Genomic DNA, 288,358 nt, shown 5'->3' on the forward strand with positions numbered 1-288,358 from the left:
GAACCGCGCGTCCGCTACTGTCGCAGGTTCGAATCCTGCCTCGGGCATGGATGTGTGTGATGTCCTTAGGTTAGTTAGGTTTAAGTAGTTCTAAGTTCTAGGGGACTGATGACCTCAGCAGTTAAGTCCCATAGTGCTCAGAGCCATAATCCGGCCGCCAACTTCTGCGAATCGTGCACCGATTGCTTTCTCTTGATCCTCGAACTGCTTGCGAATCAATTGTTCTTGCTCATCCAAGTGTTTCTTAATTTCGGCCTGCACTGCATTAAACGCGGTACTTTGCTCATCAAAACGAGTATTAAACGCGGTATTTTGCTCACAAAACGTTTATTTTGCTCGTCAAAATGTTTATTAAGTTTATCAAGTTTATCATTCCCTTCAGTTAGTTTATTCGGAGCTGAACTATGCCAATCTGGAGTTTTACTGCTGAGATTCGCACCCTGTTCTGTGGTAGTGGACGCGCGGGATGCATTCGCGCAGCGGTCATTCACTTCCGCTTGTCTTTGTGCGGTTCCACAAGACGGAACGCCTGCCCCGGCTGTGGGGGCGCGTTCATTGAAACGGCGGTGTGGGCGCGCTACCTACCGCCGCTCCCTCGTCAACATGACCCTCAGAAGACGGTTCAAGGTCACGTACGCTTTCTGCCTGCCCAGACATTTCGCGTATTTCACCCGAATTCTCTTCCGCCAGCCGGCCGGTGTGGCCGTGCAGTTAAAGGCGCTTCAGTCTGGAACCGCGTGACCGCTACGGTCGCAGGTTCGAATCCTGCCTCGGGCATGGATGTGTATGATGTTCTTAGGTTAGTTAGGTTTAATTAGTTCTAAGTTCTAGGCGACTGATGACCTCTGAAGTTAAGTCGCATAGTGCTCAGAGCCATTTGAACCATTTTTGATCTCTTCCGCCATATTTGTACAGTTTTTTGCTCGCGACCTAGTTGTTATGCTCAATCCACTCAACGAACTTTAGACCCCTGTAAACTCACTCCGCAAAATACAGTGTACTCAACTATTGCTACCAAACTATTTCCCGCCAAAATTAATACCACGTTATTAACCCAATACAAAAAAATAAAAGGCTATCCCCCAAAAATTTCACAACACAACGCTGAACATGGATAGACAACAACAACGCCGAAGATCATGGACACAAATAAATCCCTGAAAAGAGCAAAACTTAGTAATGTTTCTGTCTGCTTCTCAAAAAGATGCCTAGCATTCGTTAAATAATCCTGGCACAGGGTTCACCAGATGAAAGGTTCCTTCAGCTTAGTTATGCGTCGTTACCTTTTTGTATCTCTCTTCCTCTGTTTCCTTCTATCTATGCTAGAGCGTGCCAGATGTGTGTGTGGCCAAGTCGCCTCATTGACACGTGCTTGCCCGCTTGATACATTGCTCGGAAGGATTGAATTTAAGGGGCCGGCCGGACGTTTAGTTAAATGGTCTGATGATTATTATGTTAATATTGCGCAACAGATAACGCGGGGGAAGGCTCAAACAACCAAGTGGGCAAGTCAGTAAAGGCCACGCTCTATCAAGACCTATAAGGACACCACTTTGTTGGTAACATTGCTCTCACACAGGGCCGCGCGGCATTAGCCGTGCGGTCTGCGGCGCTGCACTCATGGACTGTGCGGCTGGTCCCGGCGGAGGTTCGAGTCCTCCCTCGGGAATGGGTGTGTGTTTGTCCTTAGGATAATTTAGGTTAAGTAGTGTGTAAGCTTAGGGACTGATGACCTTAGCAGTTAAGTCCCAAAGATTTCACTCACATTTGAACATTTTCTCACGTAGGACTGGGGTTTGTAATGATCATTAAATTGATGACATTGCTCTCGACACAGGACTGGGGTTTGTAATGACCATTAAATCCATGACATCAAGTTTATAGGACATTTATTGTCTAGATTCCCAGAAACTTCACCAACTTAATATGACATTTATTAATTATATTCCCCAAAACTTAACAAATTTAATAATTGCAGCAAACAAAGTAAAGTCAAATAACTTCTAATTTTGTACCGCACTGAAGGTGCTTATACTAACAGGCATCTTGTTTCTACTTAGGCCCTGGGAAAGAGAATGGGACTACGTTGCTGCCCTTGTGGTCTGTCAGCTGGACAGTGATCGAAATTCGCACCCAAGATTACTACTAGGACCCAATAACAAAAATTCTCTTTGGCGGAAAAATGGGGGAACAAAGCAGACACAAACATCTCCCACATTCACAAAAGAAATCAAATTCTTAAAAAATAAATCCTGTGAAATATGGCACACGCAAATAATCAATTAACAGCACACATAAGCATCCTCACCTTAACTAATTTCCAAGAACGAACTGGGAGCTCGCTGGTAGTGCAATTGAGCACCACGTGGGTGATCGATACCAGCAGCTAATTTCTTTGTACTCACCCCTCCGTTCGTTCTTGCTTTCAATGCTATACAATCATTCACACGCTCAACCTATTCTTTATCAAAGTAGTTAGGACGTGCTGCTTGCAAATGGGAGTTAAAAAAGAACTGAACAAAATTTATGAGATGGCCTAGTAAAATTTTATGTCACATGCTTAGAACCTTAAGTATGTCACACACGCATCTCCTACCAGGTTTCACACGGAATCGTCATCCAAATTACTCACCAGCCGTTACGACCACTTGTTAACTAGGTGGGGTGAGGCACCAGGTTACTTTAACATGGAAAAAAAAACGCTGCTTCTAAAAGTGAAACTATACGATTTTTTAGAGCTATTGCTGCTCTCGTGTGCTGAATGCACCAAGTGATTGCAGTCAAAATTTCTTTACTCTGAATGCAGTCTGACTTCCCTTGCTGTGTATGGACTGGCGAATGTTCATCAGAGTACCACAAACTACCATCTAGCCTAAAAAATCCTAATGTGCACTCCACAAGTACTCTGCAACCCGAGTATCTGCTATCTTTGTGTAGTGCACACCTGACTGTCAAGAGGAGTCCTACAAATCCCCATCTGATAACACAGGTCTAGAAATGTGCAGCCAAGACCATCACAGTTTGACAAATTCTTTGGCTGAGAGCCTCCACTCAGCTCCAAACCAAAGGATCCAAACCAGGTCTCGGAACAATGCTGTAAATTGTAAGCTCTGCTTGCACTACATGTGTGAGGCCAGCAGCCTTCACCATTTCCTCTAGCTACCTGTATTAACTCAGGATGGCTTCATAAGCCAAGCGACATGTGTCGCAGGTGCCAATGTGAGCCGTAACTTGCATGTGTCTGCACACTCGGTAGCAGCAGGCAAGGCCACCTCCACATCTTGGATAAGGCTCCGTGATGGACATACTGAGTGCACAGGGACTTGAGTTCCAGCCCTGAACGCTATCAGCCTAAGGGACTCCATAATGCACCTAATTTTGGAGCTATTGTAAACCGGTAAACACCTCCTCCCCTGTGCCCGCTTATACCCTGCTGAAAGAGGTCCACTGTCCACTCACAGGGTGAATGGGCGATGCCAGATAACCAGTCTCCACATTAACCCTCCACCCTGAGTGACACGAGCGTGCTACCAACTACCACTTACTCTGCTGTGAGGATGGATCCACTATGTCAGGTACACTAGGAAGTGCCTTGGTAGCAGGGCCTGTGGGCTAAACAAGCAACACCTGAGGTGTCCCTAGATCCCTCGAACAGAAAACCAGGTCCAGTAGTTGGAGGAAAGCACAGTTCACACCCATTTATACAAAGGGTACTAGATATGGTCCACAAACTTATCGCCCAATATCCTTGACACCCATTTGTTGTAGAATCTTAGAACACAGTCTGAGTTCAAACATAATGAGGTATCTCGAATGGAATGACCTGTTCCACGCCACCAGCATGGTATCCGAAAACGTCGATCATGTGAAACCCAGCTGGCACTTTTCTCACATGACATACTGGAAGCTTTGGATCAAGGCAGTCAGGTACATGCAGTATTTCTTGATTTCCGAAAAGCATTTGACTCAGTACTCATCTAAGCTTACTCTCAAAAGTGTGATTATATGGAGTATCGAGCGAAATTTGTGACTGGATCAAGGATTTTTTGGTAGAGAGAATGAAGCATGCCATTTTAGATGGAGAGTCATTGTCAGATGTAGAAGTAACTATTGGTATGCTCAGGGGAAGAGTGTTTGAACCCTTGCTGTTCATGACCTTATGGGCAAGATTAATAGTAAACTCAAACTTTTTGCAGACGACACAGTTACCTGTAGTGAGCTACTGTCTGAAAGTAGCTGCATACATATTCAGTTAGATCTTGATAAGTTTTCATTGTAGTGTAAAGACTGTAAACTTTCTTTAAATGTTCAGAAATGTAAAATTGTGCACTTCACAAAACGAAAAATGTAGAATCCCAGGACTATAATATCAGTGAATGACGATGGAATTAGCCAACTCCTACAGATACATGGGTTAAACACTTTGTAGGGATATGAAATGGAATTATCACGTTCACTCTGTTGTGGGTATAGCAGGTCGTAGACATCAGTCCATTGGTAAAATACTGGGAAAAAAAGACCTAGATAGGTTTTCAGAATGTCAGTCTACAAAGAAAATTGCTTAGAAATTACTCATGTGATCCATTCTGGAATATTGCTCAAATGTGTGAAACCTGTACCAAATACGATTAACAGAGGATATTGAACTTATGCAGAGAAGAGCACCACGAGTGGTCACACGTTTGTTTGACCCATGGGATAGAGTCACAGAGATACCGAAGAAACTGAACCGGCTGACTCTGGATGATAGACGCACGTTATCCCAAGGAAGCCTATTTACAAAGGTTCAAGAACAGGATTTAAATGATGATTCTAGGAATACACTAGAACCACGTACTTATTGCTCACATAGGGATCGTGAGGACAAGATTAGACTAACTACAGCACACCAATCTTCCTGCACTCAAAATATGAATGGAACAGGAAGAGACCCTAGTACCTAACTGGTACAATGAGAGGTACTCTCTGCCATGCACTTCACTGTGGTTTCCAGAATGTAGATATAGATACACTACCCTCCCTGAAACTTTATTTGTAAAGTCACTTCTTTGAAAAACATTTCTGAACTATTTTCGACTAGCCACTTTCTGTGTACATACACTCCCTTTCTTTACACTTAGCTGTACATAAATGAGTTAATTTATGGTTCTCTAGATTGCAAATACCTATTTCATTCTCCCTGTAGCCTTGCTCCAGCATAATAAAAATACATGGTGTCTCAGAGGTCAATAAAATTTCTACCTCGTCTAATTTACTTGACATAAATTGAACGTTTTGGTACAAAAATTTTGTGGTGGAATAATCTGCAGCAAAATGTTTCTTTTCCCCACCTGTAAGTACAAAACTTACTGATTCCTGTTGTGTGTGGGCCATAGACTTCTTCCGCTTCTTCTCTGATGCTGCTGCTGAAGTTGCTGCTGCCAATGATGATGACGGCTCTGCTGTTGCTGACTGTCGTGGAGATAGTCAAGGCCCTGTTGCTGCAACGGCCGTTTGCAGTGTTGATTCATCTACTAGTGGTGACAACACTTTACTAACAATGGTGGAGCTCTGCTGCTGGCAGATGCATTGTTGCTGAAAGTTCTGCCTCTGTAGTAGATTCTCTTGCTTGTGAAGGTAAGTCCTCCGCTGCTTCAGATATATGCCGCGTTGCTATTACAGTTGATTCTTTTATTTCGCACCTCTGGCACTGTCCATACCACCAGTAATATATCTTTGTACAGCATGGACGTCTCTCTTATAATTTCTATGTGGTCGATGGTTTGTGAAATAAGTCCTCACAATAATTTGTTGCTTCAACAAACGTGGCATGCTGGTGTCTCCCGCAAATCTTCTTAGACGTTCTTTTTCTTGCTGCTATTTATTGATTCCGACAGATTCTGATCTGTTTCCCAACAGATAGCGTCTGTGAGAGATGCTAGCAATAGCACTTGCTTGCACTGCAACCACCAACGTACCGCGCTAGGGACCAAGAAGAAAAGATCAAACACTTTATAGTGCACACATAGGCATTTAAACTGTTATGGTTACCGTGCACCATATACAAATGGAACTGAAAGAAAACACATTATCGTAAAAAGACGTATCATCTGCCATGCACTCACAGTGGTTAGTTGATGTGTGGATATAGATGGAGACGTAATATAAAATCGCATAACAGAATATTTAAGGCTAAGTTTCGCCATTGTAATCGGGAAATGGAAGAACTAATATTCTGCAGAAACCGATGAAACTATTTCCTACAATAATAGGAGAAATTTAGTTCGCTCGGAGATATATATTTTTTATGTTGGCAATATAGTGTGCCTGAGCACTTGTGAAATGCGCATGGTATGTTCAATGTTGTGAGTGTGAGTCTATGAGAATTCGGTGTTTGTTCCTTGTATGTGAGAGTGGGGATGAGATGGTGTGTGTGTTTTGTTGTTATTGAAGATGTAAGTCGTACGGATAAACTACAGCGATGTGCGTAATCAAATATCACAGAAACGATGTATTTCATCGGTAAAGATTTTACTGCACTGAGAATATATAATATTGGTGTCGACAGACCGGGAACAAGTGTTGTAGTATTCCCAAGTGGGCTGCGGCACTTTTGAGAACGCTCAAATTGGTTGCGCCCTTTTCAAATGTGAGTAATAGCGTGAAGTTTCTCGTGACTTGGTCTCTGATATTTATAAAATATTGATTAAATAGGTGTGCATAACCTGACAGTTCTCATATTATTAATTAGATCTGTATTTTCTAACGGACTGGTTCCGTTTTTTGTTCGTTATGTAAAAATGAATACTTTCATATGTAGGAAGTTTTGTAGCCTACGGAGTTCAAAGATGTGTCAGTCGTTTAGTGTTTTGAAATGATTTCTGATATGAGTCTCACTCCAGCTCGTGTATGTTCACATGCAGATGCGCTCGCAAATTTCAGAAATAAATTTTACAGTCAAAAAAGACCTAGATAGGTTTTCAGAATGATGTCTCATTAGAATTTTGCTTTGCCTTTAAACTGCCATGACATACTATCACTTTACCGTTCAGTGCCATTTAGTTAAACATTTTATCCGCAATTTAAGAGTTGTCTGTCCAAATAAAGTAGGCTTTCATTCATAGAAAGTTGGTAGATTGTTACTATTGCCATGCCCTGCGAAATCTGCTTTGTTTTGAGTTGGAGAACGTGGTGATAACCATTTTAGAAATAAGGCATACGACTGTCTTGATATTCTCCACAGTCTACAGTGTTGTTAGTACTTCTGTTAGTAGCTATTCTTAAAATACATGCTATAGAGTAAGTATGAGGAGACAAAATGGTAATGTATTTAGATCACAATAAATGAGAAGCACCAGTTTGTTTTTGTTCTACAATATTACTCTTATTGTTAACCGGTTTTCGGCTTACATGACCATCTGCAGAGCTCGTGCTAATGCCACTCTTTAACTCTGACATGCGAGTGGGTTTGTATTGACAGATAAGGAAAAACAGAAAATAATATATTAATGTTCTGTTGTCCAGTTTAAACTACTTAACAATCATCTTGTTAAGCAATTAAAATTTGTCGTCAAAATTGAATCTTGCAGTCAAGTCAGATAAAACTGACATTAAATATTCAGACTGTTTACTTCATAAGTTAGTCCCTGTCAACCATTAGGAAACAAGTATGCAAAAGTACCTATTCTTCTCCCACCTCAGCACACTATTACAGTTGTAAGATACAACAGCATAATCCAAATATCCAGCAGTCTCATTGTAAGAAGCAAGTATGACATAAATATTTTGTATTTCCAGACAGATGAGACAGTTAGAAGTGTAATTTTTGACTCATGTTTCTCATCTTCCAGTGGAAGTGACTTATTGAAACATTTGCTTTTTCCACAAACCCCTTACTTTGACTCATTTCTTTGTGAATCAGTAAAATTCCATATTACCTCATTTTTGCTTCAACCCAAAGTTTCTTCAGAGTTTCCAAGATTTTTACAGTTTTCCCACCACTAAAATTCCTGTCTCCTCTGCTGCTGGTGCAATGGTGATTGTGCATATTATGGCCATAAGACTAATTGCAGTTGACATATTTTAGGTTGTATCTTCCTTACTGCCAGTGTATGCATAATTCCTGTCATCTCCAGGTATTTATAGTCTTGCACATGTGAAAGGATAGACTAGCTGATAGTCAGTAGTTCTCCTAATGATATTGGTATTGATAGCTGCCGAAATTAGAAACGGAACAGTCTAATTGATCCAATTTGAGAAATAAGATGATTTTCTCTACTCACAATTAGTTATCCACTGTTCATTTTGAACAAGGCTATGTCACAAGCTTGGTATATATTTTATTTGACTGGTAATATCCTGTTTTAATGTATTACTGCTCCATTTGTTAACATTGGGTACCACTGTTATTGGCTTCTTTGTAGTAGTACTCAGTAATCCCTGTTGCCTACTATAGCCATCCTATGTCAAGTATGCTGTCAGAGGGGCAAAGGGCGTGGTAGAAGGAAACCAAACAGCACTCTGACAGGCATTTTCTAAATACCAACATCTCATTGTCTTTTTTTGACCTACACAAGGGATACACTAACACTTGACACCATCACATTTTACTTACCTTCCTTAACTGGGGTTTTCAAGGCACTGTTCTAATTTTTATTCATTTTTTTTATCCCACTAATCAATTTGAGTTAGAATTGGCACATTGCTCAGTTCACCAGGAGTCCAATGGAACAGCATTTCTCAGGGCTCCATGCTGAGTGTTACAACCGTCCTTGTCACCATGAGTGGGATTCTGATCTCCATCAGAACACTGGTCGAGCCTGTGCTGTATGTCGACGACTTTTGCATTTGGTACAGCTCTCGGTATGTAGCCTTCACTTACCACCTCAAAGATGCCACCTGAAGAGCCTCTGTTTGGTTTTCTTCCCCATGACTTCCAGTTTTCTCACACGAAAATGTAAGTCATGCATTTCCGTCTATCACAGTTCAACCTAAATCAGAATATTACTTGGGTACTCATCATTTGGACAGAGTTATGCACTCTCGATTATTGGGACTCCTCTTTGATAAACCACTGACATTATCATATTTTTCTACTAAAGATTGGCCGAATGTGACAGCAGCTTTTTTTAAACATACTTTTAAAAAATGTCTGAGAAGCACCTTCACCTTTGAAACTGTTGGACTTAGTACATCATCATGGAGTAAGACTGGCCATTGCTATTTGCTAGATAGTCTGCATGCTGGAGCTGGGATCTTTTGGGTACACTTGGAGGTGCCTTGGTAGCAGAGCCTGTGGGCAAAACAAGCAATTCCTGAGGTATCCCTAGATCCTTCGAACAAAATACTGCTTACTGTAGCTGGAAAAAGAAAAAAGAAAAAAAACCAACATGGATCGTACCCCTTTACATGAAGGGTAGTAAAAGTGATCCACAAACTAATCATCCAATATCCTTGATGACAGTTTGTTGTAGAATCTTGGAATATATCCTGAGCTCAAACATAATGAGGTATTTCAAATGGAACAACCTCCTTCATGCCAACCAGAATGATTTCTGAAAACATCGATTATGTGAAACTCGCACTTTCCTCACATGACATACTGGAAGCTTCAGATCGAGGTAGTCAGGTAAATACAGTATATCTTAATTTCCCTCAGGTGTGATTATGCCTTGAGACCCTCTACTGGGACCTCCGCCTAACACACTTAGAATGTGCTACCCATGCGTTCGCATACACTCCTCCTTGGTTTGTATCTAGCCTGTGAATTAGAATTGATCTGTTTCAAGAACCTGAAGTTTGTTGCATCCATGATCTCTGGCCTCTGTTTATCAGGAGTGTCAGGATGCTACCTTCACTTACACTGATGGCTCTAAAATCACAGATAGACCTAATATAGGATATGCTTTAACATCTCCCACCAATCAGAGGCAACATTCATTGCTGGCAACATGTAGTCCTTTAACAGCAGAATTGATAGTCTTTAGCAGAGCCCAAAATTTTATTACGCAGACCTCTTTCAAAGACATTTTAGTTTGTAATGACACAATTAATAGTCTCCAGGCTGTTATTAATCAGTTTTTCTCGTAGTCAACCTGGAGTATCTGCTACTCATAATAATATTACCTGCTGACTGTTTAGCTACAGAACAGATTATTTACCTAATGTTCACATTGATGATTCCAGGTGCAGGTTTATGAGTACTCACTTGGAGATGGAACATCTGTTGGGCTTCAAGCCCCTATAATAAACTCTGCACTATCAATAAGACTACATTTGCATGGTACTCCTCCTGTTCCTTCTGGAAGGGATCCACCATCCTATATCACCTCTGCATCAGTCGTACCAGATTAACCCATAGTTTTATTAGTGATGGGAAAACTGTATGAAAATAATAACCTTAATTGGCTATATTCTTAGATATGGGGATTGTTATTCTTTCTTTCATCCATACATTCATTCATTTCTTTTGAGTGAAACCAGTTTGTGGGAGCAACCAAATGAAAACAATCAACACATCCTGTTGTAGTTTTACATATTGACTGAACTATTCATTCTTTCTGTTAAAGTTGAATCAGTCTGTAGATTTTTCAGTCAGCTTTACCATGTATTCGCTCTTTCAACTTCAATCACTCTTTAATGTGGTTGGATGGATAAAATATCTACTCACGATACATCGGCTACCTTGTGACCTAGTCCAAAATACCATATTTGTCCCTCCTGGAGGCCCACAGCTCTTGTATGGGTATGTGTGTGGCATGCATGGAGCTCTGAGCTATTTCCACCTGTATTCTGTTGAGGGCTGCAGTCCCTTCCCTGTATCTGCTCCTCCCTATCCTAGCCCCTGCCCTCCCCCCCCCCCCTTTTCTACCACGGTGTTTCCCTTGGCGACGGTCTGGCTGTTCCCTTGGTTCAGCTGTTCTCGTTCCCTCTTCTGTCTCATGTTTGCATTCTCCCTTTTTTCAGCATTTCTGATCCATCTGGTTTGACCTCCATTTCTAAATTGTTTCCAAAGTGTGAGCCATTTGGGGAAGAACTCCGTCCCTAGCATTTGGCAAAGAACTCCCTCACTAGCATCTCCAGCGTGGGTTCCCCCCCCCCCCCTCTTTCCCCACTGTAAGCCCCCCTGTCCCCCCCCCCCCCCCCCATCCCTCACAGTAGCCAATCAGTGTGGTGTGGCTGTTATCTACCCATCTGATTGAGCCCCTGACAACACAGGCATCACACTTCTGGCACCTGAGCTGTCGCCGCCTCATGTAAACCTGGGAGTGGAAGGGCCTCCTTCAATCTGATGAGGAGGTAAGGACTAATCTGGCATGGTGTGACATTTATTTCATCTGGTGAGTCCAGAGAAGTCCTAAGGACAATTGTGTTGATACCAGTGCTTTCATTCTGACTTTTGAGGGGGTGCTGTCCCAGAAAAAGTCAAGGTTATGGTTTACTGTAGCAGCATGAAGCCCTATATCCCACCTCCCCCGTGCTGTTTCTAGTGTCTCCATTTTGGTCACATCTCTTCACAATGTGATGCATATCTTACTTGCAGCGACTGTGGCCACCTTCTCCGTGGTGCAGTCCTTGCACCTTGCTGACCAATTGCATGAACTATTCCAGCTCTCTCTCCTCACTCACCAGATTTCCCCAGTCTGTAAAAAGGAAAGAAAGATTCAGGAATTCGAAAATCTTGACCCTCCATCCTACTTTGAGGCATGACAGAATTAGGCCATCTCCACCCAGTACTTCTATTGTCAACATTTGCTTATATTGCACCCTTTCCTCCTCCTCTTCCCCCTCCTACTCCTCTTTCTTACTCCTCCTTACCTACATCCAGTCCCCCTTTCCATCTCATGGGCAGTTCCCATTTCCTCCCTCATGGAACTGCTCCTTCTCCTTGACAAGAGAAGACACCCTCTTCTCTGGCACCCACTGAGGATGAGGCTCACCCAAGAAGCCTCTCTCCACAGTGTCTCCAGGACCTGTTATTTCGAGTTGGACATGGGACCTACACTCTGTGGGTCTCAAGGCTGCTTGTTCTTTCTTGGATCGGGATATTCCTGTGATGTACCCCCTTCCTGACCACACCTCCTCTCATCCACCGAAGGAGGCTTAAGTAACAGGACGAGGTTCCTCCCCCCCCCCCCCCCCCCCCCTCTTCCCAACATTCAGGGGGTAGTGCCCCCTCCCTCTCAGTCAGGGTCCGATCTTACATTCATGGCTGTCACTCTGTCCTCACTGGTGATGGACACTGACTTGGCACAATGATCGATTCTGGCTGATTTGACATCCATCCTGGCTCTTGTATTACCCTCCACCAATGAAACTGCAGTGGTTGCTATTGTCACCTTCTAGAATTGCAGTCTCTTCTTTCTCTCTACTCTGTAGCTTGTGTCATATTGCAGGACTCTCATTTCATGGATACTCATTCACCAACTCTTCTGCCGGAAACAGGTTGGCTCTTTGCAAGCCTCCTGTGGTGTCTGTATGCTAGTCCACACAGACATCACAATATGTGATATTTATTCCCCTCTCCCCCTCCCACTCCCCAGACTGGGCAGCCTCCTACACTTCCTGCTCTTCTTGCCCTGCTTCAACAACTCCCTCCATTCTTCCTTCTCCTTGGGCATTTTAATGCCCGCTGCCTCCTCAACATAGGAGCTCCCACACACTTTTATTGCAGCACACATCACTTCCTCAGCCATTGATCTCTCCATTTGTGGCCCTGGATTCCTCTCTTCTGTTCAGTGGGAAGTTCATAACAATTTGTGCGACAGCGATCAAATCAGAGTTTCTTAATTTTTATTCAGCATCACACATCTAGACACCTTTCCAGGTAGGTTTTTATGAAGGTGGATTTTCCTTGGCTGCCATCCTAAGCACTCCACCACACAATGGTACTGATGAGTCCGTACAGAGTTTGATAGATGCTGCCATCCATTTGGCAGCTGCTACAGTGATTCCCACTTCCAAGGGATCTCCCCCACGGAAGACTGTTTCTTGGAGGAACCCCGAAATTGCTGCAGCTGTCGTGTCCTCCAGCGCTTTAAGTGGCATTCATGTCTTGACCACCTCCTGGCCTTCAAAAGGCTTCATCCCTAGGCGTGTTATCTAATTAAATGCCAGAAACAGATTTCTTGGGAACCATATGTCACTGCCGTAGGACCGCATACTCCCTTCTCGAAGATGTGGGCAAAGATGGAGCACATTTTTGGCCACCGTACTCCTACAGGTGTCCCATTAATTTCTCTGAATGATGTCGTCCTTACCAGCCAGGACTTAAATGAGTGTTTTGCTCAGCATTTTGCCCGGGCATTGCAGTCTGTCCACTATCTACCCGTGTTCTGTCTTCTTAGAGATTCTGGAATGACCCTTTTATCTTTCCCTGCCGCCTGCAGTCTTATAACACCCCACTTAGCAAGTGGGAATTCACCAGTGCCCTTACCATTTGCCCTGATGTGGCTCCTGGGCCAGACTAGGTGCATATCAAAATGCTTTAATACTTTGCAATTTTGTCATATGATGACATGTTGGAGACCGTGGCTGTTTTTGAAGACAAATGTTGATTGTGTTAGGACAGCAACCAGCCACAAAGCTGGTTGCAGTCCTAACACGATCAACATTAGCTTTAATACTTATTGGTGTGGCTAACCAAAGACATAGACTTGTCCTTTCCAACTGTCTCTGCAGTGAAAGGGAATTACTTTCCCATTGGTGAGAAAGTGTTGTTCCAGTTTTAAAATTGGATGAACCACCTCTTCAGGTGGACAGTTATCACCTGATCTTTTTAGCCAATGCCCTCTGTAAGTTACTTGAACATATGGTGCATCGGAGGCTGTATTGGTCCCTTGAATCCTGGGACCTTTTGGCTTCAATGCAAGGTTCTTTTCAGTGAGGGCACTATACTGCAGATAATTTAGTTCACTGGAGTCTGCTACTAGAACGGCTTTTGCCCGTCGCTAACACCTTGTTGCAGTCTTCTTTGATTTGCATAAACCTTATGATTCTACGTGGTGCCACCACATCCTGCCACATCACATGAGTGGGGGCAGTTTGGCCCAGTCCTAATTTTTATCAAGAACTTTCTTTCATGTCACACTATCCAGGTATAGGTTGGTGCCTCCTGTGTAGCACCTCCCATATGTAGGAGGACGGAGTACTGCAGGGCTCTCTTTTGAATGTCCCTCTCTTGTTAGTGCCTATTAGTGGTCTGGTAGTGGCTGTGAGACCTACAGCGTACCCTTTTGTATGCTGATGAAGTCTGCATTTATTTCTGTTTATCTGCAATGGGCATTGCTGAATGCAGGCTGCAGGGAGCATTACAGAGTGCAGTCTGGGCTCTCACTCTTGGCTTCCAATTTTCAGATACCAAGACCTGCATTATGCATTTATGTTGTTGATGTACTGTATATCCCCATCTGAATCTGTACCTTGATGGCCAGCTCCTCAATGTGGTGGACTCTCATCAATTTTTGCAACTGGTCTTTGATGCTCAGCTGATGTGGCTCCCCCATCTTCATCAACTAAAGCAGGCATGTTGGTAGCATGTCAATGATCCCTGATACCTCAGCAGTACCAACTGGGTCACAGACCACTCCACTCTCCAATGGCTCTACAAAGCATTGGTCTAATCCAGTCTAAATTATGGGAGTCTCGCGTATGGCTCAGTGGCACCTTTGACATTACATATGCTGGACCCTATATACATCACTGTGGGGTATGGCTGGCAACAGGCGCATTTCGGACTAGCCCTGTAATCAGCTTCCCAGTGGAGGCAGGGGTCCAACCGTTGCACATTCTGTGCCAACAACACTTGATCGCTTATGCATTAATCATCTGCTGCTCCCAATGGCATCCAAAATACTGTCTCGTCTTTCCAGCTACAGAGATCCACCTCTCACAATGGTGACCCAGGTGTGGTGTTATGATCGCTATCTGCAACTGGTCCTTTTCTTCAGAACTTCAGCTTCCCTCTCTACCACCTCTTCTTTGGGCCTACTCACATACACCTCCATGGTGCATCCCTCGTCCACAGCACTGTCTAGAGTCTAGGCCAATATTCAAGAAAGGTTGTAGAAGTAATCCACTAATTTACAGGCCCAAATCGTTAATGTTGATATGCCTCGAAGAAAACGGTCTATTGACACACAGTCAACATGGGTTTAAAAAACATGGTTCCTGTGAAACACAACTACCTCTTTATTCACATGAAGTGTTGAGTGCTATTGACAAGGGATTTCAGATCAATTCCATATTTCTGGATTTCCAGAAGGCTTTTGACACTGTACCACAGAAGCAGCTCGTAGTGAAATTGCGTGATTATGGAATATTGTCTCAGTTATGTGACTGGATTTGTGATTTCCTGTCAGAGAGGGCACAATTCATAGTAATTGATGGAAAGACATAGAGTAAAACAGATGTGATTTATGGCATTCCCCAAGGTAGTGTTGTAGGCCCTTTGCTGTTCCTTGTCTATAGAAACAATCTGGGAGACAATCTGAGCAGCTGTCTTCAGTTGTTTGCAGATGATGCTGTCGTTTATCGACTAATAAAGTCATCAGAAGATCAAAACAAACTGCAAAACAATTTAGAAGAAATATCGGAATGGTGCGAAAAGTGGCAGTTGACCCTAAATAACAAAAAGTGTAAGGTCATCCACATGAGTGCTAAAAGGAACTCTTTAAACTTTGGTTACATGATAAATCAGTCTAATCTAAAAGCCGTAAATTCAACTAAACACCTAGGTATTACAATTACGAATAACTTAAATTGAGAGGAACACACAGAAAATGTTGTGGGGAAGGCTAGCTAAAGACTGCGTTTTATTGGCAGACACTTAGAAAATGTAACAGACCTACTAGGGAGACTGCCTACACTATACTTGTCTGTCCTCTTTTGGAATACTGCTGCATGGTGTGGGATCGTTACCAGATAGAGCTGACAGAGTACATCGTAAAAGTTCAAAGAAAGGCAGCATGTTTTGTATCACGAAATATAGGAGAGAGTGTTACAGAAGTGATACAGGATTTGGGCTGGAAATCATTAAAGGAAAGGCGTTTTTCGTTGCAACAGAATCTTGTCACGAAATTCCAATCACCAACTTTCTCCTCCGACTGCGAAAATATTTTGGTGACACCGACCTACATAGGGAGGAACGATCACCATGATAAAATAAGGGAAATCAGACCTCATACGGAAAGATACAGGTGTTCATTCTTTCCACGCGCTGTACGAGAGTGGAATAATGAGAATTATGAAAGTGGTTCGATGAATCCTCTGCCAGGCACTTGAATGTGATTTGCAGAGTATCCATGTAGATGTAGACCTATTACAAGATCCAAAAGACTTGGCTCTGCCTGTGGCCCTCCGCTGCCATTTCTCCATTCTTGGTGTGTTTCGGCATTGGGAAGTAGTCTGTAATGATGTGTTGATGATTGTCTGTCACATTGGCTTTGCTTGCATCCATGTTGGATGTAATGAATTCCATTTCATGCTGGATGGCTGCAGTGTTTTCACTGCTGACTTGATAGCTAGCTTTCATGCTCTTGAACATATCTGTACATACAGTGGTGAGTCCTTCCTTATCCGTAGCGCCTCCTTGAGCAGTTTACAAGCTCTTGACTAGTGTTACTTTTGCAGTCCCTTGGTCCTGACTGTCCAAGATTCCCATTTTGCTCTTGAACAGTTTAGATGCTCAGTGGTCTTTGCCTGGACCTCGGGTCACATTTAGATCCTGGGAAATGGATTCTCTGACAGATTGACCAAAATTACTACCAGTAATCCGCCTCTTGAGATAGATATTCTGGCACTAGACCTTCAATTGGTATTGTGTATCAGTTTCAAAGGATTTGTAATACAGAATGGCATAGTCTGACTTTGTCAAACAAACTAAGGATGATAAAGGAGATAAAAAGTTTGTGGAGGCCCACCATGCAGGCCTCTTGCAAGGACTCCATCATCCTTTACCAGCTCTGCATCAGCCTTACTTGGCTGACTCGTAATCATCTCCTACATCGTGACAATCCACCCCATTGTTATTGTGCACCCATTTGATGGTGGACTCTTAATCTCCCTGGCTTGCTACTGATGATGTTAGCATACGATGCCTCATAGGCTGTCCTGGTTTTAAGGTTTATTTGTAAAGGTGGTTTTTATCACTCTCTCCAAAGGAGGGCAACTTAGCCTTTTTGATCCATTTAGGGGTTGGTGGGACACCCTGTTGCTTCCTCTGCCGTGATTGGGCAGTGGCCAGCTGGGCTTGGAGATCTGCTCCAACCCTCATTGTACCCATTCTCTTGCTCTTCTTCACCCTTCTTGTCTGTTTGATCCTATTTGGTGTTCTACCTGTATTTTCTTGTGCTTCTCTTAACCTGCTCATGTTGCTAGTCATTTCTGTGTATTGTTGGGTGAGGAGCCTCTGATAAGTTGTTGGGGGCAGGAGGAGCATGTCCCTCATTGCAGTGTATGCCTTCAAGGACCTCCACTAGCTACTGCTCCTTGCATAGTGCACCCCATCTGCCTTTCTTCCTCGCCCCTCTTTTCTCCTTCCTTGTTCCTTTATCTAGGCATCACTGACCTTTGATAGACTTTGAGGTTTTCTTTCCTTGGGTTTCACACACTATTCTCTTCTTTGGTGCACATTTTTGTTGCCTTGCCTGTTACAGGTAGGAGGGATTGATGACCTCATAGTTTGGTCCGTTTGATACTTAAACCAATGAACCAACCATTATATTTGTTCTCCTGCCACCCCTTGGTGAGTAATGCTTTATCTATCCATTTTCCAGTTACATTATATTTTCAAAAATTGATCGTTTTCTTTGATATAAACAACTTTTTAGTGTTTTAGTTGGCTGAGCTATACATTCATTCTTCTGAGTGAAACCAGTCTGTAATATTTTGCTTAGTTGAACTGAGGCATTGGTATACAACTGGAGCACCCATATCTCCAGAGGGTTAATTTAATTATGTACTGAACCTAGACTAAATTTTCTTTTCATCATTTAAAACTTACTCATATATTGCTGTGGATTAAGATGTTTCAGATGCAATTAACATGTAACTAATTAAGCTGGTGTATTGTTGGGGATAGAAAGTTGAGCATAAAGGTGACGGAGAAAGGAACATTGCAAAATTTTAAGCACTGTTTGAATTCTGTTTTACTGAGAAGGTCTGATGTCCATCAATTAAAAATCATTTTAATCTAGCCCCTAAACACTAATTGAGACATTTATTTGTACAGAAAATAATTGAGGAGAAATTACGTTACTTGCTATTTACATAAACAATAAACATAATAAAGAGAGAAATCGTGTGCACACAAATCTGGTTACATTTTACAGCCTTTAAAAAGTAGCAGATATAAAATTGCATGGGCATGAAGAAATAGTATTCACATTCCTATATAGATACTTCAGTTTCACAGTTAAGCCTGTCTCTGGCCATCACTGTAAACTATCTGATACAATGGTTGCAGCCTTCAGGACTGATTGGCGCCACATGCCACATCACCTGTGCTGCCATCCAGGGCAGCAGGAGGAGCGGGTGCTTCCTACCTCTTGTGTTTGCTTGCTTCCTGGTTGACAAGAAGGCAGCAAAGCTGTCTCACAAAGTCAGTTGAAGCAAATCAGCAAATTTATTTGCTAATCAAAATTGTCGTGTTCTGCATTTATATCTGTCATTCAGTAGACAAGTTTTCCAGACAGCCGGAAATAGGGAAGTTAGCTATGGTATTGGCAAGCCAGGACCCCATTCATGTCGGATCAGCCCGCGTTTGCAGAGGCCAAAGCGCAGAACAGGGCAAAGAATAATCCGTGAGTAGAACCAAACGGACATAGCACTTTAGCTCATGCTAGTATGACAAAGAAAACAGACACACAAAAACCAAAATGCAAACACAAGTTAGTTGAAAATGAGACAACTAATGAAGCAACACCAACACAACAGCCAACTGGAAAGATACAGTTATAGATACTGACCAAAATGGAGATACACACCCATATGTTACAGACACCATTCAAGAGGACAATCAACACACATTTAACATAGTTATTCAAGGTAATGAAGAACAGGGCTACACTATCCAAATGAAACTGAAGGAAAAAAAGCCATTTAACAGACATAGAGTCTGACAATGAAGAGACAATTACAAAATATTATACTGATCGTGAGCATGTAGTTTGCGTTTCAAATCTAGCAAAAAGGCGAAACAACAAAGACATTGTACACTAAATTAAAACAAGTAAATCTGGCACAAGAAATGAAGGACATAAAATTCAGTCGAAATGGTAGCGTAATTCTCATCAGTAAAAACCCAAATACTGAGGAACTAATTGTCAAAAAACTAAAGGCAAATTGCTGACCAGAAATGAAAGTTGAAGCAATGAGACCTTATTACAATCCTAGACAACAGCAGCAAAGAAATTTCAGGAATTTTTCCAAAGTTTGAGTGTAGTCATAACAAAGGTTGATTTTGATGTTGCAATTAATGACGTTGAAGTAGTTCTCAAGAAACTAGACTTCAATTTTGTCAGGGTAGTTAGAATAAACTCCAAAGAAACAGGAAAGGAAATTCAAAAATGTGTGTGATTATGCGTGATCAACATACAGTAGATTATCTTCTAAAAAATCATTTGAAGATTTTTTGCAAGGCACATACACTAGAAACTTCAAAGCTTCCTCCTCCACAACCAGTACAATGTGTAAAATGTTATAGCTTCGAACATTCTATTAACAACTGCACAAAGCCACCAAAATGCGGTAAATGTGCAGGTCAACATTTTACAAGTAGCTGCACAGCTAAAAACATAAAACCAAAATGTCAGACATGTGGAGAAGACCACCTAGCAACCGATGTTAGATGTCCCAAGACACCAAAAGAGGCCGCATTGATTGACACAACTGTCAAAGTACACTGCATCAATACACCAGTTACAAAGGTAGCTGACATTGACGAAAAATATTTTCAAGTAGATGATTTGCTTAGAGCAGTTACTACAGCTGTGATCAGTATACTACCTGATAGGAAGAATAAAATAGAAACAGCCATTAGAGATGTAGCAAAGAAATTCTTCAGTAGGAAAATTGCTATCACAGAGAGCGTAAACTCCATGCATATCCAAATAAACAATCTTCAGGACCGTACAATACAAGAACCACTACAGTTGGCACCAAAGCAATGGCCACCATTGAAAAAGAATAGTCCACAGAGAAAAATACAAGTAGAAGAAACATCTTCTCCAAAAGTTGACAGTACTTAACAAATATCTTAAAGAATAGAAACCAACTCTAATTTTGCAGATAGCATATAAAAATGGATCCTCGAGAAAATAATGTAATTGCTAGAGAAACCAATATTGCCTTTGTCAATGAAAATGGTATACGATCGAAAATTAATTTAATAGAACATCTAATAGTCAGAAAACGTCAATGTGATTGGTATTGCAGAGACATAGGCATCTGAGTAGCCAATAAGATCAAGGATATTATATGCCATAGGTATGATACTAATACCAGTGGAAGGAATGTTAGTGGAGGCATAGCAGTATTACATAGCAAAAACTTTCCAGCAGTTAGGATTGATTTGCCAGAAAATTTGCAAAATGTACAAGCTGTGATATTAAAGACACAAACAAGAACTAAGAAATTTACCTATTTAACAACAATATATATCTCTCTCACCAAAGGACAGATTACCAATAGAATTTTTTGAATATATGACAAGTCTGGGCCCTTTCATTATTATGGGTGATCTAAACGCAAGATCTAATGCTTTTGGAGATTCCGGAATGAATACAAATAGCAGAATACTAGAGTCTATCCTTACAAAATTTAATATTCAACAAGTTGACAACGAAGAGCCTACTTTTATAAACCACATAGGTACATCAATACCTGATCATACTTTATACAGTAACAATATACATCGACATTTTACTGCTCACTGGATAGGCAAAAGTATTGCTAGTGATCATCTACCACTGTTAGTAAGAACTACAATGTACCATTCTATCAAAAGCCAACAAAGTACAAAAGTAATATATGATTTAAAAAAGATGGACCAAGAAAAATATCAAACATTGCTTGATGAAAATATACCAGAAGTGACTGATATAACAAGAATTGAAGAATTATACCAATATAACGATGACACAGTAGCAGCTTTAAAACAAGCGCAATATGAAAGTGCTCCAGTAAAAAGAATAAAAGAAAATCTAGAAAGGGTACCTGAAAATATTTTGGCAACTATAAAACAAAAACGTAAGATATATTGCCGGTAAAAGGATTTCAGTTTGAAGAATTGATAGTGGAATGGAACAGGTTGAATATGCTTGTTAAAAGACAATTAACAGATTTTCGCTCACAAAGATGGGCAAAAACGTGTGTGTTGTTAAATCACAAACAAACAAGTTCTGGAAGACTTTTAAACGTATTATAGGTGATAAAATACACATTGATCCTCCACTACAATATATTCAAGAAAAGGCACAAATTTTTAAAGAAGTTTTAATAGAAACTCATAAAATACCTAAGGATCCACTTTTTAATAAATCACACAAACAAAAAGTTGAAGAAGAAATATCAATGATTTTTACATCACCAGAGGTTTTAAATGAAGAACAATTAGCACTGATTCAAGAAATTACAGAAGAGGAAATAGATAAAGCAATAAATAATGGCTAAAACACTTCACCTGGAATGGATGGAATTAGCACACTACATCTTAGAGTAGCACCAGGGGAGAAAATAATTACCAAAACCTGGAAAACTATTAAATAATCCAACATCCTATCACCCTATAACACTATTATCAACTATTGGAAAATCTTGAGTCAATATTAAACAGACAATTACATAATTTGCAGAAGACCAATGGGACGTACCTGACATACAAGCAGGTTTTAGACAACAACATTGAACTATAGATCCTATTATTAGAATATGTACTAGTATTACCAAGGCCTTAAATATCAGTGTTTGTGCATCAGCCTTATATTTGGATATAGAAAAAGCTTTTGATAGGGTATGGCAACCAGGATTATATTACAAGCTTATAAACTTTGGTGTCCCAATTAAATTTATCTTACTCCTTAGTTCTATCATTGACAATAGACCTACATATGTATCAGTCAATAACAAACTCTCTAGTCCATTCATTCCAGAAGCCAGGGTGTCACAGGGTACTATTCTTTCACCTTTGCTATATAGCTTATATACAGCTGATATTCCACAGCCTGCCCATTAGAATGAAGGCTTAGCACTTTCCTCAGATGATACAGTTTATTGGTGTAATGAGAGAACATCTGAAGAATTGAATAATATAAACACACAAAATCTCACAAAATTAGAAAAATGGATTGGCACCTGGCATATTAAACCTAATGTGCAGAGGAGTCAATTGGTGATATTTAGACACAGAAATTTTACTACTAATAAATTACAAACACCAGATAAAGTAAAGTTAAAACTCTGGGGAGAAGAAATCCTACCAAAACCAAAAGCAAATTATTTAGGTCTTATAATGGACACAACACTCTCATGGAAGCCTCACCTAGATAATATCCTAGTAAAGGCAAGGAGAAGAATTTGTCTCCTAAAGTTAATTAGATTATATAAGATGAGCACCCAATAGTACATTAATTTATACTTGTAAAACGTTTATAAGACCAGTCCTGGAATATGGGGCACCATTATGGATTGCAAGTAAACAGCAAATAGAAAGAGTTTTAAGCACAAAAAGAACCACCCTACGAATTTCTGCTAGATCAGGTCTCTATATTACAAATCAAGACATATATAATTTAGTAAATAATTACCGCTACGGCGCAGACCTATTGAGCTTGATATAGGAATGAATAGACTTCACTCTGGTATGTTAACAACTAAAATGTTAAAAGAAGAATTTATGAATTTTAATTTTACACGCTAGCAGTATATATTTCCATCACACACTGTAGCCCAATGTATTAGGGAGACTAATGAAGAATTTGGTAGAACAATTCCACTTGGACCTTCTAATAATATTAGCCATTTTGTTAATGAAAGCTGAAGTGTAATGTCAGTTCTATAATAAAAATTAAATAAATTGAGATACTAGAGAATAAATACGATATAAAGTAAAACATTATGTAAGATACATTATCCCAGGTGGGGTTTTTGAGGAGTTTTCCCTACCCGTAAGGCGAATGCCGGGATATAACATCAAGTAGGAAAAAGGAAGAAAGTAATAATGAATAGGAATAGCAGACACATAATGAATTATTGAAGAATTATTGTTACTGAATTGGATAATAAATATTTCAAGTAAAACAGGAAATATCAATTTTTTTCCAAATAATATAAATAAATGGAGTCCCAACAGTATTAAAGCACCTATGGCTGAAAAGAGCTAAGCTCTAGATACAACCCAACCTCGTAAGAGGGGATGAAAGATGGGGGGGGGGATGTTTTATGCATCTCGTTCTGCATTGCAGGCACACAAATTTCCAGGGGAGGAGTGGGTGGAGAGGGGGTTAATGCAAATCATAACCTTCCATTCATATGAAGTGGCTGTCAGCATATCAGCTGGTAGTCACTGCTTGTATAGTATCCAGTAATGGTCTGCCGAGTCTCTTAATGTGAAACACACATAATTCTATTTCCCCAGCAAACTATCATTTTTAGAAATATAAATTTTATTCTCCTCTCATTGAAATAAGATATATTATTTGTTTCAAAAAGATGTTGGCAACACTAGTGATTTTTCATGTATAATTGAAAAGGCTGAAACAGTATGTAAATGAAATTACTCAAACCCAGAGAATGAGTGAAAACGTTTGTATTACAGATGTAACTGCCAGAGTTTGTCAGTTGTCACAAGTGAAAGCACTCAAACATGGAGAGTGAGTGAAAATGTTCACACATCTGATGTGGCCAAAGGAACTAATTTCATTTGACTGAAGAAAACCAACTGAACAAAAAGAATTTGACTGGCTGATTGATTGCTGAAACCAATTTAAGGCCCATCACTAAGTTTCATCTTATATAATGAACTCCCTCCTTTTTGGTTGTGGAGCCTTACAGACAGTTGCTAACATCCTAGTGGAATGCCTCTACCTTCTGGCTCACCATGCCAAGTGTGCTCTTCCAGATCCTTTGCCTCTTACATAGCAGACAATGTGTGGACTGTTAGACTGGTTCTTATTTCTTCCAAGGAAGTGGTTGAGAGGCTTCTATTCTCAGGCTTGACATTTCAGAAAGCTTTCGGGGTGGGGCTGGAGTTTTTAGCATTCGGGTGTCTCCTGTCACATGCTGGGCCTGTTCGTCCCATTTTACTCAAACGTAATTGCTTTTTAAATAAAATTTGTCCTTTTTCTTGCACACCCTGTTTACTTTTTGGGAGAAGCACTTCAGTAAAGGCAAAGACCTTAAGGGGATTCCTTGTCTTTGATTGTAGCTGCTGATCAAAGAACAGTAGAACAGTTTTCTATGCATCCTCCAAGAGAGTGGGTTCTGTTCCCATCTTTGACTCTGTGACTGTAATGGGGATTTGGGGGAGGAGGCGACCCTTGTGTGAGGGATGCCCCCCCATCACGAGCCAGACCCTGGGGGCATTTGACTGTGTCCACCCACCCAGTGCTGTGATTATTTCTCTCACTTTATTTTACTGCTGTTGGTCCAACTGATTTTCATAATGTTTTTAGCCTCTTCTGGTTAGAAGGCATTATTTATTCCACTACTGTATTAGCCGCACTCAGATGTGGGATGAGGTTCTTCTCACCTTAGTTGAACCCAACCCACTTACTTTTACCTCTCTTTAAGTTATTTTACATTTCTTGTATCAGTATTGCTTTCAATGCATCGACCTTACCACTACTACATACTATCGCAATTCAATCAAATTTCTGGTGGTCCCTAACTCAAGAGGATTATGTCTTAGATGAAGGATTGATGATCTCACTGTTTAGTCCCTTAACCCATACTCCCTTCCAATGACCAACCAACCAATAAATATTGAAGAGCTTTTTGTAGGTGATTGTCTGCAGCTGTTCAGTTATTTGGAAAAAGCTGGATCAACAATACATTTGTCACAAATGAGCCGTACAAATGTCGAACATATATAGCCTAACTGTCATAATAGTATGTCTTAACACACTCCATATAAACACACTGTGCCTTGGTACAATTACAGTAGTGCACATTTGACTATTTTGACAATTATATATATTTTACATTTGTATGGCACATGAGAGATGGAAATGTATGATTCATCCATTAATGTGCAAGGTTTTTGTCCTGGAAGGTTATTGTAACAATCGAAACCAGTAGAGAATAAATATAAAATTGCACAGCTGATGGCACAGATATGCTATTTTTCCAAAATATAGAAGACTATAAAAGTGTCAGTTAATGAGGATGTAGCTTATAATAGGTGCAAATTTGTGTATGTAGCTCATGCTGAGCACTGATTGCATACTTTTTACAAGAACATCTAAAACACTGAACAATCCTCCTTGTGTTTTTAACTTAATATGTTGTACTTTACTTTCAGGGCACTCAACTTTTAAGTAACTACTTTACCAACAACGCAAGGCTGTGTTGCTGATTTTGTAGTATGGAGCTGCAGAAACTGTGCATAATTGTGATGTAAGGCAAATTACTACTAATTGTGTCTTCAGTATGTTCTTTTTTAATTCTGACAGGTCTTATTGATTCAGAATTTGGCTGTATCCTTTCTATTTTAGAGCTATGAAAATAGTATGAGACATAATACCATCACGTCATGCACAGAGAATCCAGAGGAGCCCTCCATTCTCACAACAGTAAACATCAAGATGAAGAAATACTATCAGTTAGTTTTGGTGATTGTGTCTGTGGTAAGTTTTATAACACTTCTCTTCTACCGCCACGAGTACAACAGGCTGCGTTATGTTATGGAAGTGCTGAGCTTTTTTGGAAAACCAGGACAAGTGGCTGAGTGCCTTCCTCCAAACATCTCTCAAAATTTAAAGAAATCTGTCAGTTTCATTGATCCACTGCCATCTTGGCAACGACTGACTGACACACATTTTGTTTATTCAGCCTTCTGGGAAAAGAATGATATCCACAGTCATGTGAAAGTTTTCTCTGTTGAAGCAGGGAAAACTATTCCACAGTACAGCTGTGAAGTTTGGTTTGAAGACAATAATACCCCAGTAACTGGAAGATTCAGTTACACAATAATTCAGTCAAAAGAGAGTGCACTTACCCATGAACAAACTGTGATTGCAGATAATGTTATAGCTTATAACTTGTACTGCAAACCAAAGCAAATTCCTGGTATTCCATTTGGGGTTACATTTTTCAAGACTGATAGTTTGTTGCCGTCCCATGTTTTCATTCCTGTTGGTTATCCTGTTGACAGACCAATATTAGAAAACAGCACAGCAGTTTGCATTGTACCCGGATTTAAACCAGTACTGCAAAAATCTGCAATCATTGAATTTCTTAGCTACCATCATCTTATTGGAGTAAATGAATTTATAGTATATGACAAAGGCTTACCAAACCGAATTGCTCAAGTGCTGCTGGATCCAGCAATTAAAGAAAATTTTGGTATTGCATTGTCTTTGCTTCCCTGGAATTTCCCATTTCCACATTTGGAAGCAGAGCCAGTTATGAGACTTGTTGTCGAGAGGGACTGCATACAAAGAACTGCTGGAAAAGTTCGGAATGTGGCTGTTTTAGGTTGGGGTGAGTATGTAGTGCCTAGGTATCACCACACTCTTGCAGGTATGTTAGATGATTTTGACACAAAGAAAAAAACAACCACCAGTTTTGAAATACCAACAATAGTTTTTTGTACTGATCTCTTAGAACATGACACAGACGAATCTTTACCATTGGTTCTTCGAAAGACGAGGTATTATAAAGGAGACGACATGGATCCCCCTCTGCATCTGTATCGTCCTCAGACGGCAGTGTCCAGGTTTACTGTACCCAGTACACAACGTGTTTCACAAGGAATAGCTGCTGTACATCGCTACATAGAATGCATGCTTGGTACTGGTGAACAGCCAGTTGAAACTCTTCCGTATGAGAGAGCTATTCTTAGATTTGCAGGGGATTTGAAACGATCTAAATTGTTAAGAGCCTGGTCTTCAGGTAGACTGTTCTAATTTTTAATTTTATTTGTATGTGCTCATTCACATGACTGACAGGGATGGTGTTCACATTCCAGCTGGGCTTTAGAAGCATGCCTTCAGGTAATGTGCTTCCAATAAAGACTTATGATTTTATTAATTGGGAAAATAATGCACTTGATGTGGTAAGAGATATAAAACTATATCTTACACTATAACTTAGTCTGCTGTTGGAGTAATTTTAAACAGTAGCAGGCCCAGAGATAGAATTGCAGATAGCTGTGTTTTGTGACCCTTAATTTTGTGCAGTGATGCTTTTGTATTGTTTTATTGTAATAAAATTATGATTGTTAATTGGAAAGTGTGTTGTACATAGAACTTTGGAAATGTATATTTTGAATATGTGTAATAGAGGGCTATTTGACCAGCCCCTCAGCTAGCTTGAATCATGTAGTTTTCTAACTTCCCTTTATTGTAGACTTTTTTTATACCTTTTTATCTAGTCGAAGTAATTCTGAAATTTTTGATCTCTCTGAGCTTCTCTGATAAATCAGGTTGTGTAGTAGTACAGTATTGTAGCTGACAAATAAGATGTTACAGTTGTTCATATAAAATTTCCCATAAATTGTTAAAATACCAAGTATGACATACAGAGCCTGAGTTGCAGTATGGTGGCATAGTTTTATTTGTCAATGATCTGTTGTGGCATAATCACATTTAACAATATTAAAGCATATTGGTTTGTAATGTAAACATATTTGCACAATTGAGACTACTTGTAGCACACAGCTATGTAAGATTTATATGCTGTCACTGCAGCAGCTTAAACTGAGCATTCATTATGTATGTACATTTGTATAAAATACTGTACAATAAATATTTGTGAAGAGATGTTTGATTCTTATAATCTACAAGGCCTGGATAGCTGCCAAAAGAAGGAAAGAAGGTTCCTGTGGTTCCTGGCTTGTGCATTTTAAAAAGATGCATGTGAAGTAAAGAAAAGATGTATTTTTGTTTTCTTTTAGTTGCTGCAACACGGCTGAAGGTTACAGATTTCTAACTTTGTGCTTTACTGTGAGTAAATGGTGATACCTTCGCAGTGATTAGAACAGTGGGACAGTGATTGGGTCCAATTACTCAAGGATGAACTAAGTGATCATAGGGGCTTCCAGTTAGTTTTGTATTAGCAAATATTTTACTGATATATGTATATATAAAACTGCTGAGTTATTACAGGTTTGGTGGGCATTTTGTACACAGTAGTGACAAATAGTTTGATGAGCTTGTATGTGGAGAACACAGGCTTAGATTGTCATCTCTGCAAATGAAATGGTTGCAAATTTTATGTAAATAGTTAATAACAGTGCCATGAATTCTTTTTTTTGTGGTGTTAGGAATTTTCCTGGTTTCTGAGCTCTTAATTTTGAAGAGTATATGGAGTCATTAACATTTGTTAAACATTGTGGCCTCTGTATGTGAACCTCAGCAATTGTACTTGACAGACGATCTTCCTCTGTTATGCTGTCCTTCACTTTCTGTAGTATTATACCTCATTTTAAGACACATTCATAGTAATATCCCTCCCGTTTTAAGGTAACAACATCCAGATGATCCATTCACAGAATGACAAATTTCATTTTTCTTTCATTTCTTTTTCATCTTGTGTTTGATGGAGAAAATGTCAGTCCCCATGATTTTTTTCTACTCATTTCTCATACACAGCTAAAACGATTATATTCACAAGTTGCACTGCCTCCCGTTTTGCTATTGCCTTACTAACGCTGCCCATATGTTTCCACTCAGCCTGCAGTGCAGAACGAACCTGTCATATGTGCAAGCACTGTGCTTTACACAAAGGCACATTTTCACGTGGTTTGATATATGTGTTAGCCAGTTGTTCACAAATCAAAATGTGGACAGTGATATTTCATATAATTTCAAACAAAATTTCATTTAACGAGAACGCATTTCTCGTATTATGTGCTGTATTATTTCGACAAAGGCTGCAGTAGGTGTATTAAGAGACAAATTATTGCGTCCGTCTATCATTAGGAGGAATTTTTATGTTTTCTGTTGTTTCAACAGATAAGATTCTGCGAACTATTTGTTGACAAGCATAACATTTTCTGTTAATCGCCTAGCGTGCGCGTATACGGTCTGCCTGATACCTGCCTTGCTGACAGTAAATTCTTCCAACCAGCGTATCTTCTCATTTACATGTAACACTCGATGATACCTTTGTCTGTAATACCATAGAAAACGGTGAAGTTAAGATATTATTTCATTTTAATAGTTAATTGGACCTAATCAGGCATTTGCTGAAAATCCTTCCCAACATGTTCATCATCTGGATAGGTAATGTACAAGGAATACTTCTCCAAAATAAATGCTACGAATTATTTAAACCCTGGCATTCTAAGACAACTAATATTTAAAGAAGTTAATGTCCAAAATACGTGGTACTTGATCGTGTATATATTTCATCTAGTTCCATTAAATTTTAATCTGTTTTTGTGTTTTTAGTCAATACTCTTATTTTTAAGAGAAGCTTATAAGTTTATACTGTCACAACCTTGTGGTTGACACACAACTTTAGTTAGCCTCATATGAAAGATCTCCTTCGGGCCTCATAATTCTGGTGGGGAAAAAAATCACATGTAGAAAAAATCTTTATGTAAATCAGAAACCAGTAACTGCTACCACAAATAATATTCTCTGAGAAGATACCTTCATTCTATTTGGTTGCAGGCTCATTGACAGTCTTTCCTGGGCCAACTGGTCCTCCTGTCTCTGCTCAGCTACGTTCTAGATAAGAGATCCCATCTCTATGTTCCAAATCTTCTCCATGTTCAAATTTCTCACAAGTAAACCTCATTTTGATGGGTTAGAGATGCTGCCAATGAAACTTCATGCAGGGTTTGTTGCCACACACTCACACTACATCAAGACCTCATAGTTATCTCTATGGAGCTTTTGAAGTTTTAATCTGTTCAGTTTCTTGACTTCATGAGCATCAGAATCCATTAGGACACTCCTTGCCCTAAGTTGTCCCATATTCAGAGTATCTACCTGGCAGGATGCTCAGACAATGGGTTATTTGCCAAAAGCCAGTATTTAAGATGCTGACAAGCTATTTTAATAATGGAATTTTTATTTGTTGCAAGGTTTGAAAGTTCATTCATGTATATCATAGGTAAAAGGACAAAAACTTTCTTGATGTTCTGCAAAAATTATTTATTTAATTATGAACCACAGCATATTATAGAATGTTCATTCACTGTATCAAAAGGAAATTTCTCTTGAGAATAACCACAATCCTCCATTTTGTCTCTTGTTTTTACACTTTTCCCATTTTCACGTAATATAGTAGGTGCCCTATTCATAAGGGGCCCCAGGAAAAGTGTTATAAAATCTTAATAGAAAAAGGAAAAAAACCAAGAAATGAAGGTACATTACATTACATTACACACACACACACACACACACACACACTCTCTCTCTCTCTCTCTCTCTCTCTCTCTCTCTCTCTCTCTCTCTCTCTCTCTCTCCACAGATACTGCTGTGTCAACAAATTAGGTGCGAAAATCCTCTGTGAAATCCAACAATATTCTGGCAGCAACAGTCACAAACATTCAACTGGAAGTGTGTACACATGTGCATGTAGGTCACTTCCAGGACCTCTTGTAATGTACCTTCTCTTCTCATTCATAAAGATATGTTGAGTGCAAGTTTTGTTACATACACTCTTTTTATCAAGTTTTTTTTAACGCTTTCCCTATTGCCCCTTAAGAGCGGGACCCCTGTATATGCACAAATATTTTGTATTTTCAGAATGATCAATTCGTGTTCAAATTTTGTACACAGAAAAGCTACATGGCTACCCATTCTTAAAAGAGCAGAGAATGTGGGAAATATTGCAGAGCTAGGAAAAGCTGCCATTTTAAGGATGCCATTGTGGTGCCCACACTTCCTTTCTGTAACCATTATGATTAAAATGTAGAATTGTTCATAAATATGTACCTCTGATTCCGCCATATGTGGTTAGTGATGATTGTGTTTATCTCATTTTCATGGCTGTAACTGTTGCATTGTTTTCTCACTCTTGAAAGCAAAAATAGTTCAGAGTTTACCATATATACTCTTTACCTTACGGAACAGGTTGGCTCTTCGGAAAATCATGAAATACAGTAGTTGAGAGTTAATGGTCCATATTTTCTGCTGAGATGGGTGAGAGTGGCATCTGACAGTGTTAGGATCATGTACAAAAAAGGAATTGCACAATAAGTGTTGTTTTTCAGCAGCACTGTAAGACAAGTGAGGAACATGCACTGACAAATGCCAATTTTGGTGAATGGCTGAAACAATAAAAATATGCTTGGAAAGTAGTAAAGTTGTTGTTCATTAAAGTCTGAAATGTTCAGATAATTTGACACTGTGAAGGGCCAGTCTCTATGTATCTGTATTTTTCAGGTTTTCAGAGAATAAATATAGCTGCAGTTTATTTGTGCTACTATTCTGTACGATACGTGATCTTGAGGAGCAAAAGTGTACATTGAGTATTGGTGACAGTGAAGAAGTCATCTTTGAGGGGAAGAGGAAAGGGAGATGTGCAGAATTGAATGGAAGAACTGTAACTTATTAATTGTGAGTTTATTATGTATGGGGAGTAGAAAGGGTATGTAGAAGCAAGGCAAATAACACTGCTACATGTGTTGGGAAGAACTGCACCTTGCCAGCATAGCAGCTGTGTGGCCTTGTTATTGAAAGGAAAGAATACGATAATATTGAAATTGAGTCGATATCCCTTTATACTCAGAGTTGTCACTATCAGCCGTCTATGTTCACTGTAAATTTTGGATTTTTGGGTATTAAGTAAATAGAACTGCTCATAAGTGCCTACGTAGTTGCTGATGGAAGTCTTTTCATATTGATCTACAGTGGGACTATTGTTTTAGTTTGGTGAAGATTAAGTAACAAATTTAGTGTAACATAGTGTCAAATATTAACATTCTTTTGCTGTGGGATGGTACTAATGTTACAAATGTACTGAAGCTGTCATCGTAAATATCATTTTAATGAAGGAAAACTATAATTATAGCCAATAAGAAATGTACTAGCAGAAAACGGCTCCCGTCCCAGTTCAGAGACCTTCTAGATGTTGGGCAACCATAATCATATGAATGCCTTATTTTCTATAAATATAATATTACTGACAGAGAATTTTTGGACAATCAACATGTTTACTGTGTAGAATTTGGCTAACCAGGCCTTGGATCATGACTGCACGGCTCTATGCACATTTGTAGCTGAAGTGAGTAGTATAAAGTTGCAGTAGAACCTTTCTACAATTTTTGATACTGAAATGCTTTGTTAGTAATTGTCTTGTATATGCATAAAGACAGAAAAAACTCATTCTTGTCATATTTTTTGCATTTTATGTATTTTGTTGTTGTGTAATGTACAGTTTTGCTATTAAAGTTATTAAAAATACTTCACATATTCAAACTATTGTTGTATCCTATTTTTTATTATAGAGCAGTTATATCTTATGATTTTATAAAATGAACAGTATTATGAAAAGGGTAGACACTCACTATAAATATGACGCATTGAGTTGCAGACAGGCACAATGAAAAGACTGTAACGTACTGAGCTTTCAGCGAAAGCCTTCTTCAGGAAATAAAACATTCACACAGGCAAGCACATATCAAACATACATGGCCGATCTCTCCGGCTGCTGTGGCATGGAATAAGTGTGTGCGTTTTGAAAAATCAAGTAAAGGTTCATTACAACTGTAGTATAGAGCTGCTTGTCTTCCTGAGTAATAATTGTTATTCACTTTAATATATCTTCATAATGCTAAAAATATATTAAAGTGTATGGTAAAAATTGCCAATTGCAGATTACTTAATATTTCGACATGTATTTGAGTTAACCACGATGCAATTCTCAACTACTCTTCCATAAATATTTTCTATGAACGTTCGTTGTTCATCGTTTGCCTCAGCTTTGTTAAACAAAACAAGTCCAAATAAACTACACGTTTCCAATACAATAGAGACAGTGAAAACATAAAGGAGCTAGGAATGACTCTGAGACATTTCTAAGTGGAAGAAAATTAGGGAATTCATAATGGAAGGAAGCCAGAGCAACTTGCTTGCATAGCATAGGTAAGAAATAATTCTTCTGTGTTTTAATTTAAAAAATTATTCCAGGCAAGCACACATTTGACACTCAAGAATAAACAGAACAGATGAAAAGTCAGTGTCATGCAATTAGATGGAAACTTAGAAAATCATTATGCAAAGCTCCATCAATATTATGTAAATTAAGCTTTGCAAACTTATTTCTATCTCATGCTGATAACCTTTCACACTTAAGTAGAACACAATAACTGTTACATTTATTTTGTATGATTTTAAAACTGATATTTAGCCACCAGATAATATAGTGAAAAACTATATGCTGGTGTGACAATTGAGTGTCCCTTCAGTGAATGAATCAGTCAGAAAGAACTACATATTCTAGATGCCCCCAGCTCTTCACATACAAAACAAAGAAGTAATCTTACAATAATTATGATTTTTTTGCCTTCTCTCGTGCATTTGTTGACTGAACTGACCATGTATATTGCTGGTTCCGCATGTCCAATGGGCACAAAATTCCAGTGAGTAACCATGTCACCATCATCAACTGTGCAGGTGAACTGACCTTCTGGGAACATGCAGGTAATTTATTCCTTTCTCCTGTGATTCCGAAGCAGTGTTAGGTATGCTACCCATACCTGAGGGCAGTCACTAGCAGAAGTTCCATATGTCAGAGGCAGATTGAGCACCCCCCAGTAACTATGCCGCCTCTGGAGATTGCACCACAAATACCGCTGCTGACTCACAGACACACACAACTTTGGGTGCAGACTACATACAGAAAGGGGTTTCAAATCAACAGCACAAATGATGATGCTTGCCAAAATAATGTACCGTTTGGACACAAAAACAGGTAGTGCACTAGTGGACTGTTCTACCTTACAGGTATTATTCACTTTCACTATGGAAGTAATTTGCTATTTTGGAACTGTAAAATTCATCATTGATAAATTACAGCAAGCATGGCAGCTCAAGGTTTATTCAGAAATCAACTTTTTTCCACAACATGCGATACAAGAACTTACTAATTCCTCAGACTAGCACAGGATCATGGAAACTGTGTGTGTGTGTGTGTGTGTGTGGGGGGGGGGGGGGGGGGGGGGGTCGAAAAGTTAATTGATCAAAGTGCCAGAATCAATGTTTTCCAAAGAGTAAAAAGACTATGTAGCAGTATGAATTTGTTTAAATTCTGTATTTATCTTTTTTTTAACTGTTGACAATGATGGACATTTTCTTGGAAACAGATTACAGAACCAGTTGCAATTATCATGGTTTAAGGTATCTACACATGTATTAATTAATTGAAAACAAATTATAGCACCAGTTGCAACACACTGGACAAAAAGTTTTTGGATTAAGTAACAATTTTGGCATCTCCACATCAGTCTGATTTTTACAATTTGTTTAAGGTCAGGAAAGATCTATGTCCATGTTGAGTTGTCAAATGTAATTAAAGTCCAATACTTCAATAATTTATTAGGCACTTGGAATGCTGTTATAATTTTTCCCCCCTACTCAAATTCATGCCTTGCACGAGTGTCATTTTTTGTGTTGCACTCATGGAAGCTACAGAAGGAAAGCACAAAAATTCTGCTTATTTCTTTTGCAGATTAAATAGCTGTTCCACTGAATGAGATCACTGTAGTTTTCTTGTAATAAATGACTTCCAGATTTTATTGTGATCTATAGCCATGAAGCCTCAAGGTATTATTAAAATCAAAGAAACTGCTGCCCACGGGGCCCCCAAGCTATTGTAGCTCATTCTTCATTCCCTAGCTGCTTTTCCTTCTACCTGCCACCTCCCCCCTCCCTCCTTATCCCCAACCCTTCCCTGTTTCCTGTATTGGTTGCAATTTTGTTCCTTTTGCCGGTTCTTTCACCCTTTTGGTGTTTCGGTCCCCCCTTCCACGCTGCTAGATCACCAGCACGTGTAGCCAGTCCGTGTGGTGGGGCTGTTATGTACCCATATGGCTGAGCCCCCTGACAACACAGGGATCACACTACTGATACCTGAGCTGTTCCCTCCCCGTGTATGCCAAGGAGTGGTTGCTTGTCTTCTTGGAGCATTGGAATTCCCGGCAACGGCCACTGTGCCAGACGGCCCTTGCTGTGGCTGGGTGACACCCAGGGGGAGAGCCCCTGGTCAGAGCGGGTGATATCAGGGCGGATGCTTGACGCATATCAAGCTACAAAAATCTGGCCGTTCTCACAAGCCTGTCTCTTAGAATGGTGAAGGATCCATAAATGCTGTCTCGTATGACCCGGCAGCCTTCCCTTCCATGGCTACCCCATGGGAGGGGTGCCAGGTTTGCCATCTTGGTCTAAAACCTTTTCCGCATTACCTCGTCTGTACTAGGATGGATGGGGACACATTCACTGCCACAAAGCCATTATTTTTCGTGGAAACTATCGAGGACAATTTTGGTGAAGTGGAGCCTATTAGTAAGATGTGGTCAGGCTCCCTGTTGATCAAAGCTTCTTCTGCCACTCAATCCACAGCTCTTCGTGCCTGTGGTCGTCCAGGGAGTCATTTTTCATAGGGATCTCACCCTGCCAACTGATGAGGAACTCTGGGCTAATCTGGAGCAGTGTGGCATTATTTTGTTCAATGTGTGCAGAAGGTCTGCAAAGATAACCGCACCAATAGTGGCGCCTTCATCCTGGCTTTCAAGGGGGCTACCCTCCCAGAGAAGGTCAAGGTTATGTGCTACAGATGTGATGTGAAGCCGTACATCCCTCCACCTATGCAGTGCTTGCATTTTGGGCATATGTCTTCCTGCTGTATGGCGGACCCTTTGTGTGGCAACTGTGGCCACCCCATTCATCAGGGAACCCCTTGTGTTCCGCCGCCTGTGTGTGTGAATTGTGCTGACCACCACTCCCCCGCTGAATTGCCCAGCTTACAAGAGAGCAAAGAAGGTACAATAATATAAATCCCTGGCTCGCCTTCTTACACTGAGGCTCACCAAAAGTATGAGAGGCTCCATCCGGTGTCATTATCTTCAACTTTTACCTCTTACTTCCTTTCCTCCTCTCTCTCCCCTCCACCTCCCCTGCCATTCCCAAAACGTCCCGTCAGGGAGTCACCCCCCACCCCGGCCGAAGAAGTGCCCCCTTATTCGGCATCTGCCGGTGATCGGGCTCCCTCCTGGGAACCCTCTTCCCAGCGTCTCTCAGGCCAGAAGACTGTTACCACCAATGGGCCACGAGGTGCTCCATCTGTGGGCTCTCTTTCGGTTCCCGATCTTGCAGATGCCTGTAATCCCCCTGTGTCCTGCCCTCCTCCACCTAAGAAAGAGAAGAAGAAGAAACATAAATCCCAAGAGAAGGCGTCTCCGGAGCCCCTGCAGGTGCCAATTCCCCCCAGTAACCTGAGCCTGACATCTTATCTATGGATGTCGCTCCATCCTTGTTGGTAACAACTACTTTCCAAGTGACCTGACCTCCTCCTCGGCTCCTTCATGCCTACCTTGGACTCATGCCACACGATCGTCCAGTGGAACTGCAACGGCTACTATCATCACCTACCGGAAATTCAACGTCTTGTCTCCTCTTATTCTGCGTTGTCTTGTTCTCCAAGAAACGCATTTCCGTGATGACCACTCTCCAACTTTACGTGGTTATCGGGCGTTGTATCGGAACCGTGGTGGCCCTGGGATAGCATCTAGTGGGGCCTGCACTTTGGTTCGTTCCAATGTCCTTAGTGACTGGATCCTCCTATGTACCACCTCGGAAGTGATAGTGGTTACAGTGCAAATGACTCCGGCAATCACCATTTGCAATGTCTACCTCCCTCCAGGTTGGCCACTTGCTTTATGTTGCACTATCTACCTTACTTCAGCAACTCCTGTCCCCGTTTCTCCTCCTTGGGGACTTCAATGCCCATCATCCACTGTGGGGGAGTGTTAAATCAACAGCCCGGGGTATCCTAATCGACCAACTTATCACGGACTTCGATTTGTCTCCTCAATGATGGTTCCCCTATCCACGTCAATGCCGCTCATGGCACCTTCTCTGCTATCAATTTCGCGATCTCCTCCCCTGCCCTTGTGGCTTCCCTACATTGGTCATCCCATGATGACCCTTGTGACAGTGACCACTTCCCAGTGACATCATCATTCCCCTGCTGCTGCTAGGCAGACATACCCCCATGTTGGGCATTACACAGGGCCAATTGGCCTATTGGCCTTTACACATGTTTGCTGTCTGCTTTGACACCTCCCTCTCGAATTCCATTGATGTAGTCATGCAAGGCATATCTGCCACTCTTCTTCATGCTGCTGGCACTTCTGTCCTATCCACAGGTCCCCCTCATCATCGTCCGGTACCAGGTGGATCAAGGACGCTGCAGTCACTGTCCAGGACCACCGATGGGCGCTGCAGTGATTTAAGTGACACCCCTCCCAGACCAACCTCCTCACTTTTAAGCGTCTTCGTGCTATGGTTCGTTACATTATTAAGCGGAATAAAAAGGAATGCTGGGAGTGCTATGTTTCCTCCCTGGGGACATACGCTTATTTATCACAGGTTTGGTCGGAGGTCCATAGCGTTCTGGGCCGCCAGCAACAGTCAACTGTCCAGGAGCTCTGTGCACTGATCCATTGGTTCTCACAGAACACCTTGTAACACACTTTGTGATGGCATCGTTGTCCGCTTCCTATCCACCTGCCTTTCTTCAACAGATATGCAGAGTTGAACAGATGCCCCTCCATTTCATCCTGCACCACGTTGAGCCCTACAATGCTCCTTTCACTGAATGGGAATTGATGCAGGCTCTTAGCTCTTCATGAGACACAGCCACAGGGACAGACTCCATTCACTATCCGAAGATTCAACACTTGGACATTCCACAGAGACAACAGCTCTACAAGGTCTTCAATCACATCTGGCTCACGGGTGCTTTTCCGTCACAATGACGAAACAGTATAGTTATTCCCGTCCTTAAGCCCGAGAACATCCCAATGTCTCTCGACAGCTACTGTCCCATTAGCCTTACAAATGTGCTTTGTAAACTGCTTGAAAGGATGGTCAACTCCAGATTATGTTGAGTACTCGAATCTCGGGGACTTTTGTCACCATATCAGTGTGGCTTCTGGAGGGCGTCTCCAACTGACCATTTACTCCGATTGGAATCAGCCATCTGATAGGCTTTTACTCACCGCCGGCACCTTGTCGCAGTGTTCTTTGACCTACATAAGGCATATGACATGGCTTGGCACCATTACATTTTAGTTACCCTCCTTGACTGGGGCTTCCGTGGTCCCCTTCCGATTAATATCCACGAGTTTTTATCTTACCGACTCTTCCGGGTCCAATTGGCACTTCACTCAGCACCGTCAGATTCAGGAGAATGGTATCTCACAGGGTTCTGTACTAAGTGTCATGCTCTTCCTCATTGCCACAAATGGGCTTGTGACCTCTGTTAGGGCTCTGATTACCCCGGCGTTGTACGTTGACAGATTTTTGCACCTGGTGCAGCTCCCACTCGATGGCGTCTGCCGAGTGTCAGCTCCAAGGCACCATCCGACAGGCCTCTACATTGGCCACCGCCTGTGGCTTCCAGTTTTCCTCCTCCAAAACGCGGGTTATGCATTTTTGTCGTCGACCCACAGTACACCCTGATCCAGAACTTTATTTAGGCAACCATCTCCTTGATGTGTTAACACAGTCCCATTTCTTGGGCCTTATTTTTGATAGCAAGCTGCCCAACATTCGTCACCTAAAGACTACGTGCATGCGGAAGCTTAATAATGCTCTCTGCCTCCTGACCCACACATCTTGGGGTGCAGACTGTTCCACTCTTCTCCATCTTTTCCGTGCTCTGGTTTTGCCCAGACTCAATTATGGCTGTCAGGTTTATGGCTCAGCAGCTCCTTCCACTTTGAAACTCCTTGACCCTGTCCATCATTGTCGGGTGCATCTGGTTATTGATGCCTTTCGCACTAGTCCTGTTGATAATCTCCTCACAGAAGCAGAGATTTCCCACTCTACACATCCAATGGAGCCAACGCCTTGTTTCTTACACAGTCGCCATTCGTCAGTTCCCTAACCATCCTGTATACCTTGTGCTCTTCGTCAATGAGGTATGTCTCCCTCCTAACACCTGCCCACAGGTGGGATAGCCGGTTGGCATGCGTCTCACTACGACTGCACCCTGTGTCTTTCTTCCCATACCCACCCTTGGATGGTGCCTAGACCATGGATTAGGACCATTCTCTTCCAGGGTTCTAAGGTCTCTGTTGCTCCGATGGTTTACCAGCGTCTTGTATGTGCAATCCTTGCAGAGTTCCAGGGTGCCACCATCCTTTACACTGATGGTTTTAAGACTACTGATAAGGTGGGATACGCTTTCATATCTCCTACCAGCCTAGAGCACCATTTGTTGCCGGGATCAGAGCTTCTAGCAATTTACAGGGCCCTCCTTTTAGTTTCTCAGGCCTCTCTCTCTCCATAGTGTTTTAATTTGTTCAGACTCCATGAGCAGCCTACAGGCTATCGATTGATGCTACTCTTGTCACCCCTTGGTCTCTGCCATCCGTGACCTTCTCTCTGCCCTTGAGCGTGCTGCCTGTTCAGTCATCTTTCTCTGGGTCCCGAGTCATGTGGGAATCCCAGGGAATGAATTGGCTGACCGTTTGGCTAGAGAAGCGAATACGTACCCCCCTTTTCCTTTCACAATTCCAGCCTGGGATATGTGGATCTATGTCAAATCTCTCTTTGCCCAACAGTGGAATGCCATCTGGAGCATTACTGCCCATAGTATTAAACTCCACACAATCGAGGAGTCTACTGCAGTTTGGGGCATTTCTTTCCGCCCCTCTCAGGAGTCCACTGTTTTATGTTGTTTATGCATTGGCCATACCTGGCTCACCCATTGTTTCCTCCTATGTAATGACCCACCCACACATTGTAGTTATGGCACCAGACTGATGATATCTCACATATTTGTGGCCTGTCCCCTTCTTTTGACCCTTCGTGCTAAGTATAGTCTTCCTGCTTCCTTAAATTTAATATTAGCGGATGATCCATGGATGGTAGACCTGGACCTTGGTTTCCTCCATGAAAGTGGTTTTTATTTTCGGATATAAGGTTCTTCTTTCGTCTTGGAGCAGGGTCAGGTTGGTTGTGATTGGGACTCCTTTTGCAGTCTTCACAGTCTGTGACTCCATGACTGCCCCCCCCCCCCCCCCCCCCCATTTTTAGATTTGGTCTCACCTTTTATGCTTATACTGTGTATGTTTAATGTTCATTCTTTTATAATTTGACTCCTCTGACTGAATCCATTCACTTTTAGCAACTCACTGGAATCGCAGGACTGATGACCTTGGTCCCATATTATCTCAATTAACCAATCAATCAAACTGCTGCCAAATCTAAACCTTGTAGGGCTGACATGCCCTAACGGTAGCAATGACATTTTTGAAGTCTTCCACTGTTGAAAGTTTTGAATGTCATTATTGAGAATTCTCAGTGAGAGCAAAATCATGATCTGAAACTGAGAAATTGTGTGTTCATACATACGAAACTTCTATTCTGTGTTGTCAAAGGTAGGTAATACTAGTGACAAGACTAACATATAAAAATAAGACTGTCATGCCTTTCAGCTGACCTGCTTAGTTTTCCTCCATACACAGAAATTATGTTTGTAAGTGATAAGGAGGCAGGCACTCAGTACACCTCAAATGCAGGAAGACATGTAATTTTCCTGCTTTCTTATTGTGGGTTTTTGAGTACTACAGGACTTCCCCCACACTCATTAACTCTTGTCCCAGCTTATTTTTCAGTTTCTTCTTCCCATTTTCTGATAAACTGAAATACTGGACTCCTGTTTCACAAAACCCACAAATCTAAGTAGAATAATAATCTGAAAGGGAGAAAACTGCATTATTGACACACAGGTTTCAAATACAAGCTAGCAGAAATATTGCAGCACTTTGATCACATTGATGTGCTTTTACCTCTGGAGACTGTGATGCCACCATCTGTTGGCAACACAAAGAATTACAAGTATTGCCAATTTTAACTTGAATTGTATAGTTTCTACATTAGTGTCAACTCACAGATTACTAAGAAAGAAAAATTGCTAACTGACCAATTTTGATATGTACATCAATTAACTTTACTCCTATGGCAGGCGTAAAGGTAACATGTATTTGACACTTCGAGTGTTCAATAGGCACATAAACAAGACTGAAAGCATTGCCGAGTGTGTGGATATGTACAGAATGTGCATCCACCTGTACAGCGACATTGTACGGGCACTGCAGGTCAACAGAGGTAAGGATCTGTATTGGGTACTGTGGATCAGAGAGAAAGGAGAGGGGGTGGAAGGAAGGGTAATTGATTGCTGGTAGGGAGAGGTAGCAGGCACCTAGGATAGGAACATGGCACTAATAATGTGGCTCTGTCGCGTGTAGGGGGAGTTGCATGTGGCTTACAATGACTTGGAGGAGTGGACAGGGTGTGATTGTAGAACAAGTGAAGGGGAGGAGGAGGGGGGGGGGGGGCTTGAGGACAGTGTTGGAGATGGTCCATTGAAGTCAAGTATCTCGTGCACAGCATTATGTACTGTTGCTATTCTTGACCAATTTGGGGATGATCATTTGTGACATAAGTCAGAACAAAAGAGTAGCACTGTAGTTTGAAACTAAACATTTGCAAATTTGCTGGGTGAGCCAGTTCTCAGCCGTTACATAACAGGATACATTTGGATAAAACAAATGGAGTGTTGTGCCATTGGAGTGTGTTTGCCCGTTGCCTATTTACCGTGGTAAAGTTTAGTAATCATGACAGTATAGAATGGTGAAAAAACTGAATTCAGCCGATACTCTTGCCAGTAGTTGTACCTCATACTACAGGTAGTCTACCAGAAGTAAAAACAGATGATACTATGTAGTGCCCATAAATTTTACATATTCTTTGGTATTTTTGCTGCCTCCTTTTTTTTCTTTACAAACAAGGATTTCCCACAAAACTTTTAGGTGCTGAATTCTTTTTAAATTGCTAAGTGCATGAAATGTAAATAAACAATACGGATAGGGGCCTACATCCCCTACGTTATTTGAAACGTGATGGCTACTGATGCAAGTTTACAAACCTAACTGTGTGATTCATTGGACAGTATGCACGTTACCATCTACTATTTCCTCATATCTTGAAGTAGTTTGATGACTTTTGGGTTAGACCACACACATGCTGATCTCAAAAATGTATTGAACCATTTCCATTCATTTACAGCTGAAATTAAACATTTAAGCTGTATTTCAGTGATTATTTTGTCTCATTGTATCCAAAATTAGACAAAACTTCCAAAATTATATCCATGATGTTTATTGCGGTAAGTTATGGCACAAAACAAATTCACTTCACTTTTTTTCCAAAAAGTATTCTTTTCTAGCTGCCTGGAGCATGATTTCACACAACCTAATTGTCTGCTCTAAAGGCTTCTGTTGCTTAGTAACTGATACATTTACTCATCAGTGATCATATCGTGAAGATTTTTCACTGCATATCTGTGTTGGGTTATCTTTTACAACAAATACACATTATGCTTAGCACAAGTGTGACAGGGGAAGCACTAGCTGTTGTGTAGAGGCTGCATAAATATTTAAGAATATGAGTCAGCATTTGCTTGGAAAGCAGTGCTAAGTAGGAATGAGAATGCCTTGAGGCACAATGGGGACAATACATAGGGGGTTGTGGCACATTCTTATTTTAAAGTCGATTAAGTAGGCTTTTGCAGCACGGTCTGTTTATCTTCAAGCATCTGACCTGACAGTTGAGAGTCCTGCCCCCATCTCAAGCCCACTGTATTTATTCAATAACTCCTCTTCGTGCTATTTCGTATGGGTCCAACACACAAGAGGAATAATCTAGGATGGACTGCACAAGTGTTGTAAACAATTTCCTTTGGATATTGATCGCATATTAGTACCCTAACGATGGACCAAAGTCTGCCACGCGCTTTACCTGCAACTGAACCTGTATGGTCAGTCTATTTTATCCCTAGAAATTGTTACAGCCAGGTATTCATATGAGTTGACAGGTTATAATTGTGACGCATCGATGCAATAATCATATAGTACTATGCATTTTGGTATCGTAAAGTACTCAGTTTTATATCTCTGAACATTCAAGGGGACCTGGATGTGAAATGACTGAAATTTTCGAAAACATTTTTTGTCACCATCTGAAAGACAATTTATCCCGTTCCAAAAATGTATTATCTACTCTTCAGTTGTTGTTTTGGTCTTAAACGCTATTTGAACAAATGTCTGCAAACCAGCCACACTCATGCAACAGACAAGGAATAGCACCATTAACATTTCTTGCCTGCCACAGTCATGGAAACAATAACCAGGGACCTTGCAGATACAAAATTACTTAGCAAATGTCTGCAACATGGCCGTACACAAAACCCTAATGAGTTTCAACAGCTGCGTGTGGCAACGAGTACCAAAAACAGTGTTTGTTGGATGGACAGTACTCAAAATGGGTGTGATGGATGCTGTCATCTGTTTCAATAATGGTGTAATCAGCAGGACAAAAGTACTGCACAAATTAGGCATCCAGACAGGAAATGATATGATAGCTGCTCTGACTGCCATAGACGTTCAGCGACTAGTTGAAGCTGAAAGGGCTGTGGAAGCCACCACTAGAGTGTCCAGAGTAAGGAAAAGGCTCCTGAAGAAGTCTACAGAAGATAAAGAAGCAGCTGGCCAGCAAGAGTATGCTGCTGAAATGTTCTGAAAGAGGCATACGATGAGTAAAAAACACTGAATTTTCTTTTTTCATTTTCTCGAAACTACATTTTCAGATTGTTACGTACATATGACTTCACAATGGTTTTATCCATGTTCACTAAATTTCTCTCAAGTGAAGAATGGGATAGTATCTTTGTTTCTAGCTCATGATAGTTATGTAATGCCTCACATGAACATCACCACCTACTTTTATGCAACTGTTTTTGGGCTTGCAAGTCAAATTTCACGTCACTAGCTTCATTAGTTTTGCCTTTAGGATGGATTGTATACTGCAGGGTAAGCAAAATGGCGAATATCGAGAGAATCAAGAACCGTGCTGTGACTGAATATTTGAAGAGAACGATGCCCAAGGAAATTGCGAGGTCATGCAGAATACACTGAAGGACAGTGCTCCGTCTTGTGCAACATTGAAAAACTAGGTATCCAACTTCAAACATGGAAGATGCACCAAACAGCGGAAGGCCTGTCACCATTGCTACAGTGACTGCAGTTCACAATACGATTTTCCAGGATCGTTGAACAATGCTGCAGAACATTGAAACGACATTTGGAATCCAGAAAGTTTCATATCGGTGAGTCCCGAAAGAATTGAATGAAGATCAGAGCTGGCAGCAAGTGCAGTGTTGTGAAGAAATCATCCGCCCATTTGAAGCAGATGAAGGTGGCTTTCTTGCAAGATAGGTGGCAATGGACAAAACGTGGGTTCACCACTTTGATCCTGAAAAACAAGTCACAGCAATGGAAACATCCTTCATACCCTACCTCGAAAAAATTGTGTGTGGAAAAATCAGCCGATAAGATGATAGCATTAGTCTTCTGGGATGCAAAAGAAGTGGGGTAATTATGGTGGATTACTTGCAAATGGCATAACTGTCAATGCTTCATACTATTGCACTCTCCTGCATTGTTTGAGAGAAAGAGAAAAAGGCGCAGAAAATTGACACTCAGAGTTCTTTTGCATCAGGACAACACACCGGTACACAAAGCCTTCGCAGCACTGGAAACTCTGAGTGACTGCAGGTTTGAGTTGTTAGGTCATCCGCCATATTCTCCAGATTTGGCTCCATCAGACTTTCTTTTCCCAAATCTAAAAAAAGACCTCAAAGGACAACAATTTGACAGTGATGATGCAGTGATTGATGCTGTGAAAGCTTGGTTTGACTCAAAATCGAAGATATTTTATTTGAATGGTTTGCAGAAATTATCTGAGTGTGCCCGCAAGTATATTACTGCACAAGGAAATTATATTGAAAAATAAATTTGTATTATGAAATTTCTCATTCTTTATTTGTTAGGCTAGAAACTTATCGACCCCCCCCCCCCCCCTCGTAAAACTTGAATAGAAAGAGTCCCTACACATTTCCATGGGACACACCTGAAATTAATTACAGTATACATCCGAAGGTGACATGTCCACTTAAGGTAACATGATTTGTCATCTGAAGCAAGAAATCCTAAATCCAGCCACAAATTTCACTTGACACTCTATACAATAAGTTGATAATAAGTGTTGTGATGTGTTAAATGCTTTTTGAAAGTCAAGACATACTGCAACTTCCTGACTGCTTTGACCCACAGGTCTCAGGATGTTGTCAGAAGAGTGCACATTGGGTTTTGCATAACCATTGTTTTGGAATCCATCCTAATTGGCATGGAGGAGGGTATTATGGTAGGACTGAAACATCGCACACACAAGGAAAATTTCACTTGAGATATATCAATCATTTGGCTTCAGTAGGAAATTGCTGCAATAAACACAACACTTCAGTGAATACTGAGGGCAATGAAAAATAAAGCATGGGCCTGAGAATATTTTTCAGATGTCACAGAAAATACACTGTAATGCTGTATTTGTTCTCCATAGAAGAAGTAGCATGATTCACTACTTGAAGAATCATGAAGTATTTCAGTGCAGTCACACATCAGGCAGTAGCTCTTCTTTGTAGGTTATTAGTATTATGTGACTAATAACAGCAGCATATTACTCACATTCAAGAAGTAAGGGTTGTTTATTTTATATATAAAAAAAGTACAGTGCCTCTGATCTACAGTACAAGCTGTTGTTAAGAGGCTTCATCTCTCAAACAAGATCCAAAGTCAAAATATCGAGGTGTCCAAAAACATTTTACATTTGGTGTACGTGAGAATGAAGATGAGGTAATTTAACAAAGACAAAAATCATTCGGTAATTCAGTGGAAGAACTAATACAAATTTTACGCAGTGGGAAACAAGAACATGCACTTGTTTCTCAATGCTGTAAAAACTGGGTAAGATCTATGTTGTTCATTTTTGTAAATAAACTTTTTTTGTTTGATTAACCAGATGTTCTGGCAAATCAATATGCATAACTCCCTTGTTTGACTTTCTTGTGTATGTGTGAGAACTGCATTTGATACTTTGATAGTTGCAGTATTCTAGTCAATATAGGGCTCAACCCAATAGCTGCACTCCTTGGGAGTACTTATTACACTAACAGTATGCTGATTTGCATACCTAGTCAAGCATAAGAGGATAGAACAATTAACCCCTTCTCACAATGCTGTACAAGAGTCTAGAGTCCTTGGTTGTTTCTTTTGAGCGTGACAAATTCCCAACCCTGCTGCGAAGAGTGTGTTGAAGGAAAAATATGGTTGTTTTCATGTAGAATGTTGTACTACCATCTGCTTTGGAGATGCAATGGCAATTACTATCAGTTCATGATAATAGGAAAGAACAGTTAATCTTCAAACTTGTCACCAATTTGGCTGTTACACAGATGAGGTAAAATGAATCATGTAGCAGTAATGTTAGTACCAGAGTAGATGACTGGATTATTCAAATTTATAAATAATAAAAATATTCTGGATACATTACTGTTCTGATAAGTCTAGATGTCTTCACTAGCTTCATTGCTCTGTAGACTATGATCAAAACCACAGAGACAACTCAGTTAAGAAGTAGTCTTGTATCTGTACAGGACATAATGTGCAAGTTAAATGCACAGAGGGAAGTAGTCAGATGACTACTACAGAATTCTTTCAGTCGTGAATACAAGTTTCCTGAACACTGCATTTAGCTTCAAAATAAATAACTGGTAACGAAACCTCACGCATCACCTGCATGTCATGTGGAGTGGGGGATGAAATTGCACCACATTTTATCTTCCAATGCAAATGCTGGAAGCCAAAAGACAAAATATTTGGGTCATTAACTCTTGAAGAGTGTGTGTCTAAAAATGACCGAGTAAAGGGTCTTCTACAACTCTTCAAAGGTACTGACTGGCTTTACTAGAAGGACAGGGAGAGTAACTGCACAATAAACTCAGTTTTGGTATGCGCAACAGGGGGATAAGACCACTGTTTTGTTTTCATGGTTGAATTGAATCAAATGGCTGTTACGCACAGTATTGTTTGGTTGCTACAGTTGTAAGAGGTCAACACAACCCAAGAGACCCAAAGACTAGACAAAATGTAGTCTGTTCTGTTGACAATTCTTTAGTTCATTTGTCATGGAGGAAATAGTGATAGGCTCAGGAGGAGGTGCAGATCACTCCGTCCCCAGGCAGAGTGGGACCCGGCTTTTATTAGCACAATCTTCGGAAACAAATAACCTCCTTACTCTTTAATGGGCTTAATGCAGGCAACAGCTGTTAACAACTTGTTCTCCTTGATCACTGCTATCTTCAGTGGTTTCCTTCTAAAAGTGATAAGACATTATTTATTTTGTGGTGGTCAAATGATAACAAATATGTCACAACACACGGCTCAGAGTGCTTGATAAACTGAGCCAATGGAAAATTCTGAGGTTGCAACATTAAATTTAACCACAACCGCCTGGAAGTCCTGAATTAGTTACTGAGGTTGAATCTGCCCGATAGTGAGTATCAGTCAGTAATTTTGGGCAACACTGTAATTATTAAATTACATTTAGGGACAATATCTGAAAGGCTACAGTGGTAGACTTTGTGACATTTCTGTCAGAACCATTTCCCTGTCCAATAATTTTTATGAAAATCTTGTACGAAGTGTGTCCACAGCTTATACATTGATAAAAAACATAGTTTTGTACACCTTGAGCTGCACTACAAAAGTATTTACTTCCTGGGGCATCTCAGACAGGCTAGCTGTTCACTGGTTGGTCAACCTGCCTCAGTCCTGTGAGCAGTCTAGCCTGGCCAGCCTACAGGTCTCAACCCGCTACACCAGGCCACAATACGCTCTCTGTATTACATCTGTCTTTGCATTGCAGCACTCGCCTTGTGTACGTCTTTCAAAGGCATTAAATTTAATATAACTTATTCATGTGTGAAGTACAAACTAACACTCCACCATAGAAGAGACTGAATTAAAAATACACTTATTATAAACTGGGCTATTATAAGGTATCTCATTTATGGAAAATAATCAATTTTTGAAAATGTAATATAATTGTATAGATAAAAAATCTACTTACCAAGCAGCGGCAGGAGAACACACACAAAAAAGTTATTTGAATTTGCAAGCTTTTGGAGCCAATGGCTCCTCCTGGCAGAAGGGTGAAGGAAAAGGACTGGTGAGATTTGGAAAAGTCGCCCAGAACACCACATCAGGGGAAACTCACTGGATGGGATAAGAAGGAAGGACTGACTGTTGGGTACTGCAGATTTGACAATCTGAGAGCGTAAAAGTAGAAGGTGAGTATTACGCAAGATAGGGCTGGTGTTGGTGGTGGTAGAGGGTGTATAGGGCAAGTCTTGCAGCGAGATTGGCCAAAGGAGTGGGAACCATAGGATAGGAAGATAAGTGAGGAGGTTCTGACGACAATATTGCAGAGATTGGGAGGGTGACGAAAAGCAGTTCTAGGTGTGGTGGGCGAAATGTCAGACAAAATGGATCTCATTTCAGGGCATCATTTTAGAAGTCATAGCCTTATTGAAGTACCTGATTAAATCATTCATGACCAGCATAATACTGAGAGACAAGTAGTGGTGTTTTTTGAGGAATCAGTGGTGCCAGGACTGGATGTGATGGCCCAGGAAATCTGCTTTTTAACTAGGCTGGTGGGGTAATTACGTGCAGTGAAGGCTGAGGTGAGAATAATGGTGCAGTGTTGTAAAGAGTCTGTATCTGAACAAATAAGTTTGCCTCGAATGCCAAGGCTGTATAAGAGGAAACGTCTGACATGGAAAGGACGGCAACTCAAAATGTTAGTACTGTAATTTGTTAGTACGTTCAATGTGAACAGAAGTGGGTACCTGACCTTTAGTGAGGATGAGATCGACATCAAAGAAAGTGGCATGGGATTCAGAATAGGACTGTGTGAAATTTAATATGGAGAATTTATTTAGAGATCCAAGAATTTTAACAGGTCAGCTCCCCATGTGTCCATATGACTGTATCTAAATGGAACTAGAGGCTGAAGGTTGATGGATCCCAGGAAAGCCACATCCAAGCAACACATGAGGCTGGCATAGGAAAGAGCCACCCTGGTTCCAATGGCTCCGTCCCTGATCAGTTTGTATGTCTTCCCCTCAGAGGCAAAGGAGTAGTTTTGTAAGTGAAAGCTGATTAACGTGAGCACGGAGAATGTCATGGGTTTTGAATCAGATGGGCACTAAGGAAATGTTCAGCAGCAAACAAACCACGTACATAGGGGATGTTGCTATAGAGGGAGGTGGCATCAGTGGTGACAAGCAGGGTGTGTGGTGGAAGTGGGACAGGCACAGGTTTCAGACAATCTAGGAAATGATTGGTGTAAAATGATTGTATACAGTTCTTGTGGTTCTTGTAAGTGCTCTGCATCAGATCTGCTCTACAGTACAAAATCCATTATTTAGTCATCCTGTACTTTTCCAAGAGGAGAAATTGTCCAGTTTTTAGAAAATAATTGTTTATAGGCCAAATGGCGTTAATGTTCTGAGCACTTATTGTGTGCCTTCCTTCTGAAATAAGAAGCCTATGCAACTGGAATTGCCATTCTTGTTGTTTTAAATTTAATCACAATCTTCGAACTTTTTCATACCCTTTTAACAATTTTATTCTGCTAGCAAACAAAATCTATTTATATCCTACCAAGCACAGCCAGTTTTCTACACGATAGGCCTAGGTATGAATGTGGGCTTTCACTCCAATGTATTAAAAAGGTAGTAGCAGATTTTAATCAATTCTCTCTGTATTTCTAATCCCTCTAAACAACACACAAACACTGTAATTTCTGAAGGGAGTCAGCTTGATCCACCTATTCAAATATCCTACATTTCCTCTCTAAATGGAAGACAGAAGCACGTCTTAAACTTGAGGTTTAATCAGTAACAAACAGCATTTTGTGACCGATCAGCAGTAATATTGCACTGTTCCGTTTCTGCAAGCATTTCTCTTTTAACAGACTGTTCTGAGTTAACCTCCTCACAAGAAATTTCCAATGTATATACAACTTGTCTTTATTTCCCATGCCCTTGTCATGTACGGAGTGTTATCATCAAATAATGGCTTTTAGTGTTTATGACTGTAAACCTGCTGCAAAAGTACAGGCTCCCTTTCCAAAGATACTGCTCAAGTTTAAGTATAAATTCAGTCCTCAACTCCTCAGCAAATTCAGATATATTTATGGGCACAACTAATGAATGGAGAAAAAATGCCTACCCTCTAGTCCTGGGCACTGACATCAAGGAGCTGTTCAGCTATCCGACTGAACTCTGCTGAGAAAATTAAATAAGTGTGGAGCTGCAAATAAGCGTTTGCTATGACGGCATTTCTTTTCCTACTGAAGCTGTAACGTTCCTAAAACCCATTTTTTCCTACATTCCAGGCTCAAAAGCTTCCAGTTAAGAGTATGGCAGGTAATTGTTCATTGTAAAGAGGATTCTATTCTCGCATTTGTCCATATAGTCACAAGAATGTAAGCAGACAATAGTAGATACAAGGGAGTTGCTGAATATGACTAAGGAAGGAGCCAGCATTTTTCAAAATACCAGCTTTTCTCTTAATTTTATGTCCACTTACAGTATACATAATAAAAAATATTTGAAAAGGTTAACTATCATTAACTGTTCAAACAAGTTGCAAAATTGTTTCCAGGAATCTATCACTCTCTCAATACATATCTACATGAAAATGTCAGTTTACAGAGCTGGTAAAATGTAACTGGCCTGGGAAAAATTTTTGTAAGGCTAATGTGGATTTGACCCTTGTTACTGAACAAAGTAAATGCCCATCAGAGAAAGTGCTGGAAACCTTGATTCTGATACAGACTCTATGTCACAGCAAATTTGCATCAGCTGTTCAGGTAGGCAAGTTTATTTTTCGTAACAAATGGGTGGGCCATGTAGCCCATATGCCAGATGGAAGACAGGCGAAGATGGCACTTGCGGGGAAACCAAAAACCAAACGCCCCATTGGACAACCAAGGCAGTGCTAGATGGACGACCTGGCGTTGCACCTAGCAGCTCTGGGAATTGAAGACACCTGGTGGAACCGGGCACAAAACAGGAAGGAATGGAGGCAGTTTGTGGAAGCAGTGCGTGTTGCTGAATATCTATCTGTCTGTCCAGGTAGGCAGTTTGTTGTCTAACCTCAAGTACATACTGCTGTGTCTTTGCTGTGTTGATTAAATTTCAAGGACTGAAGTTCAAAAAAGAAGTATGCAGCCCCTCCTATCACATCAAACATTCAGTGATACCGACAGTTTTCCAGACTGCTATTACAAAACATGAATAATGGATTTAATATCATAGCTGCTGCTGCAAAAAGTTTAAAAATTTATATGACCCATGAAATTAAATTTTTTTGCCACGTCTTTGCAGGATCTTGACATTCTAGTCAATTGCACCTTCATCCTGTGCATTAGGTGCCATTGGCTAGCAATATTGACATAGCATATATACAGCACACTGATATCTAAATTGTCAGTATCATCATATAAAATAAGTAACCCAAATTCATATACAGGTGAACCAGGATTTCAGCCTTCTTGGTTGTTTGTACTGATTGAGCCATATGGTGCCAAGTCATCCTTTAAGATGGTCTGAATAAAAATAGTACTATTGTATTTGCTTTTTAATGGGCTATAATTTTTTCTGGGATTTAAAAAAAATTAACAAAAGAAAATACACAAAGTCGATCTTGATATTTATTTCCTACAATTATGCGGAACTCAAATGAATTCATTTTTGGAACACCTATGTGCACCGTGCTGCAGTTTCTTAAAAGTAAGTAGAAACCAGTGATAGGCTTATAGTGGTGGAGTGTGTGTAGTCACCAGCACTGTGCTCTCATCCTTACAGCCCACCTTAAATTTACATGCATCTTAATCTGCTATCAGTTAACACACTGGTAAGTTATTTATTCAACACAAGCAACTGTGTGTTCCTCAGTAGAGGAGCATTCTCAATAATTGTTTCATCAAACGTCACCATTCCATTTTGTGCTAGAGATTTTATCATGTTAAGAGGGCAAGAACCACACTTCAGCAGTGGTGTTGGCTCTTCCTTGCCATCTTTGTTCACCTGGAAACCACTGAACATGTTCAGACTTACATGCTTCCAGTTCCTGTGGTGAGATGGCAGTGTCCAAAAAGATGCAACCATACCACAATTCAACACACGCATGCAGTATCTATTCTTCAGTCCTAACGTAAATCCAGGGATAGTTGTTGTGGGAGAGAAAACAACAGTGAACTATTGCAGAAACTAAAATGAGATTCAGAATTTCTGTGGTAATTTCAATCTGCCAGTTCCACAAGAATCATTTAGGGAATAAAAGGGGCGAATACACTGCTAACCAGCACTGGCACCAGGGATGTGGGTGTTTTTCACTACTAAATTTTCAGGATGAGTATGTAGAACTTATACTGAATGTCACACTGTGCAATGCTTGATGTATGATACTGCACCATGTCATGACCAAATCTATTACTAAATGTTGTAACATTGCACAAACAGTACATGAGTGTTATTGCTGTCTTTAGTCCAAAGACTCATTTGACAGTTCCACAAGCTAGCCCATTCTGTGCAAGCCTCTTCATCTCTGCACAGCTACTGCAACCTACATCCTTACTGTAGTCAAGATCTCCCTCTGCAATCTCAACCCCTTCCCCCTTAGTCCATCCAGTTCTTTTCGTTACCAAACTGACATTGCCTCGCAGTGCATCCTATCGACAGTCCTCCTTTTAGTCAATTTGGCCAGAAATTTCTTTTTCCAATTGGATTTTCTACCATCTCATTAGCTATTCAATCTGCTCATTGACATTGATGTTTCACTTTCATATAAGGCTATACTCCAAATACCTTTCGAAGAGAGTTCCATTTGCATTCTGCTAACAATTTTCTCTCTTTCAGTAATTCTTTTCTTACTATTTATTCTCATTACTTCTGTCATTGTCAGTTATTTTGCTGTCCAAACAGAAAAACTCAGGTACCTTCAGTGTCTCACTCCATAGAGTAGTTCTCCCAACATCACCTTATTAATTTGAATACATTCCATTACCCTTGTTTTGCTTTTGTGGATTTTCATCTTGTACCCAGTGAAATTTTTGATACTTTCAGTTTACACAGAAAATAACAAAATGTGTAGAAGTAAGTTGTTAAAACCAGGGTATGAGCACTACAACAGTTATGAGTAAATGTAAGGATATTACTAATCTATGGGGCACAAAGAAACCAAACTACAAAACTTTACTCAAAAGTGATTTGATCCAAGTTGTCATGAATATTTGCACCTGTATAGAACAAATTACTGTGACATAAAAGCAGTTTATTTATAAGCAATAAGAAGACACATTACCTTCTCTCTTGCTTACAGCACAGATAAACGAAAAGGTCACAGAAGTTTATTAATAAACATACAAATATTTTTTGATGAGCTGACTGTAATTGTAATTCAGCATATTTGATATAACATTCTTTTACTATATCATACAGAAGCAGATAAATTGCCTTGAAGTTTTTTTTTTTTGGTATGATTGTCTTATAGACAGGTCTGAAGCAATGTAATAACCCAACTTACTTAACATAAGTTTGGTGTAAGTTTATCACTGCATTCCAGTTTCCAGCAGTCAACAGTTTAATGGGACGTGCTGCTTCACCAATGAAACTGAAGAGCATCATCCACCAAAATTACTTTTCACATCAGACAAATCACTCCAGTGAGTAATGTAAAAGAGCAAGAACAACAACTATGAACTATGTAGAATTACATATTCTAAGTAATGTGGTAAGACATTTTTCACACCAGTTAATTGTTCTGTAATCTGATTCAACTAGTTTTTTAAGAAATTTGTATTTATCTTTTTTCAACTGAGTTTTCAAATGTTGGGCTGAGGATTCTCCAGTTAATTTCCTTATTTTATGAGTATTGTCATAACATTTTATTGATTTTTATATACTTTTGTGACATAAAATGAATCACAGGCAGCTTCACACAAAATTATGTTACATCAGTTTTGTAACACAAAAATAGCAGAAACAGAACACACTGCAATCATACAAGAGTCACTTTTCTCTGCTATCACATTTGAAACAGTTGCTTTCTTGTCATCAGCTTATGTTAACCTTTGGAGTATGGCTGCATTCAGTATTCCTGCTTGCTTGAGTGTGACTGCATTGTCATCCAACTGCTTACTAGGAAACGTTGTCAGGAGAGAAAAAACTTGATGCTCATACTGAGGACGAGCTCTAGATACACAGGTTAAGGCAAACAATTATTAGCATACAAAGTAAAAACAGTCGACTTCCACTAACTGAAAGTTCAAGGGCTATCAGAAAAAGATCAATGATTTGAATGAAGTTTGGTCAAGGAGAAATGAGAAAAAGTATTTTTACCATTCATATTAACATTTGTTTTCATTTTGCAAATGGAAGGCAAATAAAATTTCCAAAAGTAAACAATTTATATAAGAGGGAAAGATGAAAGGATGTGGGTTTTAAGGGAGAGGGTAAGGAGTCATTCCAATCCCGGGAGCGGAAAGACTTACCTTAGGGGGAAAAAAGGACAGGTATACACTCGCACACACACACACACACACACACACACACACACACACATATCCATCCGCACATACACAGACACAAGCAGACATTTGGTGGGAAAAATATATCTAAAAACAAAGATGATGAGACTTACCAAACAAAAGCGCTGGCAGGTCGATAGACACACAAACAAACAAACACAAACATACACACAAAATTCAAGCTTTCACAACAAACGGTTGCTTCATCAGGAAAGAGGGAAGGAGAGGGAAAGATGAAAGGATGTGGGTTTTAAGGGTAACACCAACCTGTCAGAACTCCGGAGATGGGAACTTGCTCTTCAGTATATCCTCTCTTCTCGTTATCCACCAGGCCTCAACCTCCGCTAATTTCAAGTTGCCGCCGCTCATCCCTCACCTGTCTTTCAACATCATCTTTGCCTCTTTACTTCCGCCTCGACTGACATCTCTGCCCCAACTCTTTGCCTTTACAAATGTCTGCTTGTGTCTGTGTACGTGTGGGTGGATATGTGTGTGTGTGTGTGTGTGCGCGCGAGTGTATACCTGTCCTTTTTCCCCCCTAAGGTAAGTCTTTCCGCTCCCGGGATTGGAATGACTCCTTACCCTCTCCCTTAAAACCCACATCCTTTCGTCTTTCCCTCTCCTTCCCTCTTTCCTGATGAAGCAACCGTTGGTTGCGAAAGCTTGAATTTTGTGTATATGTTTGTGTGTCTATCAACCTGCCAGCGCTTTTGTTTGGTAAGTCACATCATCTTTGTTTTTAGATAACTGAAAATACATCACCGTCTACTTCCATTCCAAGGGTTTATATGTGCAACTTTTCCAATGATGACTGTCACAAATGGAGTTGGATCTGCTGCTTCTTTAACTTCATTCTTGTCTCCCAGAAAAGCCAAAATTTAGTCAGTCAAGGCACTGCACCATAGGGCAACATGACCATCAAAATGCACGAACTCCTCAAATGTCACTCCAAAACCAGGAAAAAAGCTTCAGTTATTATGGGACACCTTGACAAATCCACGTTTTTTTGAAACAGTTCAAAATCGGCACCAGGGTAACATTCTTCCATTCTTTATCATTGCCAGAACAGGCATCTGACCTCCTTCAATGCTATCCAACACAATCACTTCTTTGTGGTCTGAAGTTTAATATTATCCAGAGGTGATGGGTTACTCTGAACTGCATAACTGTCCAGAAAAAGCAAGATTTTTCACATCTTTGCCCAAACTTAGCAGCCCCTTCTTGAACAATTCTGTAGTCACCCAAATCTTTTTGTTGGAGCAGTAAAACAAAATATATATTCTATAACAATGAAAATAATGAATAACTGACAATATAATGTAAATGGATAGATAAAAATCTTCTCACTAAGTGGCAACATAGGGGGAGAGAGGGCGGGACAGGACACCGGACGACCCCCCCCCCCCACACACACACAAAGGTTTAACTTTTACAAGCTTTCGGAGCTAGTGGCTCCTTCTTCTGATATAATAGTTGAAGGGGGAGCAAGAGGGGTGAAGGAAAAGGACTGGAGAGATTTAGGTAAAGGAGCAAAGTTCAGAAAAGTCACCCAGAACCCCTGTCAGAGGAGACTTACTGGTCAGAATGGTCTTTCCTTCTCATCCCATCCAGTAAGTCTCCCCTGACAGGGGGTTTTGGTTGACTTTTGTGAACTGCACCCTTTCTCTAAATCTCACTGGTCCTTTTCCTTCGCCCCTCTTCCTTCCCCCTCAACTCTTCTGCCAGAAGAAGGAGCCACTGGCTAGATTTTTTTATCTATCCATTATATCGACAAAATATGATCTGATATTCTTGAAACAGCTAGGATTACTAGCTTTCACTATCAGAATAGATTTTTGTTTAATTATTCCACCACTACATTTTAGCTGATGCGGAGGTGCACAGTGATTGTTTCAAAAATAATTTATTCTCTGACACAATCACAATAATTTTAAATGGACAGTCCAGTTTTGGCTAGCAAACACATGGTATGGTTCAACCCCACAACAGCGGAAACCGCACTGCCAAGGCTGTTTCAACTATGCTGCAGAAGTTTCACTGGGGAGTCTTTACATGTCCCCCATACAGTCCCAATCTCTTCCCATGTCGTTTCCATATTTTTGGTGTCCTAAAGAAAGACATTCACAGCTATTGATTTTGTTCTGATTAAGAGGTGCACATGCCTGCATACAATTATGGTTCCATAGGCAACTGTAAACTTTTTTGCACAAAGACATTGAGCATCTCATGGGTAGGATAAATGTATTAGCAGTTATGGCAATTATTTTGAAATAAGAAACAGTTTGCTTGCTTTATTCCATCTGTCTCATTTTCGTTGTTTGCCCCTTATAGGTACTTCATGTGTGGCAGAAATGTAAGCTTTAATTGAATGTAAGGAATGGGATTGTAAAGTACAAAGGAAAAGATCAAAATATATGAACTTAGTTTTCTCTGTAGAAAACAAGAAATCAGTATTATTTACTCATTCCTCAAGCAACATGACCATCAAAATGCACGAACTCCTCAAATGTCACTCCAAAACCAGGAAAAAAGCTTCAGTTATTATGGGACACCTTGACAAATCCACGTTTTTTTGAAACAGTTCAAAATCGGCACCACGGTAACATTCTTCCATTCTTTATCATTGCCAGAACAGGCATCTGACCTCCTTCAATGCTATCCAACACAATCACTTCTTTGTGGTCTGAAGTTTAATGTTATCCAGAGGTGATGGGTTACTCTGAACTGCATAACTGTCCAGAAAAAGCAAGATTTTTCACATCTTTGCCCAAACTTAGCAGCCCCTTCTTGAACAATTCTGTAGTCACCCAAATCTTTTTGTTGGAGCAGTAAAACAAAATATATATTCTATAACAATGAAAATAATGAATAACTGACAATATAATGTAAATGGATAGATAAAAATCTTCTCACTAAGTGGCAACATAGGGGGAGAGAGGGCGGGACAGGACACCGGACGACCCCCCCCCCCCCCCCACACACACACACAAAGGTTTAACTTTTACAAGCTTTCGGAGCTAGTGGCTCCTTCTTCTGATATAATAGTTGAAGGGGGAGCAAGAGGGGTGAAGGAAAAGGACTGGAGAGATTTAGGTAAAGGAGCAAAGTTCAGAAAAGTCACCCAGAACCCCTGTCAGAGGAGACTTACTGGTCAGAATGGTCTTTCCTTCTCATCCCATCCAGTAAGTCTCCCCTGACAGGGGGTTTTGGTTGACTTTTGTGAACTGCACCCTTTCTCTAAATCTCACTGGTCCTTTTCCTTCGCCCCTCTTCCTTCCCCCTCAACTCTTCTGCCAGAAGAAGGAGCCACTGGCTAGATTTTTTTATCTATCCATTATATCGACAAAATATGATCTGATATTCTTGAAACAGCTAGGATTACTAGCTTTCACTATCAGAATAGATTTTTGTTTAATTATTCCACCACTACATTTTAGCTGATGCGGAGGTGCACAGTGATTGTTTCAAAAATAATTTATTCTCTGACACAATCACAATAATTTTAAATGGACAGTCCAGTTTTGGCTAGCAAACACATGGTATGGTTCAACCCCACAACAGCGGAAACCGCACTGCCAAGGCTGTTTCAACTATGCTGCAGAAGTTTCACTGGGGAGTCTTTACATGTCCCCCATACAGTCCCAATCTCTTCCCATGTCGTTTCCATATTTTTGGTGTCCTAAAGAAAGACATTCACAGCTATTGATTTTGTTCTGATTAAGAGGTGCACATGCCTGCATACAATTATGGTTCCATAGGCAACTGTAAACTTTTTTGCACAAAGTCATTGAGCATCTCATGGGTAGGATAAATGTATTAGCAGTTATGGCAATTATTTTGAAATAAGAAACAGTTTGCTTGCTTTATTCCATCTGTCTCATTTTCGTTGTTTGCCCCTTATAGGTACTTCATGTGTGGCAGAAATGTAAGCTTTAATTGAATGTAAGGAATGGGATTGTAAAGTACAAAGGAAAAGATCAAAATATATGAACTTAGTTTTCTCTGTAGAAAACAAGAAATCAGTATTATTTACTCATTCCTCAAGTCTCTTGAGAGTCAGCTGAAACTGATTGCAAATTGTTTCAAGACAGACAGAATGAGAAGAAATTGTCCCCATACAAATATCACCCAGCAGAACTCTTTACTGTGGGGAAAGCACTATTAAATGCAAGTAAAAAAAAAATTAAAACAAAGTATTTCATCCAAGGGACCATTTTAACGAATAAAACAATCTGAGAAGGTTCTTCTGATGGTATCTACATTATTACTCGGTTATATCAATTGCACAACTACGTTACTTGCTGACTCTTGACCTATGTTACCCTATGTTAGTATATCATAGGGACAGTTGTGAGGAAAGTAACATCACTGAAAGTTTCAGGGTAAGGTCCAAAACATACTTTTGCTCATTAAAAGTAACAAAACAACATGTGTAATACTTGAGGCAGTAAACTGGCTGCAGTGTGAAATAAATAACAGTGAAATATTAAATTCTGTATAGAATATTACTTCACCATTACTCTGCACACCAATTTTGGTGGGTGCTTATTGCCACGAAAAACAAATGTCTTAACACAATAAATGCAGAGTCAAAATGTAGTATAACTGGGGTGAAGACGAGGAATGTTTCTATCATCCACTCCAACATATTTTCCAGAAATATGTCCTGCAGGAGTTGGTTCTGCTGGTAATAAACCAGCCCAAACTTTTTAGTTGGTGACTATAGCGAGAGGAAACAGAAGCTGAAGGGCTATTTATCATAACTGATGACTGGTGTTGAATGAAAAGCTAAGAAAGGTAGAAAGATACTTTTGCTTAGCAAGTATGAAAAAGAAATGATTAGAAACTACCTGTTTAATAGCAGGTAAGCATTGTAAGTTGTATGCTGGATAAGTTTGTTTTGCATAAAATAGTCTGTTTCTTTGGGATGGGGAGGGCTGGATTGGGGGCACCAATAACAGCTCAATAACAATATTAAGAAGTGACTACATAATTAATGAGAACGATAATAATAATAATAATAAATCATCACCATTCATCCCCATTATGGTCGGGGGAAGGCAATGGCAAACTACCTCCACTAGGACCTTGCCTGGTACGGCGGCTTGGGTCTCCAGCGTCATTCCCCTAGGAGTATGGGACTTCATCATCATCATCATCATCAATAATAAATCTTGATAAGTGAGTGTAGGACTCTCAGAACAAGGTGAAGTATGCTCACTATTTTTATTTACTTAAATTTGGCATATTTCGTAACAGTACCTTTTCCGTAAAATGTTTACAAGGCGATATTTGTCTTGGCTTCAGTTGTCTAGTGGAAGTATGATTCCACAATGCAGTTTCGTCGGCTGCAGAAATGACCTGGATCAATGCGTTTGCCTCATTTTTGGTGCTTCAAATACCATTTCTTCAAATGTGGTTTCTTCTTAAAGTTTATATAAAAAAATAGTAACATAATTCATTTTTTCTGTTCACTAACAAATATTTATAACGGCGACCTGCACATTGTTTCACCGTCAACACACACCAAGAGTTCACTGCCGACTGACTACAGTCAAAGACGACTCCAGCATCAAAGACATTTTACACAACACACAAGCTTCCACTTGTAATCAGTCTTTGATATTCTTCGTCACATTTACTAATAGTAATCAATATGCTTTCACTCTCAAAAATATAAGTAAATTAGCATATAATAAGGCAAATTACAATAAAAAAATTCTGACAAAAATATACGAAAACATTTACAATTTGGTATCGACAAATCCGGTAGAAAATAACACATCTCCCAGATCCATTACAAAGGGTTCCATAAAAAATTAATTACTTATACAGGTAGTCACCAATCCTGGGAATCAAAAATTTCAATAATTTTTGCTTGTTATCATTACCAATAGTGGTGAAATATCTGTCCCAGGAATTAAAACACTTTCGAGAATGACGAAAAAAAATATTTTTTTGTGTGATATAATTACAAATTAACAACTGCTGGATTTTTTCCTTTACTTGTACTGAGAAGCCTTGCTTTTTAACAAACTTCACAATTTTAGGGCAACAGGAACTACCCTGTAGGTTTTTGTGAATGTGTGTGTGTGTGTGTGTGTGTGTGTGTGTGTGTGTGTGTGTGTGTCCCTCATAGGAAGTTTAAAAATTATTGAGCATACATTTAATAGCCACAATTAATGAGTAACAGCTGGCTAGTTCTGTCATATAACTATCTGAGATTAATGTGAAGTATGAAGACAAAGTGTCACAGAGACTCACTTGTAAGTAAAGAGAATGTGTTTTTTAATTTATTTGTTGGATGAAAAGCTACTATTTATCCATGAAAGAGACTGATAGTACAACAACTGACTGGTCCTACAATGCTGGGCAAGTGTGGGGGTTCTATACCAGGCTGAAATGATATGATAAATTGTCCGTTAACAACGGATGGTGTGAAAGATTAAAAACTTCTTGCTGTGGTGAGAGGGAATAACAGAAATGCTGAAAAATGAAAACTGTCACACAATCTAACAAAGGCACCGAAAAAATTTAAGATCTGGTTTCATGGAAGAAACTAAAAATATTATTATTTCGCTACTACAGAGAATGTGAAGATAGATTAATAAAAGCTTGTGCAATCGTAGTAACAAATTATCTTCACTTACCGCATCAGTGAATATACAGAAAAAATCTTAACATAAAGTACAAAAATCTATCCACACATGTGGGTCTAGATCACCTGATAAAATGTTGTGTTAGAGTGTGACTTTGTACTGAGCATGGTAATATTTAGAACTTTGTCCACATATATCTGGTTTTTAACTGCTATTTTTCTCCTAAAGTAAGCCTGTTGTCTTTGATAAAGCTGAGGTCCAGGGGATTTGCAGCAAGCACTCAAAGTTACAAAAATCTACTTTGTCTATTTCTACTGCTCTTTTCTTATACCAGATTATCCTGTAAAACAAACTTAGAAAAGTTGGCTGGCACAGTACAAATTATATTCCACAAAGCAGTCTACTGAAACAAGAAATCAAATAACAGAGGATCATTGGTAAAGGATACGTGATGATATATCTCCGCACATCACCAATTGTGTGAGAGTGGTTGAACTGCCCAACAAGTCGTGATCCATCTGCCAGCCTTATCTGAACTGTAGTAGTCGGCAGAGACTGATCTACAGCAATAACTGCTTTTGCCTGTTCTTCATTTGCTTCCCGGTCCTTCTCATCCATTGGTTTTGTTATTCCGATAGTTGCAGGAGATGGACTGCAATCACCGGCAGTATTGCTGATGTAGCACCAGGGAGAGGCAAGCATGGGGCAGGCACCACACACAATTAACACAAACCGGGGAAACAACATTTAAAACTCAAATACAGTAGTAAATGCCCACAAGGATAAAACTAATTAGTGTTTCATGGCACCCAACATTAGTACATTATTAAAAATACCAAGGAATTAATTATTTGCTAATATATTTATAAATTAACAGTCATAACACACTAGATTTTAAATGAAGTGAACAAAGAAACACCCAAAAAATGTGTGTGTCATTATGTTATGCCACCTATAAATTAATCTCTAATTAGCAAAACTCATAAACTTACTTATAGAGGGAATATTTCCAACTACCATATTGGAACCATGGCAGGTGAACTGTTGTTGTTCCAAACGTATCTTCAGACTGAATGATAGTGTGCAGAAGAAAAGATAAATACTGTAAATTACAATAAACTGCTGAATTTGGTTCCTAATTATATGATAGTACTTTCTTCCCAAGCATTTTTATTGTAATATACAGGGTGGGTACAATTAAACTGACGGTGTTCCAACTGCTGCAGTGTGGGCTTATACATCGCAGGACACTGAAACATTATAGGTATGTTCATTAATCAGTGCGCTCGCAGAGTGTGCTGAAAAAATAATAATTCCATTTTCTGCCACAAGGTGAAAATATGGTGTTGTAAGCAGTCAGAATGTGGAATGTTTCCTGTTTTGACGTAAGTATCCTGTTTGTCACTTGGTGATGCATGTTGATTTCTCTTGTGAAGTGACTGTTGGTGTAAAGGCTTAAGATGGTTGAAGTTTTCCACACGAAATGCAATGGCTATTGAAGACTGTGCCCTGCTGGTAAAGTAGTTTTATCAGAATGGCAGCAATAGCAGTTCTGCATTGCAGTAATATTGCTGACACAAACAGCTGTAAAGAGGCCCATGTCAATCAACAGGCTACAGACTATGATCAAGAAATTTGAAGAAACAGACAAATAAGATGGTGCTGTAGGGAAAGAGAGGTATCCATTCCCATGGCAGTTGTAGCTATAGCTGACCATGCAGCACATGCCTAAAATTCTGCAGCCAGTGCTCGAGTTATGTCATAGGAATCGTCTCTCCTCTGGTGAACTGTGCAAAAGATTTCTCACCACATTTTACACTGGTATGCCCAAAAGATTCAGAATGTGCAGCAAATAAAAACCCCAAAATAGGTGACGTGAACGAAGATAACTGCTCCCTACTGGGTTCTACTCTGCCACATGTTGTGCAGGAACATCCACTGCACTCTGCTTCTGTGACTGTGTGGTGCGGTGTGGATTCACAAGCTCCTTTATTATCGGTCCAATTTGCTTCAAGGAGATGACACCTTGTGAGGCTCTAGGTGTACAGTAACATCTGCACATTATAAGGACGTCCTCGTGCAACATGTCATTCCAGCTTTGCACGAATTCAACTGTGTCAACACCATTATTTTTAAACAATATGGGCCAAGATCACGTATCAGTTGCAAGGTCAAGGATCTGCTTTGAGAAACATCTAGTAATGACCACATCACCTCTACGTAATTTCAAGATGTGCGGCCTTCCAGATCCTACAACCTAAATCCATGTGACTTCCAATTGTGGGGCTACCTGAAAGATCGTGTCTATCAGGCATGTATCCAGACTTTCCTTGATCTGAAGTGGAGCTTACAATGACACGTCACTCTGATTACACCAGATATGCTGCGAGTAACTGACGACCATTGCCGTGTTACAGATACAGCATGTTGCTGAGTAGAGAGACCATACTGAACACTGTGAACTTATTCTAATAAACATGCCAGACCTACCCTTATCATGTGTTTGTTTGTTCCTCTCCTTTTCCTGCATCCACACCACATTCTGACTGCTTACAGTGCCATATTTTCACCTGGTGGGAGGAAGTGGAACTATTATTTTTTCAACATACTCCGCAAGGGCACCGATTAAGGAACACAACTACAATATTTCACCATTCTACGATGTATACAGTCCACACTGCATCAGTTTAATTACAACCATCAGGTATCAAAAAAATTGATGAAACACCTTCAAATAAACTGACACTTGTTCAAATAAATAAAAAATTCCTAATATCTGACCACAAAAAGTGCAAACAATTAGAAAAAGAGAATATATGTAGACAAATAATCCATTCTTCCTTGAATTGTACATCTACACAGTGTCATTTTATTGAGCATCTTAGAATGGTGAATGTAAGATTACAGTGACTGTACTGCAGTGTACCCTAAGGAATGTTAACCATACTGAATTCCTGAAAAACTGAAATGGGGTTCTTCACATCAACTTTACCACAAATGGGTCACTGTATTAATGACATGAACACTTCGCAAGAAATGTACAACCACAGTTTGTTATTTTTAAATTAGTACTATCGAAATATTCCATAAAGTTTCGGAATTGCGGCCAGATGACAACTTCTTGGCACGATATTTCCGCTGACAACCATCTACCCATTTTCAGGCAAGTGTTTTTTACCGGAGATTGCTAGTTCACATTGCTAACTTCATACCAATGACTGGCATGGCGATACATGCACAAAGGCAGCTGCTACACAAGCAACTTCTGTTGAGTTTTGCACCATCCTGGAAGACTTGTCTATATATGGCTCACAGACACAAGTGTAATGGTGATACTACATGCACTCTGTCAGAATGTGGGCTCAGAGAGTTAAAATTCAGATGACAAATTAATAAAATTAACTGTTGTTAGACATGTCCTTAGTCATAAAATATTTTCTTTCTGAAGATATTAAAGAAATCACCAGGTCCCACACCTTATACAGTTGAAAACTGCCATCACGATTAATCAGATCTTCCACCAAACATATTACACCGATTCCTTAATAACTGAATCCCAGAAAGATTTCATTAAGGACAAGATTTCTGTGGAAGAATAATCCAGGAATGTCCCATGGAAATGCAATGCTCGGCTATGGCTGACTTAATGAATTATGAAAGGCGAGAAGCGTGGCGATCATTTTCACTGCACCTTCCATGCACTGTGCACGTTGTCTGACCAATGTAGGTTTTGCCACACTGACAAAGTATTTTGTTCAGCCACTCACAATCCCAGGTCATTCTTTACTGAACCGCAAAGAGCCCTAGTCTTTGTAGGTGAGTGGAAGATTACTTTGACATGACATTTACTTAAGATTCTGGTTAATTTTGATGAAATATTGCCTGCATATGAGAGGAATGCCTTGGACTGGACCCTTTTATTTGCACATGTGGACTGCTCCCAACCTGCCATCCCTCTCCTGGAAATGGGTTAACAGTCTGACCTGGGCAAAGTCAGACTGGACCTATAAGAAGTCTGGTTTGTTACAATTGAAAAGACTGAAAAAAGTAAGTTACCAGATCACAGAAGACACACTTAGGGTTTTTTTCACAAAATCCAGCTAATTACAGTGAATACACTTTTTTTGAAAAGCAAGGAGACAAAAAACATCCAGAAAAAAAAAACAAGAGGGTGCCAAACTGATGATAAAAGCCTTTGTTCAACATACAGCAACAATGCACTTTCGGATTGCAAAACGCTAGCATTAGTAAATATGAAATTTAAGTGAACATGTATCTACAAAAACGATTGTATAAGGCAATTGTTTTTGTTGCGTACTTCAGTCCTAAGGCTGGTTTGATGCAGCTCTCCATGCTTCTCTATGCTGTGCAAGCCTCATCATCTCCAAATAACTATTACAATCTAGATCCTTCTGAATCTGCTTGCTGTATTAATCTCTTGATCTCCTCCTATGATTTTTACCCCACCCCCCTCCAATATCCCTCCAGTACTAAACTGATGATCCCATGAGGTCTCTGAATGTGACCTATCAACTTATCCCTTCTCCTAGTCAGGCTGTGCCACAAATTTCTTTTCTGCCCAATTCTATTCAGAATCTCGTTCGTTACACGATCTACCCATCTAATACTCAGCAATCTTCTGTAACGCCACATTTCAAAAGCTTCTATTCTCTTTTTGTCTAAAATGTTTACCATCCGTGTTTCACTTCCATACATGGCTACACTCCATACCAAAACTTTCAGAAAATACTTCTTGACACTCAAATCCATATTTGTTGTTAACAAACTTCTCCTCTCCGAAACGCTTTTCTTGCCATTGTTAGTCTACATTTTATATCCTCTCTACTTCAGCCATCATTAATTATTCTGCTGCTGAAACAGCAAAACTCATCTACTACTTTAAGTGTCTTGTTCCCAATCTAATTCCCTCAGCACCACCTGGTTTAATTAGACTACATTCCATTATCCTTGTTTTGCTTTTGTTGATGTTTATCTTATAGCCTCCTCTCAAGACACTGTCCTTTCTGTTCAACTGCTCTTTCAAGTCCTTTGCCGTCTCTGACAGAATCACAATGTCATCGCCAAGTCTCCAAGTTTTTATTTCTTCTCCTTTAACCTTAATTCGCAGACCAAATTTTTCTTTTGTTTACTTTACTGCTTGCTCAGTGTACAGAATGAATAACATTGAGGGTATGCTACAACACTGTCTTGCTCCCTTCTCAACCACTGCTTCCCTCTCATGTCCCTCGACTCTTTATAACTGCTGTCTGTTCTCTGTACAAGTTGTAAATAGACTTTCGTTCCCTGTATTTTACATGTTATATTCAGAATTTCGAGAGTATTCCAGTCAACATTGTCAAAAGCTTTCTCTAAGTGCACAAATGCTATAAATGTAGGTTTGTTTTTCCTTAATCTGTCTTCTGAGGGAAGTCATAGGGACAGTACTGCTTCGAGTGCTCCTACATTTCTCCGGAATCCAAACTGATCTTCCCTGATGAGCTTCTACCAGGTTTTCCATTCTTCTGTAAATAATTCATGTCACCATTTTGCAACGATGACCTATTAAACTGATAGTTTGGTAATATTCACACCCATCAGCACCCGATTTCTTTGAAATTGGAAATATTATGTTCTTCTAAACTCAGAGTGTGTCACCTGTCTCATACATCTTGCACACCAGATGAAGAGTTTTGTCATGGCTGGCTCTTCCAAAGCTATAAGTAGTTCTGATGGAATGTCACCTACTCCTGGAGCCTTGTTTCAACTTAGGTCTTTCAGTGTTCTGTCAAATTCTTCTCGCAGCATCATGTTCCCATCTCATCTCAATATATGTCCTCTTCTGTTTATATAATGTTGCCTTCTAGTTCACCTCCCTTGTATAGACCTTCTATATACTCCTTCCATCTTTCAGCTTTCCCTTCTTTGCTTAGAATTGGTATTCCATAAGACCTTTTGATGTTCATATAGCTTTTTACTTTTCTTCAAAGGTCTCTCTAATTTTGCTGTAGAGGGTATATATCCTTCCCCTAGGGGTATATGCTTCTAAATCCTCAAATTTGCCCTGTAATCATTCTTGCTTAGCCACTTTCCACTTCCTGTCAATCTCACTTTTAGACATTTGTATTCTCTTTCACCCGCTTCATTTGCTGCATTTTTATACTTTCTACTTTCACCAATTAAATCCAATATCTCCTGTATTATCCAAGGATTTCTACTTGGTTTTGTCTTTTTACCTGTTTAATACTCTGGTGCTTTCGCTAATTCATGTCACAAAGCTGCCCATTCATCTTCTACTGTATTCCTTCCCCTGTTCTTGTCATTGCCCAATGCACCCTCTGAAATTCCTAACAACATCTGGATCTTTCAATTTATCCATTGCTTCAATTTCCTACCCTTTTACAATTTCTTCAGTTTTAATTTACAGTTCATAACCAATACTTCGTGGTCAGAGTTCACTTATGCCCATGGAAATATCTTACAATTTAAAATCTGGTTCCGAAGTCTCTGTCTTCCTGTTATATAATCAATAAGAAACCTTCGGGTGTCTCCAGCTCTCTTCCAAGTGTACAACCTTCTTTCATGATTCGTAAATCAGGTGTTGGCAATAATTAAATTGATCTCTGTGCAAAATTCTACCAGGTGGATTCCTCTTTCATTACTTCCCCCAGTCCATATTCGCCTTCTATTTCTTGTTCTCTTCCTTTTCCTACTATTGAATTCCAGGCACCCATCACTATTAAATTTTTGTCTCCCTTAACTATCTGAATGATTTCTTTTATCTCATCATACACTTATTCAATCTCTTTATCATTAGCAGAGCCAGCAGGCATATAAATTTGCATTACTGTGGTGGGTGTGGGCTTCGTGTCTATCTTGGCTACAATAATGTGTTCACTATGCTGTTCATGGTAGTTTACCTGCATTCCTAATTTTTTTATTCATTATTATTAAACCTACTCCTACAATACACCCCATTTGATTTTGCATTTATAGCTCTGTATTCATCTGACCACTCGCCACCGAACTTCATTAATTCCCACAATATCTAACTACAACCTACCCATTTCCCTTAAATTTTCTAACCTACCTGCCCGGTTAAGGGATCTAACATTACACACTCCGATCGACAGCACACCAGTTTTGTTCCTCCTGATGACGACATCCTCCAGAGTAGCCCTCCCCGGAGACCTGAATGGGGGAATATTTTACCTCTGGAATATTTTATCCAAGAGAATGCTGTCGATATTTAACCATACAGTAGATCTGCATGCTTTTGGGAAAAATTACTACTGTAGTTTCCCCTTGCAGTACCAGCACAGCAATGCCATTTTGGTTGACGTCACAAGGCCAGATCAGACAATCATCCAGACTGTTGCCCTGCAATTACTGAAAAGGCTGCTGCTTCTCTTCAGAATCCATGCCTTTGTGTGGCCTCTCAACAGATACCCCTCCATTGTGGTTGCACCTACAATACAGTTATCTGTATCATTGAGGCACACAAGCCTCCCCACCAATGGCAAGATATAAATATAAAAGACAATTATATATTGTCATATGACTGTCATAAACCGCAAATTTATTCAACTAGGTATTTTTGTGTATATCATGTTTTTGGAAAACGCATCACAACAAGGTGACGGTTATGCAGGGATATTTTGAATTGTTGGGTTAGTGGCAGCAAACCAACACAGGTATCAACAAAAACCTGTCTTGCAGATTATTTTAAGTCATAACATTTCTCCAGAACAATACAAAGCATGACTGTAATAAAACTGAAAGTAATTACACTGTTCTTTGATACTGACTCAATAGCTAGTTTAATTATTGGTCTTGGGTATTTCATCTGTTTGGCACACCTCCAAAAATCCAACTACAAACAGTTATTGATGCCGCCACCTAAGCTTTTTCATAGTGACAGCAGGAGGTCGCAATATGAAAAATATAACATTCACAAAGGTGTGGTGTTACATAATGCTCCAGGAGAGTGATGAATCGAAACAAAATAATAATTTACTGATTAAGAAGCAGGAATCTTTATGTATTTTTGTATCTGTTTTGGATGTGACAATTATACAGATGGATGCTGCATGTCTTTAAGATGGGATGGTGATCGTACTACGAGTTGCAGTACCTGCTTGGAGGTGTGTAACATCTGTGAGTCAGTGTCCCTGTTTGGAGTAGCGTGGTGCACTGCAAGTCTAAAGAGCACACCCTGAAGTATGACATCATGCCACAACACAAGACACCAGAACAGAAAATGTCATTCATTATTCTGCAGTAGGAACAAAATCCAATAAGCTGCCCCAGTGATGTCTGAAGAAAATTTAATTATAGATGCAGCAGTTCAGAATTTCAAGAAAAGACCAGTTTAAAATCTGAACACACATATATTTAAAGGGGGTCACTGCATGGCACGCAGAAGCATGGAAGAAAATGGATTTCAAAGATTTCAATGGGATAAGAACAGTCCACAGTAGGATAACAAAAAAAGGACACTAATTGCTAAAAATAGAATTATTAGGAAGTAAATGATGGTTTAATAGTCCTTTTCAACAACAGTCTAAAAGTTGTGTGTCATCAGCCTTTCCAATATGAAGCCCACATGTAAAACACAAGATACTTCAAAAGGTATCTGAAACCCTGTTGAAAATACAGATACATGATTACTTCAAAGACACCACAGTTTACAAAATGCACACAATTAAAAAAAATTGAAACATTGGCCTGATTTATGATTTTATAATGGTACGCACTGTATAAACAAACATGTGATCTTTACCAAAACCAGTGCACATTCTAGAACATTTCCAGCTTCAGGTTTGATAATGGATTGTTACTGAACTTCCACACAATTTACACTTGTGTTAGTTATGGTTACATGATTAGTAAAGATATTCAGTCATGAGCAAATGAACTAAAGATATCTACTGTACTGGAAACGCAAATGTTGGCATGACAAATGTAAAAGTTTAGTGCAACACGTGTCTTGGAATGTATTAGAGCTTGTACAAGCTATGACATGACAGTAAAGCACAGGGCGGGCAGCCAGAATGATGTCAGTGCATTTGATTGTGGGTAGACAACATATGCGGCACTCAAATCTACGGCCATGCAAGCACTAGGCTTTTCACATTCCACAAGGTTAAGGGTACACCGTATTCACTCGAATCTAAGCCACACTTTTTTCCGGTGTTTGTAATCCAAAAAACCGCCGGCGGCTTAGAATCAATTGCAAATCAAGCAGAAGTTCTGAAGAATGTCCGTAGGTGCTGCCACAACTAACTTCTGCCATTGAATATATGTAGTCCTACACAGGCATGCTTTGCAGGCATAAAGATAAATACTGGCATCAAAACCTCTGCCTCAGTAAATAAATTAAAATAAAAGGTAGAAGACGAGCTTTTTTCTCCACCCCGAGTTTCAACCACTACATTTTCATACATTATCCAACGAAGCAAATAGAAATTCCGCATTGTTCATCTTCGAATGTAACAGCCTTTCAAATATTCATGGCAACAAAAATAAATTTCTTTACACAAAAATACCAAAAATCCACAACGCTTTAGAATTGTTGCACGAGTTGACACACTGGGCTCATTAAAACTTCACGTAGCGGCACCTATTGCTTCGCGGAATTTTCTGAAGTGCTTGTTGGTGTTAGTGAACCATAATGAAGCACTTTCATTATAGTGGCAAATTCAAGAGGGGAGTTCTTTTGTGGAACAAAGTTCTAATCGTGCTGCAGGTCTGCGATATGGGATTGATGAGAGCAACGTCAGGCGATGGTGACAGCAGAGACAAATTATTTGAATGTTCAAGTAGCAGGAAAGCATTTAGTGGGCCAAAGTGTGGTCGACATCATATACGAGATGTGATTTTAAATGAATTTGTTAAGAAACAGCGTCAGAAATTCTTGCCTCTGAACGCCGAAATTTTAAGAATTAAGACACATGAAATTGCTAGAGAGCAAAAATCAAAAATCAAAAATTTTAAGGCCAGTCGCAGCTGGATTGATCTGTTTATGAAGCACTGGGGTTTTTCACTTTGGAGGCGAACTTCAGTTGCAAGAAGCTGCCGAAAAATTAAGAAGAAAAACTTGTGGAATTTCAGCGCTTCATAATTAGGCGGTGCACAGAAAAGCAATACCTTCTTGGTCACATAGGAAATGCTGACCAAACTCCCGTATATTTTGACATGCCGTCAAACTACAAGGCTGACACCAAAGGAAAGAAAGGCACAAGTGTTCTTACATCAGGGGGTGGAAAACAGTGGATGCCCATCACACTTGCTTGCAACAGCAGATGGACATAAATAACTCTCATTCATAATTTTCATGCGAAAGACTTTACCGAAATCGGAAGTGTTTCCAAAAACTGTAATTGTACGAGCAAACGAAACTTGGTGGTTTTGGGAGGACATGTTGCTGGAATGTATTAGGCGTGTGTGGAATCGTTGTCCTGGCGCAATGCTTCGTTTACGCAGTCTGATAGATGTGTATGCAGGTCATACAACACCTCCAGTAAAACGAAAATTAGAGGAAAGCAAAATGGATTTGGCAGTAATTCCAGGCGGGATGAAGCCAATTCTGCAACCACTTGACATCTGTTTGAATAAACCATTTAAGGACAAGCTTAAATGCATGTACACAGACTGTCTTTCGAAAAGTGACAGACAACTGACACCAACAGGACGTATAAAATGCGCAAGTTTGTCACAAGTATGCCAGTGGATTTATGATACATGGAAGTGTGTTCCAAATCAGACTGTGCAGCAAGCATTTAAAAAATGTTCGCTTTCCAATGCACTACATGGTATGGAGTACAATGCTCTGTATGAAGAAATGAGCAACAAAGAATCGAGTGATAGTACCTCAGAATCATGACTGACATTTTAAGCATTTTGAGTAAGATGTATACACACCTAATAAAATTTTGTCTTAAATTTCAGCATTTCATTTCTAAGTTATTTTCATTCTTATTTTATAAGTATTGCTACTCTGCATTGAACAGGATAGAAAAGTGTGCAGAGCTGCATCAAACCAATCTATGGACTGAAGACAACAACAACACACTCTGCATTTGAAGTCATCACTAAAAATCTACTACGAAAATCCGACTGGCAAGACTGTTTGGCATGTATGTCAATATTGCCAACTCTATGTTCTGAATTTTTTCCTACCTGTGACAAGAAATGGTTGCTAATAGAAACTTTTATGAATCATGAATCACATGCAGTATTCTCTTCAGCATAAGAATAATACAAATGTAAACATTATGTCGTGTATTCTTTCGTGTTTGCTGCTATCTCATTTAAATCCTGTCTGCCCAATAAACTACGAAACTAGAGTGAGACAACAGCAAACGCGGAAGAATACATATATCATGTCATGTTTATATTCATATTATTCTTATGCTGAATAGTGATACAGTCAGAAATGAAGCACGGCAACTGACTAGATTTTTAAATCTAAGATGACTCTTAATTTCTGGGCAGCATGAAATGTACTAAAGAGACATCTGCAAAGATTTTCAAACGGAGAAAATTTTTTGCTAAACTCTCGTTCAGAACAGCTTCTATGATGCGCAGTCTATTATTTGGTGGTTGTTGATCATTATCGAAGCAGCAGTGTAAGTAACAACAAATAGCAGTCTCTTGCCATCGTTTCACTAATGAGACAATTCCTCTCTTTTTTTTATTGTAAGCGGCGGTAGCGTGCACAAAAGCAAGCCATGCTGTTAGCGGTGACAGGTCACAAACACTCATTATCAGAAGTGACAAAAAATTCATGACACAGTACAATAATGCACTTTCAACTTAGAGTGATGTAAAACACCTATAACAAAGAGAACGGCTCTTACCAGATCAAAGCAAAATAAGTAATCGATTCAAACCAGACGAAGCATGTGAAAAAGGAAGGGTACCAGTATAAATACGGACGGAGTGCCTGATGCATAGCAATGGCTACCTGGTAAAGCTTAACTGCTAAGCTTACGACTGGAACCACACTTCTGTAGCTGTACCTTCATCCATTCGACCTAAATTGTGTCTCGTATTACAGTGGACCACGTTTGTTTTGATTTGAAGGTGCGGTCTAAAACTTCTCTCCCCTTGAATTTCGAGTCTCAAATTTCAGGTGTGGCTTTGATCCAGGAATTTTTTTCCCCTTGATTTCGAGTCTCATTTTTCAGGTGCAGCTAGGATTTGAGTAAATACGGTACCATCGGTATCTTGATTCAGCGGAAACCTCCACTATCAGAGTCAACTGTGGGAAACATACTGATGACAGGTGTCATAATAAATTATTACAGACAGTAGTGGTAGACAGATGGGCCACAATGCAGAAAACAGACATGCCAACTTTCAAAAGTGAAAAATCAGGAGAATTTGAGCAGTATACTATTGTGAATTACAACACATCACTGACGATTAAAGTTGCAATAATTCAATACCTGTAACAACTGACTTACATTTGCTGTATTATTTACATGTAAATACTAAATAAAGGACATACCTGAGCTTTTGGACTGTATAATTTATCATTCAACATGCGGAAGAACATGAATGATGAGCTCTGCAGTTTTTTTTGGATTCACACGCATTCAACTGAAGCACTCTCGAGAGAACTACAGTTCAAAATTACGATCCAAGGAAGCAAATTAACGTCTATTAGATTTCTGTTTTGACATTAGCATAGTTTTTGCACGAATAAATCACTGTTAAATGATCACATGTTTTCATTTTATAATGCAACCCATATTTGCATGGCATCTTTTATCCATAAGACATTTTTCCGAAACTTAAATCAATTTTATACAGGATGTACATGTTAGGCTTAGCAAATAATTTGAATAGTTTTATCAGTCTGCATTTGTCTGATTATGGTAGTTACTTATTCAGCACACACCCGTAGCTGACTTAGCCTTCTTCAAAAACTCTGAACTAAATTTCTGCTCAAAGCACTTGCCTTTTTCAACTGATTTTACAATTAAAAATTTCTCCAAAGACGTTTCTGAAAGCATGGACCTGAACTGAGTTTTGGTCTTTGTAACTGAGCTAAAAATTCTCTCACATTCCACATTACTATGTGGAATTGACAAAATAGCCAGCATCCCCTTGCAAGTTTATCATATTGAAGAACCCCATCAGCCGATTTCATCCGACCTACCAAGGCCCACTGAACATCAATTCTCTCTGCTGCTACATTGGTTTCTTCCAGCTGAAAGTTACAGAACTGAGAGTGGAGAATATCAACTTCTGTATCTACGTGTTCACTTTCGCTAACCAGAATATAAGGAAATCTGTTTAAAAAAATCTAAGGCTGGAAAATGATGCTTTGCCAATTGTAGAAAGATTTGAAACTTCTGCATGCATTAAAACTTCATCTTTGAATGGAAATTTGTGTATCATGTAATCACATGATGACAAGAAACATTTTCTTGCAGACTTAAAGAACATAAAATTTTCCTCAGGTTTCAAAGTGGTCACCAAAGCAAATGCAGAATTCCCTATCATCAGATCACAATCATCCTTTTGATTTAGTGGAGTGTGATAATCTACATAAAAAAGAGAGCTAGAGGTTTTAATAATGAGTGGACTCACAAATCTTGCCATCACATTCTTCAATAGTTCTTCCAAAACTGACCTCAATAAGTGGATATGTGGAGCACTTGACTGAAGAGCTACATTTGGGCTCTCAAAGATAGGCATAAAACTTGAAAGGAAAAGGCATAAAGATCTATGTAAATTTGACGACAGAAACATAAACTCACGTGATAAAGCATGGTCCACAGTGTCAATGGTTTTCTTTAAAACTGATGATTGGGTTTTTCTTTCAAGTGAGGAGTGAGGCGAAATCTTATCACAGTGCTTGGACTTGTGATATGAAGTAGACACATCTATATTTTGAGTGTGTTTTGGAATTTTATCATTCTTCAAAGTTTCCACTTCAGAATCCTTACTTACAATTTCACTCTTGAACAAACTAACCAAAGGGTCCCACTGCTCCAAAATCCTATCTAAACATCTTTTCAATGATAACCATCGTGTAGGCATGTTTCAGAATTTTCCTCATTTCTGTGTCACATAAAGTTTGAAACTTTCTAAATTTTTCTTTCCTCTTTGCACTCCTTTCCAAATAATAAAATATTTCAATAATATTTTCGTCAACATTTAAAGGCAAACATGCCGCCCCCTTCTCAGCAGTAAGATTCATTAGGTGACAAGAACAGCCTACAATGATTAAGTTAGCAATTTCTTGCTTCAAACATCCTGTCGCACCCTTTTTTAGCCCTACCATTACAGGAGCATTATTGGCACCAAAAGCCAGACAGTTTTTTAATGGAATACGGAATTCCCATAAAGCTGAAAGTAGAAAATCAGCAATATTAGCTCCAATGGCATCCCCTTTTAAATTAGGCACAGAGAGTAGGCAATTTTGAATTTCACGGAGTTCAGGGCTGAAGAACGATACGATAATAGGATAACTTAAAGTCTGTTTTATTACTACTATCTGTAGCAATAGTGAATGGATTCGACGGCAAGTGCGTAATAATTTTCGCTTTTTCTTCGATGCACATTTCCATAAGGATAGCGGTTGTTTTTGTTCTGGTGCACCCATATCGTTTCGTAATTTCAGAATCAGGAAACATTTTGCGAAACAAAAGCCCAGTGTGGTTGGCACAGTTTATAGTCAAGTTACGCTCTACAATAAATGAGGTAAATAAAGCCTCGGCATTCGTCACAGAATCTACATTATGGGGTTTACAAGAGAAGTTAAGTTTCTGGTTCCGTTCTACACAATGGACACTCTCCTTGTGTTTTTTAGTTTGCACATGTTACCAATGTCTCATTTCCCACCATGAGCCACTGAAAAGTCACATCTACATATACTAGAAAATGCAAAAGTTTGTCCTTCCTCGATTCACTTAAACATGGAAACTCTTCCTCATACACGTTTCTGAACACTGCATTGTATTTCTTTGTGATTCTGCATGAAAAATAATCAACATCTCCAAGATAAACGGCCAACAACTGCTACAGAGTACACAAATCGCGCAGCAGAACCAAGAACACAATGGTCCTACGTTCTAGACAATGCCCTTGTAGCAATGATGCCAACCCTGGCGCACAGTTTCCCCTTATATTGCACTTCAAATTCCCCTAAATGATTTACCACACCGTTGGGTAAGCGAGCGGGGGAGGGGGGGTTAAAAGGGAGTCAAGAACGAAACTGTCGAGCAGAGGGGCGGGGAGGGGATGGTAGTAACCCTAAATATATTTCCCCCTGAAACATTTATCCCTCTAACTTCCTCCTAGGCAGCTTAATTCCCCCTAAATTTAGGGGGAAATCCCCCAACTTGGCAACACTGCCTTGTAGACACAACAACGCTAATCACTTTGCTTGGAATAACTATCGACTACTCCTTGTCCATGATAACTTTACAATTGCGCTGGTGCAACCAGAAGCGGGGGAAATTGGCACTAGTTGAAAGACTTTCATTTGTCTCCAAATGCTGCAACAACGATAAGTTCCTTACTTCCTTGTAGATACGAAGCGCGAGCTATGCCTACTGCTGCTCCTGACAGCCGTCGCACAAATCTTCCAAGTTAACATAGACAAGTAGCAGCCATACCGTGTCATCCACCAATCTATCGAAGGCGAAGGATTTTTAAATAGTAAGGAAAGTATAAGCTGCTCTGAAAATCGGGAGATCAGTCTTCACGGCAGGGAGATCGGGAGGAAGAAGGAAAAATTGGTAGTCTCCCACTTACATCAGGAGAGTTAGCACGTCTGAGAAAATCACTTGTCAGTTCAATGGTGAGCACCACCACCACCACCACCACCACCACCACCACAACAACAACAAATGATTAGCAACCATTCCATCCAGGGCCACTGACCCACACATGTATCCCTGCTCACTGTATAACACAGAAATAACATGATAAAACTGCCATTGGGCACTCAAAGCATGGGAAGAGTCTTGTCAAATGACAAGTTGCTGCACACAATGGTAAGCACAGTAGGCAGAGCAATACATATTACTATCCAATAGGAACCATGCAATAAGATCCTGATATGTCTGCCACTGTCTCTCAACAGCAAACAATACATCAAACTACTATCAGATCATGTAAAGCCATTTGTCTGTCTATTGCAATCTACAAGTGACTTGTGCCCTCAACAGTACAATGTACCACTCCTAAACTATGTCAGAATAGTTTTAGTAAGAATCCATGGATAATTGGGTACTTGCATAGGCTTTCATATCACCTGCCCTTAATTCTATTGAGGATTACACCATCAAGTGAGATATGTGTATCCAGCTCAAACCAATCCCTGTGAGTTAAGGGTAATAGTCAAGGTGTCACAGACCTGGATGACTCTCCAATTTTACAGCATCTTGTGGAGTCAACACCATGATTCATCACCACTGTCATCAGTAAAAAAGGGAGTTGTAATGGCTACTAGCTACGCATTTCTAATTCGACTGCTCATATGAGTAGTTCAGAACTCCAAGTAAAGAATTTGAAAAGGATAGTTGTTAAGCTGTGATGCTGAGTCACAGACAGGCAAAACAAAGAAAGACTGTGAAAAGTAAGATTATGGTAAATGATGCATTCACACAGACGATCACAGTCACTGGCTACTGAGGCCAGTCTGGCCTCGTTGGTCGAAAGCTTACTTCCTGACAGTCCTTTTGTTGTACCTATCTGTGACTCAGCGTCTCTGCTATATGGTGAGTAGCAACTACCCTTTTCATAATACTGTCATAGTCCAGCCTGGATTTTCCATTGCTTAAGTAAACAATTTGATGCGATATAAAAATTCAAACAATGTATGATCTGTTACTACAAGAGAAATTCAATGCTAACACATTTCCTGGGTGTCCTTTTACAAGATGGACGTGCTTTTTAAAGTTGTGTTTATGTATCTATTACATGCAGATGATTTTTAACAGTGTGAATAATACATACTCATTTTACTGTTTGTATTCCCAAAAAAAGGAAAATATTGCCATCTCAAGCTTAATGATCAGAAATTTATGCTCGTCTTAATTCTTGACTTGCTTTCAAATAACTCTAGATGAATTGCGTGATTAAATGCTGAAGCCCACTGTTACACTCTACAATTATGCTGGGCTGAATATCCTACAGATAACTTTTAACGCTCAAGGCAATACAGTTCTTCCTAATTTCACAATGGCTTGAATGAAAACTATTTTATGGCAGTGGAGCACCTCATTAATGGCAGTGAAATATTCTTTTCAGCTCTGCTTGCCACTGTTGTCTAATAGTTATTTCAAAGAAGCATAATATGAAGTGAAAAGAATGTTTGGAAACAAACAAATGTACAGGTCATTCAACTGCAATGCCCATATGACTGAAACAAGAGAGACTAGGAAATATCAAAAATAAGGGAAAGGAAATATTTGTATGTAGCCAATATTCTCAACAACCCCCCCCCCCATCCCACCCCCCCTCACCACACCAACACACACGCGGAAGAGAAAGACCTTATAACACTGTGGGATTATCTATACAACAAACCAATTTAAATTAAAGACCTTCCAACCAAGCAAATGATAGTAGCAATAGATAATGTCCACATCTACAAACCTGCCTAACAAATGGCCCTTTCCTGAGAAAGCCCGGACTTTTGGCTTTGAAGTAACAAAATCTTCATGGTGATGGTCCTCCATGTTTAAGTGGACTTCAGAGCCATTAGCTTCACGTAGCAACTCTTGAGGAATCTCTCTGGAAAAAAAAAAGAAAGAATCACATATATAATAATGAACTCCTGGATAGGATATAAGCAGTGACAATGCATCAGCCAAGACTCTAATTTAAAACGTGGGGTAGGGCAGCGGACAGGTACAAAAAGATGATTGCCTGCTAGTCTCAGACTTTTTCTTCTTTAGCAAATACACATGATACAGCATGACACCAACATAAGAAGCAATTGGCGAAAAATGTGGCAAAAAGCAAGGTGAGCAAAAATCTTAAGTGCTAATATCAACATCTTTTGTAACGAACTGTTTTTAGATGGAGAAAGCAAGCCAAATGGTATATGTGTTTCATTAGGATCATTGATGTTATTTTATTTCAATAAAACGAAATACATTTGGTGACAAAAATGTGCATTTCCTTGGGTCACAGGACAAATTTAAAGTACCTTCACTGATTTCAGAAATAACCTCAGAAAAAAGTAGGCCTATTTAAAGAAGTGTATAAGGCACGGAAGAACTGTATAAACCAGCACCATAGGTGACTGCCAATAAAATGTTGTTTCTACTATGTTTGTTATTGTTGGTTGTTACCTACTGTGTCATACCTATTATTTTAGAGGTATTGTGCTGAAATCCATCCCTCATGAGCTCTGGCCTCCTGAGGAGCACCACAGTCCTTGGTCTATAGATAAACCACAAGAATTGCTGCAACAGGCCACACACAAACAGATCTGGCCTGGGGGCAGATCGGTGAGACTAGATCTAACAGGAAGGGCCTGCACATTAGTGGGAACCAATAGGCTTCAGATTGACAGGCCCGATCCATCAGAGGTACCCGCAGAAACAGCCTGCAGTTTTGGCCCGCCACGGAAATCCACTCATGCAGCCAGTTATTCACGAGTCACAGACAGCATGTTGATGAAATGAGACCACACTGACCAATCCATGCAAAAGTTACCTGCCTCTTGTCGGCAGCAGCTAGGCTAGTGGCAAAAAGTGGTGACAGCACTGACTGCAAGTTGAGGGGAGAGGTGGGAAGGGGAGAAGTAGTAGTACTAGTAGTAGTAGTAAGAGAGCAGGGAAGTAGTGCATGTATTCAGCTGCATCCAGCCAGTGACCATCCTGACACCTCAGTAAACAAACCATTTCATCTACCAAGACAAAAATGAGATTTTTCCAGTTTTTTTTATTTTTTAAATTTGCCTGATTTCTCTGACATGCTTGAAATCCCCTGATTTCCAGAACCTGCAGCAACCCTGAGTGTACAGTTCCTGATCATGAGGCCGTGCATCACTGTCCAGCATTAAATGCCAAATCATACAGTGTATCATGAAGTGAAGGCATGTGACAGTTTCAGTAACCAGTCTGTCATGTAGCAACAAGCTAAGCCAATACTGGGTTTCTCCATCTCCAGTCCTTCCATTACATAATCATCCATGGCAACATGAACACGATACTACACTGCACAAGCACCCTTCACAGTTATTCATATAACATTGAGGAAAGAATATGGACACTATATCATCCCATCAACGTGTACAATAAACACAATATGATTCCAACAGTCAAGAAGACAGAAAATATAAATAATACAACAAATGCTGTGGAAGAAACAGTGTATTTTTATTGGGTAATAGTCGCCGTAGAAGTGTTGCCCATGAAATAAAAAATGTTAACAACAAGGTAAGAGCCTTAGGTTATATCAAACCAGGTGCTCACACTGACCAAGTTCTATCAACAATAATCGATACTTCTAAAATGGTAATGAAGAGAGACTACATTGTGATCTGTGGTAGTTCAAATGAATTTGCACACAACAAAGGTTTGCCTGCTGCTAACATTTTAAGAAAAGCTCTAAACCACCTGAAGCATTCTAAAGTAATTATAGTTGATATTCCACAAAGGCAGGACTTAATACACTCCTCATATGTAAACAATGCAGAATAGCTACAAGTAGACATTATGCAGAAATCTGCAACAGCTTTGCAAATATTCACAGGATCGAAATACACAAATATGGTAGAGAATTTTACACCACTTATGGCCTTCATGTCAACTGGCACTGGAAAAATCATCTAGAGACTACAATTTGTGACATCATTGCAAATGCAAGGAGGGTTGTGAACTCCAAATCATCAGATTTGAACAAAGGGTCCACTGCAACACAAGGAAAGTTTAGGACTGGGTACAGACAGACTACATTGGACAACTGACTGGTGGAAAAAAAATCACTTCTTCCCAGTCTTTCAGTGTGTGGAAGCAGACCAACTTGGAGAAATGGAGAGTGAAAAATACCTTGCCCAGACCTTCGACTGAAATTTACTTTTAGAGAAAACTGTGTAACTGCTTTTGAAAAACAAAAACTGGCAATTTATCACCAAAATATTACAGGCCTCTACAGTAAGATCAATGAAGTGCAGCCTGATCAAATGTCTACGATCCGCAAGGTATAGATTATGCACATGTTCTATGCTTTAGTGAGCACCCTATTAATTCTGGCACAGAACAAATTGTGAGAAATAATTATTACTTAGGAACATTATTCTGTAGATAATATTAAGAAAGTTGTGGTTTGCCATCTATGTTAAAAACAGTGTTACATGTAGAGCAACTGGTGTGCAGAACTATTGTTTAGAGCAACATTTGGAAGTGTGTGCCATAGAACTGTCTTCAAATTATTTTCATATATCAGTAGTAACAGTATATAGAGCACCTCCAGGAAAGGTGCTCTCCTAATGTACATATTCAAGCACAGAAGGGATATGTTAGTGCTTTGGGACTTCAATGTAAACTTTCTAACAAATTCCAGAGACAGATAAGATCTAGAGAATTTGACATCCACTTTTAAAAATCAGTGTCACTTCATTAATGAAAAGATTGTACTTGGATTTGGCATTATCTAAATTATACACAGATCTCTGGCCTGTATCTTGGAGATGTGATTTAAAAGTCTGGATAGTTTCATCATTAATTATCCTAGCTATTTTCCAGTGGGGTCACACTCATTCTCTGTTAATAGTGAATCTTTGTCCCTCATGGTCAGAGAGATTATTCAGAACTTGCCTGCTAGTTTTATCACCTACTTTGATCTAGTCTGTAAATATATTATCAGTTAGTGTGCTTGTATATGAAATTGTTTGGGTAGGGAACCTGACACTACGGAAGCAAGATTATTTGTGGATGTCAAATTCTCTAGATCTTATCTGTCTCTGGAATTTGTTAGAAAGTTTACATTGAAGTCCCAAAGCACTAGCATATCCCTTCTGTGCTTGAATATGTACATTAGGAAAGCACCTAACTGCTTCACATCCACAAATAATCTTGCTTCTGTAGTGTCAGGTTCCCTACCCAAACAATTTCATATACAAGCACACTAACTGATAATATATTTACAGACTAGATCAAAGTAGGTGATAAAACTAGCAGGCAAGTCCTGAATAATCTCTCTGACTATGAGGGACAAAGATTCACTATTAACAGAGAATGAGTGTGACCCCACTGGAAAATAGCTAGGATAATTAATGATGAAACTATCCAGACTTTTAAATCACATCTCCAAGATACAGGCCAGAGATCTGTGTATAATTTAGATAATGCCAAATCCAAGTACAATCTTTTCATTAATGAAGTGACACTGATTTTTAAAAGTAACTTCCCAAAAAGGATATGTAAGATCCAAACTGAAAAACTCACCAAAAAGCTCTGGATAACAACCTGATTTAAGATTTCATGCAAAAGGAAATGAGAGTTGTAAATCATCAAGAAATTCAGACACCTCAATCAGTTAAATAACTATTAAAAACATTGTAATATACTAAGTCAAGTTATCAAGAAGACAAGAAGTTTGTATCTTTGCTACAAAATCAATACATCCAGTAACAAAATTAAAACTGTATGGGAAGTGATTAGGAGTGAGACTAGAGCAAATTGCCCCAGTAGGACCAAACACATTGTTCTCAACAATGAGAGAAAACAGGAATCAATGGCACCTTAGAAAAGGCCATAAAACACAATAAGGTAATGTACAAAATTCTTTAGAGCACACTGTACATGAAGTAAGAAAAACAACAATGTCTTTAAGAAGTAAAACTTCAACTGGTGTCAACAATGTTTCCGACAAACTGCTAAAAGGCAGCTGTAATCAGTTCAGTCAAGTCCTAGCTCATATATTCAATACAAGCACACTAACTGATATCAGGTACCTTCCCTGATAATATGAAGTATGCTATTGTGAAGCCCCTCTACAGAAAATGCAATGCCTCAGATGTTACAAACTATCATCCTATCTCTCTTTTGACTGCATTTTCTACAGATCTCGAAAAATTAATATATGCCAAGGTAACCAATCATTTAAAAACTTTGCAATAATTAGTAAAAAACAGTCTGAATTCAGAGAAGACATCTCCATAACCACAGTTATATTTTCATTTACCAATAATGTTTTGGAATACTTTGAAAATAACATATTGGCTGTTGGCAGAATTTGTGATCTGTCTAAAGCATCTGACCGTGTCAATCACAGAATACTTATAGAGAAAGCATGCCACTATGGAAGCTGAGGACAAATCAGCAACTGGTTCAAACCATATCTACAGAAGAGACGACAGAAAATAGTGATAGGTGGTAACAACATCCAGGTAGGAGGGGTAGAGTCTGACTGTAGAACAGTATGTATGAATTTCCACAAGGTTCTGTTCTAGGTCCCCTGCTTTTTTCTCATATGTATTAACAACCTAACTCTGTCCTCAAACAAAGCAAGGAACTTTACAATGTTGACAAATGACTCAAGTATTGTGACAGACAATAAAACATCCACTGACCTAGAGTTAAATGCCAATACAGATGTTCTAAAATGGTTCATCAAAACCAATTACATTAATTTCCATTCAGATCACGAAAGCTCACAGGAGATTAACATTTCACATGAGAGCCAACATATACAGAAATTACATTGTTCAAAAGTCTTAGGTGTCCATATCATTAAGAGGCTTAACTGGCAATGCCGTATCACCAAACCCTGAAAAGGCTTAGCTCAACATCTGCCATCCAGATCACTGCCAAAAATGAAGCCATCAATGTCTTAAAATCTGCCTACTTTGGCTACTTCCATAAAGCATCTGCAAGTCACAAAAAGGTTGTCCATTGTGTGGAGGTACTCCGAGAATCTCATGTCATAATCTTTTCAAACAAATTGGGATACTAAACGCTACATCACAATCTCTATTTTCAATCATGACATTCATGTTTCGCAATCCTTCTCAATATGAAATGATCAACACAAGAAGGAAATATGACATACATTATGAATTGAAAAATTGGTCTCTGGTGCAAAAAGGTGTAAAATACACAGCACAAAAACCTTCAATGCACTTCTACGTAATATTAAATACATGGTAGTAACATACTACTTAAAAAGTAAACTAAAGGAGTTCTTGCTTGAAAAAAGTTTCTATTCTCTAGAGCAGTTCTTTACCAGAGACAGATAAGATTATTTCCCAAGTATGCGTGCACACATTTACTCTGTCTGGTAAAGTTGTGTTTTCTTGCACTAATCTAAATTAAATGTAAAACCAGGTATTAATAAAGATCCAACCACAAAATGATTTAAACTTTCTCATACCACAATTTTAATTTTATGAAAAAGACTTGAGTGACAAATAAACAGGGCAGTTAAATTTTGCTTTCATTATTTTCAGCATTTGAATTTGTTAGTTAAAATTTGATGTATCAATTTTTTTTCCTATGACAAGGGAAGAAGGATGTGGTTTCAACACTTACACCACTTGAATGAAGATATTAAGTTCTTAATTTGGTAGGTTTTGAGTGGTGAATAATTAATTAATGACACATTCCATTGGTGTATCAGCTGGTTAAACTGTTATACAATCACGAAGGAAATGGACAGATTTTAAACTAAAAACCTCTGCTGATAACTTACCCTCTGCGCACAGATTCCAAGAACTCACGATTTTCAGGATTTGTATATTCTCTCAATGGGCCATCATCAATGCTGAAGCCTTCACGCCAGAGTTTTAATGTGATTTCAGTATGACGATTCTGAGATGAACGGGATGCTCCACCAACAACTGTTTAATAAAAAAAAAATCACTTTCAAGCAGGCTATTTGATAAATTGCACATTTAAGTAACAGGTAGTACATATGTAGATGTACAAGTTGTATATCACAACAAAAAAAGCAGTAACAGGTATGCTGCATGTATGGGGAGGGGGGGGGGGGGGAGTCATTTCAGGAACAACGGACGTATAGGATTCAGCCTCACAGGGTGCCTGACAGTAACACATGCGTTACCGGTATATGATCAATAGCACATTTTATACACAAACATTATTTTGTTCTAATTAGGATGCTTCATTTTTCTGTTCTTACAGTTTGAAATGACACTGAAATATACACAGATGATCTGCAAACCACACAATTGCAAATTTACCTATACTTGCGTAACTTTATTTATATTGTTTTTGTTTAATCAATTTTAATAATATTTTATGAAATCACTTAACATATATAGCCCTCTGCCTATATTTCACAAACATAAACAAATTCTGCTTTTTGCTCGATAAATAACAAGTTTCACAAACAAATAATTTGGAACATTTATAAAGTATTATAATTTATACTGTATTATGAACAAGATAATCAAAAACCAGAAATAATATTTAGATGAAAACTAATTTCTCACATGTCCAATTTTTGCTGTAATTTTAGATGCTTTGGCTAATATTTTTGTTTTATTACATTCTAACATCTTAATTGCAGACTGTATTCTTTTTCTTGCAAATTCTTGTTCTTGTTGTTTTTCAGTTTCACTTGGTTGTTTCCTTTTATCGTCTTTATTCAATGAACTTGCTTTACACACAGACAGAATTAAACTTTTGTCGATTTTTAAACTGTGAACACTGTCAACATCATGGATTGCAGCATATATATATGTCTTTGAGCAACAAGACTTTTTGCATTCTGATTCTGAACAATACATTCAGAATTTATTGAAAAATGTCATTCGATAACTGTATTTCCATGCAAAAGTATTAAGATGATTTTGAGAAACTCTACAAAGTTATAACATTCTTTTTTTGACAATTTAACCACGTTCCTCCAAAATCCAACCATACAAGTTTCACTTCTTTTGAAAAGTCTCATTTCTCTTAAAATATGAGCACTTCTACAAATATTGAAAAATTCTTGTTTAAAATGATCTGCTTTTATGCCACATAACCTTTCACCAGAGACAAGAATTTCAAGACATAATGTCAACCTTTTAACAGCCATTTCTTGATTTAATGCTACTGAAGGGTCCAAACATGAAATGGCATAAGTAATTTTATATTTCAATGGTGACCTTTCAAGTAACTTTTGTATCATGGGAATAACACGACAACATATTTCTTCTTTTAGCCTCAAGATGTCAGTCGGGTTCTTAGCTTTCTTTAAGGCATCTCGTGTAGTAAAATCCAATAAAAAGCACTGCACAGTGTCTTCTTATCCTTCATGTCAATTTTCATGAGGGATTTTTTGTTTACGAAAGTGTCTGAATTGACAACTCGCTGCATTAAAGAGGTGGTAAGAGTGAACAAATCATTGTACAAAAAAGAAGGCAAATGTACATCACTTTGGAAATCACGTAAAAAACTCTTCGAATGCATGCACAACCGCAGCAAAAAACAAATACAGTTTTGAACCTAACAGTTTTGCATTCCTGAATATGGAAGTTAATAGGAATATAAAAAAAGGGAGGCAGATTTCAGACTATCTAACAGATCAAAACGAAAATTTCTGTTCCGACACTGACAATGTTGAGTGTTGATGGAAAAAGTTCAAGGCAATCGTAAAATGCGTTTTAGACAGGTATGTGCCGAGTAAAACTGTGAGGGACGGGAAAAACCCACCGTGGTACAACAACAAAGTTAGGAAACTACTGCGAAAGCAAAGAGAGCTTCACTCCAAGTTTAAACGCAACCAAAACCTCTCAGACAAACAGAAGCTAAACGATGTCAAAGTTAGCGTAAGGAGGGCTATGCGTGAAGCGTTCAGTGAATTCGAAAGTAAAATTCTATGTACCGACTTGACAGAAAATCCTAGGAAGTTCTGGTCTTACGTTAAATCAGTAAGTGGCTCGAAACAGCATATCCAGACACTCCGGGATGATGATGGCATTGAAACAGAGGATGACACGCGTAAAGCTGAAATACTAAACACCTTTTTCCAAAGCTGTTTCACAGAGGAAGGCCGCACTGCAGTTCCTTCTCTAAATCCTCGCACAAACGAAAAAATGGCTGACATCGAAATAAGTGTCCAAGGCACTCAACAGAGGAAAGTCCACTGGACCTGACAGGATACCAATTCGATTCTACACAGAGTATGCAAAAGAAATTGCCCCCCTTCTAACAGCCGTGTACCGCAAGTCTCTAGAGGAACGGAAGGTTCCAAATGATTGGAAAAGAGCACAGGTAGTCACAGTCTTCAAGAAGGGTCGTCGAGCAGATGCACAAAACTATAGACCTATATCTCTGACGTCGATCTGTTGTAGAATTTTAGAACATGTTTTTTGCTCGAGTATCATGTCGTTTTTGGAAACCCAGAATCTACTATGTAGGAATCAACATGGATTCCGGGAACAGCGATTGTGCGAGACCCAACTCGCTTTATTTGTTCACGAGACCCAGAAAATATTAGATACAGGATCCCAGGTAGATGCTATTTTTCTTGACTTCCGGAAGGCGTTCGATACAGTTCCGCACTGTCGCCTGATAAACTAAGTAAGAGCCTACGGAATATCAGACCAGCTGTGTGGCTAGATTGAAGAGTTTTTAGCAAACAGAACACAGCATGTTGTTATCAATGGAGAGACGTCTACAGACGTTAAAGTAACCTCTGGCGTGCCACGGGGGAGTGTTATGGGACCATTGCTTTTCACAATATATATAAATGACCTAGTAGATAGTGTCGGAAGTCTCATGCGGCTTTTCGCAGATGATGCTGTAGTATACAGAGAAGTTGCAGCATTAGAAAATTGTAGCGAAATGCAGGAAGATCTGCAGCGGATAGGCACTTGGTGCAGGGAGTGGCAACTGACCCTTAACATAGACAAATGTAATGTATTGCAAATACATAGAAAGAAGGAACCTTTATTGTATGGTTATATGATAGCGGAACAAACACTGGCAGCAGTTACTTCTGTAAAATATCTGGGAGTATGTGTGCGGAACGATTTGAAGTGGAATGATCATATAAAATTAATTGTTGGTAAGGCGGGTACCAGGTTTAAATTCATTGGGAGAGTCCTTAGAAAATGTAGTCCATCAACAAAGGAGGTGGCTTACAAAACACTCGTTCGATCTATACCTGAGTATTGCTAATCAGTGTGCGATCCGTACCAGGTCGGGTTGACAGAGGAGATAGAGAAGATCCAAAGAAGAGCGGCGCGTTTCGTCACAGGGTTATTTGGTAACCGTGATAGCGTTACGGAAATGTATAACAAACTCAAGTGGCAGACTCTGCAAGAGAGGCGCTCTGCAGCGCGGTGTAGCTTGCTCGCCAGGTTTCGAGAGGGTGCGTTTCTGGATGAGGTATCGAATATATTGCTTCCCCCTACTTATACCACCCGAAGAGATCACAAATGTAAAATTAGAGAGATTAGAGCGCGCACGGAAGCTTTCAGACAGTCGTTCTTCCCGCGAACCATACGCGACTGGAACAGGAAAGGGAGGTAATGACAGTGGCACGTAAAGTGCCCTCCGCCACACACCGTTGGGTGGCTTGCGGAGTATAAATGTAGATGTAGTTTGTCTTTAACAGCTTCTGATAGGGCTTTAAAAGTAAGTGAATTAGAGTTTTATTTTGAGCCAATTGAGAAACATAATTTCTTAGATGTGGAAGAAGTTTTAGAGCTCATTTGGCCACATTTGCATTTTCAATTCATGCCACAGAATTCCTAAGGAAAATTTGAGGAGGCTGTATATTCTGTATATTGATCTCTCTGTGTAGGCAAATCATGAATCAAATAATACAAGGATCTCCAAAATTGTGTGATTCCCGTGCCAGTTTTGAAAGCTCCATGAACTAAATGTAGGTTGAAACTACCTAACTGCAAGAGTTCCATGTTTTCAGAAATTTCTTTTAACTCATTACTGAAGTCCTTACAAACTAAAATTCACATTTGGTCCATCCATCAACAACTGAAAAATTTTTGGAGGGTTCTGCAAATCATAAGATTCTTTCAAGTCATCTAGTAAGTAACTGGTGCTTGTGTGTTGAATAAAAGCAGAGTCAAAATATTGGTTTGAAACCTGTAACTTATTTAGATCCCAAAAACTAACATGAAAGTCCACTTGTATTTTTCAAGGAACAGTATTTAAACTTTCATCAAATTCAGGAAGAACTTTGCCATATTGTTTAATCATGTAAATAAATTTGCCATAAACAATACTACATGCAATATTTGTTCTATGCAATTGCGTTTTCACAACAATTTGATTGTATGGAAACATTTGCGGAAATGATGATATGCAAGCAGTCACAACTTAGGGCTTGACAAAGGATTATAAATTGAACGGAAGCACCACAAAATTTCAGCTTTTATGACATTTTCTGATTATGAAAATGACTGCACTGAAAACAGTTTAGATGGCCAGTTTTTTTTTTTAACTGAAGATTTCATACCTGCATAATTCAATGATCAAAACAAAGAACAGATTAACTTAATTTAAAAAAAAAAAAAAATACTCCAGATTCAATTTGCATGGTAGCAGAGAAGATAAAATTAAAAAAAAGTGATGACCGAAATAGATCACAGCACTCTATAGGGAAATCTCACTTCGTAATGGCTCATTTTTATGAAGGTTGACACATTCGGGCGTAAAAGTTTTTGAGAATAATTTTAAAAGCAAAGATAATTCTAATCAACATCTTCCTCCCCTACATTTGCTCAAAGTCTCAAGGAATATGCTTCGATTGTTCATCATGATTAACAACCAAATCTTATAAAACATAGGCTTATCTTGTTCACTACTTTGGGATTGAATTTTCATTGCATCAGCTACTTGGCGTTGCATAAATATATTTATCGGAAAAGATTTCTGTTTGTTTGCGGAAAGTCTGCATTTTGGGCTTTAAGCAGGGCTGTCCAAAGCACTTTTCCCCAATGTCGAAATATTTAACATTGTGTTGCTTCAAGAGGGTAATGCATTCATTTATAATTTAGTGCCGTGCATAACCTAGGGATAAATTGACTTGTGCATACTCTGGAATCAAGTTATACTCTGTTTAGGCATGACTGAAGAACACTGCGCTCTGATACGTTACGAACTTGTTCAACTGCGCAGGTGATTCACACTATCTGTTTCCATTACTGATGGAAAGATGTAGATGGCACTAGTCTCAGAAAACATGTAACAATGGGTTCATTTAAGCAGCTGCCACACAGCTACTTTCAAGAATTAAAAATAAACAGGCGTTACTACGCATGTGCAGCTACGATGACATAGAGACTTGTGTTTGATTTTTGCAAAGCTTAAACGCTTCTCATCCCATTTCTGATTAGATTCCTGCACATAGTGGTTGATAAACATCTGATATGCTTACCTTACTATTAACAATAAAGTGTAAATGTGAAATAACTGAACATGGGGACTGCAATAGCTTTGAAACAATTGAAAAATGTGCCACAAACAAAATACGAGTCATGTGAAGTGTACTCCCACTCTAACTCAGACAGCTATGTGCATGTGCGAATATGAAACATTGGCAGCGGCAGAAAAATTTTTCTGGGTATATTCGGGCTGCTAGTTATCATTGCTTATACACCACACAGCCATACTCTAAGTAGCCAGAAGCAGAATGTGCTGCTTATACACAATTTCAGCTCTGTCTGACAGCCTATACTTCTTTTAAAATTGTTGTTGAAGGAATTATTCAGAACTGAAGAAAACCAACCTTCCCGCTGAATTCTTATATTTTCGAGGTTATGCTCACATCATTTTTTGGTTGGCAATCAGCATGTTAAAAAATCACTACCAAGGCTACACAAAATTGCATTTACAATTAACACTGCCAATGTAAAGTCATCCACAGGAACTATCTATCATTATTTCTAACAGAACATCAATGCCAACTCGTATGAAGCTTTAAGTTTGAGTTATCAAAATGCTCACAAGGGTGTGTTTCCTGGAAGACATTCAAGCAAAAGAAAACTTACCTGCGTAGGTTTGTATGGGTCACTTACTGAAATATACGAATTTAATGTAGATAAATACAGCCTTTCATTCAAGGAACGATTTCACACGAACAGACATTCCAATAACATCGTCTCTCTTGAACAGAGAACCACATTGGGAAAGAAATTACGTCGAGTTGTATGGATGAAGACATTGAGATAAAGACGGAAATACTCAGATAATATCGAAATATGTAGCCTAATATTTGAAGGCTTCTTAAAAGGACCATAACTTGATTTAAAAATGTTTTTGTATACAAAAATGAAGTGATGGATATCATTTTTTAAAAAATCAGGTTTATCGCAGAAATTCAGTCTTTTCCAGGTTTTTCCTATTTTTTTTTCTTTTTTCCCCCCCCAAAATTCAAGGCTTTCTCCTGGTCTCCAAGGTTTCAAGTCTTGGTGGTCATCCTGTGATATCACAGACTACAGGGCTAGTAAGCAAAAAAGGTAGAATAGAAAACTGCCTGAAAAGTAATGCAAACCATTTCGTTTTGTTTATTTCTCCTAGTATTATCAAAATGCAGACAATCAATAAATGGAATAAGTTTAGAATATGTATAATGTTAACTTTTTGGTAGATATTTCATGTGAGTAAAACAGTTTGTAATTTTGATTAGTCAAAATACGTTAAAAATAAATTTTTCTCAAGGAGCCTCTTTAAAAAAGGAGGCGTCATCTTATATTCATGGTTCTCTTACATTCAGGTAAATATGACGATGATGATGATTGATGATGATAATAATACATTTTAATATATTTTACATTTGTTAGCACATAAGAAAGAGTGTTGGAATTCTTTTATCATTGTTGGGTTGCTGTTATGAGCGAAATACTTACAAAGCAGACCTGTTAAAATTCTTTTAAGTTCGCCCATTAATTTGATGGAGTGAATGAATGAGTAAACCACTTTGCTCACATTCCTCCTCCCAAGGTTTTCTGTTAATATTATCTTCACTGATTTTATATCAATTTTGTTTTAAAGTTTCAAGGGCACAGAATGAATAACTAGTACTTATCTCCAAGAACTGACGTTTCAGTACTGCTGATAGACACATTAAAAGTAGTAAATCTACACCTGGCTTTGAGGACTGTTAGCTGCTTCTTTAGGAAGGAGATGACGGATTTGGAAAAGTGGGGCAAATCACTCAGACCCCAAGGCTGAGATGGACCCACCAGTTACGAGGTTGATGTGAGAGAAAAATGAAATGGGAGGTGTCAGAGTGTATGAGGTCAAAAATGGTACATTGGTAAACACTTCAGCCCAGAGGTGATAGAAAGATAGTGTGAGAAGTAAAGATGGATTGAGAGGAAGAGAAATGAGAATTGGAATGAATAGCACAATTAAGAACTAAAAGGAAAGAAAAAAAAATGAGACAGGGAAAAACGAAAGAGAGAAAGAGAAAAAGACAGACAGAGAGAGAGAGAGAGAGAGAGAGAGAGAGAAGAAAAAATGAACATAATAAAAGGAAAAAAAGGGAAGGAAATGCAGAGAAAAATAGGAAGCAAAAGGGAAAATTAGAAAAGAGAGGGAATTAAGAACTTGAGTACATAAGGAAATACTGCCAATGTAAACGTACATTAGAACATAAATAACCAAGTAAGGGCGGGGGTTTGTTAATGGACGAGAATGGTGGGAGGTGAACACACATTGGAGAACAATTTCCTAACTGCAGAGTTCAGGGAAACTGGTCCTGGATGAGAGGATTCAAACTGCAAATACTCAGGCCTCTTGAGACTTGCTGTAGAGCAAGCTCAGGAAGTATCATGAGCTTAGCAAGTTTAGTGAAGGTCATTCCGATATGAAAAACTATGGAATGAAAATGTTAGTTGCTAAACAACATGTGTGGTATTTTGAGTTGTTCTGCCTTTGACATGATGTAGGATTTGCCCATGATGTGGCAACAGTTAGTAGTAGTGGGAGGGACAGCACGGACAACTGCAAGGATATGGTTTGACAAGAACAGTTTGGGGGTTAGGAGGGTGACATTGGGTGATGTGGTAAGGATGTTGGAGGGAATAACCTAATTTCAAAGCTTGACTTGAAAAAGTCATAGGTATAGCAGAGGAACCTATTGAGGCACTGGAAACCTATCTGTTACTGGGTGACGATGAATGTACTTTTGAGTTTTCTGCAAACGGGAGCTGCAGTAGTTGCAGGGTAAGAGGAAGAGAATGACAGGAGATTTGTTTGTGGACAACATATATGCTGTAATTGTGAGAGTTGTTCTTCACTGGCGTCAAGACCACAACTACGTCATCAACAAATTTTTAATGAGCCAGAGGAGACTGCTTCTGTGTGTTGAGGGATGCAGCCATGAATAGGATGGCACGGGATGGCCCCATCCTGGTTTCCATTGAGACATCCCTAACTTGGATGGAGATCTGATCCTCAAAAGTGAAGTAGTCGTGGGTAATAATGAAACTGGCTAGTCTACCAGGGCTGCCAGGTTGCTGTGAGTCGAGTGGCAGTAGCCAGCAGTCAGCAAATCTTAGTTCTTTTTCAAGCAGCATTTGCTCATAGTGTGTCTGCTTTGTAGGTACATGCAGAGCCTTGCCAAGCATGACTAGGCTGAAGTACAAAATACACATACACATCCACACAAGCACAACTCACACACATGGTCACTGTGTTTGACCAGTGAGGCAGTCCAGGCTCAGTGACCAGAGACGATGGTCAACTGTGTATGAGAGTTTTGCTTCTATGAATATGTGTGTGTGTATGTTTATTTTTTTTCCTACTTTAGAAGAGGGCCTTTTCGCCCGAAACTCAAATATATAACTGCCTTTTGTTGCGCCTATCTACAACTTAATGTCTCCTCTATATAGTAAGTAGAAATCTCACCTTTTCATGGTATTGATACAGTAATTTTAATCAGCATATAGGAAGCATTCAATGCTAGCGGTTTTGGTAGTGGACTGAGACTGTGAAGTTATATTACCAATTAAGGCTACGGGTGAATGAGAGGAATCCTTGACTCGGGCAGTGTAATTGAATTTGAGTGGGGGGAAGGAAAACTCAGAGAGATTTAAATGAGAGGTTTAGAACTAAATGGGGGTTGGGATTATGAGGTGTTGGAGTTTGATTACAGTTATGATTGGGCTAGGGTGGGTGATGTGCTGGAATTAGGAGGGAAGTAAGGTGGCCAGGCTAGGCTTGACAGCTAGGAGTGGGGTTCATTTGGTGGCTATGTCATGGATGGTGTTTGCTGAAGAGTATAGTCACAAAAAATAAAAGTGCAGAAACAAAAATGCAGATATAAACAAGTCAACTATTCTGCAATTTTAAGTTTTTCATCTCCAAATCTTCCACAGAGAAACAATATTTAATCAATCCATTCATCGCTTCTATAATTTTTCCTCCACTGGTTAGTCTCTAAATTATGAACAGATCACAAATCAATTCACTAACAGTCTTTGAAAGTTTTAGAGACTTTTTGTTTAGTTCTTTGGTTTTCCCAAAACAGAAACTGATGATTATCCATCAATGTACTCAGTTGAGGTTGTGGTAAAATGTGTTGCATGTAGATTTTGTTGAGATGCCATTACTTTATTTCGTTCTGACTCTTTGGGACTCAATTGAACAGAAAAAGGAGGAAGTGGGGGGGAAGGGAGGATTGTAATTGATGCTTCAGAAGACACATGGGTTACCACTCAGTAATGTAATGATACATTTGTGTGTTAAAAACTACCTCATTGATAAAATGGTAAGTAAAGTAATAGATCAGCGTGTGAACACACATTACACAATTTCACATCTTAAGCAATAATTATTGACAATAGTTCATCAAGATGACAAAATAGAAAGAACTGACAGCTAATTCAGTACTGCTTCTAAAAATCCAAACTCAGTCTCAATTGCTGTGGCAGCATGAAGAATTTATTTCCATATGAACCTCCCGTTTGTGTGGGTCATGAATCTGCGTTACTGGAGAGGCTAAGGCAAAGAGTGTACAGTACGGCCGGGCACCAAACAAATGTAAAAAGGTACCAGAGTATGTTACAGAGATTTTTTCTCTCATTCTGAAACTATGGTCAGGAGTTAAAGCATAACTAGAGTGAGACACTTTTCACTTTTACTGAAAAAGCTCAATCATGACTGTCACACTGTAAACGTTATGAGCTTTATGCTCACTTGATTGTTACAGATGTAAAAAGAGTTTTGCTTAAAAAGCCATACTGCAAGCGAATGTTTTGATCTGGAAGTTACAATACTGCAGCCCTGTTAAAAAATAGTGAATTGCATCTATCATGAGTTTAGCAAGTTTAGCGATGGTCATTCCGATATGAAAAGCTATGCAATGAAAATGTTAGTTGCTAAACAAAATGTGTGGGATTATGAGTTGTTCTGCCTTTGACATGATGTAGGATTTGCCCATGATGTGGCAACAGTTTGTGGTAGCGGGAGGGAGGGGGTGCTTGGAACAATCTTCTTAACAACATGCTTACTTCGACACTCAGTAAATCAATTCTCACCAAGACTACTGAAAAACCCAAAAAATGTTTATATTCTTGACAGTGGGAGAATCAAACAAGAGGTGACAACCTACTACATGTTATCTTGACTCACCATAACGTGAAAACTGATACCTGCCTTTGTTTACAAGTAACTACAGTACATTATTTTACAAAATCATACAATGAAATCTGAAGGGAATATTCACTGAATATGCTTACAAGTGCTACACATATACTATAAAATACCTTGAGTGTCACTGCTGGTCTGTCCTAATCTATATCCAGTTCCTGAAAACTTTTGTTTCTGCCCAGGTGTAGGATGTCTTGGGTCCACAACTTCTGCTCCATGCCTGAAAAACAGACAAATGTAAACAAAACCAGTCCTCAACCTCAGCTCAAATTTGTATAAGACAACAAACTTCATGCACAATTGGAGTCTCCTTGAATGGCAATCTTCAGATGCAAAAATCACTCTCTGTACATCTGTATAAGTTTATGATGTACAGCAGTAGTCAAGAAATGCTAGTACCATTAAACACAAACAGAAGAGGAATACCAAGAAAAAAAGAGTTCTTATTAAAGTAAAAGACATGACACAGCAGAGCACTCCATATATATTTTTAAAAAATGGGTCTATCATTATTTCTGACCTTTGCAAAACAAACTTGTTCATATAAGCTGCTGAGGTCTAAAATATACACATTTGAATATCTACCTGAGGATAGATCACTCTTAACTGAATAGAGGCTGCACTGAGCAGCAGACAGACAGATATGCAGAAAAGGCTGACAGCAATTTAGCTTTGAGCAAAGATCTTCACCACAGACCAAAGAACCACACACAGATCATATGCACACAGCCACTCATTCTCTGGAGACTCAATTGGACCACGATGTAAGTAGAGAGTGAGCCGCTGAGAGCACAAAGAATCAAGTGACTGCACTCTTTGTGGGTTTCTTACAATTAGGCTCTTATGATTATGTAACACCACAGAACAACAAATGCATATCATCAGGTAAACCACTGATGCTTAAAACAGGTCGATGACTGCATTAATCTTTCCCTCAAATACTGACAACAAAACTTTGACACTACGGGGGGAAAAGTACCACGATTAAACTCTGAAATGTGAATTCTCCCAATGGAGTCATTGTATAAGGAGCTGTTCTTAACCTCTCCATAGGACTTCAATAACCTCAATAGCTAGAGAGAGTTTCCATCGCTTTCTTTACATAGCAATCCCAAGAAGAGGCTGTCACTATTATAGATTTCACTTAATTTGTTGTGAAAGTGTAATGTTTTGTCTTATCTTCTTTGTTTAGGGTGCTGGAGGTGATGTTTCAGATGTTGTACAAACTGCTTGTAAGTAATATATAAATTCTATATTGAACCTCCCATGATAACAGGAAAAACAAATAGAATCTCTCTCTAAAGTTACTTAATTCATCACTTGTAAATGTGTACAATTTTGTTATTAATAGAGAAATATATTTAAGGTACATACTCTTGAACTGATTTAAACATTTCTGCCACAATATCTTTTTTCTTCTTTCCAGGACCAACAATTTGTTGCCCACTATGTTCAGATCCACCTGCATAGAATGCCTGCCCTTCTTCCTCATCAGAACTGGTGTCATTCTTATGCAAACTTGCCACTGTTGCAAACCTTGAAGATTGAAATAATATGTTTCAGAAACTCTGAGCTTCTTTCTCATATATTAGTTACAAAAGTGAACAATAATACACCACATTAAAAAAAATTTACTGCTGAAGCATTAAAACAGTTAATTTAAAAGGTAATACAACTAATTTTCAGTTTCACAGTCTTAGAGCAAAGAAAACTTTACCGAGAATTTGTTTTGACACGAGATGCTGATTTGCTTTCAGATGGTGCAGAGGCTGCCAAAGGGGGTGGTGGTGGAGCCACTTCTACAGGGTCATCATCAATAGGATTATCATCTGCATCATTTTCATAAAAACTTGCTAATGCAACCTAAAACAGAAGAATTGAAAAATCAGCAATTTCATCCAGAATTAATTTTCCATCACTGTTCCATCTTTTGATTATAACTTTTAGATAGGCAAAGTTATATGTAATACAAAATATCTTATTTCAAAGACATGGAGCAGAGTGAGTAGAAACACCAACTACTGATCAGTTTTTTTAGCTTCAAACACACCATGGACAGATATAGAACTAACATTTCAATTATAGAAATATATTAGGAAGTCTACAATGACCTGCAGTAACATTTCAGCTTCACAAAAATGCTCATAGCACAGCAGCACTAAAGTAAAATTCCTCCTGTTCTGAATGTGAAATTTGGATAAAATCTTCTCAGACTTCAAGCCACAGCAAGTGTGCTTTCTGACCTTTCCCTTCTACAGTAAGAATACCATACCATGTCTGATTAGCTGGCTGTTTCTCAAGGAGTTCCTTGCGGGGTGGGGGAGTGGCTCTGTACGTAAAAAACAGTATTTCATTTGAGTCCATAGACGTATCACGACACTGCACTGAACAGATATTTGAAAGCTGTGCAGCATTAGTTGAATTTAGTGAAACTAAACTTCTAATTGCTGTTGTTTATAGGTCCCCTAACTCCGACTGCAGAGCATTTTTGCTTAAGCTAGAGAGGGTTCGTGATTCACTTTGTAGGAAGTACCAGAAAGTAGTTATCTGTGGTGACTTCAATATTAATTTTGTACATGATTGTGCAAGAAAAAGGATGTTGGTAGATCTCCTAAATTCATATGATCTGATGCAAACTGTGTTTTTTCCAACTAGGGTGCAGGGGAACAGTAGCACAGTCACAGACAATATTTTTATTCATTCTTCATTACGAGATGGGCATTCTGTTAGTAAAAGGGTGAATGGCCTTTCAGACCATGATGCACAAATTTTAACACTAAAAGGTTTTTGTACTCCAACCAATGTTGTATTTAATTACAAACTACGTAGGAAAGTTAATCCAACAGCAATAGAGAGTTTTTCAAAACTTGTCAAGGAACAAGAGTGGCAAGATGTTTATAGTGCCGATAATATAGATGATAAATACAATGCTTTCCATAACACATTTCTCATGCTCTTTGACAGTTGCTTTCCATTAGAACATTCTAAACGTGGTACTAGCAGTAATGGACAGCCTGGTTGGCTAACTAGTGAGATAAGGATATCATGTAGAACAAAGTGGGAATTATATCAAAATGTTAGAAGTAGTCACAATCAAGCTACAGTAGCCCATTACAAACAGTATTTTAAGGTGCTTAAAAATGTTATTAGCAAGGCAAAAAGTATGTGGTATGCAAATAGAATAGCTAATTCACAGGATAAAATTAAAGCCTTATGGTCAGTTGAGAAGGAAGTGTCTGGTCAGCCGCACAAGGTTGACGATATAAAGTCAGTTCGCAGTAATAATATTTCTGTTACTGATAAATCAGATATATGTACAGTATTTAACAATTCTGAGCATTGCTGGTGAATTAAATAAAAATTTAGTTTCTACAGGAAATCCTATAAATTTCTTTGCAAATGCCTTTCCAAGATTGATGTCTGAAATACTCCTCTGTGATACAGACAAGAGGGAGATTGAGTCAATAATTAAATCACTGAAGACTAAGGACTCTCATGGTTATGATGGAGTGTCTAGAAGAATATTAAAGTACCGTGCTGCACATGTTAGCCCTGTATTTAGCCATATTTGTAATTTTTCCTTTAGGAATGGTCAGTTTCCTGAGCGATTAAAGTACTCAGTAGTAAAGCCGCTTTATAAAAAGGGAGAAAGGGATAATGTAGATAATTTTAGACCTATTTCTATGCCATCAGTGTTTGCAAAAGTTATCGAAAAGGCTGTGTATGTAAGGTTAATTGATCATTTTATATCACATGATTTGCTATCAATTGTACAGTTCGGCTTTAGAAGTCGTTTGACAACTGAAAATGCTATATTCTCTTTTCTCTGTGAGGTACTGGATGGGCTAAACAAAAAGTTTCAAACGCTTGGCATATTGTTTGATTTAACAATGGGATTTGACTATGTTGATCTCTCAATATTGCTCCAGAAGTTGGACCATTACGGGATAAGGGGAGTAGCTCACAATTGGTTCACCTGTTACTTTAGCAACAGGCAGCAAAAGGTCATTATTCACAATGTTGATAACGGCTGTGATGTGGGATCTGAGTGGGGTACTGTCAAGTGGGGGGTGCCCCAGGGATCAGCGTTGGGGCCACTCCTGTTCCTTATTTATACAAACGATATGCCCTCTAGTATTATGGGTAACTCTAAAATATTTCTGTTTGCTGATGACACTAGGTTGGTAGTAAAGAATGTTGTGTGCAACATTGATTCGGTTTCAAGTAGTGCAGTACATGACCTCAGTTCATGGCTTGTAGAAAATAAACTAACGTTAAATCACAGTAAGACTCAGTTTTTACAGTTTCGAACACACAATTCAACAAAACCTGACGTTTTAATCTCACAGAACGGGCATATGATTAGTGAAACTGAACAGTTCAAATTCCTAGATGTTCAGATAGATAGTAAGCTGTCGTGGAAAGCCCAAGTTCAGGATCTTGTTCAAAGACTTAATACTGCCATTTTCACTATTCGAACGGTATCGAAAGTGAGTGATACTTCGACACGTAAATTAGTCTACTTTGCTTATTTTCATTCAATTATGTCGTATGGTATTATATTTTGGGGTAACTCTTCCCATTCTAGAAGGATATTTTTGGCTCAGAAACAGGCGGTTCGGGGAATAAGTGGTGTGAGTTCACGAACCTCTTGTCGACCTCTGTTCACGAGTCTGCGTATTTTGACATTGGTCTCTCAGTATGTATATTCCTTATTGTTATTTCTTGTTACCAATGTTAGTTTATTTCCAACAATAAGCAGCATTCACTCGGTTAATACTCGGCAGAAATCAAAACTCCATTTGGATGGAACCTCCGTAACCTCCTAGTTCATCCCTATGAAATCCCCAAACCACCTTCCCTACCCTCTGGCTCCTACCCTTGTAACCGACCCCGGTGTAAAACCTGTCCCATGCACCCTCCCACCACCATCTACTCCAGTCCTGTAACCCGGAAGGTGTACATGATCAAAGGCAGAGCCACGTGTGAAAGCACCCATGTGATTTACCAACTGACCTGCCTACACTGTGACGCATTCTATGTGGGAATGACCAGCAACAAACTGTTCATTCGCATGAATGGACACAGGCAGACAGTGTTTGTTGGTAATGAGGATCACCCTGTGGCTAAACATGCCTTGGTGCACGGCCAGCACATCTTGGCACAGTGTTACACCGTCCGGGTTATCTGGATACTTCCCACTAACACCAACCTATCCGAACTCCGGAGATGGGAACTTGCTCTTCAATATATCCTCTCTTCCTGTTATCCACCAGGCCTCAATCTCCGCTAATTTCAAGTTGCCACCACTCATACCTCACCTGTCATTCAACAACATCTTTGTCTCTGCACTTCCGCCTCGACTGACATCTCTGCCCAAACTCTTTGCCTTTGAATATGTCTCCTTGTATCTGTATAGGTGTGGATGGATATTTGTGTGTGTGTGTGTGTGTGTGTGTGTGTGTGCGCGCGAGTATATACCCGTCCTTTTTTCCCCCTAAGGTAAGTCTTTCCGCTCCCAGGATTGGAATGACTCCTTACCCTCTCCATTAAAACCCACATCCATTCGTCTTTCCCTCTCCTTCCCTCATTCCTGACGAAGCAACCGTTGGTTGCGAAAGCTAGAATTTTGTGTGTATGTTTGTGTTTGTTTGTGTGTCTATTGACGTGCCAGTGCTTTGGTTTGGTAAGTCACATCATCTTTGTTTTTAGATATACTAATAGTTAATATGGTATTTCAGAAATGTCACTCTGAATAAAACACTGTTAAGTAATATCTTCATTATGCCCCACCCCGCCCTCCCAAAATGTGAGCAATGACACACATTCAGAAATGTATGGCAACAGTAGAGAAGGAATAAAATCTGAAGGAGAAGTTGACTGTGACTGTGCTATGGTGTTTCTGGAATCCTGATGGATATTTAAGTAGTTGAAAGTATTTAAATAGTTGAAAGTATTATAAGCTGTGCATCAACAATGTACTGCACAGCATTAGATTCTAAAGATAATGGACTATTTAGCCTGTATGCACCTGGTGATTTTTGGATTATCATTCTTGGGTATTGGTCAAATTAACCTTTGCTTCTACTGAGGAGGAGTGTATACCACAAACATGAAAGAGATTTTCATCATACTTGTGCACACTTCACCATTGGCTACTAACAATGAAGAGATTCTCACTATTGCTTTTCATACTGTGTGTACAGAGACATGTTTTAAGAAAACCTATCGCAAAAGAGCTATCTTGTTGCTGATTATTTCTGACAAATTGAGAACTGACCGCACTCATAAGAAGTTATTCATTCATCTGCAGACCCTTAAAAGACAGTATCAGATATGCCTTTATTATGGTGAAACTGCATGATTTTTTCCACTAACTGACAGCACAAAACATTCCAAGAATAGTTGTATTCAAGTGATAAAAAATATTAGCAAATATACTGTTGTTTTTTAAGTGTGTATTACTTTCACTAAACATACTATACTGTATTATATCACAAATTATCAATGTTACACAAGAAAAAGACAAGAAATAATGGAAAATCAATTAAAAATGGCCTCATTTATCTTATTACTGCCAATAATTACAGATTCATCTGCCCAGAAGGCTACATGTGACATCCAAAGCTTACCAAGTATTCCATCAATTTGGAATATTGAACACTAATATCATAACTGAAGCTATACCCACACACCTCCATATATGAAACAATTATATTATTACTGAACTTTCATCGTGTGTCAAAGTAAATATGTATTTATACACAAATGAATAGCCTGAGATGTAAATACAAACATAGTTTACATTCATGGATTGTTGCAATGGTGCTTGGTGGAACTATGTCACATTTATCAATAATGGCACAAGATGTGGATGTTCCATATTATTTACCACCAGTTATCAACTTACATAAAAGGGAGCCAAGACACTTTGGGTTTCATGTCCCACAGAATGAAGTCATTCGAGACAGAGCACAGGTGTGTATTGAGGAAGGAAATGGGTCAGTCTCTTTCACAAAAATCTGGGGAGGGGGGAGGGGGAGGTAAAGTGCTCCTTGTCAAAGCATGCAGGGATGTGGTGGGGAGAGGGTAGGGCAGCTAGGTGCAGCCTGGAGGTTAGACGGAGAGCGAGGGGGTGAGGGGAGGCAGAAAAGGAGAGAAATATAAAGACTGCAGGTGCACTGGCAGAACACAAGAGTGTGTAGTGAAGGAGTGGGAATAGGGAAGGTGTAGGTGGGTGAAGGACAGTGACTAACAAAGGTTGAGGCCAGGAAGGTTAAAGGAACGTAGTATATATTGCAGGGAGTTCCCACCTGCACAACTCAGCAAAGCTGGTGTGGATAGGAAGGATCCAGACGGCACAGCATGCTTGGCAACTGGGTGGTCCCACTATTTCTTGTCCACCAGTGGTTGCAACTTAGCTTGTAGATCACATGACTGGTTTCACAGGTAGTGCGGCCTTTGATGGGATAGGTAAGGCTTGTGACTGGACTGGAGTAGGAGGTGGTGGTGGTGGTGGTGGTGGGAGGATGTATGGCAAAGTTTTACATCTAGATTTATTAGACAGATATGAGCCATGAGGGAAGGGATTGAGAGCAGGCATTGAGTAGGTATGAATGAGGATACTGCGTAGGTTTGGTGGGGCGCAGAGTACCACTGTTGGAGGCTCCAAGCACTATGGGACTTAACATCTGAGGCCATCAGTCCCCTATACTTAGAACTACTTAAACCTAACTAACCTAAGGACATCACACACACCCAAGCCCAAGGCAGGATTCGAACCTGCAACCGTAACAGCAGCGCGGTTCCAGCCTGAAGCGCCTGGAACTGATCGGCCACAGCGGCCAGCACTGTCGGAGGGATGGGAAGGATAGTGAGTACAACATCCTTCATTTCAGGGCAGAAAGAGAGGTGGTCGAAACACTGGTGGTGATATGATTCACTTGCTTCAGTCCACACTGGAACTGAGTCATGAGAGTAATGGTCCTCTATGGCAGGATGGTGGGACTTGGGAAGTGGTGTGTGACTGGAGAGATAAGGCATAGATCTGTGGCTGTACAAAGTTGGGAGGGCAATTACAGTCTGTGAAGTCCCCAGTGAGGCCCTTGGTGTAGTTTGAGAGGGACTGCTCATCACTATGCATGTTACTGTCAAGGGCTGCTAGGCTGTATGGAAGGGACTTCATGGTGTGGAATGGGTGGCAGCTGTCAAAGTGGAGGTATGGCTGGTGGTTGTTAGGTTTGATATGGATGGAGGTTCCAATGTAGGCATCTTTGAGGTGGAGGTCAACATCAAGGAATGTGTCTTGTTGGGTTGAGGAGGGGTCAGGTGAAGCCAATAGGGGAGCAGGTTTTGAGGTTTTGGAGGAATGTGAACAGGGTGTCCTCGCCCTCGATCCAGATCAGACAATGTTATCAATGAATCTGAACCAGGTGAGGGGCTTGGGATGGGTTGGGTTGTTTGGGGAAGGAGACCAGACAGCGAGGTCATCGGTCTCATCGGATTAGGGAAGGACAGAGAAGGAAGTCGGCCGTGCCCTTTCAAAGGAACCATCCCGGCATTTGCCTGGAGCGATTTAGGGAAATCACAGAAAACTTAAATCAGGATGGCTGAACGCGGGATTGAACTGTTGTCCTTCCGAACGCGAGTTCAGTGTGCTAGCCACTGCGCCACCTCGCTCGGTTGAGAGGTTTGGGATTCTGGGTGGTTAGGAAGAACTGCTTTAGTTGGCTAATGAATCAGTTGGTATAGGACACTGCTGTGCAGCAGAGCGTGTGCACTTCTGTGAACTTTGGAATGTAGGAGGTGAGGTACTAGTGAAAATGTAGCTATGACGACAGGTCATAAGTCATGTTTGTACAGTTCAGTCAATCGAACAGTTGCTCACAAAAGACACCAAGCTTGAGTCCCAGTCCTGCACATAGTTTTAATTTGCCAGGAAGTTTTGAAACCATATTTCACTACGTAGCTCACAGCATCTGAATAAGACTGGGTGGATCGTCTGAATATTGTGCATAAAATGAAATCAACAACTCAGCTGTACACACAAAACACACATTATTAAACACTGGTGTACATTTACGCTGCCTGAGATAAAAGTGCACTTAGTCTTCAATTGTGTGCTACTTTTGGTAAATTGGCACAATGAATAACGAGAAGTGAACTTGGTGATCACATGTCAGAGTTTGGTAGCCAATCATGATTTCCTATGGTTCATAAATAAAGATAGCTGATATTTTATTCTACCAAGTTAATAATTAACCCATCATTATACTACATATCAATCTACTAAAGTTATCTTATTTCCATGTTGAGATTATTTGTATTCACCAACTCACAATCAAATAGTCACATTTCAGCCTAATCTACATCCTGAGCTTCATTACAAGTCAGTTTGTTGGCATATCTAGTTTTCTCAATGTTCTCCACATAGGAAACAATTATCAATATGCTTTCTCCACTGAAAGAAATCTTTAGGTTCAGCAGTTCTCACTGGCTACCATATGTTGTTGTTGTTGTGGTCTTCAGTACAGAGACTGGTTTGATTCAGCCCTCCATGCTACTCAATCTTGTGCAAGCTTCTTCATCTCCCAGAACCTACTGCAACCTACATCCTTCTGAATCTGTTTAGTGCATTCATCTCTTGGTCTCCCTCTATGATTTTTACCCTCCACACTGCCCTCCAATTCTAAATTGGTGATCCACTGATGCCCAGAATATGTCCTACCAATCGATCCCTTCTTCTAGTCAAGTTGTGCCACAAATTTATCTTCTCTCCAATACTATTCAGTGCCTCCTAATTGGTTACGTGATCTATCCATCTAATCTTCAGCATTCTTCTCTAGCATCACATTTCGAAAGCCTCTATTCTCTTCTTGTCTAAACTATTTATCGTCCACGTTTCACTTCCATACATGGCTACACTCCATACAAATTGTTTCAGAAAGGACTTCCTGACACTTAAATCTATACTCGATGTTAACAAATTTTTCTTCTTCAGAAATGCTTTCCTTACCATTGCCAGTCTACATTTCATATCCTCTCTACTACGACCATCATCAGTTATTTTGCTCCCCAAATAGCACAACTCATTTACTACTTTAAGCGTCTCATTTCCTAATCTAATTCCCTCACCATCACTTACTTTAATTTGACAACATTCCATTATCCTCATTTTGCTTTCGTTGATGTTCATCTTATATCCTCCTTTCAACACACTGCCCATTCCGTTCAGCTACTCTTCCAGGTCCTTTGCTGTCTCTGACAGAATCACAATGTCATCGGCGAACCTCAAAGTTTTTATTTCTTCTCCATGGATTTTAATCCCTATTCCATATTTTTCTTTTGTTTTCTTTACTGCTTTCTCAATATACAGATTGAATAACATCAGGCACAGGCTACAACTCTGTCTCACTCCCTTCCCAATCACTGCTTCCCTTTCATGACCCATGACTCTTATAACTGCCATCTGGTTTCGGTACAAATTGTAAATAGCCTTTCACTCTCTGCATTTTACCCCTCCCACCTTCTGCATTTGAAAGAGAGTATTCCAGTCAACATTGTCAAAAGATAAATTTAAGTCTATAAATGCTAGAAACATAGGTTTGCCTTTCCCTAATCTATTTTCTAATTCTATTTTCTCACGTGTTCCAACATTTCTACGAAATCCAAACCGATCTTCCCCAAGATCAGCTTCTACCAGTTTTTCCATTCGTCTGTAAAGAATTCGTGTCAGTATTTTGCAGCAGTGGCTTATTAAACTCATAGTTCAGTAATTTTCACACCTGTCAACACCTGCTTTCGTTGGGATTGGAATTATTATATTCTTCTTGAAGTATAAGGGTATTTTGCCTGTCTCATACATCTTGCTCACCAGATGGTAGAGTTTAGTCATGACTGGCTCTCCCAAGGGCGTCAGTAGTTCTAATGGAATGTTGTCTAGTTCCGGGACCTTGTTTCGACTTAGGTCTTTCAGTGCTCTGTCAAACTCTTCACGCAGTATCATATCTCCTATTTCATCTTCATCTACATCCTCTTCCATATTGTCCTCAAGAACATCGCCCTTGTGTAGACCCTCTATATACTCCTTCCACCTTTCTGCTTTCCCTTCTTTGCTTAGAACTGGGTTTCCATCTAAGCTCTTGATATTCATGCAAGTGGTTCTCTTTCCTCCAAAGGTCTCTTCAATTTTCCTGTAGGCAGTATCTATCATACTCCTAGTGATATATGCCTCTACATCCTTACATTTGTCCTCTAGCCATCCCTGCTTAGCCATTTTGCACCTCCTGTTGATTTCATTTTTGAGACGTTTGTATTCCTTTTTGCCTGCTTCATTTACTGCATTTTTTTCCTTTCATTCAATATCTCTTCTGTTGTCCAAGGATTTCCAGTAGCCCTCGTCTTTTTACCTACTTCATCCTCTGCTGCCTTCACTATTTCATCTCTCAAAGTTACCCATTCTTCTTCTACTGTATTTCTAACCCCCATTCTTGTCAACCGTTCCCTAATGCTCTACTGAAACTGTCTACATCATCTGGTTCTGTCAGTTTATACAGGTCCCATCTCCTTAAATTCCCACCTTTTTGCCATTTCTTGAGTTTTAATCTACAGTTCATAACCAATAGATTGTGGTCAGAGTCCACATCTGCATCTAGAAATGTCTTACAATTTAAAACCTGGTTCCTAAATCTCTGTCTTAACATTATACAATATCTATCTGATACCTTCCATTATCTCCAGGCTTCTTCCATGTATACAACCTCCTTTCATGATTCTTGAACGAAGTGTTAGCTATGATTAAGTTATGCTCTATGCAAAATTCTACCAGGCGGCTACCTTTTCATTCCTTACCACCATTCCATATTTACCTACTACGTTTCCTTCTCTTCCTTTTCCTACTATTGAATTCCAGTCACCCATGACTATTAAATTTTCCATCTCCCTTCACTATCTGAATAGTTTCTTTTATCTCATCATACATTTCATCAATCTCTTCGTCATCTGCGGAACTAGTTGGTGTATAAACTTGCACTACTGTCGTAGGCAAGGGCTTTGTGTCTATCTTGGCCACAATAATGTGTTCACTATGCTGTTTGTAGTAGCTTACCCGCATTCCTATTTTTTTTTTTAATTCATTATTAAACCTACTCCTGCATTACCCCTATTCGATTTTGTATTTATAACCCTGCATTCACCTGACCAGAAGTCTCGTTCCTCCTGCCACCGAACTTCACTAATTCCCACTAGATCTAACTTTAACATATCCATTGCCCTTTTTAAATTTTCTAACCTACCTGCCTAATTAAGGGATCTGACATTCCACGCTCCAACCCGTAGAACACCAGTTTTCTTTCTCCTGATAACAACTTCCTCCTGAGTAGTCCACACCTGGAGACCCGAATGGGGGACTATTTTATCCAAGAGGACGCCATCATCATTTAACCATACAGTAGAGCTGCATGCCCTCGGGAAAAATTATGGCTGTAGTTCCCCCTTTCTTTCAGCCGGTTGCAGTACCAGCACAGCAACGCCGTTTTGGTTAGTGTTACAAGGCCAGATCAGTCAATCATACAGACTGTTGCCCCTGCAACTACTGAAAAGGAGGGGGGGGGGGGGGCGGCGGCGCTACCATATACTATCATCCTATTGGCTATGGCCTATCGGGGGGAGGGGGGGGAGGGGGCGAAAGCAGCACACAGTCCTCTGTGATGACGATCCACGACTGCAACTAGTTTGAAAATTAAGAACAGTTTCAGTAGTAGCTATAGTGGTTACAATTATTTCATTAATACTAGTACAATATCAAACACCCATTGAGCACAAAACAGACTAACAACACATTTTTTTCATTTACATTATGCTAGTTGATAGATTCATCATGATGGAGGTTAGAAATAAATTATCATGTTATGAGGGACGTATCTGTTATTGAAAGTTCTTCAGATATAAATGAAGTGTACATGCAAACTTTGAAAATTTCAAAATTAATCTATCCCAATTTAAAAAGAATCATGTAGTCAACTCATGAATGACTTCATGGCAGGAACACAGCTTATGAGGTAGATGTAATGCATTCCTACAGACATCCATCATCTTTTAAGATGGTTCTTTTTCACTATGCAGCACCTCACTGCAGACAGTTCTATGAGATCTTAAGAAATGTTATTTGAAAATAAGTGTGAAAGCCATTAAGAGACAACAAAGTTCTCTTATAATAAAATGAAAGGAATATGGGGACTAGTATTAAAGAAATACGAAAAATCTTCAATGATCACTTCTCCTTAATTGCAAGGAAACTGAACTAGGACTATATTATTCTCATGACCAATAAGGATCTATAAAGAAACTACAGAAAATGAGATTTTGGAGGAAAATTACACAGATGTCTAAGTTACTGGTATATAAAGAATCGTGTGGCTATGATCATACAACGAGTATCTGATTAGCCTTATATTACAAATTTCCTGTTATGTTAGTGACAAACCTTTTCAGGTAGCTCAAGTATTTCTTAAAACAGACTTATCAGATAACATACCTATTCACTAAACGAGGAATTAAATTATGCACAAAACAATAAGACGTTACATTACAGTTTCGCACGAAATTTTCGGATGTAGAGTAGCTGTAGAACTGCCATTGGCTCTCTTAATGAATGGTTGGGCATAATAAATGCATTGCCAGCCAGCAACAACAGCAACATGCACAACAGTGGTAAGTGTTTGTGAATGTTCTCTCGTTATAACTACTCTATGAACTGATGTATCGTTTAGGATGGAAATCTGCACCAACTACGAAAAAATAACATGAAAAACATTTAATGAATATGGCTAAAACTGAAAAAGGGAGTATACATCAAGACAACCGAAACGTATTCGAGTATAGGCAACCACAATACCCTTAAGAAACGTCAATGATATGTAAAAACGATCGCTCCGTGATAAATTACCGAGATAAAAACCATCAACGGCGTTTGTAGAGCGAGTTTAGAGATCAGATTGCTTTAAAATATTATGGATGGGCTATTCAACATTTTTTAAAAGCCCCAACAATTTTTCACTTTCTGAGAAGATTTAAAATACGTTACCTCCAGTTTCCACGCCGACGATTCCAGGTAAAATCTTGCTCTCTCCGAATCTACTCCGGTTACATCGGAAAACTGTGAGATTAATTCATCGTGATCTGCCATTTTCTCTGTTTTTGCAAAATAATCACAGTGATTACAAAACTTTCCACATTTAATACGAACCGCATACACACAACTTAATTCACTGTCATTCTGCGCCGGAAGTCTCAAACAACATCAATTGTGAAGATATTAACCACTGTATTTCGGAAAATATCACATCTTTCGCATTCTCAAATGGAGCAATTACTGCTTACTATTTAATGTTGTTTTCATACTTTTAACAGAGTTTAGCGATTATATAGTTGACAAAATATTTATGCATCAGTGTTCATCCCTGGCAGCAAAAAAATTTGAAATGTGTGACTGTTGCCGTGACAGCTGTGAACTCAAAGTTTTCAACAAACATAGTAAACAAAAGGCTGCAGTCGCTGGTGCTCATGTTTATTTACAGTTTGTTGAAATCGTCAATGACCGACAGCATAAATAAACAATGAGCAACATTTACATACAAGAACCACCGACGATAGGAAAGGTAAATCTCAGACCCTGATTAATAGTGTGCTCCATATGAAACCATTTGACAGTATAAATTGTTGTAAATGCAATTTTTAACCGTGTTACATGCTTTATTTAGTCACCCAGGAATCATCCAACAAGAAGATTAGATTTAGTATCATAATTCAATGAACACAAATAGCTCTGCTGCACATACACACAGAATATATAAGTACGCTTTTATGAAGGTAGGACAGTTAGTGGATTGTGGCTTTGATGAGTGAACCATTCCAGTATTTGCCGGAAATTATTTAAGCCGTAACTACTATGGTCATTCACGGAAACGCAGTTTCTATGGAGGGGTCTCACAGAATTTTGCTGAATATATATAGTTTCTTGACTTCCCACCGTTCATTACACTTCTTATAGGTGGACTTTCTAGAAATTTGATTTTTTTAAACACTTCGACAATTAAAAGAAAGCGAAATTTGGAATATATTTTTAATTATATGAGTTACGAAAATAACAGCAAATAGTTAGCTCTCTACTCGAACACTGATTATCATCAGAGAGATTATATTACAAATTGGCAACATAACTGGGTGGAAAAAACCAACATGACTTACGATAAATTGTGTGTGAAGTCAACTTTCAGTTTACGACTCATCTTTGCAATGCAGAGCGAATATTTCAGTCCATAAGTCTATGAATGGAACAACCCGCAAAGTATGGCCTGAAAGTTCAGCATTTGACTGATGCTCGTACAAATTACTTGTACAGTGCATACGTTTACTCTGGAAAAGGCAGCGACGGTCACACCCTTCCCAGCCATGAGAAAGGTCACAGTGTTCCCACACAGGCTGTTCTTCGATTGGTGAAACCCATTGAAAACACAAGGAGAAATGTTACAAGTGACAACTGGTACTCATCAGTAGAACTAGTCAATTAACTTTCAAAAAAAGGTCTCACATACATTAGTACACTAAAAAGAACAAAAAAGAGATCCCACAGAACTTCTTACCTAATAAGAAATGTGGTGTGAAGACATCTGTTGACAGTTTCACGTAAGACATGACTCTGGTTTCCTTTGTGCCCAAGGAGTCCAAAGCTGCAATACTGATCTCTTCTATGCACCATTCAGTAAACAATGATCCTGAATCAGAAAAACCTGAGATCATCCTGTTATATAACACAACAAAAGGTGGTGTGGACTGTTTACAACTCATCTTTGCAATGTAGACTGAATATTTCAGTCCATAAGTCTATGAATGGGGAAACTTTGCCACATTTTACTTCTAAAATTACAAGTAAAAACTAAATATGTGTTCTTATGTGCCACTGAATCATACTTTAGTCAATTTCCACCTGCAGACACTTCACGCTGACCTTCCTGGAACACTCCAAACAAGTCAGAACACCACACTGTTGACATGGATATCTTGTTTTCCTCTTGAGACGAGCAGGGCAAAAGGCACAGATTTTTTGATTTTTTAATTCTTCTTTCGGTGCCAGAGGCTCATCTTGTAAGTGAAGTATTCTTCTGATGGTGTCACTCAACTCTCATGGCAAGCGCCCAATAGAAATTCTACGCTTCATATGAGGTTCAACTAGGTCTCTTGCTAGAGTCTTCATGAAGCTCAATCTTGTCATTACTTCTGCCTTTGGATAAGCTTGATGTACCACATAACAATTTACACCACAAGCAACATCCACTAATATGAAGAAAATAACCAAAAGCCATCTTCTTGCCCGGCGACTTGAGAAATTAGCTGTACACTTTTGGTCAAGACAGTCCACACCACCTTTTGTTGTGTTATATAACAGGATGATCTCAGGTTTTTCTGATTCGGGATCATTGTTTACTGAATGGTGCATAGAAGAAATCAGTATTGCAGCTTTGGACTTCTTGAACACAAAGGAAACCAGAGTCATGTCTTATGTAGAAATGGAAACAGATGTCTTCACACCATGTTTCTTATTAGGTAAGAAGTTCTGTGGTATCTCTTTTTTGTTCTTTTTCAATGTACCAATGTATGTGAGACCTTTTTTTGAAAGTTAATTGACTAGTTCTACTGATGAGTACCAGTTGTCACTTGTAACATTTCTCCTTGTGTTTTCAATGGGTTTCACCAATCGAAGAACAGCCTGTGTGGGAACACTGTGACCTTTCTCATGGCCGGGAAGGGTGTGACCGTCGCTGCGTTTTCCAGAATAAGTGTATGCATTGTACAAGTAATTTGTACGAGCGTCAAACACTGAACTTTCAGGGCATACTTTGCCGGCTTGTGCATGTACATTCTAAACACACACCTTCCACGAAAAGGAACAAGCATTTCATCGACACACTGTTGCACCTACAGAGTAGCAAAGTTGACTGTTTTCGATGAAATGCAGAAAGATTTGTGAAATTGCTGCTGATTTGTCTATTTCTTTCTTTCCTTGCAATTTTCTGTATTGTCAAATTGTAGTGCAGACAATAAAAACAGAAATATTTCTTTGCTACAAGTGCATCTGAAAATATCTCCGCCTGTTCCATCGGTTGCAAACAAGCTGTAAACAGACTCGTTCCCCAACTTGAAAATGGCTGAATACACTAACAGACCAATTAGAGCTTCAATTCAATGATGTCGACATCTTTTAGATAAGGTAAGCGATTGTTAGCATACTGTGCTCTAAGCTTAGATATTTTCAGATTTGTCCATCATATGGTTTTGTCTAGAATGTCGTGTAAAGAACAGTTCCCTCGTCATCAGCTGTCACATCTTCATCACTTTCTGTTTCCTGCTCTGAATTAGTGTCGTGATTACTAAATATTTCAAATCAGGGTCGTTATCACTGTCATCAAAGTCTTCATCCGAAGATTCAACAGGGTGATCTTGAACATCCCCATCTGTCTCATATAACACATGTTGCATAGAAGGTCCAGCTTGCTCCGCAATGGATGAACAGTAGCAAGCAATAAAAACACAGCACGCAAACACTATGATACATCTGTGAGACCTCTCAAGGCTAATAATTATGAAACAAAGAGCAGCAAGAATGCTGGTATATGTAGCTTGTCAGCCAATAGGAAGGTACGTGGAAGAGTCCATTTGGCTTTGCAGGGGTGTGAGAAATATCTCGACACAAAAATTCGTAACAGTCTGAGAGACGGTCAATAGTAGTTAAGGGTTAAGAAGACCTAATCTGTGATGGCCGGACAGAAGGAACACCATCCTCCCGAATATGAGCTCATTGTCTTAACAACTGCACTGCCTTATTTGGTTGGACCCTATTGTACAACTTTCTTTGATTTACCCACAATTTGTTGCAGATAACTTGTAAGGAAAGACATGGTTTTGCACTTCATCACACTAAGGACATCCACTGGTAACCCCTAGACCACAAACATGCCGCCATGCTCTTTCATTAACTCAAGTCTGTTTGGAAAGCTGACACTATGCCTGTAAACATGCAGCTATTTATCTATGTCCCACATGTCGTCCCCTCAGTGTAGCCTTCCCTAATGAGTGAGATATTGAGCTCAGGAGAATGACAAGACATTACTGTCATGCAGTATAGATCTTGGCACATTATTTCGTGATTGTTTACTGTAATGTGACAGGATGTTCTTGACTGAACATTGGAAAATCCAGAATTGGACACATTTCCTGTCTGCTGGAATTGTTGCCATAATCTTGAGATCACACTTTGTGGCACACAGAGGGCCCATGCTATGACCTGCTGTGTTTGACCAGCCTCCAGTCACTCCATTCTACCCCTCATAACATTATCAATATGTGTTCTTTGAACAATTTTCAACACACAGTCACCATTAGCACGTCTGAAAACGTCTTCACACTTACTCGCTGCACTGTACTCTGACACATACCAATACGCCTCTAGATATGTGGACTGTTGCCAGCACCACGGTGCGACGACCGCAGGTCAAATGCACCACATGGTCATACCCCGAGGTGATTTAAACCTGCAAACCACCCACCTGAGCATTGTTTCACCATGTATCAGCATTATCCTTAGTTTATGAGGATGAGTGTAGTTGCAAAATGAACTGCTCAACATAATGAAACACATTGCTCAACATAATGTGGTTGACTTCAACAGCTTTTTCATGGTCCATGTTTCATGGATATCCCACAACTCCCTCCCATACCTAACCCCAGCTTTTCTGCATTGTGAGGATATGAAATCTTCCTGAAAAACATGTTCTACAATCCCAGAACCCTCTGTCTTCAATCTCCCCCCAATTTTCGCATTTCATTCCTGTACACACTCTTGTTTTCCTACTCCTTTCCTCCTTCCATCACATAAGCTAGTCTTATACTCCCTTGTCCTTCCTTTTTTATATGCTGGATCATCCAAATTCCTTTTTTATCATTTTCTTAGCATTACTCCTAGTAGCTCCCTCACTGCTCCTTGCTTCCTTATGTATATGCCATTCTCCTCTCCTGCACATATCTCCATTTTGCACACTGGCAGTATCTTTATCTTTCCCACCAGTCCGTCCAGTTAGATCCAGTCAGGCTCTGGCACTGGGAAATTATGGTAGTTGTCACTACATTTAGACTAAACCTTGTCCTAATCATACTTGTTCAGTTGTGACTAGGTTCTACTTCTAAGGACATTAATGCTGTTTTGAAGCGTCACCATAGTATAATGGTTAGCATCTTTGATTATTAGTTTACTGTTTCCATGATCCCAGCCACGGCTAATATTTGAAATAATAAAGCTGAGTCTCAGTCAAATACTTCTATTTCACTCCCACTCTACCAATGATCTTGTCAAAAGATGAGGGCAACAAGCTTCGGGTACTTTGTCCTATGGATGGAAAACAACTTCTAAGTAATGGAGGACTTGGTAATGATCAGTGTGATGAGTATGCATAAGGCAAAAAGTACATGCAGTTTAAGGATAAAAAGTTTATTCACAGAAATGTCATCTTTTAAAATATTCTGTGGGGACGTCTTCCTTAAAAAAAAACATTTTTATGACGAAGTACTTCCATATCCCAGTTCTTTGTGCATTGGTTCTTTTGGACTAGTCTCTTAAACTTAACCCTATTGTCCATTATTACTAAATTCTGATCTGAGTCTATATCCGCTTCTGGGGACACTTTACAGTCCAATATCCGATTTCGGGATCTCTCCCTGACCATGATGTAATGTAACTGCAATCTTCCTGTACTCCAGGCCTTTCCCAAGTATTCTTGGACAGAGTATTCGCTATTACTAACTGATATTTATTACAGAACTCAATTAACCTTTCTCCTCTCATATTTCTACTACCAAGCTCATATTCTCTTGTAACTCTTTCTTCTATTCCCTCCCCTACAATCATATTCCATTCCTCCATTGCTATTAGATTTTCATCTCCCTTTACATAATGAATTATCCGTTCAGTATCTTCATATACTTTCTCTATCTCTTCATCCTTTGCTGTTGATGTTGCCATATTTATCAAGTATTAATTAAGTGAAATGAAGAAGGATAGGTACTTGGTAGTCAGACATTTATTGTATAATATCAGTACCATCATTGAACTGCATAACAGGCTTCACCATTGTTGTGAATACACAAGGAGGTAATAGTCCAAGCCAAAAACAGCCACCATTTTACAGTGATACATGTCCAGTTCACAAGTGGATGATTAAGAACTAGAGAGAATACGACGGTGCTTTGATAAGTCTGGTAAATTTCCATGAAAGAAAGGAACATTTTTGTTGCATCTTGATGGTTCATAAACTTGAGTATTACAAGTATCATATAAATAATTTCAATAATGTACAGAATAAAGTTCATTGTTGATGGATGTCTGAATTGGTCAGTGTGTTGACTGCAATTGAGAAAACTGAGTTTCATGCTGTTATTAAACATTTTCATTTGAAGCATTTGACAGCCACACAAATCAAAAGAGAATTGGATGAAGTTCATGCAGACTCTGCACCATAATTGAAGACCATTTACTTCTAGATTAATGAATTTAAATGCGGTCAGACAAGCACCAAAGATGAAGCATTCTCTGGCCATCCAATTGAGGTTACCACAAAGGAAACCATTGACAAAATACATGACAGTGTAGTGCTAGACTACCAAATAAAAATTCATGAGATTTTTGAGACTATAGGCATCTCAACTGAGTGAGCGTGTAATATGCTACCTGCAAAGTTGGCTATGTATAAACTGTGTTGGAAGTGGGTACAATGATTGCTCACAGTTGACCAAAAGCACATCCAGCACAACTTTTCCACACAATTTCTGGCGATATTTAATCCCAATCTACAGGAGTTTTTGTACCGATTTGTGACTGTTGATGAAACCTGGATCCATCGTTACACACCAGGGTTAAAAATTCAGTCAAAATAATGGACAAAAGCAGGTTAAAGTACACTGAAGAAGGCAAAGGCCATTTTGTCAGCTGGTAAGGTGATGGCCACAGTTCTTTTGGATTCCCAAGGAATAATCCTCATAGATTACTTGAAAAAAGGCAGAACCATAACTGGATGTATTATGCTTCATGATTGGATCATATGAAATTTGTGTTGGCAACATTGATTGAAGAAAGACCAAGGTCAGCATGCAAAAAGTGCTCTTTCACCAGGATAACACAACACCCCACACATTAGTGATAACAGTGACAAAAGTGCATGAATTGAGCTTTAAATTGGCTCCTCGTTCATCCTATTCACCAGACTTAGCCCCAACTGACATCTTCCTGTTCCCTAACTTGAAACTTTGGCTTACTGGGAAGAAATGAGGAAATGATAGTTGCAGTTGGGTTCTTTTTCAGTGGGATGAAAAAGCTGGAGAACTGTTGGACCAAATGTGTATCCCTCAAGGGAGACTGTGTGGAGAAGTAATGTGGCCGGATTTATCAAACCACCCTCATATGTGAGGAAAGCGGTAAAATATTTTAACTTCTATTGACCACATATGGCTCACTACAAATCATTCTGGTTTCAACAAATCATTTAAAACAATGCCAAGATGATTTCTTTGAAAAGGATGGGGTCAATTTTCTTTCCCACCAATGTTAGTTAAAGCTTGTGTGTCAGCTATATATATGCTGTAACTTACCAAACGAAAGCGTTGGTATGTTGATAGAAGACAATAAAAAACAAACACACAAATTTTAAGCTTTCGCAACCCACAGTTGCTTCATCAGGAAAGAGGGAAGGAGAGGGAAAGACGAAAGGATGTGGGTTTTAAGGGAGAGGGTAAGGAGTCATTCCAATCCCGGGAGCGGAAAGACTTACCTTAGGGGGAAAAGGGACAGGTATACACACACACACACACACACACACACACACACACACACACACACATATATATCCATCCGCACATATACAGAGGCAAGCAGACATATGTAAAGGCAAAGAGTTTGGGCAGAGATGTCAGTTGAGGTGGAAGTACAGAGGCAAAGATGTTGTTGAGTGACAAGTGATGTACGAGGGGCGGCAACTTGTAATTAACGGAGGTTGAGGCCTGGTGGGTAACGGGAAGAGAGGATATATTGAAGGGCAAGTTCCCATCTCCGGAGTTCTGATAGGTTGGTGTCAGTGGGAAGTATCCAGATACCCCGGACAGTGTAACACTGTGCCAAGATGTGCTGGCCGTGCACCAAGGCATGTTTAGCCACAGGGTGATCCTCATTACCAACAAACACTGTCTGCCTGTGTCCGTTCATGCGAATGGACAGTTTGTTGCTGGTCATTCCCACATAGAAGGCTTCACAGTGTAGGCATGTCAGTTGGTAAATCATGTGGATGCTTTCAAATGTGGCTCTGCCTTTGATCATGTACAACTTCCGGGTTACAGGACTGGAGTAGGTGGTGGTGGGAGGGTGCATGGGACAGGTCTTACACCGGGGGCGGTTACAAGGGTAGGAGCCAGAGGGTAGGGAAGGTGGTTTAGGGATTCCATAGGGATGAACCAAGAGGTTACAAAGGTTAGGTGGACGGCGGAAAGACACTCTTGGTGGAGTGGCTAAACATGCCTTGGTGCACGGCCAGCATATCTTGGCACGGTGTTACACCGTCCAGGTTATCTGGATACTTCCCACTGACACCCTCCTATCAGAACTCTGACTGACATCTCTGCCCAAACTCTTTGCCTTTACATATGGCTGCTTGTGCCTGCATATGAGCGGATGGATATGTGTGTGTGTGTGTGTGTGTGTGTGTGTGTGTGTGTGCGATTGTATAACTGTCTCTTTTTCCCCCTAAGTTAAGTCTTTCTGCTCCCTGGATTGGAATGACTCCTTACCCTCTCCCTTAAAACCCACATCCTTTCGTCTTTCCCTCTCCCTCCCTCTTTCCTGATGAAGCAACTGTGGGTTGCGAAAGCTTGAAGTTTGTGTGTGTGTTTATGTGTTTTTTATTGTGTCTATCTACCAGCGCTTACTCGTTTGGTAAGTCGCAGGATCTTTTTTAATACATATATATCTAAAAACAAAGATGATGTAACTTACCAAACGAAAGCGTTGGTATGTTGATAGAGACACTAACAAACACACACACAGAATTCAAGCTCTTTCGCAACCCACGGTTGCTTCATCAGGAAAGAGGGAAGGAGAGGGAAAGACGAGAGGATGTGAGTTTTAAGGGAGAGGGTAAGGAGTCATTCCAATCCCGGGAGCGGAAAGACTTACCTTAGGGGGAAAAAAGGATGGGTATACACTCGCACACACACACATATCCATCCACACATATACAGACACAAGCAGACATATTTGTCTGTATATGTGTGGATGGATATGTGTGTGTGTGCGAGTGTATACCCGTCCTTTTTTCCCCCTAAGGTAAGTCTTTCCGCTCCCGGGATTGGAATGACTCCTTACCCTCTCCCTTAAAACCCACGTCCTTTCGTCTTTCCCTCTCCTTCCCTCTTTCCTGATGAGGCAACAGTTTGTTGCGAAAGCTTGAATTGTGTGTGTATGTTTGTGTTTGTTTGTGTGTCTATCGACCTGCCAGCACTTTCGTTTGGTAAGTCACATCATCTTTGTATTGGAAAACGACTTTCACCGGTATCAATGTACGGCTGGGGCCCATGAATGTACATATTTGGAAACATTCTAAAACGAAAGCATATGTGTTTTTTAACACAAACTTATGTTTTTTTAAATGGACCTCCTATATTTTTTCTTCAGCAATCCATAGCATGACAAAGCACATACACAATGGCGTTGATTGCATCACATTATTCCGATTACATCCCGAGATATTGAGACGCGAAGTTGACGCTTGAAACACCCGACATGCGCTGCTAGCGCACGTGCTGAGGCTCAGGCGTGAACCCCATGCTGCCCGTAATCGCGATGTGATTGACATGTGTAATCACACCTCCATACTTATCAAGAGGTCCGAAACGAATAATACGGTCTGCTGCCATCCTGCATTAACGTCGTACATTCCAGCAGGTATTTATCCCATAGGCTAGGAGTGATGCGGTTCTGTAACATATCTGTGTATCGCAATGTTGTGTGTATGTTTGTGTTTGTTTCTGTCTCTCTCAACCTGCCAGTGCTTTTGATACACACAAAATTCTAGCTTTCGCAACCAATGGTTGCTTCGTCAGGAAAGAGGGAAGGAGGGGGAAAGACGAAAGGATGTGGGTTTTAAGGGAGAGGGTAAGGAGTCATTCCAATTCTGGGAGCGGAAAGACTTACCTTAGGGGGAAAAAAGGACAGGTATACACTCGCACACACACACACACACACACACACACACACACACACCTATCCACCCGCACATACACAGACACAAGCAGACGTTTGTAAAGGCAAAGAGTTTGGGCAGAGATGTCAGTCGAGGTGGTAGTAAAGAGGCAAAGATGTTGTCGAAAGACAGGTGAGGAATGTGGAATGTTTCCCTATTATATATATATTGTAGTAACACGATTCACGTTTCCGTCGCACTTCACCTGGTGTAGGCCGGGAACTGTCTGCTAGACCTGCCCGATGTGAACTGACTGGGCCCGGCCCGTGCTGCCGGAGTTGTTGTTGTTGTTATGCCGGCAGAGGTCGCGTCCGAATTCTCGCGTGCCCTCTGGTGGACGGGACTCTACTTGGAGCAACTACCGTCTGTGACGCGCTGTGCCAAAGTGCGCCTCCCGCGATCTTTCTGGTGGCTACAGCACTCCTCCTCCTTCGGGGGGTGCAGCCACTGTGATCCACTTCGTCGGATGGTGGAGCGTCGGGCCGGAGCGATGACCTCAACATCCATTGGATGGCCGGAGTCGAGGGGATCTGCCAACCCTCGAGCCGGAACCTTCGAATACGGCTGGAAGTGACCCACACGAAGAGGCCCCCGTCGTCCCACAACCGGAGCCCGGGACAGAACGGGCGACAAGCTGTCGAACGCCGGATCCTGTTCCACCTCGGGAGGGGCAAGACCCAGTGGCGGGGACGAAGGGGAAGGGACGACCCCAGGTGAACCAGCCTCCTGAGAAACCGGGCCTGCTAGGGGGGCCGGCTCTCGCTGGGGCATCTCGAACGATGGTGATGCCGGTGCTGGAGCTACTGGAGGCTGCCAAGGCTGAGAACCATCACAGTGCAGCAGAGTCGCAGCGGGGAGAGAAGGTAACGTCCCCTGTGAAACCAACACAGGTGCCGGCAATGGGGAAGCCGGTGTCCGAGAGGTCGGAGGGTGGGTGCCCGAACATGGACGTAGCTGATTTTGGTGACGACGTACCACCCGGTCCCCCGCCTGCAAGGTATAGAGCCGGCAGCCATGTCGGCGCAGGACCACCGCCGGTATCCAACGTGGATTGCGACCAAACCCACGGGCCCAGACTGACATACCCAGTGGAATGCCAGGCACTCCGTTTTGTGAAGACTGGCGAGGACCAGGCCGGAGGAGGTGCAGCAGAGTCCTAGGTTGACGCCCATGGAGGAGCTCTGCGGGGCTGCGTTCTCCCATTGGTGTGGTCCGGTATGCCGTCAAGAAAAACGTCAGTGCTTCCTCCACAGGAAATTCGTGCACATACTTTTTCATCTGCGTCTTAAATGTGCGCACCATGTGCTCGGCTTCCCCATTCGATTGTGGATGGAAGGGGGGAGAGAAAACGTGCTGAATACCGAAGCGCCTACAAAAATCCTGGAAGGTCTGCGAAATAAAGTGCGATCCATTGTCCGAGACCAGGGTGATTGGCAGACCTTCCACAGAAAAGATTTTTGCTAGTGCCTGGATTGCAACTTCTGAAGTGGTTGAGGAGCAGCGAACCACATATGGGAATCGGGAATAAGCATCAATGACAATGAGCCAAAAGCCATTGAGAAACGGGCCCGCAAAATCGATGTGAACACGTTCCCATGCTTGGGTTGCCAGCGACCATGAAGAGAACGCTGCCCTGGGAGATGCTTGTTGGCTCGCACACTGGGAACAGGCGGCCACCAAGTGCTCAATTTCTCTGTCAATACCAGGCCAGTACACATGTCTGCGAGCCAAGGTTTTAGTACGGGAAACACCCCAGTGCCCCGCATGTAATAACGTGAGGACCTCCCTTCTTAAACCTGCAGGAACAACCACGCGAGGAGCTGTATCATCGGTAGCCAGAAGGAGAACTCCTTCCAAGACCGAGAGGTGGTCTCGTAGAAGAAAATAATTACGACGAGGGTCCGAGGCCCGGCCCGGAGGGCGGGAAGACCACCCCTGCTGAATGAGGCGAACTACTTGCCGGAGAACCAGGTCAGCCACCGTTTCCCTGGCGACTCGAGAACTAGTGATCGGGAAGCCATCAACCGCTTGGCGGGACGCCACATCCAAATGAAAACACATAATCTCCTCTCGATCGAACGTCGGATCCGGGCCCACCAGAAGACGGGAAAGAGCGTCGGCGTTGGCATGCTGTCCTGTAGGGCGAAAATGAATGTCATAATGGTACTTAGAGAGGAACAAGGCCCAGCGCTGTAGTCTGTGGGCCGCCCTATCCGGAATCTGAGAGGCGGGGCCAAATAACGATATTAACGGCTTATGGTCAGTGATTAACTGAAACTTCGTGCCATACAAGAAAGGGTGAAACTTGGTAACAGCGTAGACAATGGCCAAAGCCTCTTTTTCCACCTGGGAGTAATGGGCCTGCGCGGGACTAAGCGTTTTAGACGCAAACGCCAGTGGTTGCTCGGAACCATCTGCGTTGCGATGGGCCAGGACCACCCCCACCCCATACTGCGAAGCGTCTGTAGCCAGGACCAACGGCTTATGGGGATCAAAAGTAGCCAAACAAGGGGCTGACGTGAGGAGGCCCTTCAACAAGGTGAACGCTTGCTCGCATGCAGGTGACCAATCAAAAGGAACACCCTTGTGCAGAAGGCAGTACAGGGGGTGGGCTATAGTGGAAGTCCTGGGAATGAACCGGTGGTAATAGGCTATCTTGCCTAAAAAAACTCTTTCAGCGAAGCGGGCCGAGGAAGGTTGACGATACTTTGGACCAAACTTCCTAGTGGCTGGATGCCGCGCCGAGATATGGTGTAGCCCACATACTCAATGGACGGTTGGAAGAAGGTTGACTTATGCAGGTTGCAACGCAAGCCCACAGACCTAAATTTAAGAAAGAGGGTGCGAAGGTTGTGCAAGTGTTCCTTCGTGCTGCGCCCTGTGACAATTATGTCATCCAGGTAATTAATACAATGAGGGATTGTCGACGTGACATGCTCAAGATAACGCTGGAACATCGCCGGGGCACTGGATATTCCAAAGGCCAACTGCTGGTATTGGTAAAGGCCAAACGGAGTGCTGACGACCGCCAGCCGTTTGGAGTCCTCATCAAGTGGTATCTGATGATAAGCCTCCGACAGATCGATTTTCGAAAAATATTGGCCTCCCGCCACGGCGGAGAACAATTCATCAGCACGAGGCAAAGGATAGGTGTCCACCACCAATTGTGAATTAATGGTGGCCTTGAAATCGCCACAAAGACGTAATTTTCCCGAGGGCTTCCTTACAATAGTGAGGGGGGAAGCCCACTCACTGAAAGAAATGGGAAGAACGACCCCTAGGGCTGTCAGCCGGTCTAGCTCTTCCTTTACTTGAGGGCGGAGAGCCAAGGGGATCTGCCTCGCGCGTAGAAAACCCGGGCGAGCCGACGCCTTCAACGTTAAGTGAGCTTCAAAATCTGAAACACGCCCCAGGCCCTCCTCAAAAATATCTGGAAAGGTTGGGATCAAAGATTCCAATGATTGATAGGGAACGTCTTCGGAGACCAACTGTATGGTGTCAGCGATAGAAGAACCGAAAGCTTGAAAGGCATCCAGGCCAAAAAGGTTAGCGGAGCTCGCATCACTGACAACAATAAAAGTAATAGGCCAAGTGACTGATTTGTAAGTCATGTCGGTAGTGAATTGACCCAACAGGGGAAAGAACTGTTTACCATAACCGCGTAGATGCCGGTAAACTGGCGCCAACGGGGGCAATCCAAGGTCGGAATAAGTTTGTGCATTCAACAACGAAACTGCCTCGTCTGTATCTATTTGCAGTTGTAACCGGCGCGACCAAACCAACACCTCGATTAAGAGTTTGCGTGCCGATGCGTCGGGAGCCTGGCCCGATGAAACTTCCTGAATGTCAACGTCCATGTCCTCTGTACTTGCTTCCTTCGATTCTTTTGAGGCTGAGCGGCAAACTTTAGCAATGTGACCTTTTTTATTACATTTGTGACAAACGGCCCAACGCTGGGGGCACTCTGACCGATCATGACGTATATAGCACGACGCACAGGACGGCAACAGGGGCCGGCGGCCGGAATTCTGTTTACGCGCTGTGCGGGAGCGGCCGTTACGGCTGGGTTTGTACCGCTCGCACGTCGTCTACCCCGGACACAGTGGACGCGGCCGCGCCGCCCTGAACCTCCGCGACGTCGCACCACGCTTCCAGCTGTTGACCTGCTGCGTGAGAGACTTCATACGATTGAGCAATGGACAGGACTTCCTCAAGGGAAGGGTCTTCTAACTGCAGGGCCCGTTGCCGGACCTCCCTATCAGGGGCCGAACAAACAATGACGCCACGTACCATAACGTGGGCATACGACTCTCGCGACTGCTCCGTGACAAAATGACACTTGCGACTAAGACCGTGCAGGGTAGCTGCCCACACCCGGTAAGACTGATGGGGCATTGATAGAACTCGACCCTAGCCGCCACAACATGCGTGCAGCGGTGATAATATGAAAACAGCAAGGAACACAATGCGTCAAAAGACAAGGACGAGGGTTCCTGCAACGGCGCTAGCTGCCGCAAAACGTGATACAGCGAGGGGGATATCCAAGACAAGAAGAGAGCACGACATACCTCTCCATCGGCAACATGAAACGCCTGGAAATGCCACCAAAGGCGATGTCCATATGCGCCCCAATCCTCCGCCGTCTCGTCATATGGGGGAAAGGGAGGAGGGAACTGCGCCGGAGCAGACGGCGTGGAGAGCAACACCGGAAGCACTTGTTTCATGGTGGCCATGAGCTCCGTTTGCTGCGCAACCGAAACCCGCACCAAATCCTGCATGCCGTGGAGAAGCTGCGAAACCGGAACAACGACGCAACACGTGAAAGAACGACCCTACTCGTCGCCAATTTTGTAGTAACACGATTCACGTTTCCATCGCACTTCACCTGGTGTAGGCCGGGAACTGTCTGCTAGACCTGCCCGATGTGAACTGACTGGGCCCGGCCCGTGCTGCCGGAGTTGTTGTTGTTGTTATGCCGGCAGAGGTCGCGTCCGAATTCTCGCATGCCCTCTGGTGGACGGTACTCTACTTGGAGCAACTACCGTCCGTGACGCGCCGTGCCAATGTGCGCCTCCCGCGATCTTTCTGGTGGCTACAGACCAAGAGCAGCAGCACAAAAGTTAGCACACTGGACTCACATTCGGGAGGATGACAGTTCAATCCCGCATCCGGCCATCCTGATTTAGGTTTTCCGTGATTTCCCTAAATCGCTCAAGACAAATGCCGGGATGGTTCCTTTGAAAGGGCATGGTCGACTTCCTTCCCCGTCCTTCCCTAATCCGATGAGACTGATGACCGCGCAGTTTGGTCTCGTCCCCCAAACAACCCAACCCATCCTATACCAGAAAACCAAAATCAGGGTGTCTGGATGCAGATTTGAACTGTAATCCTCCCAGACGTGAGTCCAATGTGCTAACTTTTGTGCTGCTGCTCTTGGTCTGTGAATGGCAAGATTTTGTAACAGATATCACCCTTAAGATATTTGGTCTGTCAGTTTGGCGTAGACAATAATACATATCTAAATAATAAACTGTAATATAAAATGATAGACAGAAACTTGCTCATCAAGCAGTGGCAGGAGCAAACACAAACAAAAGTTAAGGAAATGTGCAATCTTCTGGTGCCAATTACTCCTGGCAAAAGGGTTGAAGGAGAAGGGAGAGGGATGAAGGAAAAGGACTGGTGAGCTTTAAGATATGGGGAGACTTATGGGAACTTCACCCATAAATCTGGCTGTTTTCTTCTAATCCTGTCCCTCCCAATGGATGCAGGTGATCAGACACGATGCTTACGTATGTGTCACCTGTCAGAGTCATATCTAGGTGTATCATGGGTCCCATATCACTCCAACTGCACATGCCCTACACCTTTACAGAAGCTCCACCAGCTTGAACAGTCCCCTGCTGATATGCAGGGTCCATGGATTCATGACGTTGTCTCCATGCCTGTACACGTCCATCTGCTCGATACAATTTGAAATTAGACTCGTCCAACCAGGCAACATGTTTCCAGTCATCAACAGTCCAATGTCATTGTAGACGGGTCCAGGCTGTGTCCCATCGCAGTCTTGATAACCTGCCATTATAGGAGCAGTAACCAATTTTAACAACCATGCCAGACACTTGTCTTACATAGGTGTTGCCGACCACAGCACCATATTCTGCCTGTTTACATGTCTCTGTATTTGAATACGTGTGCCTATATCAGTTTATTTGGCACTTCAGTGTAATATTATTACACTATTCAAGGAACAAGAGTAAAATTTTAAGAGACTGTGGTTCTAGCAGTATTTTTTCGTGGGCGTAAATATGGAGTACTTACAAAAACAACTTAAGATAAAATACAAAATACAGAAAAGAAATATATGAGAAGAACAAAAAGTTGCTTAAGAGCCTAAAAGAAAGGAAGAAGGATTAGAGTTTAATGCATAATTGATAACAAGTTCATTAGATATGACACACAAGCTTTCATTGGAAGGGGGTGGGAATGGAATTGATTTTGTCCTTCTCAAAGATATTGTCTTTTTATTTGTCTTAATTGATGTAGGAAATCATGAAAAATGCAAATCTGTATAACTGGATTGAGGTTTGAACAGCACTCTTCCCTAATTCAAGCCGACATCAGTGAATGGGCTGAAGGTACTTCTGATTGTACCATTTATTAGTTCTTGTTTGTGTTCTATTCGCTTATGGAGCACCAGAAGAATGATTGCATAAATGCCTCAGGGTGTGCTGTAATAAGTGTAATCTTGTCTTCACTAGCCACATGGGAACAGTACATAAAGGGTTGTAGTATTAGCATGTAAGGTCAGTAGTAGAGAAGGGGGATGGCAAATCTAGTTTATAGGGAGAATTGTAGAAAATGTTGCTCATCAATAAAAGAGAGTATTTGAGATCCACACCTGATAAGATTAAAGGAAGACCTCAATGCAATTGAGAGAAGTACTGCTGGAGTTAAAAGTTCAGAATTACATTTTTCAATATTTGACCAAAATTGCCAGTTTGAAATCTATCAAGCTGTGACAGCATATTTGTGCAGCATTTTTTCAGATAATACTTTTTTATTGATAACTGCATCATCTGTGAAAAGTTGGACTGTGCTATCCATATTGTCTACCTGCCCATTAATAAACAATCTCATCAGTGGAAACATCCAGTGTCGGCGAAGCCACAGAAGTTTAAACAAACACTGCTGTCAAAGTGATGGCAAGCATGTTTTGGGACATGAATAGGCTACTGTTGTTTGAATTCCTGCCTTCTGTGACAGCAATCATTGTGGACCACGACTGCGAAACGTTGATAAACCTTTGCCGCATGATCCAACAAGAGCAGAGGGATGCTTATGAAGGGAGTACATTTCCATCAGGACAACACTCGTCTGCACATCGCCTACATCACAACCAACCTCATCAACAAATTTGGATGGGAGACTGTCACACACACACCCTACAGCCCAGGCATAGCCCCAAGTGACTGGCATCTCATCCGTGAACTGATGAAACACCTGGATGGGATATATCTCAAAACCGGAGAGGAGCTAAAGGAAGAAGTTTCAAGCTACCTTTGTGGCATGGCGGAAGAGTTCTACAGTGTGGGCATACAGAAGATGGTACACAACATGCAAAAATGCATTGATCTCAATGGTGATTATGTCAAAAAAATAGGTACAAGTCTAAGCTTTCCTCACGTGCTATTCAGTGCCAGTAAAATGTTTTTCATTGTGAAAAATAAATGGGACCTTTATTTTATGGACAATCCTCATATGTTACATTTGTTTGAGGGGTAATTGCCAGTTCCTGCACCAAGCATCACACCTCTGCAGGTCTACCTGCATTTTGCTGCAATTTTGTAGCTTTGCAACTCCTCTGTATACAACAGCATCACCTGTGAAAATCCTTATGGAAATGCCTGCTTTATCCACTGGGTTGCTTAAATATCTTGTGAAAAGTGATGACCCTGTTACACTCCCTTGAAGTATACACACAATTACTTTTATGTCTGAAGATATTTCTCCATTGAGAATCACATGCTTGTTCCATTTGATAGAAACTCTTGAGCTCTGTCACACAACTGGTCTGATATTCTGTACGGTCACATTTTGTTCATTAGGTAGCAGTGTAGAACTGTATCAGATACTGTCCAGAAGTCAAGGAACATGGCACCTACCTGCATGTCTGTACCTACTGCTTCCTGAATCTCATAAACGAACAGAATGAGCTTTTTTGGAACTCAATTTTGTGCACCAATTTAACAACCATTCTTGGAAACTAGAATGACCTGCAATTTTTTTCCAATTATTAGGAACCGTTGCCTCCTTCAGTGACATGCAGTACACTGCTTCTGCAAGAGGAGCAAGTTCTTTCGTATATGCTAATAATAATCATATTGGTGTCTCTATTGAGCAATTTCAGTTGCTTTTCTATTCCCTTCAGTACCTGTTATTTTGACATACATGGAGAATTTTTAAAGGAGAAACTACAGTGCAGTCTTCCCCATTGCAGCCAGTGAACCCCTATATAAGTGCTGGCTAATTTGTGGATTTCCCCAGTTTTTATATGGTGTTTTACTATGGACTCCTTGGTCTGTCTTTTCCCTGTTCTGGCTTTGAAAGCATTCAAAAATTGCCGCAGAATGTCTGACACTCACCAACATCCTCCGATCAGGCTGGATTCTATTGGCAGTTCAATAGTAGGTTCTTCCCCTGCACTGTCTGTAGTGGTATGAGCAGGATTCTTCATCAGTGACACTAAGCTGCCCTTCCTGGACTGGTTTGACTGTCCCTGTGCACATATCTTTAGGGATGAGTCATCGCTTCTCGTGACAGTTAGTAATCCAAAGTTCTCCTTGACCACCTGTTGCTTATGATTGTTGCCAACATGTAAATATCTTTTGTGAGCCTAAGTTGCTTTTTGTAATTGACAAAACCTTCACAGTTTACTTGAGTATCTAGATTGATGACTGGAACTGGTCTTGTTGATGACAGCAAGATAATAGTGTCTCCAATGGCAAGCAACTACACAGAGCAGTCATTGTTAGTATGTTGTTGTTGTTGTTGTTGTTGTGGTCTTCAGTCCTGAGACTGGTTTGATGCAGCTCTCCATGCTACTCTATCCTGTGCAAGCTTCTTCATCTCCCAGTTCTTACTGCAACCTACATCCTTCTGAATCTGCTTAGTGTATTCATCTCTTGGTCTCCCTCTACGATTTTTACCCTCCACGCTGCCCTCCAATGCTAAATTTGTGATTCCTTGATGCCTCAAAACATGTCCTACCAACCGATCGCTTCTTCTAGTCAAGTTGTGCCACAAACTTCTCTTCTCCCCAATCCTATTCAATACCTCCTCATTAGTTACGTGATCTACCCACCTTATCTTCAGCATTCTTCTGTAGCACCGCATTTCAAAAGCTTCTATTCGCTTCTTGTCCAAACTAGTTATCGTCCATGTTTCACTTCCATACATGGCTACACTCCATACAAATACTTTCGGAAACGACTTCCTGACACTTAAATCTGTACTCGATGTTAACAAATTTCTCTTCTTCAGAAACGATTTCCTTGCCATTGCCAGTCTACATTTTATATCCTCTCTACTTCGACCATCATCAGTTATTTTACTCCCTAAATAGCAAAACTCCTTTACTACTTTAAGTGTCTCATTTCCTAATCTAATTCCCTCAGCATCATCCGATTTAATTTGACTACATTCCATTATCCTCGTTTTGCTTTTGTTGATGTTCATCTTATTGCCTCCTTTCAAGACACTGTCCATTCCGTTCAACAGCTCTTCCAAGTCCTTTGCTGTCTCTGACAGAATTACAATGTCATCGGCGAACCTCAAAATTTTTACTTCTTCTCCATGAATTTTAATACCTACTCCGAATTTTTCTTTTGTTTCCTTTACTGCTTGCTCAATATACAGATTGAATAACATCGGGGAGAGGCTACAACCCTGTCTCACTCCTTTCCCAACCACTGCTTCTCTTTCATGCCCCTCGACTCTTATAACTGCCATCTGGTTTCTGTACAAATTTGTAAATAGCCTTTCGCTCCCTGCATTTTACCCCTGCCACCTTCAGAATTTGAAAGAGAATATTCCAGTTAACATTGTCAAAAGCTTTCTCTAAGTCTACAAATGCTAGAAACGTAGGTTTGCCTTTTCTTAATCTTTCTTCTAAGATAAGTCGTAAGGTTAGTATTGCCTCACGTGTTCCAACATTTCTATGGAATCCAAACTGATCTTCCCCGAGGTCCGCTTCTACCAGTTTTTCCATTCGTCTGTAAAGAATTCGCGTTTATTATTTTGCAGCTGTGACTTATTAAACTGATAGTTCGGTAATTTTCACATCTGTCAACACCTGCTTTCTTTGGGATTGGAATTATTATACTCTTCTTGAAGTGTGAGGGTATTTCGCCTGTCTCATACATCTTGCTCACCAGATGGTAGAGTTTTGTCATGACTGGCTCTCCCAAGGCCATCAGTAGTTCTAATGGAATGTTGTCTACTCCCGGGGCCTTGTTTCGACTCAGGTCTTTCAGTGCTCTGTCAAACTCTTCACGCAGTATCTTATCTCCCATTTTGTCTTCATCTACATCCTCTTCCATTTCCATAATATTGTCCTCAAGTACATTGCCCTTTTATAAACCCTCTATATACTCCTTCCACCTTTCTGCCTTCCCTTCTTTGCTTAGAACTGGGTTGCCATCTGAGCTCTTGATATTCATACAAGTGGTTCTCTTCTCTCCAAAGGTCTCTTTAATTTTCCTGTAGGCAGTATCTATCTTACCCCTTGTGAGACAAGCCTCTACATCCTTACATTTGTCCTCTAGCCATCCCTGCTTAGCCATTTTGCACTTCCTGTCAATCTCATTTTTGAGACGTTTGTATTCCTTTTTGTCTGCTTCATTTACTGAATTTTTATATTTTCTCCTTTCATCAATTAAATTCAATATTTCTTCTGTTACCCAAGGATTTCTATTAGCCCTCGTCTTTTTACCTACTTGATCGTCTGCTGCCTTCACTACTTCATCCCTCAGACCTACCCATTCTTCTTCTACTGTATTTCTTTCCCCCATTCCTGTAAATTGTTCCCTTATGCTCTCCCTGAAACTCTCTACAACCTCTGGTTCTTTCAGTTTATCCAGGTCCCATCTCCTTAAATTCCCACCTTTTTGCAGTTTCTTCAGTTTCAATCTGCAGTTCATAACCAATAGATTGTGGTCAGAATCCACATCTGCCCCTGGAAATGTCTTAAAATTTAAAACCTGGTTCCTAAATCTCTGTCTTACCATTATATAATCTATCTGATACCTTTTAGTATCTCCAGGATTCTTCCAGGTATACAACCTTCTTTTATGATTCTTGAACCAAGTGTTAGTTATGATTAAGTTATGCTCTGTGCAAAATTCTACAAGGCGGCTTCCTCTTTCATTTCTTCCCCCCAATCCATATTCACCTACTATGTTTCCTTCTCTCCCTTTTCCTACTGACGAATTCCAGTCTCCCATGACTATTAAATTTTCATCTCCCTTCACTACCTGAATAATTTCTTTTATCTCGTCATACATTTCATCTATTTCTTCATCATCTGCAGAGCTAGTTGGCATATAAACTTGTACTACTGTAGTAGGCATGGGCTTCGTATCTATCTTGGCCACAATAATGCGTTCACTATGCTGTTTGTTGTAGTTAACCCGCACTCCTATTCTTTTATTCATTATTAAACCTACTCCAGCATTACCCCTATTTGATTTTGTATTTATAACCCTGTAATCACCAGACCAAAAGTCTTGTTCCTCCTACCACCGAACTTCGCTAATTCCCACTATATCTAACTTTAACCTATCCATTTCCCTTTTTAAATTTTCTAACCTACCTACCCGATTAAGGGATCTGACATTCCACGCTCCGATCCGTAGAACGCCAGTTTTCTTTCTCCTGATAACGACGTCCTCCTGAGTAGTCCCCGCCCGGAGATCCGAATGGGGGACTATTTTACCTCCGGAATATTTTACCCAAGAGGACGCCATCATCATTTAATCATACAGTAAAGCTGCATGTCCTCGGGAAAAAATACGGCTGTAGTTTCGCCTTGCTTTCAGCCGTTCGCAGTACCAGCACAGCAAGGCTGTTTTGGTTAATGTTACAAGGCCAGATCAGTCAATCATCCAGACTGTTGCCCCTGCAACTACTGAAAAGGCTGCTGCCCCTCTTCAGGAACCACATGTTTGTCTGGCCTCTCAACAGATACCCCTCCGTTGTGGTTGCACCTACGGTACGGACATCTGTATCGCTGAGGCACGCAAGCCTCCCCACCAATGGCAAGGTCCATGGTTCATGGGGGGATTGTTAGTATGTGTTTGTTGAATTAGATTCATCAGTCTGGAGCCCTTATCTTCCACATTCTATGACGGCTTGTGATCTTCACAAGTAGTCACATCTGAGAATAACATGATGGCTACATTCTGATAGAACGACAAAGTCAAAGGGCTAGTGGTGTTACAAACTGCTCCGGAAGATTGATGTGTATCCGTGTGTATGCCTTAGCGACAAATGAAAATCGCAAATGAAAAAATTATAAAATGAAGTATTGTTTATGAAAACACAACTATTATATGGATTTACCGGTTTGCATGTAGAGAACCAAGCCAAGGGACAAAGCGTGTCTTTAGGACGAGACGGTGACACAGTAACTTTGCAGGAGGAAGTATCTGTGGGGTCGTGATGTATATTCCTTCTTGAATCGCCAGCCTAAGTTGGAGTAGTGTATCATCCCAAGAATAAATGCCCAAAGAGAACCATGGATACAATCCCTATAAAACAAATGAGTTAATCTTTCATTCTGAACTGTCAGTTCTCATTCTCAATTCTGAGTTTGTAAGTAGTGTTTCTGACTTGACAATGAAGACTAAAGTATTTTCTTGTGTGATGAACTCTGTAAATGGTTTAAAATAATATGTGGAAGCTATCTATGAAAAGTATCAGTGCAGTTATTGAAGAAAAGTAGAAATTGTTCTATATCATTGCCTTCCAGCATAATTTGTGCAAGCAGGTGAAGAAGTCTGAGATTGCCATGTCCACCATTAAAGTCAAGCAAGAAACTGAAGAAAAGCAGAATAATATTTAGTCTTTACCACTTGAAGTACATCTAAACTTTGAAATACAACGGGAACACTACATGCTGTGTTTCGTCATTGGTAGTTATTCTTGCAATACACATTCCTGTCAGCTGGACAAATTTCCCATTTACGTCTTTCAGCACAATTACTTCCATATCACAGAACATAGTTTTCTTTAGCTGGCTGTGATAAGCATTCAACAGTACAGGAAAGGAAGCCACGCTGTCAGCTAGCTCCAGACTGGTTGACCATTGATGATGACGTCAATGAGATGTCCTGACATATTGGTGATTGTGATCCATGAAAGATTTTTATCTGTGGTGCCCTTATCTCCATTGCTGATTACCTTACTTAGTTTTCATGAATTCACCGGCTAGGCAAGTGGCTGGTACTTCTGTATACCATGGGGGAATGACTACATCATGTTGGGAAACAACTTCTTCCAGGGTACAGTGATGAGCTTCATCCCTCAAGTTGACTATAATCACTTGCAGTGACTAGCATGAATAGAACTATTATAACGGTTGACATCTGGAATCAAAAGCTCATCTTTCTGTGGTAGCATCAGTATGTCCAGGGCATCCACAGTGGAATCACTGGTGTGTTGACTACAGTCCTCCAAATGTCTGTTCTTCTTGTGGGGCACTATATTTGGAGAAGTTGGTTGTACTCTGTTAGTCTGTTGCTATATTGTCATTTGAGAGTGCGGAGTAAGTCCAAGTTGGGTGAGTCTGTTCTTCCTAGTACGTTCAAATAGTGATGGAGACTGGTGATGAAGATTGACACACCTCTTCTTCAACATTTTCTACTGCCTTTCGACATATGGGATCTCGCTTATTTCATCAGGTGGGAACTTTTCTCACAAGTGAGAGCTTTTGTCAGCTTCTGTCACACTCAAATTCACAATGTGGCATAGGGCCAAAACCACTCTGTATGTAGGACTTTTTCTTTGGCCCATGATGTTGGGTTGTGTTTTTCTGCTAAACAGACTTGCTGCTGGTTGTGGCCAAACATTTTCTTCAGTCGGCCTGGAATTTATCCCAGGAATTGAGCATCTCTTCATTGTTCTGAAACCACTACCGAGTGTTGCTGGCCAACTAAAAGTACAAATTTTCCAAATACATAATGGCATCGCACCTATTGTATCTGACGACTTGGGTAGAATCTTTCCAGCCATTTTGTCAGGTCCACCAGCATCTCCAGAAAACACTGATGGATGCCTGACGTCCAGTGTTGCTTCCTCCTGTTTTGGATTCCATTGGTCTTCTGAAGATATATACAGCGCGAGAACAAGGTACTGCTACATATTCTGGTTCCAGCCCTTGTAGGTGACGGCTTTTGTATTGCCTAAGTAGAGCCACGGTGCTATATGTATTTTGAAGTACCTGGAGTTTCCACCAAACGGTGTCCTGTTGTAACTAGAATCAAGTACAAACCCGAAAACCAGAATCAAGTACAAAACCAAAAGTAGGGTCATCAGTGATATACAACACTTAGCACTGAAAGGACATTCATTACAAACACTAATATACAGCCAGGAAAGAACTGAACTCCCGAACAGAGAGTACTGCTATTTATACAAACATTGAGTATTCCAGAATATTTAAACATTACAAATATAAGAAATTTCGAGACCCTTCCAGAAAAGATAAATACCAAATAACAAGCAACTGCTGGTGGATTTGGATTGATGAACTGCAGCACACCAGCACGTTACTGTAACCTCTACACCAAACTGGATGCTGTACAGCTTGTGACAATATTCTTATTTACAGTTGTATTAAGTGACGCTGTAACAGCCTGACGATCACCAATTCCCTGTTCTTTGTTAAATGAGTCGGAGAGATCAGGCCTGTTGGTGACCAGGAGAACAATTTTACGTGATTCCTGTCCGTACTATCTGCCGTAATAACTAGAGTCTCCAGTTTACAGCTGGAAAGTTGAAATCTCCACCTAATACTGGAACATGCAGTGACCTGTGTACCAAGAATCTCTCAGTCCAAACACAAATTTGTTTGATGCCACAAATGATCTTACCTTAGTTAATAAGCGTTGATGTGATACTGTGTCAAATGCTTTTTGGATGTCAGGAAATACTGCATCTACCTGACTGTTTTGATCCGCAGCTTTCTGGATGTCATGCGAAAAAGCCATGAGTTGGCGTTTGCATGATTGATGTTTTTAGAATCCATGCTGGCCACTATGGTGGATGTAATTCTGTTCAAATTACTTCATTATGTTTCAGCTCAGAATATGTTTTAAGAACCTACAACAAATGATTGTCAAATATATTAACATGGTAGTTTTGTGGATCACCTTTGTGGTGTGGCCGGTGCCTTCTTACAACTGAAAGGCCCACTTATTTAGCCCAAGGGAACTATGGTGTATTAATATTAAACGAGGGATTCCATTAGGCCCTGGAACATTTTTCATTTTAAGGGATTTCAGTTGTTTCTTAACACCGATGACACTAAAATCTATATCACTCATCTATGAAGTGGTATGAGAGTTAAACTGGGGCAGTGATTCTGGATTTTCCTTTGTAAAGAAACAATTAAAAATGGTTTGTAGTATTTCTACTTTTATTTTGCTACCCGCAGTTTCAGTTGTTGCATCATCCATGAGTATTTGGACAGTAACTTTACAGCCACTTACAGAATCCTGTGTCTTAATCACAGTGCTACCTTTCTCAGATCTTCTCAAGAGCAGACCACATAAGAAAAAAAACTAGTGTGACAGGAGCTGAAAGGAACACCAGTTCAGTAGTGAAAAAGTACATATCACAAGCTACCACAGTTTATGTATAAAGAGATGCAGAAGATGGACACATCAATTCCCAGTTAGCATTAGTTTAAGCCAGCAAACAGAGGAAAGTGGCAGACAATCTGTGAAAACAGAACGAGTTTTGAGTCTGATCCTGAAACAAAGTAGTTGTAGTGGAAAAGATGAAGATGATGATGATGATGATGATGGGGGAGATACAAAAAAGCAAATTGAGAATGGAGAAGAACAATCTGTGAAAATAGAACAGGCTTAACATCTAATCTATGAAACAAAGATGAAGATGATGATGATGATGATGATGATGGAGGTGCAAAGAAACAAATTGAGAATGGATAAACAACTTTGTAAAAGTGAAAGATTGGTGGCCATAGAAAAAATTAATGTTGTTTGTAAAAAGGATGAAGGTAAATTTGGAAAACCAAAAGTAAAGATGTTAAGTGAAAATGCATTGATGTGAAACCTGTTTTAACTCCAAAAGAAATGGCACTTAGTTGGCAGAATTAGGTCAAACCTCAAGATAATGAAGAAGAACTGTTCCAAAATATGGTAGAGGAAGAGAAATGGGTTGATGCAAAAATGTACCAATAACATGATCAGATATTGACAAAGCACTAAATGATTTTAACTCAAACTTGTTACCTTGAGTTGACATTTATCTTTGTGCTTACAAAAAGTAGTAGAAGGTGTAACAACAAAAAGGTTATTTGGTACATGGAAATGTACGAAACAGAAGACTCAACATCAGATTTCCAAAAACAAATCGACACTGCCTATTAAAAAAGCTGGAGCACCCGGAAGACGTTACGCGTCTTTGAGCGCATGACCTTGATTCAGACTTAGTCTCTGGCGCTGCTGCAACACAACACGGGTCCTAGTATTACTAGACCCGTGTTGCAGAAAAATTGGTTAGGTTACTTCCGGTTGCGCAATACTTGTGCTGATAACGGCACTGATAAGGCGCGCTGCTCGCGCGTTGCCGTTAAAATTAGAGGAGCAGTGACTCTGCACTGCATGTTAAGTTGATGTTTTATAGCCTCAATAGAATAAAACCTCAAAGTCCTGCTCAGTGTAACTTTGTTTATGTACATGCCGTCAATAGGAACATAAAAGATTATAGTTGCAATTCTCTGAGAGTGGTAGACCAGCTACCACAGTACATTAATGTTGTTTTTGTTTAGTTTTGTTACCTGGCCTGGTAGTGTACATGAGAGGCATGAAAAATGCATATGTTGAGTGATCAATGTGGACGACACGAAAATGTTGCACATTCATGTGAGACAGTATTATTAGTACCTGAGGAGCTTGGGAAGAAGTCTCATTGTGGGTCACCATTTGGATGGTTGGTTGAATCCTTCAAGATCCAGATTTAGGGACATTTGACTGTGACATTGGGCCAGTGCTGGACTGCATGGGAACATGAGGGCAGGCATACTCGTTGTCAAGGTTGTGGTTGACCACATGTGACCACCATGAGGGAGGATTGCAATCTTGTGCACCAAGCATTTAGTAACCCCTTTAATATCTGCACCTGCCATCTGAGAATAACTAATGGACTCCTTGCAATAGTCAGTGTCATCCAACACCATTGGTCAGAGATTAGCAGCATCCGGACAGGGAAATTACTGTCCATGTTTAGGCTGTTGTTAATACTACAATACATATGACTACATTTGGAGTGCTGTATAAACGAGAAGCAAGAACTGCCATTAATGGCATCACAGTGTGTTCAGTGATGACTCATAGTTCCGCACTACCTTGGAAGACCATTGTTGGCAATTATATCAGTGATCTGGGGAGAGGTTCCATTCTTCCTATATCTGTGTCAGTCACAATGCTGTTATACCTGGTGTCATCATGTGAGGAGGCTTCAGGCGTGTCTTCGGGTCACAGCTGGCAGTGACTGAGGGAACGCTGACAGTATGGCAATACATCATAACGTCCTCACATGTTACCTTGTATGCAATAGTACACACACACAAAAAAAAAATTGCATCATCCCAGTTCCTAGGACTCCTGAAGATAGATGTTGACTGTGGATATTGTACCAAAGAGACAGTCCTTTTTACCGTTCAGAGATGTTACTAAACCCGCCCAAAGATGTAAACAACCATGCATGAGGAGTGCCTATTAGATGGAGTGGGTCTGACAGCAGATCAGTTCCAGTCATTCCACCAGGAAGGAGGTACACAGCTCATAATGTCTGTAGTTCAACCATGTTAGATGGTCAATACCACGGTTCAATCGCATCCGCATTGTTACTTTGGGCTCTCAACAAGGAAAGTGTCCAGGCATCTCGGAGTTAACCAAAGCGATGTTGTTCAGACATGGAGGAGATACAGAGAGACAGGAACTCTCGATGACATGCCTCGTTCGGGCCACCAAAGGGCTACTACTGCAGTGGATGACCGCTACCTACAGATTGTGGCTCGGAGGAACCCTGACAGCATCGCTCCATGTTGAATAATGCTTTTTGTGCAACCACAGGACGTCATGTTACGAGTCAAACTGTGTGCAATAGGCTGCATGATGGGAAACTTCACTCCCAATGTCCATGGCGAGGTCCATCTTTGCAACCATGACACCCTGCAGTGTGGTACAGATAGGCCCAACAACATGCCAAATCGACCGCTCAGAATTGGCATCACATTCTCTTCACCAATGAGTATCGCATATGCCTTCAACCAGACAGTTGTCGGACACGTGTTGGGAGGCGACTCAGTCAGGCTGAACGCCTTAAGGTCATTCCACGTGAAGTGTCCTAGGGCTCCCAGCTCAACCATCTTCAGTTTTGATGAAATTTGTACAGGATGTACCTGAGGGCCCTACATGAACTTATACAATGTTTCAGGCTCACCTATAACTTGGTTGAGGTGCTAGAGCCATTTTCGTGAAGACCATTTCTGAAGAGAACGAAAAGTCATGAAGAAATTGTCAAGTTTGATATTCCACTGTTCCTGATGTAAAAGAGCTAGACTCTTGCTTCTGGGTATAGTGGTACAACTTCGTGTGCTCTACGCACACGAATGTTGCAATTAGAGTTCAGAAAGCAATGCATTTGGCATAATCTCAGTTCAAAGTGGGCAACAAATCATGTCGCGAGAAATTTGCCCCATAGTTTAACGAGGCATAAGTAGTGGAGAAAGTGTGCTATGGACCTGGTCTTTTGCCAAACTTCTGTCTGTCTGGGTGTTTAGTATATCACAAATTTTGGCCTGGCTTGTGTGTTTAATTACTGTGCTACTATCCTGTATATTTGCTAAAAAACATGAATGTGTCAAAATATGCCCATGTTCAAAGTCATGTATCTCAAAATGGACACCTACCAAATTAAATTCGTTAGCACCATTCAACAGAGCACATTTCATTCTGTTAGAAAAACTTATTTTCATTTTGGTGTCTCTTTGGGTAAGGTGCAAATATGTCGCCTAAAATTTGGAATTTTGTTTATTATGTCTTCATTGTTTAAATATTCATTTTGCTGTTTATTCGGTGATTTTAAACTTGTTTGTGACAGGTTCATTGCTAAATTTATCCATTTAACTGTACTGGAGACTGCTACATAATTTTTGGGGAGCTGAATGCTTATTAATTTTATTTCTTTTCTTTATTTAGGACTCGACAATTTGATTTTAGTGTCTGAAGCATATCAATTTGTTGCAAAAATGGAAGAACAAGATCAAGTTAATGTATGCAGTTTTGGAAATACTGATTCCCCATGCCATTTAACGAAATACAGTGCCTTAAAAGGACTGAAAGCTGTAAAGCAACTTTCCTTAGCAGAACAAGAACTACTTACTAGACGGAGTCGTTTACACTCTACTGAAAACACTCAACTATGCTTCCATCATGAAGCTTTACTCCTAAAAAGATTTGAATTTTTTCAAAGATTATGCTGCAACCCATTCGGCAAGAAAAACCACACTGCACGAAAAAGTTTGTGCTCAATCAACATAGGAACAGCTGACCTACTAAAAAGGTTAACCAAGTCTGATATTAAACCAGGCCAAAAAATGTGCCCTTCCTGTAGAAAAGAATTTGATACACTGAAATATTCACAAATGGATGTTACATATCAGTCAGATGAAGATGATGAGACTAATGTTGGTCACAATTTGAATACAAGCTTAACATCTGTTGGAATATCACCATTAAAATTTCAATGAATTGGTGCAAGGGATACAAAAGGATATGCAAAGCACAAAATACATCAAGTTGAAGGTGCAATTATTAAGAAAATTGCAGAAGTGGGAGGACTTGATCCCAATAAATTGGAGCAACCATCCACAAGCAAGCAATGCTTGACTTGTTCAGATTACATTGAGCTGATCCAAGAATTGAAAGAAAAATTACATATATCAAATAATAACGAGAAAATTCCAATTTTGACCATAGTTTCCCAAAGCTGGTCTATCAAAAAGGTAATGGAAGAATTTTGTGTTTCAGAAAGAATGGTAAGGAAGGATAGAAAGTTAAAAGCTGAACAGGGAATATTGGCACCGCCCAAAGGTAAATGTGGGAAAAAGCTTTCTGAGGATGTGAAGGCATGAGTCATAGAACATTTTTATGATGAAGAGTTTAGTCTGATTTGTCCAGGAAAAAAGGACTGTATTACTGTTCAGATTGATGGAGAAAAGGTTCAAAAACAGAAATACTTATTACTGAGCAACTTAAAAGAAATGTTTGTTGCGTACCGCAATAAAAATGGACCAGAAATTGGATTTTCCAAATTTTGTGAATTAAGGTCAAAGTGGTGTGTGACTGTAGGCACAGCTGGTTCACATTCAGTTTGTGTCTGCACAATAGATCAAAATGTGAAACTAATGTTGGCACATAGCCCAATAAAAGAAGATTACAAAATTTTACTGAGCAAAATTGCCTGTAATTTGGAAATAAAGGATTGCATGCTTCATCGCTGTGAAGTATGTCCAGGAACAGAAGCTCTAAATGAATATTTGGAAAGCACTTTTGCAGATATTGATCCTGAGGATACAATTCAGTTCAAACAATGGACTCACACTGATAGAGATACACTGGAAACCAGAGGAATGACAGTTGAAGAATTCATTGAACTATTAGTTACAAAACTGTTGGCCCTTTCTACTCACCACTACATTGCTTAGCATCAGAGCAAGCATTTGCAGTTCAGTAAAGAAGGTCTCAAACCAGGAGAATTGATTATATTAATGGATTTCGCAGAAAATTACTCCTTTATTGGCCAAGACACAGTGTAGGGATTCCATTGGGAAAATAGTCAAGCTACAATATATCCATTTGTCATTTGCTACAAAGGTATTGAAGACCTAAAGAGTGTCAGCTACTGCATAATCATTGATTGCCTCCGACATGACACAGTTGCAGTGCATGTGTTTTTAACATACTTGATCAAATCCCTTAAGTGCATTTTTAAAGAAATTAAGCGTACATTATTTTACCGATGGTTCTGCAGCACAGTACAAAAATTGTAAGAGCTTCCTAAATCTTTGCCATCATCAAAAAGATTTTGACATTACTGCAAAATGGAATTTTTTCAGAACAAGCCATGGGAAATCACCTTGTGAAGGAATTGGGGGCACAGTTAAGAGTTTAGCAGCAAGAGCTTGCCTTCAACGCCCAATTGACAACCAAATCTTAACACCAACTGATCTGTTTGAATATTTCAAAAAAATGTTCGTGACATTGAATTTATTTATATTAAAAAGAAATTATTGGAGATGCAAAAATTGATCAAGAGAAACGTTTTGAGTTGAGGATGGATGTACAGTGTCTGGTACAAGAGACCATCACCATTTTGTGCCTATTGGTGAAAAGTGACTTAAGATTCACAGAGTATCAAATGATACATTGTCCTTTATAGCAAATGTTAACCAACATGCTAAAGCTGCTACTAAACATGTTGCCATTAATGAACTACAGCCTGGCCAGTATGTTGCTTGCGTTTATGAGGGAAAATGGTGGATAGGAAATATCTGTGAAGTTTCATGTGAAGAAAAAGATACCTTGATTAATTTCATGCATCCTCATGGCACTGCTCAATCATTTCATTGGCCTACTAGAAGAGACATATGCTGGCTCCCAGAGCAACAGTCATACCAGTCCCAGCTGCTTCAATGATGGGGCGGAAATACAGTTTGCCGGAAGCAATAGTTTTGGACATCAGCAAAAAATTTAAAACATTTAACAATTGAAGAATTCTGTCTTATGGCTTGAGAACCACAGAGAGACCCTAAAAAGGCTTTGGAACCTGCTGGATACCCACATTCAGAGTTGGGAACCTGCTAGATATTCGCATTCCAGCGTGGGAACCTGCTAGACACCCACTTTCAGTCTTGGGAACCTGCAGTAAAGAAACCCATCCATGGCTGACCTTGCATGGCTATCGGGCATGGCCCCTTGGCAATGGGGTTACCAGTCTTGAGATTGTTAGTGGCATAACCACACTGGACCAACACAAGGATTTTCCGAATTACCAAAAAAGTCAAGAGTTTAGGCAAATTTTTTGCACCTTACACAAAGAGACACCAAAATGAAAATAAGTTTTTCTAATAGAATGAAATGTGCTCTGTTGAATGGTGTTAATGAATGTAATGTGGTAGGTGTCCATTTTGAGATACATGACTTTGGACACCGGTATTTTTTGATACATTCATGTTTTTTAGCAAATTTACAGGTTGGTAGCACAGAAATTAAACACACAAGCCTGGCCAAAATTTGTGATATACTAAACACCCAGACAGACAGTAGTTTGGCAAAAGACCAGTTCCATAGCACACTTTCTCCACTACTTATTCCTCGTTAAACTATGGGGCAAATTTCTCGTGACATGATTTGTTGCCCACTTTGAACTGAGATTATGCCAAATGCATTGCTTTCTGAACTCTACTTGCAACATTCGTGTGTGTAGAGCACACGAAGTTGTACCACTATACCCAGAAGCAAGAGTCTATTTCTTTTACATTAGGAACAGAGGAATGCCAAACTTGACAATTTCTTCATGACATTTTGGTCTCTGTAAAAGTGGTCTTAACGAAAATGGCTCTAGCGCCTCAACCAAGTTATAGGTGAGCCTGAAACTTTGAACTTTGTATAAGTTCATGTAGGGCCCCCAGGTACATTCTGTACAAATTTTATCAAAGTTGAAGATGATCGAGCTGGGATCAGCTTCTAAATTGGGACACACTGTCCATCGAGTGCAGCAAGATGGAGGTTCCCTAATGTTTTGGGGTGGCATTATGTGGGGCTGATGTACGCAACTGGTGGTCACAGAAGGCAACCGTAACGGCTGTACGATACATGAATGCCATTCTCTGACTGATAGTGCAACCATATCGGCAGCGTATTGGGGAGTCATTCGTTTTCATGAACGACAATTCGCACCCCCACCGTGCACATCATGTGAATGACTTCCTTCAGGATGACGACATCGCTCAACTAGAGTGGCCAGCATATTCACCAGACATGAACCCTATCGAACATGCCTGCGATGGATTGCAAATGGCTGTTTATGGACAATGTGGCCCACCAACCACTGTGAGGGATCTACGCTGTATCGCCATTGAGGAGTGGCACAATCTGGACCAACAGTGCTTTGATGAACTTGTGGATAGTATACCACGACGAATACAGGCATGCATCAATGCGAGAGGACATGCTACTGGGTACTAGAGATACCTGTGTGTACAGCAATCTGGACCACCACCTCAGAAGGTCTCACTGTATGGTAGTACAACATGCAATGTGTGGTTTTCACGAGCAATAAAAAGGGCGGAAATGATGTTTATGTTGATCTCTGTTCCAATTTTCTGTACAGGTTCTGGAACTCTCGGAACCAAGGTGATGCAAAAACTTTTTTTTTATATGTGTATCATGGTGCCATTTTTTGACAGGACAATGATTATTTACATGTTGCATGTGACTCTATGAACTGTCTGTGTGATATTAAGGTACTCCCTTGGCCAGCAAGATTCCCAGATCTGCCTTTGATGGCATCAGCTAGGGCGTCATCTTCATCCCAGTGCCAGTATCTAGGATATCAAGGGTCAGTTACAACAGCTGTAGGTTACCTTGCCTCAGGAGAGGATAGACTCATTTCACGATGCTCTTTACAATAAAATTGGTCCTGGCCAGAGGGGGCGCATGTCATACTGATAAGTGGTATCACTCTGCCAAGTTCATTGTAAATGTGACTCGGTCACTGAAATAATATCACATACCCTCTCTACCCATGAACTTTCATTCCATTTCATCGTCTGCTTCTGCTTACTTCACTTTTTTTGTCAGGGCGTGTACGTAGACAGGATTTCCTGTCCACTAATTATGCTAAAATATGTTTTATGCAATATTGTTTTCTATCCTGAGGTTTCTGGAGCAGACAGTATGTGATAAGTTCCAAAAGCTCCTCATCTGCTATGATTCTGTCTATCATAAACAATATTCTTGTGCTAGTGCTAAAATGGGGTGAAGTGTCATTCTGTTTGCTAGCAGATCACAGTGGAAAAATGGAGAACCAAAATTGTAAGATACTGCATTCAGAGAACACAGAGTTTCCAGTGCGTAACTCTCATTACGGTATCACTGGTAAAGACATATGTTTTGCATCAATGGGGAACTGAGCTGCTTAAGGTGATTAATAACAAGATGAAATCAACAATACAGCCAAGGCAGTGATCAGTTTATTAATACTAGTCTTGGTACGTCACTTCCCCTGTCCTGCAGCTGGAGCGCTCATCTGTGTGTGGTTCTTGTAATCTACCAATTTCAGTACACTTCATTCTAGTTCATAAGCTAGCAAAAGGTCATCCATACAATTAGTCAGGGTTCTGTGCATGAATTTAGGTAACAATTTAATGAATGTTGCATGCACCTAAGTTGCTTAGGTCAAGGTTTTAAGGCATATTGTGGCAATCACTTTCTCTCCCACCCCCCTCATCTCTCTCTCTCTCTCTCTCTCTCTCTCTCTCTCTCTCTCTCTCTCTCTCTCCTCCCCCCCCCCCCTCTCCCCCCTCTCTCTTAAAGTGATCAGTCTTACACATGTACAGTATTTGTAAAACTGAAAAACAGGTACCATACATGTGTAAGATATTATCTATCATTTAATGAAGAGCCATTTTATCTTACAACTAACATGGTTCATTGAGTCACATATTTGATTGTTTATAAAACAGTGGTTTTTCAATATAAGCCCTTTGACTACAGTGCATTTATCCCAGCAGGACTCCAAATTTGTTTACAACTTGCAAACTATTCATTCTCAACACAAGTAACTTTTTTGTTTTAACCCTTACATTTGACGAGTTGTATACATGGAAGAACCCTGGAGATACTAGAAGGTTTCAGATAAATTATATAATGGTAAGACAGAGATTTAGGAACAAGGTTTTTAAATTGTAAGACATTTCCAGGGGCAGATGTGGACTCTGACCACAATCTATTGGTTATGAACTGTAGATTAAAACTGAAGAAACTGCAAAAAGGTGGGAATTTAAGGAGATGGGACCTCGATAAACTGAAAGAACCAGAGGTTGTACAGAGTTTCAGGGAGAGCATAAGGGAACAATTTACAGGAATGGGGGAAAGAAATACAGTAGAAGAAGAATGGGTAGCTTTGAGGAATGAAATAGTGAAGGCAGCAGAGGATCAAGTAGGTAAAAAGACGAGGGCTAGTAGAAATCCTTGGGTAACAGAAGATATATTGAATTTAATTGATGAAAAGAGAAAATACAAAAATGCAGAAAATGAAGCAGGCAAAAAGGAATACAAATGTCTCAAAAATGAGATCGACAGGAAGTGCAAAATGGCTAAGCAGGGATGGCTAGAGGACAAATGTAAGGATGTAGAGGCTTATCTCACGAGGGGTAAGATATATACTGTCTACAGGAAAATTAAAGAGACCTTTGGAGAAAAGAGAACCACTTGCATGAATATCAAGAGCTCAGATGGAAACCCAGTTCTAAGCAAAGAAGGGAAACCAGAAAGGTGGAAGGAGTATATAGAGGGTCTATACAGGGGCGATGTTCTTGAGGACAATATTATGGAAATGGAAGAGGATGTAGATGAAGATGAAATGGGAGATATGATACTGCTTGAAGAGTTTAACAGAGCACTGAAAGACCTAAGTTGAAACAAAGCCTCGGGAGTAGACAACATTCCATTAGAACTACTGACATCCTTGGGAGAGCCAGTCCTGACAAAACTCTACCATCTGGTGAGCAAGATGTATGAGACAGGTGAAATACCCTCAGACTTCAAGAAGAATATAATAATTCAAATCCCAAAGAAAGCAGGTGTTGACAGATGTGAAAATTACCGAACTATCAGTTTAATAAGTCACAGCTGCAAAATACTAACGCGAATTCTTTACAGACGAATGGAAAAACTGGTAGAAGCTGACCTCGGGGAAGATCAGTTTGGATTCTGTAAAAATGTTGGAACACGTGAGGCAATACTGACCCTACGACTTATCTTAGAAGAAAGATTAAAGAAAGGCAAACCTACATTTCTAGCATTTGTAGACTTAGAGAAAGCTTTTGACAATGTTGACTGGAATATTCTCTTTTAAATTCTAAAGTTGGTAGGGGTAAAATACAGGGAGCGAAAGGCTATTTACAATTTGTACAGAAACCAGATGGCAGTTATAAGAGTCGAGGGACGTGAAAGGGAAGCAGTGGTTGGGAAGGGAGTGAGACAGGGTTGTAGCCTCTCCCCGATGCTATTCAATCTGTATATTGAGCAAGCAGTAAAGGAAACAAAAAAAAAGTTCGGAGTAGGTATTAAAATCCATGGAGAAGAAATAAAAACTTTGAGGTTTGCCGATGCCATTGTAATTCTGTCAGAGACAGCAAAGGACTTGGAAGGGCAGTTGAACGGAATGGACAGTGTATTGAAAGGAGGGTATAAGATGAACATCAACAAAAGCAAAACGAGGATAATGGAATGTAGTCGAATTAAGGCGGGTGATGCTGAGGGAATTAGATTAGGAAACGAGACACTTAAAGTAGTAAAGTAGTTTTGCTATTTGGGGAACAAAATAACTGATGATCGTCGAAATAGAGAGGATATAAAATGTAGACTTGCAATGGCAAGGAAAGCGTTTCTGAAGAAGAGAAATTTGTTAACACCGAGTATAGATTTAAGTGTTAGGCAGTCGTTTCTGAAAGTATTTGTATGGAGTGTAGCCATGTATGGAAGTGAAACATGGGCGATGGATAGTTTAGACAAGAAGAGAATAGAAGCTTTTGAAATGTGGTGCTACAGAAGAATGCTGAAGACTAGCTGGGTAAATCACATAACTAATGAGGAGGTATTGAATGGAATTGGGGAGAAGAGGAGTTTGTGGCACAACTTGACTAGAAGAAGGGAACGGTTGGTAGGACATGTTCTGAGGCATCAAGGGATCACCAATTTGGTACTGAAGGGCAGCGTGGAGGGTAAAAATCGTAGAGGGAGACCAAGAGATGAATACACTAAGCAGATTCATAAGGATGTAGGCTGCAGTAAGTACTGGGAGATGAAGAAGCTTGCACAGAATAGAGTAGCATAGAGAGCTGCATCAAACAAGTCTCAGGACTGAAGACCACAACAACAACATATGACGAAATACCTATCCTTCCAAAGAAATTTTTGAGTTTAGGAATTTTAAGAAGGTATGAGCCAAATCTAGAAAGGATAGTGGCTGTGAAACTATTTTGAAACCTGGCAAGTGCACTTTTTGCCCTGACAGTGACTGATTAGTAAGCATGGTCCTTGATATGGTGCATGCACAGTTTTTTGTACCAATCTTTTAAGCTCGTGTATGTTTTGTGTCCAACCGTGGTGTTGGGCTAGTGCCTTTGATTAATAATCAGCATTGGCAGCCAAAGATTTTCAGCATAAGAGGTTACGCTCATTCCACCAACGGCCTTTTTGAAGAGGGTGGAGGAGCATACACAGGTTCAGGGCACTCTCTTACCCTTGGGTTGGGAAACTGCCTTTGAAAGCAGAATAATCAGCAATGATCAACAGAATGAGGACGCAGAAGGCAATGGAAACCACTGCATTAAAGACACACACCGTGTATCCACAAGACATGTGACCTGTAATTGAAAAAGTGTCATGATTATCTCTCCATTGGCAAAAGATTCCAGAATAGTCCCCTACCCAGATCTCCAGCAGGGGACTGCCAAGGGGAAGTGACCATGAGAAAAAGATTGAATAACCAACAAAAGGATAACATTCTATGAGTCAGAAGCTTGAACGAGGTAGGGAGGCTAGAAAATCAGAAAAGGGAAATGCAAAGGCTCAATCTAGATATATTAGGGGTCAATGAAGTGAAATGGAAAGAAGACAAGGATTTCTGGCCAGATGAGTACAGTGTAATATCAACAGCAGCAGGGTATAACATGGGTAGAATTTATTATGAATAGGAAGGTAGGACAGAGAGAGTTCTACTGTGAACAGTTCCGTGGTAGGATTGTTCTTATCAGAATCAACAGCAAGCCGCCACTGACAGTGATAGTTCAGTATACATGCCGATATAGCAAGCTGTAGATGAAGAGATAGAGAAAGTATATGAGGATATTGAAAGGGTGATACAGTATGTAAAGGAAGATGAAAATCTAATAGTCATGGGTGACTGGAATGCAGTTGTAGGGGAAGGAGTAGAAGGAAGGTTACAGGAGAGTATGGGCATGGGACAAGAAATGAGAGAGGAGAAAGGGTAATTGAGTTCTGTAACAAATTTTTACTAGAATCACAAGAGGAGGAGGTATACTTGGAAAAGGCCACATGATATGGAAAGATTTCAGCTAGATTACATCATGGCCAGACAGAGATTCCGAAATCAGATACTGTACTGTAAGGCATGCACAGGAGCAGACATAGATTCAGATCACAATTTATTAGTTATGAAGAGTAGACTGAAGTTTAAGAGATTAGTCAAGACAAATTAATATGCAAAGAAATAGGATATGGAAGTATTAAGGAATGATGCTTGAAGTTCTCTAAGGCTATAGAAACAGCAGTAAGGAATGACGTACTAGGCAGTACAGTTGAAGAGGAATGGACATCTCTAAAAATGGCAAAAGGGCAATCACAGAAGTTGGAAAGAAGAATGTAGGTACAAAGAAGGTAACTGCAAGGAGACCACAGGTAACAAAAGAAATACTTCAGCTGATCGATGAAAGGAGGAAGTACAAAAATGTTCAGGATAATACAAATTGCTGGGGAATGAAGCAAATAGGAAATGCAGGGAAGCTAAGATGAAATGGCTGCATAAAAAATGTAAAGAAATTGAAAAAGAATAGATTGTTGGAAGGAATGACTCAGCATATAGGAAAGTCAAAACAACCTTTGGTGAAATTTAAAGCAAGGGTGGTAACATTAAGAGTCCAACGGGAGTTTCATTGTGAAATGCAGAGGAGAGAGCGGATAGGTGGAAGGAGTCATTGTAGGCCTCTATGAGGGGGAAGATTTGTCTGACAAGATAGAAGAAGAAACGGGAGTTGATTTAAGATAGGGAATCCAGTATAGAATCAGAATATGAGAGAGCTTTGGAGGACTTAAGATCAAATAAGGCAAAAGGGATAGATAACATTCCAGCAGTATTTCTAAAATCAATAGAGGCAGTGGCAGAAAAATGGCTATTCACATTGGTGTGTAGAGTGTATGAGTCTGGTGACATACCATCTGGCTTTCAGAAAAATATCACCCACAGAATTCTGAAGACTGCAAGAGCTGACAAATGTGAGAATTACCCCATAATCAGCTTAACAGCTCATGCATCCAAGTTGCTGTCAAGAATAATATACAGAAGAATGGAAAATAAAATTGAGAATGTGTCAGGTGACAATCAGTTTGGCTTTAGGAAAGGTAAAGGCACCAGACAGGCAATTCCGACATTGCGGTTGATAATGGAAGCAAAACTAAAGAAAAATCAAGCCACGTTCATGGGATTTGTTGACCTTGAAAAGCGTTCGATAATGAAGAACATAGACCTTACTTTGAGGAATAAATTCTTGAGAATGTATGTTTGGGGCACAGCATTGTATGATAGTGAAACATGAACTGTGGGAAAACTGGAACAGAAGAAAATCAAAGCATTTGAGATGTGCTGCTACAGGCGAATGTTGAAAATTAGGTGGACTGATAAGGTAAGGAATGAGGAGGTCCTCCACAGAATCGGAGAGGATAGGAATATGAGGAAAACAGTGACAAGGAGAGGGGACCGGATGATAGGACATCTGTTAAGGCATCAGGGAATGACTTCCATGGAACTAGAGGGAGCTGAAGAGGGCAAAAACTGAAGAGGAAGACAGAAATTGGAATACATCCAGCAAGTAATTGAGGACATAGGTGGTAAGTGCTACTCTGAGATGAAGAAGTCGGTGCAGTAGAGGAATTCATGGGGGACCACATCAAACCAGTCAGAAGACTGATGACTCAAAAAGAAAAAAAAAGTTTTTTTGTTTGGGCAAATAACTTAGTTGTAGCTACTCTAACCTCCATTACTGTAAGCTCCATGCATTGCAGCTGCTACCATTGGGCTGTCTGACAGAATGTTGACTATTGCTACGTGCAAGATAACAATGTTGGTGGACTGCTTTATGAGGAGCAAATATGGGTGGACTGTTCATGAAACCATACTGCAAAGAGAGTAGTGACTCAAAGTCTGGTACTCTCTCAACTGACTATCTTACAGGTTGCTCAAAGACTGACTAACTGCTAAGTGACAGGAGTGATATGATTTCCTAGTTGTCATGTGATCAGTATGCAAACTCCTTGCATTGATCCGTGGCTCTGAGATTGACACTAACGCCTAGAATGAGACCTCTATGGGAGGGAGGTGTTGTGCTATTCACGTATCTCAGCAGCATGTTTGGTGTAGGGCCTATTCTGAGGAGCGAGTTCCTGGAAGGTTCCTGTAAGCTCCTGGTGAAATAATTTTGTGAATGATAGACAGCGAGAATTCAGGCAATGTCTTCAGGCCATGGGAAAAATCCACTTATTCCTGCCCACACTTTTTTGCATGAAGTTTGACTAAACAGACAGTAACATGGTCCATAGAAACCCAGTGGCTTCTATGACTCTTTAGTTAGTTAGTTAATAAAAGTTTAGTTCATCCACTAGTGGATAGGAACGGTCAGGAGAGACAGTCCTTTTGTCACCTCCTGTTGGTATCTGGCATTAGAACTTAGTTTAAATTTTGATTGTGATAGCGCAGCTAAATTTTTCTTCTGAAAAAAAGTGGGTCTGTCCAAAATTATTATTATTATTTTATTTTTTTTTATTTTTTTTCCCTCTCTCTAAACACTTAAGGCCAGTGCCAGAAAAAGACGTCTACAATTTCCATCCCCATACTTGTCCAACCTGAGCTCATTAACAGTAAGGCATTAAATCTGAACTTTCTTCTTTAGAACACGTGTTCTCGTTGCTATATGCCTAGTTTTTTTAATATATGTTTTAGAAATATTTTGTATTTTATGAAACGTAGATGACCACAACATTTTTACATTTTTAGGTCCTGCTGAAGACAACAGTCGGTGACATCGATATAGAGTTATGGTCTAAGGAAACACCAAAAGCATGTCGAAATTTCATTCAACTGTGTTTGGAAGGATACTACAACAACACTATATTCCACCGAGTGGTGAAAGGTTTCATAGTTCAAGGTGGAGATCCAACAGGTACTGGTACTGGTGGTGAAAGTATATACGGACAACCATTTAAGGTATGTAGTCATTTTCCTTTTCTTCCTTTTTGATTTTCTTGTAATTCTTGCTTGGCATTTATGTAATCTTACTGCAAACTATTTCCTCTAGGATGAATTTCATACTCGTTTAAGATTCAATCGCAGGGGTCTGGTAGCCATGGCAAATGCTGGTAAAGATGACAATGGTTCTCAATTTTTCTTCACCTTTGCTGCTGCCCCAGAGCTTCAGAATAAACATACCATTTTTGGAAAAGTAACTGGTGAAACGATCTACAACATGCTGAAACTGGAAGAAGCCCTAGTAGATGAGGTATTGTTTTCATAGTTAATGGTGTTATTTTGTACACAATTTTTAGAATTGAGATATATGTGGCTGTGTCCTCTATATTTCTTTTGTTTTTGTGATGTCTTCGGGTTGATGAATCCTGTGTCAGATTTTGTGATGCATCTTCTTATTAAAGATCTCTATCCAATACACAGTCATCCATGTACAGTTTGCTTATACTTGATGTTATAATTACTTTCCTGTATTTGCAAGCAACATCTTTGAAATACAATTTAAGAATTTAAATGTCAGTATTGGTGGTAATCAACTGTGCTTTCCTACATCAACACTACTGGCTCACTATTTGATTTCTGACGTACATGTAATTTTAATGTAATTGTATACATAAAAAATGTACTCACCAAGTGGTGGCAGGAGAACACATATATAAAAGGTATTACAGTCTGCAAGCCAGTGGCTCCTTCTACTGGCAAAAGTGTTAAAGAGGAAGGAAGAGGGGTGAAGGTAAAAGGATTGGTGAGGTTTAGGAAAAGGGGTAGAGTTCAGAAAAGTCACCCAGAGCCTCAGGTCAGGGAAGGCTTATTGGACAGGATGAGAAGGAAAGACTGAGTTTCATCAGTTGTCATAGTGAATCACAAATATTTTCGTAGTCCTGCCATACTTGTCTTCCATAAACAGTGGCTGGCAATGTCATATAACAGGTAAGAACATATCAGTAGGAGTGCTGAACATGTAATAGATTATTCTTTTCTGATGGTTGCAGAAAGAATGGTTTCTTTGTGCGTCTCATTCACTTGAAAAACTTTATTAAGGTTAACAGTTATGTTAATGGGTTAGTTCCTTTATACTGCCACAACTAAATCAGATCAAAGCAACTTTAGTCCATTATTCTCTGCGTGCCCTTCTGTGTTCCAGGCCAAGTGGATTGTGGCACAACTGGAACTTACTTTGTGTTTGCACTTTTTTTTTACAAGAAGAAAAGGGAAACATAAGAGTTTTATCAAACTCTTTATCATTTAACACATCTGTATCTGTACTCTGCAAACCAAGGTGAAGTGCATGGCAGAGGGTATCTGCCATTGTGCCAGTTATTAGGGCTTTTTCCATTCCTTTCACATGTGGAGCACAGGAAGAAGGCTCACTTAAATGCCTCTGTGCACACTGTAATTAATCTAATCCTGTCTTCACAATCCCTGCAGGAGCAACATGTGGGCAGTTGTATCACATTTGCGGATTCATCACATAAAGTTGGTTCCAGAAACTTTTTAAGTTGTTTGTCATATCACATTCTGCATCTGGCTTCAAGCGTCTGTCAATTCAGTTCTTTCAGCATCTTTATGACATTCTCCTGTAGGTTAAACAAATGTGTGACCATTTGTGTTGCCCTTCTTTGTATTCGTTCAATATCCCTTGTTAGTCCTATTTGTTACAGATCTCATACAATTTGGGCAATATTCTGCTAAGGGTCACATGAGTGTTTTGAATGGAGTGTCCGTTGTAGACTGATTGTACTTCTGTAGTACTCTACCACTGAACTGCAGTCTGCCACTTGCTTTACTTATGACCAAGACTCTTATTTCATATACCTAAAAAATTGTTAAGTATTTATGTGGGTTGACAGATTCCAACTGTGCCTCACTGATACTGTACCGTGGTTAAAGGATACTATGTTTTTTTCATTTTTCGAAGGACACAGTATTACATTTTTGAACATTTAAAGTGAGTTACCAATCATTGCAGAACTATGAAATTTTATCAAGATCTGACAGAATAACTGTGCAGCTTTTTTCAGACAGTACTTCAGCATAGATACGTGCATCATCTGCAAAAATACCTGAGGTTATTATTAATATTGTCTACGAGATCATTAATACACAACATCAACAGCCAGTGTCCCAACACACTTCCCTGGGACGTACCTCAAGTTACTTCTACATCTTGTCAGTTCTCTATCAGAGACAACATGCTGTGATCTCCCCGCTAAGAAATCCTCAAACCAGTCACAAATGCCACTTCAAACACCATACAAAAATACTTTCAATAATAAGGGTATGTATTAAATAAGTCAAGAACCACTACATTGATCTGACTGCCTTGATCCTTGGCTTTCATTATGTAATGTGAGAAAAGCACAAGTTGGGTTTTGCACAGTTGATGTTGTCAGAATTCGTGCTGATTAGCATGGAGCAGGTGATTCTGTTCAAGATACCTCATTACATTTTAGCTCAGAATGTGTTCCAAGATTCAACAACAAATGGATGTCGAGGATATTGTACGGTAGTTTCATGAATCACTTCTGCTGCCCTTCTTATGGATGGAACCACAGAGGAAGTGTTTTATTCATGGGATTTTGAGTATACTTTATTATTCACGAATGGCCCCAGTAGAACCACGCGCGGTACAGTCAATCAATGTTGCTTTTGACGAAAGGACTTCCTGTGTGTCCAAATTTGTTTCATCCTTTCTGAATGAAGTCTCTTTGTTTCATCAGACCATAGTGTTCCAGTCTGTTTTCTGATTTCCCTCTGACCAACTTTCCAATCAAATACCTTTTGTCTATATGTTTTTCTATCTATAACGTCTGCCTCTGTTATACTACCTACTTTAAGGTCCCCCTTAATTGCAGCGATCCATTTAATTGGCTCAGTTTTTGCCTTACTTCTGTTTTCATAGAATTCTGCTATTTGATTTGTCAACCTAGTGGGTGCCATTCTTTTAATGTGGCCATAAAATTTAAGTCTTTGTTTTCTCATGTCACCATGCAGTCTGTGTCTTCTTCTATTTTCTTATTACTTCTCACTACAAATTTCTCCATCAGTAATTATGGGGCTTAATATTTTCCAAATAATCTTTCTTTCTTTTGAAATTCTTCAATATCCCTCTTCCTATTTAAAATTAAAGTTTCTGTTCCATAAAGATATCCAGGTTTGTCTAAGTTAACTGAATGCCTAAGTTTAGTGAGTTTAGAAAGTGATTTTTTCTCATAAATATTTTGTGTTAATCTGAATGCAGTTGCCATTTTTTGACAGCATATTTGTTTGCAGTTTTTTCCAGGCAGTTGTCCTGTTTGATTTCCCCCAAGTATTTAAATTGAGAAACCCTTTTTATTTTTCCATATTTCGCTTCGATATATGTTATGGTCAAAACAGGTGCTAACTCAGTGGCAAATTTAGTATACAATCTGATAGGGGTTCCATCAAGCCCTGGAGCTTTTTTCAGTTATAACTACTTCTACTGTTTCTCAATGCCATTGACACTAATAGCTATTTCACTCACATTTACATTGGTACAAGAATTAATTTGGGGCATTACTCTATGGTTCTCCTTTGTGAAGGAACATTTGAAAAAAAAGTTTAAATAACTTATGGGAATGCAGCCAGATGAAGCTGTTGACAAGAACCAAAATTTCGAGAAGCATACCCTGTCATTTTCAAGGCAAAACTGCAGTTTGTATACACCAGGAGAAACTCAGGGCTCATGTTTGAAAATGAAGTTAAGCATTTATGCTTTTGCTTTGCTACCCTGAGTTTCAGTTCCTGTCTTGTGAGTGGACATCTGGATACTAACTTTGTTGCCACTTGCAGCCTTTACACACCACCAGAATTTCTTCGGGCTATGTGAAAAATCTTTCGATAAAATTCTAGTATGGTAGTCACTGAAGGCTTCACACGTTGTCTTCTTGACAGCTAAACATGTTTAATTTAGCATCTATCTATTTATTTTATTTTTCACATGTATCTGGATGTGGTTGTTCATAGTGTAATACCTTTGATATTATTTTTCAGAACTTTTAGTTTTACTACTATGATTAAGAAGCTAATTAATACCTCAGTTGTTAGCTAAGTACCTCATAGAATTAGATTCATTTTTACTGCAAATTCCTCATGCAGATATTGAACAGTAAATAGTGTAAGGAATGCAGCTAAAAATAATGGATATTTAGCTTTTTTGGTTACATTTACTTTTTCATGCAACAGGCCAACCATTTTGTAAGGCATTACTGTACTGACCACCAAGGATTGAAAAAGTATAAAGAAAACACCAGTAACCCAGGAAAACATTATGATTAAAAAGAGTATGTTACAACAGTAGATCAGCATAAAGTATGTTACAACAGGTTCAGCACACAGTTTTAATCTGCCAGGAAGTTTCATATCAGCACACACTCTGCTGTAGAGTGAAAATTTCATTCTAGAAACAACCCCCAGGCTGTGGCTATGCTATGTCTCCACAATATCCTTTCTTCCAGGAGTGCTAGTTCTGCAAGGTTCGCAGGAGAGCTTCTGTGAAGTTTGGAAGGTAGGAATTTCGGTCTGACACACTGTTTTAATCTGCCAGGAAGTTTCATATATGTTACAACAGTAGCTCAGCAAAACAAGTGAAACTACATTGATTTGTATTATCTATGTATAGCAGACAACTGCTTGTTTAGAGTACAGTGGCAGTTGATGCTATGTGAACCCTAAGCAGTGAGAAATTTTTCTACTGTAATTATTTAATAGTAAAAATTTTGCTCTTATAGATAACAATTTTAAAAATTTGAATTTTTCTTTCCATTCTTGTCTTTATAGATCTTCATCTTTTTCCTTTTTACAATTGATTTTTATTTTATTACATTCTCTCTGTGCTGTTATAACTGATTAATGTTGAAATCACTGTTTGGGAGTATTGTGAGAATTGTAAAAGTTTTAGTGATTGCTGTGAGCTAGAGAATTAAGTCATTAATGACTCTCTCGTATGTGCATGTCGAGTCTGTAGTGAAGGCAGAAAAATCGCTGACCTAAAGGCTAGAATTTGATTCTCTCAGGCACTACTTGATGCTGTGTAACTTAAACTGGTGAGAGTTGTGGTAAGGGTGGGGGTTGAAAGAGATGCTAAAAAAATAGCAGAGAAAGTGGATAGTTTAAGCTGTGTCAAGGTGGAAAGTGCTTATGACCTACTTCAGGAAAAGGAAAAATAACCTCATCCTGGTTCAGAAAATTAGGACGCAGCAGAGTGTGAGTATGAATGGTTCAGTAACTCAGGCAGATACCACACAGTAAAAGAAAACCCTTACATGGTTTGTAGCAATTGTGGAAGAACTGTTGATTGACATCCACAAGAAATTTTGAGCTCCAAGGTCCAGGTCACTAGAATTGTGAAATCAGTTGCCAGCTTAATCAGGGACAGAATTGGATTTTCCATCTAAGATGTTAGATGCTGTAGACACTTCAAGGATCCTGCAGCATTGCTTGAAACAAATATATCACACACACACACACACACACACACACACGTCATTTACAGAAATATAACTTAGTCATTCAGAATACGCATAATAACAGACTTTGCACTAGCAGCAGTACACCAAGAGTCCACATATCGAGTTTCTCATGTACAAGAAGCTGACTTATAGTGCCTGGATTCAAGCATTTACTTAAACATTACAAAACAAATGGGACTGAGGCAATCCATTCTGCAGTGATAACTATAAAAAGAGGAGCTTTATGTCTTCTCCATGTTTTACCAGTGAATCTGTTTGAAATGTAATTCCCTTATACTAGACAAGGACCAACAGAAAGTGAGAAATTTGTGTTAATATTATATACAAGTGTGATTTGATAACTGATAAAAAAGCAAGGAAAAACTTTGTTTTGTAAACAACTCACCTTACTCATCTACATCTGCATCTACATCATACTCCTCAAGCCACCTAATGCTGTGTGGCAAAGGGTACTTTTGGTACCACTATCTGATCCCTCCAACCCTGTTCCACTTGTGAACAGTGCATGGGAAGAATGATTATCAGTAAGCCTCTGTATTGGCTCTAATCTCTCAAATTTTCTCCTCATGGAGATGTGTGTGTGTGTGTGTGTGTGTGTGTGTGTGGGGGGGGGGGGGGGGGAGGGGGGGGGGAAGTAATATGTTGTCTGACTCCTTCTGAAAAGTGCCGTCCTGAAATTTCAATAGTAAATCTCTTCATGATACACAACGCCCCTCTTGTAACATCTGCCAGTGGAGTTTGTTTAGCATCTCCGTAACACTCTCTCACCAGATAAACAATCCCGTGATGAAACGCACAGCTCTTCATTGGATCTTCTCTATCAACTCTATCAGTCCTACCTGATAGGGATCTCATAAGGATACATATTTGGTCCAGCTTTTTCGTCCCACCGGAAAAACAGATTCTGTCAAACTCTACAAAATACTCGTTGACTACAACTGTAATTTCCTCATTTGATGAAAACTTCTTCCCGGTAAGCAAAATTTCAAGTTAGTGTACAGGAAAAAGTAACTTGTAGCTAATTCCTTTAAATTTGGTGGACGAGGAAAGCTCAGTTCATGCACTTTGCCATTGTTGTCACTGATGTGTGACTTGGTGCATTATCCTGATGGAATAATGTGGCAACCTTGGTCTTTTTTTTTCAGTAAAAACAAGTTTCAAACAATCCAACAGTGATGCTTTAGCCTTTTTACAAGTAATCTATGAGAATCATTCTTTGGGAATTCCAAAAAAAAAAAAAAAAAAACAGTGGCCATCAACTTACCAGCTGACAAAATGGTCTTTGCCTTCTTCAGTGCACTTTCACCAGTCTTTGGCCATTGTTTTGACTGCCATTTCGACTCTAGTGTGTAATGTTGGATCCAGGTTTTGTCAACAGCCACAAATTGGTGCAAAAATTATTGCAGATTGCAGTTAAACAGCACCAGGCATTGTGTTGAAATGTTGTGCTAAATGTGCTTTAGTCGACTGTGAGAAATCATGGCACCCACCTCACACACTGCAATTGACCATGCAGGATATTATGCACTCATTCATCTGAGATGCCTACAGTCTCAGCAATCTCATGAATTTTTATTTGGAGGTCTCACATTACTACTTCATTGATTTTTTGGGTGGTTTCCTTTGTGGTGATCTCTGTTGGATGGCTCAAGTGCACTTCTTCTTTGGTGCTTATCCACCCAAGTTTAAATTCATTAATCCAGAAGTAAAAGGTCATCAGTGATGGTGTAGAGTCTACATGAACTTCATCCATTTCTGTTTTGATTTGTCTTCAAATAAAAATGTTTAATAATAGCACAAAACTCACTTTTCTTCATTTTCAATTGCAGTTGGCACACTAACCAATTCAGATGGCTGTCAGCAATGTAGTGGTCACTGTACATTGTTGAAATTATTTATGCGATCATTGGATTAATCAAGCTTACCAGCAACAAAGGTGCAAAAAAGTTCTGTTCTTTCATAAAAATTTACCAGACTTATCAAATTACTTTCATATGTGTGGTATCTGATCTGTCAGACATGTCCAACAGAACAGACACCACACTCCAAACTCAGTTGAAATTAAATGGTTCTTCGTGCAGAAAGTGTAAAAAACGTGTAGTCAAAGGAATTCGATGCATTAAGTGCAACTTTTGGTTACATGAGAAGTGCGCAAATGCGTGTCTGAAATTTATAAATGACGATATTCAGTGGATATGCCTCGACTGTACTAGTGACAAAAATGCACGACTAACATCCGCACTAAGTTCTAAGGTTGAAATTATTCGTCTTCTTCAAAGTGACATTGATGCTCTGAAAGCAGAACTGACATTACTAAAGCAAGAAAATATTGCATTGAAACGTGAAAAGTGTTGTGCATGTGAAAAAACTTCAATATTAGATGGGCCCACTTTGGCAAATACGTGGAGTGATACAACTGACAAACAACGAAAAAATTCAGCTGCCATTATGAAAGAAAAAGATACTGAAAATACTGATGAACAGAAAAAACCATTGTAATAAGACAGAAAGTGAATTCTTTATTATAGGTGATTCATTGTTGGAAAACATAGTCGTACCAAACTCCAAAATCGACGTTAAACCTGGAATCAGGATGCATCAGTTGCATACACACCTAAACAACGTCTTAAACTCAAGAGAGAACGCAGCAGATATGCATATCAGAAAGCCAAAAGGTGTTTTTATCTATGTGGGAACAAATTCGCTTCAAAACAGCGGTGAGGAAGAAATTGTAAACAACACAAGAAACCTCATCCGACTGGCCAGAAGACTCTACCCGGATTCCAGAATAATAATAAGTGGCATTGTGTACAGAAGATCGGTGAGTGACAGCTATGTGCAGAGAATAAACAGCAATATTAAAGAACAGTGCAATAAACTAGGAGTCGTTTTCATTGATCCCAACAAATTTCTAAGCGCAGTGTGTCTACATCTAAATAGGTTGGGCTGAAAAATATTCAGTAAGATGTTCATAGATACTTGCCAGATCATAAAAAATAAGGGAAACTTATAAGTAGTGATGGGGTAAAAAAACTGGTGTAGCATTAAGAAAGACAAAACCAAACCATTATCTGGCAGGAAATGTGCTAAAGCATGTAAGTGATAGTCAAAGTAGGTATGTTATCCACTGGAATATAAATGCCTTAAACACTGATGCTTCTAAAAATAAAAGCTCCAAAATAGATTAATTGGAAATCATTCTGTCAGAATGTGCAAATATTAAAGTTGTTTGTTTAAATGAGCACTGGTTTACTGAAGACACAATTAAAATTCTAAACAAAATAGGGAACTTCAGATGAGCAAGTAGCTTTTGCAGAAGAAACAAGTCATGTGGAGGCTCATGTATACTTCTACATAGTTATATAAATAATGAGACCAGAAACTGTTTTAATTATTTAAATGAAGAATGTGTGTTCGAGAGCTGTTGTGTAGAAATGGTGGACTCACTAGCAAATGTTATAATAATCTCAATATACAGGATTCCAGGGACGTCAACAACAGAACTATTCTTATCTAAGCTTCATATTATGCTAGAAGGCCTTTGCAGAAAGAAAAAAGTTGTAATAGCTGCTGTTTTTAATATTGATATCACATGTGATAGTACCCACACTTCAAGTTTCACTGACTTAGTAAAGAAATATGGTTTCAAATTGAATTTCTTTGAATCTACCAGAGACATTGGGCAATCAGCAACATGCGTTAACAATGTTCTAACTAATTATGTATATGAAGATGTGTATAAATTTTGTATAGATCTAGGTATTTCAGATCATTGTGCATTGTTCATTGAGCTGCCACAGACAGACAGGAACATTTCACATATGAGAACCCATATGAGCAGGAACTTTAACAAAGAAAACTTGCTAACATTTAGTGAGAAGCTAGGAGATAAAACATGACCTTTTGATTATTGTAACTCAAGTGACGAAAACTTTGAGAAATTCCAAGATAGTTTTCTTGGAGACTTTAATGAAACGTTTCCACCTGCAGTAAAGTAATAAATACAGTAAAGTGGATTACCCAGGGCATAAAAATTTCCAGTGTAAGGAAAAGGCAACTGCACTGAGAACTAAAATATAATAAAGATATTGATTTCATTAAATATGTTAGACTCTATCAAACCATATTTAAAAGAGTTGTCAAGGCAGCAGAACAACTGGCAAATAACAGGCTAATTTTAAATCATAAAAATAAGACAAAGGCTGTGTGGTCAGTCATTAAATCTGAGTTAGGTATTAAAGCCTGTAACCAAGACATTCCAAAAGTTGACATTGAAGGAAATACTATTGTAAATCCAACTCAAATACCAGAGTACTTTAATGAATTCTTTATAAATGTAGCAAAGTCTGATGTAGATGTAACAGATTATCACAACAAAGTAAATCCCTTTGGCCTAGGTGAAAACTCTGAAAACTTTACAAAATTCTCAAAAGTTTCTGTGGAGGATGTAGAAAATGCCATTCTAACATTAAGAAACAAAAAACCTGCAGGTTTGGATGGAATACCCGCCAAAGTTATTAAAGTGGTAGACAATAGCGTTGCAAACCCACTAGCTCAGATAATAAATCAATGTTTCGAAGAGGGCTGTTTCCCAGAGGTACTGAAATATGCTGAAGTCAAACCACTCTTCAAGAAGGGATCAAGAAAGATCATGGGAAATTATCGTCCTATCTCGATTCTCCCAGTCCTATCTAAAATATTTGAAAAACTTGCTGTTGCACAAGTCCAAAACTTCATTGTAAAATATTCTGTTATTCTGAACAATCAATTTGGTTTTCAGCAGGGTAAAAACACCATCGATGCAGTAAACAGTTTCATTGAGAAAATAAGTACATCATTAGACAAGAGAAATAAGGTGGCAGGAATTTTCTGCGACCTCACAAAGGCGTTTGATTCTGTAAACCATGCATTGCTTGTTTACAAACTTGAAAAATATGGCATTAACGGCAGTGCCCTACAATGGCTTAAATCCTACTTATCCAAAGAGTTAGCATTTCTTCAAATGGCACATATTATTTTTCTGACTGGAAAAAAAATATCTCAGGGTGTTCCACAAGGCTCCATATTAGGCCCAGTCCTATTTTTCTTTTATGTTAATGACTTACCATAAAATATCAGCTCCCCATCAGTTCTGTTCGCAGATGATACTTGTGTCTTAGTTGAACATCAGGACTCGGAAAAAATTCCCAAATCTGTGATCAGTACCCTCAGTACCTTAGAAACTTGGTTTCAGTTAAATGTGTTGAATCTAAACATATCTAAGACTCACATGATGCAGTTCAGAAACAAACAGTCAAAATGTGAGCAGATTAAGATTGTACACAACAACCAAGGTACAGAAGAAGTTGACTCAGTTGAATTCCTAGGTTTAAATGTAGATAAAAATTTGAGCTGGCAGGCACACATTGAATACCTGGCCAACAAATTGAGCAGCTTTGCATTTTCAATGCAAATATTGTCAACTGTAACTGACATGGACACACGAAAAGTAGCATATAAAAGCTACTTCGAATCCATGATTAGGTATGGTATTGTTGTTTGGGGTAACTCGACAGACATAGTACGGATACTAAAAATACAGAAAAAAATCATACGAAATATGTGCAGTGCAAATCACAAAGAACCATGTCGACCATTATTTAGAAAACTTAAAATGTTAACTCTGCCATCCTTATACATATATGAGATTATTATGTTTTTGTACACCAGACATGAATTATTTGAGGGAAACCATTTTGTCCATTCACATGATACCAGAAATAAAGAAAATTTTATGCTCCCCACCCACTGCCTCAGACTGTATGCCCAGGGGCCTCAGTACATGGGAATGAAAATTTGTAATAAATAAAAATGGAACAAGTTGATGCAGATGAATTTGACATGTCTCCTGTATGCAAACCAAATGGATTGCAAATGTATGTCATGAGATAAATAAAACATAATTCAACAATTCAATATAAGTAATCTTGACTGCTATGATATCCTCAGTGCAGATGCACAACAGGGTCCAGACCTCCTGTGAGAATACAGGAAACGCTGCGAGCAAATGAGGTAAATGGAGAGCGACACTATTTAGTAATGTGTGATAAGCTGAAAATGAAAATTTGAGTCAGACAGAAAGTGTGCTTGGATAGCCAAAGCAGTTAAGGCGGCTGCTTGTATTAAGTTGGAAATCTGGGGTCAAGTCCTGATCTGGCACAAATTTTCGACTTCCACTATTGACTTACTCCAGTGCCCAGTTGCAGCTGACCTCGGTACCCCCCTTGAAATAGCTAATCTTTGTATTAAGACCTTTAGTCACTGAAGTTGCTCACTTGGTCTTCTTCTATAAATTCTTTCTCAAAAATCAGTAACATGGTTCCAGTTTAAAAGTATCTCAATAAGTAAGTCTCACTCATAGTACATAATTAAGATGCTGCACAGAGTATTTTTTATTTATTTATTTATTTATTTATTGTTCCATGGGACCAAATTAAGGAGAAGTCTTCATGGTCATGGAACGAGTCAATACATGAAATTATAACACGATATTAGAAACAGATAAAATGAAATATAAAAAAACATATTCATTTGACAAGTCGTAAGTTTAAATGAAGAAAATCAACAATGTAACACTGGAATTTGCTTAATTTTTTAGCTCTTCCAGGAGCTCCTCGATGGAATAGAAGGAGTGAGCCATGAGGAAACTCTTCAGTTTAGAATTAAAAGACTTTGGGCTACTGCTAAGATTTTTGAGTTCTTGTGGTAGCTTATTGAAAATGGATGCAGCAGAATACTGCACTCCTTTCTGCACAAGAGTCAAGGAAGTGCATCCTACATGCAGATTTGATTTCTGTCTAGTATTAACTGAGTGAAAGCTGCTAACTCTTGGGAATAGGCTAATATTGCTAACAACAAACGACATTAAAGAAAATATATACTGTGAGGCCAATGTCAGAATTCCCAGATTTTTGAATAGGGGTCGACAAGAGGTTCTCGAACTTACACCACATATAGCTCGATCAGCCTGTTTTTGAGCCAAAAACACCCTTTTTGAATCAGAAGAATTACCCCAAAAAATAATACCATACGACATAAGCGTATGAAAATATGCGAAGTAGACTACTTTTCGTGTTGAAGTATCACTTATTTCAGATACTGTTCTAATAGTAAATAAAGCAGCATTTAGCTTCTGAACAAGATCCTGGACATGGGCTTTCCACAACAGCTTACTATCTATCCGAACGCCTAGGAACTTGAACTGTTCTGTCTCACTTATAACATGCCTATTCTGTCTGATCAAAATATCGGTTCTTGTTGAATTGTGAGTTAGAAACTGTAAAAACTGAGTCTTACTGTGATTTAGCATCAAATTATTTTCCACAAGCCACGAACTTATTTCATGAACTACATTATTTGTTACTGTTTCAATATTCCACACAAGATCCTTCACTATCAAGCTGGTGTCATCAGCAAACAGAAATATTTTTGAATCACCTGTAATACTAGGAGGCATATCATTTATATAAATAAGAAACAGCAGTGGCCCCAGCACCGACCCTTGGGGAACCCCCCACTTAACAGTGCCCCATTGGGACTGAACATCACTACCACTCTCAATATTGCGGAGAATTACCCTCTGCTTTCTGCTCTTAAAGTAAGAGGCGAACCAATTGTAAGCTACTCCCCTTACTCCATAATGGTCCAACTTCTGCAGTAATATTTTGTTGTCAACACAGTCAAAAGCCTTCGTTAAATCAAAGAAAACACCTAGCATTCGCAACCTTTTATTTAATTCGTCCAAAACCTCACAAAGAAAAGAGAATATAGCATTTTCAGTTGTTAAACCATTTCTAAAACCAAACTGAACATTTGACAGCAAATTATGTGAATTTAAATGCTCCAGTAACCTTGTGTATACAACCTTCTCGATAACTTTAGCAAACACCGATGGCATAGAAATAGGTCTAAAATTGTCAACATTATCAATGTCTCCCTTTTTATAAAGTGGTTTCACTACCGAGTCCTTTAATCGGTCAGGAAACCGACCACTCCTAAAGGAAAAGTTACAGATATGGCTGAGAACTGGGCTAACATACATAGAACAATACTTCAGTATTCTGCCAGATACCCCGTCATATCCATGAGAGTTCTTGGTCTTTAGTGATTTAATTATTAACTCAATCTCCCTCTTGGCAGTATCATGGAGGAGCATTTCAGGTAACAGTCTCGGAACACTTTTTTCTAAGAGCGCTATATAATTCCTTGTTGGGACTAGGTTTCTATTTAGTTCACCTGTTATATTCAGAAAGTGATTATTAAATACTGTACATATATGCAACTTATCAGTAACACGGACATTCCCACTACGCACTGATCCTATATCCTCGACCTGTCTCTGCAGACCAGCAACTTCCTTTACGACTGACCATATGGTTTTAATTTTATTCTGAGACTTAGCTATTCTATCTGCATACCACATACTTTTTGCCTTCCTAATAACATTTTTAAGCACCTTACAATACTGTTTGTAATGGGCTGCTGCATTTAGATTTTGACTGTTTCTAACATTTTGATATAATTGCCACTTTGTTCTACAAGATATTCTTATCCCTCTAGTCAGCCACCCAGGCTGCCTGTTTGTGCTAGTACCCTGTTTTAAACGTTCTAACGGAAAGCAACTTTCAAAGAGCATGAGAAAAGTCTTGAGAAAAGCATTATATTTATCGTCTACTGTATCAGCACTATAAACATCTTGCCACTCTTGTTCCTTTATAAGGTTTACAAAGGTCTCTACAGCAACTGGATCAGCTTTCCTGAACAGCTGATGACTATATTTAACACATGTTGCAGCACAAAAATCTTTTAAAGTTAAAATTTGTGCATCATGATCTGAAAGGCCATTCACCTTTTTGCTAACACATTACTTCTAGTAATGAGGAATGAACAAAAATGTTGTCTATGGTTGTTCTTCTGTTCCCTTGCACTCTCGTTGGAAAGAATACGGTTTGCATAAGATTATATGAATTAAAGAGGTCTACCAGCATCCTCTTCCTTGCACAATCACTTATACAATTAATATTGAAGTCACCACATATAACTAACTTTTTGTATTTCCTATAAAGTGAACCAAGAACCTCCTCTAGCTTTAGCAAAAATTTGTGAAATCGGAGTCTGGGGATCTATAAATAACAACAGTTAGAAGTTTAGCTCCGTTAAATTTAGCCACACCTGCACAACATTCAAACACCTTTTCAGTGCAGTACTTTGAAACGTCAATTGACTCAAATGGGATGCCGTTTTTCACATACATGGCTACTCCCCCACACCACAAAGTGCTCCTCGAAAAGCTGCCAGCCAACCTGTATCCTGGTAAAGGAAGCTTCTGAATGATCTCCTTATTTAAGAAGTGTTCAGATATACCAATAATTTCAGAGTCAACATCTATAAGCAGTTCACTAACTTTATCTCTAATACCTTGTATATTTTGATGAAATATACTAATTCCCTCATTACTCAGATACCTAAGCTTTGTCAAAAGTGATTCCCTTGTTAGAGAGACTTCCCTTAAGCAGGAATACCTATCAGCTGACTTCAATCTAAAAAAAGGTGCAGCTCTAACACCCACTACTGCAGGAATTTTCCCATGAGTGATCCCACCAACCCCACCTATGCTGTCACCTATAAGCTTTGCCAACCTCCCCTTCCCATACCTGTTGAGGTGCAGGCCATGTCTAGTGAAACCCGTCCTGCTGATAGACTCCACCGACACCACTGAAATGTGACCCATGCTTTCTGTCATCAGCGCACCCCCAAGTCTCATGTTATTACGCCTGACGGCTGTATTATGTCCACATTTTGAAAATAGGTCATGGGTATGTTACAGATGAGGCTGTACAATGAAAAAAGTTGTGGAAGTTGTTTGTAGGAAAAGGATTTATATATTTCCCTGCCTCGTGTTTGGCTGTATGTGTGAGTTTACAGAATGACAGAAATGACACGTATGTTGATATAGTATGCAGGTGAAATGTGAGAGACTGTCATTAATTACTTTTATCACACTTTCAAACAAAGCAAAATCCAGAATTGGAATAATGACATATTATGATAGAATAGATTGCTGCTCACCATATAGAGGAGACATTGAATTGCAGACAGAAACAGCAAAAAGACTGCTATACATTTGAGCTTTCGACCAAAATGACTTCTTTTAAGGCTTTCGGCCAAAAGCTCAAAATTATAGCAGTCTTTTTTATTCTGCATGCCTGCGACTCAATGTTTCATTTTATCACCTTCCACACTTTTCTCCAATCTACATAACTCACATTGTCTTTATCTGTGGATACTATAGCTCTATGCCTACAGTGAAAATATCATTTTTGTGAAAGTACAGTGCCTTGATTTGCTTCTATAGGATGAACGGCCATTGTATCCTCAGAAAATATTCAAGGCAGAAGTACTGAACAATCCTTTTCCTGATATTGTTCCAAGGAGAGATCCAGCCAAGGAACAAGTGACTGAAGTAAAGAAGAAAGAGAAAAGTGCAGGTGTCAAGTAAGTTTATATACTTCTCCCAGTATTTAGCTTCCCTATGGCTCTGAACGTATGTGCGTCTACATAACTGTTTCATAAATAGATAAAAAATTGAAGAGGCAATACTTGTTACATCTGTGGCTTTTGAAAAGGCAAATATACCCATGCGTCATATGCTGCCCCCACCCCCCTCTCCAGGAAACTGCCACTCTAGGCTGAAGTTTCTGGCTTGCGAACTGGTGATTGCCAGAAGTCCTCTGTAACTAAATGTGCTGGGGATGCTTCAGTGATTGCAGTGTGGCCCATAAGTGGACCAGTGTATACAACAGGAAATGAGGATCTTACGTTAACAACCCAGGCTGTGAAGGTAGTACTAATCTCTGTGAGATGTACTGTAGCCTCAATGTTGATGGGGGTGGATGGCTGTTAAAACAAAAAGACCAGTACGTTGCAACCTCTGGAGCACATACCATACTTCAGTTGTATGAGGCTTGTCCAGATAATGTGGAAATCTATCTGAATTTACTTTCATTTATAAAGCTGTTCATGTGAACAGTGTATTTTCCAACTTATCATACAGAAACACTGCCAGTGGGGTGGGTTTGCTCTCTATGAGCAATAATAATCACTATACAGTAAAAGCCCTTGAATTCTCAGCAAAGAGCATCTACGCAACAAAAGGATACCATTGTGCAACAAGATAAGGAATGTGTTACAAGAGTAGTTTGAAAAGTTTATTGAGTTACCACCAGATGCCAGCTCTAATGCAATGAGGCCTACATGTAATAATAGATCAGTTCTTTGAGTAGAGATATGTGGTGTGGATGTCTCTCTGTTGTTGTTCCCATGTAGTGATTTGTGAAGATGGAAAAAACTGAGAATCGAATAGTGATTAAGTACTTCATAAAAAAAGGTATGAAAGCAGGGAAAATTCAGGCTGATTTTCAGAACAAACTTGGAGGCTCGATCCTTCATATTCAGATGCCTTCATATTCAGATGTTGCTAAGTGGACAAATGAGTTTTAATTTGGTGTGGATAGCTTAAATGATGATCTGCCTAGTGTTCGGTCCAAATGTTCCCCTACCCCAGAAATTGCTGCTAAAGAGCATAAAATGGTCATGGAGGATCACCACCTGAAAATATGACAAATTGCTGAAGCTGTAGAGATGTCATCTGAATGAGCATATTGCAGTAGCCACCGGAAAGATCGCAGGAGGCGCACATCGGCACGGCGCGTCATGGACGGTAGTTGCCGCAAGTAGAGTCCCGTCCACCAGAGGGCACGCGAGTATTCGGACGCGACCTCTGCCGGCGTAACAACAACAACAACAACTCAGGCAGCACGAGCCGTGCCCAGTCAGTTAACATCGGGTATGCCTAGGACACAGTCCCGGTCTACGCTAAGTGAAGTGCGACGTAAACGTGAACAGTGTTACTACACAATTGGCGATGAGTAGGGTCGTTCTTTCGCATGTTGCATCGTTGTTCCGGTTTCGCAGCTTCTCCACGGCATGGAGGATTTAGTGTGGGTTTTGGTTGAGCAGCAGACGGAGCTCATGGCCACCATGAAACAAGTGCTTCCGGCGTTGCTTTCCACGCCGTCTGCTCCAGCGCCGTTCCCTCCTCCCTTTCCCCCGTATGACGAGACGGTGGAGGATTGGGACACATATGAACATCGCCTTCGGCAGCATTTCCAGGCGTTTCATGTTGCCGATGCGGAGGTATGTCGTGCTCTCTTCTTGTCTTGGATATCTCCCTCGCTGTATCAAGTTTTGCAGCAGCTAGCGCCGTTGCAGGAACCCTCGTCCTTGTGTTTTGACGCATTGTGTTCATTGCTGTCTTCATATTATCGCCGCCGCACGCATGTTGTGGCGGCTAGGGTCGAGTTCTATCAATGCAAGAAACAGCCCCATCAGTCTTAGAGGGCGTGGGCCGCTACCCTGCACGGTCTTAGTCGCAAGTGTCATTTTGTCACGGAGCATTCGCGAGAGTCATATGCCCACGTTATGGCACGCGACGTCATTGTTCCTTCGGCCCCTGATTGGGTGGTTCGACAATGGGCCCTGCAGTTAGAAGACCCTTCCCTTGAGGAAGTCCTGTCCATTGCTCAATCGTATGAAGTCTCTTACGCCGCAGGTCAACAGCTGGAAGCGTGGTGCGACGTCGCGGCAGTTCAGGGCGGCGCGTCCGCGTCCACTGTGTCCGGGGTGGACAACGTGCGAGTGGTACAATCTGGCTGTTACGGCCGCTCCCGCACGGCGCGTAAACAGAATTCCAGCCGCCGGGCCCCGTTGCCGTCCTGTGCGTCGTGCTATACACATCATGATCGGTCAGAGTGCCCCCAGCGTTGGGCCATTTGTCGCAAATGTAATAAAAAAGGTCACATTGCTAAAGTTTGCCGCTCAGCCTCAAAAGAATCGAAGGAAGCAGGTACAGAGGACATGGGCATTGACATTCAGGAAGTTTCATCGGGCCAGGCTCCCGACGCATCGGCACCCAAACTCTTTATCGAGGTGTCAGTTCTGTCATGCCGGTTACAACTGCAAGTAGATACGGGTGCGGCAGTTTCGTTGTTGAATGCACAAACTTATTCCGACCTTGGATCGCCCCCGTTGGCGCCAGTTTACCGGCGTCTATGCGGTTATGGTAAACAGTTCATTCCCCTACTGGGTCAATTCACTACCGACGTGACTTACAAATCAGTCACTCGGCCTATTACTTTTATTGTTGTCAGTGATGCGAGCTCCGCTAACCTTTTTGGCCTGGATGCCTTTCAAGCTTTCGGTTTTTCTATCGTTGACACCATACAGTTGGTCTCTGAAGATGTTCCCTATCAATCATTGGAATCTTTGATCTCAGACTTTCCTGATATCTTTGAGGAGGGCCTGGGGCGTGTTTCAGATTTTGAAGCTCACTTAACTTTGAAGGCGTCGGCTCACCCGCGTTTTCTACGCGCGAGGCAGATCCCCTTGGCTCTCCGCCCTTAGGTAAAGGAAGAGCTAGACCAGCTGACAGCCCTAGGGGTCGTTCTTCCCATTTCTTCTAGTGAGTGGGCTTCGCCCCTTGTTATTGTAAGGAAGCCCTCGGGAAAATTACGTCTTTGTGGCGATTTCAAGGCCACCATTAATTCCCAATTGGTGGTGGACACCTATCCTTTGCCTCGTGCTGATGAATTGTTCTCCGCCGTGGCGGTAGGCCAATATTTTTCGAAAATCGATCTTTCGGAGGCTTATCATCAGATACCACTTGATGAGAGCTCCAAAAGGCTGGTGGTCCTCAACACCCCGTTTGGCCTTTACCAATACCAGCGGTTGGCCTTTGGAATATCCAGTGCCCCGGCGATACTCCAGCGTTATCTTGAGCACATCACGTTGACAATCCCTCATTGTGTTAATTACCTGGATGACACAATTGTCACAGGCCGCAGCACAAAGGAACACTTGCACAACCTTCGCACCCTCTTTCTCAAATTTAGGTCTGTGGGCTTGCGTTGCAACCTGCATAAGTCAAACTTCTTCCAACCGTCCATTGAGTATGTGGGCTACACCATCTCTCGGCACGGCAGCCAACCACTAGGAAGTTTGGTCCAAGGTATCGTCTACCTTCCTCAGCCCGCTTCGCTGAAAGAGTTAAAAGCTTTTTTTAGGCAAGATAGCCTATTACCACCGGTTCATTCCCAGGGCTTCCACCGTAGCCCGCCCCCTGTACTGCCTTGTGCGCAAGGGTGTTCCTTTTTATTGGTCACCTGCATGCGAGCAAGTGTTCACCTCATTGAAGGGCCTTCTCACGTCAGCGCCTTGTTTGGCTACTTTTGACCCCCATAAGCCGTTGGTCCTGGCTACCGATGCTTCGCAGTATGGGGTGGGGGCGGTCCTGGCCCATCGCAACGCAGATGGTTCCGAGCAACCACTGGCGTTTGCGTCTAAAACTCTTAGTCCCGCGCAGGCCCATTACTCCCAGGTGGAAAAAGAGGCTTTGGCCATTGTCTACTCTGTTACCAAGTTTCACCCTTTCTTGTATGGCACGAAGTTTCAGTTAATCACTAACCATAAGCCGTTAATATCGTTATTTGGCCACGCCTCTCAGATTCCGGATAGGGCAGCCCACAGACTACAGCGCTGGGCCTTGTGCCTCTCTAAGTACCATTATCACATCCATTGTCACCCTACCGGACAGCATGCAACGCCGACGCTCTTTCCCATCTTCCGGTGGGCCCGGATCCTGCGTTCGATCGAGAGGAAATTATGTGTTTTCATTTGGATGTGGCGTCCCGCCAAGCGGTTGATGGCTTCCTGATCACTAGTTCTCGAGTCGCAGCTGACCCGGTTCTCCGGCAAGTAGTTCACCTCATTCAGCAGGAGTGGTCATCCCGCCCTCCATGCCGGGCCTCGGACCCTCTTCGTAATTATTTTATTCTACGAGACCGCCTCTCGGTCTTGGACGGAGTTCTCCTTCTGGCTACCGATGATACAGCTCCTCGCGTGGTTGTTCCTGCAAGTTTATGAAGGGAGGTTCTCACGTTATTACATGCGGGGCACTGGGGTGTTTCCCGTACTAAAACCTTGGCTCGCAGACATGTGTACTGGCCCGGTATTGACAGAGAAATTGAGCACTTGGTGGCCGCATGTTCCCAGTGTGCGAGCCAACAGGCATCTCCCAGGGCAGCATTCTCTTCATGGCCGCCAGCAACCCACGCATGGGAACGTGTTCACATCGATTTTGCGGGCCCGTTTCTCAATAGCTTTTGGCTCATTGTCATTGATGCTTATTCCCGATTCCCATATGTGGTTCGCTGCTCCTCAACCACTTCAGAAGTTGCAATCCAGCCACTAGCAGAAATCTTTTCTGTGGAAGGTCTGCCAATCACCCTGGTCTCAGACAATGGACCGCAGTTTATTTTGCAGACCTTCCAGGATTTTTGTAGGCGCTTCAGTATTCGGCACGTTTGCTCTCCCCCCCTTCCATCCACAATCGAATGGGGAAGCCGATCGCATGGTTCGCACATTTAACACGCAGATGAAAAAGTATGTGCACGAATTTCCTGCGGAGGAGGCATTGACGTTTTTCCTGGCGGCTTACCGGACCACACCAATGGGAGACCGCAGCTCTGCAGTGCTCCTCCATGGGCCCCAACGTAGGACTCTGCTGCACCTCCTCCGGCCTGGTCCTCGCCAGTCTTCGCAAAACGGAGTGCCTGGCTTTCCACTGGGTATGTCGGTCTGGGCACGTGGGTTTGGTCGCAATCCATGTTGGATACCGGCGGTGGTCCTGCGCCGAAATGGCCGCCGGCTCTATACCTTGCAGGCGGGGGACCGTGTGGTACGTCATCACCAAAATCAGCTACGTTTACGTTTGGGCACCCACCCTCCGACCTCTCGGACACCGGCTTCCCCATTGCCAGCACCCGTGTTGGTTTCCCAGGGGACGTTACCGCCTCTCCCTGCTGTGACTCTGCCGCACTACGATGGTTCTCAGCCTTGGCAGCCTCCAGTAGCTCCAGCACCGGCATCGCCATCGTTCGAGATGCCCCAGCGAGAGCCGGCCCCCCTCGCAGGCCCGGTTTCTCAGGAGGCTGGTTCACCTGTGGTCGTCCCTTCCCCATCGTCCCCGCCGCTGGGTCTTGCCCCTCCCGAGGTGGAACAGGATCCGGAGTTCGACAGCTTGTCGCCCGTTCTGTCCCGGGCTCCGGTGGTGGGACGACGGGGGCCTCTTCGTGTGGGTCACTTCCATCCGTATTCGAAGGTTCCGGCTCGAGGGTTGGCAGATCCCCTCGACTCCGGCCTTCCAATGGATGTGGAGGTCATCGCACCTGCCCAACGCTCCACCTTCCGACGCAGTGGATCACAGTGGCTTCACCCCCCGGAGGAGGAGGAGTGCAGTAGCCACCGGAAAGATCGCGGGAGGCGCAGATCGGCACGGCGCGTCACGGACGGTAGTTGCCGCAAGTAGAGTCCCGTCCACCAGAGGCCACGCGAGAATTCAGACACGACCTCTGCCGGCGTAACAACGACAACAACTCAGGCAGCACAGGCCGTGCCCAGTCAGTTAACATCGGGCATGCCTAGGACACAGTCCTGGTCTACGCTAAGTGAAGTGCGACGTAAACGTGAACAGTGTTACTACACATATGATATTTTAACAGTGGAATTGGATATGAGAAAATTATCTGTTTTAACATACAGTGAGAAATGCGTCAGTACAGAAATATCCAAACAATATTTGACCTTTTCAGGGCAACCAACAAGATTTTTTGATATGGTTTGTGACCACAGTTGGAACTTGGGTCCAGTACTGTACCCCAAAGACAAAACAACTGTCAGAATACTGAAACCATGTTGATTCACCACCACCACCACCACCAAAGGAAGCAAAGGCAATATGGCTGGCCAGCAAGGTCATGACATCAATTTTTTGGGATGTGGAAGGGATTTGACTGATAGATTATCTTCCCATTGGTTGAACAATTAATGGACAATACTACACTAACCTCCAAGACCAACTACAACAGAAGATACTAAAAAAAAAGGCCACATTTTTGCAAGGAAGGCAGTCATCTTCCATCAAGACAGTGCGTGCCCACACACAAGTTTCATTACCATGGCAAAAATACACAAAGATACAAATTGTTGGTACACATGCATTATTCACCTGATTTGGCTCCTTCAGACTTCCATCTCTTGCCCAAGCCCAAAATTTTCCCTGTTGGATGGATATTCTCTTCAAATGAAGAACTGATAACCGAAGTTCACTGTTATTTTGCAGGCCTGGAGGAATCTAATTTTCAAGATGGGATCACTACACTGGATAATTGTTGGACCAAGTGCAGTAGTGTTTGGAGTGATTACATTGAATAATAAAAAAAGATTCAGTAAGGTAAACTGATTTTTTCATTCGATTCTGAGAAATTTTCTAACTACCCTCATACTTAATGTTTTCATGCTAATAAAAAGGGAAGAAGCTTCCTGTAAAAAGTTAATTCCATGTCAAACAAAGGAAGATGCAAGATGGAATAATGACAATATTCTGAAAAGGTTAGATTGTTGCTCACCATATAATGGAGATGTTGAGTCGCAGACAGAAACAACAACAAAACTGCTAATCGAGTAAGCTTTCAGTCAAGAGGCCTTCCTCTGAATTAGACAAAACACACACACACACACACACACACACACACACACATACACATTCATCAGATGCAGCTCACTCACACATGACTGTTGTCTCCAGCTGCTGAGGCCAGACTGCAAACAACAGCACATGATGGGAGGAGCAGTCTGGGTGGTGGGGTAAGGAGGATGCTGGGGTGGGGAGAGGAAGGATAGCAGGGTAGGGGTCGTGGGAGGATATGGGGATGAGGTGGGGAGAGAGTAGGGCGGCTAGGTGCGTCAGCAAGCTAGCCGGAGGGGGGGAAGCAGAAAAGGAGAGAAGTAAAAATGAAGTGGATGCGTTGGTGAAATGGTAGGCTGTGTAGTGCTGGAGTGGGAACAGGGAAAGGGCTAGCTGAAGGAAGGACAGTGACTAATAAAGGTCAATGCCAGGTGGGTTATGGGCACATAGGATATGTTGCAGGGAGAATACCCATCTGCACAGTTCAGAAATGTGGTGTTGGTAGTGAGGATCCAGATGGCACAGGCTGTGAAGCAGACATTGAAATGAAGAACACTGTTTTTGGGAGCGTGTTCAGCAACAGGGTGGTCCAGCTGTTTCTTGGCCACAGATTGTTGGTGGTATAAGGGGTTGTTTGTGTTGTTGCCCCGGATGATAATTAGGTGAAATATTTGTCAGGATTTGTAAGCAGTGGGTCCTTGAGGCATGGCAATACGCAAACACCAAGAAGTAAGTTTAAACAGTTTTATTAACAAAGGCTGATTATAAAACATGCATCCTATGCGCACCCATCATCACTGTGTCTGACATCCTAATTTCGGTCGTATCGAAAGGCTCCACGGTGAGCTAAGAAAAGAGACATATTCGCGCCCGAGGCCATGCTAGTTAATACAGCACACTGCAGACAGTGGCCAGTTGCTTACTCACTGCGTCGCGCTGTGGCCGGATGCACATGTACTGACCAAGCAAATTGTCAGCATTCCAGATAGGTCGGCTGGTGAGCGTGTGTTACATACCATATGGCTGCGTGCAACCCGTAGACCCTTACATCACTCTCCCCAGAGAAAAAGAGCAACCATAGGTGGCTCAAAATGACCTCATGGGCATTATGAATCTATTTCGCCATTTGTGGCTTCAGAAGCCATTGCAACATGTATTTCATTTGCACACACAGTAATGTTAAGTACAGAGAAGCATGCATTCAGGATGACAATTTCATACGTGACAAATGCTGTTGGCAAAAGACAAATTAATAAAAGCAATAAAAACACAACACTGACAATCAAGTATGCATTAACATTACTGGATGAATCGAAGGACTTAATTCTATTTGCTGCTTCAGTGAAGTTTAACTCATTATTGGAAGAAATCAAATTTTCATGGATATCCTTAATTAAATAATTGTCTTCAGAAAAACTTGATAAGGAATGCTTTCCGTATGTTAATATGTATGAATCATTGCAATAAACAGATAATATTCTCGTTAATGGCAGATGTCCAGTTGCATTAAATGGAGTTGGCAATACACTAGGCATATCAAATAGTTCACATGATAAATCACAATGTGTGGCATTCAAGATTAATCCACTATTATTCAGTTTGAGTGTAAAGGGTATCGCAGGTGTACCATAATTTTTACGTGTAAATGTGACATCGAGGGTGGAGTTAAATGAGAAAATTATACCTTCAGAACATCATTTAAGAAATGGATGATAAAGATGTGTTAAAATTGTAGGGCAATCATCTCTTGGGGGATGATTCATAAACAATTCTTTGTCACAGCTGTACACTCTACTATCTAAGAATACTGCCGATTCAGGGCAAATTAACTTTTGACTATGCTTACACATATGCAAATCACACAAAATGTCTTCAATCCTTGCTGTTCAGTAGATAATCATTGAGTACGTACTTTACATGGATACCTGCCTGTCTCCATTTCACAGGGTAAGTATAAATGTTATACGTTTCAAAATTATGTTTTGATCCAGCAATGGGTATAGAAATAATAACAGTTAATTCATCTTCAGTCATTAAAGAGTGTGTGTTGGTTAACTTATAGTAATCGTATAAATTGTAAGAGTTAACAGGGTAAATCATCATATAGGTTGCATCTAGCTTTCACTCAGTTGGTAGTAGGATCTGTAAAAATTGTTCTAGATGTAGTAGTACACTGCTCAAACAATCATTTTAACTACTTTCTAAGGCTGTTCTTAAGTTAAGGGCATCAGTTCTAGCATTTGATAAACAATCAGTAAACCTTAACAAAAGAGTGTTTAAATCTAAGTGTGCACTCACAGAGGTTAATCCTTTGAATAGTTCTTGGATATTTGCATTCGTTTCAGTACGAATTATGTGGAAATGTGAGATAAATTGCTTTACAATCTGTTCAATGATAACTGTGTAGTTAGTAATGGTTCTTTGCATATTCTTCAGTATGATAATTTCATTAGAGGGGTCAGTTGAATCTGTACTGAACTGTTGTTCAAGAGCTAATATTTTGCCTTTAACTTCCAGTAGTTCTCAACTAGTTAAAGTATCAAATACAGTACGAAGGATACTCCCTCCAAAATCAAACCAGGCACATTTATGCCTAATTGTTTTGTGTGGCAAAAGCTTTAAAAAACAGTAAATCTCTTGTTCATAGTTAGCAAATGTAGACTTTACCTGCATTTTGGCTGTGATCCAGTTATTATACCAAGATGAACCCATTTCCAAAATTGTATCATTACCCTTAACAGAACAAATTAGATCAATTTGCTTCTTTACAGAATTGAACTGCTGCAGGATTTCACTCAGATTGTTCTTGAGGACAAGTTTTGCATTAGTTGTTGAAACTACCATGTCTGATCGTGGTTCAAACAAAACACCTGTACTCTGTGGTACTATTACTACAGCATTAGTAGAATACGCTATCATAGCAAACATTAGAATGAAAATGAACATAGTTAATTAGTTCTTAACACTAGAGTTAACAATGAAAAAAAAAAACGAGGTTCTTGTGGTAACCTGTGGAATAAAAGGTTTAGCTTCAAGACTAAATTTTTGCAACACATTCACATAAGCACATTGCTGAAATAAACACACGCATTGCATTCTCACACACTACACGCATTTATGCAGATTGTAGGGGTGTCTGGAACAGGATTGCTCGGAATGTGGTGATACCTCAGCCTCAAGTCGGGACTGCGACCTTGTGATTCTTGCTTCGTGGGTTTGAGAACAGCAGGTCTGCCTCTCAGTTAGTCCTCGTCGTCTTGTGATACTACAGGAAATCTACCCAGAAATGGCTTTACACAATTGATATGAATGACAATCGAATAAAAGGGCAATTGGAGCTTAAGAGTGATTGGTGACAGCACCTCCAAGATTAGATATGGTCCTTCCCAAAACCTCTTAAACTTTTTGACTTGGCTCTTCTTTAACACCACGTTGCTCAGATACACAAGATCTCCAACTTGATACTGTGGCACTGCTGCTTGGCGGTCATGTTGTCTTGCTTGCTGAAGAAAGGATTGATGATTTTGCTGTTTCACTCCCCTCCATTCTTCCTTTAGCTTGCGTGCTAAATCCCTTATGTGCTCATTGCTGATTGTGGCAGTTGATTGTGCAAAGTCCAAGGGTGAATGCAGTCTTCTTCTGTAGACAATCTCATATGGACTTATGCCAGTTGAGCTGTGCATTTTGGCATTGTAACAACTTACCAAGTACGGTAAACAGACATCCCAATTGTTGTGTTTGCTGCTCACATAATGACTAACCATTTTAATAATTGTTCTGTGGACTCGCTCGACTCTTCCATTTCCTTCAGGGTGTGCTGGTGTAGTCCTTAACTGAGTTATTTGTGTGAGCTTACAAGTCTGTTTAAGTAATTCACTCATAAAATTCGTTCCTTGATCACTAATTATACTTAATGGTGATCCAAACTTAGGAATCCATTCTTTTACAAAAACTTTAGCTGTAGTCTCAGCGCTCTGATCTGGTGTTGGTATCATGAGAAGGTATCTAGAGAAATGATCTAACATTGTCAATATGTATTTGTTTCCATCTTTAGTCTTGGGCAACAGTCCTATGACATCTTGTCCTACTCGTTCAAATGTTTCACTTGTATCTGGCAGTTCTTGCAATGGTGCTCTACTTTTTCCTACACTATTCCGTCTGTTACAGGAATCACATTGTGAAACAAACTCGAAAACGTCAGCCACCAAAACATTTGAAGTATTTTAATGTTTGTTGCTTTTTTACCGCAATGTCCTGATAATAAAGAATCATGTTTTTCTCTCATGATTTGCTCTTTCATGCTTTTTGGTTTCCTTTACTAGTGATTTTGTACAATAATCCATCTACTTCGGCAAAATGTTGATCATTTTTCCATAATTTGCATTGTGGATCTTCTTGAGCTGCCTTTAACTCTTCTTCTCAATTTATTGTAACACAAACACTGAACTTTCAACTCATCGCATCAGCATTCACATGTTGTTTACCAGGTCAGTGAATAACCTTAAATTGGTACTCACTCAGTCTTAATGCCCATCTTGTTAATCTGGAACTTGGATCCTTTAAGGTCAATAACTATTTAAGTGTGGCATGATCTGTAATAACTGTAAATTCTCTTCCTGTTAAGAAACATCTGTTATGTGTTATACCAAAAACCAAAGCACAAAGCTCCTTCTCAGTAGTAGTATAATTACATTCTGCTTTGTTTAATTGTCTGGAAGCAAATGAGATTGGATGTTCATGACCATCAACTTCTTGAGACAAGATTGCACCTATGTCAAAATTGGATGCATCTGTTGAAAGAATAAAAGGTTTACTGAAACCCGGATAGGCTAACACTGGGGCTGTGGTTAGAGCAGTTTGGAGTTCTTCCATTACCTTTTTGCACTCTGTTGCCCAATTAACTGTGGCTCCTTTCTTCAGTAGCTGTGTCATTGGATGTGCTATATTTGCATAACCAGCTATAAATTGTCTGTAGGAATTTGACAATCCCAAGAATGATTGTAGTTCTTTCAAATTGTGTGGTTCAGGAAAATTCTTTACATCTTCAATTAATTTTGGATAAGGTCGAACACCTTCACTGGTTATAACATGACCAAGATAGTTAACTTTACTTTGTCCAAAATGACATTTATCTACTGATAAAGACAGGTTTGCACTTCTTATACGCTCAAAAACAGCTTGTAATCTCTCAGTATGCTGCTTCATGTTTTTACCAAAAATTATTACATCATCAAGGTAAACAAGTGCTTGCATTGCGGTGAGCCCTCGTAAAACTGAATCCATCAGGCATTGAAATGTAGCTGCAGCATTACTAAGTCCAAATGGCATACAAAGATACTTGTATACTCCTTTTGCTGTTACAAATGAAGTTTTTGCTTGATCATCTGGATGCACTGTTAACTGGTGATAACCACTTGTCAAATAAAATACTGGAAAAAAATTCGACATTTGCCCAAGTAATCCAAGGTTTCCACTAAATTTGGTAAGGGGTAAAAGTTGAATGTGGTCACAGCATTCAAAGATTGGTAATCAACACAAAAACAGAACTGTGGTTCTCCAGAAATTGATTTCTTCTTTACAATTACAACAGGGGAACACCACAGTGGGTCTGAAGGATCTCTTGGTTTTATAATTCTGACTTATAATTGTTCTTTAACTATGTCTTCTACCAAATCTCTTTGACTGAATGGTATTCGGTAAGGTCTCTGTGTGATTGGGGCTGCATTCCCTGTATGAATATGATGCTGAACTAAATGAGTGACAGGTAAATTTGCATGTTCTCAGAATAAATCTGCATACTCCAACAAAACAGGCGCTAAAATCTTCTGTTCATCAGCTGTCAAATGTTCTATCTTCTTCCAAATCTTGCACTTCAGTTCATTATTAACTTCGTCTCCTCGTTATAATTTTGTGGTACTGTTACAAAAATCTGTGTTTATAACTGCAGTGTTTGTTACCTCATCTGGAATCTGTATTATGTCACTTTTACTTACGCTTGACACTACAGCAACTTTCGTTCCTTGTGGCAAAATGACATCCTCATTGCTCATATTCATTATTGTAACTGGAACTTTTGCAACACACTGTCTTACCATTGTAGTGACACCTACACTTCTAGCAACATAACAATGCATTGTATCCAGTAACTCACTTTTCTCGGATCGCTCAATTAATAGTTCCTTCCTTGTATCGGGGTGACTTAACTTCAACGTAGATTGTCTTTCCTGCTCCCTTGGGAATTTGCTGAGGCTTATCAGTTTGAACATCGACTCGGTCAGTTTGAACTGATGCATCGTTTGGGCAGTCCATTCCCACAACGTCAGTATAGCTGCTCCTTTGAGTAAAATCTGAAGAACAATTTCCTAGGTTGTAGTTGCTACAGCTTAGTCTGATCTTTCTTTCTGCAACAAATATTTCTGCCTCGTTAACAGACGAGAAATCAAATTCAAGTACACCGTCGTAATGTGTTTCATTATTTGAAACCAGTTGCACCCTTGTTGTGTATTTATCTTTATCTTTATTTTCACCTTCATCTTGGCCTTGGCCAAGAATTAATTCTAGGTCAACTTCTCCAAAGTTACGTAGCTTCCCTCCATTTAACCCTCACACTTTTAATAGCGGCGGTTTCAATTTATCCCATTTACCTATGCCACACCACATTAATGAGGTCTGTGCTCCTGTGTCAATAAGTAGTTTGATGTTTCTACCACAATATACAGCACCTATCACAAAGTCATTTTCAGTCTGATTTTCACTGAAATTAACAGGAATCACTGTCTTTTGCAAAGGGCGGACTGAGTGGTGGCCAGTACGTCACCATACTCATTTAAAGATGTGGCAGGTTGTCTGTTGTTCACATTACCTTTCTTCTTGTTGTGACAATGTCTCGAAACATGACCATGCATCCCATAATGATAGCAGATTTGATTCTCTTTACAATCCTTATGCTTTTGACCCAGCTTATTGCATCTGTAGCACTGTACTGTTGTGTGGAAAACTCTGTGTTCTTGTTTCAGCATCTCATTTGGCCGTCTTAGAGCTTCAACGAAACCAACAGCTGATTCTACTGCTTCCTGAAACGTTTTACATTGTGCCAATCGAACAGCTTTGCTTACTTCCTCTCCGTGCAACCCATGAATGAATGTGTCCAAGGCTCTCTGGTCGGCTTCGAACAACTGATTGAAATTTTCATTTTCATCTTCTACTAACTCGTTCATTTGAGCATTGATGTTTTGAATTCTGTCGGCAAACTGCTCGATAGATTTGTCTCGTCGCATTCGCAAACTGTAAAGCTCCTCTCTGTAAAATCGGATCGTGTTTTTACGTTTAAATCTCTGAACAACAATCGTTCTAAACTCATTGTAATCTTCTGTTTTTACACAAGTAGGCTCCACGCTAATGAAATCTTGTGCTGCTCCCTGAATTCTTAATTTGGCAACCACTAGCTTATTGGAATCTGTCCATGATCCGAACAGGGCGGCACCCTCAAGTTTACAAAAAAAACACTTTCACATCATCTTCGGGTTTCCCGCTAAACTCTGGTACTGATGGTAATAAAGAAAAATTCTTTATTGTAGTTGTACCTGTACTGCATGAACTATCATTTGACAAGTCTTTCAGAATGTTACGCTCACTTCTTTCTGCTTTTAACTGCCAAATCTCTTCTTGCAGTTCTTTAATAACAGTTTGTAGATTGACAATGTTACTCTGACTGGATTGCGACATTTCGTCTAATTTAATGCCAATGAGTCACTCAAATGTAAAATAAAAATCTATCGCTGCCTTTCGTATTCTAGCCAAACTGGAGTAGACCAAACTGAATTCCAGCGTTGGATGTCACTGCGTTGTCAGAAGATGTTCATGCTGCTGCTACTGCTCGAAGTTCACATTGTGCTTCACCTCTTCCGGACAGTAGATTTTCCATAATTATCCCCATGCTGACACCACTTCTTTAAGGGGTTTTTTGTTTGTGTTGTTGCCCTGGATGATAATTAGACGAAATATTCGTCAGGATTTGTAAGCAGCAGGTCCTTGAGGTACAGCAGTATGCGAACACCGAGAAGTAAATTTAAACAGTTTTATTAACAAAGGCTGATTATAAAATACGCACACTATGCGCACCCATCTTCACTGTGTCTGACATCGTAATTATGGTCGTATCAAAAGGCTCCACGGTGAGTGAAGAGAAGAGACATATTCGGGCCCGAGGTCATGCTAGTTGATACGGCGCACTGTGGACGGCATCCAGGGGCTTACTCACTGCGTCCGGACACACATGTATTGACCAGGCAAATTGTCAGCATTCCAGACAGGTCGGCTGGTGAGCACGTATTATGTACCGTACGGCTGCGTGCAACCCGTAGACCCTTACAGTGGTCATTCTTGCGGACAGACAGCCTGTTTTCTGTCATTCCCACATAGAAGGCAGCACAGTGGTTGTAGCTTAGCTTGTAGCTCACACGTCTGTTTTCACAGGTAGCCCAGCCTTTGATGGGACAGGGGATGCTTGTGGCCGGACTGGAGTAGGTGGTAGAGGGAGGATGTGTGGAACAGCTATTGCATATAGATATAGGCATACGAGCCATGAGGCAAGGGATTGGGAGCAGGGCTTGAGTAGGGATGGATGAGGAAATTGTGTAGGTTGGTTGATGGCGGAATTCCACTATGGGAGGGGCGAGAAGTATAGTGGGTAGGACATTCATTACGTCAGGACACAATGTGAGTTAATTGAAACCCTGGTGTTGAATGCGATTCAGTTGCTCCAGTCCTGTGTGGTAGTGGGTCATGAGGGGAATGCTCCTCTGTCACCAGATGGTGGGGCTTTGAGAGCTAGTGGGTGACTGGAGAGAGAAAGTACAGGAGATCTGTTTCTGTACAAGGTTGGTAGGGTGATTACTAGAGATCAGATTATATACATCATCATATTGCATGTATGTGTATTTGCATATTTGGCTCCTTTTACTAGTTATTGCATTTTTTAATTAAGAACTAGTGATGATGCATATTTTTGCTCTATGTTTACAGTATTTTAAAAATCTAGATGGGCAGGCTCTAGCTCCATCTCATTTTGATGTCTCACAGAGTGACCATGACCTACAATTGCCTGCGATCTCAAACCGAGAGGGTACTGGCTAACAAACTGATTACTGAACAGGAACATGCAGGCAGAGTCAATACACATACCACCTGAAACCCCACTTAATTCCCTCCCCTGCCAGACTGCATGCAGCGGCAGCAATTAAATTAAATCACACAAATTGTTAATTGCACATCCATTGTTCCAATTTAGTTTTCTTTTTATTTGTACAAAGTTTAACATGTTTATGTGTAGTGTGTAATGTGTTGTGCACCGTGCCACAAGAAAAAAGAAATGTCATTTTGTGGGTAACTGACCATGCCAGAACATTTATGTATGATGGAAATCATTTTACATTGTTGAGTTTGCAAGAAAAACGTTTTGTGGATAAAAAAATTTCAAATAGACCAACATGTCAAGACAGGTCTTCATATAGCAAGAACGCAAAAGAAATGCCCACGACAACAACTTTCGACAGCGGCAAGTGGCAGCAGCAGGGACTTACCTCCAAAGATAACAAAAAAATTACTTTAACATGGAACTATGGGAGCCATTCACTGTAAGTAATATTCCTCTTCTCAAACTTACAAACCATACAAGATCAATTAACATTGCGTAAAAATTACATACCAAAAATTTACTTCCATGTTCTGGGAGAAAAACACAATGAACTCAAGGACATTATTTGGATTTCAATTGACGAAACTACCAACACTTGTGCCATTACATTGTAAATTTAATTGTTGGTGCGTTGAAATAAGAGCCTTCTTCTTCCTATTTAGTGGCCTGAAAAGAACTTGAAAATGCAAATCATTCTATGATTGCCAAATTTGTGAATGTGAGGGTATTAGAAAAATATTTCCAGAATCTTCTGCAGATGAAAGGGTGTTTGTGTTTCTCTCAGATGCTGCTCCATATATATGATCAAAGCACGAGAAGCCCTCCAAGTATTTTATCCCAATTTGATTCATGTGACGTCCTTTGCTCAAGGAATACATCACTTTGCTGAAGAAGTGCTATCTACTTTTGTACATAAACTGATGTCATCCACAAAGAAAGTGCTTCTTAAGGCACCTGCTCACTTCAAGACGTACAAAAAAACTACCAAACGTGCCTTTACCTCCCGAAACAGTGGTAATCCATTGGCATATGTGGGTCGAAGCTGTGTTGTAGGCGTAGTAAATGACTTTGATAGTGCAGAGGCTTTGACAGTCTTGTCACTGCAAGGAAGCATTTAATGATTCCAGTATTTTAAAAAAAGAAATGCTCTGATTAGCACATTAGCACTCTTTTTCTCATATACCTGTGAGTATTAAAAAGCTTGAAACTCAAACTTTGGTGTTCACTGAATCTATTCAGTTAAGGAATAAAATTAGTCTAGTCAACTCCTCATTACCGGAGGTATTCCCGAGAAAACTTATAGAAAAGTTTGAAAACATGAACACTAACTCTGGCTTTGGACACTTGTCCCAAATTGATAGTTTTATTAATGGTATGGGTGAACTTTTGCCAGAAACAGTAAGCACCAACATAGCACCCAAATTCAAATACTATGCAGTTACCTTAATTGATGTAAAATTGTCCTTTTCTGCTTATAAACATGTTTTGTGTAATCAAAGACACAATCTTACTATCGAACATTTGGAACAGTACCTGATTGTTTATGTTTACAATAATTGCAAAATGTAAAATAATTTGTAAATCATACTTTAGTACAATAATATTAATTAAAGGTTAATTTTGTTCAAAAATGTTGTTTTTAATATAAAATATTATGGTGTTCTTGTGCATGCCCCTCGGTGTGCAATATATCTTGAAGTTGGACCTGCACATATTGATTGTTTCGCTTTGACTAACTTGCATCACATTGTCTTGTTAGCAACAGCATTAGCAGAGAAGGAATAATAGTTGAAACCTGGTGTGCATTTTCTTTTTTGCAATTTTTTTTAAAAAGCTTAGCTCAAAGAGGAACCTACCTATCCCCTACTACAATGTATAAAGATAATGAGATCAGCATTCTAAATGTCTCTATTTTTTGCATGGCCACACTCTTCCTTGCAATTGATTTTCACAGGTCCAACCTCAAGATATATCACATGCAGTAACTACTTTGTTTTTTATTATTTGATCTTGCATGTTTTGACCCTTTCATGCATATTTTAAACATTTTTCATGTATATTTACATGCATATTTTGAGCTTTTCATGTTGCATACAATCCAATCTCAAGTAATTACAGTCTGTGAAAGCCTCAATGAGACTCTCGGTATAATTCAAGAGGGACTGCTCATTGCTACGGACGTGATGGCTATGGGTGCCTGGGCTGTATGGAAGGGACTTCCTGGTATGGAATGAGTGACAACTGTTGAAGTGGAGGTATTGCTGCTGGTTAGTAGGTTTGATATGGATGGAGGTACTGATGTAGCCATCTCTAAGGTGGAGGTCAATATCGAGGAAGGTGCCTTTTTGGGTTGAGGAGGACCACATGAAGTGAATGGGGAAGAAGGTGTTGAGGCTTCGGAGGAATGTAGACAAGGTGTCCTTACCCTAGATCCAGACCTCGAAGATGTCATCAGTGAATCTGAACCAGCTAAGGGGTTTGGGATTCTGAATGTTTAGGAATGATTCCATTAGATGGCCAATGAATAGGGGAGAGATTCTGGAATGGGCCTAAGGATTTCAGGATAGATTGGAGATTCTGCTAGGTTTCTGGAATGTGGTCCAACTACAAACCCAGCCACAGTAACCCCATTCCAGAAATCCGCAGGATCTCCCGTCTCTCCTTAAATCTTTAGGCCCATTCAGAACTTCTCCCCAAAGTCTATCTTTCTGCTCACCCTTACCACTCCTGCACTCCTACCTTCTACATGCTTCCTAAAGTCCATAAACCCAACCACCCAGGTCATCCCATTGTGGCTGGTTACTGTGCACCCACTGAGAGAATCTCTGCTCTTGTGGACCAACACCTTCAGTCTATTAATGGCAACCTACCCTCCTATATAAAAGATATCACACATTTCCTCCACCAACCCTCCACAGTTCCTGTTCCTTCACCATACGGTGCCCTGCTCATTGCTATTGATGCCATCTCACTTCACACTAATGTGCTTAATGCCTATGGCCTTGCTGGTATTGAACACTACATTTGCCAATGCCTGACAGATTCCAAACCTACAACCTCCTTCCCAGTCACCATGAGAAACTATATCCTCATCCACAGTTACTTCTCCATTGAAGGCATCATCCAAAAACAAATCTGGGATATGGCAATGGGCACCCACATGGCACTATCCTATGCCAACCCATTCATGGGCCATCTAGAGGAATCCTTCCCAGACATCCCCCAGACATCCAGAATCCCAAAAGTCTCACCTTGTTCAGATTCATTGAGGACATCTTCGTAATCTGGATTAATGGCGAACACGCCTTATCCACATTCCTCCATAACCTCAACATCTTCTCCCCCCATCCACTTTACCTTGTCCTCTTAACCCAACAAGGCACTTTCCCCGATGTCAATCTCCACCTCAAAGATGGCTACATCAGTACCTCTGTACATATCAAACCTACAATCGCCAGCAATACATCTATTTCGACAGCTGCCACCCATTCCATACCAAGAAGTCCCTTCCATACAGCCTAGCCACCCATGACTGTCACATCTGTAGTGACAAGCAGACCCTCTCAACATATAGAGCAAGTCTCACAGAGGCCTTCACAGTCTGAAATTACTCTCCGAACCTTGTACAGAAACAGATATCCCATGCTTTATCTCTCCAGTCATCCACCTTCTTCCATAATGCCACCATCCAGCCACAGAGGAGTCCTGTGACTCAATACCACCCGGGACTGGAGCAATTGAATCACATTGTCCTCCAGGATTTTGAGCACCTCTCATTGTGCCCTGAAATGATTAATGTCCTACCCACCATCCTGTCCACCGCTCCCCCAGTGCTGTTTTATTACAATGATCATTTCACACTATGTAGGTGGGTGGCAACAAAATATTTTCACATTCAGAGGAGAAAGTTGGTGATTGAAATTTTGTGAAAAGATCCTGCAGAAATGAAAAACGTCTTTTGTTTTAATGATTGCCACTCCAACAAGCGTATCAAATCTATGATGCTTACCCCCTACTTCACAATAATACAAATCAAACCGCCCTTTCTTTAACTTTTTTGATGTCCTCCATCAATCCTAATCAGTGCAGATGCCACACCGCACAGCAGTACTCCAGAAGAGGATTGACAATGGTAGTGTAGGCAGTCTCTTTAGTAGACATGTTGCATGTTCTAAGTATTCTGCCAATAAAATGTAGTCTTTGGTTTGCTTTCCAATGATTTCAGTTTAAGTTATTCATACTTGTAATCTTAAGTATTTAGTTGGCAATGGAAACAAACTTTGACAATATAATGTAATTGGATAGATAAAAAATATACTCACCAAGTGGTGGCAGAACACACACATAAAAGAAGGTTATAATTAGGCAAGCTTTCAGAGCCAGTAGCTCCTTCTTCATGCAGAATGGTTGAAGGGGAAGGAAGGAAGAAGGGTGAAGGTTAAGGACTGGAGATGTTTGGAAAAAGGGTAAATTTTGGAAAAGTCACCCAGAACCACTTGTCAGGCTAGACTTACCAAACGGGATGAGAAGGAAAGATAGTCTCATTCTGTCCAGTAAGTCTCCTCTGACCTGTGGTTCTGGGTGACTTTTCTGAAATTTACCCCCTTTTCATAGTCCTCTCCAGTCCTTTTCCATCACCCCTTTCCTTTCCCCTTCAACCCTTGTGCCTGAAGAAGGAGCCACTGACTCCGTAAGCTTGCCCAATTATAACCTTCTTTTATGTATGTGTTCTGCCGACGCTTGGTGAGTATATTTTTTATCTATCCAATTACATTATATTGTCAAAGTTTGTTTCCATTGCCAACTAAATACTTAACACAATGAACTCAAGGACATTATTTGGATTTCAATTGACGAAACTACCAACACTTGTGCCATTACATTGTAAATTTAATTGTTGGTGCGTTGAAATAAGAGCCTTCTTCTTCCTATTTAGTGGCCTGAAAAGAACTTGAAAATGCAAATCATTCTATGATTGCCAAATTTGTGAATGTGAGGGTATTAGAAAAATATTTCCAGAATCTTCTGCAGATGAAAGGGTGTTTGTGTTTCTCTCAGATGCTGCTCCATATATATGATCAAAGCACGAGAAGCCCTCCAAGTATTTTATCCCAATTTGATTCATGTGACGTCCTTTGCTCAAGGAATACATCACTTTGCTGAAGAAGTGCTATCTACTTTTGTACATAAACTGATGTCATCCACAAAGAAAGTGCTTCTTAAGGCACCTGCTCACTTCAAGACGTACAAAAAAACTACCAAACGTGCCTTTACCTCCCGAAACAGTGGTAATCCATTGGCATATGTGGGTCGAAGCTGTGTTGTAGGCGTAGTAAATGACTTTGATAGTGCAGAGGCTTTGACAGTCTTGTCACTGCAAGGAAGCATTTAATGATTCCAGTATTTTAAAAAAAGAAATGCTCTGATTAGCACATTAGCACTCTTTTTCTCATATACCTGTGAGTATTAAAAAGCTTGAAACTCAAACTTTGGTGTTCACTGAATCTATTCAGTTAAGGAATAAAATTAGTCTAGTCAACTCCTCATTACCGGAGGTATTCCCGAGAAAACTTATAGAAAAGTTTGAAAACATGAACACTAACTCTGGCTTTGGACACTTGTCCCAAATTGATAGTTTTATTAATGGTATGGGTGAACTTTTGCCAGAAACAGTAAGCACCAACATAGCACCCAAATTCAAATACTATGCAGTTACCTTAATTGATGTAAAATTGTCCTTTTCTGCTTATAAACATGTTTTGTGTAATCAAAGACACAATCTTACTATCGAACATTTGGAACAGTACCTGATTGTTTATGTTTACAATAATTGCAAAATGTAAAATAATTTGTAAATCATACTTTAGTACAATAATATTAATTAAAGGTTAATTTTGTTCAAAAATGTTGTTTTTAATATAAAATATTATGGTGTTCTTGTGCATGCCCCTCGGTGTGCAATATATCTTGAAGTTGGACCTGCACATATTGATTGTTTCGCTTTGACTAACTTGCATCACATTGTCTTGTTAGCAACAGCATTAGCAGAGAAGGAATAATAGTTGAAACCTGGTGTGCATTTTCTTTTTTGCAATTTTTTTTAAAAAGCTTAGCTCAAAGAGGAACCTACCTATCCCCTACTACAATGTATAAAGATAATGAGATCAGCATTCTAAATGTCTCTATTTTTTGCATGGCCACACTCTTCCTTGCAATTGATTTTCACAGGTCCAACCTCAAGATATATCACATGCAGTAACTACTTTGTTTTTTATTATTTGATCTTGCATGTTTTGACCCTTTCATGCATATTTTAAACATTTTTCATGTATATTTACATGCATATTTTGAGCTTTTCATGTTGCATACAATCCAATCTCAAGTAATTACAGTCTGTGAAAGCCTCAATGAGACTCTCGGTATAATTCAAGAGGGACTGCTCATTGCTACGGACGTGATGGCTATGGGTGCCTGGGCTGTATGGAAGGGACTTCCTGGTATGGAATGAGTGACAACTGTTGAAGTGGAGGTATTGCTGCTGGTTAGTAGGTTTGATATGGATGGAGGTACTGATGTAGCCATCTCTAAGGTGGAGGTCAATATCGAGGAAGGTGCCTTTTTGGGTTGAGGAGGACCACATGAAGTGAATGGGGAAGAAGGTGTTGAGGCTTCGGAGGAATGTAGACAAGGTGTCCTTACCCTAGATCCAGACCTCGAAGATGTCATCAGTGAATCTGAACCAGCTAAGGGGTTTGGGATTCTGAATGTTTAGGAATGATTCCATTAGATGGCCAATGAATAGGGGAGAGATTCTGGAATGGGCCTAAGGATTTCAGGATAGATTGGAGATTCTGCTAGGTTTCTGGAATGTGGTCCAACTACAAACCCAGCCACAGTAACCCCATTCCAGAAATCCGCAGGATCTCCCGTCTCTCCTTAAATCTTTAGGCCCATTCAGAACTTCTCCCCAAAGTCTATCTTTCTGCTCACCCTTACCACTCCTGCACTCCTACCTTCTACATGCTTCCTAAAGTCCATAAACCCAACCACCCAGGTCATCCCATTGTGGCTGGTTACTGTGCACCCACTGAGAGAATCTCTGCTCTTGTGGACCAACACCTTCAGTCTATTAATGGCAACCTACCCTCCTATATAAAAGATATCACACATTTCCTCCACCAACCCTCCACAGTTCCTGTTCCTTCACCATACGGTGCCCTGCTCATTGCTATTGATGCCATCTCACTTCACACTAATGTGCTTAATGCCTATGGCCTTGCTGGTATTGAACACTACATTTGCCAATGCCTGACAGATTCCAAACCTACAACCTCCTTCCCAGTCACCATGAGAAACTATATCCTCATCCACAGTTACTTCTCCATTGAAGGCATCATCCAAAAACAAATCTGGGATATGGCAATGGGCACCCACATGGCACTATCCTATGCCAACCCATTCATGGGCCATCTAGAGGAATCCTTCCCAGACATCCCCCAGACATCCAGAATCCCAAAAGTCTCACCTTGTTCAGATTCATTGAGGACATCTTCGTAATCTGGATTAATGGCGAACACGCCTTATCCACATTCCTCCATAACCTCAACATCTTCTCCCCCCATCCACTTTACCTTGTCCTCTTAACCCAACAAGGCACTTTCCCCGATGTCAATCTCCACCTCAAAGATGGCTACATCAGTACCTCTGTACATATCAAACCTACAATCGCCAGCAATACATCTATTTCGACAGCTGCCACCCATTCCATACCAAGAAGTCCCTTCCATACAGCCTAGCCACCCATGACTGTCACATCTGTAGTGACAAGCAGACCCTCTCAACATATAGAGCAAGTCTCACAGAGGCCTTCACAGTCTGAAATTACTCTCCGAACCTTGTACAGAAACAGATATCCCATGCTTTATCTCTCCAGTCATCCACCTTCTTCCATAATGCCACCATCCAGCCACAGAGGAGTCCTGTGACTCAATACCACCCGGGACTGGAGCAATTGAATCACATTGTCCTCCAGGATTTTGAGCACCTCTCATTGTGCCCTGAAATGATTAATGTCCTACCCACCATCCTGTCCACCGCTCCCCCAGTGCTGTTTTATTACAATGATCATTTCACACTATGTAGGTGGGTGGCAACAAAATATTTTCACATTCAGAGGAGAAAGTTGGTGATTGAAATTTTGTGAAAAGATCCTGCAGAAATGAAAAACGTCTTTTGTTTTAATGATTGCCACTCCAACAAGCGTATCAAATCTATGATGCTTACCCCCTACTTCACAATAATACAAATCAAACCGCCCTTTCTTTAACTTTTTTGATGTCCTCCATCAATCCTAATCAGTGCAGATGCCACACCGCACAGCAGTACTCCAGAAGAGGATTGACAATGGTAGTGTAGGCAGTCTCTTTAGTAGACATGTTGCATGTTCTAAGTATTCTGCCAATAAAATGTAGTCTTTGGTTTGCTTTCCAATGATTTCAGTTTAAGTTATTCATACTTGTAATCTTAAGTATTTAGTTGGCAATGGAAACAAACTTTGACAATATAATGTAATTGGATAGATAAAAAATATACTCACCAAGTGGTGGCAGAACACACACATAAAAGAAGGTTATAATTAGGCAAGCTTTCAGAGCCAGTAGCTCCTTCTTCATGCAGAATGGTTGAAGGGGAAGGAAGGAAGAAGGGTGAAGGTTAAGGACTGGAGATGTTTGGAAAAAGGGTAAATTTTGGAAAAGTCACCCAGAACCACTTGTCAGGCTAGACTTACCAAACGGGATGAGAAGGAAAGATAGTCTCATTCTGTCCAGTAAGTCTCCTCTGACCTGTGGTTCTGGGTGACTTTTCTGAAATTTACCCCCTTTTCATAGTCCTCTCCAGTCCTTTTCCATCACCCCTTTCCTTTCCCCTTCAACCCTTGTGCCTGAAGAAGGAGCCACTGACTCCGTAAGCTTGCCCAATTATAACCTTCTTTTATGTATGTGTTCTGCCGACGCTTGGTGAGTAGATCTTTTTATCTATCCAATTACATTGTATGTATTTAGTTTAACTGACAACCTTTAGATTTACGTGATTTATCATGTAATCAAAATTTAATGGATTTGATTTAGTTCTCTTATGGATGACCTCACACTTTTCATTATTTGGGGTCAATTTCCATTTTTTGTTCCATACATATACTTTGTCTAAATCATCCTGAAATGGATTCTGATATTCTAATGACTTTATTAGACAGTAAATGCTATAATCATCTGCAAACAATCTAAGGTGGTTGTTCATATTGTCTCCTAAATCATTTGTATGGATTGTGAGCTGCAGAGGGTCTATAACACTTCCTGGGGAAACACTTGACATCACTTCTGTTTTACTTGATTATTTTCTGTGAATTACTACAGTTGAGACCTTTCTGACAGGTACTTATTAATCCAGTTGCACAACTGAGATAACGTTTCATGGACACTCAACTTGATTAGAAGTCACGTGTGAGGAACGGTGTCAAAAGCTTTCTGGAAATCTAGAAATATGGAATCAATTTGAGGTCCCCTGTTGATATCACTCATTACTTCATGTGAATAAAGAACTAATTGTTATATTGTAACAAATAAGCCCTCGGTCACAAATATTAAGTCAAAATTGACCTGGTTTCAACGCTACTATGAGCGTCATCTTCAGAATTAGACTAACTGTACTAAAACATTCGGTATATAGTACATTAAGAAAATTAAAGTTTGTACTGACTCGAAAAGATGCAGTACTCACAAGTCACATATTAAAAAAGATCTAAGCCAGAAAGACGACGTCATGAACACTTGTGAGATGGCAAGCCGCTAAGGGCTGCTCGTACTGTGAACAAGGGTTGCAACCCTACACTACACCAAGGATATCTACGAGGTTCACTTCAAAATAAATGCACACTATTTTTGTTTTTAAATCCATCTTTTATTCTACATGTTTGAAAGTTTTACAGTGTGTAGATACATACTTTAGGAACAATATTTTCATTTTTCCATATAATTTCCATCCCTCTCAACTGCCTTACACCATCTTGGAACCAGCGTCTGTATACCCGCACGGTAAAATTCTGGACCAACCTGTTGGAGCCGCTGTTTGACAGCGTGCACAAGGGAGTCATCATCTTCAAACCTTGTTCCATGAAGAGAGTCTTTCAGTTTCCCAAAGAGATGATAGTCACATGGAGGCAGGTCAGGACTGTAAGGCGGGTGTTTCAGTGTTGTCCATCCGACTTTTGTGATCGCTTCCAGGGTTTTTTGACTGACATGTGGCCGTGCATTGTCGTTCAATAGCAAAACATCCTGCTTTTGCCCATGTGGTCGAACACGACTCAGTCGAGCTTGAAGTTTCTTCAATGTTGTCACACATGCATCAGAATTTGTGGTGGTTCCACCTGGCATGATGTCCACAAGCAAGAGTCCTTCAAAAATCGAAAAACACAATTGCCATAACTTTTCCAGCAGAAGGTGTGGTTTTGAATTTTTTTTTTCCTTGGGTGAATTTGTATGATGACACTCTATTGATTGCCTCTTTGTCTCTGGTGAAAAATGATGGAGCCACGTTTCATCACCTGTCACAATTCTTCCAAGAAATTCATGTCCACCATTCTCGTACTGTTCCAAAAGTTCGCTGCATACCGTTTTTCTTGTTTCTTTGTGAGGTGCTGTCAACATCCTGGGAACCCACTCGGCACAAACCTTTTTTAATGCCAACACTTTCAGTATTCTGCAAACACTTCCTTCCCCTTTCCCAACATAGCTTGACAATTCATTCACGGTGATGCGTCTGTCAGCAATCACCAATCCGTTAACTCTCTGCACGTTGTCTGGAGTGTGTGCAGTACAAGGCCTGCCACTGTGAGGACAATCCTCAATATTGCCGTACCCACATTCATCACGTAACCTACTTGCCCACTGACTAACTGTACTGCAATCGACAGCAGCATCTCCATACACCTTTTTCAACCTCTTGTGGATATTTCCCAGTGTCTTGTTTTCATAGCACAGGACTTCTATGACAGCACATTGCTTCTGATGAACGTCAAGTGTAGCAGCCTTCTTGAAGACATGCTGTGACTGCGCCACTCACGGGAACAGGTTGAACTAAGTTTGAAAACAAGGAGGAAGGATGTATCTACACACTGTAAAACTTTCACACATGCAGAATGAAAACTGTATTTTTACAAAAATAGTGTGCATTTCTTTTTGAGTGACCCTCGTACTTCTAAGTCACTCATGTTGGCAGCTGTTCTTGAATCGAATTCTGGAACATTTACGTCATCTTCTTTGGTGAAGGAATTTTGGAAAACGATGTTTAGTTACTCTGTTTTAGTGGCACTATCATTTCTAAAATTACCATTGCTAGAGCGCTAAGCAGATGTTTATTGTCTTGCCACTGGTGTACTCCACAAATGACCCGATTCTCTTTGGATTTTCTGCTATATTTTGAGATTTATTGTGGAAGCTATTAAAAGCATCTCACATTGAAGTCCAAGTAAAATTCGCGCTTCTGTAAAAGATTTCCAATCTTGACAATTGTGCATTCTTTTAAATTTGGCATGCTTTTTTCATTGCTTCTGAAACAGTGTTCTGACCTGTTCTGTGTACCCTGTAGATCAGTACAATCTCTCATTAATTTATTTGGTATATACCTCTCAGTTGTCATTGATACTGTTTCTTCAAGTTGGTGTTACAGTATTCAGTCTTGCTACAACAACCTGGTGGTCAATAATCCCTGTGTCCATCATGATACTGTATATATGCTCGGATTGTTTGTTACTAAGAGGTCATGTATGTTTTCTAAACCATTTACTGTTCAAGTGGGCTCATGAAATAGTTGTTCGAAGTAATTATTGGAGGAAGCATTCAATGTCCTTTCAGATGACATTTTATGCCTATCTCTGTGTGCAGTACTCAATAAATATACAGTGCATAAAAAGCAGTGGTCATGGGGCTACCCTTATAAGTGTGAAGCTCTTGGAGACAGAATATTATCAGTGACAAAGAGAAACATTAGCTTACTTAGAAACATTTGGAGCTGGTATATGCTGCTGACAGCTGAGGCCAGTAACTTTTGGATTGCTGTAACTTTCTGGGGGCACTCCATTAGTACCAGTAGTTCCTCTTGGAAGCAGATAAGACTGGAGACAGGAGACTCTCTTGAGCTCTTCTACTGTGTAGTTATGGAAATTTGGGACTCCTTCCACTGGTTTTTGCTGTCAATTGAAAGCTGACTCCAGGGGGAAAACTAACTTTTGAAGAATCTCCTCATGTACAAGCACATATTGGCAGCATTCAATAGGTCATTTTTGAATCTTGTCTGTGAGAGGTGAAAGGTGCTGAGCTTTTTGTAATAGCATGAAATACAGTAAGTCATAGAGCACTGCTGTGTGCAGATCATCTGAGTGGTCGGCACACGGCTGCAGCATGCAAGAGAGAGTGTGAATACACTTTGCATAATTTTGCGTAAGTTGCCGATGGTGACCGATGATGCATCGACTAATGACAAGACCAACTGAGCCTTTGTCTATGGCCACATGGATGTCAGGCATCCTCACTGTCTTACTTATAGGTTGAGAATGTGCAATATGTGCATGTGCTGGGCAATCCATTACCAGCAGAATTGGGCAAAATTTACTCGAATAAGAATGCAAGTAAAAATTATTGTTTGTTGTTCATGAATAACAAATCAAAACATTTCAAAATGGTTCAAATGGCTCTGAGCACTATGGGACTCAACTGCTGAGGTCGTTAGTCCCCTAGAACTTAGAACTAGTTAAACCTAACTAACCTAAGGACATCACAAACATCCATGCCCGAGGCAGGATTCGAACCTGCGACCGTGGCGGTCTCGCGGTTCCAGACTGCAGCGCCTTTAACTGCACGGCCACTTCGGCCGGCTCAAAACATTTATTCAAAACATTATTCATTTGTACAAATGAAACATTTAGTTGTCATTCGTAAAAAAAATTACTAATAATGAATTTAAAAAAAATTATTTTTTTGGCTTTTAAATTAGTGTTCATATCAGCTCTTTTTTCAAACACATCATCAGAAAGTTTATGAAAAGGAAAGTTGCCCTCACCATATAGCAGAGATACTGAGTCGCAGATAGGCACAAATCTATCCTGGATTTTCCATTGTTTGATTCATCAGAAAGTTTAATTGATTTTCAAAGTTTTACCATTGTGACACATTAAAGAAAATATGTTCCACACATACTAAGAGGATATCGGTGAGCAAGATCTCCTGAAATCATCTTTATTTCAGGATAACAACATAAGACTTATAAATCACAATCTTCTAATTACAAATAGAAAAATCATCAATTTTGCTGATTTTGTGGCAGATAACTTCATTTGTTGTGACTCCTTGTTAGCTTCATCTCCAAATCACATTCAGAATAAATTTTCTTTTTATGTCATAACATCGTTTGGAACTCAAGGCTCAATTTCTTCAACATTTATTTGGCTATAATATGACTGTAGTTTGTTCTAAGCCTTCTTTGGGGACCGAGTGAGGTGGCGTAGTGGTTAGCACACTGGACTCGCATTCGGGAGGCCAACAGTTCAATCCCGCATCTGGCCACCCTGATTAAGGTTCTCCGTAATTCCCTAAATCACTTCAGGAAAATGCTGGGATGGTTCCTTTGAAAGGGCACGGCCGACTTCCTTCTCCATCCTTCCCTAATCCGACGAGACCGATGACCTCGTAGTTTGGTCTCCTCTCCGAAATCAACCCAACCCCTCGTTTGGTCACCAACAGCAATACAGGTGAACTGTTTGTTTTTAAATTGTGGGTAAGGCATTGCAGCAATAATTGCAGTTGGTGTAGAAAGGTGAAATTAGTCTTCCAGTTGCCTTTTGGAACCTTCTTAATAAAAGAGTTATCACTGTACTGTAATATTATGAACTCTTTTTGTGTTGTCAAACCCAGTCTCTCTTCCAAAATTTTTCAATCTCCAAGCTCTATATAACTGCACAGATACCTGAAAGATAAGAAAACTGTTCCATCTTAAAACAGCAAAATCTTTCAAAGCTAGCTCTAAAACATTTTAGGATGGCTTCAAATGTCCAACAGCATTCCAAAAGCATTTCAGGAGACTTCAGATTTTAAGTCTTTTGATGTTAGTCATTAGCAACCTCTGAGTTCTTATTTTGTTCCACTCATTTTGTAGCACAGCAAACACTAATGAGACACCCATATCCAATAGTGTTAGCAGTCTTGATACAGTGAAGTTGTTGCAGGTTAAGAGTTTCTGTTGGCTGCATTCTCATCTGTGGCTACTTTATGCAAAGCATTCCCAGATGTTAGCAGGGGAAGTGCAGGCAAGGGCAGCCTTAGTTGAATTGGGCCTCTTCTGTAGTGTAACTGCTAAGGCTACCCACATACCAAGCATTTTTATCTTGCATTTGTTATTCTGTAAAGCAAGTAAAGCTGTGCTGAACCCGAAGGTTGGTCTGAACGCTACAGTACTTTACTAGGCATAGTGGTGTGCCTTATACTTGCTCCCACCTCTGAATCAACTTATACGGCTAGTTCAGCTAGTTAGAGGGGAACTTACAAGTCAACATTTACTCCAAAACATGGCACAGCTTGATGTGGCATTTTGCTCATTGTTTGAGGTGAAAGAAGCCATAAGTAGCAGAAAACTCATAGGACCAGTGGGGGTCGAACCCCATGCCTTTAGCTTTGTAGTTTGGAACTTAACCCACTGAATACATTTCTGTATAAAACATTAATAAGTTATTTATCAAATATAAACTGCACTGATCCAAGGGAAAAAACACTAAAATTTTGTACAAGAAGTAAACAAATAAATCACAATGGCGTTCTAAGTGATTCATTATGTAAGTTGTGAGTGGTAAATAGGTACGGAAAAAAAATCATTTTATTTCATGACCAAATTCAGTGTTTTTATTGCCAAATTTGCATTATTTTTTGCCAGATTTTATTTATTTATCTATTTATTTATTTATTTTACCGAATTCCATGCTTCTTGCAAAATTCTGTATTTCTTCCCAAAATCCCTGTTGTTTTTGCCAAACTTTTTGTTGTTTTCCTTTTTCCAAATTTGGTGGTGTGGCGGGGTCTACATTTTTGTGCAAATTCAGTGTCTTTTCAAATTTGATATTTGTATGTTTTTTGCCAAATTCGGTGTTTTTTGCCAAATTTGGTATTTTTGCCAAATTCAGTGTTGTTTGGTGTTTTGCCAAATTTTGTGTTTTTTAGCAAATTTGGAGCTCTTTTGCAAAATTTGGTGGTTTTTTAAGGAAATCTCATGGTGTTTTTTTGCCAGATTCAGTGGTGTTTTTTTTTGCCAGATTTGGTGGTGTCTTTTGTCACATTCATCCCCCATCCCCCTCCCCCCTCCTTTATTTTAAGATCCTACACAAATCCCCAATCTCGAGGAGAGTAAAAGCCAAAATGCAGTTTTAACATTCAGTAATTATCTGCTACAATTATTAGTAAGTTGCCATGTTTATTTTTATAACATTTGTATAAATTGCAAAATTACAAATTTTGCAAATGTAGTAAAAGTCACCAATTTTACGTTATTCTGCTAAAAACTGTTAATTTTGTGCTATTTTTTTCATTATCATTTTTGCATAATATTCCTGCCCCTAACAATGAACAACAAATAGTTATTTGAATTCACTGAGAAGACTAGTCCCTTTCTACAGGAATAGTTTATTTACAGTAAATTTGTTTCAATGATCTACTTACTTGCATAGTTGTCGAGGTAGAAATAAATTTGAATAATGCTCATCTTGGCTTGCCACTATGCCTTGTGCTTCCTCCGTCTTTCCAGTCACTACAGTTAACTTTATCAACTGCAATAGGTCCTCGTAGTTCATTTGCTCAATTTACTGGTGAGAGCCATCAGTATAGCTTAAGTGAAGTTTTTTTTGTTAATTATAGACAAAATTGACAATTATAATCAGTTGTCACATTCATCAACCTAATTTTTTTTTTTTCCTATCGTTAACATATCTCATTGTCAGCACAATTTCAGCTGCAGTCTGAATGCAAACCTTATTTAATCAGCTAATCATTCATGCAAATTTACATTTCCACAGCTAACGTGGAGGCCCTCAAGAACATTCAGTATTTGATTATCCCTTCAATTTTCGTTATAAATAATCATACAGAGTCATTGTGGTATATTTGGCGAATCTCGGTATATAGCATGCACATTAGAAAATTTACAGATAAAAAAGTTTTAATTCTTAATGCACTCCAGTGCTTGCTGGACCCATTAGTACCACTGCATTGTGGTAGAGCTGTGTAGAGCCCGTGTTTCTTTAGGAGTGTGTCCAGCCCATGCGTGCTCAGTGACTGCATGCCCCTGTTTGGGCGAGTGAGGAAACTATCGGTCTCATGCTTCCACACATACTGCAAAGCGAGTGGTGGGGAATGAACTCTGCTCATGCTGGTTCGCCACGTGGATGCAGTGCTGTAGTAAATAACTTCCACTGTGATCTGTTATTGCTAACTTTTTCCACTGACTCAGCATTCGTGTGTGTCTGGCAGCTAAGTGCCCATTAATGAGGCATTCAGTTGGAAACCCGATGCAGTGTTATGGCCCTATAAAACCACACCACAGCCTTAACACTGCAAAGCATTAACTAAGGATAGCAGAAAATTAATAACTCATAGATCACAGATTGCTAATAGCCAAGGTTATCCTTAAAAACATGCCTCATAAACCCTCCAATAGATATTCGCATCTACACGGGCTTTCACCTGCAGATTATAATTACACAAATATCTGCAACTTCACAAACATCTGCACTTGGGATAATGTACAAAGGAGCTGAAGAATATGCACAAATTCTGTGCTGAAAATCGGTTATCAGAAGTTCTCAAGTTTTTTTAATGGCTTTTAGCACAAGATACAAATGAAGTGACATTATCAGTTTACCATTTTATTTGCTTTTGATCATACCGTAGTTTAAGATGAGATTCAAAGCAATTTCTATTTTCACAAATATACCTCATTCTCCACATGTAAAGTGACGAATACTCACCTTAGAACAAAAAAATATGCCCTTCAGTTGTGATAGTAGAATAAATAATACACCAAAAAAGTGATGGGTATTTTGCTTTTGAAAAAAGGTACACATAAAAAATCTGCAATTACTTGAGTTAAAGATATAAACTATGCTTTAATATTACGTTTTTTTATGAATGTTATTAGATAAATATGTTTGCTGATAATAGAAGATCAATCATAAAGTACCTTTTTTTATGACACTCTTCTTCTGTCACATTAAAGATCAGTTCATGTACAGGATTGTTTCAGCATTCTTTCTCACTACCACTGTCACTTGAGCAGGATATTATTTATCAAATAAATTAAAAATCACTGTCATACTTAGATATATGTGTTATTGACAGGAATTTCAAACTTCTATCTTTTGGTGAAGAAGCAGAGGAAGATGAAGAGGAAAATGAGGTAGCCAATAAAATGTATGCTGGACGTAGCAAGTCAACACATGATGTTCTCAATGATCCAAAATTAAGTGCAGTGCCTGCAGTAGATATGAATCAGAAAACAAAAAAGAATAAGAATGAAGTGAGAAGTGAAAATGATGAAGATAATAGTAATGCTTCAGCAAGTGAGGAATCAGCTTTGAGTGGTGATGAAGATGTTTCGAAGAGAGGTTGGAACTCGGATGAAGAAAAGCAAGTACAGTTTATTATTACTATACAGTTTTAAAAGTTGTGGCGTAGTGAAATAAAATGTGGCTCAAAAGACTGAAACTTCTTGACTCTAAACTTTCAGTACCTTATTGAGAAGATATAATTCAGCCTTATTAGTTAAATCTGTGATTATTGTTTAGGTTATTATTAAATGTATGGACTACTTCATTCTCTCTCTCTCTCTCTCTCTCTCTCTCTCTCTGTGTGTGTGTGTGTGTGTGTGTGTGTGTGTGTGTGTGTGTGTGTGTGTGCATTTTGTCTGTTTTATTGAATCAAATATTGCCTACACTATTTTTGTTAGGTTTACATCTGAATAATGATTTTTTTTCTCAGGAAGGAAACAGAAAATATACGGAAAAAGTTAAAAACTGAATATTCTAAAACTGATCAATCTCACAAAAAAACTGTTCCTGATGCAAAGGAATCTGAAAGTGAAGGGGAAGATTATTATTTGGGTCAAGAGCAAGATAAAGAGAGGAAAAGAAAAATGTAAGTATACTCTACAGTTTCACTATTCTTTTAAAAGAAATTTATTGGCCTCCACTTTGTAATGGGAGATTCATGTAGCATCACACAGGTACTTTCTTTGGTCACTAAGGATTGAGTCCACTTGGCACGCACAGGTTGGACAAAGGTATGTCACCCCTGAAGGGGTCATTGTAAGCACATGTCTACATGCTCATTTCACAGTTAAGTTGTTGAGCTGGGCTCCATCAACAAACTTGCTACTGTCCTTGAACTCCTCCACCTGCCCCATCAACTAGCTTCTCCCATTTGCTACAGTTTGCATTAAACTCACTATATCGCGATTTGTGCAGTCTTTTAAAGTGCAATGTAGATTTCATGATGGCATCTTGGCAACTGCTACTATCTCACTGAGTACTGTGCGTCAGTGAAGAGAGGAGTGATACATACAATTTAAGTGTCCTAGCCACCACATTTGATGTTCCTTAAGAATGGCGGTGATACTCTGTAGCTTCACAGTATTTAGGACTGTCTTATTTGTCACCTGGTGCCTCATTATTATGCCTAGAATATTTTGTAAGCACTGCAGATGAAAGGTGTTGAGCTTATTTTTTTGTTTAGCATATGATGTCCACATCTTATCTCCATGCAAGAGGGTGCTCAGCACACATACTTGGTATACAAATATTTTTGTGCTCACTGCAAGGTGTTTGTTGTCCCTTACTCTCTTGCAAAACTTCCTAAAAGTGTTGGATGCTTTGCACATCTGTCTCATCATACAGAGAGAGATCTTCTAACACTAATGACACAAGGTAGCAAAATTTGTCACCTATATCAAATAGAGAGCCATCTGTTATTATGACAGACAGAACCATGTATCCTTGCGCCATTACCACAATCTTCTTTACACTCACAGACATAGAGAAAAGCTTACATGCAGTAGCAAATTATTTATCGATAAGGCTTTGAAGGTTGTCCTGAGTTTGCACTAAAAATGCTGTATTGTCACAAAATAAGATGTTTTTTCCAAGTTAGTCCTCACAGTAGCTCTTGGATCTAAGTAGTGAGCTGATGTAAAGTTTCCAGTCAACTGTGATGTGTTAGTAGAGGCCTTGGTTTGTTTCACTGAAAACAACTATGAGAAGTATCAGGATGAATATATTAAACAAGTTTGGGGCCAATTTACAGACCTCATGAACATCTCTTTACACAACAAAAAGATCAGATCTGCTTTTACCGTATTAAGGAGTTTGTGAGGACACTCTGTCTTCACTAGTGAAGTATACAGTACCTCCCTGTTGATTGGTCAGATGCTTTATGTAGGTCAATCAAGGCAATGTACAAGGGTGTCTTTTGCTCTAACCATTTTTTTCTGAATTTGCCTAAGTGTGAAGATCGTATCAACAGTAGAGCACTGTGCTCAAAACACACCTTGAAACTTAGGGTGCACACACTTGGGAGGCTTCTCAAGTCTGCCCAACACCAATCTGGCAAACACTTTTCCGATGATATGCAGCAAAGAAATTTAATTTTAGCAATTGCAATCATTGTGATTTAGAAGTTATATGTTAAGAAAGATATGATTTTCATGTAAAAACTAATCTCCTTGTCCTGCATGTCATTCATTGAGCCACAGCATTCTGTGCTTGTAAGCATGAAGGGAAACAATCATGAATGTATGACAAGTTAACTAAGAATCAGCCATTTTAAATTGCATATTGACAGCACACCATTAGCTAAGATTAACAATAATTTTGCCTGTGTAATGTTGATCCTGGACGCCATTTACTCTACTTGTACAAGAAGTGCTATAGTTCTATAAACAAGTAAGTCAGTAAAGACACAAAAAAAACTCCTGCTTTTCCAATTATGTGGTTGAAATCTGTTTATCTGCCTTTTCACATTTGAAGCACATAAATATAAATATGTGGGAACTTGTCAAAAGGAAATAACTAGAAATAACGCTCTATATGTGGTTTATGCACAGAGCTGTTATTTTACTGATGACATTATTTCATATAGCTTGAGCAGAAATCCTTGTGGAAGAATTAATGCTTTTATTTTATTATTGAAGTTCTGAAAATTTCCTCTTTCATATCCAATGTATGTGGAGTGCTTGCTTGTTTTAAGTCCTTGCATTGGAATAATGGATCATGTACCATGGACCTCGCTGTTGGTGGGGTGGCCTGCATGTCTCAGCAATACAGTTGGTTGTACTGTAGGTGCAACCACAATGGAGGGTATCTGTTGAGAAGCCAGACTAACATGTATTTCCTGAAGAGGGACAGCAGCCTTTTCAGCAGTTGCAGGGACAACGGTCTGGATGATTGACTGATCTGGCATTGTATCATCAACGAAGACAGCGTTGCTCAAGAATGCTAAAGACTAGATGGGTAGGTAACGTAGCTGAAAGCAAGGGGAAATTACAGCCGTAATTTTTCCTGAGGGCGTGCAGCTCTACTGTATGGTTAAATGATGATGGTGTCCTCTTGGGGCCGGCCGAAGTGGCCGAGCGGTTAAAGGCACTACAGTCTGGAACCGCACAACCGCGACGGTCGCAGGTTCGAATCCTGCCTCGGGCATGGATGTGTGTGATGTCCTTAGGTTAGTTAGGTTTAAGTAGTTCTAAGTTCTAGGGGACTTATGACCACAGCAGTTGAGTCCCATAGTGCTCAGAGCCATTTTTTTTGTCCTCTTGGGTAAAGTAGTTCAGAGGTAAAATAGTCCCCCATTTGGTTCTTTGCACAGGAACTACTCAGGAGGATGTCATCATCAAGAGAAACAAAACTGGCATTCTGTAGATCAGAGCATGAAATGAAATTTTAGACCCTTTAATTAGGCAGGTTGGTTAGAAAATTTGAAAAGGGAAGGGGTAGGCTGACGTTTAACGTAGTGGGAATTAGCGAAGTTCAGTGGCAGGAGGAACAGGTCTTCTGGTCAGGTGAATACAGGGTTCTAAATAAAAAGTCACATAGGGGTAATGCAGTAGTGGGTCTAGTGATGAATAAGAAAATAGGAATGGGGGTGAGCTACTATGAACAGCGTAGTGAACACATTATCGTAGCCAAGATAGATATGTAGCCCACACTTACTGCAGTAGTACGAATTTGTATGCCAATTAACTCTGCAGATGATGAATATATTGAAGAAATGTATGATGAGAGAGAAGAAATTAATTCGATAGTAGGAAAAGGAAGAGAAGGAAAAATAGTAGTTGAATGAAGACTGGGGGAAAGGAATGAAAGAGGAAGCTGCCTTGTAGAATTTTGCACAGAGCATAATTCAATCATTGGATTAAGACTTGTAAGCACTGGAAGGTTTCAGAATGATTATATAATGGTAAGACAGAGATTTTGGAACCAGATTTTAAACTGCAAGACGTTTACAGGTGCAGATGTGGACCATGACCACAATTTAATGGTTATGAACTGTAGATTAAAACTGAAGAAATTGCATAAAAGTAGGACATTAAGGAGATGGGACCTGGATAAGTTGAAAGAACCAGATGTTGTTGAGAGTTTCAGAGGAAGCATTGGGCAATGGTTGACTAGAACAGGAGAAAGGAATACAGTAGAAGACAAATGAGCAACTTTAAGAGATGAAAAATGAAGGCACCAGAAGATCAAATAGGTAAAAGGATGAAACCTAATAGAAATCCTTGGATAACAGTGAAGATATTGAATTTAATTAATGGAAGGAGAAAATATAAATGTGCAGCAAATGAAGCAGATGGAAGGAAATACAAACGTCTACCAAATTATATTGACAGGGAGTTGTTGTGGTCTTCAGTCCTGAAACTGGTTTGATGCCGCTCTCCATGCCACTCTATCCTATGCGAGCTTCTTCTTCTCCCAGTACTTACTGAAACCTACATCCTTCTGAACCTGCTTAGTGTATTCATCTCTTGGTCTCCCTCTACGATTTTTACCCTCCACACTGCCCTCCAATGCTAAATTTGTGATCCCTTGATGCCTCAGAATATGTCCTACCAACCGGTCCCTTCTTTTTGTCAAGTTGTGCCACAAACTCCTCCTCTCTCTCCAGTTCTGTTCAATACGTCCTCAGTAGTTATGTGATCTACCCATCTAATCTTCAGCATTCTTCTGTAGCACCACATTTCAAAAGCTTCTGTTCTCTTCTTGTCCAAACTATTTATTGTCCATGTTTCACTTCCATACATGGCTACACTCCATACAGATACTTTCAGAAACGACTTCCTGACACTTAAATCTATACTCGATGTTAACAAATTTGTCTTCTTCAGAAATGCTTTCCTTGCCATTGCCAGTCTACATTTTATATCCTCTCTACTTCGACCATCATCAGTTATTTTGCTCCCCAAATAGCAAAACTCCTTTACTACTTTAAGTGTCTCATTTCCTAATCTAATTCCCTCAGCATCACCTGAGTTAACTCGACTACATTCCATTATCCTCATTTTGCTTTTGTTGATGTTCGTCTTATATCCGCCTTTCAAGACACTGTCCATTCCATTCAACTGCTCTTCCAAGTCCTTTGCTGTCTCTGACAGAATTACAATGTCATTGGTGAACCTCAAAGTTTTTATTTCTTCTCCATGGATTTTATTGCCTACTCTGAATTTTTCTTTTGTTTCGTTCACTGCTTGCTCAATATACAGATTGAATAACATCGGGGATAGGCTACAACCCTGTCTCACTCCCTTCCCAACCACTGCTTCCGTTTCATGCTCCTCGACTCTTATAACTGCCATCTGGTTTCTGTACAAATTGTAAATAGCCTTTTGCTCCCTGTATTTTACCCCTGCCACCTTTAGAATTTGAAAGAGAGTATTCCAGTCACCATTGTCAAAAGCTTTCTCTAAGTCTACAAATGCTAGAAACATAGGTTTGCCTTTCCTTAATCTTTCTTCTAAGATAAGTCATAAGGTCAGTATTGCCTCACGTGTTCCAACATTTCTATGGAATCCAAACTGACCTTCCCCGAGGTCAGCTTCTACCAGTTTTTCTATTCGTCTGTAAATAATTTGCATTAGTATTTTGCAGCTGTGACTTATTAAACTGATAGTTCGGTCATTTTCACATCTGTCAACACCTGCTTTCTTTGGGATTGGAATTATTATATTCTTCTTGAAGTCTGAGGGTATTTCGCCTGTCTCATACATCTTGCTCACCAGATGGTAGAGTTTTGTCAGGACTGGCTCTCCCAAGGCCGTCGGCAGTTCTAATGGAATGTTGTCTACTCCTGGGGCCTTGTTTCGACTCAGGTCTTTCAGTGCTCTGTCAAACTCTTCACGCAGTATTGTATCTCCCATTTCATCTTCATCTACATCCTCTTCCATTTCCATAATATTGTCCTTAAGTACATCACCCTTGTATAGACCCTCTATATACTCCTTCCACCTTTCTGCTTTCCCTTCGTTGCTTAGAACTGGGTTTCCACCTGAGCTCTTGATATTCATACAAGTGGCTCTCTTTTCTCCAAAGGTCTCTTTAATTTTCCTGTATGCAGTATCTTTCTTACCCCTAGTGAGATAAGCCTCTACATCCTTACATTTGTCCTCTAACCATCCCTGCTTAGCCATTTTGCACTTCCTGTCGATCTCATTTTTGAGACATTTGTATTCCTTTTTGCCTGCTTCATTTTCTGCATTTTTGTATTTTCTCTTTTCATCAATTAAATTCAATATTTCCTCTGTTACCCAAGGAATTCTACTAGCCCTTGTCTTTTTACCTACTTGATCCTCTGCTGCCTCTACTACTTCATCCCTCAGAGCTACCCATTCTTCTTCTACTATATTTCTTTCCCCCATTCCTGTCAATTGTTCCCTTATGCTCACCCTGAAACTCTGTACAACCTCTCATTTAGTCAGTTTATCCAGGTCGCATATTCTTAAATTCCCACCTTTTTGCAGTTTCTTCAGTTTTAATCTACAGTTCATAACCATAGATTGTGGTCAGAGCCCACATCTGCCCCTGGAAATGTCTTACAATTTAAAACCTGGTTCCTAAATCTCTGTCTTACCATTATATAATCTATCTGATACCTTCTAGGGTCTCCAGGATGCTTCCATGTATACAACCTTCTTTTATGATTCTTGAACCAAGTGTTAGCTGTGATTAAGTTCTGCTCTGTGCAAAATTCTACCAGACGGCTTCCTCTTTCATTTCTTACCCCCAATCCATATTCACCCACTATGTTTCCTTCTCTTCCTTTTCCTACTCTCTAATTCCATTCACCCATGACTATTAAATTTTTGTCTCCCTTCACTACCTGAATAATTTCTTTTATCTCATCATACATTTCATCAGTTTCTTCATCATCTGCAGAGCTGGTTGGCATATAAACTTGTACTACTGTAGTAGGAATGGGGTTTGTGTCTATCTTGGCCATAATAATGTGTTCACTATGCTGTTTGTAGTAGCTTACCCACACTCCTATTTTTCTGTTCATTATTAAACCTACTCCTGCATTACCCCTATTTGATTTTGTATTTATAAACCCCCCCCCCCCCCATGAACCATGGACCTTGCCGTTGGTGGGGAGGCTTGTGTGCCTCAGCGATACAGATAGCCGTACCGTAGGTGCAACCACAACGGAGGGGTATCTGTTGAGAGGCCAGACAAACGTGTGGTTCCTGAAGAGGGGCAGCAGCATTTTCAATAGTTTCAGGGGCAACAGTCTGGATGATTGACTGATCTGGCCTTGTAACACTAACCAAAATGGCCTTGCTGTGCTGGTACTGCGAACGGCTGAAAGCAAGGGGAAACTACGGTCGTAATTTTTCCCGAGGGCATGCAGCTTTACTGTATGGTTAAATGATGATGGCGTCCTCTTGGGTAAAATATTCCGGAGGTAAAATAGTCCCCCATTCGGATCTCAGGGCGGGGACTACTCAAGAGGATGTCGTTATCAGGACAAAGAAAACTGGTGTTCTACAGATCGGAGCGTGGAATATCAGATCCCTTAATCGGGCAGGTAGGTTAGAAAATTTAAAAAGGGAAATGGATAGGTTAAAGTTAGATGTAGTGGGAATTAGTGAAGTTCGGTGGCATGAGGAACAAGACTTCTGGTCAGGTGACTACAGAGTTATAAACACAAAATCAAATAGGGGTAATGCAGGAGTAGGTTTAATAATGAATAGGAATGTGGGTAAGCTACTACAAACAGCATAGTGAACGCATTATTGTGGCCAAGATAGATACGAAGCCCATGCCTACTACAGTAGTACAAGTTTATATGCCAACTAGCTCTGCAGATGACGAAGAAATTGAAGAAATGTATGATGAAATAAGAGAAATTATTCAGATAGTGAAGGGTGACGAAAATTTAATAGCCATGGGTGACTGGAATTTGGTAGTAGGAAAAGGGAGAGAAGGAAACATAGTACGTGAATATGGATTGGGGGTAAGAAATGAAAGAGGAAGCCGCCTGGTAGAATTTTGCGCAGAGCACAACTTAATCATAGCTAACACTTGGTTCAAGAATCATAAAAGAAGGCTGTATACATGGAAGAAGCCTGGAGATACTGACAGGTTTCACATAGATTATCTAATGGTGAGACAGAGATTTAGGAACCAGGTTTTAAATTTTAAGACATTTCCAGGGGCAGATGTGGACTCTGACCACAATCTATTGGTTATGACCTGTAGATTAAAACTGAAGAAGCTGCAAAAAGGTGGGAATTTATGGAGATGGGACCTGGATAAACTGAAAGAACCAGAGGTTGTACAGAGTTTCAGGGAGAGCATAAGGGAACAATTGACAGGAATGGGGGAAAGAAATACAGTAGAAGAAGAATGGATAGCTCTGAGGGATGAAATAGTAGAGGCAGCAGAGGATCAAGTAGGTAAAAAGACGAGGGCTAGTAGAATTCCTTGGGTAACAGAGGAAATATTGAATTTAATTGATGAAAGGAGAAAATATAAAAATGCAGTAAATGAAACAGACAAAAAGGAATACAAACGTCTCAAAAATGAGATCGACAGGAAGTGCAAAATGGCTAAGCAGGAATGGCTAGAGGACAAATGTAAGGATGTAGAGGATTATCTCACTAGGGGTAAGATAGATACTGCCTACAGGAAAATTAAAGAGACCTTTGGAGGTAAGAGAACCACTTGCATGAACATCAAGAGCTCAGATGGAAACCCAGTTCTAAGCAAAGAAGGGAAAGCAGAATGGTGGAAGGAGTATATAGAAGGTCTGTACAAGGGCTATGTACTTGAGGACAATATTATGGAAATGGAAGGGGATGTAGATGAAGATGAAATGGGAGATACGATATTGCGTGAAGAGTTTGACAGAGCACTGAAAGACCTGAGTCAAAACAAGGCCCCAGGAGTAGACAACATTCCATTGGAACTACTGACGGCCTTGGGAGAGCCAGTCCTGACAAAACTCTACCATCTGGTGAGCAAGATATATGAAACAGGCAAAATACCCTCAGACTTCAAGAAGAATATAATAATTCCAATCCCAAAGAAAGCAGGTGTTGACAGATGTGAAAATGACCGAACTATCAGTTTAATAAGTCACAGCTGCAAAATACTAACATGAATTCTTTACAAAAGAATTGAAAAACTAGTAGAAGCCAACCTTGGGGAAGATCAGTTTGGATTCCGTAGAAATGTTGGAACACGTGAGGCAATACTGACCCTACGACTCATCTGAGAAGCTAGATTAAGGAAGGGCAAACCTACGTTTCTAGCATTTGTAGACTTAGAGAAAGATTTTGACAATGTTGACTGGAATACTCTCTTTCAAATTCTGAAGGTGCAGGGGTAAAATACAGGGAGCGAAAGGCTATTTGCAATTTGTACAGAAAGCAGACGGCAGTTATAAGAGTCGAGGGGCATGAAAGGGAAGCAGTGGTTGGGAAGGGAGTGATGCAGGGCTGTAGCCTATCCCCGATGTTATTCAATTTGTATATTGAGCAAGCAGTGAACGAAACAAAAGAAAAATTCGGAGTAGGTATTAAAATCCATGGAGAAGTAATAAAAACTTTGAGGTTCGCCAATGACATTGTAATTGTATCAGAGACAGCAAAGGACTTGGAAGAGCAGTTGAACGGAATGGATAGTGTCTTGAAAGGAGGATATAAGATGAACATCAACAAAAGCAAAACGAGGATAATGGAATGTAGTCGAGTTAACTCAGGTGATGCTGAGGGAATTAGATTAGGAAATGAGACACTTAAAGTAGTAAAGGAGTTTTGCTATTTTGGGAGTAAAATAACTGATGATGGTCGAAGTAGAGAGGATATAAAATGTAGACTTGCAATGGCAAGGAAAGCGTTTCTGAAGAAGACAAATTTGTTAACATTGAGTATAGATTTAAGTGTGAGGAAGTCATTTCTGAAAGTATTTGTATGGAGTGTAGCCATGTATGGAAGTGAAACATGGTCGATAAATAGTTTGGACAAGAAGAGAATAGAAGCTTTTGAAATGTGGTGCTACAGAAGAATGCTGAAGATTAGATGGGTAGATCACATAACTAATGAGGAAGTATTGGTTGGTTGGTTGTTTCGGGGAAGGAGACCAGACAGCGAGGTCATCGGTCTCATCGGATTAGGGAAGGACGGGGAAGGAAGTCGGCCATTCCCTTTGAAAGGAACCATCCCTGCATTTGCCTGGAGCGATTTAGGGAAATCACGGAAAACCTAAATCAGGATGGCCTGACGCGGGATTGAACCGTCGTCCTCCCGAATGCAAGTCCAGTGTCTAACCACTGCGGCACCTCGTTCGTTGAGGAAGTATTGAATAGGATTGGGGAGAAGAGAAGTTTGTGGCACAACTTGACTAGAAGAAGGGATCGGTTGGTAGGACATGTTCTGAGGCATCAAGGGATCACCAATTTAGTATTGGAGGGCAGCGTGGAGGGTAAAAATCATAGAGGGAGGAGGAGGAGGAAGTTAGTGTTTAATGTCCCTTCAACAACGAGGTCATTAGAGACGGAGCACAAGCTCGAATTAGGGAAGGATGGGGAAGGAAATCGGCCGTGCCCTTTCAAAGGAGCCATCCCGGCATTTGCCTGAAGTGATCTAGGGAAATCACGGAAAACCTAAATCAGGATGGCCGGACACGGGATTGAACCGTCGTCCTCCCGAATGCGAGTCCAGTGTGCTAACCACTGCGCCACCTCGCTCGGTCATAGAGGGAGACCAAGAGATGAATACACTAAGCAGATTCAGAAGGATGTAGGTTGCGGTAGGTACTGGGAGATGAAGAGGCTTGTACAGGATAGAGTAGCATGGAGAGCTGCATCAAACCAGTCTCAGGACTGAAGACCATAACAACAACAACCCTGAATTCACCTGGCCAAAAGTCTTGTTCCTCCTGCCACTGAACTTCACTGATTCCCACTATATCTAACTTTAACCTATCCATTTCCCTTTTTAAATTTTCTAACCTACCTGCCCAATTAAGGGATCTGACATTCCACGCTCTGATCCATAGAATGCCAGTTTTCTTTCTCCTGATAACGACGTCCTCTTGAGTAGTCCCTGCCCGGAGATCCGAATGGGGGACTATTTTACCTCCGGAATATTTTACCCAAGAGGACGCCATCATCATTTAACCATACAGTAAAGCTGCATGCCCTCAGGAAAAATTACCGCTGTAGTTTCCCCTTGCTTTCAGCCGTTTGCAGTACCAGCACAGCAAGGCCATTTTGGTTAGTGTTACAGGGCCATATCAGTCAATCATCCAGACTGTTGCCCCTGCAACTACTGAAAAGGCAGCTGCCACACTTCAGGAACCACACGTTTGTCTGGCCTCTCAACAGATACCCCTCCATTGTGGTTGCACCTACGGTACAGTCATCTGTATCGCTGAGGCACACAAGCCTCCCCACCAACGGCAGGGTCCATGGTTCATGGGGGAAGGGGCGGGGCGGGGGGAGGGGGGGGGGGGTGAAATGTCAAAGCAGGAACATCAAATATAAGGATTTAGAAGAACATTTCTCTAGGGAAAATAGCTACAGTCTACAGGAAAATTAAAGACACTTTTGGAGAAAAGAGAAGCAGCTGTATGAATGTCAAGAGCTCAGATGGAAAATCAGTCCTAAGCAAAGAAGGGAAATCTGAATGGTAGAAGTAGTATACAGAGGGTCTATACAAGGGAGATGAACTTGAAGGCAATATTATAGAAGTGGAAGAGAACATAGATGAATATATGATACTGGGAGAAGAATTTGTCAGAGTCTTGAAGGACCTAAGCCGAAACAAGGCCTCTGGAGTAGATGAAATTCCATTGGAACTACTGATAGTCTTGGGAGAGTGAGCCGTGGCAAAACTCTTCCATCTGGTGTGCAAGATGTTTGAAACAGGCAAAATACCTTTAGACTTCAAGAAGAATGTAATAATCCCAATTCCAAAGAAAGCAGTCGCTGACAGATGTGAAAATTACTGAACTGTCAGTTTAATAAGTAATGGTTGCAAAATACTTACACGAATTCTTTACAGAAGAATGGAAATACTGGTAGAAGCATACTTCAGGGATGATCAGTTTGGATTATGGAGAAATGTAGGAACATATGGGGCAATACTGACCCTACAACTTACCATAGAAGATAGGGTAAGAAAGGCAAAGCTACATTTCTGGCATTTGTGAACTTAGAGAAAGCTTTCAACAATGTTGACTGGAATACTCTCTTTGAAATTCTGAAGGTTGCAGGGATAAAATACAGGGAGTGAAAGGCTATTTACACCTTGTGTAGAAACCTGACAGCAGTTATAAAAGCCAATGGGCATGAAAGGGAGGCATTGGTTGAGAAGGGACAGAGACAGGGTTGTTGCCTATCCCTGATGTTATTCAGTCTGTACATTGAACAATTAGTAAAGGAGAGAAAAATTTGGAGTAGAAATTAAAGTTCAGGGGGGAGAAATAAAAATCTTGAGGTTTGCCGATGACATTGCAATTTTGTCTGAGACAACAAACGACTTGGAAGAGCAGTTGCAAACAGAATGGACAGTGTATTGAAAGAAGGATATAAGATGAACTCCAATGAAACCAAGATAAAGATTATGGAATGTAGCCAGAATAAATCAGGTAATACTGAGGGAATTAGATTAGGAAATGAAACACTTAAAGTAGTAGATAAATTTTGCTATTTGGGCAGCAAAATAATTGAAGCTTGCTGTAGTGGAGACAGTATAAAAGGTAGACTGACAGTGGAAAGAAAAGTGTTTCTGAAGAAGAGAAATTTGTTAACATTGAATATAGATTTAAGTTTTAGAAAGTCTTTTCTGAAGGTATTTGTCTGGAGTGTAGCTATATATGGAAGTGGAATGTGGACAATAAACACTTTAGACAAGAAGAGAACTGTAGCTTTTGAAATGTGGTGCTACTGAAGAATGCTAAAGATTAGGGGGGGGGGGGGGGGGGGGTCATGTAACTAATGAAGAGGAGACAATAAATTTGTGGCACAACTTGACTAAAAGAAGGAAACGATTGATAGAACACATTCTGAGATATCAAGGGATCAACAATTTAGTATTGGAGGGAAGTGCAGGGGAGGGGGGATTAAAATTTTAGAGGTAGACCAAGAGGTGAATACAGTAAGCAGATTCAGAAGGATGTAGGTTGCTGTAGTTATTCAGAGATGAAGAGAGCTGCTCGGGATAGAGTAACATGGAGAGCTGCATCAAACTAGTTTTTGGACTGAAGACCACAACAACAACAGGATATCATAAATGTGCATTCTGGAGAAGGTGGCAAACCTTGAAAAGTAAATCAGTTCCATATCGTGTTTTGTGTGTCACGTTTTGTCTCAGACTAATTCTTATTACTAGTCATTAAAGAATAAATGAACTGGGAAGTGAATTTACACATCTTGTATTCTTAAGTAGCTTTACATCTGTTTTATTATTAACTTTGTGCAATCAGTTTTCTTAAAACTCTACGTTATTTGATATTTGGTGCTTTATTGCGGAAGAATCTCCCGTAAACAAAAGCATATGAAGGTGTGAAAAATGTGCATAATATTTAGATGTGCTAACATCTTAGGCCAACATACTGAAAAAGATTTCCAGTTCCAAATTAATCAAAACTGTATGAAACTTAAGATTCTCACATTGTATAAAGTGTTGAAACACCTTAGGGCAATGCATTTGGGAGATGTCTTGGCAACTGTCAATATTCAAACAGGCCCATGCCCTGTTGTTTTCAAGGCACTTGTGCAATGAGAGCACTTTGCAAGAATGTGGGATGTTTGCCGAACAATAATAAGCATACACACATTGCAAACACTAGCACTCCCGCACAAGGCAAAGATGACTAGGTTATAGTAATTATTAATTACCAATGGGTGAAGTAGCATTTACTCTGTCCCTCTGTTGTTTGACCAGGGAGAGAGTGAGATTCCACACTGAATTTAAATAAAATCCTCCATCCTTGCTTATAAGGACACTTGCTAATTAAAGCTCAACTGCTTGCTTAATAACACTATCCCAATAACTTGAACTGCATTCCAGAATTTCTGTGTTGTTATATTCCGTAGGATCACCGTTTTAAAGGCAATGTTCTCCAGTAGCAGATATGCTCGACTGTTGTAAAATTATGTGACACTTATGCTCAACACACGAGCCCTCCATAGTCCTGACGGTGTGACCAATGTATGACATGCCACAACTGCAAGGGATATGGTCGACACTCACCATACACAAACCAGGACCATCCTTTATAGATCCTAAAAGAGCCCTCATTTTAGTTTATGGTCGAAAAACACTGTTTGCATCATGTTTTCACAGAATATGACCAGTCCTGTTGGAAATGCTACATGTGTAAGGAAAAAATGCCACAGGCTTTGGTGCCACCCCATTATTTTCATCACTCTCCAGATTCACAGTTGGTCAGTAACACAATGTTTATCTGATCTGTCTTTCAGCCTAACTACTCTGGTGAAAGGTGCTTTGAGGTAGGTTAACTGAGCTGACAAACTTTCAGGGTCTGTGATGATATGGATCCTATGAACCAAGGTATGTAGTAGCCCTATCTTGGTAGTGAGAACTGTCATTCTGGAGATAACAATCAGTGTGAGTTGGCTTCCTGTAAATGGCATGTCCAATATTCCATCAGCTTTCCTCTTGACCAACACATCAAGGTAGGGAAGGTAACCATTCTTTTCCACTTCTGTTGTGAAGTGAATATGTAGATTGATTGAATTTGGGTGTTCCAAATATTGGGTGTTCCAAATAGTCATTTAAATTATCCCTTCGATGAAGCCAAACAATAAAAGTATTGTCTACATATCTAGAAAAACTTACTATCTTTCCACATTGTTGAGGCCACGATTTGGTCAGTGGGGGCCTCACATTAAGAACTTATTGGATTTATTATGATGATTAGAGGGTATTGTGTTTGAATGGCTCTGATATTTTTGAAAGTTTTGATGTGGTCCCTCTCTTCACACACATTCCTTCCTCTGATTCATTGTGGTTAACTGAGGTTATGTTTTGCATTGAATTAAAGAACATATTTCAACATGTGTTGGCTTCCACTTACTTTTTATTCAGTGAACAGTTCTATGAACAGACAGATGGAGTTGTGATGGGGAGCCCTTTGTCACCTATGGTTTCCATTTGGTTTATGGAAAATATGGTGAGGAAATTGCCCTGGAGTTGGTGGTATTGAACCCTGTATGACTTTTCTTTTTCCCTCAGTTAAATAGACAATACTTTTGTTGTGTTGCCTCACAAAAGTGTGAATTTAAACAGCTTTTTAGAACATCTGAATTCAGTCTCCCAGCATATTTGCTTCACGGTGTAGTTGGAAAAGGATGGCTGCCTTCTGTTCCTTAATGTGCTGTGGGGAGGAAGGTTGATGGTACAATGGGACATGCCCTTTATAGGAAGCCACCACTCAGTGATTTGTATCTTCCTCGCATGTTAGTTCTCACCATCCAACATGAAGGGGCACTTTGTACCTTGGCGCACAGGGGCCCATGTCTTCTCAGATCCTGAAAGTTTATCAGCTGAGTTAGCTCATCTTAGTGTCACACTTCGTCAGAACAGTTACAGTGAAAGACAGATCAGATGTGTGTTGCACTATCGACCAACTGTGAATTAGATGAGTGATGGATATAAAAAGGTGGCACCAAAATCTCTGGTCTTAGGCAGGAGTATTTCCAACAGGATTGGTCATATTCTGTGGTAAAATTATGTGAAATGTATTTTTCAGCCACCATCTAAGATAAGGGCTTGTTTTAAGATCTGTAAAGGACAATCTTGGTTTGCACAATGTAGGTGCTTATCACATCCCTTGCAGTTGTGGTATGTAGTATATTGGTCAGACCATCACAACTAGGGGGGGAGGGGGGGGGGCATGAGCATCACACATGCTTACAACTGCTGAGCACATCTAGTACTGCAGAACATTGCCTTGGCACTGGCTATGCACTTTCAGGTATTGGGATAGTTTTATGTAGGAAACAGTTGAGATTATTAGCAAGTGACGTAAATAGAGATGGAAGTTTTTGCTTAAATTCTGCATGAAATTCTGCTCTGTTCCTGATCAAACAATAGAGGGAGAAAATTAATTCTATCTCACCCATCAGTAATTAATGTTGACTGTTGATAACTTTCGACAATGGCCATCTTTGGTTATGCAGTGGTGTTAGTGTTTACTGCGTGTGTATGTGTGTGTGTGTGTGTGTGTGTGTGTGTGTGTGTGTGTGTGTGTTGGTGTTGTCTTTTGGCATATGCCTGGCATACCGACGTTTTACTTTTCCTGGCATACCACTCTCTCATTTTTTTGTACCTTGAAAATGACAGGGCATGAATCTGTTGAATGATCTGCAGTTGTAAAAGATGTCACTTGGCTCCATTCTTATGAGTTGTGTGAACAATTCAAATGACATTTTCCACTCAATAAGTTATTCCACTTATCAGAAAATAAGGACTTATAGACATGTAGCTACTATTATTCTTCGCTCTAAAATCTGCAGATTATTGTTAGTTGTATGACAAGGAGCCATCTTCATTGTTAGCAGAACTCTGCTTGTAAGCCATACAAATGGCTATTGTTTCATCAAAATATGAATGTTGTTTAGAATTGCATAACACACTATTTTCTAAACTTGAAAGAGAAACATTTTTTCTGTAAACCAGTTGTGATATTAATTGGTCACTGTCTTGATCACATCAAGTATGATCTCTTTAGCAGTGAGATGTTGGCCTCAAATGCAGAAATCACACAGAAATTAAGTTGCCCAAGAGACAATTTATGAACCATTTTGGGAATAACAAGAAGTTGCAGGAAGACAAATAAATTGGGATACTAAAATACGGGAGTTAGTAGGATCAATGTTACTTTATATTAAATTGAATTGTTGGTGGACTGGGCACAAAACTTGACGTACTGTTGAAAGATGGAGTTTGGATGTCTTGCTATCAACGAGCTTTAATTTTATGAAAAATTGTTTAATGCCATTGAAGATTCATTTACAAGTGTGAGGTATGTAAGATAGTCCACTGAGATTACATGTTAACTTTTGGTGATGCACAAAAATGTTTTAGACAAAACTTGCTATGGCTGAAGGAACACAGACAGTGCTAGTAGTCCTCTCATAGGTAGACAGATAGAGGTGATGCAGCAAGCATCTTTGTTGCTTTAAATGAAAGTACATTGTGCTGTGTCTGCAAAATAACAGTTCTTGATGTAACTTTTGCAAAATAACAGTTCTTAATGCAACATTTTCATTAATGTCACTACTTCATAGATCCGATAAGAAACTACACAATAAGAATGCATTCGAGATTTGAATACTTCTACTGTATTGACATAGATTGAATGGTAAAGTACTTGGGATTTTATGCCACACTCAAAAGAAATATATGTTCCAGGACAAAAGATATTTGATATCAAGATCAAGTTTATCCACCCTGTTTCCTGTACCTTCTGGTAAAGGTTACCCCACAATGTTCTTTGCTCATCTGTACTTTGTAGAGTAGCTGCCCCCTAAGGAGATGCCAGAATATTGTACATTAAGAAAAACTAATCAAGAACATCAGTTCATTATGTGTTAAGTGTTTTTCATCACATATACTTGAAGACTGAGGTGCAGTCTTATTTTGTTTACTTTCACTCCATGTTTTGTAGAGTTATCTTGCTAAGCAATGCAGGTGAAGTTAATAAAGTATTCTTTCAGCAAAAATGGGCTGTCTGAATATGGTGCAAAATAGATAAAATATTGGAGAAGAGTCTTCAAAAGTCTCGGAATTACTACTCTCACTTCTAGTACCTCTTTACCGCTTACTTGTTGCTAATACTAAAAATATTAGTTCCAGATATGGGCCTGGGACACTAAAACAATAGTAATAATAAAGTTATTCTGATTGTGTAGATTCAAGAACTGCAGATTTATGTTAGTTGTATGACAAGGACCAGTGTTCATTGTAAAAATGTCTATATTCAAGAACTGCAGATTATTGTTAGTTGTATGACAAGGAGCCATCTTCATTGTTAGCAGAACTCTGCTTGTAAGCCATACAAATGGCTATTGTTTCATCAAAATATGAATGTTGTCATGTAGAAGGGAGCTGTGAATAGGATAGAAACAGCAGCTTTTCAATATAACTGAGAAAGCAACAGTTTTTTTCTTCCAGCAGCTACCCTGCTTGAAAATGCACAAATAGTTTGTGACAGTTACATAGTATCTACAGAATATGATGCATGAATGAATGAATCAATGAACCAGATCTGCACAAAGTTTCAGAAGTTTTCTGGTTGTGTTGTGAATGGAACTACTGTAGCTTTTTAAATTGTTTTTTAATATTTTTAGTTGCTGTGTCTCTTAATACTTATTCCCTTAGTGGAGCAGGTTGTAACTGAAAGAGCAAATCTAATGCATCACTGTATGAATATTTGTTTTTGTTCCAAATGCTATCTGCTGCTATTCTCGAGACTTTGTCAAATTCAGCGAGCAGTAATTTCATTCTAAATGTTGCAGTATGCAGTGCTTTGGTTAGTTATCACTGTTAGCATTCAACCGCGATTCTTATACATGTATTTTAACAATGCGTTTCAGGAGACAATGCTCTCATCATCAGGTTGTAAAGTCTATGTCATGAAATTAAACGGACTAAAAAGACAAAATACCATCACAAATAGTTGGGAAGTCCATAGAGTAAAACAGAATTAAAAGTATATTGGACTGCGGGTCCTCATCTTACATTGAAGTTGTTGACACAAGTCGATGGCCATCCCATAGGTACCAAGTATGCTGTCGCACTGTGCCGGCTCGAGAGCTGTTGTGGACTGACGTGCCTAGGTGTTGTGGGGTGGTTACAGCCGTGTGCTTGACGGTAACGCTATGCTATTGGGCGCCTTATTTCCTTATTGCATTGGTCTGCCATCGTTAGCCTCTCACAACTCTGTCAGTGACATGCTACAAGTTTAAAGTTGCATACCTACCCTAAAATAATTCTAAAAACCTGCTAAAAAATCTCATTTCTTTAAAATTATCTTGTGTATTTAGAATATTGCTTTGTTTCTTTTCATGGATAGCTATCTCAAATTCCTCTAGTAAATCAAGTTTCCTCCCTTTCTTTTCTACATGCAATATTTCTACGTTATCTTCTATGCTATTAAGGGGATGGCCTGTTTCATATATATATATGGTTCGCAACAGCTGATTTGTCATAATTTCCTAACCTGAACGCATCTTTATGTTCTTTATACCGGATCGCAAATGATCTTCCTGTCTGCCCTATACATTTTGCATCACAAGTTCTCCACTGAATCTTATAAACTCCCGATCTCTCAAACTTATTTCTCTCCTCGCCAATATCGTGCTTAAGGCTATACCTCACTAAGTGATTAGTCTGAAAAGCTATTTTAACATTGTATGGCTTAAAAATATTTGCTATCTTTTGTGAGACTGTTCTGTAGTATGGCATCGTGATAATTTTCACTTTCTCTCCATCAGGTTTTTTATTTTTGCGCTTATTACTTTTCCGTAACAGGTTTTTAACCACATCTATTCTGTAACCGTTATTCATCGCTATTCTCTTAACGGTATTAATTTCAGTCTTCCTATCTTTTTCGCTCATAGATATATTGACTGCCCAATGCACGAGACTACGGAAAGCAGCTTCTTTATGAGCCTGCGGATGGCATGAATCATTCGGGATCACAGCATCAGTCGTTGTTTGTTTTCTATAAACGGAGAACGCATGTTTGTTGCCCTGCTTTTTTATATTCAGGTCCAGGAATTGTAAACTATTGTCAGTTTCATATTCCACGGTAAATTCTATTTTATTATGTGCGTCGTTGAACTTTTTTACTATTTCCTCAATGTCCTCACGGGAACCATCGACAAGTAACAGAGTGTCGTCAACATAACATTTGTAATAAATAATTTTATCCATAATGCTATCGTCAGAATTTAGAACTTTATCTTCAAGGTCGTTGATAAAAATGTCCGCCATAGTTCCTGAAACTGTTACGGAAAAGTAATAAGCGCAAAAATAAAAAACCTGATGGAGAGAAAGTGAAAATTATCACGATGCCATACTACGGAACAGTCTCACGAAAGATAGCAAATATTTTTAAGCCATACAATGTTAAAATAGCTTTTCAGACTAATCACTTAGTGAGGTATAGCCTTAAGCACGATATTGGCGAGAAGAGAAATAAGTTTGAAAGATCGGGAGTTTATAAGATTCAGTGCAGAACTTGTGATGCAAAATATATAGGGCAGACAGGAAGATCATTTGCGATCCGGTATAAAGAACATAAAGATGCGTTCAGGTTAGGAAATTATGACAAATCAGCTGTTGCGAACCATATATATATATATGAAACAGGCCATCCCCTTAATAGCATAGAAGATAACGTAGAAATATTGCATGTAGAAAAGAAAGGGAGGAAACTTGATTTACTAGAGGAATTTGAGATAGCTATCCATGAAAAGAAACAAAGCAATATTCTAAATGCACAAGATAATTTTAAAGAAATGAGATTTTTTAGCAGGTTTTTAGAATTATTTTAGGGTAGGTATGCAACTTTAAACTTGTAGCATGTCACTGACGGAGTTGTGAGAGGCTAACGATGGCAGACCAATGCAATAAGGAAATAAGGCGCCCAATAGCATAGCGTTACCGTCAAGCACACGGCTGTAACCACACCACAACACCTAGGCACGTCAGTCCACAACAGCTCCCGAGCCGGCACAGTGCGACAGCATACTTGGTAGCTATGGGATGGCCATTGACTTGTGTCAACAACTTCAATGTAAGACGAGGACCCACAGTCCAATATACTTTTAATTCTGTTTTACTCTATGGACTTCCCAACTATTTGTGATGGTATTTTGTCTTTTTAGTCCGTTTAATTTCATGACATAGACTTTGCAACCTGATGATGAAAGCATTGTCTCTTGAAACGCGTTGTTAAAATATATGTATAAGAATCGCAGTTGAATGCTAACAGTGATAACCAGTATAATGACAACTGCTACCTCGACTCCATAATGGATTATATTAAAAAAACGCAGTGCTTTCATTCTTGTTACCAGAGAAGAGAATTTAATTTGTTTCAGTGTTTATGTTTGTTTCCCTTTCATTAAAAATAAATTTCAGAAAAGGAAACAAGACACCTAAACAAAACTTTTGCCAAATCATTGAGATTACATGCCGTTTGTCTACCCTCCTCCTCACTGCTGGTGGGTCCATCTCATCCTGGGATGTGAGTGACCTACCTTTCTTTTCTAACCTTGCCCTCTCTGTCCCTCTCTCCTTGCCCCAAGGAAGAAACTAATAGTTTTGAAAACTATGATAATACCATCACTTTTTGCGTGTATATCAATAATACTAAACATTTCACTTCCTGAAGGTAAGTACTGGTCATCAGTCCCGTCTCATATTCATCAAATTACATGCCCATATGTTCCATTATTGAGTTGTTCATGAAACATTTAGATGTACTTTGTCATAATTTTGTGTGTGTGTGTGTGTGTGTGTGTGTGTGTGTGTGTGTGTGTGTGTGTGTGTGTGTGTTTTAAGGTCTGTGTTGGTTGGATCAGACACAGTGAAAACATTATGTTCATTATTGAAACAGTCATAAGACTCACACTTGTAAGTATATTATTTTTTTATGTGCTAAACATTTCAGTTGGACTATGTATGGACATTTTTTCTTTGCTTATAAATGTCTGTCTTGTGCAGGGAGCAGATTCGTAAGGAAATAAAAGATTTAAAACGTGAAATGAAGAACGATAAACAGAATAAGGAAACTGAAATAAAGTTGTTGGCTGCTGAGAAGAAGGAGAAGGAAATACTTAAAGAATATAATGAAACAGTAGCAAAATACAAACAGAAAAAGCAAGAAATGCCAAAGAAAGGTAAAAATATTTCCTGCAGATATTAATGGTACTCTCTGTACTACGGTGAACAAAATAATTGTACAGATTCTAGAGCTATTGTTTATCACAGAAATAGTTTCTTTCATGTAAACATTCATAGCAAAATAATTTACTATTTCTGAAAAGTAAATTCAGAAGTGTACTAGCTGCAGTAATCATGAGTTAAGAGAATACTGTGCATAAAGTTATAGGCGTACACCTACACTCTACAAATCACCAAGATGTGCATGGCAGAGGGTACATTCCATTGTACCAGTTATTAGTCTTCCTTCCTGTTACATTCATGTATGGAGCGTGGGAAGAATTATTGTTTGAATGCCTCCATTTTTGCTGTAATTCTTCTAATGCTGTCCGCATCACCCCTATGTGATTGGTACATAGGGGGCTGTAGTATGTTTCTAGAGTCATCGATTAAGACCAGTTCTTGAAACTTTTTTTTGTAATAGACTTTCTCAGGACAGCTCATGTCTGTTTTTGAGAGTCTGCCAGTTCAGTTTCCTCAGCATCTCTTTGACACTCTCCCATGGGTCAAACAAATCTGTGACCATTCATACTGCCCTTTTCTGTATATGTTAAATATCCCCTGTTAGTCCTATTTGGTAAGGGGCTCACACACTTGAGCGGTATTGTAGAGTGGGTTGCATTAGTTATTTGTAAGCAATCTCCTTTGTAAACTAATTGAACTTCCCCAGTATTCTACCAATAACCCAAAGTCTACCACGTGCTTTACCAATGACTGAGCCTATGTGATCATTCCATTATGTATCCCTGCAGAATATTACAACCAGGTCTTCATATGAATTGGCTGATTCCAGCTGTGACTCATTGATGTTATAGTTATAGGATACTATTATGCTTTTGCGTTGTGACGTGCACCATTTTAAATATCTGAACATTTAAAGCAAGTTGCCAATCTTTACACCACTTTGAAATCTTACCAAGATCTGACTGAATATTTATGCCTCTTCCGTCAGATAGCACTTTGTCATAGATAACTGCATCACCTGCAAAAAGTCTGAGTTTACTATAAATATTGTCTGTAAGGCTATTAATATACAATATTAACAGCAAAGGTCCGAACACACTTACCTGAAGTTAGTTCTACATCTGACAATGCCTCTCCATCGATCAACACATATAAGATAACACCCACTATCCTAGCTTTTAATTAAGAAAGAAAGATAGAAATGTTAAGATTATGAACAAAGTAATGTTCTTACATTTTGGGCCAAGAGATGCTTTGCTGAAGGGTGTTTACAGGCTGACCAGCACGGACTAATCTGCAAAGCACATCATACTTGCTCGATGTATTCAGGTGTTCTGAGAGATAATGGGAAATCTGTTGACTTTCATTTAGAGCTATACCTTTTTCTCTTGAGGTTTTTCACCCATAAAAAATTGTGTTACAGAAAGCAACATCCTCTTTGATCCAGTTGAAGTGCTAGTGAACACTGCAACACAAGAATCACCACTTTTATAAGATGTTTCCATGACAGGTTCACAGTGCTTTCATAACCACAGCTCCATGGCTACTGAAATGGCATCACATAAGCAACAATATGCCACAATATAAAAATAAAAATGTTATGTAACATAATGAAAAGCCATCAGTTCTTTCTGCTGCATCACATACCAATATTAGTAATGGTCTGTCTTTTGCAATTGTATATGGATTGATAGAAATATGTCTGTGTACCAATGTAAATACCCTATGTCTCTTTACCTCATCATCATTGTCCCTACATGAGATATACAATGGACATAGCAGATGTGTTACATAGACTTCCTCAAATACTGGGCCCCTAAATTTGCACAGCAGGATTTAGGAATTTTGACTTCACTTTTTTCCAAAGATTCTCATTAAAGATGTCTGGGTATCTGTGTTACATTTCTTCTGGGCTATACAGACATGTTAAAATCCTAGAAATGAGTTCTTTCAGTGTCTGCTGTCATGCTTGCTTTTTAAGGGCTCTATAGACACTGGAACGTTCTTGAATACAGTTTCCTACCCAGGTGCATTAACTTTCCTAATATTTTTCCAACAAATCTAAATATTTCATTCGCCCCCCTTACTGTTAACATCTTTTCTTTTCTTTCTTTCTTCTTCTTCCTTTTTTTTTTTTTTTTTTTTTAAAAAAAGCCCTTGACATTTAAACTGTGACACAAGTGCTAGAAATTTATCTCTGATTTTGTGATTGTATACAAGTGGTCTCTTACTCTTTGTAATGGCTGTTACCTTAAATTTATCCACACTGAAAGAGAGCTGCCATTCAGTACACCAAGTGATAGTACCATTTAGATTGATTTGCATTTACTTACTATCATTTGACAACAATACTTCCCTATAAACAACAGCATCATTAGTAAACAATTTAAAAGTGCTGTTGACCATTTCTGAACTACTCAAAGAAAGTTTTTTTTCCCAGGGGGCAACAGGGAATAACAATAAGTCATATGAAACTGAAAAAAAACTTAACAAAAATATAACCAAAATAAAGGCAACTCATTCAAAAGTACACATCTCTGAAATAAAAATCTGCTGCTGGGTTGCATTTAGTACTATGTTGTTTAACTCTGTGCATTGTAACATGCTCGTGTCCTCCTCAGCATGCCATCCACAAGGTGGATGATATGTTGCTTCTGAAGCCTGTCCCACTCTTTGATAGCGACTCTTCTGAGATCCTCCAGTGTTTGGAAAGAGTTTCTATGTCAATGCACAGAAAATTTCAACTGCTTCCATGCATGGCCAATTGGGATCATCTCAACAGATGCTGCATACTAGTACTCTTGGTTGTTTCTTGCCTACTGGAGGAAGGTGTTCACAAGGTGAGGGTGGTGGGCTAATGTATAATCATCTTGAAAGATCAAAGCATCACTGAAATTTTGACTGGAGGGCTAGACAATAGGAGGGAAAACACTGTCCCCAGTACTACTCTGACTTAACAGGTCTCATTTGGCCTAATGTTACCAAACAACAACCTTGTCATCCTCAGCCAATAGTCATTGCTGGATGCAGATATTGAGGGGGCTTGTGGTCAGCACACACCTCTCCCAGCCATTATCAGTTTTCATGACTGGAGCTGCTACTTCTCAGTCAGACAGCTCCTTAGTTGGCCGCACAAGTGCTGAGTGCACCCCACTTGCCAAAAGCACTCGGTAGACCCAGTTGGTCACCCATCCAAAATGCTAGCCAAGCCCGACAGTGCTTCCATGATGTGGCAGGAGCTGATAGTGCCACTGCTGCAAAGCTGTTGGTGTCCTCAGACTGCATAATCCACAAATTATGCTTAATAGTGATGAGAAGCATTCAATATCCATACAAGATTTGGCCCAAAATACGGCATGCCTGAGTTGTGAACTGGTTCCCAGTTGATTCCACATTCTTCTCAGATGATCACCAGCAAGAGACAAATCCTGTATTTGTCATCGATGGCAACTCAACACCATTGACCCAAGTTCTATTCCAGTTGTTCTTTGTCGACATTTTTGTGCATTACAGTGTTGGTTTTTTTTAATGTTCTTTGTAATGGACTCCTATAGGCCAAAATGATTGTGCGGAGACAGTTGTGTGCTGTCTGAGCCAACACAGCCCTCCCAGTTGCCTCCAGAAAAGAGCTGTTGACTGGGTGTGACCTCTATAAGGCAGTTTCAGTGTTTTGTGTCTCATGATAGCAGTTAAATGTTTTGAAGAGATCTCTGTAGTGTAATGCAAATTTTGTGATGTACTGAATCAAGCAGCACCCCAGATTACGCAAGATACATATTATTTTTATGCTGGAGGATATCCATAATAAGACATGGTATATTGAACATTGTTTTTCTTGTGTTAAGCAAAGATACACATCCAAAACATCGCAAAAACATTTTCCCCACGTTTTATTACAAAGGGGAGATCCCTTCACAGTGAGTGCAATTACCAATTTCACACCTCTAGAGTTTTTCCTCTACGGTTACGTCAAGACATTGGTGTCTGAAACTCTTGTAGAAATGAACGAAGACCTGCTTGCTAGGGTCCAAATTGCCTTTCTCCTAGTACAACAGACACCCGGGATCTTTGAGAGAGCACAGCAGAACTTCATGCACAGTTGCCATGCATGCATTGAGACTGGTGGTCGTCACTCAACAATTACTAAGAGCTACGTTGTTGTTATGTGGTGTGTGCTGTGTAAGTCCATAACACAGTAAATATGCATTTCCAATCATTGGTTCCCTATCTCAGTATAAACAGTGGTGGACTCACTATCACCTGTTTCAGTTTGACCCAGAAGATTTGAGACACTGTCAGTTTATTCATTTGGGGTTGTCACATTACTGTTGTGTAGTGTTTTCATAATATATTACAAATGAATTGCAGTGTAGCTGTTTTCTAGTATTTATTATTTTTGTTATCTCTTTTATTGTACTGATAATTAATTGAAACTTTTTAAATGTACTTAGGTCAGTCAAGAGAGGAATTCACTCTTTCATTGCTGTCAAAATTTCAGAAGAAACTTGCAGAAGCAAAGGACAAAGCTCAAAATAGTGCAGATCAAGGTGATGATAAAAAAGATGATGACTCAAATGCTGACAGTGAAAGTGAGGAATGGTAAGAATACATGACTGCTCTATGAATGATTTTTGTTTCTTTAACATTAGTTGTGGAAGTATCCTTGTTATGTGAGACTACTATTATTGTTACAGGTTGACACACAAACTTCAGTTTGAGGAGAAACTGCCAGTTTTGGCCAAGGATGCCAGCACAAAAGATGATGACTGGTTTGAGATTTATGACCCCAGGAATCCAATAAACAAGAGAAGACGAGAAACAAGTAAAAATGCCATGAAAAATAAAGAGAAACAATAATTGTAGAACAAGTACAAAGAAGAACATTGAGTGTAACTATGAAGCATTTGCAACAAGTGGCCTACTCAACTGAATGATCTCACTAGCTAAAATGTGCAGAAAGACACTCAAAAGGGCTGTAAAGATGAGGTGAACACATAAGGACCAGAATTAGTATTGTGACTCATGTTGTATATTATTATCTTTAGTTGAAGGTTATTATAAAGAAATGTATACAGACAACAAATATTTACTGAACAGATCAAATGCATTGAGCAAAATTGCTTTTACTACAATAATATTTTGAGTTTCACCTCAGGTGGTGCATAACTCCTTCTCCCATACATACACTAGAACAACCTTTGCAAAAATTGGTATTCTTAATTGGGATTCTTCATACATACCTAATTGATAAGTTTAACTATGAGGCAGTATAATAGGAAGCACTAATACATTCCTAGAAGAAAGAGAGAGACAAGAACTCTTTGCAGGGCATAAATATACAAATTGTTTCTGACTGAGGAGATGTCAGTGTCATCAGCTAGCACCACCTTAGATACTCTGCATGATTCTAAGAGTAAATTTGTGGCACACCTACCATATTAAAATTAGAGCAGCTGATTACTTGTACTTTTAAATCCAACATGAATTCCTACAATTTTGCAGTTGGTTCTTGCTGTTTCATTTTGAGCATAATTACTTTATTGTTTCCCCATTTCATATACAATTACATATGCTCCCTCTGCAAAGCATTTTCTGCCTTCACAGCAAATGCTTCATTATCATAAGTGTGGTGTAGTGGCAATTGCATTGACCACTTCATTTTTACATGATCATTTATGACTTTATTAACCCTTTTTCTGTTGTGGGCGTGTGTAAAAGTCCTGCTGAGTCATTCCTCAGGTGCTTTTGGACATCACAATGCATCCTGAGCCACTGACACCTCACTGCTGCGGACGACTTACTTCAGTATCTGAGAAAATAAAGAAGTTTCCAGTATTTATCATAGAACATATATGCCTCATTGTGTGCTATCATTTGCAAGAAAACTCATTTCAGTATCTTGAATTGTTTATGAGATATGATTATTATTATGGCCACTATCCGTGATGTGCAAGGACATGTATAAGTGCATGGTGCACAGCCATCTTCTGGATATAAAATGCAATAACTCGAGAACAAAATGAAGTAACCTTCTGCTCTCAATTTCAAATAAAATTTTAATATCTTATCAACATTTCATTCATTGCAGTGTATGGGCTAAAACCCAACCGTATCCGAAGTTTATGCAATGTGTTTTTACCCCTGCAAAATTTTCAAGTTTCCCACAACGTTTTACTTAATTTTATCAAGCACAGTAATTATGACACATCAAGCGAAGATATCAGACTGTAGGATGAGCAAAAATCAAATTTTTTCACCTAATAATTTTCTTAAATACAGATGATAAGTATTTCATAGCAGCTGGCATGTTCATGTGGACAGAACTGAGCATGTCACACCCAGCCATCCATCAGATATAAAGCCCAATAACTTGAGACAAAAATTAAATATCATTTTGCTCTCAATTTTGAATAAAATTTTGATATTGTATCTTACATTTCATTCGCTGCAGTGTATGTGCTAACATCAGCCATACGCAAAGTTTATGCAGTGTCTTTTTACCTATGCAAACTCTTTAAAAAAAATTCCATTGTTTTACTTAATTTGATGCAGCACAGTAAGTATGATGGATAACAAAAAGAAATTAATTTCTTTATCGAGCGAAGATATCAGACTGTAGGATGTGCAAAAATCAATTTTTTTCACCTAATAGTTTTTGAAAAATTGGATGATAAGTATTTCATATCAGTTGGAATGCTGTCTTTTCAGCACAGGCACCAGCTTTTGGTGAGAGTACAGTCATAACAAAAGCTGCCCCAACCAGAATACAAAGACCACATCTGTAGCAGCTAAAGGGTTAACTATCCATTCATCAAATGTCTTCTGACACTCCATTCCTTTTTACATTCATCAGACATCAGCAAAAACACCCTAAGTGCGTTAGCGTCATTAGAATAAATTAATAGGGTAAAAGTGGACCCTTATTCTACGACAGAGCACATCAGTGTTTAGCTGTACAAAGTTTGTTTATTTACTGTATTACTGTCAATGAAGCACACTCATTTACATAGAGTGTGAGATGACAATTTCAGGACAATTGTCAAATTAATGTATTACATCCTGATTAGCCAAAATAACACTGAACACAACAATATCAAATTTAAATAGAAGGTTCTCTACAAGTTTTTTCTTACATCTAGACAGTGAAACACTGGGATGAGTTGGCCAATATTTCGTAAAATCATCTAATTCCAGTTTCTAAGTTCAGTACTATTTAGGATGACAATCAAGTGTACAGATGGTTAGCTTTTTGTGACAAAATATGCAAAAGATTACTCAAAGTTGCTCATGTTCACAGTGGATGCAAGCTGGTGATCCAATATTTTTACACCTCTTTCAGTGGCATTTACCTTCAGCTACAACATATTGTAGGCTGTAAGGCTGCCCTCGCCTTCTTAAAATCCTATGAAAAGCTAATCAAAATCCATACTGATTTTATCAGCTGAAACTGCCCTGTCTCTCTCGTTACATGAGAAAACATGCACTCATCCCTAGTCTGGAAAATATGGTGATATACACGCACATAGATGGAGCAGCATGTATACTGTAATGCCCTCTCAGTTCTCACAAGAACAATTAACTACACGGCTGTTTCGTTTCTGTGCTATCGGAGTCAACAACTCGTCAGCTAATTTCTAGCTGAATGTCAGCTAGAGTAAATGCAGTGTTCACACAAAATTCATCTTTTCACGTCGTGCGGAGCGTGATGCGCCCTGTTCTACACTTGACGCTGGTTCAGAGGAGAGTCCCAGAAGTTTTCGGTATTCTGTCTTTCGTAGCAAACTGTCTCCCACCTGTACCCTTTCGTGCGTCGCGTCACGGCTTTTTAGACCAATGGTAGCGTTCCTTTCATCTCGTGGAGACTACCCCACCAGTCGCAAAGGGTGTAACTTCAAACTGCATCATAATCTCACCTCTTCTACTCCTTCCGAGTTTATTTCAGCAATCGGACATTTTGTGCCCACTCCTGACACCTGAAAGTTACATTCGTACATCACAGGAGCACATGGACCTTCCACATGATCAGAAAATGCAACTCTATTTAACTGCATCTCAGCCCTGTTTGCATCCGCAATTTTCTAAAGAATTTCTCCGTCATAGGCAGTGCTTGGCTGTCACCTACTCCATTCGATGGACCACCTGGTACATTCGCTGTCTCCACCACTATGGGTCACACCCTGCTAAAAGCCTTTTGCTTTACGTGGGCCATGGTCGGGCAACCCAAGTCCGTCCCAAACTCAAGCGTCTCTTCCAGCAGCTTTTTTTTCACCTTTTGCTCATTGACATGCAGGATTTGGATTCGGTGTGTTAATACCATTGAATTCAGTGTCATACTTTTTTGCATTACATGCATTTAATTTTGACTGGCAAATCTTCTCACAATCACCAAAGTATGTCATGTGACATATCAATCTACTTGTTACAACATATAGAATCTCATGTAAGGTGAGTAATTAACATTCATTCAAGCTGCCACCTTACATATCCGCCTCCTGCCATGTTCAGTTTTGTGCTGAGTCAATCAATGGTTAACAAATTGATTGAAGTCAGTGCAAAATTGTTCTCAGGTGCTGAATGTATCAGCTGTTATATACTTATATTGACTAACTCTCTGTTTTAATTTGGCATAGTTGAAACAGGTGTTCTTTCAGTCTCTCTTTGTTCTTCCACCACAATTGATTTAGTATGTACTAAAGATTTGAGCACAAAAACTAATGTTTTTCCAGAATTTAACTTGTTTTACTAGTTTTCGGACTTAATATATTTTTTAAATAATATAAAGCCATTTTTTAATACTCTATGGTTGTCTATACTTTAATTTTAAATTTAAACAAAATAGTGATTCTCTTTCAATTTATGTACTGTTTATTTATATCTGACTTTAATGCAAATTTGTACCACTCCTAATTTTTAAATTTGAGACAGATTTTTATTTGACATCAAGACTTATATTAAATGATGATGGACATGTATTGAAGTTGAGGAAACCTTCATTTAAGATTACCCTCTCCTTTTTCAGTACTTATGTCTTATTCTCAACCTGAAGTTCTATGTTATTAGTAGCTCTATGGCAATTATAATTCAAGAAATTTATATCTCTTACTATAATTTCTCAAGTTATCTTACATTTATAAGCACCATTCCCATAACTTTACAAACTGAATCCCATTAATTGGTACATTCAACATCACAAACATATTTATATCACCCAAAAATTTTAAAATTATGCATTATAACATTACAGAAGAAATAAATTATTAATTGACTTTTACAAAAATAAATTCCTAATCCTACTAATTACCCTATAAACATCAAATGAACATCATCAAAATGCAAAACCATTTTTTTTACGTAACCTATATATATCACCAAACACGTTACACACAAGAATCTTAACTTTAAAAGAAAATATCAACACTTGGTTTTCTTAACCTAGTTATGTTGTCAGAATATGAAATACAAAAATGTCATTTATCTGTCAAGATTAACAAAAAACTCAAAAGTATTGTTAACAAAAAATCTGTTTCTTACACTAAACTTTTCAAAAATTAAATATTTTTAAAGAATAACAAACTCTTTGTATCCGCAGTGTTTTCAATTTAACCAGATTCATGTTATACTGTCACAGACAGTCTTTTCTCATATATTTTCAACGTGGTTCATTCGAGTCGTCATCTCATTTTTATGCACCTCGACGTGTCTCCTCTTAGCGTGGAATGACGGTCGGCAGAGAGAGAGATTGCAGAACGTTTGAATGCATTGTGAATGCTTGGTTTCCTTTGGTCCATTCTGCTGCATGTACCCATGGCGAAATTATATTGGTGATCTATTATTAGCAGCATAAAAACTTATATACTTCATCAATCCTCGAATCTGTATGCCAATCCATCGTTGGTTAATTCATCTCCCATTTCATATGAGTAGTCGTCTCTCATCTCTCTGTGTTAAATTTGAAAGTGTTGCAGTTTGCCATGAGGAATATGTTGGACATTTGTATTGCTAGAACAGATAAAAAATTGGATTTTTCATTGGTAAGTAGATGCAATAATGGTCTTGTATAGGAAGGGATTTAGAAAGGTTTCTTGATTTCTTCTGGTCCAGGTCTTCTTTTTTCCCAATCTTCTGCTTTGATATTCTTTTCTTGTTGCATCTTGCTATCTTCTCACTTGTGTCTTCATTCTTCTCTGGACCAGGAATTGGGATTTAAGACCTGCTTAACCTCATTATTGTATAATCCATTTTTATACTTATTAAGTTGCTCTTCAGGATAGATTGGAAATCCTTCTGTCATTCTCTTGTTTACTCCCGTGAGTGTTCAGGGAATGTTCCGCAATTGCTGGATTCCGTGTGGTATGACGATAATCTCAGCCGTTCTGTATCTTTGGTTACAGAAATGCGCCTCCTCTTCTTCTGGTGAATTCAAACATTTGTTTGTCATTGATGTAACATGTCCGCCTCCATTCCATTTTGGTGAACATCCATCATATCTCCTTATGCTGCTCTAAACAGTTTGTGACAGAAGTCTATCACTTTAACAAAACTGTTGCTATGAAGATCGCATGTGACTTCTGCATGAATAAAGATCGCATCATGTCACCTGTCGACTCTATCCAGGTTTCATCATAGATCCCCATACTTTTCCACAGAGGTGCTATCCTCTCAGGCTATTGCTTCCACAAAGGCATTTCCTTTCATCATCTCAAAAGCTGACGTACCGGGCACCCACACTCAGTGTTCCTTCCCGTCATGCGTAACCGCTCTACGCAGTTCGGCCTTTGATCTGACCACCATGACAATGCATTGTTCTTGATGACTTCATTTATAATACAACATTGTGAACACCTTTGTCCATCTTACACCCCAAATTTTTCTAATTTACGTATCATTACCACCCATCTTAGTTTTTGGGTTGCTCTACCAGTCTTCATCAAAGCAAAAATGATTATCAAAACCTCTTCTGCCCTTAAGATACATTACAGACTTTACAAATACTAAACTACTAAGAGACTTTACAAAAATTCTATGTTAAAAACTATACATGAGTTTCTCCTCATCAAATCTCTTCATAACTTTACATTTATTTTAACAGATCAACATCTTTTATCCCCATTCTGTATTTACACTTTCATTTTTTCATTTCACTATTAGTGTAAAGGTAATGATTTCCTGATCTTCATCATGATGAATAGTAAAAGGAAGATTGATGGTGATCAATGTTAGTGTGTTAGTATGTCCCTTTTTTTCTTTATAACTACAGGTACATCATACTATAAAAATTCCGCACCTTGACTCCAACTCCGGCGTCTTTTTTTCTGCAATATCTTCATTTCGGTGTAAGCTGTAAGAGAACTTCAAAATATAGTATATATCCCTACTTCTTGTCTCCCTTTTAAAAACTTTCTCCACTGTCCAATTCCATTGTTCTAGAGTTTGTGCTTTTATCAGTTGTAGTTATCCCTATCTCCTTCTTATAAACAGTAAACTTTTATATTACTTTCTCCCTCTATCTTACTCTTCCGTATTGAAATCATCCCTGTGTTAAACTCATATCCCTCCATCTACATACTTCAAATTTACTTATGTTCGAAACAAGCTTACGTCTGTTGAAGTTATTTCAATGGTGTTGACGCAGCTGCTGGGCTAAAACATTTTTCATTTATTAGTATGTGTGACTTCTGAAGAAGGTTATATTATTAAAGCAGAAACCATGGTCAACGTTTAAAATAAACATAATTTAGTGCAACTGTGGGCTGTTTTTCATTCGAAACAATTTCGTAGTGGTTGCTGTTGTCGCTGCCGTGATGAAAATACTACTATTTCGTCAAATTATCCACATGATAATCTCTGTCTTTCTCCTTTCTTTCTACTCATTTCCCATAACACATTTCCTCTTCCGAATGATTACTTTAGTTCTTACTTTACTGTTCTGCCTTCAGAACTATCATTTTGATACAATGAGAAAGTTAACCAATTTATTTTAATGAGATAAGTACAAATTAAAAAAAAATTATTTGTATGCGTTTTCTTAGCTTCCCTAGTTTTTAACTTTTAAATTTTACTCTCATTGGAATTTGGCTATCTGATACATCTAATTTTTCTTGGGGAGTTAATATTTAACTGTGTTATCCTTTATACACTTTCAAGTAACTCACATGGCACAAGCCCAATGATTTTCATGTTTTTGGGTTAATCAATTTGACTGCATTATAATGAATCACCTCACTTACTTCCATAGGGCCCTTATGTACCAAAAAGAATTTATGACTTTGGTGTTTCTTCTTGCCAGGGAAATGGTGGGTTTTCACAATTACTTTTTGTCCCAGTGAAAATACCCACGAAGTTGCCGTTTTGTCCGCCTAGTTCTTTCTATTTAATGCCACAGCCTTCAGATTGCTCAAAGCCAATTTTACTAGATGTTGATGATGTATTCTGGGTACTGGTGGAAATTAAATATTTCCCAGATTTTATCTAGTGCTGGCTTATTTTTCAGAACAGTTGTGGGAGGTAATAAAGTACTGCAATGTGGCATTTCATTTACCACATCCTGGAACTCAGACAAATGTATGCCCTACGCATTATGCAACTTGCTACAATGCAAATGACAGAGGGTCCCCAAATCCTTCATTGTTAATTCAGCCAGGTTGGCACTCAGCATAGTTTTGGAAATATCAATGGATTTAATCTTATGCCTTCGCAGAGTGTCTTGCCATTGTGCTGAATGATATTGTATTCCATTGTCGGACAGCACATTTTATCAACACGACCAACCTGTCAAAGGAAATCTTGTGTCAGAGCTTTGCTGATACCGCTCCCAGTTGCTTTTTTAATGGGAGTAAACATCATGTATTTTGACGTTAATTCTAGGACAACGAAAATGAATACATGACCTCTCTGCGTACAAGGTAATGAGCCCATGAGATCTGTTGCTGCTATGTGTCTCAGTTTCTCCGGAATGGTAGAGAAGTTATGTGTTTCGCTGTGTGGCATTTCTTACATTTAGCCAGAACCTGTCTGATTCTTCACTCCATATTTTTGAAGTGACAAGACAGCTTTAATTTAAAAAAACATTTCTTAGGACCAAAATGACTGTTACTCAAACGAGCATACCAAATATACTTATTTATAAGATCCTGTGGTATGCACGTGACCCATAAACTTGTATCTGTATTACATCTGCAGAACAAGACAACATCCTCACAATTTTTCCACTTAGCTTTAACTGTGGCTTGATCTGGGTCTTTGTCTTGTTCCCTGCCTAACTGTTTTAATGTTTTGGTAACGTAATTGTCAAATGGCACATTTTTCAAGTAATACGTGGGTACCCACTCTTCTTATGTGTTACTGACGGTGCTTTCGTTAACTCCTTCCAGCAATCTGGAGAGGAACTCTTCTTATGTGTTACTGACGGTGCTTTCGTTAACTCCTTCCAGCAATCTGGAGAGGATATCAGCTGTGACATTTGATGGACCAGGCACGTAGGTGATCCTATAATCATATTCCTGCAGAGTTAACATCCGCCGACCTAATCTTCCTGGCAATAGTTTTGCACTTAACATAAATTCCAGCGCCTTATGGTCAGTAAACACATTGGTTTTTCAACCATACAGAAAGTATCTGAACATATGAAACCCCCCATTCTACTTCCAACGCTACCATCTCTGTGATCGAATAATTTTTCTCACTTTTGGTAAGTAAAAGAGTACCACACCTAAGCCTGTTTTAGCACTGTCTTGTCACCATACAGAATTCCTTCATCAAATCGGGATGCACTAAAATTGGAGCCTTTACCAATGACTTTTTTAGTTGTTGGAACTCCTGTTCTGCTTGGGTATCCCACATCTGGGGCATCTTTTTACTACTGTAGTTCACGCACATAAACATGGGGTAGCAAGGGTTTCTATCAGAATGAACTTTTTGTAGAAGTTGATGAGCCCCAAGAAGCCATGCAATGTCTTTCTGTTGTAAAGAGTTCCTAAATTTTGTATTGCTTGCAGTTTGCTAGGGTTGGGTTCAATTCCCTGTTCAGCATAACATGGCCTAAAAACTCAACCTTTTTATTCCCAGAACTGGACTTCACTATGTTCACAGTTACGCCATATTATTTTAATGTCCTTAGCAATTTTTTGAGCACCTTATTATAAAGTTTCCATGATGGTTGAGCTACTAATATGTCATTGACATAACAGGTGCGATGCTGTTGGAGCTCTTTATCTGATACAGTTCCTAAACCTCTTACAAAGGCAGCAGAGGATATATTCAGTCCGAAAGGGAGCCTTTTGAACTGATAACATTGTTCAAACACGATAAAAAGCCTATACTTTCTACATTCAGGTGTTAGTTCTATTTACCAAAAACTAACTCTCAAATCTAAGGAAGAGAACTTTTGTAAACGCTCTTCCAATTTTTCTGTGTGGTTGGTTTCGGGAATGATAATGGAATTTATCAGTCATGCATCAGTGACCTACATAATACTTCCATCCTTCTTATCCACAAGTTGCAAAGGACTGTTGTATATTGAGGTTGAAGTTTCAATAATGTTATCATCTAGCATCTTGTGTAATTCTAAAAATACTTGTCTTCGGTAACACAGTGAAATAGTATAAGGCTGTTCTCTGAATGGTTTGTGATCTCTAATCCTGAATTTGTTTGAAAATTTTTAATGGCACCTGGTTTTGGTAGAAACACCTCTGCAATTTGCCATAATACTCCCTCTAATTTGGCTTTGTCTGTTTCTGAAATATCCCTTTCTTGTGGCAATTTATTATCTATTTCTTGATGAATTTACACCTTTACTTTGTCATGTGCGTGTATTGTTTCTTCCGCCAACCTATACCGTGGATGTCCCTCATTCGATTTATACAGTTCCATTTGCATAGTCAGTTGTTTGTTAAGTGCCTGGCATCTCTTCGTGTGTATATTTTTCTTCAAAAATAAAATGTACCTTCGTTAGCATCATCTACTCGTCATCCATATTGAGTGTAACACGATTTTGACACATGAAATCAGCTCCATTGATTACGGGCACTGACAGTTTGGGCACAATTGCCATGCGTCTGCCTATTAACTACCGTTGACAAACCTATGATCTGTCCTTTAACTTTAACATGTTTCATACACAACACTGGTACCGCATGTTCAACATTACATTTCTCAAAAAGTTCTTCCGAAATCGCTGTCATTTCACTTCCCATGTCAAGGATGGCATCTACAAGCATGCCCCCTTCCTCAACTTGAACGATCAGTTGTACCTCATAAGGAGCTTTAGTTTCATTTTCATGCATTAACGCATCCTCTATCAAGTCATATGTTAACCATCAATGTGTTTGGCCTACATTTCCCATTGGTTTGCTACAGTCATCTTATTCTCCTCATTACTCTTAACACCTGTCATCTGAATGTTCTGGAATGGAGTTATTTGGTCATATTCTTTATCATAAGCATCTATGATCTCATAAGTCCCTGTCCTATATACCTCATCTGACTTGTGTATCAATACTGATGTTGCCAATGGTGCATTATCCTCTTGGCATACCATTTCTCCCTCAGTTTTGTATAAATGAACTAAATCCTCAACAATTTGGGCATCATCAGTTTTTGTACATCTGCATACATTAACTGTTGACAACTCTTGTTCCTCATCATCAGACGATTCCCAGTCAATTGTCTCCCAGCAGCTGCCATTTGTATCTGATCACCCCCTAAACCTACCTCAGAATCATGTTGGTCAAAGCTAAGTCTATTTACACATTTAATTAAAAAATCAGCTCCATTTGGCGATTGAATCTCTTGCGACTGGTCTTAGTACCATTCATCTCATTAATTCTGTTTCCTGCCATGATTTGGTGGCCTCAACTCGACTTCCTGTACCAGTTCATCTGGGGTGCATTGTCCTGCTGAAGCCAGATCCTCCATACCTTTCTGCATTCTAGGCATTCCAGTTCCACCTGAATAACTTGGGTTTTGTGGTGGAGAAACTCTAAACCTTCCTGCTTCGTTTGCACGGTGATTATATCGCTAATTATAGTTACCACCATAATTTCTAGAACCAAGGCCATTATTGTAATTCTACAGCTTAGTTATTGTTTGACCTGTGTGTGTTGCCAGAACCATAGCCATTATTATTCCATGGGTGATTACTATTGTTCCCAAAACAATCACCTTTCCCAACATTACTATTGCCATTGTAAGCATTATTAAAGGCCAATTGGTTGGTGGTATTTCCCCCTACAATTAGTTTCTATCATGCACATTGTTTTCTCGTATCCTTTTCATTGCAGATGAATTCAAGTTCTCTTAATATCTCTTTAAACACCTGTATATTATCTCCATTTCTGCCAACTAACAATTGCTGATAACGCAAGGGTAACTTCATTGTGCACATACGTATCAGTTCCCCATCACTGTATGGATTGTCTAATCACTGATTCTTTTTCGTCATTTCTTCCAAAAAACTAACTGGCTTCTTTTCTTCTCAATTTTCAAATGGCATCTTCTGTAACAACTCATATTTTATCCTATTTTGGGTTTCTGCAGACCAATATCTCTGCAAGATTGCAGGCTTGAATTGTTCATGTGACTGACAGTTTGCAGAAACTCTTTGCATCGTCTCCACTATTGCGCCTTCCATATGACCACAAATGAAATCAAGTTTATGTCCAAGTGGCCAATGTTCTGGTAAACCAATTTGGAATTGATGGATAAATGTGCGGTGGTATAAGCTGTTCCCATTTTCTTTGTAATGCTGGAATCTTCTGGCTCTCAAAAAATGATCATTGTCAAATTTCTCTATTACACCATATGATGTTTGTGTTTTCAAAACATTTTCCATTCCCTTCATTTGCGTCATATTTTTCCTTATTTGTACTACCACATTTGGATCCTGAGATGACGTATTTGAGTCTCATCTAGTATCGCATCTATGCAATGGTGTGCAATTATCTACACTGTACCGTTCCTCGTGTATTGGTCTGAAAGATACATTCAAGTTTCCTGTTACTGGATCTCTGTTTTGTCCTTCTACTTGCTTCATATTGACCTGTGGTATCTGGCATGTTGTACTATAAGTCACAAATTTGGAATTTGGTACGTGCAGTGCTGTAAACTGCTCTGTTGTCACATCATTTGCATATGTTTGGTGGGTCGTCTGCTGCTCCGTTGGTATGCGCGCAGTTAACGCTTCTTGCACCATTTTTGGCTGTGAATGCACATTGGACCTGTCTCAACTGTATGTCTACCATTTGTTTCTGTTTCTTATCAGAAAATACTGACGTAGCATCTTGTGGACATACAAGTGGAATCTCATGACTTCTTTGCGTTTCCGCTACTGACATAGAAGATTGCATAATGAGGTTGGTTACATCTGGACTTTTTGCGACTACTACATCAGATGATAGTACCGATTCTGTCGCCTCACTACTGCTTTCCGTACAGTTCTCAATAAACTGCTTCAGGTCTGTATGAAGCTGTTCATACTGCTGCTAATTTTTCGAGACAATATTTACGATGCTATATCGAATCTTTTTAATGTAGCTCGTGTGACACATTTTCTGACATTAAGTTCTTCCACGGTTTGTTGCACCTTATCAGATGCCTTACATGCTAAATGATCAACTCTTTGGTTGACATTAGACACTGCATCCTGCACCTGGTCAATGTCGGTATACATTTTTTTCTGGTTGGCCATAAGCAATTGAATTAGTTCGTGCGAGTCTCTCGCCTCTTTCCAGATTTCAATAAACTGTTCATTAACTTCCGTTCATGTCTTTTGCTGATCTTTGTGAACTTTTTCGAACCCAGCATTGGTTTCAATTTTGAAACCATTTAAAGCATCATTTGGGGTCCCTAACCCTGCATTCATTTTGGTTTTTAAATTCACCATTTTGGTTTTTAAAGCCACCAATCCTGTGTTTGTTTCTGTTTTTAAGTCTGCTAACCCTGCGCTCATTGTTTCACTTGTTTGCTTGGCAACAGTAGTTATTTGTTTCAACATTTCGAACACACTATCAGACTCTTTGCCGTCATCATCTGTCACCATTTGCCGTAAATTTTGCCATTCGCGTCTCTCCTGTGACGTGTCATCAACTTCTGTGCATAGTGCTGGTGCACTTACACACCATTCATTCTGTAGGAAACTGTCCTGTTTGATTCAGAATTATAACATGTGGTTCAATGTACCGAAGTTGCACGTCATGTGATCCTGCTTCTGCACCTTTAGATCTGTTATCTGTTGAGTTTTGTATGGTCTCAACCTGAGATATGAGATATCGATTGCGAAACTGCCTCTGTTCCCTCTGCATTGTCATTTCTTTTGGTTTCATGATGCGCTTTCGATACATTTCCTTGTACGTCATTTTATATCCTATCAAGATCTTCAGTTTGCCCTGTATGTGATGATCTACGTCCGTCCGCCATCTCAGACCATGTAACTGACCTCTGTCTTTCACAATTTGCACATGCCTGAACTCTAGTCAACATGAAGTTATACGATATGACACATCTCCAAAATATCACAGAAAGTCTCTTGGGACATTAACACATAACACATCATTATCAACGCTGCTCACAGTCTGTGGGTACTCAAATCACCTCAACAACGTCGTGAATTACTTTGCACACCCCAGGGAGGTCTTGCACAAGCTACTTTTACCCAAAAAAAAAAAAAAAAAAAATTTCTTTATTCATCATTACAACCTTTTCTACTGTGTGAATCATTCAGTTACAGTAATCTGACCACTATGGAGACACACAAATTGAATAACTTTTTTTTTCTCTTTTTTCAAAACACTTTTTTTCTGAATTCTTAATAACAATTTTTAATTATTCCTTCTAATTTGAGTAATTGCCATCCTGGCAGGTTCTCCATTATCTGACACTGCACTCCTTTTCACATTCCTCAGACATCAGCAAAAACACATTGCGAGTGCGTTAGCGTCACTAGAATAAATTAATGGGGTAGGAGTGGACCCTTATTCTACGACAGAGCACATCGGTGTTTAGCTGTACAAAGTTGGTTTATTTACTGTATTATTGTCAATGAAGCACACTGGTTTACATAGAGTGTGAGATGACAATTTCAGGACAATTGTCAAATTAACGTATTACATCCTGATTAGCCTAAATAACACTGAACACAACAATATCAGATTTAAATAGAAGGTTCTCTAAAAGTTTTTTCTTACATCTAGACAATGAAGCACTGTCTGAGTTGGCCAATATTACGTAAAATCATCTGATTCCAGTTTCTAAGGTTGGTGCTATTTAGAATGACAATTAAGTCTACAGATGGTTAGTTTTTGTGACAAAATATGCTAAAGATTACTCAAGGTTGCTTGTGTTCAGAGTGGTCTAACATTCTGATGACTTAAAGTGTGAGTGTGGGTGTGGGTTATACTGATTTATTTCCCCAAACCACACTCCACTTCTTTATGAGGTGACTTACTTGGAATTTTGCAGCCGCTGTTACGGGGCAGTCAGCTGCTGGAAAAATCTCTTGACTTCTGCTCCATCTAATAGCGCTAGGTACAGGAACTTTTAAGCCTGTTTCTACTTATAAAATGGGTAGACATACAAACTTTCCTTTTCGTCAGTTAATGATGTATTTGACTTTCATGCACAATATAATTCACACTTTCAACATACATATGTAACTTTCTGTAAGTACATCGTACCGTCGAACATTAGAAACAAAGTGAGTTACAGTTAAAAGAAAGTTGGCTTGACTACCATGACTGTCTTAAAATGAATCAGAAAATACATCTTGCCTCTACCAAAGCTGAGTCAAGATTCTATAAGAGTACTACTTCAACTGCTCTTGTTTCACATAACAATAGTCGATGGACACAATAAACACAGAGCAACATAAAAACTCCATGGGTCTTCCTTACACACACACACTAAAACCTCTATGGATTGCCCGTTCGACCGCTGCGTCTAGTTTCTTCCTACGACTGATTTTAAACCTGCACACACAAATATGTGTTGCGCAGTAGGTAAGATTCTACCTTCCTACACTCATTTCTAGAATATCGTGTGTTCGAGATGGTAGAAGGCTGAGTGGTTCTAGAATTTACACAGAAACTCTCGAATCACTATATATCCCCCCCCCCCCCCCCCCCTCAGATCGAACACGCGATATATTTTATACATAATCATTATGCGAATAATATTACTCATTAACATTTCATATCTTAACAGTACACATGTCTTGCATATATTTACATACATATCGCTTCTTTCCATAAGAACTACTTTTCACTTATTTTTTCTCTACTCTTTTCTTACTTTACTTTGTTATTAAGACATGAGCATTTACTCGTGGTTTTAGTCAGCTTCACTAATATTTAGGAATTGTGAGGACTCTTTTTCTTTTCTTTATTTCCCTTTTTCGATCAAAAACTTCAAGTGTTTATGACACATGAGTAATCTATTTTTTATTCTTATCTTTTTGTACTACCTTTTTCCTAGTATGTACTATTTTCATTAGTTGTAGCTTTTAGGAACTCTGTGCGAAATGAAAGTGTTCTTTTGGCACTCATTTACTTCCATGAATAATGCTAGTCATTCATAGAATTTACACTTTCCAGAATAATTCCTATAAAATTTGTGACTTTTGTCACGATACTGTCCCCTTCTCCTAGGATCAGCACCTATTCCTTGCTTGTGGGTTGACCTTATTAGAGCACTTTCTCTTTCCATTCTGGTGGGTACGCCCCTTACAAAACATCTTTATTTTTTAGGCCACAGATCGTCCTGTCTCCACATAGGTATGTCTGCCCTTTATACTTAGTGAATGCCTGGTACGCCCCCCTTATCCTTTCCGAGCAGGCCTCACCGTTCGTTACCCTAATATACATTTCTATGTATACCGTAATTAAGTATCTTCTGGTAAAGCTATAAATCTATTTTAAATATTCTTTAATATATCGTCCACTCCTTAGAGTCCTCCTCTACTTATCAACTTCTGTACTTTCAATAGTTATTATGTCTATATATACTACTTACATCCGCTATCCTTCAATTCATCAGATTTTTTATTGCACTGACGTTGCTCACGCCTTTTTCTTATTTATCTATTACTAATTACTATTTTATAGTTGTTCGTTATGTATGGGCACCTCTCCTTATGTATATTCGATGTAGAACCATTATAACTTCCCATATATGTGTGCATAATTCCCTATGTACATGCCTTTTCCCCTACAACACCGGGCGGTTCTCACATCATGACAGGCTTTGCCTTATATAATTTAATGTTTGCGTAGAAGTGTATATTTGTGCATATGTGGATGTGTGTTCGTGTAGTCTGATTCTTCAGCCTTCTTATCTAAAGATAAGATGTAGGTTATTAGTAACCATGGAAATAAGGATGGACTTCAGTGATAGAAGTTTGTGATTATGGAAGGAGGGAAAAGATACTCAGGTCCTCAAGATGAAAAGTAAGAAAGGAAAAAATAGATGTGGTTGCTAGGATCGAAGAAGAGAAAGAAGACAGCCTCAAAGATAGGAAACCCTTCCCACCCCTCTCCCTAGGACCCCTACCCCTCAGATACTTGAGTGAGACGCCAGAGGAGGTTTGGTGTTAAATCGTCTCCTACAGAATGGTCTTGTCCCACCTTCACCCTTTGAGGTCCCCGAAGGAATCCTAGCAACCATATGGAAACAGCAAATGAAGAAGAATCACACCCACTTGTTTGTGAGGGTTGTTTGAAAGTTGTGATGTGTGTTTTGTGTTAGTAATGATTTATCTGTTCTTGTAAATCAAGCTTTTAGCTACAATACCCACCCCTTTCAAAATTTATACAAATCCTCCCATCTATATCACATCTCATAAAATATATATAATACTCTATACAAAATAGAAAAGCTATACGCTTCGGTTTAACATTTGTTCAGTTAGTCACCTCATATTACATTTTCCACAAATATAATACTTTATTCAGTTTATTACATTTATATGTCACTTTTTTTGTGATTCTCTTAAGTCGTTATCTGTATTATGATCATATCCAGTTTTCTAAGCAATAATATATACGGATAGTTCTAAATCTTAAAGGAATTCAGTGCAGGAAACTATTTGGAAAAAACACCGAAAACAACTCGGGATACGACAGTCGTCATTGTGTCCTTTAACTCAGAATGTTAACGTCCCTGGGGGATAGATTACTCCACCCAGGTCCCATGGATCTAATATTAACTTTTCTTGTGCACTGGCAGACCAGTAATTTTCTTTGAATTTATTTTGAAAGTCTTCCCAAGAGGAAAAATTCCTAATATTTACTGTTCCCCATTCTGAGACTTCCTCTAAAAGGTACCCCAAAACAAATTCGATTTTCTTAGAATCTTCCCAATTTTTTGGTACTGCTTGGTTAAACCTAGTTAAGAAATGGGTTGGATGTACATCTCCGTCCAGCTTAAATTTAGGGAGTTGTCTAGATAACCCTGAATTAGCTCCTCATTGCAAATCATTCACTGCTTCACTAGTTAATACCACATTAGGTGACGTTACCGTTTTTTCTACTTTGTCTTGAATAAGCTTAAATTCTCTCCACAGGTCTTTTATACCCTTCCTGGCATCAGTGAGTTCAGCAGAAGGAATAGGCGATATGTCCCTGAATGTTATACTCTCGGTAACTTTTCGATCTATAATTTCCCCAAATTGTTCCTCCAAACTAATTACATTTATAATACCAGAGTTGGCTATTTTCTCTTTGAAATTCCATTCTACATTATGTACTCGTGTACTGACACCTGTAATTTGTGGTTGAATGATTGGCATTAACTCATTATGATTCTTTACCCTCTCTTTCAAAGTATCCATTCCCTGTCTTACAGCATTGTATTTAATATTTTACACATTTTCAAAAGATCCTTCAGTAAGTTCTGATTCTACATTATTACCTTTGTTCTCAATATCAAGTTCTAACCTTTTTGATAAATCTTGAAAATTGTCATTCTGTTTCTGACTAAGGTCAGTAAACATATGATTTATGTGACTAGTCAGAGTTTGTCAACTTGTTCTTTAAATATATTTTTAAATTTTCTACTTTAGTACTTATAGCGTCATATTCAGTCTTCAAAGCACCCATGCCTTCGCATAGAGTCTACTTTGGTTCTTAACAAATCTAAATTTGATGTTTGAATATTGAGTTTCCCTCTGAGCATTTAAAGCCTCACCCTGGGTATTTAATTGCAGACTCTCAGCATTTAACTGAGAATTTGCCAAGCCTAACTCTTTCCTTAGAGTCTCACTTTAAGCATTTAATTGCAGACTCTGAGCTTTAATTAAATTTATCAATTCAGCCCAGTTAGGCACTTCCTGGCTAACTTTCATGGCCATAGCCAGTTCTTGAGTGTCCCCAACCTGTTGTATATTTTCCATACTCTTGTATGTTTTAGCTGTTGTAAGCTTTTAAAACGAACTTTAAATATGATAACTACACGAATAAAGTTCACTCAACAGTATCTTGTACCACTTCGTGCTAAAGAAATTAAGTTTTGTTTCATGCTCACCCGGGGTAGAATTCTCGTAGCGTAGGTATGCGGATGTGGAGGCAAGTCAGCACCAGTGAACAGCAGCTGGTGCTGAGGGTTTCGGATGTACGTTGGCTTCTGCGTCTACGTCCCTGCAACGTGTGTGAGAGCTGTATACTCCCCGCACTGGATCTTCTTGGTTGAAGCGTTCTATGCGTATTTCTTCTTAGACAAATACGTCAAAATCTTCTTTGCTGTTTTATTGTTGTGAAATTTTCATGTCTTCACCATTTGTCATTCAGATTTTGCTCCATTAGATACTTGAACATATTCCAATGTCTCAGAGTAAATCCCTTGTCATATTATGTTTGGTTGCTCATTTTTTACTGAAAATTCCTGTTTATCCGGTTTCTTCAGTCCTTTCACACAGGTCACCACGTTCTAATGTTTTGTCATGACTTAAAGCATGAAAGTAGACATACAAACTTCTCTTTTCATCAGTTAACGATGTATTTGACTTTCATGCATAATATAATTCACACTTTCAACTTACATATGTAACTTTATGTAATTACCTTGTACAGCCGAACATTTGCAACAAAATGAGTTACAGTTGAAAGAAAGTTGGCTTGACTACCATTACTTTCTTAAAATGAATCAGAAAATATGTCTTGCCTCTACCAAAGCTAGGTCAAGAGTCTATAAGAGTAGTTTTTCAACTGTTCTTGTTTCACATAACGATAGTCAGTGACACAATAAGCACAGAGCGGCATAAAAACTCCATGGTTCTTCCTGACACATGCACTGCAACCTCTATGGATTGTCCGACAGGTACTTGTCGGTGCCGATCGACCGCCGTGTCTACTTTCTTCCTGCGATTGATTTTAAACCTGCACACACAAACATGTGACGCACAATAGGTAGGATTCTGCCATCCCACACTCATATCTAGAATATCGTGTGTTCGAGATGGTAGAAGGCTGAGTGGTTCTAGAATTTACACAGAAATTCTCAATTCATTGCAGTGGATGCAAACTGGTGATCCAATATTTTTACGCCTCTGTCAGCGGCATTTACCTTTAGCTGCGATGTGCTGTCAGCTGCATGGCTGTCCTCACCCTATGAAAATCCTATAAAAAGCTAATAAAAATCCTTACTGGTTTTATCAGCTGAAACTGCCCTGTGTTTCTCGTTAGTCGACAAAATATGCACTCATCCCAAGTCAGGAAAATATGGCGATATACATGCGCACAGATTTAGCAACGCGTATACTTCAACGCGCTCTCAGTTCTCGCAAGAACATGTAACTCCATGGCTGTTTCGTTTCTCCACTGTCATAGCTCAGTGACTCTCCAGCTAATTTCTAGCTGAATGTCAGCCAAAGTGAATGCAGTGTTCACACAAAATTCCTCTTTTTGGGTCGTGCAGAGCGTGATGCACCTTGTTCTACACTTGACGCTGGTTCAGAGGAAAGTCCGCGAAGTTTTCAGTATTCTGTCTTTCGTAGCAAACTGTCTTCCACTGTGTCCTTTCGTGCTTCATGTCACAGCTTTTTAGATCAATGGGAGCATTCCTTTCATCTCGTGGAAACTACCCCGCCAGTGGCAAAGGGTGTATCTTCAAACTGCGCCATAATCTCGCCTCTTCTACTACTTCTACTACAGCCAGTCAGACATTTTGTGCCCGCTCATGATACCTTAAAGTTACACGTGTACATCACGAGAGCATGGACCTTTCACATGATCAGAAAATGGAACTCTGTTTAACTGCATCTCAGGCTAGTTTGTATTCATCTGGAGATTCCGCAACACAATTTTCTAAAGAATTTCTCCATCTGAGGCAGTGCTTCGATGGACCACCTGGTATGTTTGCTGTATCCATCGCCACGGGTCACACCCTGCTAAAAGCCTTTCGCTTTATGTGGGCCGTGGTCAGGCAACCCGACTCCATCCCAAACTCAGGCACCTCTTCCAGCAGCTTTTTTTTTTCCACCTTTTGCTCATTGACATGCAGGATTTTGGTTTGGTGTGTTAATACCATTGAATCGAGTGTCATACCTTTCTACATTACATGCAGTACATTTTGACTGGCAAATCGTCTCACTATCACCAAAGTTTATCATGTGACATATCAATCTACTTGTTACGACATATAGAATCTCATGTAAAGTGTGGAATTAACATTCATTCAAGCTGCCACCTTACAGTCTGACATGCAAAACCGTCGTAAAGACCCAAAAAGATTCCACTAAATATCCTGTAGAACCATCATCCATATTCAGGTTACAGCTGCTGCTCCCAAAATAAAGACATTATTTGTATTTGTGTAGACACTAAATTGGTTGTCTACCTCTGTAGGTGATCAGTCAATGTATCTTGTCATACAGAATTCCCAATACTGCCAGAGATTTTCACTTGGTGGGTAGACTGGAACACTGAACTCTCAGTCTTTTGAGGCCAATAGAGGAGCTACTTGAATGAGAAGCTGCTACACCAGGCTCTGGAAAGCTGGCAATAGCTGGGAGAGTGGTTTGCTAATCCCATGGCTCTCCATATTACATTCATGTGATGCCATATTGCGGAGGATGGCACAGCAGTTGGTCGCCATCATGTGGTTCCGGGTACTGATTACAGAGTTACTTTACTAGACTATCACGTGTGTTAATGGTGGTTTTTTGTGACAAGGAGAGCCCGTGTTGATGGGAGTCTCAGCTATTGAAAATGAGGGGCAATAAGGTCCAACCACTGAAATCTTAACATATAACCATGGCTTACCTCCTTCCAGCCATGACATGCAAAAGAAGTAGCTCCTATATGAGTAACAGTGGGACATTCTCTCCTTACACATGGTTTCCACTTACTGTAGATGTACTCACTAGTGAGTGAGACAAGCAAATCACAGATGTCGATACACAATATTTTAACTGCACGTGTTTTGCTTTCTGACATGGGCCTGTTGTGTGACTTCTAGAAGACATGCACACTATTTTAAATGACAGAGATATGAGTGTGGTATGTGTTTTAAGGTTTTCTCTGTCGCCTGGCCTCCTTCCCAAGATAATGGGAGGAAGATTTTAGTGTGTTACAGATTTACAGGTTCATTGATTATTATTAAGTAGTCAGCCATCCACAGTAATTCATCCCTTATTAAATGTTTGTGTCCTGCTATTTAATAATGGATGTTATTGGCAGCTATTCTGTATTGTTTTAAGGGGTAGTCCTCTTGCCTAGACATCAAGTAACCCATTGTGATGTATCTAGACATCAACTCCATTGATAGTTGTGTAAAGTATAAGATGTCATAATAAGTGTATATATTGCCTTTTCTTGGTATGGGATCTGAATACTTAGTAGATTTAGTTTCCGAGTTTGTTGTTCCACACATAAATTTGAAAATTTTGAGCCTTTTTAGCAAAGAATGGTCTAGAGTATGAAGAATGTTTGGCTTAGTTACTTATTGGTTTATGACAAAACTGATTATGTAAACCAATTTCGCATGTTAGTAAACTGGAATCTTTTAAGAATTCCCTAAAGCTTTTCATAAAAATTTGTTGTCTTAAGATCACTATGGTTTCTGATTTGTATTATGCTTTGTGTATTAATTTTTTGAAAGCTCCTTTATTAACATATTCACAATTACTTGGTACTGTTTATTCATGTCTTTGCTTTACATAGAATGATTCCAAATTGTACTACCACAGTCCCGTCTAGTGAGCTTATGGAATAGCTGTTGTGTTTACTCCACATGTGGCCTGTAGTCAGCTGTTGTTTGAGCATGAACACTTGTATTTGGTGCACTGTCATTATGTTCATACATTTGGTTATTTTACATTGGACACGCCGATGTCCAGTGATTTTTGTGATCATAACATGTGTATTCGTGATGTGACCAGATACATAGGACAGATGGAGAAGATTATGTGAATTTGTTGAGCATAAGGTATGCTACTTTTCCAATTGTATGGGCATGTAATTTTGTACTGTGTTATACTTTACTTGTAAACCTATTACCCTGTCAACTTGGTTCTATCCATTGCAGATATGAAGATGGTAATATAGTCTTACCAAAACCGGTTATCAAAATAAATACTTTATTTGTGATCTTTTCTTTTTGAGGTTGTTCTTCCGAGTTTATGTATTTATTTATTTTTCCTTAAAATGTTCTCTGGTATGGCTCCTTTATTCTAGTGCTCATGCCAAGTTAGTCATTAACTGTGCTATCTATTCACAAGGTGACTTGTGAAAACAGGTCACAGGAAACCTTTCACAGCAGAAAAAAATAGTTGACATGTAATTTGAGTGACAGCCTACCAGACAATATGGAAAAATATGAACTAGCTCAACCATGAGATTGAAATCTTTTACAACTAAAGCACAAAAGCAGGCAAAAAGCATATTGAGTGAGCAGAGAAGCAGATGACAGAAGGTGCCAAAGAGACCTCCAGGACCACCATGGTCAGAAAGATTGAGGAGGACCTCCTTTTCAAGCTGCTGTATGGTCCAGGGGCCGTTGACTGAGAAGATATGTTTAACTTTCCTCCCAAAATTTGTTCACAAATACAGCTACTATGAAGGTGGTGAACATAACATTTTTAATTAAAATATCCACGGGTGTGCTGCCGGTCTATAGTGTCCAACGGGCACAATATTTCGACGATCATACATGCCGCCATCATCAGGTGAACTGACGGACCGAGCTCCTGTGAACGTGCCGGCACGGAGATCCGTACGCTATGGCTGCTCAGAGGGAACTGGGTTAGGTCGCGGCGGCGGCAGATTTAAATACCCTCCGCCCGCGGCGCGCTCCCTCCGCCGTCCGCGCCCCGCGCCACGGTCGCGCGGTGGAACAGATTGCGACGGGGTCTGAGATGACGTCGGTGTGATGGCTCTGTCCGCCGTGGTCGTCACAACTATCCGTTTGCTCGATTTACTCTTGATTAACCCAATCGCTGGTTCCCAAGCCTTGTTAAGATTATAGCCACAGTCACGGTTTATGAGGTCGTCATTGGTGCGAATTCCGATGGCCTCTCTAACAACACTGTCCCAGTATCTCGACGCCTGTACCAGAATCCTCGTGCGGTCATACTCCATGGCGTGATTTTCCGACAAACAATGTTCAGCGACCGCCGACTTGCTCGGATACATCAGTCGAGTGTGCCTCTGGTGTTCACGGCATCGATCCTCGACGGTACGCATCGTCTGACCAATATACGACTTGCCACATTGGCACGGAATCTGGTACACGCCGGCCTTCCTCAAACCGAGGTCATCTTTGGCGCTCCCCACCAGTGCACGAGTTTTATTTGGAGGACAAAACACAGTTCCGACCCGGTGTTTCTTCAGAATGCGGGCGATTTTCCCCGAGAGTGCGCCTGTGTATGGAATAAATGCAGTGCCTACCTCCTCCCTCGTGACTTCATCCATCTCAACAGGTTGTGCTGCAGTGGTTGGGCGGAGAGCACGTTGAATCTGCCACTCTGAGTACCCATTTTTTCGAAATACAGTTCTCAGATGTTCCAATTCCTGGGGTAGACTCTCTGCGTCAGAGATAGTGCGCGCCCTATGTACTAGAGTTTTAAGTACCCCATGCCTCTGTGAAGGTTGGTGGCAGCTGTCTGCGTGCAAATACAGATCAGTGTGCGTTGTCTTCCGATACACCCCATGACCTAGGGTGCCGTCTGCCCTTCTCTTCACCAAGACGTCAAGGAAAGGTAATTTACCCTCCGTTTCAGTCTCCATAGTGAATTTGATGTTGGGGTGTATGGAGTTTAGATGTGTAAGGAAGTCAAGGAGTTTATCCATACCATGTGGCCAGATGACGAACGTGTCGTCCACGTAACAGAAAAAGCAAGTAGGTTTCCATACGGATGACGACAGGGCTTCCTCCTCGAAGTTCTCCATGTACAAATTCGCTACCACCGGTGAGAGTGGGCTACCCATGGCGACTCCCTCCGTTTGTTCGTAGTATTCTCGATTAAAAAGAAAATACGTGGAAGTCAAGACATGCCTAAAAAGTTCAGTGGTCTTCTCGTCAAACTTCTGACTAATCAATTCTAGTGACTCTCGCAGGGGTACCCACGTAAACAAGGAAACGACGTTTGTTAAACGCCTTGACAGCTTCAGGTTGGATGAGTCAGATATCATGGTGAGTTTTGACGTCGTTTCCTTATTTACGAGGGTACCCCTGCGAGAGTCACTAGAATTGATTAGTCAGAAGTTTGACGAGAAGACCACTGAACTTTTTAGGCATGTCTTGACTTCCACGTATTTTCTTTTTAATGGAGAATACTACGAACAAACGGAGGGAATCGCCATGGGTAGCCCACTCTCACCGGTGGTAGCGAATTTGTACATGGAGAACTTCGAGGAGGAAGCCCTGTCGTCATCCGTATGGAAACCTACTTGCTTTTTCCGTTACGTGGACGACACGTTCGTCATCTGGCCACATGGTATGGATAAACTCCTTGACTTCCTTACACATCTAAACTCCATACACCCAAACATCAAATTCACTATGGAGACTGAAACGGAGGGTAAATTACCTTTCCTTGACGTCTTGGTGAAGAGAAGGGCAGACGGCACCCTAGGTCATGGGGTGTATCGGAAGACAACGCACACTGATCTGTATTTGCACGCAGACAGCTGCCACCACCCTTCACAGAGGAATGGGGTGCTTAAAACTCTAGTACATAGGGCGCGCACTATCTCTGACGCAGAGAGTCTACCCCAGGAATTGGAACATCTGAGAACTGTATTTCGAAAAAATGGGTACTCAGAGTGGCAGATTCAACGTGCTCTCCGCCCAACCACTGCAGCACAACCTGTTGAGATGGATGAAGTCACGGGGGAGGAGGTAGGCACTGCATTTATTCTATACACAGGCGCACTCTCGGGGAAAATCGCCCGCATTCTGAAGAAACACCGGGTCGGAACTGTGTTTTGTCCTCCAAATAAAACTCGTGCACTGGTGGGGAGCGCCAAAGATGACCTCGGTTTGAGGAAGGCCGGCGTGTACCAGATTCCGTGCCAATGTGGCAAGTCGTATATTGGTCAGACGATGCGTACCGTCGAGGATCGATGCCGTGAACACCAGAGGCACACTCGACTGATGTATCCGAGCAAGTCGGCGGTCGCTGAACATTGTTTGTCGGAAAATCACGCCATGGAGTATGACCGCACGAGGATTCTGGTACAGGCGTCGAGATACTGGGACAGTGTTGTTAGAGAGGCCATCGGAATTCGCACCAATGACGACCTCATAAACCGTGACTGTGGCTATAATCTTAACAAGGCTTGGGAACCAGCGATCGGGTTAATCAAGAGTAAATCGAGCAAACGGATAGTTGTGACGACCACGGCGGACAGAGCCATCACACCGACGTCATCTCAGACCCCGTCGCAATCTGTTCCACCGCGCGACCGTGGCGCGGGGCGCGGACGGCGGAGGGAGCGCGCCGCGGGCGGAGGGTATTTAAATCGGCCGCCGCCGCGGACGAACCCAGTTCCCTCTGAGCAGCCATAGCGTACGGATCTCCGTGCCGGCACGTTCACAGGAGCTCAGTCCGTCAGTTCACCTGATGATGGCGGCATGTATGATCGCCGAAATATTGTGCCCGTTGGACACTATAGACCGGCAGCACACCCGTGGATATTTTGATTATCAAATACGCCGGGAGAAACTCAAGAATCACATAACATTTTTACATCACAAAAGCACATTATATCCCTAGTTTACAATAATTTATTGGTTGGTTGGTTTGTGGGATTGAAGGGACCAGACTGCTATGCTCATCGGTCCCAATAATTTATTATAAAAACTAAATTTGCCCCTTCCCTATTGTCCATAAACTTCGATGTTTTGCCACTCTTGGACCACGTATTTTAATTTAGTGGTGCTTTCAGGGAATGGACTAAGGATACCTCCTGGTAATTTTCTTGACTCCTTTACTCCTCTGTCTAGATAAAAGTCTTTACCTGAATTTTTGTTCCATGATTTCACACTTATTTACCCTGATGGTCTTACCTTCCCTAATATAATCTGCCAGTGACCTGTCTTGGTCCTATATCTTCCTGTGCATTCTCCCCAACAGATACTTACTAAATCCCTCCCGAGTCTCTTACCCTTCTTTGTTTGAGACTTTCCCATTTCAGTTTCTTATTCTTTTCAGTGACATTACTTGTTCTGCTGTACTCTCAAGTTATGTACGTGGCCTCATACCACTGATTTCTTTCTATCTTCTTTGACAGGTATCTTGCTTGTGTTCCCATATCCCTGCAGCGTACTCCAACTGGGATCATACAAGGAACATGTAGGATTTCTCCTATGCATCCTTCCTTGCATTCTTCAGAACCCTTGTTAACATATGCAGATACTACCTATGTGTATCCCCAGTGATGTTTCCCAGAACCCAGTCTTACACCCAGGTTTTGACTTTCCTGTTTTGATGTGTCAGTTCCAGCTTCTATTCATATCTTCTAAGTTGTCATTGTTGTTGTTGTTAAAAAAAACTGGTTTGTCATCAGTTAAGTGTACAAGCAACACCACAAGGTCTCATAACATTACAAACAAGCAAGTTCCTAACAGCTCATTACAGTTTAAGTGTAGCACTGACAGTGTTAAGAGAGAGCACCACTTTCAGTCAATTATCATTTATATGTAAACAGGTTGATGCTCACTGTTTTCAAAATGCAGTGCCGCAGCTTCAACAAATCTTAGATTTATTCCAGAAGCAACTGGTTTTGTCATTCCAGTATGCCATTGTTAGGCACTCGGTTGTAATATAGTAGCTGAACTTATAATGCCAGATAAACTATAATGCAAAACCAAACCTCCATATACACAGCATACGTAACACACCTTCACACTTATAAACAATCAGAGCACAACTAATTCCTAAGAGGAATGATAGGATGGCAGCTGATGTATCATCATAATCAACACTCTCAGTGCTCTCACCCCCACATTAGCATTCCATGCTCTACAGTGCCACTTGGCAGTCTGTGAGATCCGCCTGTACAATGGAGTCTTATATCAGGATACACAACTTGTGCGCATTTATTCTAATAATATCAGGATGGTCAAGTTGGCCATTATATTCTTGATGGCTGGTAATCCTGGATGCCAAAGATGAGTGTTGGATAGAAATCTGCTGGAAATGTTAGATGTTCTGTGTACAGTGTGAACAACTTACAATTTTGGTGAGGAATCACTTAAAATTGCAGTGTGGACGTTAGATCACATTATCTTTACAGAAAGGATGGTTGCAATTTAAACACTTTGTTTGCATCAGTATCAAGTTTCCACCACACCAAGGCGTACTTACAGCAAAAACCAGTGTTAGTAGAAAAATACTACTCTCATACATGAAAAGAGTTTGTGGATCACTGCATTACAGCTGGCTGAAAATCCTACAGCTAGTTCGGAACCTATTAGATCTGCCATGAGACCCATTGTTTGAATCTATTGAATCTACTGCTACAAGTGCTAGTACTATACAGACTACAACACTATTTAAGACTCTATAATCAGTGCACTGAATTATAAGTGCTTGACTAAAGAAGGAGATGGCATTAGAGTCTATTTTAAAACTACAGTGTTTGCCTCTGCACAAACAAACGTTAATAGAGTCATAAGCAATGTGACCAAAGGACCGTCTCAAAGATGATCATATATTACACATTCACTATCTGCGGTTAGCAGACGACCATATATTCATTCATTTCACAGATCTCACCAAATTGGATGTAGGGATTTATTTTGTGGGAGTGCACATGTGATCAATTAAATAAGTAAATTGCCCTTCTTTCCTACACTGGTATCCGGCTTCAGTGTATTAAGTGAAATTGAGTTATTATTACAAAAAATATGTTGTTCTGACAAGAATAACGAAGAACGTTGTACCTATTTTCAATGTCGGGCGGTACTGTACCCTTTCAAACTTTAATTATATCCAATCTGAAGTCCTGTGGTTAACAGCAATCAAATAACATGTACTAATTCTTGAATCTTGTCCGTGCCCATATCACAACTATACACATACAATGACTACATCCCTCACAGCTAGCTAAAGTGCGAGGCGACGACTATCACTTTGGAAGACAACTGAGTCACGGTGCGACGTTTAGAGATACTGAGGTTGAGAGATTGAGCGATTGAGGCAGTTCGGTCGGCGACGGCGCCCTATGTGCACGCTGCCCAGGGGACGTTATCGGCGCGTAGCCTGGGGGGCGTGTCTTGATCTTTCCTTGTCATAGGCACGCGCCTAATTCAGCGCGTGCTATTCAATGTTTCCTAGTGCAGACCGATGTGCTGGCGACATCTCTATGGCATCACCTCTTCGTAGCTCTATAGACGGCTGTAATTTCCACCTATAGCCGTTCGCGCTTCTCAGTTGGAAGATGTCAAAAGCGCTGCCAGGTGTCACGGATTTCCTTAAGTTGACTCGACTGTAGGAGTGTCTTATTAGTAAACTTAACTCTTGAAGCGGCATTTTTCACGCATGCATCTCAGTGTTTCTGATGTCATAGCCCTTGAACTGTGAGTCGTACAATGATATATTCATGCAGATACATTCAGCGCCAAATGTGGAGGGTACTGTCTGTGAAATATGTTGCGAATGGAGTTAGTAGCGAAGAACTAATAACTTTAAACGCTGTGCACTATGCGGCAGTTTTTCACGCATCTCGGTTTTTATGACGTCATATCTCCTGAACTATCTGTGGTAAAATGATATAATTATGTAGGTGGCTATAGCAGCATTTGTGAATACTGTATCCGAAATTTATTTCGAATAGAGTAAGTACCACAGAAGTAATAAATTTTAACGTCGCATATGATGCGGCAATTTTTCGCGTATCTCAATATTTATGACGTCATGACACCTGAATTATGATAGGTAGGTGGTTCTTGCTCCACAGCGATTGTTGCCCGACAGTAAGGGACATGTGTGCCAAGTTTTCTTGAAATCAGTCAAGTGGTTCAGGAGTGTATGTGGAACATACACGAGTGCGCGCGTGCACGCGCACACACACACACGCAAATGCACGCACACACACATACCATACGTACATTTTTATAATAGGTATAGATAACAGCGGTCCTATCACACGTCCCTGGAGCACTCCTGACAATACCTTTGTCTCTGATGAACACTTACCGACGAGGGCAACGTACTGGACAGACACATGCAGGATACAACGCTTTCACTTGTGCAGGGAAGGTACCACTGTGTGTAAAGAAAGAATACGTTCCCAACTACATGACTCAACTAACCTCGGGGGCTCCCAGTCAACAATGTAATATGCCTGTATTTTTGCATGTAATACGAGGCGTTTAAATCGATAACACGTAGGAATCAAAAGAAAAATTCATTCATTTCCGTGTTCGGTCGGCATTTCCAGAAGCTAGCAACTCCGATGGCCTTGTTGTTTCCCTCGATCAGGTCCTGTGTTGTGCAGAGTTGTTCAATCTGAGGACAAATTAGCAGGTGAGCCGGATCTTGTGTTGTTCCGCACTCGCAGGATGTATCTTCATCAGCTGGAAGAATGCCCCATATTCGCATGTTGGTCTTGCAAAGAGGAACGCCCATCCTAAGACGAGTGAGCGATCTCCAAATAGGGTAGGGCAAGTCATTTCCTGGAGCTAGCTCTTCCTTTACAGGGACATCAGGTGGTATCTAGCTCTTCCACCTGCTGATGCGGTTAGACTCTGGTGTACCCTCTAGTGGTTGAGTCCTGGCGATGAAGCTCTTTCTCCACTTCAGTCGACTGACTACAGCCTGATGATCATGCAGTGGATGTCGGGGATCATAAGTTTGCTTAGCCCTCTCTACATCAGCAGCAACAGCCCTTCTAATAGTGGGGGGAGCTATTCCAACGATCGGGTAGATTTTATCGACTGGAGTTGGCTTCATACATCCCGACAAGATTCGGACGGTCTCATTGATTGCAATATCAACCTGTTTGGTGTGAGTGGATGCACTCCACACAGGTGAAGCATATTCTGCAGCGGACACACACAAAGCAAGAGCCGAAATTCTCAGGACGCCAGGACTTGCTCCCCAGGCGGTGTATCTGAGCTTCCTCAAGATGTTATTCCGTGATCTAACTTTCAGCCTGGTGTTATGGCAATATTTCTTGAAGGACAGAGTTCGATCAAGGGTAACACCCAGATATACTGGTATTGAACAATGCTCCACTCGTTTGCCTTGCCATGTAACGTTCAGTTCCCGCCGAGCTTCTCTATTCTTCAAGTGAAATGCGCACACCAGAGTCTTGTTGGGATTTGGCTCTAGATGATTAGCTTTGTAGTAGGAGCCAAGCGTATCTAGCGCAGAAGTCAACTTTTACTCTACTTCTTCAAACGTCTTTCCTTGAGCAGCCACTGCAGTATTGTCAGCATAGATGAAAAGCCTGGAATTTTCCGTTAGGGGCCGGTCATTAGTGTAAACATTGAAGAGCATAGGGGCGAGCACACTGCCTTGAAGTAAGCCATTCTTTTGTATGCGCCATCTGCTCTTCTTACCATGGAGAGAGACTTGGAATCTTCTGTTCTGCAGGAGAGTACCATTAAGGGATGTTAGTTGGTAATCCTTGGTAAATTTTCCTCAGCAACTTCCTGGGGTTGATAGTGTCGTATGCAGCTGTTAGGTCGACAAAGGCAACTCCTGTTATCTTACCCTGTTCGAACCCATCTTCGATGTGTTGAGTTAGGTTCAGCATCTGACTGCAGCACGACTTTCCAGGCCGAAAGACAACTTGTTGAGGGATGAACTTTTCTTCGAGGAAGCCTCTAATTCGGTTAAGGATAAGACGCTCGAAGACCTTGAAACAGTGGCATAACCGTGATACTCGGCGAAAGTTTTAGGGTCCTTTGGTTCCTTACCAGGTTTAAGAAGTACAGACACACGAGCCTTCCTCCAGAGCTTGGAAATATATAACCTTGATACACATTCATTAAACATTCTAAGCAGCCATTGCAGAGTGGTACGGCCGAATTTCTTGATCCGTTCTACTTTGATGTCATCTTTTTATAAAAGAAAAATAAAGAACACAGCTGTGAGGAATATTATTATAGAATGAAAAAATAGTCAGGATGAGAGTGATCTTTTATTAATTTTTTATTTGGCTTGAGTTATTGTACCATACTGCCAAGAGCTTGGTACGAATATAAACTCATATATACCGATAAAATACAATGTAATGAAGTTGAACAATGATTTTAAATTATTTTACAATTTCCACATAGGTTCAATATTTACAGCTAAGGAATCTTGGCGCATCACCTATACACAAAATGGCGTATAAAAGGAGAACTGAACAGAAACTGCGAAAATCAGTCAGTAGATTTCACAAAGCCGCGCGGAGTGGCAGCGCGGTTAGAGGCGCCATGTCACTAATCGTGCAGCCCCTCCCGCCGGAGGTTCGAGTCCTCCCTCGGGCATGGGTGTGAGTGTTGTTCTTAGCGTAAGTTAGTTTAAGTAGTGTGTACGTCTAGGGACAGATGACCTCAGCAGTTTGGTCCCTTAGGAACTCACACACACATTTGAGATTTCACAAACAGACATCCATCCTCTCTCATCTGCTTTGGTCATTTTCTGTATAACAGACATTCTACAAAGTCTGTTGTGCTCGCTCATATCTCTTCATCTCCTACTCTTTTCGAAGAACCGAGTGAGGCTGTGCAGATTTTTCTGGTATTTCTTTGATTTAGTATTTACCTTTAAATAGTAATTTACATTATCAGTTTTACTTTAAGAACAACGATGCATTTCTTGCTGTTGTTTTTCTTCTTCGAGTTGCATTTAGTTCAGCATTTTTAGGAAGCTGTGCAGCAGCCTGCATTAAGTATTGAAAAATTAAACACATAATGCCAAGCTGGTATTGAAGGACAGAGTTCGATCAAGGGTAACACCCAGATATACTGGTATTGAACAATGCTCCACTCGTTTGCCTTGCCATGTAACGTTCAGTTCCCACCGAGCTTCTCTATTCTTCAAGTGAAATGCGCACACCAGAGTCTTGTTGGGATTTGGCTCTAGATGATTAGCTTTGTAGTAGGAGCCAAGCGTATCTAGCGCAGAAGTCAACTTTTACTCTACTTCTTCAAACGTCTTTCCTTGAGCAGCCACTGCAGTATTGTCAGCATAGATGAAAAGCCTGGAATTTTCCGTTAGGGGCCGGTCATTAGTGTAAACATTGAAGAGCATAGGGGCGAGCACACTGCCTTGAAGTAAGCCATTCTTTTGTATGCGCCATCTGCTCTTCTTACCATGGAGAGAGACTTGGAATCTTCTGTTCTGCAGGAGAGTACCATTAAGGGATGTTAGTTGGTAATCCTTGGTAAATTTTCCTCAGCAACTTCCTGGGGTTGATAGTGTCGTATGCAGCTGTTAGGTCGACAAAGGCAACTCCTGTTATCTTACCCTGTTCGAACCCATCTTCGATGTGTTGAGTTAGGTTCAGCATCTGACTGCAGCACGACTTTCCAGGCCGAAAGACAACTTGTTGAGGGATGAACTTTTCTTCGAGGAAGCCTCTAATTCGGTTAAGGATAAGACGCTCGAAGACCTTGAAACAGTGGCATAACCGTGATACTCGGCGAAAGTTTTAGGGTCCTTTGGTTCCTTACCAGGTTTAAGAAGTACAGACACACGAGCCTTCCTCCAGAGCTTGGAAATATATAACCTTGATACACATTCATTAAACATTCTAAGCAGCCATTGCAGAGTGGTACGGCCGAATTTCTTGATCCGTTCTACTTTGATGTCATCTTTTTATAAAAGAAAAATAAAGAACACAGCTGTGAGGAATATTATTATAGAATGAAAAAATAGTCAGGATGAGAGTGATCTTTTATTAATTTTTTATTTGGCTTGAGTTATTGTACCATACTGCCAAGAGCTTGGTACGAATATAAACTCATATATACCGATAAAATACAATGTAATGAAGTTGAACAATGATTTTAAATTATTTTACAATTTCCACATAGGTTCAATATTTACAGCTAAGGAATCTTGGCGCATCACCTATACACAAAATGGCATATAAAAGGAGAACTGAACAGAAACTGCGAAAATCAGTCAGTAGATTTCACAAAGCCGCGCGGAGTGGCAGCGCGGTTAGAGGCGCCATGTCACTAATCGTGCAGCCCCTCCCGCCGGAGGTTCGAGTCCTCCCTCGGGCATGGGTGTGAGTGTTGTTCTTAGCGTAAGTTAGTTTAAGTAGTGTGTACGTCTAGGGACAGATGACCTCAGCAGTTTGGTCCCTTAGGAACTCACACACACATTTGAGATTTCACAAACAGACATCCATCCTCTCTCATCTGCTTTGGTCATTTTCTGTATAACAGACATTCTACAAAGTCTGTTGTGCTCGCTCATATCTCTTCATCTCCTACTCTTTTCGAAGAACCGAGTGAGGCTGTGCAGATTTTTCTGGTATTTCTTTGATTTAGTATTTACCTTTAAATAGTAATTTACATTATCAGTTTTACTTTAAGAACAACGATGCATTTCTTGCTGTTGTTTTTCTTCTTCGAGTTGCATTTAGTTCAGCATTTTTAGGAAGCTGTGCAGCAGCCTGCATTAAGTATTGAAAAATTAAACACATAATGCCAAGCTGGTATTGAAGGACAGAGTTCGATCAAGGGTAACACCCAGATATACTGGTATTGAACAATGCTCCACTCGTTTGCCTTGCCATGTAACGTTCAGTTCCCACCGAGCTTCTCTATTCTTCAAGTGAAATGCGCACACCAGAGTCTTGTTGGGATTTGGCTCTAGATGATTAGCTTTGTAGTAGGAGCCAAGCGTATCTAGCGCAGAAGTCAACTTTTACTCTACTTCTTCAAACGTCTTTCCTTGAGCAGCCACTGCAGTATTGTCAGCATAGATGAAAAGCCTGGAATTTTCCGTTAGGGGCCGGTCATTAGTGTAAACATTGAAGAGCATAGGGGCGAGCACACTGCCTTGAAGTAAGCCATTCTTTTGTATGCGCCATCTGCTCTTCTTACCATGGAGAGAGACTTGGAATCTTCTGTTCTGCAGGAGAGTACCATTAAGGGATGTTAGTTGGTAATCCTTGGTAAATTTTCCTCAGCAACTTCCTGGGGTTGATAGTGTCGTATGCAGCTGTTAGGTCGACAAAGGCAACTCCTGTTATCTTACCCTGTTCGAACCCATCTTCGATGTGTTGAGTTAGGTTCAGCATCTGACTGCAGCACGACTTTCCAGGCCGAAAGACAACTTGTTGAGGGATGAACTTTTCTTCGAGGAAGCCTCTAATTCGGTTAAGGATAAGACGCTCGAAGACCTTGAAACAGTGGCATAACCGTGATACTCGGCGAAAGTTTTAGGGTCCTTTGGTTCCTTACCAGGTTTAAGAAGTACAGACACACGAGCCTTCCTCCAGAGCTTGGAAATATATAACCTTGATACACATTCATTAAACATTCTAAGCAGCCATTGCAGAGTGGTACGGCCGAATTTCTTGATCCGTTCTACTTTGATGTCATCTTTTTATAAAAGAAAAATAAAGAACACAGCTGTGAGGAATATTATTATAGAATGAAAAAATAGTCAGGATGAGAGTGATCTTTTATTAATTTTTTATTTGGCTTGAGTTATTGTACCATACTGCCAAGAGCTTGGTACGAATATAAACTCATATATACCGATAAAATACAATGTAATGAAGTTGAACAATGATTTTAAATTATTTTACAATTTCCACATAGGTTCAATATTTACAGCTAAGGAATCTTGGCGCATCACCTATACACAAAATGGCATATAAAAGGAGAACTGAACAGAAACTGCGAAAATCAGTCAGTAGATTTCACAAAGCCGCGCGGAGTGGCAGCGCGGTTAGAGGCGCCATGTCACTAATCGTGCAGCCCCTCCCGCCGGAGGTTCGAGTCCTCCCTCGGGCATGGGTGTGAGTGTTGTTCTTAGCGTAAGTTAGTTTAAGTAGTGTGTACGTCTAGGGACAGATGACCTCAGCAGTTTGGTCCCTTAGGAACTCACACACACATTTGAGATTTCACAAACAGACATCCATCCTCTCTCATCTGCTTTGGTCATTTTCTGTATAACAGACATTCTACAAAGTCTGTTGTGCTCGCTCATATCTCTTCATCTCCTACTCTTTTCGAAGAACCGAGTGAGGCTGTGCAGATTTTTCTGGTATTTCTTTGATTTAGTATTTACCTTTAAATAGTAATTTACATTATCAGTTTTACTTTAAGAACAACGATGCATTTCTTGCTGTTGTTTTTCTTCTTCGAGTTGCATTTAGTTCAGCATTTTTAGGAAGCTGTGCAGCAGCCTGCATTAAGTATTGAAAAATTAAACACATAATGCCAAGCTGGTATTGTATCTAAATGTGACACACTGTGGCTTACTACAAAAAACTTGTTTACAGATGAAAACAATAATAAAATAAAACATTCTCTATATACTTAAGGCAAATCCTGGGATGGTCCCTTCGGAAAGGACACGGCCGGTTTCCTTCCCCGTCCTTATCCTTTAAGAGCTTGTGACTGGTCTTCATGTTCGACGGAACGTTAAATTATAGTCTTTCTTCCTCTATTTTTTGCTCTGAGGTCAGACTACAACAGTCAAAACACAGGACTCGATTGCGGGGACAACATGGTTCAAATCTCCACTTTGCCATCTTGATTTATGTTTTCTGTATTTTGACACATTCACCTGAAGAGAATGTGATTGTAACTTCTGTATCAGCGAGGCTACGAATCTTGTGTCTATGATCCTTGTCAGTTAATAGTGTACTGCTCAGTTTTATCGAAGCCGCTCTCTCCCTGCCGTTAATCTTCACGAAAAAAGTACGCTCAAATGACTGGTGTGTTTTAAACAGCTTTTGAAAGATATTTCCATCCGCGTGTGGTCACAGTGTACCCTGAAGAAGTAAACTGCCCAAAATTTCTTATGGGGTACCTATAAGAAGACAGTCGCTTAATATATGCTATCCGTTTCACAAAACATACACCCACTCAATAAACAGATGTAATACAAAGACTGTGCAAATGTTTCCTCCAATTGTTTCCGCTACATACACTAGGTGATCAAAAGCATCCATGAAACATGCGTTTTTCATTTTAGGTGCATTGTGATGCCACCTGCTGCCAGGTACTTCACATCAGCGTCCTCAGTCATTAGACATCGTGAGAGAGCAGAATGGGGCGCTCTGCGGAACTCATGGTCTTCGACCGTGGTCAGGTGATAAGGTGTCACTTATGTCATACGTCTGTACGCGAAATTTGCACACTCCTAAACATCCCTAGGTTCACCATTTCCGATGTGATAGTGAAGTGGAGACGTGAAAGGACAAATACAGCACAAAAGCGTAGAGGCCGACGTCGTCCGTTGACAGACAGAGACCGCCGACAGTTGGTTCAAATGGCTCTGAGCACTATGGGACTCAACTGCTGTGGTCATAAGTCCCCTAGAACTTAGAACTACTTAAACCTAACTAACCTAAGGACATCACACACATCCATGCCCGAGGCAGGATTCGAACCTGCGACCGTAGTGGTCGTGCGGTTCCAGACTGTAGCGCCTTTAACCTCTCGGCCACTCCGGCCGGCCCGACAGTTGAATTGGGTCGTAATGTGTAAGAGGCAGACATCTACCCAGACCATCACATAGGAATTCCAAAATGCATCAGGATCCCTGCAAGTCCTATGACACTTCGGCAGGAGGTGAGAAAACTTGCAATTTCATGGTCGAGCGCCTGCTCATAAGCCACACATCCCGCCGGTAAATGCCAAACGAGGCCTCGCTTGGTGTAAATAGCGTAAACATTGGACGATTGAACAGTGGAAAAACGTTGTGTGGAATGAAGAATCACGGTACACAATGTGGCGATCCGACGGCAGGGTGTGGATATGGCGAATGCACGGTGAACGTCATCTGCCAGGGCGTGTAGTGCCAACAGTAAAATTCGGAGGCGGTGGTGTTATGGTGTGGTCGCGTTTTTCATGGAGGAGGCTTGCACTTCTTGTCGCTTTGCGTGGCACTATCACAGCACAGGCCTACATTGATGTTTTAAGCACCTTCTTGCTCCCCACTATTGAAGAGCAATTCGGGGATGGCGATTACATCTTTCAACACGATCGAGCACCTGTTCATAACGCACGGCCTGTGGCGGAGTGGTTACACGACAATAACATCCCTGTAATGGCCGGCCGAAGTGGCCGTGCGGTTAAAGGCGCTGCAGTCTGGAACCGCAAGACCGCTACGGTCGCAGGTTCGAATCCTGCCTCGGGCATGGATGTTTGTGATGTCCTTAGGTTAGTTAGGTTTAACTAGTTCTAAGTTCTAGGGGACTAATGACCTCAGCAGTTGAGTCCCATAGTGCTCAGAGCCATTTGAGCCATCCCTGTAATGGACTGACCTGCGCAGAGTACTGACCTGTTTCCTATAGAACGCGTTTGGGATGTTTTGGATCGCCGACTTCGTGTCAGGCCTCACCGACCGACATCAATACCTCTCCTCAGTGCAGCACTCAGTGAAGAATGCTCTGCCATTCCCCTAGAAACCTTCCAGCACCTGATTGAAGGTGTGCCTGCGAGAGTGGAAGCTGTCATCAAGGCTAAGGGTGGGCCAACACCATACTGAATTCCAGCATTACCGATGGAGGGCGCCACGAACCTGTAAGTCATTTTCAGCCAGGTGTTCAAAAAGATTACGGACTTGCAGTCGGTCGTCGTAAACTTCATTGCACGATATTTCGGCTAGACGACTGCCAGCCATCTTCAGGTGAGCCGAACGAGGACTGACGAAGACGTTCTCCGCTCCGTCTTATATTGTGTGCTGATAGTTCTGCCGCGCATGTGTTGCAGTCGCGGAGACAGAAGGGCCACACCGCCCAGCGGCAGCGCCCTCGCTGGTGGAACTGCAATACTCAGCTGCCGTCGTTATAGTCGCTGGCCGCAGCTATCGAAGTCTTCTGGCCTCTTCGTCTCGAGCGAATTTCGGAGATGACGGAATTCCATGCGTTAATCCATTGATAACCACTGTCACGGTTCATATGATTTCTCGCAATGCGTATTTCAAAGGATTCTTTGATAATGGAGTCCCAAAAAGTTGTTGCTGTAGCCAAAATCGAAGTTTTGTCGTACTTCATTGAATGTCCGTTAGAAATACAATGTTACGCGACTGCAGACTTACTGGGTTGCAGTAGGCGAGTGCAACGTTGGTTTTCTGTACAATGCTCTTCCACTGTACGCGTTGTCTGTCCTGTATAGGCCATACCAGTTTGACACGGTATTTTGTAAATTTCCTCCTTCCGCAGTAACAAATCATCCTTCACCGATCACAGCAAATCTGAAATCTTAGAAGGCGGACGAAAAACCATTTTCACATGAAAATTATTAAGAATCCTCGCTATCTTGAAGGAGATATTTGCGACGAAGAGAAGAAAAGCTAGGGACTTGGCTGGCGCGTACTCCTCTTTATCCGCTTCCCGGTTCCTGGCTCTAGTTGAGAAGGCCCTGTTAATTTGCCGGGTTGAGTACCCATTGTCTCTGAACACCGTCCTCAAATGTGCAAGTTCCTTAGGCAAATTCTCTGCATCCGACACCGTGTGTGACCCTGTGCACAAGGGTTTTAAGTACACTCATGGTCTGGGATGGGTGATGGCAACTTGAAGAATGCAAATACAAATCAGTGTGAGTGAGCTTACGATAGACAGAATGTCCCACCGTGCTGTCACTCTTCCGTTTAACCAAAACATCCAAGAATATTCTCATGGATGGAGTTAAGATGATGAAAAAACTCCATTAACTTTTCTTCTCCGTGGGGCCACACTATGAAAGTATCATCGACGTATCTCCAAAAAACAGTTGGTTTACAAACCGCTGATTCAAGTGCTCTCTCCCCAAAGTCCTCCATAAAAAGGTTAGCCACCTGAGGAGACAGAGGGCTGCCCATGGCGACACCGTCAGACTGTTCAAAATATTCCTGGTTAAACATAAAATAAGTTGAGGAAAGAGCATGTCAAAACAAAGCATTGATGTCCGGTTCAAACTATTGACCAATTAGAATCAAGGAATCCGCAAGAGGTACTTTTTTGAAAAGGGAAACTACATCAAATCTCACTAGAAGAGCCGAAATACTTAAGAGGATTTGGTGAATTTGATGACCGGAGGAATTTAGCACTTTCTGGCGTTAAACGTGCCTGTGCCAATAAAAGCTTTTACGGTTAAGACACAACGACTTACGCAACACCTTCGACTGTCATTTTGGCACGCAGAATCCCACACAGGCTTTAGCCCCTGACTTGCGAGTGTGCAAACAATCTTTTCCCGTTCTCAGAAGACTCACAGCCTCGACCAGAACTTGTGCCGTTACACAAGCATTCATTTTACACAAACTATAAATTACAGGTTTTATGATATTTTTGTGTGTCAGACGTGATTGTTTTTAACTTAAAACAATTCACGATGTTTCACTGTTGCAAAACAGAGCGCTGGGAACTGCAGTAGAAACTAGAGGCGATATAAGAAGTTTGGTCAGGTGAATTTGCTGAAATTAGGCTTACGTCAGGCTAAGGAGTTGGCGTTCATGTCAAAGAGATTTGCTTTTTGTTATGTTGGTGCATGTTGCGCAATAACGTAATTCGAGATAACGTAATTCGAGACACATACTGAGCTTCAGAATACTGTACACCTTGTTACAGTAGAAGTGTTGTGTCCATTTCACTCAAAACAATATGCAGGAATACCTTATCATCTCAAAATTCCTTGCTTCGCTTCGTCGCCAACAAAACATCATCCATGTCTGGGTAGCCAGTTAATTAATTAGTTATATGTACCATAGATCATTTAAACTATTCATTTGTCGAAATGATGTGAAACGAGTCAGTTTACAAGATATGTATACATGATTACGGTTAAAATTAATGAACATATTACCATTTTATTCCTAGTCATGCAACTATACTTAAAAACAAGGTTTTAATTTTTTTATTTTTACTGGCTACGTGTTTGTAAATAGAAATTCGTCAATGGAACAGAAGGAATTGTGAAGGAGAAAAGATCTTAAATTAGATTTAAAACTTGCTTCGCTACGTGTCAGTCATTTTATGTTATTGGGCAAACGATCAAAAATTTTTATTGCTGCATATTGAACTTCTCTCCCAGTCACTGACAGCCTTAACAATAGGTAATGAAGGTCATTTTTCCCTCTAGTGTTCTTCACTGTTCTTCTCAAATTGCTATGGGTTACTTATGACAAATTTCGCTAGCGAAAATATGTATTTTGACGGTGCAGTTAAAATGCCTAGCTCCTTGAAGAGATACCTACATGACGTCCGTGCGTGAACACTACATAATATTCTTCCTGTTCACTTTCGTGCAATCATTACTTTCTTTGTAAGTGATGTGTTACCCTAGACATTTATTCCTTATGACATTACTGGGTGAAAATATGTCAGGAGATTGATATGTTTGCTTCCAAGATTAGCAGTTATACGAAGAGCAAAAGTGGCTGAACTTAATTCTTTGAGACGATCGGGCCCATGATAAGGCTTCTTCTCCAGCCAATCTCTTCAACTCTTTATTTGCCACTGCGTTAAAATTTTGAAAAACAGTTCATTTAATTAATAATTTCTCCATATTTGGAGGATGCTGATTTCGGAACAGTATGTTCCATTACATAAAGGCCGCTCCAGTTACTAGTAAGAACTTTTATTAAGTCCACAACCGGTTTCAGCCTTTACATCAGGCCATTTTCAAGAAGATCTGAAAACTGCGTGACGTAAAGACCGAAACTGGTCGTGGACTTAATGAAGTTCTTTCTAGCAACTGGAGAGGCTTTTCTTTACCTAATTTAACGTTTTTTCCGAAAAAATTGGGCTACATCAACACGATGAAGTGTTAATACAACTGACTATTAAAATTTAAACACCATGAAGACGGCTTGCAACAAACGTTAAACTGGCATGAAGTGTATTACGTGACTGGATGTGCAGATGAGCAACATTTCAGCACAACCGCGCAAAATAGGTAGGAGCAAAGCCATCTACATTCTCCAGAAATAAAATATGAGGGGCATTCAATCAGTAAGTCAACACTTTTCTTCTGAAGGCAGGTTTTATTCAGAATTTGTATAGATACATAAGGAAAAACCCCGACACAGTATGATAAATGTTATTACCAATGACAAGAAACACTAGCGCGGCCACTGTAAGAGTCAGCAAAGGTGTATTTTGCTACGCCGGAAGGCGAATGACAAATGATGGAAACTCCATTCAATTTTTTTAGATGATTCTGTCTTTAGTTCTCGTAGGGAGAAGACGTATTCTTGTGAGAAGTGTGTAGTAGACATTGTGTTACCTGAATAATAATTTTTATGAAGGTATGAAGTGTGAGAGTTCTTTTTAGTGCAAAACCACGGAAGTTTTCTTCCGCGCATTATGCTAATGTCATGTCACTGTAACTGCCTGCATCTGAAGAGGGAGTCCGATAAAAATCAGTATTGTATTCACGGTCAAAGATGAGAAGTAGTTATGGCGGAAGAAGAAGCATATAACCAAATTCCGTAAATCTAAAACGCGAAAAGCAAGCAAAATCGATGTAAGTTCACACCTCCACTGGCTTACAATTTACAAGATCGGTAAATTAAAAGTGAAACACAGTTCAATAGCTGCAAAATATATAAAAATCAAACATGAGAATAGTGTAACTGATTTGTTTAATTATATATATTTATATTTGCACAACTGGCAACCTGGTGACATGACTTTCAGAAAGCCGTGAAACCAGTTGTGTAAATTGTTCAAAATTATTTATGACAATGTATGAAATTTTTTGCATGTACTAATTATTTTTAAATTTTCATGTGCAACATCACGACTGGGGGCAAAATAACCAGAACCAAAAATTCATGTGGATAAAATAACCATTTCAAAAGGGAATCAAAAGTGGAACCGGAATTTACGGAAAATTTTTGGAAATACCGTGTTTCATCGCAGCAAAGGTAGGACCGCTACGCAACCGCTTGCTTAGCTATGCTTGGTAGCATCTCCTGCGTAGTAATTAGATATCCTTTTCCTTAATTTCCCTTCCTAAATGTATTGCAATGAATTTTTGAGAAATTTTGTGTAATGATTAGCGAGAGAAAAGTTTGAAATTTTTGTGTCATAACACTTCATGCATCATAGAAGTAGCCAATTAACGTTTGAAGAGAAGTAAATCGTATGCTTAAATTTCCAAAAATAATATATTTCAATTTTCCGTTTTTCAAAATTTTGATTTAATATTCAATCAAAATGGCACGAAAATCAGTTTCCATTATTGTTGGCAATGGCGAAAACGCAATGAGTCAAGATGGCGTACAATTGCAAGACAGAACATCTGAAGTACCAGCTCCATGTCTTCCACACTCAGAAGTATTAAGTAGTTCAGAGATGAACATAACCGAAGTAGCAAGTGATAGTGAGCTTTCACAGAGTTCTCACTTTGACGATACGTTGATGACAATAAATGAAACTACATCACGTATCTCCTCCGCGAGCAACATACTGCTCGCACAGGAAAACATAGAAAGCGAAGATAACATGATTTTTGATGACACTTTACCATCACCCATCATACGAAATCCAAATGTTGATTTACAAAGTACAGTTGTTAACAACCAAAGTACATTAGATAGCAACCAAAATAGCTCACTTACCGCGATACTTAAAAAACTCGATAGCTTGAGCACCGAAATAAAAAATAAAAGGAAAATGAAATGACATTATCGTCAAAGTGAACACCAATTTGCGTCCAGACATAAATACAAAATTTGACAGTTTGTCGCAAAACCCTACCATAGTCACACAAAACATAAACAGCATAAAACAAGAGCAGAAAAAAGTTTTAAAAGATTTTCAGTATACAGTCGCACAACAGATCAGTAACTTGACAAAGAATTTTCACATTGGTTTCCAAGATGGCCGCCGAGTAAGTGACGCCAGAAACCATTTCCAGAAAGTTAAGTGATTTAGACAGGAATATAATTTAGTTTAACGCCGACAACAAATTAAATACGTGCATTAGTGTATCGTTTAGTCTTGCCGTTAAAGGTTTGACTTTTCTTTGCGTATTTTTTCAGAAGACACGAAAAGATCGTAACTTCGCGAAGTCGCGCTTAGGCTTAAATTTTGTAAACGTGTTTGTTTCTTGTTTCACGGTAATTTAACTAGTAACAAATAAGTAAACTACCGTAAATAGCGTATAACTTCATTGTTTTAATACAGATTTCAGAAAAACAGCGTAACTTTATATCAGAAACTTGCTTATATACATTTGTTTATAGGCCTAATTCTCGTAACGTTTTTGGAGAATCAAAGTTAAAGTATCTTGTTTAATTGTCCTTTTTTTCATTCCATTGAGTGAAATATATAATAAATAGCGTATACCTTCATTGTTTTAATACAGATCTCAGAAAAACAGCGGAATTTTAAATCAGAAACTTGCTTATATACATTTGTGAATAGGCTTAATTCTTGTAACGTCTTTTTTGATTTTTGGTAATTTAATTGATTTATTCTAGCTAAAGTATTATTTTTGCAATGAGTGAGAAGTGCTTGACTTGCCGTAGAATTGTTAGTTCTGGGGTTTGGTGTGATGGATGCAGTAGTTTTTTTCACTGGGGGGACTGCAGTGGCGTGGGTGTCGGGGAAGTGGATCAGGCTCATCAGTGGTTATGTAGGATTTGCAGCAGAGATAGGAAGATAGTGGAACAGGAGGGGAAAATTGCTGCCCTTCAGGCTGAGCTAGATCAGGCTAGGGAAGATCTGGACAGGTTAAGAAGGGAGAAGGGCAAAGAGAGGTGGGAAGTGGCAACAGGTAGCAGAAGGAACAGGCCTAGAACTAAGTCTGACAGTTTTGTGGTGAATGTCAAAAATAAGTTTGACCTGTTGCTTCAGTTAGAAACTGATGAGCCTCAAGCAGAGGTAGGTGTAGACAGGACACAACAAACTTTCAATAGGAAATTGAAAAAGAATGTAGGAAAGTCATCGAAAAGGAAGAAAGTTTTGTTGTTAGGCAGTTCTCATGCCAGAGGTGTAGGCCAACTTCTGCAAGAGGAATTAGGACCAGAATACCAGGTCACAAATTTTTTCAAACCAAGTGCTAGTCTGGATCAGGTGACAGAGGATTTAGGTTCACTCTGTAAAGGATTTACCAAGGAAGACACCGTGGTTATTGTGGGAGGGCCAGGGAACAGCATCGACAGAGATCCTGGGTACAGTATAGAGTGTGACGTGGTAAAGATTGCGTCGGCAAAGAGACACGCCAATGTTGAGTTTGTATCTGTCCTGAGACGCCATGACCGGCCTCTTTTGAACTCTTCTGTTGGGAGAGTTAATTTGGAGTTGGAACGGATGCTTGGGTCGGGTGCGGGGTCTCATATTAGTGTGGTTCCTGTTGATTCTCTCAGTAGGTGCGACTATACCAGGCACGGCCTACATCTCAACAGGAAAGGGAAGGGGAAACTGGCTGGGATAATAGCAGGAAATTTAAGGGGGGGGGGGGCGGAGCCACTGCCATGAATGGTAAAATACCAGTGGTTACAGGTGTTGGAGCAGCACCTTTTTTAGGATAGGTAAGACAGATAGATGTCAAGTTCTACGAGAGGTCAGGGTTGAAACAAATCTTCAGTTTAGGAAAGAAATTAAACAGCACAATTCTAGCACATTGGATCACCAATCACGGCTGTCAATTATAAATTTTCACCAATCACCAGAAGTTTTATCTCCACCAAGTTGTATCCCAGTCCTAGGTAATTGCATTGATGAATTAAAGTCACCCAACCCAGTTGACATAATCTGCCTATATGAACACCATGTGACCACTGGTATAGGAACTAGGCCTAAGCACAATGAGGAACTCATACAGAAGAGTACTGCAAATGTTAGAATAAGGAAAGGTTCTCATAAAAGTATAATTAAAAATAATGTAAGTATATTTCATCAAAATATTGGGAGTTTAAGGAATAAAATAGATGAGCTTCTGGTTTGTTTAGAAGATTTAGAAGCTGAGGATGAAATAGATATACTATGCCTGTCTGAGCATCACATTGTTACTGATATGGATAAGGTAAATGTACGTGGATATAAGCTCTCTGCACATGTAATGAGAGAAAATATGGAGAAAGGAGGAGTTGCCATATATGTCAAAAGTTATCATTGTGCAAAAAGTATAGAAACAAAAAGGTTTTGTGTAGAGAAACATATAGAAGCATGTGCCTGTGAGCTTAAATTAAATAAAAGCACATTTATAATTGTAACTGTATATAGGTCCCCATCAGGAAATTTTCATCTATTTCTGAAAAATTTGGACTCCTTGTTGTGCTATCTGTCAGACAGGGGAAGCAAATTATTATTTGTGGGGACTTCAATGTAGATTCTCTGAAAAAGGGTAATAGGAAAAATGACCTTGAAGTATTACTCGGTTCTTTCAATTTGACACCCGTTATTGATTTTCCTACTCGGGAGGTAAAGGATAACAGCTCACTGATAGATAACTTCTTTATAGACCAAGATAAGTTTAACCAGATAAATGCTCAGCCTGTTGAGAATGGTCTTTCTGATCATGGTGCACAGCTAGTTACAATATATGGCATAGCTCCATTCAGCAATACTAAACAGTCCTCCAAAGTAGTACGTCCAGTCAACGATTTAACAATTGCAAATTTCAGGGAAAGCCTACAGCAGTTAGACTGGGATGAGGTGTACCGTGAACCTGATGCCAATTTAAAATATAATTTATTTCATGACATTTTTGTAAATGCATTTGAAAACTGCTTCCCCAAGAAAATAGTTAAATATACTCATAAGAAACCTTGTAACAAACCATGGCTTACTAAGGGTATAAAAATATCTTGTAACCGGAAAAGGGAAATGTATCTGACAACAAGAAAGAGTAGTGACCCAGAAACTATCAAACATTATAAAAACTACTGTGTTATATTAAGAAAAGTTATTAAAAAATCCAGAAGTATGTGTATCATGTCTGAAATCAGCAACTCTGATAATAAAATTAAAACAATTTGGAATATTGTTAAAAGAGAAACAGGTCAACCAAGAGCACAGGAAGACAGTATTACCATCAAATTGAATGAAAACTTTACGAACAAAAAGTCAGAAGTTGAAAATATTTTTAATAATCATTTTCTAAATGTTGTGGATATAGTAGGATCCAGGTGTTCATTAGAAGATGCTAGGCTGTTAATGGAAGAGGCCATACCTACGCAATGTGATACAATTGAAATCTCACCCACTTCTCCCTCTGAAATTAGGAAAATAAACTTGCCTAAAAGCAAAAACTCACATGGAATTGATGGCATTTCCAGCAAAATACTAAAAGCTTGTTCTCAACAGATAAGTAAGATTCTCAGCCACCTGTGTAATAGCTCTCTGGAACAGGGCATTTTCCTGATAGACTGAAATATGCTATTGTTATACCTTTGCATAAAAAGGGGGATAGATCTGATGTCAACAATTACCATCCAATCTCCCTTCTAACAGCTTTATCCAAAATTTTTGAGAAAGTAATGTATTCAAGAGTAGCTTTACATATCTGTAAAAATGAAGTACTAACAAAATGTCAGTTTGGTTTCCAGAAAGGTTTTTCAACATAAAATGCCATATATGCTTTCACCAATCAAATTTTGAATGATCTGAATAACCGAACACCACCCATTGGGATTTTTTGTGATCTCTCAAAGGCTTTTGATTGTGTAAATCATGAAATTCTGCTAGACAAGCTCAAGTATTGTGGCATGAGTGGGACAGTGCACAAATGGTTTAATTTGTACCTAACTGGAAGAGTGCAGAAAGTTGAAATAAGTAGTTCTCATAATATGCAAAGATCAGCACATTCCTCAAACTGGGGAACTATCAAGAATGGAGTTCCACAAGGGTCAGTCTTGGGTCCTTTGTTGTTCTTAATATATATTAATGACTTGCCATTCTATATTCATGAAGAGGCAAAGTTATTTCTCTTTGCTGATGATACAAGTATAGTAATCACACCTGACAAACAAGAATTAACTGATGAAATTGTCAATATTGTCTTTCAGAAAATTACTAAGTGATTCCTTGTAAATGGACTCTCACTGAATTTTGATAAGACACAGTACATACAGTTCCATACAGTGAATGGCATGACGCCATTAATAAATATAGACCTTAATCAGAAGCATATAGCTGAGGTAGAATATTCCAAATTTTTAGGTGTGTTCATTGATGAGCGATTAAATTGGAAGAAACACATTGATGATCAGCTGAAACGTTTGAGTTCAGCTACTTATGCAATAAGGATCATTGCAAATTTTGGTGATAAAAATCTTAGTAAATTAGCTTACTACGCCTATTTTCAATCATTGCTTTCATATGGCATCATATTTTGGGGTAATTCATCACTGAGGAATAAAGTATTTATTGCACAAAAGCGTGTAATGAGAATAATAGCTGGAGTCCACCCAAGATCATCCTGCAGACATTTATTTAAGGATCTAGGGATATTCACAGTAGCTTCTCAGTACATATACTCTCTTATGAAATTTGTTATTAACAACCAAACCCAATTCAAAAGTAATAGCAGTGTGCATAACTACAATACTAGGAGAAAGGATGATCTTCACTATTCAAGATTAAATCTAACTTTGGCACAGGAAGGGGTGAATTATACTGGCACTAAAGTCTTTGGTCACTTACCAAATAGTATCAAAAGTCTGACAGATAACCAACAAGTATTTAAGAAGAAATTAAAAGGATTTCTGAATGACAACTCCTTCTACTCCATAGAGGAATTTTTAGATATAAATTAAGAAAAAAAGAAAAAAAACCCAAAAAAATATTTTAAAAAATTAAATAAAAACACAAAAAAATAAAAAAGGTTGTTATATTAACTTAAGTATGTTGTTAAATTAACTTAATTATGTCATGTATTGGAAAATTTGACTCGTTCCACATCATTACGAAATATCGTATTCATGATCCATGGAACTAGTATTAATCTAATCTAATCTAATCTAATCACGAGGAAAAGAAATTAAGTGTAAAGACATGGAAAAACAGCTAAAGCAAGATGTACTTTCGGAAGTAAACAATGACATTACGGAAATAAAACAGAAATTAGATACACTCAACGAGCAGAATGATGCGGTAGAGCAGCAAATAAAAGCGATTAAAGACACACACACAAACCTGGAAGCTACGCAAACACAATTAGCTTCCACAGTAAAGAACGTTTCTACTGTAGTGAACAAACTGCATAAGTATTACGAAAATATACCAATAGCTATTAATGAACTCGCTTTAAAAGTAGCACCACTTGAAATCGAATTAGTCTGTGCCAAAAAGGAAAGAGACAAAATTAATGAAAATTTATCTGATGTAATTTCACAAGCCGAAGTAAGTACTTTGGACAAAACCAGTACCGCAGCGGAAAAGGTAGTGAAGGAATGTAAATTAATCAATGATATAGCTGAAAAAGTTATTCAGCAAAAGGAAAATGAAATGACATTATCGTCAAAGTGAACACCAATTTGCAAGCTACGGAGCACAGGATAGGCAACTACTTAGGTGAAAATGTTGCAGAGGCATAAGTTGTACACATAAACAAGGAGCCAGCCACAGCAAACCAAAGTAATGTATGCACACTGATCGTTGCAAATCCTACAAACAATGCCCGTAGTAATGACAGAATGCAGAGTGTAAGTTTACGTGGCATAACACCAGAACCATTACCTACGAGAAATGTAAATAATTATGACAGCTATGTAAACACAGCACAAAATGCAAACAGCTTGTCCACTATATTTGCTGAGGAAGGTCTATTAAGACGCCGTCAATTTCCAACGTTTACGAGAGAAGGTAAGAAGATGAATCCTGTTGTATTTATTAGTGCTTTTCAACATGTGTTCCCTAGAAATTGGACGGAAGCACAAAAGATCAAGTTTGTTGTTGGGTACGCGCAAGGCGATGTACTTTTGTGGGCGACCGAGATAGCTGAGCGTTGTGCCACATCTTTACAATTTGAATGGGCATTTCTTAACAAATACTGGTCAGAAGCCGTACAGGAGAGACTTAGGCGAGAGGTTTTTAACCCCGCCCCTATTAATAGCAAATATGGTAGCTTGCGAGGGTATTTTGAGAAGCATCTCAATAAAACACGTTATTGGACGAATCCTATTTTTCATGTTGATGTTTTAAAAATTTTAAAAAGTCGTTTGCCATCACAGATTCGTGAAAAATTAATTACTGCACCTGAGCACGACACAGAATATTTTCTATCCATTTTAGATTCAATCGACCTAATATATGAGGAGAAAGTAATAACAAATAGGGCGTCAGACAGCCAAACACCACAACAACATAACTCGAATGGTCAATACAAAAAGCCAGACGCGAACATACAGCAAAGTTGGTACGCACAACCGCAAGGATACATTAACCGCTGTAATGGGTTCGGGAATGGAAATGGCAAGAACAAAAGATTTAAACAAAACTTTCTGTATAATAGGAACGGTTATCATACGCAAGCTAATTTCAATCCCTCTTCTCAAAACTATGTACCGCGTGTAAATACAAACAGTCAGCCGCACCAATGGCAGGCGGCGCGCGGCAGCAACAATAACATGCCACACGCCGTACCGCAGCAAACCTTTGCCCAACAAAATCACAATACGGCAATATTTCACAACAGCCATATAAACACACGAGCAAGTATGTCGCGAACTGGTAATGATTCAAACTGGAGAAACAATCACACAGTACTACTGACAGAAATTGTTCCGTGCACCGGAGTAGATCAGACTACACCGCAGGAAAACCCGAATCGGTCGTAGTTGAGCTCCATACTATACTTTACGAGCTATGCTTTACAAGCGATGAGGGCAGATCAGATTTTCAAGCATGTTTCGTACGATTCGAAGAGCAAGGAGACATAAAAGACGACCTACACCAACATGAACTAGAATCGACGAAAAATGCGCTAGAACAAGTGCAAGCAGTAATCAGGTAAGTAATGTCATAGTTTTATATAAAAAAATTATTATGTGTATTTTTGAAAGAAATGTGTATAGACTTAAGTAATTTTCTTGTTTTGTAAGCAAAGACAACCATTTGACAAGATGGAAGTGTAAAAAACACAACTTCACGCGATGCGAAATGCAAACTGGAGCAGCGTACGACTCAGCTGGGCGCGCTCAACAATGCATGCTTACGTCAGTACTAGGGAAGAGACATTGACCGTGCGCAAGCGCAACAGGCTACCTCGCGGCGCAACCAAACAGAAATGCGAAGATACACAAGTATCAAACTCAATTTCAAAATAAATAATAACACGTAACATCTATAGTCACTATCAGGGAACAAAAGAATATAATGTTATATCAACATGCGAATTTGCGTCAATACTAAGATATATATACATTGTAACTAGAATTAAATGAAATCATTGCAACAAAACATACCGTAGGGGATGTTAAAGTAACTTTCTTCGCAGGGTAAATGAATAAAAAGAATAAAAATGCAAGTGAATAAATATACAAACAAATAAGAATGAAATATGAAAAATGTCTGCGAACGAATATGATGACTGAGTGTATGAGTGACCTATGAGCTACGAAACACAATTAGTTTTTAAGTTAGTCATAAGTTTTTCTTTTCTATATTGTAGCGCTCAGTGCATCGACACGGCGCACTAGAAATTTACGACGGGTGTTGGAGGTACCAAATGAAAAAACGGGCCGCACCTCGAAGAAATGAGTTATTAGTATGTCTATGTGTATACTTTGGTCATCAAGCAAATGAGGAATAGGAATATACATCGTCGCAGTGCAACTACAGAACATTTACCCGTACCTACTGACTACAAAATGCACATAAACTCGGAGGCATGTGACCTCAAATAAAACTAATCAGTTCATATAACGTCACATGTGAATATAAACGACAGAATTTCCGCGTAACTGTAAAGAGATGAGCATCAGGTAATGCAAAAACTTCTGTATTATGTAAACAAAGCTACACGTAAACAAATATAAGCAACACTATGGTATATAGTGCCCGATTCGTTAATACGTTTCGGTTCCATGAAAAAGGAGTTCCTTGATAAGCGATTTAAGAAAGGACGAACAGCATTTCCTTAGCAATCCATAAACCAGTAGAATAGTAATCCCTCATTCCCTCCCCAATGCAGGAGGCGGCGCCAAAGCGTAGTTAAGCCAGCAACGCGTAATGTAGAATCATGATGTAAATGTTTTCCTCTATTTCTCCCTAGGAAAATATTAAACTCTTATTCCTCCTTCAGTTTGCTGTAAAGTCTGTAAATGTTCAAGTTGATTTTTTTTTTCAAAGTGAGAACGTAACCATAAATGAATTTAGACATTCTTGAGGATCGTCAAATAAATTAATATTTTTAACTAATAGACTTACAATTTCAATTACATCTATTGTTAGTCCGTCAGTATTGTCGTTGTCACTTGTTAAAGTTGTTATTTTTGTTTTCTTAAGTGGAGTTACCTCTTTTTGTTCTTCTGTATCAAAATTTTTTCTCTTACATCCTGTGTCTACGTCCTTTGCTGGCGTCATCGGTCTTGTGTCGTCTTCGTCTGAGTAGTCAGAAGATTCTGACGAAATGTCCTTTTTGAACATATAAAAATAATTTTTTTTCTTTTTGAGTTTTAGTAAAATATTTCAATTGTGATTCTCCAGTAGTAATAATAGATCTGTAAAAGAAAAATATGCTTATAGTATTTTACAAATCACATTGTGTTCCTTGATTTACAAAACGTATTAAATCTTTAGTGAAAATACTGTCAATGCGTTCTGCAAATGTAGCAGTTAAACATATTCTACAAAATAAAATATCGCTCATTTGTAATATTGTTTCAAAATAATGAGCCTTTGATGTACAAAGTATTTCTTGAGTAGTAAATCCAAAATGATCCTGAGTCGGTTACTCAGTTAAATAGAATACATTACTAGGTCTATTTACAAAATGGTTATTAGTCAGTATTCGTAATTTTCCTTCATCATGAGTGTTAACAATTACATTTAAATTACAATTTGTGCACAATACATTATATAGAACAGGTTTACGCATATGGTCATAATGTCTAAGACAGTAATTGTGTGGTTGATTAAGTGATATTTTATAATTTACATTGATAATTTTAATTCTATATCGTAATTAACGCATTGTCGCAAATCGCGTCCACGTTATTAAATCTGTATCTTTTAAAGAACAAATTCGCATGAAATGATCATACACTCCTGGAAATTGAAATAAGAACACCGTGAATTCATTGTCCCAGGAAGGGGAAACTTTATTGACACATTCCTGGGGTCAGATACATCACATGATCACACTGACAGAACCACAGGCACATAGACACAGGCAACAGAGCATGCACAATGTCGGCACTAGTACAGTGTATATCCACCTTTCGCAGCAATGCAGGCTGCTATTCTCCCATGGAGACGATCGTAGAGATGCTGGATGTAGTCCTGTGGAACGGCTTGCCATGCCATTTCCACCTGGCGCCTCAATTGGACCAGCGTTCGTGCTGGACGTGCAGACCACGTGAGACGACGCTTTATCCAGTCCCAAACATGCTCAATGGGGGACAGATCCGGAGATCTTGCTGGCCAGGGTAGTTGACGTACACCTTCTAGAGCACGTTGGGTGGTACGGGATACATGCGAACGTGCATTGTCCTGTTGGAACAGCAAGTTCCCTTGCCGGTCTAGGAATGGTAGAACGATGGGTTCGATGACGGTTTGGATGTACCGTGCACTATTCAGTGTCCCCTCGACGATCACCAGTGGTGTACGGCCAGTGTAGGAGATCGCTCCCCACACCATGATGCCGGGTGTTGGCCCTGTGTGCCTCGGTCGTATGCAGTCCTGATTGTGGCGCTCACCTGCACGGCGCCAAACACGCATACGACCATCATTGGCACCAAGGCAGAAGCGACTCTCATCGCTGAAGACGACACGTCTCCATTCGTCCCTCCATTCAAGCCTGTCGCGACACCACTGGAGGCGGGCTGCACGATGTTGGGGCGTGAGCAGAAGACGGCCTAACGGTGTGCGGTACCGTAGCCCAGCATCATGGAGACGGTTGCGAATGGTCCTCGCCGATACCCCAGGAGCAACAGCGTCCCTAATTTGCTGGGAAGTGGCGGTGCGGTCCCCTACGGCACTGCGTAGGATCCTACGGTCTTGACGTGCATCCGTGCGTCGCTGCGGTCCGGTCCCAGGTCGACGGGCACGTGCACCTTCCGCCGACCACTGGCGAAAACATCGATGTACTGTGGAGACCTCACGCCCCACGTGTTGAGCAATTCGGCGGTACGTCCACCCGGCCTCCCGCATGCCCACTATACGCCCTCGCTCAAAGTCCGTCAACTGCACATACGGTTCACGTCCACGCTGTCGCGGCATGCTACCAGTGTTAAAGACTGCGATGGAGCTCCGTATGCCACGGCAAACTGGCTGACACTGACGGCGGCGGTGCACAAATGCTGCGCAGCTAGCGCCATTCGACGGCCAACACCGCGGTTCCTGGTGTGTGCGCTGTGCCGTGCGTGTGATCATTGCTTGTACAGCCCTCTCGCAGTGTCCGGAGCAAGTATGGTGGGTCTGACACACCGGTGTCAATGTGTTCTTTTTTCCATTTCCAGGAGTGTATCTTCTAAAAGCGATAGCACTCCAATTAAAATGTCTTTCAAATTCTTCATTTCTAGTAAATAATTAATAAGTTGTATTTGGTACAGCTTTCATTCCTGCATCATCATATAAACAGTTTGGCCATCCCAAACCTTTTAATACTATTGTCTGTCCACCATAGTGCCCAGTCTGCATAACGACGAGTAAACTGTTCATCAGATTCTCTACTGCGAATCTGAGATAGCTCATTGTCACCATCACTGTCACTTTCAAAAATTAAGCGACGGATATCTTGGTTATTAATGTTCTATCTCGGAGGAAACGATTCATTGCTCAATAATGAAACACTATTACTACTCTCGTTGGAATCGGACGAACTCATTGTATTGCTCCGAGATAACGCGCACTAATTAAAATAATATAAAAAATACCTGTCTCTTTTAGACGCCACTGTTTGCAAGTAAACGTTTCACTGTTCAGCCCAATGACTAAAGCACTTGTTCATCAGGTACTGACGGAAATCGTTACACACGTCCAACGACTCCGCTTATATACCTCCTCGTGGCGTCACTTGCAATGCAAATTAAGAAATTCCCATAGCTGATTACTTGCCAACGACCCCCAGCCACCCACCGACGCTCGGCCGTGACGTCACGGCCGCCTCATAGTGCTACATCGTGCCTTCGGCAGCGGCGGCCCTGACTCATTTTTTAGTATTTAAGAATATTCTAAGTTTGATACAAATAATGAGTGAAATGTCAGCCTTAGATGTAAGCCACTGTAATATGCATTGTTATGTCAACATGTTTATGTGAATTTTAAGTGTATATCGAGAGCGCTGCGAGAGCGGCTACTTGTCGTTTTGGCAACATTGCCAGCCTCTGTGTGCGTGTGCACTATATGTAAAATATGACCTTGAAAACTAACAAAAAGGAAGAAACGTCAAGGACTAAAACGATCCTCACGACAAAGTGAACGATGAAATATGTAGTGGTATCCAAACTCGTGTGTAATAGTGCAACTAATCAATTTTGGTAATGAAATGCTACGCAACGTCTGATATACTAATCAGCAAACTACAATTGTGCAAGCATCACTTACCTTGACGTCGGGTGTTGAAGTGCAATATTCAATCCACTGAAAATGTGGATACGACGGAGAAGATTTCTTCCCGGGCCGTATCAAAGGTGAATTATCTGCCACAGCATCGGTTCTTGAAGAGTAAACGCCCATGCACCGCACTCACAATGGAAAACCACGCCACAGCAAATTATTCGACGGATAGTACGGCACTCAGTGTGAAAATGACACTAAAAGCGTGAGTGGAAGCGCGAACGACCACACACAGTAATACGTGGAACATTAACGGCTGTTGCACAGCCAACAAATACATTTTGTGCACATGCACACAGAGGCTGGCAATGTTGCCAAAACGACAAGTAGCCGCTCTCGCAGCGCTCTCATGTAAGTACTTAATGAATTATCATTCTGTATGTAAGTTATGTATTTCCTGTAAAATAATGTGTAAGCAAGACAAGCTCACATCTCCAACCCAATACACAAAAATACGCCGACAAATAAAGGTCATTGTACCCCTTTCGGCAAAATTTAAATGTAAGCTGTACTAGTGTATACAAAACACTGTGCACCTCCATTTCATGTCACCACACAGTGTGGGGGCAATTGTATAGATACATAAGCAAAAGCGCCGACACGGTATGATAAAAGTTATTACCAATGACAAGAAACACTAGCGCGGCCACTGTAAGCGTCGGCAAAGATGTATTTTGGTATTCCGGAAGGCGAATGACAATTGATGGAAACTCCATTCAATTTTTTTCGGTGACTTTGTCTTTAGTTCTCGTAGGGAGAAGACGCATTCTTGTGAGAAGTGTGTAGTAGACATTGTGTTACCTGAATAATAATTTTTATGAAAGTATGAAGTGTGAGAGTTCTTTTTAGTGCAACACTTCGAAAGTTTTCTTCCGCGCATTATGCGAATGTCATGTCACTGTAGCTGCCTGCATCTGAAGGGGAAGTCCGATAAAAATCAGTATTGTATTCATGGTCAAACATGAGAAGTAGTTATGGCGGAAGAAGAAGCATATAACCAACGGCGTAAAGCAAGCAAAATTGACTAAGTTCACGCCACCACTGGCTTACAATTTACAAGATCGGTAAATTAAAAGTGAAAGACAATTCATTAGCTGCAAAATATATAAAAATCAAACATGGCAATAGTATAATTAATTTGTTTAATTATATTTTATATACACCATATTATTCCCCATTCTTCTGCTACATAATCTCCGTTCAATGGGATGTCCTTAAGCCACCTTACTGGGAGGCCTGTACGCGTATCCCATATGGTGCCATTCTACCGGTCGCCGTCAGAGCCAACTTCTTGTTGCATCAGTAACCTCCCCATCATCCGCGTGTTGTTTCCCACGGAATGCATTCTTCATTGGGCCAAACAGATGGAAATTGGAAGGTGTGAGAAATGTGCCGTAGGACAGACAAGGAAGAACAGTCCAATGAAGTTTTGTGAGCTCCTCTCGGGTGCCAGACTTGTGTGAGGCCTTGCATTGTCATGGAGGTGGAAAAGGTCGTTTGCATTTTTGTACTGACGAACATACGCTGAAGTCGTTGCACTGTGAGGGAGGACATCAAACAGAATAACCTCTTCAGAAACCCAGAAGACCGTCTAACTTCACTGGCTGAGGGCACGACTTTGAACTTCTTCTTCGGAGTAGAGATGGTGTAGCGCTACTCCATGGATTGTAACGCGCACACAGTTCCGCACAGATGGTCTTCCGTTGCTCTTTATAGTCTTCTGTTAGATGGCGAGGAGTCAAGCGGGTACACACCTTTGAGTACCCCAACTAGTGGACGAGTGTTTGATTGTGATCCTTCGATAACCTCGAATGAGAGTGTCCGCACGTTTCAACATGGCTGGAGTCACAGATGTGTGTGGCCGACCAGGGCGCAGGAGATCAGACAGGTTTATGCGACCTTGTTGCTATCATGACAGACGCCTCACCCAACGACTCACCGTGCTTTTTTCACTTCCAGGTCTCTGCAAGCACCTATGAATATCTATAATGCTCTGGTTTTCTGCCAAAAGAAACTCAGTGGCAGCTCTCTGCTTGGAACGCACCTCTGTTAAGGACGCCATTTTGAAGTCTATGTGCATCGCCGTCACCTACCAGAACTTTATGAAACTATAGGGCCTGAAGCGGGAATATTCCACGATATCCCACAGCAAATTCCTCGTGTTTCAACCGACATTGGCCGAGAAAAAAATATGCTGCAGTACTTATTGAGTACCCCTCGTATTACACAGCGCATTTCTCATTTAGAAATCGCATTTGAATGCTGTTGTCTATATGCCACTCAGAGGAAGAAAAAACATCTACCATCACACATCGATACTCAACAGGTGCAGGATGGTGACCTATTGTACCTGTTTATCTTTCCGCGATATTGCTGCTCCTCTTAATATGCAATTTATGTGTTCAAGAGGACCATACTCAACCCCATGCAGGATCTCAACAGCCGCACGCGAATAGCGCACGAAGAGACTGACTTACCGTTCATTCAACCGTGCATTTACGTGCAGCCATGCCACATACCATTAGTCAGTAAAGGGGCTTGCTTGCAGCCAGACAAGTAATGGCACAGACGGTGCGACGTCGTCTCGAGCACCACCGTCTCTCAGCATGGCGATCACTTGCGGCTTTCACTGAAACGACAGTAGAGAGAGATGCGCCGATAGCAGTGTGGCCAACACAACTGGACTCACTTGTCAGTAGTAGCACCACGTCTTCTTTTCAGACAAGTAGTGGATCTGCTTGCAACATCACGATTGACGCACTCATGTGTGGAGCCTCCAGAGTGAATGAATGTTGCCAGATTGCATTCGTCTTCGTTGTAGACGTGCAGCACTCGAAGTGATGGTATGTGGTGCCATTGGCATACAGCACGGTCACCTCTTGTTTGTGTAGCTAGGTATCTGACGAGAGCTGTTAAGTCTGATGACTGTGCCCTTTCTTTAGGTCTCCATGACATTACTTTTCAACAAGATAATGAAAGACTACATGCTGTCTATGATATCTGTCAAGAGACTGAAACGCCACGACTCGCCAGCCCCTGTGACTGGTGGACTCTGGCATAAAGCTGAATTAACAATATTACGAAAATGACAGATAGCTACTTATCGTAAAGATGACACGTTGAGTTGCAGATAGGCACAAAAAAAAAGGGCTGTTACACAGTGAGCTTTACGCCAAAGCCTTCTTCGGGAAAGATAAGAAAACACCCAGAAATTCAATCAAGCATGCACATTGCAAGGGTTCAGTTAGTGTATGAATTACCACGTCGCTGATCTTTAGCTCTCAGAAGTCTGATAAGCCCCAACTCATTGAGAAACTTTTTCTTACGTCTGGACTCTAGCCCAGTAGACACTCGTCGTAATCTTCAGTAGAAATTTGTAACTTGTTGGGCGTAACGCCGCTTTGGGATTGTGTAGCGTAGTATTTTGGTTGTTATCATTTCTTTTCGTTATCTTGTAACTTAAATCTGGCTTTTGGCACCACAGGAATTACTGTGTTTCTTGTTGTTCTTGAGTTTGGAAATTAGTGCACGCCGAGAAGGCGTTTTAGTTAAATAAAGTATGTTCAAATTTGCTCGTTAGTTCTTTCCTGCTGACAACAGGACACTACACTCCGCACGTCACGGCGCCAATCACCACTATAACGTTCACGGTGTGGCACAAAGCTCATGCGGGATACCTGAGGCAAAAAATAAAAAACACACGAAACAAACCCCCGCTCCTTACAAAAACTTCCCACAAAATAATCACACTTTTAATATCTGTACAATTTTTCCAGATGAACAAATGAAGAGATCTTCTGCTAGTAGAGCCTCTTCATTTATGTTCAAAACTGATACGAGATTTCCTCCTCAATCAACGAAATCACTCATTTTCAGAAACCCTGGTCACAAAACATCTGGGAAATCTCATGCCCTTACAACACCTGACGCACACGTGACTTCTATCTCTGGTTGCTCCGGCCAAAATTGTGATTGGAGATAGCAGTCATGTGTAAATGAGGTATGTTTGCTCGTGTCAATGTGTATGCGCTTTCTTTCCTGAAGAAGGTTTTGGCCGAAAGCTAAGTGTGTAACAGTATTTTCGTTGTGCCTGTCCGCAACTCAGCGTGTCATCTTTACAGTGAATAGCAATGTACTCTTTTCGTAATATTGTTGATATTCCAACCGGGACTTATCATTGTTTGATGGAGTTG

The 288,358-nt window shown here is 40.0% G+C and overlaps 3 protein-coding genes across 7 annotated transcripts; 2 read left to right on the forward strand and 1 right to left on the reverse strand.

Moving 5' to 3' along the window:
• The first annotated feature begins 6,339 nt into the window (after positions 1-6,339).
• On the forward strand, positions 6,340-32,555 carry LOC124615312. Of its 4 annotated transcripts, none has more exons than XR_006979775.1 (4): positions 6,340-6,628; positions 25,496-25,590; positions 25,689-25,820; positions 31,536-32,555. XR_006979775.1 is itself a non-coding variant. In XM_047143100.1 (4 exons), exon 4 carries the CDS (start codon positions 25,704-25,706, stop codon positions 27,099-27,101), a length of 1,398 nt encoding a protein of 465 aa, XP_046999056.1. In that variant the 5' UTR covers positions 6,340-6,628; positions 17,634-17,722; positions 25,496-25,590; positions 25,689-25,703; the 3' UTR covers positions 27,102-32,555. The 4 variants fall into 4 exon arrangements, 3 of the variants coding, with proteins under 3 accessions (XP_046999056.1, XP_046999055.1, XP_046999057.1); XM_047143100.1 differs by adding an exon at positions 17,634-17,722 and having other exon boundaries at positions 25,689-32,555; XM_047143099.1 differs by having other exon boundaries at positions 25,689-32,555.
• A 21,726-nt stretch (positions 32,556-54,281) lies between these two features.
• On the reverse strand, positions 54,282-110,392 carry LOC124615298 (NSFL1 cofactor p47). 2 transcript variants are annotated; one of them, XM_047143085.1, is made up of 8 exons: positions 110,171-110,392; positions 97,805-97,950; positions 97,462-97,623; positions 96,204-96,307; positions 85,205-85,352; positions 79,157-79,294; positions 61,986-62,189; positions 54,282-54,603 (listed from the first exon to the last, which is right to left on the reverse strand). In XM_047143085.1, the coding sequence occupies exons 1-8, from the start codon at positions 110,270-110,272 to the stop codon at positions 54,471-54,473; spliced, it is 1,137 nt and encodes a 378-aa protein (XP_046999041.1). In that variant the 5' UTR covers positions 110,273-110,392; the 3' UTR covers positions 54,282-54,470. The 2 variants fall into 2 exon arrangements, with proteins under 2 accessions (XP_046999041.1, XP_046999040.1); XM_047143084.1 differs by having other exon boundaries at positions 61,986-62,210; positions 110,171-110,390.
• A 68-nt stretch (positions 110,393-110,460) lies between these two features.
• Positions 110,461-233,094, forward strand: LOC124615297 (spliceosome-associated protein CWC27 homolog). Its single transcript, XM_047143083.1, has 9 exons — positions 110,461-110,744; positions 151,809-152,018; positions 152,110-152,310; positions 167,943-168,082; positions 201,795-202,082; positions 202,434-202,589; positions 223,708-223,883; positions 228,342-228,489; positions 228,585-233,094. Exons 1-9 carry the CDS (start codon positions 110,703-110,705, stop codon positions 228,745-228,747), a joined length of 1,524 nt encoding a protein of 507 aa, XP_046999039.1. The 5' UTR covers positions 110,461-110,702; the 3' UTR covers positions 228,748-233,094.
• Positions 233,095-288,358: the final 55,264 nt, after the last annotated feature.

Source organism: Schistocerca americana, chromosome 5, assembly GCF_021461395.2.
Source record: "Schistocerca americana isolate TAMUIC-IGC-003095 chromosome 5, iqSchAmer2.1, whole genome shotgun sequence".
In the NCBI taxonomy this organism is placed as follows: Eukaryota; Metazoa; Arthropoda; class Insecta; order Orthoptera; family Acrididae; genus Schistocerca; species Schistocerca americana.

Excerpts from the sequence above, each read along its gene's own strand:
- LOC124615297 (XM_047143083.1), top strand. The coding sequence starts at position 110,703 with ATGAGCAACATTTACATACAAGAACCACCGACGATAGGAAAG. Across the intron at positions 168,083-201,794 it reads GAGAAAAGTGCAGGTGTCAA|GAATTTCAAACTTCTATCTT; the intron begins GTAAGTTTATAT and ends TGTTATTGACAG. Across the intron at positions 228,490-228,584 it reads GACAGTGAAAGTGAGGAATG|GTTGACACACAAACTTCAGT; the intron begins GTAAGAATACAT and ends TTATTGTTACAG.
- LOC124615298 (XM_047143084.1), bottom strand. The coding sequence starts at position 110,272 with ATGGCAGATCACGATGAATTAATCTCACAGTTTTCCGATGTAACCGGA. Across the intron at positions 97,624-97,804 it reads CGTGTCAAAACAAATTCTCG|GTTTGCAACAGTGGCAAGTT; the intron begins GTAAAGTTTTCT and ends TCAATCTTCAAG. Across the intron at positions 62,211-79,156 it reads AAGGGCCATTTGTTAGGCAG|CAATACTGCCGGTGATTGCA; the intron begins GTTTGTAGATGT and ends GTGCTACATCAG.
- LOC124615312 (XM_047143100.1), top strand. The coding sequence starts at position 25,704 with ATGAGACATAATACCATCACGTCATGCACAGAGAATCCAGAGGAGCCC.